The sequence below is a fragment of the Ovis aries genome, chromosome 12, assembly GCF_016772045.2.
Source record: "Ovis aries strain OAR_USU_Benz2616 breed Rambouillet chromosome 12, ARS-UI_Ramb_v3.0, whole genome shotgun sequence".
NCBI classification, from domain to species: Eukaryota; Metazoa; Chordata; class Mammalia; order Artiodactyla; family Bovidae; genus Ovis; species Ovis aries.
The window spans coordinates 26287617-26575974 of NC_056065.1; the positions used below are offsets into that span (position 1 = coordinate 26287617).

The 288358-nt window shown below is 43.7% G+C and overlaps 3 protein-coding genes, 1 long non-coding RNA gene and 1 other non-coding gene across 13 annotated transcripts; 4 read left to right on the plus strand and 1 right to left on the minus strand.

Moving 5' to 3' along the window:
* Positions 1 to 18327: 18327 nt before the first annotated feature.
* Positions 18328 to 24103, plus strand: LOC114117291 (uncharacterized). Its single transcript, XR_003591008.3, has 2 exons — positions 18328 to 18489; positions 20664 to 24103. It is a non-coding gene; the product is annotated as an uncharacterized LOC114117291 (long non-coding RNA).
* Positions 24104 to 30298: 6195 nt separating this feature from the next.
* CAPN2 (calpain 2) lies at positions 30299 to 85433 on the plus strand. Its single transcript, NM_001112817.1, is given in 21 exon segments — positions 30299 to 30535; positions 35627 to 35696; positions 60529 to 60647; positions 61641 to 61774; positions 62901 to 63069; positions 64247 to 64330; positions 65945 to 66030; positions 66947 to 67021; positions 67722 to 67882; positions 69285 to 69454; positions 71174 to 71185; positions 72375 to 72586; positions 74358 to 74394; positions 75297 to 75362; positions 76801 to 76858; positions 79726 to 79790; positions 80749 to 80817; positions 81292 to 81370; positions 83224 to 83340; positions 83600 to 83658; positions 85410 to 85433. Coding segments are annotated over 21 exon segments (2103 nt in total).
* Positions 85434 to 87881: 2448 nt separating this feature from the next.
* TP53BP2 (tumor protein p53 binding protein 2) lies at positions 87882 to 154582 on the minus strand. 9 transcript variants are annotated; one of them, XM_012187119.4, is made up of 19 exons: positions 154273 to 154582; positions 127313 to 127460; positions 120890 to 121003; positions 117324 to 117406; positions 112693 to 112794; positions 110450 to 110624; positions 109713 to 109894; positions 109184 to 109348; positions 108573 to 108801; positions 106824 to 106934; positions 106351 to 106499; positions 105420 to 105576; positions 105111 to 105329; positions 102798 to 103573; positions 98521 to 98658; positions 97702 to 97835; positions 95050 to 95216; positions 91332 to 91531; positions 87882 to 88808 (listed from the first exon to the last, which is right to left on the minus strand). In XM_012187119.4, exons 1-19 carry the CDS (start codon positions 154297 to 154299, stop codon positions 88767 to 88769), a joined length of 3318 nt encoding a protein of 1105 aa, XP_012042509.1. In that variant the 5' UTR covers positions 154300 to 154582; the 3' UTR covers positions 87882 to 88766. The 9 variants fall into 9 exon arrangements, with proteins under 9 accessions (XP_012042509.1, XP_060252332.1, XP_060252331.1 ...); XM_060396349.1 differs by lacking the exon at positions 154273 to 154582 and adding an exon at positions 142834 to 143050; XM_060396348.1 differs by having other exon boundaries at positions 87882 to 91531.
* LOC121816118 (U6 spliceosomal RNA) lies at positions 152029 to 152135 on the plus strand. The gene has a single exon (XR_006055575.1). It is a non-coding gene; the product is annotated as a U6 spliceosomal RNA (small nuclear RNA).
* A 92793-nt stretch (positions 154583 to 247375) lies between the features above and the next one.
* Positions 247376 to 276458, plus strand: FBXO28 (F-box protein 28). Its single transcript, XM_027976294.3, has 5 exons — positions 247376 to 247672; positions 259128 to 259237; positions 262454 to 262592; positions 270230 to 270425; positions 271828 to 276458. The coding sequence occupies exons 1-5, from the start codon at positions 247406 to 247408 to the stop codon at positions 272220 to 272222; spliced, it is 1107 nt and encodes a 368-aa protein (XP_027832095.1). The 5' UTR covers positions 247376 to 247405; the 3' UTR covers positions 272223 to 276458.
* The last annotated feature ends 11900 nt before the right edge of the window (positions 276459 to 288358 follow it).

The following is a 288358-nucleotide window of genomic DNA, read 5'->3' on the forward strand; positions in this document are numbered from 1 at the left end:
TATTGGGTAGCTTAAGGCCAGTATTTACCACAGAATTGGTTCTCAGCAGAAAGGAAAGAGGTTGGAGGAGTCACCCTTCTTTCCAGAAAAGTTTGGCTACATATTTTCTAGAAAGATAGAAATATCAGAGAAGGGTGAGTCACGGAAAGCATCAGAGTAACCCCAAGCAAAGGGGCTCCACCTATGAGTAAAGGGTTTGGCCTTTTCCTGGGCATCTATCCCAACTCCATCAGTAATTAGCCCTGTCACCTGGGGCAAGTCATTTAACCTCTCATCCCCTCAATTTTCTCAACTGTAAAATGGAAGGTAATAGTAGGACCTACCTTATATAGGCTTGTTTGGAAGAGTGATGAGATAGGACATAGAATTTGCTTAGAAGAGTACCTAAGAAGCACTCAGTAAATAATCAGTCATCATTATTCCTGGGAACCAGGACCAGAAAGAGAAGGCCTGAGGATCAAGAGTTGTGGGTTCTGTGGATAGCCTCTAAAACCCATCCTTGCTGCAAAAAGCAAGGAGATGGGTTTTCCCGTAGAGCCTTAAGAAAGGTGCAGAGCCTGCTGACAAATTGCTTTCTGCGGAGTGAAAGCTATCAGTCTTCCAACCTATGTAACTATGTGCTATGCTTAGTCACTCAGTTGTGTCCATGACCCCATAGACTATAGCCTGCCGGGCTCCTCTGTCCATGGAGTTCTCCAGGCAAGAATACTGGAGTGGGTTGCCATTTCCTTCTCCAATGTAACTATAGAAACCAAATTTGTGTTGTTTTAAAGCCACTAAGTTTGTCATAATTGGTTACGGTAGAAATAGAAAATTAATACAGGAAAGAAAACGTAATATGAAGAGTGATTACATACAGGGGAGGAAGGAAATAGGGAGGGGCAGTCCAGAATAGAAACTAGGCTTATTTTATAGGTTTGACTTGGAACGTGTAAATATTTAATCCTAAAAATTGTCATTTAAAAAATCCATAAAATAAAATGGGATGAACATATTGGTAGCACACCATTCAGATTCAAAGTGGCTAAAAAAACACAAGTTATTTGGTTACAACCTTCAATATGACATATCTTGGAAGAAAAACTTACGAAACCACAAGAAAAAATCTTACACTATTTTCACTAATCATTCGGTTAGTAGTAAAATTTTCGTCATTGTTTTGAAATTATTGTATGCATATTATGGAAGAAAGCAAATGAGAAGTATTTTATATTCTAATTCTATAATTCGGTGCCGTTAGAACTCAAATTCTGGGCATGGGGTAAGGGAGATTCATACTTAAGATCAAAAAGATTAAATAAAAATTCTGCCAGTCCTCAATTTGGATTGGAAGTATCATCTTAAAAAAAAAAAAAAAGAGAGAGTTGTGGGTTCTAATCTCAGTAGAAAAACAGGCTCTGGGACCTTGCATTGATTGTTTTTCTCAGCGCTCCAATTTTCCTAGGCCTGGTCTACCCTAAGGTTAGGAATATCAGTGATTTTTGAAATTTGGGGGTGAGGGAGCTGAAAAATGGTCTCCCAAAGATATCTAGTCCTAATCTTTGGAACCTGTGAATAGTACATACCGTATGTAGAAAAAGGATTTTTGCAGACGTGATTAAGTTAAGGATTTTAAAATAAGAAGACCATCATAGCCTCAAGTGTAATTACAAGTACCCTCATGAGACAGAGGGCGAGGGAGATTTAACAACAGACAGAACAGGAGGATGTACCCACAGAGGCAGAGAGACTGGGGTGATGCTGTCACAGGCCAAGGAATGCCAGCAGCCACCAGAAGCGGACAGAGGCCGTGAATGAATCCTCCCCGAGAGTCTCTGGAAGGGGTGTGGCCTTGCCACCATCTTGGTTTCAGCCCCGTGGAACTGATGTTAGACTTCTGGCCTCCAAAACTGAGAGAGAACATATTCCTGCTGTTTTAAGCCACAAAGTTTGTTAACTGGTTATAGCAGCCCCAGGAAACAAATCCAGGGTGTGTGAAACTCCCATGAAACATTTGCTTAAAATGCTGATTCCTGGGACTTCCCTGGCAGTCCAGGGGTTAAAAATCCTCCTTCCACTGCAGGGGGTATAAGTTTGATCCCTGGTCAGGGAACTAAGTTCCCACCCGATGGCGCAACCTAATAGATAAAATTTTTTTTAAAAATAAAATGCTGACTCCTGCCTTTGCTCCCCACTCCCTCCAAAGTTCTAATTCAGTGGGTGTGGGGGTAGGACTCAGGAGTCCGCAGTTTTTATACTGTGATCACAGAGCTGATGCCAAATGCAGGGGTCCACAGTCCACACTCTGAGAAGCTCTGAACCGGCTGAACTCTGAGGCCCCCAGCTTCCCACCTTCTAAGCCAGCCACTGTCTGTATGTAGAGCAGTTCACCAGGCAAGTGGGTCTGGGCAAAGAGAAAGAAGTGTCTGCTCCCCAGGCATCCAGCATAAGATATGGTTTCAGGTTTCACCAGAAATTCAAGGCCAAAAAATGACCCTCAAAGGCTCAAGCTAGCATCACAGACTTGGCTAGGCCCTCATCTCTCTGGGGGTCCCACCTGCATTTCCTCAACTGCACCTTGATTCACCATCTGCCCCAATAGTAAGTTCATCCAAATTTCAAGATTGCTTTTTCCCTTGTGGCTCAGCTGGTAAAGAATCTTCCTGCAATGCAGGAGACCTGGGTTAGATCCCTGGGTTGGGAAATTCCCTGGAGAAAGGAAAGGCTACCCACTCCAGTATTCTGGCCTGGAGAATTCCATGGACAATATAGCCCCTGGGGTTGCAAAGAATCGGACTCGACTGAGCTACTTTCACTTCAGTAACGTTGCTCCTGGTCTCACTTGGGTGGCCCCATCCTCCTTTAAAACCAGAACCATAATTCCTCAACACAGAATCCTCTCAAGCACATGGGATTACAGGGGAAATCTAGGAACTCTGTGCAAAAGGCAGGGAAATACTTATTTTTACTTTTGAATCTGAAAGTGAAAATGGAAGTCACTCAGTCGTGTCCGACTCTTTATGATCCCACGGCCTACACAGTCCATGGAATTCTCCTGGCCAGAATACTGGAGTGGGTAGCCTTTCCCCTCTCCAGGGGATCTTCCCGACCCAGGAATCAAACCAGGGTCTCCTGCATTGCAGGCAGATTCTTTACCAACTGAGCTATCAGGGAAGCCCCATTTTTTAATCTACTGCCTACTTATCTGAAGCTTGTGACTGACGTCCATGGCCAATCTTACTCTACTCAGAGCAGACATTTCAAATACAAATCCAACCATGTCTCTTCCAAACGTAAAGCCCCCTCAAAGGCTGCCCATCACTCAGGAGAACAAGTCTGCCCACCACTCAACAGACTGGCCCCTTGCTCCCTCTCTGCCCCCTATCCCCCACCCCCCTCCCTCTCTGCTTTCCACTCCCTGACCTCTTTCAGGTCCTGGAATGCCATGCTCTGTCCCATTGAAGGCTTTGCACCTGCTATGCCCTTCCCCGGAAACACCCTCTCCTCACCCCCACCCCTACTCAGCCTTCAGATGCCCAGTGCCCCAGGGAAGTCTTCCTGGACCCCCTACACAGAGACATCCACCTTCTGTAGGCTCTCACAGCAGCTGGCGGTTCCCTGCCAGGGTGAATTTGATGAATGCCCCTCCACCCCGGCAGACTCTGATCTCCACAAGGACAACTGTCTGTGTTTGTTTTGCTCATCACTGCGTCACTGGAGCCGGAAAGCTCCTGGAGCCTGGAAAGCTCCTGGAGCATTGTAGGGACTGAATAAACATTTGCTGAATGGATAGACACCCACGGCTATAAGATGCCCAGTGGTTGGAGAGATACACACCAGCTATAGTGGACCCAGTACCTTCAGGCAGAGAGCTCGTGGGTTCGTTTTCCCTGCCTCTGTTTCTCTCCAAGCCTCCCTGAAACACTCCCCTTGCTGCTGCTGCTAAGTCACTTCAGTCATGTCCAACTCTGTGTGTCCCATAGACGGCAGCCCACCAGGCTCCGCCGTCCCTGGGATTTTCCAGGCAAGAGTACTGGAATGGGTTGCCATTGCCTTCTCCGGAAACACTCCCCTTCAGTTCAGTCGCTCAGTCATGTCCGACTCTTTGCCACCCCATGAATTGTAGCACGCCAGGCCTCCCTGTCCATCACCATCTCCCGGAGTTCACTCAGACTCACATTCATCGAGTCCATGATGCCATCCAGCCATCTCATCCTCTGTCGTCCCCTTCTCCTCCTGCCCCCAATCCTTCCCAGCATCAGAGTCTTTTCCAATGAGTCAACTCTTCCCATGAGGTGGCCAAAGTACTGGAGTTTCAGCTTTAGCATCATTCCTTCTAAAGAAATCCCAGGGCTGATCTCCTTCAGAATGGACTGGTTGGATCTCCTTGCAGTCCAAGGGACTCTCAAGAGTCTTCTCCAACACCACAGTTCAAAAGCATCAATTCTTTGGCGCTCAGCCTTCTTCACAGTCCAACTCTCACATCCATACATGACCACAGGAAAAACCAGAGCCTTGACTAAATGGACCTTAGTCGGCAAAGTAATGTCTCTGCTTGTGAATATGCTGTCTAGGTTGGTCATAACTTTCCTTCCAAAGAGTAAGCATCTTTTAATTTCATGGCTGCAGCCACCATCTGCAGTGATTTTGGAGCCCCAAAAAATAAACTCTGACACTGTTTCCACTGTTTCCCCATCTATTTCCCATGAAGTGATGGGACCGGATGCCATGATCTTCATTTTCTGAATGTTGAGCTTTAAGCCAACTTTTTCGCTCTCCTCTTTCACTTGCATCAAGAGGCTTTTTAGCTCCTCTTCACTTTCTGCCATAAGGGTGGTGTCATCTGCATATCTGAGGTTATTGATATTTCTCCCGGCAATCTTGATTCCAGCTTGTGTTTCTTCCAGCCCAGCGTTTCTCATGATGTACTCTGCATAGAAGTTAAATAAGCAGGGTGACAATATACAGCCTTGACATATTCCTTTTCCTATTTGGAACCAGTCTGTTGTTCCATGTCCAGTTCGAACTGTTGCTTCCTGACCTGCATACAGATTTCTCAAGAGGCAGGTCAGGTCGTCTGGTATTCCCATCTCTCTCAGAATTTTCCGCAGTTTATTGTGATCCACACAGTCAAAGGCTTTGGCAGAGTCAATAAAGCAGAAGTAGATGTTTTTCTGGAACTCTCTTGCTTTTTCCATGATCCAGCAGTTGTTGGCAATTTGATCTCTGGTTCCTCTGCCTTTTCTAAAACCAGCTTGAACATCAGGGAGTTCACGGTTCACCCTTAGATGGACTGAAATAAACAAGCCCTCCCTCCATCTGGACTGAAATAAACAAGCCCTCCCTCCCTCTAAGGCAGAGTGAGTGCAGCCCGTAAATTCCTTTATCCGAAAGTGGCTCCTTTGGGGTTACCGATCTCCTTCCCACCCCACCTGCCTAAATCACCTCCTGACACTGCGCGGGACAAACCCGTCTTCATTTTAGGCAGACAGATCTGCACTGCTGTGAACAGAGCCCTCATTTCCCAAGTCAGGTGGCATCTCTGCTCACCAGCCCCACCTGAGCTGGCAGCCAGCGTCTCCCTATTCCCCAGCCAGGCGCCCGCTGGCCCTGTCAACCTGGACAGACATCTCCCCAGCCTCACACCCCAGACATCCCAGCAAGAGCTGCTGCCAATTCCACCCAGGAAGCCCAAGTTCCATGACAGAGGCTGACGAGGCCCCGCAGAAACACACCAGGCGGCACCGACTAGTAAGAACCCTTCTTGGCAAACAGCACTGCTGAGTGCGGTTCAGACAGAGCACTGTTTTATCCAGTGGCTCCTCTCAGCCAGAAGGACAGGCTGCCTTGTACCCTCAGCAAGGAAGACAAATCACCCCAAAGCCCAAGTGTGCTTTTCAGACGAAGTCTGCAAAGCTTGTTGTCATGCAGAACCCGACCTTCAGCCTCTCTCCTGGGCCTTCCCATTTCAGATTTCTAAGGCAAGCAGGGGGTGAATCTAATGTCAAGAGGATTACAGAGTTCTCACACAGTGCTGGTGGGGATGGAAAATGTACAGGCACTTTGGAAACCCGTCTGGCAGTTCCACAAAATGCTAAATACAGGTAGTGACAGAGTAATTCCTAGGAACATTCCACTCCAGGGAACTGAAAGAGAGTTGAAAACTCAAGTCCACAGGAAAACATGTACTCTGATGCTCAGAACATGTTATTCGCAATAGCCAAAAAGTGGAAACAGCCCAGTGTCTATCAACGGATGAATAGACAAAACGTAGTATCGCCGTGCAACTGAATATCATTCAGCCATAAAAAGGAATGAAAAAACGGACACACAGTACAACACAGGCTGACCCTTGAAAATACTATGCTAAGTGAAAGAAGGGGCAGACCGGCAAGCTGAGCTGTAAAACCAGTAGAGGCTCCCTCCCAGCGGCCAACCTAGATCCCGCAGACCCAGTGTGACCACAGCAGTCACAAAAGAGCTATGGTTCTATCTATAGTAATAACCAGACCAGCCAAGTGCACAGAAACAGAGTAGATTATTTGCTGCCAGGAGCTGAGCAGAGAGGGAAATGGACTGACCACAAACAGGTATGTGGTTTCTTTTTAGGGTGATGGAAATTTTCTGGAATTAGGGAGCAGTGATGGTTACACAACATAGTGACTGTAATGGGAGCCACAGATTTGTATACTTTAAAATAATGAGCTGTCTAATATGGGAATTATTTCACAATTAAAATTTTAAGATAGAAGAAAATAATAGTACAAAGAAGATGGTGTGATGTGATCTGTGCATTCATTTGTGGTCTCTAAGGAAAAAGACGGGCTCCCCTGGTGGCTCAGAGGGTAAAGCGTCTGCCTGCAGTGTGGGAGACCCAGGTTCGATCCCTGGCTTGGGAAGATCCCCTGGAAAAGGAAATGGCAGCCCACTCCGGTACTCTTGCCTGGAAAATCCCATGGACGGAGGACAGGTTTCTGGTCTGCCCCAGGACAGCAAGAATCCCATCATACCAAAGAGTGCCAGAGCTGAAAGACTGAACCCTAAAACAGCCCCGAGAATACAGAAGTCTGGGCAGGCCAGGCATGTGGGTTCACATACCATCCCAGGCCCTCATCGCTGGCAGGAAGGGGTGGACCCAGTCAAGCTCAGCTGAGAGACCAGCTGAGACTGCCCCCCAGTGGCTAACCTACATCTTGCAGACCCAGTACGACTAATGCTCTAAAAACTGGCATCTGAATAGAGGTAGCACTTTCAAGCCCATGACCAATTTGAGACTCAGAGCAAGTCTATAGGGAGAAGGCAATGGTACCCCACTCTTGCCTGGAAAATCCCATGGACGGAGGAGCCTGGTGTGCTGCAATCCATGGGGTTGCTAAGAGTCAGACACAACTGAGCGACTTCACTTTCACTTTTCACTTTCATGCACTGGAGGAAGAAATGGCAACCCACTTCAGTGTTCTTGCCTGGAGAATCCCAGGGACGGGGGACCCTGGTGGGCTGCCGTCTATGGGGTTGCACAGAGTCAGACACGACTGAAGCAACTTAGCAGCAGCAGCAGCAAGTCTATGGGTAGATTGTATTGCCAGATTAACCCAAAGTCATTCACGTGATAAACATGCCCCAAGGCCTTCTGATTTTAAATTCCATGCTCTCTCCACAGCATAGGACCTACACTGCCTACCAGCAGGAAGCCCTGCTCTGGGCAATAGGCCACAAGGCAGAAACCTGAGACCAAAAAAAGCCTATTGACCATTTAGTCCTTCAACCCACAAGCCTTCTCCCCACCAACTCTTTGCTGTGCATGAGCAGACACCAAGTAGCAGGACCAAAGGACAAGCAAACAGCACCCCTGCCCACGAAGATCTTGGATGCTACACGAGAGACAGAGCAGGCCACTCAAAGAAAGGAGTGGCCGATTCCGAGGGGACAGATGATAAGGAAGGCTTCATGGAGAAGATGGCATCCCAGCTGGATCCTGCAGCATTAAGGGACTTAAAGGATTTGAAAAAGGGAAACAAGAAAACTGCATTTGAGCCCAGAGGAGCTTGGAGAATAAAGGCAAGAACCATTAACGCTCCCACGTGGCACTAGTGGTAAAGAACCCACCTGCCAATGCAGGAGACATAAGAGATGCGGGTTCGATCCCTGGGTCAGGAAGATCCCCTGCAGGAGGAAATGGCAACCCACTCCAGTCTTCTTGCTGGGAGAATCCCATGGACAGAGGAACCTGGTGGGCTACAGTCCATAGGGTTGCAAAGAGTCGGACACAACTGAAGTGACTTAGCATGCACGATTAATGCTCCAGAGTCGCTGGAGTAAGGGATGAGGTGGTGGACAAGATGACAGGGCATGTAGGTACTTCAGAGGTGGAGTTTTTCTCTAGTTAAAAGCAACTAGCAACTTCCCTGGTGGTACAGAGGTTAAGAACCTTCCTGCTAATACAGGTGACACTGGTTTGATCCCTGATCTGGGAAGATTCCACACGCCACAGAGCAGCTAAGCCGGTGAGCCACAACTACCGAAGCCCAAATACCTAGAGCCCACGCCCCGCCACAAGAGAATCCACCACAATGAGAGGCCCGCACACCACAAGGAAGGGTAGCCCCCACTGGTCACAACTAGAGAAAGTCCACACACAGCAACAGAGACCCAGTGCAGCCCAAAATAAATACATATTAATAAATAAAATTATTTTTTTAAAAAAAGATGTGGTTGCTCTAAACCAGGCAAGAATGGATGACAGTCTAAGCCAGGTAGAATCTGTGGGGTTGGGCAGGGTGGTGAGATGAATTGCCAAGGTTCCCGCCTCTGCATGCCCTGGAGTGGCTGGGGGGGAAACTGCCAGGATACCACTGAACAGCGGCCTTGTGGAGACCCTCTCCCACCCCCCCACCCCCACCCTAGAGCTCTGACAGTTCAGGATTCACGTTTTGAGTAACAGGGGCAATGTGATTTCCTCCAAAAGGAAACTACTTCCTAGAAAAGAAAAGGCTGGGGGGAAAGGTGAGAACTGTCCTGGCCCAGTCTATTTCAGAAAGCAAGGCCATGGAAAGCTGGAACTGCGCATGCGTCATCTGGTTTCTCACGGAAGCCGCCACAGAGTGCCGCGCGCAATTGCCAGAGCTTAGCACGTGTTTTTGAGGTTGTTCTTTCGGAGTATCACTAGGTCACACACTCCCTTGCCCTCCATCCCCGCTGCCAGGTAACCGTGGATATAGCATCATCAGTTTTCTCTTTCCTTACAAGGTCATTTCCTTCCGCATGCAGGCTTCCTTTAATTTCTCTTGTTTCTAACTTTTCTTGAATCCATATTTCTGATTCATTTTCCCCTTTCTTTTTACAACAAAATTTCATCAAAGAGGTGTATATACTCACTGCGTCCAATGCTCACCTCCCAGTCTCTCTTCTAGTCAGATTTTCAGCATAAACCATTGGGTGAAGAACCTCATGACTATGATGTTGCTAAAACCAACGCTTACTTCTCAGTTCTCACTTTGCTTGAACTATAAGTAGCAATTAGACACGGATCAATGCTTGTTCCTTCCAGAAACGGATGGGGGGCGGGGGTGGGGCGGGGGGAGAATTTCATGAGGGATGTCTTTGAGTGGGCAAGGAGGGATCCGATCTAAAACCTTTAGTCGCTAAGTCTGCCTGACTCTTGAGATCCCACAGACTGTGGCTGCCAGGATCCTCAGTCCATGGGATTCTCCAGGCAAGAATGCTGGAGCGGGCTGCCATTTCCTTCTCCCTTTCTCGCTTTAATGATATTCCATTTTCCAGGTATACAGTGCCCCTAAGCTCTCTTCTTACACATTTCCCCTTTACACCCAAGGGGAAAGGTCGGCCATAGCTAAGAGCGTAGACAGCCCATCCTTAGTCACAGGAGAGAAGGCAGAGCAGGTATGATCGCAGGTATGGCCAGGGGACCCCAGAAGGTTCTCTTCTGATTGCTTTAATTTTTACGCATGGAAGTAGGAATTAAGGACATTTAGGTGAAACTGAGAATGAGGTGAGGTGTTGGAGATCTGAAAGAGAGAAGTTATGAAGGGGAATGGGAGAAGGGAAGGATGGAAACATAATAGGATGGTTGCCAGGCAGTATTAAGAGCCCAGTGGAGTCAGTGATTATCAATAGAGTGTGAGACAAATCAGCCTGTATATTAGTTATCTATTGCTGCTAGTAATTTACCCCAGTTGTTGTGGCCTAGAACAACTGTTTATTACCTTACCATTTCTGTGAGGAAGGAAGTTGGGCATAACTTAGCTGGGTGGTTCTGTTCTGAGTCTTTTTTGAGGCTGCAGGTAAGATGTTGATGGGAAGCTACAATCAGCTGAGGCTTGATTGGGGTGGGATGTGCTTTCTCAGATCAGTTGAGATGATAGCTAGCAGAAATTAGAGCTGCAAGCAGCAACCGTCAGTGGCAAGGAATTTTTAAAGGTTTCAGAGCCAAGGTGTTGTGACTCCAGCGGCTGGTGGTCTTTGCTGCCCCCTAGATCCCTGTTTCATTTCAACCTGCCTTGTAGATTCATTTGAAACTAACTGCTTGGTTTAACAGTGAGTGTGTAGTACTGCTCTTCCTGTTTCACTCCTCAAGAGGGTGGTAACTAGCTGTCATTCTTTTAAAGGTTGTGCCTGCCCCCTTCCCTACTCTTTCATTTTTATTAAACATCTAAAAATGTGTAAGAAGAGAGCTTAGGGGCACTATGTACCTGGAAAATGGAATATCATTAAAGTGAGAAAAGGAGAAGGAAATGGCAGCCCTCTCCAGCATTCTTGCCTGGAGAATCCCATGGACTGAGGATCCTGGCAGCCACAGTCCATGGGGTCTCAAGAGTCGGGCACAATATAGCGATTAAACCACCACCACCACCGAAGTGAGAAAGGGTGATGAAATGGGTCAGGTCAGGGTTGACAGTAAACTCCAAATTCTGTAGCTGGTTAGGCTTTGTTAGACTGTTGTTCCCAACACTAATGTGAACAAAACGTATAGCCCAGCTTTTAAAAATTAAAAATTAAGATATTATTTATGAGTCATAAAAAAATCCCCTTACCACCAGACGTAAGCTAATACCACATATAAAAGTGAACAGTCAGGAACATCATTCAACCTCTCGTTTAAAACTGGCTTTCAATTGCCGAACTCTGGAGAATTAGAGCTGCTTTTTATTGTCTGGGATTCTCTGGAGGGATATCAGCTCTGATCAGAGTTTTAAATAGAGAAAAATATCGAGAGTTAATTAAAATGTGTCAATGCTGTCATTTTCCATGGGGCACAAAGAACTAATGTGCAGTTAGGATATCAGCAAAAGGCTAGTAAGCATGTTATTCACTGGTAAATTAAATGCACAACTCCTAGGATATGATCACAACACAACTTTTTTTTTTTTTTACATTCTGTTCAATGTGCATTTGATATTTCTATTTACATGCCTGCTTTGTGCAAAAAGTGAGGATCCGTTTTCGTATAAAAGGAACTTCCTCAGTTAACAACATTCTTAGCTATGGGTGCTGTTCCAGGCCTTTTATAAACAGATTTCAGACTCAGAAAGAATCTGTCAGGCAGAAGGAAAACTAATCCAACAGCATTTTGGCCATAGATCCTCAGTAAAGACAAAAAGAATTGTAAACAAATATTGAATACTGATTGGTAGTTTTGATTTTTTCACAGTAGAATGAGTTAGCAATTTAAAACTACTTTCAGAGTATTCTTGGATTAAGTAAATGAAGAAATATATTAAGAATGATGTTCTCATTGCTGGCGTTCTTCACTGTTGGTGAAGGGAATTACAAATAAGGAGAGAGGGAACTTTAAAACAAACCACGTGGTATTTGTTTGGAAATTGAAGGTCAGTATGAACTCATGAGGCAAAGTATAATTTTTTATAAGTTAAAATGTTGTTTCATTTATTCACTTTCGTAAACATAAAAGTGAAGATGCATTTATTTACCCAATTTTTAAACTAATTTATTTTTCTATTGAAAAGAAAACCAGCAAGGTGGTAAAACGTGATTCAAAGAGAATTTGAGAGATTAAATATTGCAGATACTGAATAAAGAATGATAAAATAAAATGTGGGTTAGATACAAAGCTGGTTAATGTCATACAAGGCAAGGAAACTGTAACCTTAGGGATTTGAGGATTTAGTTTCTGATTTATTTGGTTTTTGTTGTTTTACTTTTACCTGAAAGAAATAATTTGCCTCAGTACCAGACAAAAATCTGTGTATTAGCATGTAAACTTATAGAGTCTGGACTCTATTCAGTGGTGAATAGTGACTCAAACAAAAGTTCATTTCCCTAAAGAATTTTTTTAAAAACCCTTGAGTGGACCTGTTAGCTCGTGACAGGACAGTGTCCTCTATAGAGAGGACAAGATATGTCTGCCATGAGGGTCAGGGAGCATTGCTGCTTCAATAGCAATAAGCACCTAGATCTTTCCAAACACCATTCTCCACTAAAAGGTACAAAGATTCCATGAAGTAATGGAACTAGGGCAGAAAACATTTAAGAGGAATCTGGACTCTAGTGATGTGCCAAAAAGTAAGAGAGAGCTCAAAGAATGGCTCAGTTCAGCTCAGTTCAGCCGCTCAGTCATGTCCGACTCTTTTCAATCCCATGAACCATAGCACACCAGGCCTCCCTGTCCATCACCAACTCCCAGAGTCCCCAGACCCATGTCCGTTGTATTGGTGATGCCATCCAACCATCTCATCTTCTGTTGTCCCCTTCTCCTCCTGCCCTCAATCTTTCCCAGCATCAGGGTCTTTTCAAATGAGTCAGCTCTCCACATCAGATGGCCAAAGTATTGGAGTTTCAGCTTCAACATCAGTCCTTCCAATGAACACCCAGGACTGATCTCCTTTAGGATGGAGTGGTTGGATCTCCTTGCAGTTCCGGGGGACTCTCAAGAGTCTTCTCCAACACCACAGTTCAAAAGCATCAATTCTTCTGCGCTCAGCTTTCTTTATAGTCCAACTCTCACATCCATACATGACTACTGGAAAAATCATAGCCTTGACTAGACAGACCTTTGTTGGCAAAGTAATGTCTCTGCTTTTTAATATGCTGTCTGGGTTGGTCACAACTTCTCTTCCAAGGAGTAAGTGTCTTTTAATTTCATGGCTGCAATCGCCATCTGCAGTGATTTTGGAACCCCCCAAAATAAAGTCTGACACTGTTTCCACTGTTTCCCATGTATTTCCCATGAAGTGATGGGACTGGATGCCATGATCTTCGTTTTCTGAATGTTGAGCTTTAAGCCAACTTTTTCACTCTCCTCTTTCACTTTCATCAAGAGGCTCTTTAGTTCTTCTTCACTTGCTGCCATAAGGGTGGTGTCTGCATATCTGAGGTTATTGATATTTCTCCCGGCAATCTTGATTCCAGCTTGTGCTTCCTCCAGCCCAGCATTTCTCATGATGTACTCTGCATGTAAGTTAAATAAGCAGGGTGACAATATACAGCCTTGACGTACTCCTTTTCCTATTTGGAGCCAGTCTGTTGTTCCATGTCCAGTTCGAACTGTTGCTTCCTGACCTGTATACAGGTTTCTCAAGAGGCAGGTCAGGTGGTCTGGTATTCCCAACTCTTTCAGAATTTTCCACAGTTTATTGTGATCCACACAGTCAAAGGTTTTGGCATAGTCAATAAAGCATGGTGGGGATATGTTAAAAGGACATAGCAACCAACTTGGACTTCAACTGGATGACTTGAGGATAAAAATAAATAATGATAGTAATGGATTAGAATCTACTGAGTAAAATAAGAATTTGGGTGTCTTTATTGGAGGAGAAGGGAAAGTTCTTCCTAACAGCAGAATGCCAGCCAAGAAAGACAGGAGGAATGATAAGACAAGAAACCGCTAGTTTGTAATGCTCATGGTAGTGGTTGTTTCAGGCAAGACATGTCAATGAATGCTGTAACTGGTGGCAAAAGTTTGATTAGGCACAGGACATTAATACAGCTTCAAAATATTTCCTATCAAATGACTGATTACAGAGGACAAAATACCTTCACAGTGGAGAAGCTGGCAGACACCATCTTCCCTCAGTAATCAAAATCAACATCTCCAGTAATGGGACAAGTCAATATCATGTGCCTCCTGGATGTGAAGTGCTAAAAAGGATACAGCATCATTTCTATGATATTGTTGCCAAAAGGCACAGCTCAGATCAAGAAGAAGCATCAGACAAACCCAGACTCAAGGACACTGAAACTAGCCTGTGTTCTTCAAAAATGCTGAAGTCATGAAAGACAAAAGAGACTGACGCACTGTTCTAGTTTAAAGAACTCTAAAAGGGCTAACAAACACATGAAAAGATGCTCAACATCACTCATTATTAGAGAAATGCAAATCAAAACCACAATGAGGTACCACTTCACACCAGTCAGAATGGCTGCGATCCAAAAATCTGCAAGCAATAAATGCTGGAGAGGATGTGGAGAAAATGGAACCCTCCTACACTGTTGGTGGGAATGCAAACTAGTACAGCCACTATGGAGAACAGTGTGGAGATTCCTTAAAAAATTGCAAATAGAACTCCCTTATGACCCAGCAATCCCACTTCTGGGCATACACACCGAGGAAACCAGAATTGAAAGAGACACATGTACCCCAATGTTCATCGCAGCACTGTTTATAATAGCCAGGACATGGAAACAACCTAGATGTCCATCAGCAGATGAATGGATAAGAAAGCTGTGGTACATATACACAATGGAGTATTACTCAGCTGTTAAAAAGAATTCATTTGAATCAGTTCTGATGAGATGGATGAAACTGGAGCCAATTATACAGAGTGAAGTAAGCCAGAAAGAAAAACACCAATACAGTATACTAACACATATATATGGAATTTAGGAAGATGGCAATGACGACCCTGTATGCAAGTCAGGAAAAAAGACACAGATGTGTATAACGGACTTTTGGACTCAGAGGGAGAGGGAGAGGGTGGGATGATTTGGGAGAATGGGAATTCTAACATGTATACTATCATGTAAGAATTGAATCGCCAGTCCATGTCTGACGTAGGGTGCAGCATGCTTGGGGCTGGTGCATGGGGATGACCCAGAGAGATGTTGTGGGGAGGGAGGTGGGAGGGGGGGTCATGTTTGGGAACGCATGTAAGAATTAAAGATTTTAAAATTAAAAAATAAATAAATAAATAAATAAAGAACTCTAAAAGGATTTAGCAACTAAGAGCGCGTGGATGGGGTAATTTGTGGCAGTGAACTGTAATCTCCTAGTTACTTGTAGACATCCTCTGTGTCTTGTTCATGGTTGAGGTCTCAGGGCTCATTGTTATACCTGGCACATTACACCTAGACAGAATAGTGATACATATATGGATGGATAGATGGATGGGTCCATAGATGCTTGGTTGATTGACTGATGATAGTGGTAGATGACCGATTAGAAAGAGATGGATGGATAGATAGATAAATGAACAAAGTAACTCAGTATCAAACTCCAGAGTGTTTTGGACTCTGGACTTAAATTCCTGAGATCCATGGCAAAACTGTTTACCAGTTTTACTCATTGATACCGAAAATTATCAAAGGACTTTGAGGTAGAGATTTCCTTTTCCGCAGCTATATTGGGGGTTTTATGACTTCGAAACGACAATACTGCGTTCTGCCACGTGGTGGCGCCAGCACAACACCAGAGGCCTTCAGCGGCGCCCTTTCGCCTTGTCTTCTGACTGGTTGTGACGTTACCCACCCCGGTGGACGGTGAAAGTGAAAGTGAAGTCGCTCAGTCGTGTCCGACTCTTTGCGTCCCGTGGACTGTAGCCCACCAAGCTCCTCCGTCCATGGAATTCTCCAGGCAAGAATACTGGAGTGGGTTGCCATTTCCTTCTCCAGGGTATCTTCCCGACCCTGGGATCGAACCCTGGGATCGAACCCAGGTCTTCCACATTGCAGGCAGACGCTTTAACCTCTGCACCACCAGGGGAGCCTTAAATAAAAGAATCAAGGGAGGAAAGGAAGCCAGGCTGAAAGAAGAAGGGGTAGGAGGCGGGAGAGGGGGCGCGAAGGGGTGGCCTTACAAACGTCTCCTGCCACCTACAGATACCCAGGCGTATGGGTATGGGACTTTTCTCTGGGCCTCCAGAGAAGGGAGGACTGGAACTCGGCCCTAGCAGACCAGAACCAGAATTCGAGTTCTGTGCCAAGAGGAGGTGATCAGTCTCCAATCCTCAGCTCAGGCTGAGGGCCCTTCGACCAGATTTCTGTGTCCAGGACCGGGGAACTAGAAAAACAGGAGAGGATAGGAAGATTTAAGGAGAGGAAAGAGAGAGGGAAGGGGAGAGAGGGCAATAAAGTCTCTTGTTCCTTACCGGTCAGGGTTATTACGGTAAAGACTTTACTGCTGCTGCTGCTAAGCTGCTTCAGTCGTGTCCTGTGCGACCCCATAGACGGCAGCCCACCAGGCTTCCCCTTCCTGGGATTCTCCAGGCAAGAACACTGGAGTGAGTTGCCATTTCCTTCTCCAATGCATGAACGTGAAAAGAGAAAGTGAAGTCGCTCAGTCGTGTCCGACTCTTAGCGACCCCATGGACTGCAACCTACCAGGCTCCTCCATCCATGGCATTTTCCAGGCAAGAGTGCTGGAGTGGGGTGCCATTGCCGTCTCCAAAAGACTTTACTAGGTGCTTGTATTTTGTTATTTGGGTCATCACGGCAATAGTTAAAATTCTCAGACTCAAAGAAATCATCCCAGCTTCACAAAAGGGTGGAGAGGGGTATTTTCTCTCCAAGAACCTGTCAGCAAGTGAGCAAGCTGTTCCACTGGGAATGAGGAGAAACCATTGTCAAGTAGTTTTCCCTCTGGGCCTGCCTCTGAGGTCAAGCAGGCTCTAGGGACTGAGAGGAGGGGTAGGAGGGAAGGGAGTCTGCAATCAGACCAGATTCTGCTTCTGGAATGAGCCTTCAGTGTCTTTGGCATTTCCTGCCATGGGGCTCAGGGGCACCCTCCACCCTGACCCCGATTCCTCCCCGACCCAGCCTGACCTTCACACTCACCTCCTTAACCATTTTATGACTCCCTCGAGGACCTGCTTCCCTGGTGGCTCAGCCAGAAAACGTCTACCCCGCAATTCAGGAGACCTGAGTTCGATCCCTGGGTCAGGAAGATCCCCTGGAGAAGGAAATGGCAACCCACTCCAGTATTCTTGCCTGGGAAATCCCATGGATGGAGGAGCCTGGTAGGCTACAGTCCATGTGGTCACAAAGAACCAGACATGACTGAGAGACTTCACTTTCCTTTCCTTTGAGGGCCTGCAGAGGAGCCAGCCGCCTCCCCACCTCCCAGGCTCACCTCTGGGCCCTCTGCCCGCCTCCACACTCCCACTCCCCTCCACCCTACCCACCACCACCACGCCCTGCAAGAGGCCAAGAGAGAGTGCCCTGGGTCTCTGGTTTGTAACTGGCCCTACATGCCCCCAGTGGGTGGAAATGGGGTAGAGAGACTGGGCTGTGTGATACCAGCATTAGCATCCACACCTGAAGGAAGGACCAGTCCAGCCACAGAGCGTGAGAGGAGGAGGGAGGCAGCAGGAGACACTTGCAGGAAACTGATCAAGAACATTCCCACCTTCCTCCTAGAGAAGACGTCACAGGCCCCCACCCCTGGGAAGAAACCTTCTGATTCTCCTTTAGAGAGGGATGGTGCACCCCACCCCCACGAAAAACAGGGACCCGAGAAACAATCATCATGGATGTTAAATCTGGGCTCCTAGAAACTCTGAGGATCAAACTGGTCCATCCTAAAGGAAATCAGTCCTGAATATGCATTGGAAGGACTGATGCTGAAGCTGAACCTCCAATACTTTGACCACCTGATGCAAAGAACTGACTGCTTAGAAAGGACCTGATGCTGGGAAAGATTGAAGGCAGGAGGAGAAGGGGACGACAGAAGATAAGATGGTTGGATGGCATCACCAGCTCGGTAGATATGAGTTTAAGTAAGCTCCAGGAATTGGTGATGGACAGGGAGGCCTGGCCTGCTGCAGTCCATGGGGTCACAAAGAGTAGGACACGACTGAGCAACTCAACTGACTGAAACTCAGTTCAGAGAAAAAAACTCTGAGTTCAGGGATCCCTTTAGCAGGACACAAGGCCCTAAGCAGCATCTCCTCTACCCTATATAAGTGACATGCGGGCATGCTAAGTTGCTTCAGTCGTGTCCGATTCTTTGTGACCCCATGGACTGTTGTCCACCAGGCTCCTCTGTCCGTGGGATTCTCAGGGCAAGAATAGTGGAGTGGGTTGCCATGCCCTCCTCCAGGGGATCTTCCCAGCCTACCAATCAAACCTGCGTCTCCTGCAACTTCTGCATTGCAGGAGGATTCCTTACCGCTGAGCCAACAGGGAAGCGCATATAGGCAACACAGACAGTGAAGAAAACAGCAAGCTTTGCCTTGGGGAAGCTTTGTGTCTATGATCCTTCCGTCAACAGACCTCTACCAGGGACCCATCAGGCGCCAGGCACTGTGCCAAGGTCACAAAGTGAGTAAGAAAGACCCAGTCCTCCATTTCAGGAACTTACAGGCTAGGCAGGGATCAGACCCATAAGTATTTGTCACACCTGGTTATAAATGCTGTAACAGAAGTTATACAAAAAGTGCTAAGGTAACAGCTCTAATTATTCATTATCATGTTTTCTGATTTATATTCAAGTCCACATCATAGAATATACACGAGAGAGCACTTATGTCTTGAGATGGCTTGCATTTCTGATCAGTTTCTAGAAAAGAATTCCTCCAGGCCACTCCCTTCTGAATATGAGTCAGGAAGCTGAGGCTTCTCCGGCATAAACTGGGTCAGAGCAGGGGTGACTGGGCCCCACTGCAGGTTCCAAGCAGAGTCTGGACACAGCCTGAGGTGGGTGGAGGCAGGTAGCAGGACCAGACCCCGCTCTGAGAAGCGGAGGCCTCCGTGCCAGCCCCAGCCCTCTCCTACGGCTGCCACAGCCCTTCTCTGGCCTCGGCCTCTCATCTGGTGATGAGATGGGAGGAGACGGTCCTGCCCTCTTCTCCACCTCCAAGCCGGTAGCCTTGGTGAGTCTCATCCTTGCCATTAGATGCTGAAGAACCTCCACTCTCTGAGTCAGACCCTGTGAGGCTACATCGCTAGGACATGACTCAGACCCCGACTCAGCTGGGAGGCTCCTCTGGTAATATTCCCTTATTTGGCCCCAGGCAGGGGCTCACTTGGGAGCTGCTGGGCAGGGCCTCTTTCTGGGCCAAGGAAGAACCTGTGTGCTGAACACCCAGGCAGGGACAGCCGGTCACGGGCTCCGTAACTGACAGGCTCATCCTCAGAAGGGACTAGTGCTAAGGAAGTTCTTCCCAAGCTTTAAATCATATGGAAGTTTAGGTTATAAACTGTCTGGAGAATGACTTGGGCGCCGTTAAGATTCACTGTGCCTGGAAGCCCAAATTAACATTCTAAAAGGTAAATATCTCTGTAGAAAAGTCGAGCAAGTGTCTGCTTGTGTGTGTGTGTGGTGTGTGTGTTTATTATAGAAGACAAACAACCTCTCCGAGGAGGAAGCATCAGGCAGTGCAGACATCCTAGTTCTGCTCCCAGCTCTGGCTGCGTGCACACGTGGCCCCTGTGGCTGGAAGCTGAAAGCAAGAGTGGAAGATGGACCAGGCAGATTCTGAAACAGGAAGAGCTGAATCAGTTGTACACAAAGGGCACAGGCAGAGGAAGGGGAGCTGGTGACGGTGGTTGAGGAAGAATAGGCTGAGACCTGGGAGGAAAGCCAGGGGAGGGAGTGTCCACGGAAACAGAGGGGGAAAAGGTTTTGAGGAGGGAAAGAGCTGCACAGGACGAAGCAAGAAGAGAGAAGCCTTCCAACCTGCCAAACAGCTCAAAAGGTATGGCTCAGAATATCATCTATAGTCTTTGAGAAAAACCAAGATCTTCTTTAAAAAAAAAAAATTGAGCCATTAGGAAATGTAGATGTCTTTTTAAATTTTATTTATTTATTTTGACTGTGCTATGCCACATGTGGGATCTAGTTCCCAGCCAGGTACTGAACCCATGTCCCATCTAGTGGAAATGGGAGTCTTAACCGCTGGGCCACTAGGGAAGCCCCAGAACTAAGATCTTTGATTGAGAATCTGGAAGCCATCAGTGACTGTGCAGTCTGGGGCATACTGGAGAATAAGGGTCAGAAAGTTCATTTTTCACCCCATTGGTTCTGCAAACCACATGGCCCTGGGTCTAGGGCTGCTGCTGCTGCTGCTAAGTCACTTCAGTCATGTCCGACTCTATGCAACCTCATAGACGGGCAGGGCTTCCCAAACACAGCTTTGCGTTCAAATTCCAACTCCCCCACTCACTGGCTGGATGACCCCAGGGAAGTCATTGGAACTCCTGGTGCTTCAGTTTCCTCATCTGTAAATGTGGGGAAAACAACAAGACCCATCTCCTAGGGTTACTGTGAGGAATAAAAGAAAAAAAATGTGCAGAGTATTCAAGATGAAGACCAACTCTCCCTAGGCTGCTCCAGCCCCTGACATACGGCAGAGGCGCCGAGCTGGCCATTTCTGTCCACCTCTAACAGGCCAACTTTGCTCAGGTGTCCTTCGTGAGTTGGCTGGGACTTTCTCAGGTGGTACTGCTGGCCCACCAACCCCGTCATCTTTCCTTCTCTTTCTCTCTTTCCACAGGTGTCAGGCTTATACTGTGGTCCAAAGACTCCCCGACATCCTCTGCCCCCTCTGCACTTCTCTTTCATGGGTATCACCCCCAATCAACATCTTGCATGTCCAGTTTCACGCTGGCATTTGCTTCCTGGAGGACCCACATTGACAAACTAGGTAAAACAGAATTCTTCGCTATGGGACTTGCCTAAGTCTTTAACGTAAGAATATACATTATGATTCTCAACAGGGGAACATAATCGGAAATGTGTCCCAGATTTATTTGATCTCTAAAAGCTAACACACACATACTCACACCCACAACACCGCAGAACAGCCATTGACGTCTCATGGAACTTACGATCTGTTGAGTAAAGTTTGATGAACACTGAAGGGGAAGGCCTCTACAGTTCCATCCCTGGGATTCTGTCACAGGGCTCTCAAAAGGTGAAACACTTCAGTAATTAGAGTGCTTCCAGGGCTTCGTTGTACAGAAGGGAAGTCCCAAGTCCTCACTTGATTTTTCTCAACAACCCAAGAGATATTTATGTCTCCTCTGTTTGCACATAGTACATTATTAATACTGATGTAATCATCCCTATGTTACAGGTGGAAAAACTGAGGCTTAGGAAGGTTAAGACACTTGCCTCAGATCCACACTTAAGTTCCTGGTATTGACACTGAGTCATGATCATTTTGAGATGTTGCCTTGATGGGCGGCCAAAGGGAGTGGGGAAATGGAAAGGTTCCTGAATCTAGGTCCCAGGAATAAATTGGATGACAGCAAAAACAAGATGTCACTAGGTTGAGCCCTGTGCCTAAAGGAGAAAGAAGGTAAAAAGTAACAGCAAGAGAGTGGTGCCTGCGCCCAGGTGGAATGCAATATCGCACAGAGGAGAAAAAAATACCCCAAACTGCCAAATAGCATCTGTAACAGAGCGTGGGGAATGTGGAGGCGCATGGGGCTTCCCTGGTGGCTCAGATGGAAAAGAGTCTGCCTGCAGTGCCGGAGACCCAGGTTTGATTCCTGGGTTGGGAAGATCCCCTGGAAGAGGGCATGGCAACCTACTCCAGTATCCTTGCCTGGTGAATCCCATGGACAGAGGAGCCTGATGGGCTACAGTCCATTGGGTTGCAAAGAGTTGGTCATGACCAAGTGACTAACACAGAGGGATTAGGAGAGAGGGCTGTGTGGCTATCCTTGGAACAGCAGGATTGGCGACTGGCTGCCCCAACCCCATCCGTGTCCGCTCAGAGTTCTAGCCCGGTCTGCAATCCCCAGCCCCACGTCAACCCAGTCCACGCGCTGTAGGATTACCACCTAACCCAGCAGAGGCTAGATCAGTGTGGCCACCAGCTTCCCTTCCAATGGGTGGGTATCTGGAAACACAGTGGTTATGAAACATTTTCAAGTTCATTCTCCGATAACAAGCCTGTTGACTGATTGGCTGAAAAAAACAGGAATGGAATTGGGAGAAGTAATGAATCCAAGAGACCAGACAGAGCCAGGCTTCTCTGATGCAGTTACCCACATCCCAGTGTAAACAAATGAGCCCTGGTGATGTTTACCATTGCTCTGAACAGCCGCAAACATTACTGGGGAAGCTGGTTTCTGTCCCAGCTCATGTGGGCGTGGTGGGGACAACTGCACGGCAGCCACCAAGCCTGCAGACAGGGAGGGCAGAGGGGCCGAGTATCCCTTCTGCCTTCTCGTCATCTGAGCTGGAGCATACGTGGGGCAGTTCTAGAACTTCTACATAAAAAAAAAGCTTAGGGCTGGAGATGGAGATGGTAGGTATAGCGGGGTGCACTGGGGCCTGGTCTTGAGGCTTTTTTGCCTAGTAAGCCCCCTGTTCTGGCTCAGAAATGTATTTATGTGGGGGGCTTAGAGGTTCTGCTGATGGAAGTTATGGTTGGGGCCAGCCCCCATCCCAGCACCTGTGGTGCAGACATTGGAGCTTATTGCTTCCAGCAGAGGAGAGAACACCCGCCCTGCGGTCCCTCCCTGCTACAGGTGGCATGAAAATAGAGGAATCGCTCCCAGAGCGTCAAGGACACCCCGGCCTTGAGGACAAAGGTGCGCGGCTGCTGGTGAAGCGGCCGAGGCAGTCCAGTGCCAGCAATTTCATGCACCCTGTGATTCGACGCTTACAAACAACTCTGTGAACTTTGCCACGCAGGTAGTTTTCCCCCATTTGAAGCTATAAAAGAATTGATGGTTAGTGTTTTGACAACTCCAAAGGACCCCACAAATACAAGATATAACATTATCAGCAAAGCTATCACCAGGGGACCCCTTCTATGGAAACTGCTCCCAGAGATGGTGTGTGGTAGGTACCAGCCTCTCTGGCCTCTTGGCAAGAGTCGGATAAAATACCTTGAGTTCCAGCTGACTGATAAAATCATCAAAGGGCCCAAGAAACTGTCTGGGCTTTTGGAAGCTTGCTTTGCCAGGCACGGCCCAGCCTAGCCCTTGGAAACACACAGGACACCCCCTCCGCGCGGTGGAATCCAACAGGCCCTTCCAACCCTTACGGGACACGCATGAGGAAAGAATAAGTTCTGCAGCAGCTCCAGCAAGGAGAAGTCTCTAAAACAAAACCATATGTTGTTAACACTGCAGAATTTGTATTCCTCCTGTTCTCCGCTAGATTCTGATCATGGGCCTGAAAGTTGAGGAGAAGACAGAACTAGCTTTGCCTCAGCCTCAGTTCTAGGGGAGAGATGGCCCCTTGCCCTCCTAAGCCAGGAAAAGAGACTGGACAGGACAAAGGCTCTGTTACATAATAGCTGTCACTCTGCTGGGCCTCAGTTTCCTCGTCTGTCAAATGAGGAAATAAGATCTCCCTGACCAATTAAAGATTTAAATGTGCAAACGTGTATAGTGAGCGGCACTCAGCCTGGCACATAGAGGGGTCAGTTAAGAAGTTGGCTTGGAAGAGTGTCCCCAGGCCCTTCATACCATGCCCGGTCACCTCTCAAGCAGCCGTGCTATGGAGTTGGTATGACCTAAATGCTTTATTTTCTCTTCTTTTCACTTGCAAAAAATAATCTGCAGGAAAAAAGTCTATGAAAGGATGTCCTACTGTATAGGACAGGGCTTCCCTAGTGACCAGTGGTAAAGAATCCGTCTGCCAATGCAAGAGATGCAGGTTCAACCCTGGATCGGGGAGATCCCCTAGAAGAGGAAATGGCAACCCACTGCTGTATTCTTGCCTGGGGAATCCCAGGGACAGAGGAGCCTGGCGGGCTGCAGTCCATGGAGTCTCACTGAGTGACTGAGCACACACTATATAGCACAGAGAAATATACTCAATCTCCTATGATAAACCATAATGGGAAAGGATATTTTAAAAAGAATGTACATATAGATTTAACTGAATCACTTTGCTGTACAAGTAGAAATTAACACAACATTGTAAATCAACTCTACTTCAATTAAAAATATATTGATCAAGAAAAGAAAATCTACTAAAAGAAATTCCTTTGCTGTGGCCCTCTGGCACACACACATTCCCTCTCTCTCTCTGTCACACACACCCCTGCTGATGCACAGACTTGTGCTTTACCCCTAGGCAGTTTTGGGTAATCCCAGCAGCACTGACTCACCCCTGCTCTCAGGACTGGTGACTCACTGGATCGGTGAGGCTGGTAGGGTATATGTGTGTCTGTCTGTGCTGGTGAGCCCTGTGGAAGGGATTGTGTGGTCAGAGAGAGATGAGGTTTTGCCAGATCCAGCGAGATAGCATTATGTGAGAGGCTCTGAGAAGTACAGGGCAGCAGTTATTCAGGTTTTAAAAACTGGATCTCTTCCAATGGTGGGCATGGTCATCACCGTGTGTAGTTATAAGTAAATGTTATGAGTTCCTTTGTGAGACTCCTGTGTGCAGAGGCCCTAAAGGCTGGCAAATCAGCTGCCAGGGCTGCAGAGAAAATTGGGCATTGCACCAGCCCAGAGGGAGGCAGTCCGGGGTGACGAGGAGGCTCCTCTGCCAAGGGCTGCAGGGAGCTTCTGTTAGGGCTGGTTTGCCTTTGTCACTAAAAGGCCTGGGGAACCTCAGCCACTTGCCTGGGAGAAGGGGCTTTCCTGAAACCGGCTGTCCTCCAGCAGACCAGCTGGAGAAGCAGTCTACCCACTTGGCTGCTGGAAGGGTGCACAAGTTTTCTCTCAAGAGCCCAGAGCTCAGCGCCCCAGTGGAAAGTCAATAGTGCAGGAAATTAACAATTTCCAGGAGGTGCTGTCTCTTCCCTCCCTTCTCCACTGGCATGGTTTCATGAAACTCTTGCATCAGCAACCCGTGAGCTAGAAAAGAATGCCTGCGTCCCCCATTTCACCCAAGGGTACAGAAAGCAAAGCCCAGTGCTTGCTGGTAGTGTACGAAACACATTCAGACTTAGATGGGGAAGACTAATCAGAAAGAAAGGCTGTTGCAATCAGGGGAATTCTCCGGTCTCAGAAAGCTGCAACAGTCTCAAAATCAAACAAAATGGACTTTGTGTGTGTGTTTAATAGAGTAAAGGAGGGGCAACAGAGATAAGCAGAATGTTTGGAGGGGAAGCCAGACAAACAAGGGGAAACGAATGGGGTCGGATAGGAAACAGTCATGCTGGAGTCAGCAGATTCTCAGGAGAAGCTGATAAGGGGGGGGCCCAGTCCATTTTTTTCTGTGTTGGCTTGGGCTTGGAGGCAAGGGAGAAACCTGATAAAGTCTGGTCAAGCAGAGGGTAAGAAATGGACCCCTGAACAGCTGGTCAAGGACAAGAATAGATGAAGAAGGAGGAGTAAAGCTGGTGAATACAAAACCAAGCCAAGTGGAGGCTGATTCCACAAAATCAGGCGTGCCTGGGAAGTCCACGCTCGAAGCATTTGGTGCACAGGGCTCAGTCCTCAAATATGAAAACAGACTCATGGCGGGCAATGCAATTCACACATCCTTCATCCTCTCCAGGAAATTTAGAAAATGGGGTGCAATAGGCAGTCCCCAGAAGATTCTGAGGGGGAGAGAGGTAGATCCTTCAAATGCAACCCCTACCCCTTTTAAGACGGATGTGTGGCCCTCAAGATCAACATCAGCGCTGACTTTAAAAAAGAAGCTGGCACCCTGATGATGGGCAAGTACAGACAGCATTGGCTCATACCGCCTGTCAGCAGACCTTCTGGTCATGGACTCTTTGGCTATGAAAGGACCCCAGAGGTCACCACCACCCCATCTCTGAGCCCCCTTTGGCCGAGGGACCCCAAACTGGCTGGCCCTCAATCATTAAAGACCAAACACTTTCTGACCTACGGAGCCTTGGCTGCACAGCCCAGAATCTGTATTTTTAACACACTACAAGTGATTCTGATATTCAGCCAAGCTGGGGAACTCCTGACCCCTTGAACGCAACCAGCAGTGCTGGACTCCCAGCATCACAAGGTGGCCCATTGCACATGGCCCAGCTCCAGCCACTATTTAATCATTTTTCATGGTGAATTAAAATCTGTGCCCCTTCAAATCTGCCACTAGTTCCTTCTCTCCCTCTGAAGCAACACAGAATGAACACATTTCCTCTTCTCCAGGACAATCCTGCAAACACTTGAAGTTAGTACTACCTGCCCAATATCCTCTTGCTTCCCCTGTGGCTCAGCTGGTAAAGAACCCACGTGCCAATGCAGCTCAACAGACATGGGTTCAATCCCTGGGTTGGGAAGATTCTCTAGAGAAGGAAATGGCAATCCACTCCAGTATTCTTGCCTGGGAAAGCCCAAGAAGAGAGGAACCTGGCTGGCTACAGTCCATGTGGTCCATGCAGTCACAGAGTCAGACAGGATGGAGCATGCACACATGCCCATCCTATTATCCAAGGAAAAATGCCTGTTTTCCTTTTTTTGCCTCTGTTTTCTTTGACTATTTCTTACCCATTTTATTTATTTAGTTAGTTTTGATCTAACTCATGAACAAAAGAGGGAACCCAGTGTATGTTCTTGAAAAATTAGTTCAAACAAGAATCTGAAAGAACAATTAGGAATACTAAATGGAATTTGTTAATATAAGCAAAACTGAGAGAGGGAAGACAGTTGATTGCACTTCTACCCCAAGAAGTTCATTTGCATATACACAGACAAGAATTATTTGCATTACTATCAATTTCTACATTGCACAGAGCAGTAAACATCCTGAAGACTATGAAAGGATGCTTAGGCACAGACCCTGGCAAGGTGATTAGGTTTCATCTAATTCTGATAGGGACAGAGTAGGATAATCAAATAGCTCTGAAATCCCACTATGAGATTATATCACTAGACAGAGAAGCAACTTTAGGAGGCTTTGGGAGACCACAGTAAGTTAGTGATCACTCAAGAAAGCCAGGTTTGCTTAACCACAAAATCAAGCAGGCTTGCTTAGTAACAAAACCATGCAACAGAAGCATCAGACATTCCCCCAAAACAATAAAACAAAGGTGGCATGAGGCCTATAACCTGACCAGTGAGTTCAGTAAGTTAATGACCCCTAGGACATGCTCTCTGCACACATAAAGAAGCAGGAGATATTAAGAAGAGGTGGCAAAAAGAACTGTACAAAAAATATCTTCACGACCAAGATAATCACGATGGTGTGATCACTCACCTAGAGCCAGACAACCAGGAATGTGAAGTCAAGTAGGCCTTAGAAAGCATCACTACAAACAAAGCTAGTGGAGGTGATGGAATTCCACTTGAGCTATTTCAAATCTTGAAAGATGATGCTGTGAAAGTGCTGCACTCATTATGCCAGCAAATTTGGAAAACTCAGCAGTGGTCACAGGACTGGAAAAGGTCAGTTTTCATTCCAGTCCCAAAGAAAGGCAATGCCAAAGAATGCTCACACTACTGCACAATTGCACTCATCTCACATGCTAGCAAAGTAATGCTCAAAATTCTTCAAGCCAAGTTTCAACAATACATGAACCATGAACTTCTAGATGTTCAAGCTGGATTTAGAAAAGGCAGAGGAACCAGAGATCAAATTGCCAACACCTGTTGGATCACTGAAAAAGCAAGAGAGTTCCAGAAAAAGGTATATTTCTGCTTTATTGACTATGCCAAAGCCTTTGACTGTGTGGATCACAATAAACTGTGGAAAATTCTGAGAGAGATGGGAATCCAGACCACCTGACCTGCCTCTTGAGAAACCTATATGCAAGTCAGGAAGCAACAGTTAGAACTGGACATAGAACAACAGACTGGTTCCAAATAGGAAAAGGAGTACGTCAAGGCTGTATATTGTCACCCTGCTTATTTAACTTATATGCAGAATACATCATGCAAAATCCCAGGCTGGATGAAGCACAAGCTGGAATCAAGATTGCCGGGAGAAATATCAATAACCTCAGATATGCAGATGACACCACCCTTATGGCAGAAAGTGAAGAGGAACCAAAAGGCCTCTTGATGAGGGTCGAAGTTGAGAGTGAAAAAGTTGGCTTAAAACTCAGCATTCAAATAAATAAGATCATGGCATCTGGTCCCATCACAGAAAATAGATGGGGAAACAATGGAAACAGTGAGATACTTATTTTCTTGGGCTCCAAAATCACTACAGATGGTGACAACAGCCATGACTAATAGATACTTGTTCCTTGGAAGGAGAGCTATGACAAACCTAGATAGCATATTAAAAAGCAGGGCCATCATTTTGCCAGCAAAGGTCTATATAGTCAAAGCAATGGTTTCTTCCAGTAGTCATGCATGAATGTGAGAGTTGGACCATAAAGAAGGCTGAGCACCGAAGAACTGAGGCTTTCAAACTGTGCTGTTAGAGAAGACGCTTGAGAGTCCCTTGGACTGCAAGGAGATCAAGCCAGTCAATCCTAAAAGAAATCAATTCTGAATATTCATTGGAAGGGCTGATGCTGAAGCTGAAGCTCCAATACTTAGGCCACCTGATGCAAAGAGCTGACTCATTGGAAAAGACCCTGATGCTGGGAAGGATTGAGGGCAGGAGAAGGGAGTGACAGAGGATGAGACGGTTAGATAGCATAACCGACTCAATGGACATGAGTTTGAGAAACTCCGGGAGATGGTGAAGCTTGGTGTGCTGCAGTCCATGGGGTCACAAAGAGTCGGACAGGACTTAGGGACTAAACAACAAAGAGACAATGGGACACAGAGAGGTATCTGATCTCTAGGCCTCGAAGGTCCCCACCACACTGAGCCTATAATCTTTGCAGATATCTCTGGTGATTGCTGTGTTCTGGAAACAGGTCCTTTATCTAAATTCTTCAGGCCATTATCAGGAAGGTCAGTTTCTTCCTGAGTCTCCTGGGCCTCCATTGTTTCCAGCTCAAAATAATCCACATGCCAAATAAGACATTTTGAGGTGGCAAATTTTGCTTCCTTAAATAAGAAATGATTTTTTAGTATGCCGCCATTCACTGTTTGGAACATACCTATAGTGAAAAATCATTAGTGTTTACTTGAAATTCAAATTTAGCTGGGTGTTTTACTGAATGAAACTTCGTGTGCCCGACACCCAGTGAGGCCAAACAAATCGAAACAGTTTGGAGCAGAGGAAGGTTTATTGCAGGGTCATGCAAGGAGACCGGGGTGTCTCATTGTTAAAAAGCCCTTAACTCACTTAAGGAATTCAGCAAAGCACCTTTAAAGGCAAGCTGAAGGAGGGGCATGGTTAGCTGTTGCAAACTTTTTGGTGTTGGAATCCTTTCTTAGCTGTCCATGTAGGTCAGGTCAAGATGTTCCCATAAACTTTCAATGAAACAAATGTTATTCTCTGTTCCCCAACTTTTTATCTCTATGTGAATGGACTCTTTTAGGTCAGAGCCCTGAGACTAGGCTCCCCTATATATTTCAGGCTATAGGCAACATTTTTTTTTTTTTTTAACAAAAGGTGCAGAACCAGCATGAGTAAGCACAGGCAACACAACAGATCTAATATGGAATCAGATTTGTTCTTCCCTGTTACAGGTGGATGTATTTTTATTTGCCAAATCTGACCCTGCTCTCTGTGATCGTACAGCTAACTAGTAGCAGTGTGTAGCCTTCTGATTGTAACACGCCTCTGGTAACTTGGAATCCTTGTTCCGCCCCAAATTAGCTGAGCAACACTGGGTGATGTCATCTAACCTCTCAGTTGCTCAGTTTTCCCATCTGTCCAATGGAGTCTATAGCAGAGAAACCACCTTCTTACAGAGCTGATTTCGTCTCCTCCAGCTCTCTCCCCTTCTAACTCACAGGGTGTTTCCTGGAGAGTCAGGATAGCCCCAGCCTTGGGTTTCCGCCAGCCTTCTCCTGCAAGTGGGAAGCCGGCTAAAGTGAGACTGGATTTGAGTCCCCGCTTTTCCACCGGGATGCCCTGGGTGCTCGCAGCCGGCCCGCTCGGCCATCCCGGGCGCCGTCCGCAGGTGGCAGCACCGGCCCCGCGGGCCGCCGCCGTCCGGCTGGCGCTGTGCAGGCCGCGGGCCGCCAGGGTCCCGGGTGGGGCGCCGAGCAGGCCGGGAGCGGCCAGGCCACGCCCGCAGGGCGGAGGGCGCCGCGGGACCCGGTGAATCATCGCCGGCGGCGGCCGCTCACAGTCCCGCTGCCGCGCGCCGGGCCCTGGCCGCGCCCCTGCCGAGCGCCGCTCATCGCCGCAGCCGAGACCCTCGCTCGCTCGCCCGGCGGCAGCGCGGGCACCGGGCCAACCATGGCGGGCATCGCGGCCAAGCTGGCCAAGGACCGGGAGGCGGCCGAGGGGCTGGGCTCGCACGAGAGGGCGGTCAAGTACCTCAACCAGGACTACGCGGCGCTGCGGGACGAGTGCCTGGAGGCCGGGGCGCTGTTCCAGGACCCCTCCTTCCCGGCCCTGCCTTCCTCCCTGGGCTTCAAGGAGTTGGGACCCTACTCCAGCAAGACCCGGGGCATCGAGTGGAAGCGGCCCACGGTAGGGAGCGCGCCCGGGGCGGGATGCGGGGCCCGGAGGCGCTGCGGCCCGGCCTCCGAGCTGGCGAGAACGCGGCCCCGCGCGCGGGGAGCCGCGGGAGCGCGGGGAGCCGAGCCCCGCGGCCCGGAGCCCGACCCGGGGCTCCGCTGGCGCGGGGTCGCCCGCGTCCCATCTGCCACCCACGGGGCCCTTAGGACGCGCCGAGGTGCACACTGCCCACATATGGCACTAGCAGGCCCGCCGGCAAAAACTCTCAAAAACGCGGGTGACATAAGGGGGCCTGAAGGAAACTTCTTGGACTCTGCCGGGCGGGCCCGAGAGAAGGGAGGCCGCGGGTGGGGGCGGGCGGGAGACCGGGGCGTGGGTGTTACGGAATTTCGCGGGGGAAGTCGGCCTCTAACTTGGTTCTCTCTGCTTCAGGGAGAAAGTCCACGCATAGCCTGGACGTTTGTGACTAGGGATCGTCTTTTGAAGTGATGGTTAGATTTATCCACGCAGTTTCCTGTTTATTTTTCCAGATGGGAACTGGCAAGACAGCTCCCTGTAGTATTTACCCTGGTGATTATCAAAAGGACAGGGGAGATGCAGCCAGGAGCCGCTTCCTTCTCCTCACCCCGGAATCTCCCGGCCTCCTCTGAGCTCCCTTTTCCCACCGGCCCCGGATCTCTGTCCTCCGTGCCCTGGCAGGCCTTGGGTGCAGTTTGCTTCCCTGATCAGTTTGTACATCCTGTGTCCCTGGGATCCCTCCTGGCCCCACCTCCTATGGGACAGACACCTCTCTGGCCTTCCCCCACCACACCCCAAGGAGGCCTCCTGGGAAATCCAGCCTCTAGATTCCTGTTAGGAAAATAAGCATTCCTGTCCTGCTTACCCCACCCCACCCCCCGAACCCCCACCCCCACCCCCATCAGCTGGTCACCTTCTGTTACCCCAAACCCAGCCTGCAGGCAGCAAGTGCAGTAGGAGGTACCCTTGGCCCAGAGCACTTGAGTTCATTTCTTGCTAACTTGAGTGAGCTGTTTAACCTCTGTGCCTCCATTTCTTTATCTAAAAGAGAGAGTTTCCTCTCTCCACTGACTCACCAAGCCCAGCACCTTTTAGTTTCTCAAGGGCACCCTGCTCTTTCCTGCCTCACTGGCCAGAGATGCTCTTTCTTAGTTTTCTGGAATCTGGCTCACTCATTCTTTGGGACTTAGGTGTCTCCTCCCCAAAGAGATTTTGTCCTGACCATTCGTTGCAGCCCCCCTTCTCATCTTGTCATTCTTTATCATGAACTTTATCATGCTAATTTCCTTTACAGCATTTCACAGTTCGTACACATAATTACATGTATTGGTTTGTCCTTCCTACTGAACTGCAGGGACCTGTGTGTATTGTTCACCAGTCAATCCCTGGTGCATTCAGAGTATGCTTTCATTTGTTCATTCATTCATTTAGCAGTATTTGTTGAGGGCTTGTTAAATGTCAGGCACTGTCTTAAATGCTTGGGATACATCTGTGAACAAAAAGACTCTTGGTGGAATGAATGAATGAATGCAAGATTGTAATGAGCCTCAAACAAAATTACGACTGTGAAAGTGATAAACGAGAATGTAATTGCCTTATGTTTGTACAGTACTTGACAGTTTGTGAATTTATATACTTCTTTCCTTATTCTTTCATTCATTCAAAAAGCTTATATCGAACACCTACTGTATGCCAGGCATAGTGCATATTGGTTTTTGCCTCTGAAGGCATTAGGGGTTAGACAGACAGGTCACCCATCAGTTGGGAATGCCTGTAGGATTTCCAGATGGGAAAATGGAAATCTAAGCCCATTTTAGAGCCCCAGGTTAGGGCGGGACAGGGTATGAACTGAGCAACTAACGGGGAGGGCAACAGGTATAGACCCATTAAGCAGTTGAAGAAACTGAGGCTTGAGAAGGTTAAATATTTGCTTATACAGGTGTCTGGGGCTGGAGCCAGGACTGTCCGCCTGTGGGTGTTTAGAGTCCACAGTTCGCAGCCACTCTCTCTGCCTTCTCAAACAGCTGTAGTTCAGATCAAGCGAGACAAACAAAAATGTATCCACTGGATCTAGACAAAAGCAAGTCACTGGTGACTTTAACAGAGCAATTGCCATGGGGTAGAATGAGATGGTTAGGTAGCCTCACCAACTCCATGGACATGAGTTTGAGTAAACTCTGGGAGATAATGGAGGACAGAGGAGCCTGGTGTGCTGCAGTCCATGGGGCCAAAAAGAGTTGGACACAACTTAGTGACTTAACAGCAACAACTGAATTGCAGTGGGTAGGAGCCAGACGGCTGTAGACCCCAAAGTAAGGAGCCAGAAATGAAGAGCGTGCTCGGGTAATTCCAGAAGCGTTCTTGTGAAAGGAGAGGAGGGAAAGTGGCAGGGAGAGTAGGACCTGGGACTCGAGAGGTTTTTTTTCAGATGAGAGCAGTTGGAACGTTTTATATGTCAAGTCCCAGGCTTCCCTGGTGGCTCAGTGGTAAAGAATCCGCCTGCAATGCAGGATCCACAGGAGATGCAGGTTCGATCCCTGGATGGGGAAGATCCCCTGGTGCAGGGCGTGGCAACCTACTCCAGTATTCTTGCCTGGAGAATCCCATGGACAGAGAAGCCTGGTGGGCTACAGTCCAAAGGGTCGCAAAGAGTCAAGACATGACTGAGCATGCACACAAGCATATGTCAAGCCCCAGAGAGAACGGAACTGAAGAGAAAAGGAGGCCCCGAGGAAGTGAGAGGAGGGAGGGGAGCGGGCCAGCCCTGGAGCCAAAGGGCTGCCCTTCCTCAGAGGGGGTTTCCCAACACCCTTTCCCAACAGAGGGTTCCGCAGATGGGAAGAGGACACGGCTAAAGTCACTGTGGGCTGGTCACCATCAAGGATGGCACCAGTCAGGTTGGAGCGAGGGCAGACATGTCAGTCCCCACCTTGCCCTGACCGGTGCAGGCCTATGGGCTATTAGGAACCGGGCCACACAGCAGAAGGAGAGCAGCAAGTGAGCAAGCAAAGCTTATCAATGTTTACAGCCGCTCCCCATCGTTTGCATTACCACCTGAGCGCAGTCTCCTGGCATATCAGCGGCGGCATAATAAATGTAACATGCTTGAATCATCCCCAAACCATTTCCCCACCCCACCCCATCCGTGGGAAAATTTGTCTTCCACAAAACCAGTCCCTAGTGCCCAAAAGGTTGGGGACCACTGATCTAAGAGCTTTATGACTTGTTTACACTCAGCTAGCTGAATTCAGCCTCAAACCTGCATCTCCTGCCTCCAAGTTCAGTGATTATGATACTCCTTCAATAACTATAATAGTCGGTAACTTATATAGTGCTTACCAAGGCACATGTACATAGTCATCTCATTTAAACTTCGTAGGTACACTTGTCATCACTATCCCCATTACACAGATGAGGAAACTGAGTCTTAAGGAGGTGAAGTAACTTGCCAGGGTCATAAAACCCACTGTATAAGAAGTGGCAGAGCCAGGAGTCACACTCCAGCTAACTCCAAAGCCCAGGCTCTCAACCCCTTTCCTGAGACTGTGATGTTCCATATTTAATTCATGCCCTTCATGCTGTGTACAAGTTTCAATTTCCTGAAGCATCTCTAAGAGCCACTCTAAACTTTGCCTTCTTTGGAGAGGCTGCCAAAGGTGTGAAAAATTTCTCAAAAATAATGGAAAAACCCTTCTGGGATAAGTGCCTGGTGCACCGAGGATTATCAATATGATTTCTAGGCTCCCAGCACCAAGTTCCGTGTATTCCATCAGCAGGATAAGTGCTTGGCTGGCAGGCCTCGGACAAAGCTGGCTTCGTCTGCCTCAGCAAAAAAAGCATTCTCACTGTGCCTGTCTTCCCCCAGACAGACCCACCCAAACAGGGAAGGGACAATGCAGGCATGAGAGGAGTGTGCTCTGCTGTGGATTCCAGAAGGGTCTCCAGTCTAAGCCACGATGGACAGGGGCTAGATCCTGGCCTCACCCAGGAAACGCTTCTGCTTGACAGAGAGGGGGCCCACCGGGCGCTCTGGGGTGGAGCTTCTCCAAATCAAAGGGTCCCGGCCAAGGGAAGCCCTGATTTATGCTCTGTGTTTCCTCTGTGGTTTTGGGTGGGGCTCTTCAGAATCAGGAAGCATGCTCAGAGAGGGCAGCAGAGGGGCCAGCCCTGTCCAAGTTTGGCTTCCAGTAGGCGACCTGTGGGACAGCCCTTTTTGGCTTGTTAGTAATCATTTAGAGGCAGTTCAGGAGGGAAGGGAGTGTACAGATTACAGCAGTCAAATCCCATTGCTGTCTGCAGCCATGAGCGATGCATCTTGGGACACGTAGCTTCATCTTAGCCTGTTTCCTCACCTATAAAATGGGGTTGTTGCCCATCCATGTTCCTGAGATAAAGCACCACACACAGTATTGACATACAGCAGGCTCACAGTATGTGGACCCCCTGCTCCAAGTATCATGGCCTGTAGGCAAATCCAGAAAGCTAGACACCTTCCCCTATCCTCAAGAAGCATAAGTATTAGGAAGACATAGTGGTATCCAGCACCATGTACAGCACACATCTAGCTGCTGAATTGCAGAGGATAGATACTCTGGGATTCAGGATGGAAAGGATGGGTGAGGGCCAGACTGTGAAGGAGGGCTTCACGGAGTTCGTGGCAGTGGGTCTTGAGATATGATAAGATGTAGAAAAGGAGGGAACTGGGTCGGAGAGGAGAAATCCCATGCAGGAACAGAGGAGGGGGCGGGCATGGTGGGCAGGGCAACTCCAGAGTGTGGACCATCTCCAGGCCCCCACACGAGGCTGGACTTGGCACTGCCCTGGCCCTAGGAAGTGGCGTGATGAAGTAGGCTCCAGGCAGTGTGGGGTATTGGGATCTGGTGGAACAGTAGGATCCCCTACCACCTATCAGGACCCACAGAGCAGGAGTCAGAGAAGGACCCCATGGCAGTCCAACGGCCAGGCATTCCCTAGAGGAGAGGGGAGAGACAGAGGGGTCCGGTGCATCTGTTGGAAACTGAGGTGTGTTAACTACAAAAGTATATGGCATATACGCTGACAATACTTTGTGGGTCTCATTTTCAGGAGATCTGCGATGATCCCCAATTTATTACTGGAGGAGCCACTCGCACAGACATCTGCCAAGGAGCCCTAGGTAAGTGATGGCATCTAAGCAGACTACAGGGGCCTGTCTACACAGCTGTGGGTAGAAAGAGTAAGGGATGAGTTATGATTCCGCTCTCTTGCTAAACCCTTTGGCAATTTCTATTTCCAGAAGCTTCCTTGAATGTCTTGTTTCCTTAGGATCCTGTGGTGTGGTAGACAGACAGACAGAGGTGCAGTGAGGACACGTGTGTCCCCTGCACCAGACTGGGCTGTTTGTTGCTGTTGTCATTTTAAAGAGTTGAGATTATTATGTTTTTTTACTATGTATCTATTTTTGTGCTGGGTCTCAGTTGCAGCATATGGACTTTTCAGTCTTTGTTGCAGCATGCGGGATCTTTAGTTGTGGCACATGGGTTCTAGTTCCTTGACCAGGGATCAAGCCTGGGCCGCTGCCCTGCAGTGCGAATGAGAAGTCTTAGCCTCTGGAACACCAGGGAAGTGCTGGGCTAGTTGCTGACGTTGCATAGATGCTCCCACTGGGGGACAGAGGAGCTCCTGGATCTCAGCCACCCTTAGTGGCCCACGGAGCAGCCAGGCTCCAGGCTGAGGACCAGTTAGGAGGACTCCCCTGGGTCAGCTGCAGCACTGAGACATCAGTTCTCTGTGGTTCAGGGATGGGATGGTGACTCATTGTAAAGGAAGAGGAAACCCTGGTAGTCACTGCTGGGAGGAAGTTAACGTACCAGGGTGTCCTCAGTGTTTGCAGGGCAAGCTCACCATGGTATCACAACAGTGGACATGGTGCTGTTGTCACAGAGGCAGTTGTGATGTTCACTTAAGTAGTTTTAACTGGAGTAACTGAGTTGTGAGGGTATCTGAAGCCGGGCTCTGATTTCTGAATACAGTGCCTGCTGAGACTGGAACATACAGGCTGCTTTGACCTGAAAGCACCTGAGTTTTATTTTTTTATTGATTTTGTTGAAGGATAGTTGATCCACAGTGTTGTGCTAGTTCCTGCTGTACAGCAGTGACTCAGTTATACACATACATGTCCTTTCTCACACTCCTTTCCATTATGGTTTATCACAGGACCTTGAACAGTTACCTGTGCTCTACAGTAGGACCTCGTTGCTTATTGCCCCCAGGGTTTCTTTGAAGAAGTTTTAGCAAAGGAGCCCGGGACCACTGTTTAAGATTCTCATAGAGTCCACGCTTATTGTTTTACTCCTAGTAGGTATGAGCCTATGATCACGGGAGCAGCTTACTTTGCTGCAAATAAACCAAAACCTTACTTTGAGACGTCAGCTTCGACTTGTTTTCCAGACTAGCCCATCAGTAGCAGAGTTAATCGTCTTTGAATTGTGCCTTCTTTCCTGGCCCACCCAGCAGAGGTTCTGTCCTGGGAGTGACTTGCTTAAGGTCATCCCGCAGCTGAAGCGAGGGCCTGGAATGCAAATGCAGACGGTCTGTGTTTAACCCCTGAGCTAGACTCCCTAGAAGGGACATGGAAAGTTTTCAGCCTCTGAGGGATGTCGGGGCAGCTCTGTGAATCATTAAGACGTTAAGACAGGGTATGCTGGGAGCCCCTTGGGAAATGGAGAGCATGACTCAGAGCTAGGCGTGCAAACTCCACTATCTGAGCTCAGCATCTGTGTGCAAATTCCTGAGATGCCAGAGCACACTCTTACCTAAAGAATACCTACCTCCCATTTCCTGCCTTCTCTCCCTCACAAAAGATAGACCCAGGGGCCCTTAGGCACCTAAGGTGGGTACTCCAGAAAAGTCCAACTGGTTAGAGAAAATGAAAGTTAATTGAGCTAGAAATTGATGGAGATTACAACTAACCACAGGGGTTTTAGAAAAATCTGGAAACAGAAATGGCAACAGTCATATCTGGGCTAAATTCCACACCTGGGCTAAACATCCACTTCAGAGCTTAATGACCTCTTAAGGACCAAATTGCAAGATGTAAGTCCTGTTGGAATACTGTCAGGCCATTTGGAGAGGAGACACAAAAAGTTTACATTCCTGGGGTAAAAATCGACAAGATATGTATCAAATTAAATAAAAACAAGTCTAAGTTAAAGTCCTTTCAAAACTTCTCAGTAATTAGGTGTCATTTCTAAGTTTTGTTGGTTTGTTGTTTTTTTTTTTACACCACATTGGCCATTTTGTTCTCTTGGCCTTTTGTACTGGAGGATCCTGATTTGATTATGAGCTGTGAAATGTGGTGAACTGAACTCTCACCCTGATTCTGGCATCTGGGCAGAGGGTGGGTGTGGGGTGGTGGCTGTCACCAGGTCCCTGAAGGTTCAGAAGCATCAGGAACAAAGGGCAGCAACACCTGCCACACGACTAGAGACAGGAGTGGAGGCTCAGCTTGCAGTTGGCTGACCTCAGTCATCACTAGGAACCTCAGTCTCTTCTAAAAATGGAAAGTGAGGAGGGTCAGCAGGGTGATCTCAAAGATTTCCCGACTGTGGGGCATTCAGCTGTTCTAGAGTCACTCCTCATGCCTGACACTGAGTGGAGATCTTGGGCTAGGCCACCAGATCTCTCATCTCAGACGAGGAGTGATAACAGCCCCTGTGACCCCATGTATTCGTGCTAAATCGCTTCTGTCCTGTCCAGCTCTTTTCAATCTTATGGACTGTAGCCCTCCAGACTCCTCTGTCCTTGGGATTTCATAGGCAAGAATACTGGACTGGGTTGCCACGCCCTCCTCCAGAGGATCTTCCTGACCCAGGGATCGAACCCGTGTCTCTTACGTCTCCTGCACTGGCAGGCAGGTTCTTACCACTAGCACCACCTGGGAAGCCCCTGTGACTAAGAAACAGTGTGCAACTCGTGGAGCATTTTCATCTCGTTATCTCATGTAATAAACATTATTACATGTAATAATATTATTATCTCATCCAAATAAATATTTTCACCCCACTATGCAGATAAGAAAGCTGAGGCAGCAGGTGGGGACTCCATGCAAGGCCACATAGCTAAAAGTGGCCCAAAGAAAGAACTCGAATATGATTTTAAATCTTTCTACATTCTTCTCCCTCCCATCACGAGTTGCCATGAGGCTTTGTTGAGGAAATATGGAGGTAACATTCTCAAAGCAAATTGTATTTCCTTACCTGTACTTTTTACCCGGAGATTCACTCAGTTTGCCAGGGAACCTGGGCCGGGGCTGTCCTTGGACTTGTACATCTCCCAACAGGGCTCCCTTCACAGGGCTGCCTGGTAATAGTTAATCCACAGATTTCTACCACCTTCCCAGAGGGTCAGCTCAAAGCCTCACCAGAGTAATCCTAACTGTTTGTAGGCTGCTCTGATGTGAGCCACCTGCGCTGCAGACCTTGGCTGTGCTAAGCACTGAGTCAGTGAAGAAAAATCTGCCTCTCTAGAGGAAGGGCTGGAGATCCAGGCTGACCTTCAGCCAGGCCGCCCTGCAGCTAAATGCAGCCTGGAGTTGCTGCTGGTAGCCTCTTATGACAGGTGATGGCCGTGGTGGCCCCCAGAGCTGGGAGACCCGAGAGCCGAGCTCCTTCTGCCTTTGATTTTCATGGGGCCACTGCTGAGCTTTCACACTGCCCCTTTCACATAGCTCCCCAAGGTCCCCACTGCCCTCACGGCTCTCAGGGGAAGGTGGCTGCCCTGGCCAGGTGCCCGCAAAGGCCCTCAGCTTCTTGAGGGAGGGCTCCAGGCTGCCAATGCTGAAACCGCACAGCCCCGTGTCTTTGTAACCTGGCCCCCGAAGGTGGATCACCCAGCCTCTACCCTCACCCTGCCGCTGAGGGTCACACAAGCCCCACAGCACCTGCTGGGAGGTGTCAAGGTGTCTCCCCTCACAGCCAAGCTCAGCAGAGAGTGGGGAGCCCAGAGCCAGTGGGAAAAGCACCAGGAAGGAGGTTTCCAGTTTCGGCTTCCTCTCCTGCTTCCTAGCCCGCGTGACAATGAGCAGGTTAACCAGGCACTCTGAGCCTCTGTTTCCTCTTCTAGAAAATGGGAATCATGATAGTACTTCCTTCCCGGGGCCGTGGTGAAAAATGCAATTAATATAGGCAAACACACTTGGCAAATTGTAGAATCCTGAGCAAATTCAGCCTCTCCCTATTTTCCCATTTTTAAAGGTTATATAATAATCATTTTAAAGTGATTCTTATAATTTTTAAAAGCCACTTTAATAAGCACCTTAAAAAAATTTTAATAGCCTTTATTTGTTGGAACAGTTTTAGATTTACAGGAAAATTGAGATGATAAGTACAGAGAATTCCATACACACCACCCCCAGTTTCCCTGATTGTTAACTTCTTACATTATTAGTGTGGGACATTTGCTACGATTAATGAACCAGTACTGATACATTATCATTAACCAAAGTCCATTCTTTACCCTCCTGAGTTTTTCCTGGGTCATTTTTCTGTCCCGGGATCCCATCCAGGATACCACATTGCATTTAGTTGTCACGACTCCTAAGGCGCCTCTTGGCTATGACAGTTTCTCAGACAGCTTTGATGAGCTTGCCACTTTTCAGGAGTCCTGGGCCAGGATTTTGTAGGATACATTTTTTTAAAGATAGATAGTGCTTATAGTTTTTTTTTTTTTTTTTTTAATTCAAAAATGAGTGTTGGCTGGTTTGATGGAGAAAATATGTTTCTCCTCTTTCTTAAAACAATCGCTTCACCACCAGCCCAGCACTGCCCCACCCCCCACCCCAGCCTCCTGGGGCAGATGTGTGCAGTCCATGAGTCATCGTTTCCTCTCCCGGCTCTTCTGGTTATAAATGCTCTTTCACAGCTCGTCTCCCTTGTGGCTGCTGCCTGTACTCCCAGCTCCTTTCCAGGTGCACCTGAGACAGGTCCGTAAACAGGGCAGGGATGGATCGCCCAGAGGCCCCGTCCTGCCCTGGCCGCCCCAGCCCTGGCAGTCACACAGCGGGGTTCCTGCCCATCAGATGCCCAAGGCTGAGCACATCTCTCCTTGGCTGCCCCTGACCTCATCTCCCCAGAGGCAGTAGGAATTCTCCCCAAAGAATTCTTCCCCACCTCACTGTTGCGTACAGGGTCCTCTGCAATCTCAGGAAACTCCCGAGGAGTTGACAGGGTTCTTCTGCTCCCCGTGGGCCTGTGGGTCACAGTATGACCTTTTGCTTATTTCAGTGCTCCCTGAACTGGGAGCCAGGCCACATTCCCGTGTGGTCTCTAGCGTTTTCCTGAGATGAGGGGATTGGATCTCAGTTCCCTGAGGTCTCACTACTTCTGACATTCTGTGACTTTCCCTGGCAGCCGCACATCACCCCCGCACCGGGCTTCAGTTCCTGTTTGTTGAGCAATAACATCTCCTCTCCAAGGTCTGAGACCCCTGCTTAGATCATCCCCTGATACGGAACCAGTCACAGTGAGGTCCCCATCCAGGGGATTTCAGAAATGAAGGGCCACGTGTTCTGTGAGGTCTAGTGGGACCCTAGGCAGCTACAGTACAGGCACGGGAGCCCCAGGAGGAGGGTGGTCTGCTGGCTGGCCCAACATTGCATAGCCGGTGACCAGTGGGGCAGACTCCAGGCCAGCACTGTCCACCAGAACTTTCAGAAGTGATGGGAACGTTCTGCACTGTCCATATGGTAGCCACGAGCTACATGGGGAACACTGGAAGTGTGACTAATCCAACCACGGAACTGAATATTTTATCTTACTCGGTTTGAATGGAAAAAGCCCTGTGTGCACTATAGCTCTTATAGCACTATAGCTACTGCTGTTGGGATCCAGCCCCTCATCCTTGACTTTTCAGGGTGGGATGATCCTCACAGGCCTGTATGTCTCCACACAGAGCCAAGCAAGGCATATGTATCAGTGAAGAAGCGAAAGTGTTAGTTGCTCAGTCATGTCTGACTCTTTGTATCCCCATGGACTGTAGCTTGCAGGCTACTCTGTCCATGGGATTCTCCAGGCAAGAATACTGGAGTGGGTAGCCATTCCTTTCTCCAGGGGATCTTCCCAACTCAGGGATTGAATCTGGGTCTCCTGCATTGCGGGCAGATCCCTTACCACCTGAGCCTCCAGGGAAGCCCCATACATCAGTAAACATATGTAAATAGCAGGGTCCAGAGTGAGGACTTGAGTGTCCACCAGTTAGAAGTTGGCTTCTTGGTTCTGCCCCTTCTTGGCTCTGTCACATGAGGCAAATCACCATCCTCATCAAGCCTCAGTTTTCTCATCCATAAAATGGGATGATAATAGTATCTACATCATAGACTATGAAGATGGAATTAAATAATGCATGGCAAGCTCTGCTTGCCAGAGGTTGACACTTAGTAAGGGTTTAACAGCTGCAAATTGCGCATTACCTTTGGGGAGAGCGAGGCTTGAGGGGAGGAGGTACATGAGGCTGGTTTTGAATACCCCACGGGGTCAGCTCTAGCACTTGGCTTTGACAAACACTGAAGCTGTGGAGAGGAGATGACGGAGGAGCTGGTGTTTGGAGGAAAGTTCAGGAAACTCAGTGAAGTCTCCTGCCCCAGCTTTCAGGCCTCATGCAACGGCCATTTTTCCCTGACGTTTCCAGGAGAAGCTGGGAGGCTCTTCACTCCCCCTTGCCTGGGTCCTCCTCTCCCAGCACCCACTTTGTCTGCAGCGCCTCTGCCGTTTTCAGCCTCGAGCTTCCGCTTACCCACCTGGGAAATGGGAACAAGCTGGCATTTGCATCTTTCCGTTTCCCGTGAGATGCAGAACCTTAAGGGTGTGTCACTGGGGGTCCCTCTCTCCTTGGGGATCAGAGTGAGGAACCCTCTCACATTCGTTCCTTTGTTTTGTCTTTGAAATAATTTTTAGTCAGTCACTTGTGGCTGTGCTGGGTCTCGCTGCTGCGCAGGCTTTTCTCTAGTTGTGCCCAGTTGGGGCTGCTCTCTAGTTGCAGTGCATGGGTTTCTCATTGCAGTGGCTTCTCTTGCTGCAGAGAACGAGCTATAGGGTGCAAGGGCTTCGGCGGATGCCGCTCCCGGGCTCTAGAGCGCAGGCTCAGTAGTTGTGGCGCATGGGCTCAGCTGCTCCGCAGCATTTGGGATCTTCCCAGACCAGGGAAGGAACCCGTGCCTCCTGCGTGGCAGGCAGACTCTTCACCCCTGAGCCACCAGGGCAGCCTCTCCCGTGCTCATTCTTACCACAGTCCCCTGTGTGATCTCTCCCCTGCATTTGCTGCCCCAGCCACCGTCAGACTTTTCCTTTAGTTCGACACTGTGAAGGCCCCCAGGAAGTCAGGAAAGTAGACCCCTGCTGGCTGGACCCTCCCGGAAGTGAGGAAGGAGCTCTGAGAAGTAGGAATCTAGAAGAAGAGTTGGCTCCACCTCCTCTCCTGTGGGGGCCTGGGGCACAGAGGTGTTGAGGAGGACAGCGAGGATGTGGCTGTGGCTGGCAGGAAGGCAAGGGAGAGCTGGCAGGTAACGCTGCTATCAGGGGCTCCCCGTGGGGGCCACTCTCACAGGGAGCTAGGGAGCAGAGATGGACAATAGGCTGTGTCCTCCTGGCGCACGGAGCCCGGCCTCCTTCTGGTCATACACGCAAGCTCAGTGTGTGACAGTGTGCCCCTGAGGCCTTGGCACCCCATCCCCCTACATCCTCCCTTCTCCTCCCTCTCAGAGCGCTCCGCAGGAGCATCAGGCGGAGGGAGGGAGGGAGCGCACCCGGCTTGGATCATCTGTTCTTGCTCCAGCTCTGCGTGTGGCTCACGGAAGGAGGCTGAAGCCCAGTGTTACAGCCAGGGTTGGGATGTGAGCAGAGTGGAGCACCCCCCCCCCCCCCCCCCCCCCCCGCCACTCCCCCTCCTGCCCCTGACAGTGCTGATACAATGCAACGTGATTGTATGGAGGCGTCATTCTGGTTGGGGGCATCCTTTTCTGGGCTGCTCCAGGCAAGGAAGCAGTTACGGAAGGGACAGCCCCTCGGGACTCATCTGTGTGGCCCAGGCCCTGGCAGAGTGTATGCTTCCTCAGAGAACCCCCCGCCCCATCCCCACCAGTGCCCAGAGTGGGGGCACTATTGGCTCCTCAGGACTTCCTTCCACTCCATTCCAAAGCTAAGCCTCACCAGGCCGCCTCAGCCAAGAGAGATTCGTCCCGTCAGCAGGGCATCAGGCCTGCTGGAGATTGTTAGATACCAGTGTCTCATTTCGTCAGTAAATTGTGTCCAATTCTTTTGTGACCCTATAGACTGTAGCCTACCAGGGTCCTCTGTCCATGAGATTTCCCAGATAAGAATACTGGAGTGGGCTGCCATTTCCTTCTGCAGGGGATCTTCCGGACCCAGGGATCGAACCTGCATTTCTTGCACTGGCAGGTGGGTTCATTACCACTGAGCCTCCTGGGAAGCCCATACCAGTGTCTCAGTCTCAGGAAGGGTCATATATCTAGCCATCACCATGGAAAGCAAAGGAACAAAGTACTACAGGGATGAAACGCAAGGTAAGCAGGACTCGAGAGAGAGCAGGGTTTCCTGGCCCCAGCACAGCCGACAGTTGGGACTGGGTCATTCCCCGTTCCAGGGGCTGAGAGCATGGCACACTCCCAGCCTCTGCCTGAAAGATGCACTGGCATCCCCCTCTCCAAGCATGGCAACCAAAAATGTCCCCAGACAGTGCCAAACATCCCTTGGGGGTAGAGGGAGCAAAAATGTTCTGGGGGATACTGTGATTGACCCAGGAAGAGGAGACTAGGGACGCATTAAGTACCATGGGGCAGACGGAGGGTGGTCACTGGGCACCCAGGGTGCGATGCCTGTGCTGGGAACTGGTGAAGACTCCACACAGTGCCAGCCACAGTTAGGAGCGGGTGTCATCCTAGGGAAGGAGGAAACAATATGGAACCACAGTCAGGGTGGCCTTGCTGGAATGATTGACCCTGTGGGAGAAAAGCTCCAGCCCTCCCCTGGGGAGCTGCTGCAGCAAAGGAGGAGACTGGCCCTCCTGCACCTTGGGGATACTCCCCTGGTAGGGCCTTCTATCATGCCAGCTTCCTGGACCAGGCATGTGCAGTGCATCTCGGGTACTGGGGTGCCCCGGGGACCTCAGAGTGACTGGGTGTCAGCATCCTCGCCCCAACATCTCTCCATATGGACTCCTCTCTGTTAGTTGGCAGGTGCATCTTACTGCCCCTGGCCAGGCACAGATTTCAGGAAGGTCCTGCTCTCCTTACACCTGTAGCTATTGTTTAGCAACCTGCCTCCCACCATCAAAGGCTTGAAACAATAGCAATCATTTCCTCGTTCTCTCTGTGGTTCTGAAGGATGACTGGCCTCAGCCAGGGGACTCTCTCGGGGTCTCCCATGGGGTTGGGGTGGATGGGGCTGGGGGGCACCTGACGATCCCTCAGCCACAGGTTGGTGTCTAGGCTGGAGGCTGGTCAGCTGAAGCTCCAGGTCTCTCTGCCTCCTGTGTGGCGTCTCCCACGGGGGCTTTAAGGGAGCTCACCCTCTTACACAGAAGTTGTAGAGAGCCCTAGAAGTCAGGAAGCATCCCTTCTGCCATGCCTGTTCATCGAGACAGACAGAGGCCCACCAGGTTCAAGGGGAGAACGCAGATTCCACCCCCTGGTGGGGATGGGCAAGGTTCCAGAAGAACACGTGCAACCAGAAATATCGAGGCTGCCATTTTTGGAAGATGCCACAGTTCCTCCCCTTTGCATAATGGCCTTGTCCTTCCTTCACCACAGTGGTGACCCAAGGCTGCTCGGACATGAGCCTGTTGTGGTTGGGGCGGGTGTGTTCTCCGGGGCTTCCCAGTGCAGGAGGGGCACTGAGCTGGCTGGGCTGGTGCTCCCAGTTTCTGGACTCCCTTCACCCACCGAGCTTTCCTGGGACACCCCGCCCAGCCCCGAGGCCCTCTCTGCCTCCGTTCAGCCAGCTTTACCGGGTGCCCACGACAGGAAGATCAGTGGACTGGGCTTTAGGCAAAAGGAAAACAGCAACAACAAAGACCACCACAGCCCTTTCTCTATACCAGACTCTTCTTGTCTCTGCCTCTCCCCACTCCCTCACCACTACTGTCCCCCCATCCATCCAGTCCTTTCTGTTCTGTGTCCTTACTTTCTCTCCAGGGATTCCCTGCTGGCTCAGCTGGTAAAGAGTGCCTGCAATTCAGGAGACCCGGGTTCAATCCTTGGGTCCTTCTTCCCCAGCAGGTAGAAGCCCTTTCTGGAAGGTGCAAGTGTTATTTTCTTGTGCCTGGAGGGTCTGTGCAGAAGAAGAAAGGGTGAAAAGGAACCTCAGTTTAAATTCCCTCCGGGGTCAGTTCAGACTCTGCAGAAGTATAACCCATGTCCAGCCTCCATCCTACCTAGGACCCCAGCATCCTCACTGTGCTCTGCCCTGCTTTCCATGCTCCTGGATGGTGCCATGCTGCCCCCATACCTTTCAGTATCTGCACTGGACCTTGCCTCTCCCTGCAAGTTCTTCCCGGCCCACCTCCACTCCCTCTCAGGACCAGTCTAAGCTCCCCTCCTTGAGCCCCACCCCCCTATAGCCCATGTGCCCTGTTTGGACTTGAGGCTCGGTGTTCACCTCCCCCCACCCCCATCTCTTCTACTCCATCTTTGATCATCATCCCCCTTGCTGTCTGATGAACCCTGGGGAGAAAGCTCTGTCCTTCTCTAGACCTGGCTCAGGAGGGACCACGGGAACAGGGAGTTTGAGCCCAGATGGGAGGAAAAAAACAGGCACGTACTCAGGGTCAGTGCAAGGGCAGGTGCTCAGAGGTGCTGGTCTGGCCAAGAAGGTGGAGAGGGCCCTGGGAGGCCAGCCCTGGGCTTTGGGTTCTGTCTCTTTCTCTGAGACATCTGTTGCTTCACAGAGCACATGCTCCACCATGACAGGGTCCCGGCCCCTCGCAGAGCTGCCATTTTCCTGGGACCGTCAGCAGGCACCTCTCCCTAGAGTAATAGAGTTGCCGCGGGACAGGTGAGCAGGAAGCCGGCATCTCCCAGCTTCTCTGCTCCACTTCCCTGTGGTTGGAGGGAAGACAGTGATGTTGGGAGAGAAAGGAGGAGAAGGCATAAACAAATAGCCTGCTCCGCTCTTGGAAAAATTTCCAGCAGCCACAAATACAATCCTCGTCACCGTTCCACTCCCCGCAACGGGCCCCAGGCGGCCTGGCCGGTGCTCAACGCTGACCCTCGGGACCAGACACAGAGGCCCGGGGAGCACAGCTCTGGAAATTTACCCACGTGGCTCTGCATGTATTTACCTTTTCAGAAGAGGGCTCTGGAGCTTAAAGGAGCCATTCACGAGGTCTGCCTGGAGGTGCTGTGTGCTCAGAGGGTGGGGGTCTGGGTGCGGCCGAGCGTGCGCTGCGGAGGGAAGCGTGTGTGTACATGGTCAGGGTCACGGTGAGGCTGTGGAGGCGCCGGAGGAGGGCAGCCCGGCTAGGGACAGTTAGACCTTTATCCAGGTGCCTGAGTCCAGAAGGGCGCAGCAGCTGTGCTTAACAGCCAAAATCCTGCTCAGACCTCCCTTTCTCAACAAATTAGAAGGGGAGGGAGGGGGAAGTTTGAACTTGCGGGAGATTCCCTGGGATCCCTTGAGCAAAAGTGGCCTAAGTGATCTCACCAGGTGCCCGAGGGTAGGCCGGAGAGAAAACACAAAGTAGTCATTGAACAAGTGAAGAAATTAAAGCTAACATGAATATTCACTGGAAGGACTGATGCTGAAGCTGAAACTCCAATACTTTGGCCACCTGATGCGAAGAACCGACTCACTGGAAAAGACCCTGAAGGTGGAAGGAGAAGGGGACAAGAGAGGATGAGATGGTTGGATGGCATCACTGACTCAATGAACATAAGTTTGAGTCAACCCTGGGAGTTGGTGACGGACACGGAGGCCTGGTGTGCTGTAGTCCATGGGGTCGCAAAGAGTCAGACATGACTGAACGACTGAACTGAACTGAACTGACGAATCCTCTTCTGCTGTAGGCACAAAGGTAGTAGAAGTTTTGTGTGGAAAACGCCTGGGAAAGGCGTGGAGGGAGAGAAAGCGATTATCAAACTGCAGACACAGGAGGAGGCTCCTGGGTTCTTCGAGGGGACAGAGCAGAGAAGAGGCCACCAACCAGCCTCAGCCCAGGGGCGGTACTCAGTCCCTGGTCCTGTGCTGGGAGTAGAGCGGGACAGCTGCCACAGTCCCAGGCGGGGCAGGGGTGGGGGTGAAGGTGAGTGGTGGTGGCCAAGTCACTAAGTTGCATCTGACTCTTGTGACCCCATGGACTGTAGCCCACCAGGCTCTTCTGTCCATGGGATTACCCAGGCAAGAATGTGGGAATGGGTTGCCATTTCCTTCTCTAGGGGATCTTCCCCACCAAGGGCTCAAACCTGAGTCTCCTGCATTGATAGGCATATTCTTGACCGACTGAGCCACAAGGGGATCTCTCTGTCTCTCTGGGGTTTTGAGTGAATGCGTTTGGGTCTACACCCTCATCAGTGTTCATCCTTCACCTTTATTTACACCCCCTCCCCTCCCCCCTCACTTTGGACGAGTTGGCAGGGGCTCACAATGATGAGACGGGGCTCACAATGATGAGACGGGCCCCACATGCGCTAGTGGTCTCAGTCCTTCCCCTCTCACCCCCTCCTCCTCCCCACCCTGGGGTGCTCCCCTCCCTCCTCACTCCCACCTTCCTGCACCCCCATCCTGAGCTGTCACCCTTTCCGAAACAGGGCAGCCTGCTGTGGCCAATGTTTGGTGCATAACGCATCCTCGGTCAAGACTTCACCTCTTCCAGGCCTCAGGTTGCTCTTCTATGATGTTAGAAGATTAGGAACAGCCAACACCTAGAGACAGTGTTCTAAATGCTTATTTTCTTGCAACTAATTCTCAACTCATACAGTTTCCTATTATGAAACCCATGTATACATGAGAAAACAGGCAGAGAGAGAGTAGTATGCCCCCAGTCAGAGCCAGGATTTGAACTCTGTGTCAGCTCTGCTGTTTTTTAACTTTCGGGGTAAGAAGTGGGGGTGAAACCTGACTCCTCCCTGGAAAATGCATGTGTTTGCATACAGGCAAAATGTGCACACTGTGTCTCTGGGTTACAGACCTCTGAAACCCAGCCAAGAACCCTAGTTTCCCTTTTCCATCTGATCCTAACAGCCCTTTGAGGATATGTGTGTCTTTTACCCACTTCACAGCTGAGAAAACATGGTCTCAGAGGAATTAAGAAAGGTGTCCGAGATCACACAGTCTTAAGCGACGAGGTCAGGATTCATATCCAGATCTGCCCTCCCACCTCTATCCAGGGGGTCTTTGCCTTCTGGTTTGGGGTTTGCCTGGGGGGACTGTGGGCACCCGTGGAGCCCCTTCCTTGTGTCTGATGGCTGGGGCTCTTCTAGCCTCCTCGGTGAGCGAACCATCAACCCACGCTGACTTGGGCCACGTCAGTCTGGGTGTTGCCGGCCCCAAGGTTCTCCTCCAGCAGGCCAGCGCTCCCAGGCTTTAGGCACCCTGCCTGTGGGTTTGTGAACCGCCTGTTAGCCGCAGAGCAGGTCCCTAGGACATCATGGAGCCGACTTGTAGGGGAAGTTTTGCTGGAAGGACAATCCCTAGGGCCTGGCTTGGAGGAGAAAACCCGGCCGAAGGGGACTGACAGGGCAGCCAAGAGCCAGCCTCTGAGGAACCCAGAGAGGGTGGAGTTGGCGCGGAGGTTTCCTGGTGCTGGAGGCAAAAAGGGGTGTGGGGAGGTGAGAGAATGCGGTGCAAGGCAAGACGAGGGGCCAGTGAGGCAGTTCTTTGAGGAAACAGGCATGAACGCAACCTCCAGTGAGACACGCCTGTTACAGGGATCCAGAGGTCCCCACGGGGCAAGGCAGTGCCCGCCTACACCCAAAATCAAGGGGCAAGTCTGGCTGGAGGCCCTGGATCCCCTCCCCTGGGTGATTTCCTTTCTTTCCCGCTTTCCACTTGCCCCCCACCCCCCAGCCTGCTCCAGATCCCCAGAACACCGCCTCTCTCATCCCCGCACTGACCTGTCTCAGTCATTTTCACGTGAGGGCATTTGAAGCCACAGTTCCCTTTCCCGGGGCACTCGCATTCTCAGTCCCCTCTCCATGCGGGGTGACGACTGCCCCTTCCCGGGAGTTAAGTCTGGATGTGGTGCCAGTGTTGGGAGGAAGGGCCGGTGAGCCCCTGCTTGACCAGGCAGGAAGCTTTAAGGGTGCAAAGCAGAACAGAAAATCCCCCAGCACCCCTCCCCAGCCTTGCAGGCCTGGACTGGCCGAGTGTCTCCCAGGACTGAAAGGAGGAGCAGAAGCTGAGCTGGGTGTGTGGGTAGCCCAGATGTCGGAATAGCCGGTCTGTCCAGCCTGCGGTCAGGCTTTGGTATAGTTTGGGAACCTCTGGGCAGGACCCTGTCTGCTGCCTCAGGGAGGGGACTTGGCCAGGAGCCACCTGCTGAAAGGAAATGTCACCGGCAACCAGGGCAGTCAGGGACCCATAGTGACCCAGCTCTGACACTTGTCCCTGCTTGTGTTCGGGGCTCAGGACAGACCAAGGCAGGAGTCAGGCTCCCAGGATGCAAAAGGCAGAGGAGAGGTGGTGAGTCAGAACGTGTTGGTATTTAGATACACCACGCCTCATTCCTCAGATATTTTTTTGGCTTTACCCCCCCCCATCCCCAAAGCATATATATGTACATGTTTGTGTGTGTGTGTGTCTTGTAGCAATGCAATCAGTTCTAAAGTATATGTGCAAGAGTTCAGTCGTGTCCAACTCTTGACAGAGGAGCTTGGCAGACTGCAGTCCATGGGATTCTCCAGGCAAGGATACTGGAGTGGGTTGCCATTTCCTCCTCCAGGAGATCTTCCCAACCCAGGGATCAAACCCGCATCTCCTGTGTCTCCTGCATTGCAGGCAGTACTTTACCGCGGAGCCATCCAGGGCCCTGCTTTGGGGAGGTCACCATGTATAATTATTGAAAGACTCTGAATGTCTCCACACTTGACCTAGTTAGCTTTGCATTTCCCAAACTTATCTGACCACTGAACACATTTCTGAAGGAACTTCTGTTAACCTGAGGAACTGGTTTCTATAGAACACGCTTTGGAGGACACAGGAATAAGTGGCTTGATCGACTCTTTGTTCTTATCGACTGTGCCGTGCTTAGTTGCTCATTCATGTCTGACTCTTTGCAACCCCATGGACTGCAGCCTGCCAGGCTCCTCTGTCTATAGGGATTCTCCAGGCAAGAATACTGGAGTGGGTTGCCATGCCCTCCTCCAGGGTTCTTAATGACTATGGAGCAATTATTATAGAAGACTTCTGCCAAAAAGAATTTTCATTTAGAGTAATTGATATTAAGCTACTTTTTTTTTTTTTCACTACAAGTATTAACCTAACCAATTATCTATTGAGGGCAATAAACTAGAGTTTATGGTAATAAAACCACAATCTAAGCTTATAGAAGAACACGTTTCTCTTCTATATAATCATCCAAAAATAACTTCAGATTGTGAAGATATGAATTAGAAAAGGGAGGCCAGTACAGGGTCCCCCCATCTTCTCTTTTCCCATTTCCTCTTTGTGGTGGTGGTGTTTTGTGCTTGCTCTGTTCCACATAGCACATCTTAGGGATCATTCTGTATCAACAGGGAGCATCTTCATTCCCTCTTATGGCTGCATAGACTATCGTTGGAGAAGGACAGTAGTCTGTTTCACCTCTCCTCTGTGGATGGTCGTTTACCTTGTTTCAGACCTTTCTGTTGCAGCAAGCGCTGCAGTAAAAACTTGTACATACATCATTTCTCATGTGAGAATATCTGTAGGGAGATGACTCCATATGGAATTGCTGGAGCACATGGACAATAGCCTCAAGCTGCCTTTGCCAGGACTGAGGGTGTACACTCCCCCACAACCTCTCCAGATCATCACGCTTTGACCTTGGCAATCCCAAGGGTGAAAATGGTATCTCAGTGTAGTTTTACTTTATGCTTCTTCTATGATGAGTGAGGGTAAGTGCCTTTTAATATGTGTAAGAGCCATTAATTTTTCCTTTTCCCATTGATTCTGTTGATGTCATTGCCCATTTTTCTATTGAGCTTTCATTTTTGTTTCTTGTTAAATACTGAGAAGATTTAGACATAACTTTTGGTCTGGGATCTGAGTAACGATATTTTTCCCTGTTATTTTTTAGTTTGGCTTTGCTTATTGTGATTTGTTTACCATGTAGGTTTTTTTTTTTTTTAACTTTAATGTAGTTAAGTTTATCATTTAAACATTTTATGGCTTTTAAAATCCATTAGCAGCAACCTTACTCAGTGGACTAATTTAAAAGCTGTTGTGGGCGTCCCTGGTGGCTCAGTGGTAAAGAATCCACCTGCCAGTGCAGGAGACGCGGGTTCCTTCCCTGATCTGGGAAGATCTCACACACCTCGGAACAACTAAGTCCACGCGCCACAACTGCTGAGCCCACGCGCAGCACCTGCTGAAGTGAGCTTGCCTTACAGCCTGTGCTCGGCAACAGGAGAGGCCCCCACAGTGAGAGGCCTGCACACCACGACGAAAGAGCAGCCTCCCACTGTCGGAACTACAGAAAAGCCTGCACGCAGCCACGAAGACCTAGCACAGCCAAAAATAAATAAATAAAGACCGTTTAACACTGTACTGTCTACAAGAAATAAAAAGACCCAAAGAATGCTTCTTAGAAGATTTTATGACCTCTAAGTTGTAATTTGATGATATCTCCATTCTAAGGTTATAAAAGAATTCTCCCATTATCTCTTATAGAATATATGGATTTATAAAAATATTATAATGCTATCATAGTGTGAATTTGTATTAAAACATAACAGTATATCATATAAATACATGAAGAATAAATATGTCAATAATACAAATGGCTAGATTTATCATATTGTGACTGTATTAAAACATAACAGTATATCACATAAATACATAAGCAAAAATATATAGATAATACACATGGCTAGATTTATAATATTTACATGTAACATATAAAATATATAATTAAGATATACAATGTTATATTTATATATAAATGTTATTCCATTTAGAATTTACTCCCATGACAAGATGAGCTATAATTTGATTTTTTTTCTAGATGGGTACTCATTATTCATTTGTGAATAATTTATCTTTACTAAATTCCTATGTTTGGAACTATTTCTGGGCTTTCTATTCAGTGCCATTTAGGTATCTCTCTATGTTCATGCACAAGATCTGTACGATTTTATTTATTATGTGTGTGTTCTAATATCTAAGAGATATTTAGATTTTTTTGCTGGCTAGGCTTCATGTTTATTTTTTCCCAGTAAATTTTAGAATCAGCTGTGTTCCAATTTTTAAAAAATCCTCTTGCTATTTTTATTGGGATTGCATTAGATTTATAGACTGGCTTAACAGGAAGTAGCAATTTTATGATGATGAATTTTTCTAGCCAAGAATGTGGGCCACAGTTTAAATGGAGTATACGATTGTCTATGCCTCTCCAGTCAGGATGATGCCCTTGGAGTTAATTCTAAGGATGAACAGCTGGTGGAGGACAGAGCACACTAGTCAGAGAAGCTTTGAACACTGTTGGACATTAACAGCCTGGCTGGAAGCCTCTGCAATCGGATGAGGAGGCATAACCATCCCTCCCAGGATTCCTAGATGGCGCTAGTGGTAAAGAACCTGCCTACCAGAAAGAAAAACACCAATACAGTATATTAACGCATATATATGGAATTTAGAAAGATGGTAGTGATGACCCTATATGCGAGACAGCGAAAGAGACACAGATGTAAAGAACAGACTTTTGGACTCTGTGGGAGAAGGCGAGGGTGGGATGATTTAAGAGAACAGCATTGAAACATGTATATTATCATATGTGAAATAGATCACCAGTCCAGGTTTGATGCATGAGACAGGGCACTCAGGGCCGGTGCACTGGGATGACCCTGAGGGATGGGATGGGGAGGGAGGTGGGAGGGAGGTTTAGGATGGGGAACACATGTACAATCATGGTTGATTCATGTGACTGTATAGCAAAAACCACCACTATATTGTAAAGTAATTAGCCTCCAATTAAAATTTAAAAATAATTAAAAAAAAAAAAAAGAACCTACCTGACAATACAGGAGATGCAAGAGACATGGGTTTGATCCCTGGGTCAGGAAGATCCCCTGGAGGAGGAAATGGCAACCCACTCCAGTACTCTTGTCTAGAAAATTCCATGGGCAGAAGAGCCCAGTCTCAAAGAGTCACACACGACAGCCATTTTCACTTTCAGAGTCTCTTATAGACATATAATTTAAATATCCATAGAAGTACACACTGGGTCTTTCTTTTTCAAGCCCCATCCATGTGGCAGCATTCCAGGAGAGGCCTTGGTCACTGGCAGGCATCCTCTCAAACCAGTTAGAACCACAGGTGGGCTGGAGCCTCAGAGGTCAGTGGGTCATCTGTCCTGGCCTGTACCGGCCAGCCTGGTTTTACCCAGACCTTAACGTGGCCGACCCAAACAGGCTGTGCCAGGAGGAGACTCCAGTGCCCCCTCTCCACCCTGCTCACCTCTGCAGCAGCAGGTCACCATGGGGTTACCCAGAGCAGATGGGTTTTTTTAAACCGTTGTAGGATGGGTAGATTCTGACCTTGATAGGGGGAACCCTCAGCCAGGAGGGGTGGCACTGAGTGAGGCTGCAGCTGATGAGGCGTGTAGAACAGGCTTCCTTGTGGGGAGAAAACCCTCAGGCAGGTGTGGCCATCCAAGTGGAGCAAGCAGGAAAGTAGAAAGGAAAAACACTGAGCAGCCCCAATGCTGAAACATAATGGAGTCACCTCTCAAGGACAAAAGCCCTGGACCATGTCCTGGGAACTAAGTGAGTTAGAAATTGACGCCTGTTTGCCAAGGAGACTGTTCCGATTATGCATTAACAGAGTGTGCTTTGCTCACACCTGACAGCCATTCATTAGCTGGGACCTTGGGGTGAACCCCCCAGTCTCCTTACAGAAGGTGGTAATAGTACCTACCCATATCAAATGGTTTTGTTTTGGTTTTTAGCTTTTTTTTAAGCTGCATTGGATCTTTACTGCTGTGTGAGGGCTTCTCTAGTTGCGCTGTGCAGGCTTCTCCTTGTGGTGGGTTCTCTTGTTGCAGAGAATGGACTCTAGAGTGAAAACTTCAGCAGCTGTGGCTGGGCTTAATTGCCTCGCTGCATGTAGGATCTTCTGGACCAAGGATTGAATCCATGTCCCCCACACTGGCAGGCAGATTCTTAACCACTGGACCAACAGGAAGGTCCCTCTCAAATTGTTTTGTGGCAACTTCATGATACTTTCAAGTTAAAAAAAAAAGCCACATAACCTAAAAGTTGTGAGTTATGTTTTATTTGGGGATGTTACTGAGGACTGTAGTCTGGGAGACAACCTCTCAGCTAGCTCTGAGGAATCATTCCAAAGACATAAGGGAGGATATGCAGGATATATAAGCGGTTTGCTGAAAAACAAAAACAAAACATGGATTTGAACATTAAAATATTATTGCTAATCATAAAAAACAGACTCTCACATTAATGATTTCAATGCTTTTCTATGTATGAGAAGATGCAAGAGTCTGGGCTCATTGAAGTTACTCCTTAGATATGCATCGTAACTGTCTAGGAACAGTGTCCCAGTTTCCTCCATCCTGACTTTCCCTCAGGGCTCACTGGCAGGGCCACTGCAGTGGCTGATGGTTTGACAGCAACAACATTCTTTGTTTACTGAAGTGACAGGTGACACGTTTTTTGCTCACAGTACATGGAAAGCATTTTAGCACACGGCCTGGCACATAGTAAGTCTGCATGAACGTAAACTGCTACAACCATTGTTTTCAGATTTTGTTACTGAGAAAGTTTATATGAACAGATACTAAATAAACTTTAAAAATAGGTTTTGATGAGGGCCATACTAATGAGGTGGATGAACCTAGAACCTATTATTCAGAATGGAGTCAGAAAGAGAAAGATAAATACTGGCAATGGCAACCCACTCCAGTACTCTTGCCTGGCAAATCCCATGGATGGAGGAGCCTGGTAGGCTGCAGTCCATGAGGTCGTTAAGAGTCGGACACGACTGAGCAACTTCACTTTCACTTTTCACTTTCCTGCATTGGAGAAGGAAATGGCAACCCACTCCAGTGTTCTTGCCTGGAGAATCCCAGGGATGGGGGAGCCTGGTGGGCTGCCATCTATGGTGTCTCACAAAGTCGGACACGACTGAAGCGACTTAGCAGCAGCAGCAGCAGCAACACATATATACAGAATCTAGAAAAATGGTACTGAAGAATTTCAGGGCAACAGTGAAGAAACAGACATAGAGAATAGACTTATGGACGTGGGGAGAGGGGAGGAGAGGGTGAGATGTATGGAAAGAGTAACATGGAAACTTACATTACCATATGTAAAATAGAAAGCCAAAGTGAATTTGCCATATGGCAAAAAAAAAAAAAAAAAAAAGTTTTGTAAGGGAGCTTCCCAAATTAGTTAAAAATATTTTGCTGCATGTGGTGAGGGACGGACTTAAGAAATCAGACGTATAAAGTAATATAAAAGTATACTATTATAAAATAGGATTTCACATGTTTCTACCTTATTAGAAATGACTTAGAGCCACTTATATGTGTGTATATATGAAAAACTATGAACCTTTGACCATAAAATGCATCTAACTCTTGTTTACCCTTGCTTGTGCTGTGATCTTAGTGCCAGGGGCTTGGCTGTGCAATGACAGGCCATCCTCCTGTTGCCTTAGGGAACTGCATTGCACTGAATAGGTGACATGTTTTAATATTTCTGAGCCAAGGATTTTGGGATATTAACATGCAATATAGGATTTCAGGAAGCTGCAGCTTGTTACCCCTTAGTTTTGGGGTTTTTTAAAAGATGTTTTTCATATGGACCATTTTTTAAGTCTTTATTGAATTCATTACAATATTGTTTCTGTTTTATGTTTTGGCTTTTTGGCCGCAAGGCATGTGGGATCTTATCACCCCGGTCAGAGATTGGACCCACACTTGCTGCACTGCAAGGCAAAGTTTTAACCATTGGACTGCCAGGGAAGCCCCTACCACTTAGTTTTAAATTTGAATTGCAGTTGGATTTTCCTAGTGGGTTCTTTCCCTAGTTATAAGAGTCAGATGCTCTTAACCAAAGGAAGTCTTTTGCAAGGTATGTTTTTTAAACAAAACCCAGGGTGTGGATTCAGACGATTTGCATGTAAGACCTGTCAGCTGGGTAGAACACAAGACTTCCTGAGCTTCATCCAAAAAAGGTGATTAGTAATACTGTAAGGACGATCATCTCAAAAGATATCTATAAGCATCAAATAAAATGTAAACTATGATCTTGTAAATTCCAAAATATCACACAAAATATTAGCTACTTGTTATTTCTCTCAAATCTTTTGGCAGAAGCAAAAGAGTCCAGACTCTGGTCCCTGCTCTGCCCTTTCCAAGACCTGCAACCTCAAGCAAGTAACTTAATTCTTAAAGTATTTTAAATCTCTCAACTGCCTCTTGGACAGTTCTGTCATCTAGGAAACATTCTAGGATTACAAATCCTAGAATTTATAATCAGAGGAAACAAGTTAGATTGGAATAGGAAAGGATCAAAAAAGCAATCCTCTCTGAAGGGCCAGGGGAGATGAGGTCTTTCCTGGAGTGACCAGGAAAAAGGTTCTAGGACACGAAGGAAGAAAACAGGGAGCCATGAGGCATGGCCACTGATTTCTGGGCTGTGACAAGAGCATCCAGGTCTGGTGGTGAGCAGTAATCTGAGAGAGGAGTGTGGCCAGCACTGACCTAGATGGATGACCCACAAAAAGGAAAAAAGGGAAAAAAAAGAAATAGCACCACTACCTAAATCCAGTCCTTCATGCATTCGGTCACTGTCCCCTGAGTAGTAGCATAGTCAGCTGTGATCTCCAGCGCTAAAAAGCAGCCGAATGGTCCTGCAGACACACATCGGTGTGATGCCCACACACATGCACAAGGTAAAGGCCGTCCTCCTGTTGGTACTGAGGGAAACAGAACCGGGAGGGCGTTCGGATGGCCCCTCCAGGAGAGTCAGACAGACAGGGAAGCTCTTCGGAGGATGCTCAGGGATTTTATGGTGGAGCCACAGGAGCCATGGGAATAACTGGTTTCAGGACAAATGCCACTGAAATTCCTACACGTGGGCCCATGTTATCCGCAAGGCTGTCTGCCTCCATGTACTGAGAGACCCAAATCCTTTTCCAAGATTCTGAGAAAATCTCAAATAACCTCAAGAAAGGTAAGAATCACAGGCATCTCCAGGTTCTCAAAGGACTAGAGTCAGGAGAAGATCTGGCTCGGAGGAGGGGGAATAGATTGAAAAGGAGGACCTCTTGACTCTGAGAGCAGCTGGCGCCTGGTGACGTCATCCTCCAGGAACGATAATATGATGAAGCCTGAGAGAAGGGTGGGTTCTCAGAAAGGGCTGAATGTTGTTTGTTATAATGACGATCTTGTTCCTATCTGGCAGCATATGGAATCAGGCCAGGAAAATTCCTCTGCGTAGAGGTCCATCCCCACCAATCAGGGGCTCCTCCCCACGGCCAGCAGTGAAACCTCTCAATGCCAAGTTTTTCTGCAAGATCCTATTCTAAGTGTGTCAAAGAGTCTCTGGTTTATATAAAGATCTAGTTGACCCACAAGTTGTCTTCTGAGATCTGACAAACAGACCTTCTAAACACTTCCTTGTAGTGTTTCACAGTTGGCAGTGCATTTAACCTCCTAAGCCCTGTTATCCTTAGCTTTAACCTGGAGATGGTAGCAGCACCATCACAGAGCTTCTGTGAGAAATGAATGAGATGATGAAACTGCATCTCTTAGAACGGTGACTGGCACATAGGAAGGCCTCATAAGTAATGGCTAGTGTCCACCTACCCCTTGCAGTCAAGTGGCAGGAACCTGTAGCCCTGGCTAATGGGTAAGGAAATAGGGACATGATCAGTTCATGTAATAGAAGTCCAGATAGATACAGCTTCAGGTACAGTTTGATCCAGGGAACTATCCAGTGATAACACCAGGGCCTGGTCTCTCTCTCCACCTTTCAGCCCCTCTTCCTTTGAGCTGGCTGCAAGATGGCTTCGGCAGCAATAGACCACACATCATTGTAGAGCCAGTGAAGTAGAAGAAGGAACCTGTCCACTCTCCCCCAAGTCCCAGGAGAGGTCTCCTCATACCTCCCTGGCTCTGGCTGGGTTACAGCACCTTCCCCGAGCCAACCACTGAAGCCAGGGAACATGCTGCCTATTTGCTAGAGACCCACCTACCTCCCACCTGGGAGCAGGGTCCATGCCACCCAAACCTCACAGGCAGGGAGGAGGCAGGGGAGGCTTGCTTCTCAGAGGGTCATCAGTGGTGCCAGAAAGGGAGCAATGGCTGCTGAGTGGGAAGCTACAGAGAGCCCACTGCATCTGCCCAACCGGAGGAGCAAAGTGACTTAACTTCCTTTGGTTACTGATTGATTAGGGAGGGGTGGGCCCCCTCTTTCCATAGGGTTGTCATGAGCACACAGAGGCCTCAGAGCTACTCATACAGCATCATCGCTAAGTGTTAGCAGGACAATCCAGTTCAAGAACTACCAGGACACCAAATAGTCTGCAGAAATCAGAGATCATGGTGAACTTCAGTACCAGTTTTAATGTGTGTGTGTGTGTGTGTGTGTGCGCGCGTGCGCGCGCACGTGTGCTAGGTTGTGTCCAACTCTTGGCAACCCCGTGGACTATAGCCCGCCAGGTTCCCCTGTCCATGGGATTTTCCAGGCAAGAATACTGGAGTGGGTTGCCATTTCCTCCTCCAGGGGACCTTCCCAACCCAGGGATCGAACTCATGTTCGAACCGTGCATTGGCAGACAGATTCTCTACCACTAGTGCCACGTGGAAGCCCATGACACTTTTAATAGATCTGCCAGTTCATAAAAAGAAACCCAGCCATGGAAATCAAACTCATCTGAGGCTATTTCCTATTATTGTCATGGGAAATTGTAGGAAAGTGCACATTCCCTAAGAAGGGAGTAAACTTCCTCATCCTTGCCCCAGAGCCTCCATCAGTCGGGCCTTTTGTCTCGTGGAAAACATGACCCCTCCCCGCCATCAGCTTGCTTCTGACCACGTGAAATGAGTGCGCGCTTTACACACGTGCTCTCATTACACCTCGTGAATGACCCACTTATCAGAGAGGAGGGCACTGAGACCAAGGCCAGGCTGCCAGACCAGCTGCCCATCTGGCTGTCCCCATCCTTACTCCCCTTGCGTGGTGCCCACACCCCCTGCAGAGGGCTTCATACGTCCTTGTCCATCCTCAAAGACAGCCTAGCCCAAGGTGCCTTCTCAGACTCAGGCCCTTGTATTTGCATCCATCGGGCCACCTGCTGGCCTCTCCTCCCTTGCCTCTACATCCCTTTCCCAGAAGATGCATGATATTCGATCCCTTTCCATCCATCACGATGTTTTCTTCCTGTCACTCAATCTCACCTTTACAGCCTGTGTTCTCAGCAGCCTCTTCTGCCAGGTTGGCGTCCTCACTGCCCACATGCTCACTGCTGAGCACCTCCGGCGGACCAAGCAGGGAGCCAGCTGTGAGGACACAGTCCAGCTCCCACAGCGTCTACGTCTTTCAGGGAATGAATTCTCCCATCGCCACCCAACTGCTATCACAACGTAAACATCTCTCCCTCAGCAGCCCCCTCAAAGCATCACCCCAGCCTTCCTCCACACCCCTCACATGAGGACCAGCTGGAACATCTGGGCCAGGTTGGCCTTAGGCTTCCAGCACCAGAGGCGGTGACAAGCTGTTTAATATTCTCTTGGCACTGAGACCTCTCTGATGAGAGTTCCTTGTGCTGTGTTCACAGGTGACTGCTGGCTGCTGGCCGCCATTGCCTCCCTCACTTTGAATGAAGAAATTCTGGCTCGAGTCGTCCCCCTGGACCAGAGCTTCCAGGAGAACTATGCAGGGATCTTCCACTTCCAGGTAACTTAATAGTTGGCTCAAGCTTCACATCAGGTCCTGGTTGTTGTTCAGTTGCTCAGTCATGTCTGACTCTTTGCAACCCCATGGACTGCAGCACACCAGGCTTCCTTGTCCTTCACTATCTCTCGAGTTTGCTCAAACTCATGTCCATTGAATCAGTGATGCCATCCAACCTTCTCATTCCCTCTTCCTCCTGCCTTCAATCTTTCCCAGCATCAGGGTCTTTTGCAGTGAGTTGGCTCTTTGCATCAGGTGGCCAAAGTATTGGAGCTTCAGCTTCAGCATCAGTCCTTCCAATGAATATTCAGGGTTGATTTCCTTTAGGATTGACGGGATTGATCTCCTTGCAGTCCAAGAGACTCTCAAGAGTCTTCTCCAACACCACAATTCAAACAAGACCTGGGGGCCAGGATCATGTCCTGGGTACTAGGAGCAAGTGTGGAGGTTAGAATGGATCCTGGGGGCCAGGAGCAGATGCTAGGGGCCGAGGACAATACTCTTCTACTAAGGACACTGAGAAACATCAGGAAGCTCCCTTGCCTGCCACCAACCTGGGACCCTGTAAGGACAGCAATGGCGAGGAGGGCGGTAGGGCAGGGTTCTCAGGAAGTGGTTCCCAAGTTTTTTTAAAAAAGTGTGCTATTTAGGATCTGAGACAAAACATTAAGGTATGGCTCACTGTCCTCCTTGTATGCTGGTAAATGAGAAATAGTATTTTTTAAAGTATAAGGTGCAGGGTAGAGGGTGGGAGGGGAGGGTGTGGCCTCAGAGGGAGGGGCAAGCATGTGTCCTTGGTTTCTCAGTGAGGATGTACCTGCAGGAAGAGGGCTGGAGGAAGCACCTCTTCCCAGGGTGGGCTCATGGAGCCTACGCCCAGGGCCTCCTACGGGAGAAGCCAGGTGCAGCTGAGGCTCAAGGGGTGGAAAGGACCCCAGGCTGCCGCCTGCCACCAGGTCCTTCTCCAGGCCAGCCCTCTCTCTCCCTGCCCTGCAGTTCTGGCAGTACGGCGAGTGGGTGGAGGTGGTGGTGGACGACAGGCTGCCCACCAAGGACGGGGAGCTGCTCTTCGTGCACTCAGCAGAGGGCAGCGAGTTCTGGAGTGCGCTGCTGGAGAAGGCCTACGCCAAGTAAGTGCCCGCACCCTGCCCCTGCCAGCCTGCCCCCAGCTCCCCTGCATTCTGGAAAAGACAGAAACTATTCAAGGACGATTTTGAAAAAAAAAAAAAAAAAGTCCTATACTACAGAAGGACTACTCTGGACAAAACTGGGCTCGAAATTCGAGGAGATAATGCACATGGCTATTGCCATTTTTCACCAAATGCACAGGAACACGTTACGGTACTGATCGTGCTGGCCTTGAGGACATCTACTTCCTTGGCAGGTCATGTTACATTTTTGTCAGCTAAATACAGCAAAGATTTTTTGCCAAATGAGCAAAACAATTCATTGCAGAGGTATGAAAATTATGGAAATTTGCCCAGAATACATAATATACTGATTAGAAATGGTTTTCCCCAGCCCCCCTAGGTGCATCCCCCACAGGCTGCCTTGTCCAGTGCTCAGCACTGCCTGTTCTCAGCAGGAACCCACCCCCTACCACCATCTGTCCAACCCCCTGCAGAGTGTGCCCGGTCCTGGCCCTGATGCCTGGGCTATCTCTGGGAAAATGAGCAGCTCTCAGGCACCAGGAGGATTTCTGTTCTCCAGCCCCTGCCAAGGAGGAGGGCCAGGAGTCAGCCACCAGCTGTGAGAAGCTGGGGCCTGAATTGCTGCTAAGTCTACACACAAGCAGTAGAGTTAGGGAAGCCACAGGGCACCAACGTTGTGACCAGGGCGCCATCAGGAGCGACCAGCACCTCCTAAGACAGTGCCGAGGATGCTCAGGGAAGCTGCTTTCATTACTGAACCGCTGTCCCCTTTTAAGCTATAACCGCCAAACAGCCCATTTAGCAGACCCCTTTCCTGCCAGGATGCAGAGAGAATCAATACAGGAGGTTGGCGAGATAAACATCCAGGTCCTTCCAGCCCTAAGGTTCTATGAGACTTTTCCAAATATTTCACAAAGTACCAGGCAGTGGTAACCACATGGACAGTCACCTGCCCTCATGGGCAACCCGAACTGGAGACAAACCAAGGAGAGACTGAGCAGAGGGTCCCTGGAGCATCCAACAAAAGAGGCCTGAGTTGGGCGGGACACTTTGAGAAGTGGAAATTTCAACTCCGGTGGCCACAGTGTCTCTCCCCTTCCTGCAGGATCAATGGGTGTTATGAAGCACTTTCGGGGGGCGCCACCACCGAGGGCTTCGAGGACTTCACTGGAGGCATCGCCGAGTGGTATGAGTTGAGGAAGGCCCCTCCCAACCTGTTCAGGATCATCCAGAAGGCTCTGCAGAAAGGCTCTCTCCTGGGCTGCTCCATCGATGTAAGTCCAGGCCCCTCCCTCCCCAGCAGAATCCTAATCTGCTCTAGTGGAAGTGAGCTTCCAACAGTGACCAAACAGACCCACTGCCCTTACTCCCCGCACAACTAGCCCATCCTTTGTCCACCATATTGCACATCACCTGGAGCCCAGGGGTGGCTAGGCAACAGTCAGGCTGGCTGGGGGTACAACTGGTGCCCAAATGGTGACTCCAGCCTCCAGCCGTTCTCTCTCCAGCCCACGTACAACCCTCATCCTCCTGTGACTCACCACCCAGATCACAGCTTCCGTGAGAGTCCCCTGCCCTCTGCTGGGCCCAACCCCATTCACCTTCAGCCCACCTGCAGGGCCTGTGCCCAGAGACCAGCAGCCTCCCCCCAACTGGTGCAGGGTTAGCAGACCTGTAGGAAGACTTTAGGAGGCACAGAGAGGAACCGTCCCCTCATGCTAGCCTTGCTGGCACACCTCGCCACAGGAAGGGAGGTGGGTGTGACATCCTGTCCGCAAGGAGCCGCCAGGCTTTGCCTGTGCCCAGCGGCAGGGAGGCCGTCCTTTGCCTGTCCTAACCAGGAGGAGCTGGTTGCTCTGGGATCAGGCATAAGAAGCCTGGCTCTGGCGGGTCCAAGTCTGTGTGCAACTCTAGGCAGGGATTTGCAGACCTTCTCTGCAGACCATGTCCAGGCAGAGACCCTTTCTACTAGCACCCCTTCTCGTTGACTCAGACAAAAATAACCACCTCCATCACAACAGATGGGGAATAGGATCCCTGGGGAAGCCTTAATAGACAGACGCCAATTCTGAAGTCAGGCAGAAACGGAGAACTGCTCTCGAGTAAACCCTGCAGCGGGGCGGGGCAGGGCGATCCGTGCGGTTTCCAGAGACCCAGCGCATTTGGACCGCCCAGGTGTGTGCCCTGAGCCCCCTCTGCACGGCGTGCCCTTTTCCTGCGGGAATTTGTGACTGCGCGGGGCACACACACGAGTGCAAGTGCGGCGCCCCCCGAGGGCTGCTTGCAGCCTCTCCTCTGGTTGTAAATAACAGCGGGAGGGCTCTGGGCGGGAGTGGGGAGGCTCTCTCACCCACCGCCCAGGACCCCCGCCCTGCAGTAGGACCCGAGCGAGGGAGGGAAGGAGGGAGAAGGCGGGATGCGGAGGCCGGACTGATTCTCCCGCGTTTGCAGATCACCAGCGCGGCGGACTCGGAGGCCATCACGTTCCAGAAGCTGGTGAAGGGGCACGCGTACTCGGTGACCGGCGCCGAGGAGGTAACGCCCGGCAGGCATTCCTGGGGATCTTTCCCTCCCTCACCCGATGGCAGAACCACTTTTTGCCTGCTTGCCGAGGGTGGGGCCCCGCGTTCCCGGTCCTTTCCCAGCAGCCCCGCGTTGCTGAAGTTCAGGCCTCGCGACGGGCGGCCCTCCCCAGCGCCTGCCGGCCGCGCGCTGCCCTCTGCTGGCCGCGAGTGGGGCCAGGCGCCGTGCCGTCAAGTTCCAGAATCGCCTCCCTCCTCCAGACCAGCTAAAGACAACACGACACTGCGTCGTGTTCCAGCCTCTTTCAAGTGCTTTCACATTTGATCTCACAAAAGCATTGGTGCCCCAGTTAGTGTTCAAATCTGACTCTGCCCCTTGCACGCTGTTGGCCTGGGCAGGTGTTTAAACTCTCTTCTGCTCCCCAGTTTCCCAAAGTTGAATTAGAAACAATAATACAGTGATACCCGTTGTAAGGTTGTTGAGGTGACTCAAACGAGTTAAAACTTGTAAAGTGCTCAGACTTCCTGACAAGTTGTGTATAAACAAATCGCTCAAAAAAAAAAAATCGCTCTCTTTGACTTTGCGGCTATCATTACTACGCTGCTGCTGCTGCTGCTGCTAAGTCGCTTCAGTCAAGTCCCACTCGTAGCGACCCCATGGACTGCAGCCCACCAGCCTCCTCCGTCCATGGGATTTTCCAGGCAAGAGTAGTGGAGTTGGGTGCCACTGCCTTCTCCTATCATTACTACAAATGTTGTTAGATAGCCATATTCTAATCACTGAATGAAGAGTAGATCCCAGGTCGGCTGACATACCCAGTGCGGTTTTTTGTTTTTAACCTTGAATCTTTGTTTTATCCAACTCCCCGCATCTTTGTATTCTGAAAAATTTCAAGTCTACAGAAAAGCTGAAAGAATCCTACAGCAAACATTCAAATGCTATTTCCCTGGATTCAACAATGGTTAAGATTTTCCACAGCTGTCTCATCGCTTAGGGTGTACTTTCTTTCTGAGCCATTTGGAAGGAAATCGCAAATGTCACAACACTTCACTCACTCCTGACACTTCAGTATTTATCTCCTGCCCACAGGGACACTGTTTACATAATCCCAGTACTGTTTTCATCCTGAAGAAATAAACATTAATTCAATAATGTGATGCAATAAACAGTGCATATAAACATTTCCCCAACTGCTCCAAAATGTCTTTTATAGCCTCCTCAACGCCCTCAGTCCAAGGTTTAGTCAAGATCCATGTACGGTGTTTGCTTGTCGTCACCAGTGTTCATTTGACGGAGCTCCTGTGACAAAAGTACATCCTATTATAGTCAGCTGAACGGAGGTTCAAAGGTGACGTGCCAGTGCAGAGCCCACAACAAGGGCGTTTGTGCCTCAGGCTCACAACAGAGGTGGAAGAGCCCTGGTCCTCTGAGGGCTAGATCCCGGGAGCTGCCACAAGCTGAGCAGCAGCGAGGGTCTAGGGGTCAAACCCTTCTCCCTTTTGTGATCCCCCTTGTAACATGGCTCCCATCCCTGCCTCGTGGAGAAAGGGGCTCTGGGCCGGAGAACCTCCAGGCCTGGCTTGAACTTAGCATCTCCCTCCTCTCCTTCACCCACCCGTCCTTCAGGTGGAAAGCAGAGGAAGCCTGCAGAAGCTGATCCGCATCCGGAATCCCTGGGGAGAGGTGGAGTGGACCGGGCAGTGGAATGACAAGTGAGAAGGGTGGTGGGGGTCTGGGTGGGGGGCGTCTGTCCAGGAACCTCTGGAAGGGGAGCTAAGGAGAGAGCACACAGCGGCTGTGCTGAGAATAAAGTCCCAGAGCACAGGGCTCCCCCACCCCAAGTGGGACCCATGGGTCTGGCGGCCCCAGGACTCTTAACCAGAACGCTCTAGCCACCTGGCTGCCTTTACAAGGCCCAAGCTCCCGGGATGCTCATCCTTTCATCAGCTCATGGTCCACCCCTTCCCTGGCTCAGAGTCACTCTGCTATTGGATCTTCAGAGAAAATACGCACCTTTCCTCCTCCAAGCACTCGTTCTATCCCAAGGATGTAAACGTTGTGCCAGTAGAAGTCCTCTGTTGATGTCCAGGGTTCTTGGTTGGCCTGTTCAGCCTTCAACTCTGGGGTGAAATCTCCCATGAGCCCCTCTCCTGGTCTTCCTCTGCTCCTATCTCCCCATCCTCCTGCACAGCCCAGCACCTACAATTCCACCTTTTCCCTGGCCGATACCCAGGCAGCCTCTGCTATGGCAGAGACACCCGCCAGGGCCTGCAGGTCAGCTGCAGAGGCCAAGATGAGCACCCCTCCCCCCCCCATTGGATTTCTAGTCACCCCTTAAAAGAGCTGCCAAGCCCTTCTCAGTCTGGGTCACTGATGCTACCTCCTATCTATCCAATGGGCTGTGTTCATTTTTTGGAATCTTCCTTGCCACCATCTTCCAGAATAAGGTATCCTCTCACCCTACTGCCCTGCACCTCTCAGCCACCTGGGTGTCACTTCCCTTCCTTACTGGGGTCTGGGCCCTCGGATGAGAGAGCGTGTCCCTGGTCCTCAAATTTGGAACAACTTGGGGAGAAGTCATTGCTCTACACTAGTTTCTAATGTCTGTCCCATTGCTTGGTGTTCCAGCTGCCCAAACTGGAACACAGTTGACCCCGAGGTGAGGGAAAGCCTGACCAGACGGCACGAGGATGGGGAATTCTGGTAAGATTCTTGGGCTTTAAGAAAAAAGGTGACTGATCTTTACTTGAAATTGAGTGAGATTATTGTGTGGAGGGCACAGGAGCATGAGGTCAGGGTTTTGTTGTTGTTTTAAATTCACTGTAAGACCTTGAACAAAAAAATTCCTGAACCTCTTCAATTTATCCATTTCAACAATTGGGTTTCAAAGCTGAGCAGCTTAGCAGAGAAGGCTATGAATTCCTGTAGGAGTGTCCAGGTCCCAAGAGAAAAAGAGGGGAGAGATGGACTTCACTCCTAATAAGTTCCTAGAGAATCTTCCCAAGGCCTGAAGAAACAAGTCCCTGGGAGAACAGGGATGGGCCTGAGCATCTGTGTCTGTGCTGCTCTGAGACCACCCGCATCTGTACAGTCCTGGCATCTTACCAACTGAGTGTCCATATTTTCTCATTTGATACTCATGTCTCCTTTGATACCCTCATTTCTACAGATGAGAGTTCTGAGTTTCAGAGAGGCTTACGTAACTTGTTCAAGATTACCAGCTGGAAGGTGGCAACACCAGGGCCAGAACCGGCACCTTCCGATGGCTGACCTAGTGGCCATGCGGCCCTGACATGCTGTCCACTGGCTGCCCGAACTGCGTCCTAGTCTGGCCTCGGGTGGAAGGTCCGGGCTTGCCAGTGCATCCTCTGGTAACCTGGGTCACGCGTCCTTGCCTTTGCAGGATGTCTTTCAGCGACTTCCTGAGACACTATTCCCGCCTGGAGATCTGCAACCTAACCCCTGATACACTCACCAGTGACACCTACAAGAAGTGGAAACTCACCAAGATGGATGGGAACTGGAGGCGAGGCTCGACCGCGGGCGGCTGCAGGAACTACCCAAGTGAGCCCCCCACCCCAACCTTACCCTGGGGTGCTGCACCCCAGCCTGGCTGCTCCTACCACTGGGGCCCTCTGTCTCTTCTTCCTGAGTCTCCATCTCAACACCCTCTTGGTCTCCTCAGCCCCTTCCCTTCTGCACTCACCTTTCTACCTGCCTGGGCAGAACCCAAGACATCCTGAGTCTGTGATTCCTCTCCAGGCCCTAGATTCCCTGATGCCGTGACCTCACGCTGAGGTAGCACTAACCCCACTTCATGCCCGTGGGCTACTTTATCCACCCAAAACCCAAGCAGCTTAGCCCAGCAGAGGTTCTCACCCACTGGGTCTCTGCACATCCAGGCCCTGGTTGTTGCCTGGCAAAACTTTAGTGCCCAGTTCACTCAGCCAATGCTGATGGGGCCCTACTCAGAAGAGGGGGCAGTGAGGATTCCTCTCCTGGTTCATCCTTTGTTGATTCCCTTGACTCTTCTGCCTCGATGACCCAGTCCTCCCCTGCCCTCTCTACCTCAGAAACTGTCTCATCACGATGACATCTGCCGATTGCGGAATACACATTGGGTGCTAGTCTTCACAGCAGACTTCTGGGGCGGGCACTTTATCATCTCCATCTTTAAGATGAGGGGACTTGGTGAAGTTAAATGACTTGCCCACAGGCCCCACAGCCTTGACTGTGCCTGGGGTTAAGAACCCAAGCAGTCAGCCTTTAAGCACTAGCAGCTCATAGAGCCATAGTTTGCCAAGCCCAATACTAGATGTTGGAGAGGGCAATGACAAGCCATTCCAGTACTCTTGCCTAGAGAATCCCATGGACAGAGGATTCTGGCAACCTATAGTCCATGGGGTCGCAAAGAGTCAGACACGACTGAGTGACTAACACATAATAGATGATGCCTTTATTTCCAGAATCCAAGTATTATCCCATCAAGGAAGAGGAGGCAATCATATTAATTATCCTTAAATGAATGAATCTCAGCTCCTTCCAGCACCATGGGAGTGGGCAAGGGCACAGGCCCAGGAGGACAGGGACACAGAACAAGAGGCTGAGATTGTGCACTGGATGTTCGTGGCCTTTAGTTCATTGAGGGGGCTTCAGAGCTAGTCCCCAAGTCTCCCTAGCCATGCCGTCCAAGCCATCTCTGACCCCCGAGTGAGAGCCTAGTGAGGGGAGGATAAAGCAGGGGATGTCACAGCTGAGCCAAAGGAGATCTGGGCCTCAGCTCTGACCACCCTGTTCCGGGGTGAGAAATGCACCCCCTCCTCCAGCCCTGGTCTCTGGTTCCTCTGCCATCTCCCCCCGACCCTCACCCCACTCGCAGCAGCCTCCTCCCCCCATGCACACCTGCCGGGCTGGGATCCCGTGTGTTGTGTGTTGGGTGACTGACCCCGGCCCTCTCTGTCTGCAGACACGTTCTGGATGAACCCTCAGTACCTGATCAAGCTGGAGGAAGAGGACGAGGATCAGGAGGACGGGGAGAGCGGCTGCACCTTCCTGGTGGGCCTCATCCAGAAGCACCGCCGGCGGCAGAGAAAGATGGGCGAGGACATGCACACCATTGGCTTCGGCATCTATGAGGTATGGGGGCGGGGCATCCATGGGAGGGGCGGGGCGGGGCTCCGCTTTCCCTTGGGTCTCAGCTCTTAGCCTCTGCCAACCCCAGAGGCAGACCTGGGGAGGAGGCCCTAAACCAGAAGCTTGGCCAAAGGAAACCAAAGCCAGGGTCCAGGCCAGTCTTAGGAGAAGTCATGCAGGGAGGTCCCTGCAGTTGGTCTGTGTCACTGGAGGCCCCCCTTTCCCTGCAGCCAGCTTCCGGAGGTCCCACGGTATCAAATGGCCTCTGTAGCCCTTCTCACATCCCCAGGCCTGGCACTCTGGTTGGTCATCAACCTCCAGTAAATTGAATAGATGTGAACTGAGGACAGAGCATATGGAACCACACCGGGCACCAGCGTGAGGACGAGAAATGAGCCAGCAGGTGCCTCTCTGGTCCGAGTCCACAGTGTCCGCTCTGATGGCAGAGCGCTGGGGAGGGGAGTAGTTAGCTGGTCATAGGTTCCAACCAGGGCTCCGCAGGTGGAGCCCGGCCCCCACACAGGCACGGTGACGGCCCCATGTCCTTTCTTCTGGAGCTTTACAAAATAAACCAAAGCCCAGCTCAGCCACAGTCAGAGCAGCCACGTCATTGCCACTACTGGGTCCCCTCCCCACTCCTTTCTACAGCACAGAGAAGAGCTTCTCCCAGCCTGGGGTGAGCAGTGGGAGAAGAGGGGTGAAAGGAGGACTTCAGAGCCACTGAAGTCGGGTGCAGATCGGTGTGATGGGGGGCCCTGGTGATGTGCTGGAGCTGGCCCACTCTCTCTGGCCCCACCTTTCAGTGAAGTCTCGTTGGCAGCCCAAAAATGACCTTGGCAAGGAGTGGGCAGTATTTACACTTAGGAATTAGCAAATATTGCAAATTAGGGTTCCCACCATACCCTGAGAGCTGGGCTCCCAGCACAGCACATGGGAGTCAGGCACAGTGTCAGAGAGAAGGCTCTCCACTCACTTCGCTTATCAGGGCCGTGATCTACCTTCTCACCCACAAACAAGTGGAGTTGGGCAAACACCATCTTTGCTAAAAATGCACACAATTCCAAGCTCCTCAGTCTCTGAAGTAGGAGCTGAGGACTTCAGAGCTGGGACAGAATAACCGCCAGAAAAATGCAGACTGAATTGTGACACCCATCCCACCCTACCCCCACCACTCACAGGCTAGGAAATCTAGCCATAGGCTGCAATCTGAGAAGGACCTGGGGGATCATTTGATCCCATTTTAGAGATAAGGAAACTGAGGCCAGAGAAGGGAAGTGAGTTACTTGAGGAAATACAGATGGAGGTGGCCAACAGGAACCTAGAACTGACACCTGCTGGCTCTAGGCCAGAGCACACCCTGCTGCTTCTTCAAGCAGCTCAGCTCTGTTTTTCCTGGGGGGAGGCCGGGTGTAGGCTTTGCTGCAGGCAGCTGGGTAACCATAGACAGCCACTTCACAGCTCCAAGCCTTGGTTTCATGCTCTGTAAGTTAGGAATGGTGATAAGGGCTCATCCTCATTCTTGCCAAGTCCTAAGAATTTTTTAAAAATTTTTTAAAATGTGAGAATGCTTTGAGTTCCTTGGAAAATAATTATTTTGATGACTTGTTATTATTGCTAAGGCTACAGAAGGAGTAGGGTAACAAAGGAAACAATCTCAGTGGTGACATTTCTTCACGGAGCTCTTCCAGAGTCTGAATTACACATGCTTTCCTTTATTTGCAGGTTCCAGAGGAGGTACGTCTGGCACACGACAGCCCACATCCTTGGGGCTCAGGTTCACCAACAAGGAAGAGGCTTAGACTACTGGCTCTGGGGTCTCGTGAAGCCTGGGCAGGGGCTCGTGTCTATGAAGAGTGAATACCCACCCCCGCCCCCTGAGCCCTGGTGAGGTTGCTCAGGTCCTAGGTCTCAGGGTCTAAGCACATGGGGTGGGGTCCAGGGCAGTCCCCATGGAACGTACTTTCTCCCTGAGGCCGGCAGAGTCAGGCACATTTAGTCCTGGGTGGAGGTTCGTTGGTCCTGGGACTGTGGGAGACTCTTCTCAGAGTCCTGTAATGCTCCTGAAATAGGCTAGAGCGATATCCCTCGCTTTCCAGTGGTTAGAACTCTGCACTGCCAGTGCAGGGGCGCAAGTTCAATCCCTGGTCAAGGAACTAAGGCCCCACCTGCCTCATGGCATGACCAAAACAAACAAAAAAAAAAACTGGCCTAAAGAGAAATGATGAGCCCTACAAGTGGTGTTACAAGGAGATGGGGAGACATAGCAAGAGACCTGGAGCCCGTTCCCAGCTCTGCCACTTGCAGGCTGTGTGACCTTGGACAATTTACCTGTCCTCTCTGAACTTCCGTTTCTTCGTCAGTAAAACTGATTAGCCATCCACCTTACCAGGTTGTTGGGATGCACTGAGATACGTGAAGCACTTAACAGGCCCACAGTTAGGCCTCACTGAGCTGGTGAGATGCACAGTGGCGGTGTGTGTCTTTAAAGGCCACGGTTACTCAGCACAAGCGAGGCAGAGCAGTTGGTAGCGTCCTGGGTCTTTGTGGATGCTGTGGACAGACTGACACCCCGGGTTTGGGAGCTGGGGCCCCTCCTCACCCAGGTCCTGTCTGCTTGTGTCAGTGTGTCTACACCGCACAGAACCGAGAGGACCCCAGCCATGGGGACTCTGATGTCCCCGAGTCATTGGAGGAAGGCTGAGGACCTCTGTCTGAGCGAAGCGATGGGGTGTCTGCAGGCAGTGGCTGAATGTGGGTCCCCTCTTATGTGTGTCTCTGAGCTGCTGTTTGGGCTGGAAGGTTTGCTTTTTATCTGTGATGCTCCAGCGTTGTGGCTGTGATTCTCTTACCACAAGGAGTGGAGAGGGCGGTGCTTGGAGCCCTTCCCTCCATCCACTCCCACATGCTCCTCTTTCTTCACCAGTTTACTGGGCAGACCAACATCCACCTCAGCAAAAAATTCTTCCTGACAACCAGAGCGCGGGAGCGGTCGGACACCTTCATCAACCTGCGGGAGGTGCTCAACCGCTTCAAGCTGCCCCCCGGGGAGTACATCGTGGTGCCCTCCACCTTCGAGCCCAACAAGGACGGCGACTTCTGCATCCGGGTCTTTTCTGAGAAGAAAGCCGACTACCAGTAGGTCGTTCAGCCCTCCTCCTCCCCGCCCCTTGTTCCTGGCCTGCCTGGAGCAACCTCACTCCTCTCAATGTCAGTTTCTTTTTCTGTAACACCTGCCGGCTTCAGAGGCGACCTATTGAAGGACCCTAGTGCTGTCATCACGCCAGCAAAGAAAATAGCCACTCGGGATCTTTGGGGCTAGAAAGGGGTGGTGGCAGAGCCAGTCGCAGAGCCTAACTTTACAGCCGTGTCTCCGAATGTCCACCAGCTGGGGCAGTGCTGGTGGGACCCTAGTGTTCCCAGTCCGCCGGCCCGGCAGAGCCGAGGGTGTGAGTAAGTCTCCCCGCGGCAGTCACTAGGTCTCGAGGCGCTCCCCCTTCCTCACTGGAGCCCAGCTGTCCAGGATCCTTTTTAGCTGACGCCACTCTCAGTACAGCCTCAATTCTAGTGGCTTCTGCTGCTCCGGCTGCTGCCCAACTGTGTCTGTTCATCTCGGCCCTTGACTGCATGCGATGTAATCAGCCTGGGGTAAATGAAGCAGATGGAGATTACTGGAAGGCTGTGGAACTCTCTAGAACCGACGGGAGGCTGGACAACGGGATAGAAAAGTGCAGGAACCTCAGATGCTCCCGAGGGCCAGGGTGTGGGAAGGAGGGGGTGTGGTGGCTGCCATGTCCCCTCTGACCTTGAGTCACGTGCTCAAGGTCAAGAGACTCAGCAGAGTGTCTCCTTCGGATGGGCTCTAGAAGCTGCCTAGAAGGGGAGGGCAGTGGGCAGGAGGGCCACGGATGATGGCCTGCGCTCCAAGACAGTGCACAGCAGAGAAGGAGCTCCCCTTGAGAAAAGCGGGGTGCTGTTGAAGTGAGGGAAAGTGTCAGAGCTTCAAACAGGTAACATCACTGCCACGGCTGTAGGGCGGGGCCTTGCGCTCAGCTCCTAGGATCCTCGAAGCTGGCCTGGTATTTAGCCTGTGGTCCCCACTGACAAGGAAATGGGGACGTGACCCAGTGCATTGGAATGACACGGTCCTGTGTCAACTCAGTCCCCTCCCGGGGAAACCTCAACCACCTCCCACCCCACCAACAACCCTGCCATCTCTTGGGGGGCTCCCTCCCCCAGGGGACACCCCATCCCTCAAAGGTGTCCACCTTCTTCTTGTCCCAGGATATTAATCCTGATTCCAACTGTCAGCACCAAGAAGTCCCGGCGTGCTCCCTTCTGTGAGGCATCAGCACTGTAGATGGGACTCTTGGTGGTCTAGTTTGAGATCCCAGGGGCTGGAGGAAGACCCTCCTGGGCTTAACTTCCCTTGAAGAGCAGAAGGACCCAGCCCTGCACACAGGCGTGGGATAAACCAGCCAGCGCCCGAGCTTCATTTGAAATCTCCCCCAGGCCTCCCCAGCTGCCTGCCTCCTCCCGCCCTAGGCAGCAGGGTATGCTGACTCTCAGGGTGTTCATGAGGGCAAAGTGTTTCCAAGGGAACCTAAAAGCTGTTCCTCCAGGCCAGAGCACCACCGCCATAGTACATGGGAAGCCTGTGTTCTTTGATGAAGACCAAAAACTAGGGACCAAAAACATTCCGATGCTCCAAGTTTTTGGTGATGACACTTTTTTAGATCGTTTCTGCTTTATTTTCTGCTGAAATTACGGGATGTGTTGTCACAGAAACTTGGAATGCAGAGAAATCCTCTGTGCCCACCCCATGCTGGGTGTAATACCCCAGTTCCATTTTAGCAGGGGTTTCTGCCCGCTTCCTCTACAGTAACACACGCCTTCCTTCTGCTTCTAGAGTTGTCGACGATGAAATCGAGGCCAACCTTGAGGAGGTACCGTAACTGTTTGAATTCCATGCCTCTGTCCCACACAGCCTAAGAGGAGCGGAGCAGAAAATGACCCCAGGGGTTTCGGAGGCCCCTGGAACTTCAGGAGCACAGCTTGAAACTGGGGTGCAGCCCCGGCCTGGGAGTCTGAGGGCGCCTCCTGCACTGGTTCTGGCTGCCACGTGGGGCCTGGGCGGTGCCCTGGGCGTAGCCCACAGGCATGGGTGCCACAGAAGGTGGGACCCCTCAGCTGCTCTGAGCAGTGGGCGGTCTTGGCACTCCCCTTCCTGGACATCAGTTTTCTCATTGATGAAACAAAGGTGCTGCACAAGATTTCTCAGGTTCCCGAGAGTCCCCAGAGTTGTGGTTCGGGGTAAGTCCTGAGGGCTTTAAGGGCTACTGCTCAGGCCTCTCAGACTTGGCCCAGGCGGAGGAAGGAGCACCCTTCGGCCGTCCCGATGCCCACCGTGGCGCGATGATTCTGTTACCCTCAGCTGCTGAGGCTCCGTGCTCATCACAGTGAGAGACAGAACGATTTCTAAGCCTCATATCTGTGCTCTCGACGTGGTCAGTGTCCTTCCAGAACCTGCCAGCTAGCCTTTATGTTTCTGAGCGCTTGTTAATTAGATCATAAAAGTCCATTTTAGCGGAATGTCAGAGAAGATGTCTGTAAGAATGAGTGTGGCTCCCTCTCACATAGTATATATGTTTCCTCTCGTGGGTTTTAACTGGAAAAAAGTCTTTTATTAATTCCTCACCTGTCCTTAATCTCGATCTCAGTAACCTTAGAATTCAGGCCCAAGAGAGGGAGAGAGGGTTCCTGAGTGGGGAGGGGAGGCTACCCTGGAAGGGAGAGTAGACATCTGCTGGTCACCCTTTCTCACTCCTGGGCCTCCCTCGCCTTCCAGATTGACATCAGCGAGGACGACATCGATGATGGATTCAGGAGACTGTTTGCCCAGCTAGCTGGAGAGGTGAGTGGTCCCCAGGTCCCTGTTATGTGCCCTGCTTTGATGCCAAAGAAGGGACAGTCTTTGTCCTCAAGGAGACTTCCATTTAAGCAGGGAGCAGAAACAAAAAACAAACAGAACAAAAGCAAAGAGGAGTTGCGAACATAACTGAGGTTTCCGCTGAGATTCCTTGCCAAGGCCTCCCTAGAATTTTTGCGCATCAGTCTCCGGGGGCTTCCGCTGTCTGGTCAGCTCTTGATGAGATCCTCCTACCTGAGGACTCCAGGCCTCTCCTGAGGCTGTGTCGTTTGCTCTCTGCCACTGTGACCGAGGTGTGGAACTCGGCCCCTTCTCCTTGATTCCCACAAAAACATTTGGGGAGATGGAGGGTCTTTAATCTCAAGGATGTAAGCAACAGAATACCAGACTTCCCTGTTCTTTAAAAAGAAATCTTTCAGCCACTTGGGCTTCGGTCCACTACAAAGTTAGTGGGCCTCCTGTTCCAACAACTTCAAAAAATGTCATTCTCCTCCATATATGGAGGATGCTAGCTCTTGCCAGTGTCCACTGTCGACTCACCTAGGCCTCCTCATCGAAGAGCTGAAGCGGGCACCACCTGCTCCTGCATGCCTCCTGGTTTCTAAGGGAAGGAGCACCACAGAGATCCAGTTCCCCACTAACTGAACCATACACACCGACATACACACCCCCCACGAAGGCACAATGTCAACCTTGGTCTCAAATAATAGGGCTTGTCCCCCAGTTACACAATATGTGTACGTGAACAGAGGCACCCACACCGCTCCTGAGGGGCTCTGGCATCAGGGGCCACAGAGAAAGTGCTGGGCCAGTTCTTGGAGACAGCTGGTTCCAACTAATGCCACAGGAAGCCAGGTCTGGGTTTTAAAGGGAGGGGAAGGCATGCTGTGTGAGAGGAATAGTGTAAGGAACTGAGTCTGAAGACCACAAACATGGATAGAGTGGAGGATTTATTCTTTACCTTCTCCACAGCAAGGCAATGGTGAATGAACTCTGCCTGTTTTAATGTTGCACGTTGAAACACTAACTAAAATTCGGGCTGCGGCTGTGCTACTCATAGTGCCATATGGGGGCGGCAGCATCATCTCCTGGCGGCTTGTTAGAAATGCACATGCGGGACCTCCCTGGTGGTCCAGTGGTTCAGACTGCAGCGGAGCACTGGTTCGATCCCTGGTTGGGGAACTAAGATCCCTCATGCCACATAGCAAGGCCAAAGAAAATAAATAAGTGAGTAAAGAAAAAATTAAGTGCTTTAAAAATAACATAAAACATTAGCATCTTTTAAAAACAGAAATGTGCACGCATAGACCCCAGATCTAACACACCTCGCAGGGCTCCGCTGGACACCGGCTACACACCTGCTCCTCTGTGCTACATGCATCCCAAGGGAGCCAGTAGTGACACTGGTTGTGTGTCTCCACAGGATGCAGAGATTTCTGCCTTTGAGTTGCAGACAATCCTGAGACGAGTGCTAGCAAAGCGTGAGTATCCCCTCCTGGCAAATCCCTCATCCTGCTCGTCCTCCTGCAGTGTGCGGGGACACGGGGATCCTTCCGTTTCCCATCTCAGCTACTGTGATGGCTGAACCATCATTCCCAGTCCTGCTCAAACACTGCCACCACCAACAAAGAACTGGATGAAGGAGGTTCTACTCAATGTGATTTTTAAAAAAGAAAGGGCAAAGGTGGGACTTCCCTGGCGATCCAGTGGTTAAGATGCCTCACTCCCAGTGCAGTGGGGCATGCATTCCCATCCCTGGTCAGGGAACTGAAATCCCACCTGCCGTGTGGCTTGGCCTAAAAAGGCAAACGTTTCTGGAGTCTGGCGGTCAAAAGTCACATCCAGGTTTCCGTGACTTACTAGCTCTGCGGTCCAAACGAAATTAGGTAACCTCCCTGACTCTCGTTTCTTCATCTGCAAAATAGGCACATGTTTGTTTATCTCTTCAGAGTGACTGAGATGACATGTAGGAATTGTGTAGCACCAAGTCTGGGCTCTGTAAGTGGTGGCTGTTACCATGATTAATTGGTAAGAAAGAGTGAGTCAGTCCAGATGAAGGGAGCCCAAAAGCACTCCCCGTGGCTGGACTCCCAGCCGTGTCCAGTGGGGAATGACTGGCAGAGCGGCACTAGCTCACTGATTAGCCAAGATGGCAAAAGGCATGATCTCTCTTTCACTCAAACTGAGGGGGTGGCATTAAAAAGGCTCATCTCCCAAATGTGTGTCTAACTGCGCCTGTTTGGGCCAGTTCTTACTGGGAGAAATGTCACTTCAGTTAGCCCAGTGGCCCAGGCAAGTGGCTTCAAGGCTGCCCAAATGGCTGCTTTCAGCCTGGGCTGACGGGCTTCCACAAAGAGTGGGCAGAAGCGGGTGGAAGCTTGAGAATGAACTAGAGAGCCACAGTCCTCACATACCCTTTCAGGTTTAACTGTTTTTTAGGCAAAAACTAGGGGTTCCCAGATGACTCTAGTGGTAGAGAACCCACATGTTTATGCAGGAGATATAAGAGACACCGGTTTGATGCAGGGCAACCCACTCCAGTATTCTTGCCTGGGGAATCCCATAGACAGAGGAGCCTGGCAGGCCCCAGTCCATAGGGTCACACAGAGTCGGACACGAGTTAGCACACGTGTGAGCGAAAAATAACAAGGGGTGGATGGTCCACCTCCCCAGTGTTGATCACCACTGCAGAGGTTAGCGAGAAGGTACTCACACACATATACGCATAGAGGCATTTCCCCCTCAAGTTATCCTGAGAACTATGCTGCTTTGATCAGACAGCAGCAGTCCACTGAGCAGGGTCTGTAGAGTATCCGGAGTTCTCAGACCAAATCAGAAACAAGTGAGTATGTTGTCAGATCTGAGTGTCAGTCTGGGGATTGTCTCCAGAAGTCCCGGGGACTGCACTCTGGCTCAATCCCAAGAGATGAAAATCCTCCTCTGGAAGCCAAAGAAGGTTCTAGGCCAGCAGGGTCTTCCATCACAGTGGATGCAAACAACACACCCTTCATGGGAACCATCTGTGGCCTTGGAACAAATGGCTGCTTTTGAGCCTCTGTGATTCGAGGAGCTGCAGTTAGGGGGTCGATTGGCCAGAAAGGCTGGGCCAGGGCAGGGCTTCCCCAAGACTCGTCCTGGTCCTAGGCCCTCCTCCTCTGATCTGGGGGTGACGAGAAGATGGTGTTTACCCTCAAGGCCGCCAGGCACAAGTGAGGTCACGGGCTCTTCAGCTGTGTGGCCGTCATGAGCCCAGGGACACTGAGCCTCATTGTTTCTGCACAGATGTGGGGGTGGGGGGGTATGGCCAGCTCAGATTCAGCTGCTCTTTGTTGGGGGTGCAGCAGTGGCCTCCCCTGCACCTCAGAGCGTGGTACCTACCCCCAAGCAATGCCTGGTGACTCCTCCTTCTGCCCAAGGGCCCCATGCACAGTCTCATGCCTACACGGAGAAGGGGTGAGTGCCCAGAAGGGCAGCTTTGATACAGGTTAGGTCCTAACCGTTCATGGCAAAAGGGGTGGGCTTCTCTGAAGGATGTGGGAAGACTCATGTCTGTGACGAGGTGCTCACTCCACCTACTGACCACCAACTACACGGGACTCACCTTGCAAGTGACTCACCCAGGAGAACACAGGCTCCAGCCCTCAATTCCCACCCAGCTGGGGACACACAGGACCCCTGAATGCCTACAGAGAGACAGTTAAGTAAACATCTTCCTCTTCAGGACCCAGCCTAGAATGAACACATGGGGCTTCCGATCTGTCCACAGGTGGCTTTGCACTTAAAGGCCCAGACCCTTATCATCCTGTTATTTATTTGAAAAACGCTTGGCCGTTTCAACCCCTGGTCAGGGAACTAAGATACCACATGCCATGCGTCACAGTCAAAAAAAAATTTTAACAAATAAAATTTTTTAGAAACCTCCTATTAAAATCCTGAGTGCCCCATAGCTAATATACAGAGAAGTCAAAAAAAGGTTACACATCTCTGCACTGTCCCAGTATCGTGGCCCTCAGCCTTATGTGGCTATTTAAAATAACTTAAGTGGCTCCTCTGGTGGCTCAGCAGTAAAGAATCCGCCTGCAATGCAGGAGACACTGGGTTCAGTTCCTGGGTGGGGAAGATCCCCTGGGGGAGGAAATGGCAACCCACTCCAGTATTCTTGCTGGGAAAATCCCATGGACACAGGAACCTGGTGGGCTATAGTCCATGGGGTCACAAGGAGTCCGAAGCGACAATGACTTAGCACACACAAGTGGATCCCATGTCAGGGGTGCACTCCCTGTCCTCCTAGAAGGTCATGTTGAACTGCTCCACAAGATGCTCCTCTCACACATCTTTTGTCTCCTAGGCCAAGATATCAAGTCCGACGGCTTCAGTATTGAGACCTGCAAGATCATGGTGGACATGCTCGACGTATCCTTTAACAGGCCCTGAGGACAGAGGCTGAGGAGTATGAAACTGCATTCTGGGAAGGTTCAAACACAGGCTTCCTTCCCCTCACAGCGGCCAGCTGTCCCCACCGGCTGAGGTGTAGGACTGTTGTCAGCACTGACCTCACTTGCTGGGGAAATTCAGGAAACTTCAAATGAGGGAATGCAAGATGCCACATTCACTCCAGCCCTCTCCCCTCCCACCACCCCCACCACAGGCTGAGTGGTTCCTGGGCTCTTGCAAAAAGCGCCCAACAGCACACCCACCGTCACTGCCCAGGGCAGTTTGGACTTGTTACCTCTAGGGGAACAGTCCCTAAAACGTGGTATTTCTGATGTGAATGTTTCCCCAGGCATGGCTTTCTTTCCTGATTCCTAAGATCGCCCCCACCCCCCAACAAGAGCACAGTCCTTCGTCTTTGCTCTGGCCCCTTCCTAGGCCACCACCCGGCCCTGAGGCCAACTCCTCACCCATCCAGTGTCCTTCCTGCTTCCTGGGAGGTGCTGGGCAGGAGTGGCCTGGATGGTCCAAGCTGCTGTGAAGCTTCATTTGGTGGGCCCTTGGCACCTGCTGTGAGCTCCCCTCACAAAAGTCCTCTTAGAAATAATAATTCTCCCCAAATGGGCAAGGGCCGGGCCATTAAAAGCCACCTGAAGCCTCTGCATATCATCCGATGGCTCACTGTTAGCAGGACCTGGGGCCTTCAGCAGATCACCCCCAGACCAGTCAGCATGCAGAGTCAGGGGGCCTGCAGGTCTCTACTGGGCCCGACCACCAGCCCTTAGAGGGAGGTCTAGCCAGTGTGAAGAGTGGAAAAGGGCCTTCTGTGAGAGCTCCTCGTGAATGACTGGGGTTACCAGCCTCCCTAGGGGAGAGGACAGACGAGGTGACTCAGCCCAGCTGGACCCAGACTCTGGGAGCTTTCCTTAACTGAAGGCAGTCGGATGGGAGTGGCAAACTGGGTCTGAAGGAGTTCTACATTCTCTGGACGAAGATTCAGAAATACCAAGTGAGAGCCCACGAGGGCCGGGCGGCAGGGATGGTGGGTCTGTGTCGGGATGTGGAAGGACAGCTCCTAGGGGAGGGGATTGTACCTGCGATGGAGTTCAGAATGGGTGCACACAGGTCGGGGCAAATTAAGTGGCATCCTTCCTGCCTTATGGACTGGAAACGGGGTCATCTAAAAGCCACCATCAAACGTCCTGAAAAGGTTTATGTAACTGTAATCCCTTGTAGTTTGGGTTTCTGACAGCTCAAGTGCAAAGATTACGGAAGATAGTAACAGGGCTCAGGGAGTTGGCTAGGTGATGTGATGGGCTTATTTATAATCCAGCTCACACACAGAGGCAAAACACTATGTAAGGCTGAAACGTGGATGATTTTTCCAAGGCCAAAGTAGAGGCACACCCCAGCCCCACTTAGCACACAGCACAGAGGTAACTTGCTGCCTTTCAGGTCATGATTTTCTGTTTTGCTGTTCCAGAAAATTTACCGGGAAATCGATGTGGACCGGTCTGGAACCATGAACTCCTATGAGATGCGGAAAGCATTAGAAGCAGCAGGTAATACTTCCTCACTGTATTTTCTTTCTTTTATCTGTAGAACATCTGAAAACTTAGATGATATGATACAAAGCTTAGTAAACTATGAAATAAAGTAGGCACTGGTTCAATACAAACACATCCTTTTCATTCGCCTTTTAAAAATGAATTGGTAAAATGAAATGGAGTCCAGGATGTGTCTGTCTGCCCTCGAAGGCTTCTTGAATCCCATTTCCCTCTGAGGGCCCTGGTGGGTTGCAGGCACAGTCAGTTCTCAACAGAGCCACCACTCCCACCCCCCACTCCCCACTCTGTTCAGGTGCAGAGCTGGTTCAGCAGAAGTGGGGAGTCCAGCTCCACCCTTGAGTGAGGTCCTAACAGAATGTGATGTCCGTAAAAAAAGGACACGTGCTGTAGGAGACCTGCAGAGTGGGAGACTGGTGTGGGGACAGATATGACAGCATGGAGTTGTTCATTTGATGGGATAATGCTGCAGCAGAGACCCCTAAGTAAGTGATTTAAACAACATACGCTGTTTTCTCACATAGCAATTCAAGCTAGAGCCGTCCAAGGCCAGGACAGTGTCAGGGACCCAGGTTCCCTCTGTCGTACTGTGTCACCAGCCTGCAGAGCATTGCCTGTATCTGCAGGACCAGGACAGCTTGCCAAAGCCACAGGCTAGCAACAGGCTGACAGAAGGAGGGAAAGACAGTCTCCTTGTCTTCATATATATATGGGCTTCCCTGGTAGCTCAGCTGGTAAAGAATCCATCTGCAATGCAGGAGACCCCAGTTCGATTCCTGGGTGGGGAAGATCCCCTGGAGAAGGGATAGCTACCCACTCCAATATTCATGGGCTTCCCTAGTGGTTCAGACAGTAAAGAATCCACCTGCAATGCTGGAGACCTGAGTTCAATACCTAGGTTGGGAAGATCCCCTGGAGGAGGGCATGGCAACCCACTCCAGTAATCTTGCCTGGAAAATCCCCATGAACAGAGGAGCCTAGCAAGCTACAGTCCATAGGGTTGCAAAGAGTTGGACGTGGCTGAGCAAGTAAGTGCACGCACACACACATATAAAGTATTTTTTATCTGGCTGCTTGCCATCTTCCTTGGGTCATGTGAGATCTTTCATCATGTTATGTAACCTCAGTAGTTCATGGTGTGCGGGCTCAGTTGCCCCAAGGCATGTGGGATCTTAGTTCCCCAACCAGGCATGAACGCGTGTCCCCTGCATTGCAAGGTGGATTCTTAACCAGTGGACCACCAGGGAAGTCCCGATCTCCTTGCCTTTAAGGGCATACATCACTCTGTACACAAATCCCAGTGCCAGGGCTTAGTCACAAGACCTCAGAGGACTGCAAGGGAAACTGAGAAATGTAGCCTGAATTCTAGGCAGCCATGACCTGTTAAAAATTCTACTACTATGGGAGACCTCCTTGGTGGTCCAGTGATTAAGACTCCACACTCCCAAAGCAGGGGGCCCAGGTTCAATCTCTGGTCAGGGAACTAGAGCCCACGTGCCACAACTAAAGAGCCTGTGTGCCCCAACTGAAAGATCCTGCACGTGGCAACAAAGATCCTGCGTGCTGCAGCTAAGACGCAGCACAGCCAAATTAAAAAAAAAAAATTCTACTACTATGGAAAAAGGGAGAATACATACTGGTTTAGCATGAACAGTTTCTGCCACATCCATCCAGCAACGCCAGAGGCACTGGGTTTGCAAAATAAACAGTCTCACAGCAGAGCAGCCAGGGGGGACCAAAGCAATGACAACTGTCATCTAAACTGCCCGGCCAGGCCCACAGCCCATGCATAGAGCCCGGGGGTGCAATCGAACACATCGCCATCAGTTTGCTTATTCATTTATCTTCAGGTTTCAAGATGCCCTGTCAGCTCCACCAAGTGATCGTCGCCCGGTTTGCAGATGATGACCTCATCATCGATTTTGACAATTTTGTCCGGTGTTTGATTCGACTGGAGACACTATTCAGTAAGTGCCCACTGGGGGAAAAGACCCATTTCAGTTCTCTTGGCAGGAAAGCAGCCTACTTTTCCTCATGGGTGAAACAACCTGAGCCAGAGACGAGTCTGTTCAGCTGAGAATGAAACTCCTTCTTTAATCTGGGGATAGTGGGAAGAAATCATAGCTGTGACATTGGATGAAATCAGCTGCCAGTCCAAGGAAGTGGATAATGTGATCTTTGTTTCAGCTCACTCATTTATGCGACATCCTCTTTCTTCCTCCACAGGGATATTTAAGCAGCTGGACCCGGAGAATACTGGAATGATCCAGCTCGATCTTATCTCTGTAAGTCAGCAGCCTCCCAGCCCCGACTCCTAGGGGAGAAGGGCTGTTACCGGGGTGACAGAGGACTGGAGTTTTTGGCCTGTCAACTGCAGGCTGTAAATGGTTATGAGATCCCAAACTGCACTTCTGTTTGGTTGTTCCCAACTACCTATTGACTCTCCAATCCGAGAAAATATACCTGGCTCCTCCTCCCATGAGCTTTGCCTTGAGAATAGCACAAAGTTAGAATAAGGAGAGGGTGGCTGCAGAATGCCTCTTAGAAAAATGACCTGCTAATTAACAAGCATGGGAGAAGGTGCTTATGCAAAGAAGTCCTTTGGCTGAAAGTTAAGTGGCTTTTAGGAAGATCCGTCATTCTTAGTTCTGCTTAAGGACTTTGTGAGCAAATTACTTTTCTCCATTTCCTCTGCCCTTGAAGTAAAACTAACAATAGTGACTAAGCTTGCCATATGTAATAATTGTGTTAATATGGTTTAGAACCCCAGTGACAGCCACCTATAAAATGATCACCAATCCAAATTCAGTTGGTACTCCAGTTCCACAGAAAGCAAAGCACAAAATGTTCTCTTGTCATCCAAAGACAGAAAGTACTCTCACTTCAAAGGAGGAGGTCACTGGGGTTACTTTCATCCTTACAGGGCCCCAGCCTGCTTTTCCTCTGTCTGAGGGGCAGCTGAGCTTGGAGCAGCAAGGGCTACCTACAGAGGGTAGGGTGGCATGACCAGTGCTGAGTGGGGATGACCTGATCCCATGGGCCAGAGAGGAGCAGAGTGGCAAGAACAGGGGGTGGGGTCGGGGGATGAGGTACTGGCACTTCTTTCCTTGAATTTAGAACTCTGGAGGAACCCAGCAACTAAATGACTCTTTCAGTTTGCTATTATGCATTTTAAAGTAACATGAGCCAACTGCAGATACATTTTAGCTGGTTCCAAAGAACTAATTTGCTTGAAACTCATGTAGCCCAGGAAATAACCCTCCCCTGAGACTGCAGTTAAGGTGGAGGCATTCCAGTTGGGGCCTAAACTTGCCACCTGTGAAGTTTTCAACTGTAGTCCCCTTTATCATTCTCAACAGAAATCTTACTCCTCTCTGGCTGCCACTGTTCCCTATGACCAGCCCACTCACACCACCATCTCCATTTCCTCTGAGAAGCATGTTACCCACTGGCTTTCCATCCTTTCTAAGCCTTTCCTTTGACAGGTCCCTGGAGTTCCCTACTCTTTTTTTGTTTGTTTTTGGCTAAGGCGGTAACAGCAGGAAGATCTCCCCTTTGGTTTGCTGTGATGGTCAACCTTACCTGCAGGCTAGACCTGGGAAGCTTCAGGAAGTCCAGATGTCCAGGCCCATTCCAGACTTAATTTCATTAGAATCTGGTGTAAAGTTCCCAGATTCCTCCAATATAGAACTAAGGTTGGAGACCACTAGTTAAAGGGTTTATCCCCACCCTAAGCTAACCTCTTATGTGACACGCTGAGGCAGAGAGGTGGAAATGCTAATTCAAGTGTCCAAGTTTGAGGTTGCATTCCAGTCATCCCTGTAATTCGATTCGTGACCACCTGATTCAAATAACCACTTTTTACTGCCCTGTAAAAAGCTAGACTGTAGAAATCAGGTAGAAAAAATGAGTTAGTGCAGTCATATCTTAACCCTTAATCAGCTTTTCTGGTGTAACAATCAATCTTTCAAAATAATCTACACCCTTTGAGTTTAAAAAGTGATCCCTGATTTTTTTTTTCTTCCTTTCCTCACAGTGGCTGTGTTTTTCAGTACTTTGAAGCGATAACCAATCTGCCTGAAGACTTCTCATGAAAGAAAATCAGCTGAGGACTAAGCCTCCACGGAGAAACTTTTTATCTAGATCTTGAAATTATGGGAACATTTACTTAAACTGATGATTAGAGCTGAAAATGATACTGTTGACTTGAGAAAGCAGAACTTTCAGATATCAAAGTAAAAGATTTGCATATAATTATACTAAATGAGTCACTTAACCCTTGACAAACTTAGGAAAAAACCTTCCATCTGTATATAGTATACACTTTTTACTTTTACACACTTTCCTGTTTAGAGCAATATTAAGTCAGGAAAAACTGCAGGGAGGTGTTTAACAGCTGAGCTTAATTGAACATTCAGTCAACCTCAAAGGACACAATGTCTTTGCCAGCAATAGTTAAAGCAACTTCAAGTTTAAAAATGCAGCTATGACATCTACCAAACTGCTGTCCAGGGATTCCTTATTGCCCTTGAGTAAAATGGAAAAATATGATGCATCATGAAGGCATCTCAAGAGGCCAGGTGAGAAGCACATCTCAGTCATTGGGTTAAGTAAGAGATTTTATGTAACATTGGTTAACCAGCATGTCTTAACTCGAGTGCTGGAGCGCATCTGGTCTTAACACACTGAGCATTAATGATACCAAAAGGATGCTACTCTGGCTCAGCTGAAGCACTGACCCAAACTGGGCATCTATCCACAAGCCCACTGTGATGGAAGACAGCACAGCTGTTCGCCGCCCGCCTCAAACCTTCCCGAACTTCCCCACTAGCATCCACGCATGGACTGGGGGAAACGTCTCGTAGAAACCCCCAGGGAAACCACCCGAGCTTGTTTCCTGGCTTTAAATTGGGAAAAATGCTAGTGACATTATACAAATACTGCCTTGTTGCCTTATCTTCTTCCAAGTGTACTGTTCAATAAAGAGTCGCCCAGGCAATCCCACGTGGGTGCTGTTCTTCCTGGAGAGGCGCAGCAGTGAGCACCCCCAGTCACAGCCCATCCCACTCCAGCAAGCTGCGCTCCCTCCCTCTGAAACTGCCTGTATTGGGAGGAGGGGCCTGCTCATCTGCCATTTCGTGGAACTGTAAAACTTTGTAAAAATCCAATTCAGAAGCTCTGATAATTGACCCTAAAGTTAGCTCCAACATCTGCTGTTTCTTGGTCTCCTGAAGAGGCACTGGCAGTTTCGTGCTGTGCCTGCCACCGAGTGTCCCTTTGGTGGAGGGAGCAAGAGCGATCCGGGAAGGCGTGCAGCTAAAGCCCCGGTCAACTGCTGGGGATCCTTGAGGGGACGGGAAAGATGGCTAGGAAAGATGACGGCACTTGCTGGCTAGGGCCTGAACTCTTTGGATGATCACCACTTACTTCCCAAAGTCAAACCCTATGAACACAGTTGCTCAGGTTGGGCCCACCTGAGATAATCTAGGATAATCTCCCTATTGTCAGGTCAGTTGATTCAGTTCAGTCGCTCAGTCGTGTCCGACTCTTTGCGACCCCATGAATCGCAGCACACCAGGCCTCCCTGTCCATCACCAACCCCCGGAGTTCACTCAGACTCACATCCATCGAGTCCATGATGCCATCCAGCCATCTCATCCTCTGTCGTCCCCAATTTAAATCTGAAAAATCCTTCTTGGCAGTACCTAGATTAGTGCTTGATTAAATAACCAGGCATCTCAGGCTGTGTATCTTAAACAACATTTGTTTCTCATGGTTCTGGAGGCTGGGACATCCAAGACCAAGGTGCCAGCAGATCCAGTGTCCGGTGAGAATGGCAGCATTCCTGGGGCATCCTCACAGAGTGCACTAGACTTTTCCTTTTATCAGGACGCTAAGTTCATGCAGCCCCTCCCTCATGTAAACCTAATCACCTCCCAAAGGCCCCACTTCCAAATACTATCACACTGGGGATTAGGGTGTCGACACGAACTTTAGGGGGACACAAATATTCAGTCCACACCACAACAGGACAAGAATATGGGGGACTGGCGGGGCATCTGCGGAATTCTGTCTACCACACAGGTCCTCTGACATTTCATCCATGTTTTCTCTCTTCACTGTTAGTCTGAAAGGCACAACATGTTCTGCTATCTACCTTCCTTTCTTGCTAGAATTTACTACTCATAAAAATGTCTAAGGAAATGTGACCACTCGTTTGCTCACCTGTATCTTCTAATAAATGAAGCAGTTTTACTAAGCAAAATGAGGTCCTAAACAATTCACGAACTTGGTAACATTAATGTGCAGGCTGGGGCTACATAACTTTACATCCTGTAACTCAATGTATATAACCATATGAAGAATCTGAAATAAAATGAGGACACAAACAGCCTGTCAGAAGCTCTAGGTAAAGGTACAAGTTTCTATCACCAAGGCCTCTAAGATCTTTTATAAAAAGTCTTAATTCTATGTCAAAGACCACCACAAAAATCACAAATTGCAAAACTGAGCGAAGAAATACTTATATTTAATCACATGGCTGGTAAAGAAATTATTTTTCAGCAGAGTATGATATTCCAATGACTTAGGAACTTGAAACACAGCTGTTAATGACATAAAAAACTAAAGCCAGTAAAAAGCTTAGAGTCAAAAAGTTTAATTTTATTACAATTATTTTTAAAGTCAACTATGATCTTGACAAATATCATGAGTAAGTCTATAGCAAGTCTCTAATTTCTGAGATACAAAAGACAATAAATATAGATTCAAATCTCAGCCTACAAACAAGAATCTAAATCTACCTGTAGTGTAGTGTGGTTTCAATATTTCAAAGATACGGTGCTACGAGGAATCATACCATCAAGTTATTGCTCACTGACAACCATCAGACAGTTCTTCACAGACAATACACAGTGTGTGGTGCCTTTGGGCCTCCATCAAAGTCCCCCGAGGGCCTGCTGCTCTGGGGGACAATCAGAGATGGCACCATGCTGGCACTGGTCCTTCTGGTGGGAGGACAGGGGTGTGGCAGGTGCTGACAACACTCCACCAGAAGCAGAGCAAGGAGCCAACCTCCCAGTAGTCCAGTAAGTGGTCCCATTTCTTGCAGAGAACAGGATTGTCACCGTGGACTTTTCGGAGTACAACACAGGGCACCTTGCCCAGCGCGGCGCATCAGCTTCCTGCCAAGCTCTGCTCCAGCGAGCTGAGCATCCTTCACCAACAGTGGCTGCTCCAAGCCTTCATCTTCTTCCAGAGCTCCTTCCTCACGGCTTTCACGTTACTCTGTCATTAAAATGAGTCTTGAGAAATTTCTGCCACAAACGATCACACTGTTTCTTCTTAGTGGTAACAGAGATTAATTCTTCATGAACTAAATGTCTGCAAAGTTTCAGGCCAAGCTCCTTTGTCTTGGTTTAATTCTTGGGTATAGCTGTTAAAAGAATTTTTAAAATATTTACATATGCACAGACATGGGAGTATAACACACCTTCAAAGAAATTAGGGGGCTGGGGGTGGGACGTTGATGTCATAGGAGAGAAATTAAACCAAAGAAAGGACTCTCTGCCATGTGAGGCAACCAGAGTAGCTGGATACCTCTTGTTGTCATAGGGGTTCCCTCAACGGGAACACCCCTGGTGCAGTGATATAAGATCTGGGATGTCTCAGAGCATTCACTTCCTCTACACAGCCTACTGAACTGCAAATCAAGTCCAACAAGGACCACAAAGAACTAGAAGTGACTTGCAATATGCTATAAGCTCCAACATGGAGAACTTCTGTTCTGAGGGAAAAGATAAGGAGTTGAAAAGTCTCTTTGAACTTTATGCACAATGGACATCACGTGGCGTCAAGGGACTGGAGACCGTCATGGACGAAATGCCACAGACTAAAAGTCTACAGATTTGAGGGAGGATACGTGGAGGTTTTTTGTTTTAGGATCTCGTGCTTTTGTGTTTTCCATAACAAGAGCCGGGAAGGAGAGTGTTCATGAAGCCAAGAGCAAGTCAGACTAGTCACTCAACTGGCAAACAAAACCAAACCCTTCCTCCCGCCTCCTCCTCCTGCAAACAAAGGGGAAAAAAAGAAAACCGAGTCGGACTTCAAGCCAAAGCTGAAAAGTTAACTGAGGGATCAATGTTATATCAAGGACTGCTTCTCTCTGTGAGGAAAGATACTTGGCCAATACAGTCTTCAAAACTTGTGTGTGAGCCTCTGACTAAAAATTCAACATTTAGGCAATTTCCTTTTCAAAAAAACTTCAAAAGAAACCCAAGGAAGTTGTGTAGAGGCCACCTAGGAAATCTTTCTACCCAGGAAAGATTTCCAAAGGACTAAGAATGTTTAAATGTTAGATTAAAATGAAAATCTTCAATCCAGTCCACTGATTTCAGAACCTGTGAAAGCCATACACAGGAGGAGAGCTTGGTATCTGACCAAGTGCTTCCACACTTGGGAACGAATCATTCTCCCCACGTTTCAGTAACCACTGGACCTCTCTGTTAGAAAATTAAAGTAAGACCCAAATAATCAACTACTTCTAAGGGGCAGAGCTTTCCACAAGAAACTATAAGAAGTAAAAGTACACATTTGCTCTTGGTGTTCATTAAAGAAGGAAAGTGGCTGCCATGTAAGATTATGCTTCTCTGGCACTAAAGTCTTTGTAGAAGCAAACAGGAGGACTCAAAAGAGAAGCATCTCTATATTTCTACTTTTGTCTGGTAATTTGAAAAGCTTTTTTGAATGGCTTATTTTTTTTTCTTCCATTTTCATTACAATCAGATGAATAAATATTATCCAAACCCCAAATGTTTAACTTAATAATAAATTTTGCTCCCAGGAAGACAGGCATCAAGATGAAAGTGAAAGTGAAGGTCGCTCAGTTGTGTCTGACTCTTTGCGACCCCATGGACTATACAGTCCATGGAATTCTCCAGGCCAGAAAACTGGAGTGTGTAGCCTTTCCCTTCTCCAGGGGATCTTCCAGGTCTCCTGCATTATAGGCGGATTCTTTACCAGCTGAGCCACAAGGGAAGCCCAAGAATACTGGAGTGGGTAGCCTATCCCTTCTCCAGCAGATCTTCCCAACCCAGGAATCAAACCAGGGTCTCCTGCATTGCAGGCAGATTCTTTACCAACTGAGCTATGAGAGAGTCAAGATGTATGAAGTCATTTATACTGTACATCAAACAACAAAGGAGAAGAATGAGTCAGAATGAGGAGACGTGGGCCAGAATCCAAGCTTCAGATCCCAACACTGAAGTCATCTTAGCCATCTCCCCAGAGAGTAATGCCCAGGCAGAGGGACACTCCCAGATGCACCCTGGTTTAGGACCTCAAGCTGGGCAGAAGCTCTCTGAAGGCACAGACCATGCTGGCCTGACAAATGATGAAAATACAGTAAAAATATCTCCCATTTGCTGTATATTAGACTCTGTCCAACTATACTAGCCTTTCCCTGAAAATACCCCCAGAATGCCTGCCCAAAGAGTGTAGCCCCTTCAGACTAATATAGATATGTTATTGGTTTATATGTGCTGATATGATTTGATTACTTTCTTGGTTTACATGAAACAAAATTCAATGGTAGAGCAAGAACAAAGAATCTTGCCTCTGGTGCCCTGTTCAAACTCTCTAGCAGATTCACAAATCCCAACTTAAATACAAAATGTATTTCAAATTTCATAAGCTCAATTCCCATCACATTGTCCAATTATCTTCACTCTATTTATAAATGAAGATGGAACCCCAGACTTCTAGGGGCTGGTAAACCTGTAAATATGCTATTGATCATAATAGGAATCACTGGAAATGAGGTTCTGGGTCTAAATTTAAGACTATCAAAAATGTTAAATTCCACTTATTAACAAAGGGCAGCAGGCTGCACTGAAGCTACAATACACAGCCATTTTCCCCAAGCCCCTCTCTGACACACATAAAGACATGATTCACTTACTCCCAGCAAATTGCGTGGAACATATCCTTCCTTGTCGTTCAGGCGGGCCCACCACCATTCAATCTCATCTTCGTCTTCCCTGCGCACGATTGTCATGCAGTCTCCTTCTTTCATGGGCAGCTCGTCGTCATTCTGAGGTTCATAGTCCCAAAGTGCATAAATGACCCCTTTATTCATTATGCCCATTTTCTCCTGAACTCCTAAAATCATGTAAGATACAGCACAGAGTAAGTAACTCAGAGGATACCACGCTCAGAACCTGCAGCTCCATGAAACTAAATGAGAAGTAATGGGGACCTGCTGGAATGGGAGAAACTACTACATTAAACATTCAATAAATAAACTTCCTGGGGCTGGGGAAGGAGAGGAATGCCAGCAGGGTACAAGGAACATATAAAAGACAAGTTAATGTATGCTATTAGCTTTAAACTAGCTCTAACATTAACCAACACTTTATAAGCAGCTCTCAAAACTACTCTCACTCAGAATACAAAAACAATTACAAACCCAGGAATGAAAAAAACAACTGTTCAAGTCTAGAATATTAAAAAAGTGAATGAGACATCTGTCACATTTTAGCAGACTCACTAACTGTAATGACCAAGGAACTGTGGGATCATTTTTGTTCTCTACCTAAAACTTACAGCAGGCAGAGAAAAAAGATCAAAATGTTGTCCCTGTTAAAAGTGGTTTCTATTAATTTCCAAATAAGGAAAGATGGAAGAAATAAATACATATAATGTTAGAATGCAGAAAGAGGGACAGGTATTAGGATATAAAAGTCTATGTACAGTCAACTTGAATGAGAATCAGAATTCTAAGTCACTGGAGTCCACAAACTTGGGGAAGGAAAAAAAAATCCCCAAATGCTCACTTTTTACCAGAGTTAACAACAGATGTGCAGATGGACTAGGACTGCAGGCTTCATCTTTCTCCATTTATACCTCCCCATCCTCTAAGGTGACGCTAATGAGTCGCAATCATCAACAGGCAGGCAAACACAGGGGAAGGGGAAGAGAAATTAAGACAACAATCTCCTGAGCAAGGCAGACTTCATTATTATTTTCACTTTTTTAGAAAAGCCAGAAAAATACCTGCTTGCTTATGAACAGTCAGGTCTTTCAACTTACGTGAACCTAATTATTAATCCTAAGCCTATTGCTCCTGTGTCAGTTAAGGATGTTGCACACGCTACCTGTCTCTCACTCTGGGCAGAACTAGAAATGAAATCATTCTTTTCCAAGAGAAGGCTCTGACCCTGATCTAGAGGGTCAGGTTTCTACTCATGGGGACAAGTGAATTTCCAACTTTCCTGCTTATATAAGACATGCAAAATATGAGAGATTCACAAGGACAATAAGACTTGATACAACCATGATTCCACTAAGTTTTAAAGCTGGCCAGATTTGTTATCTGTTTGGGATGGAATGATGCACTCAAAATAACAACTCGAGTCTCAATTCCAGGAAATCATTAGACATGAAAGATAATTTCTCATTGTTTATCAAACTAAAGAGTTACAAATTATTGTTTTAAACAGTTTCTGAGGGCCTAAAAACATGCTCCACCTCACTGGTAATTTGGGAAATGCAAACTAAAGCCACAGTGGGACAGGATTCCAAACCCACCTGGCAACTACTTCTAGGGACACCAGGAGACGGAGGACAAAAATGGTCACCAGGGCGGAAGGAAGGGAGCAAGGAAGAGAGAGGGAGGGAGGGAGGAACGAAGCGGGAAAACAACCCAATGTCCGCCCGAAGTAAAATGGGAATACAGCTCGCGGGAGAGTCCCGAAATGGAACAGCAGCCCAGTGGAGAGAAACGTCAGCTACAGGCAACGCCACAGTGACTCAAAAGCCACAGTGAATGAGAAAGTCAGCTACAGGCAACACCACGGTGACTCAAAAGCCACAGTGAATGAGAAAGTCAGCTACAGGCAACACCACGGTGACTCAAAAGCCACAGTGAATGAGAACGGAAGCCAGGCATCACTAGTACCGTTTCTTCTATATAAAGGTCCGAAACGGGCAGATAAACAGTATTAGTTGTAGGAGTCATACAGAGGTGATACAACTATTGTTATCAATTCCAGGGGGCAGTCACCAAAGACGTGAGAGGGGCTATGTCAGAAGAGGGGGCCCCACTGATGGCTGAGAGAGCTCAGGGTCTGTTTCCCAGGCTGGATACCTGGATGCTTCACTGTGTTCAGTCTAGTAGCATCAGTATTTAAACTACACATCAGAACTGTTCTCAGTATCCACGATACATTTCACAAAATGTCCTTAAATGTTTTTAAAAATCACATTCCTTACTTAAATACAACTCAATCACCAGTATGAGCTATATTTTTTCAATATATGTTTTTAATAAAACAAAACACATATTATATAACACTGATTTTTAAACACAATAATACATCAAAATTATTCTTTGATCTAGAGTTCAGAACACAAACAGTAAATGATCATAATATCAACAATGAAAACTAAGAGCTGAGAGATAAAGAAGAGAACCTGCAGTCTGTGGTTCTTCCTCTGACTCTCGCCCTTCTCTCCTAGAGCTTGAAAACAGGCCTAGTCACACCCTAAGCACAGCCAGAGAAGACATTTCACCTTGGGCATCTTCCCATGTCTGATGCCTGAGTGGTTTGGGGTCCTGGGACCTGCCGCCTCATTTGTCTCTGGCTTTATCGCTTCTCCCTTCCTCGCAAGCCAGTCTAAAAACAAATACTAACCTCAACTTCTAAGATTTGTTAGAATTTTTCCCTGTAAATAACAACGCCAACCAACATCTATCCATCTAAAACCTCAAGTTCATTTTTCTCTGGGTACAGCACTGATGTTATTATCCATTAGAATCATAAACTCAAAAATAAGAGAACAAAAGAGTCCAAAAATTAGCTCTGAAGTACATTCAGACAAGTCTGAATCAGATTTATCTACTTTGTGACAAGTCTGATTTAGCAGGAAAACTTGAATCAGTTGGATTCTTACTCCAACAATGTATTTCTCTTGATCATCTTAGAACGGGGGAGGAGAGTTCTGCATACTGATGTGCAAAGATACAGCAAGATACAGCATCATTTGCCAAGTACTGAGGTCTTACTAGAGGATCTTTTGATGGTCAAAAGCTATTAATCCCGATAGATGCAATGCTGCATCACTGTCTTTTGTTGGTAAAGATGTCCCTGACAATAGCTGCTTCTAGACACACACGGGCACACACACACACAAAAGCTGCATTCACATTTGAGATCAAGGCTGCCCTATTTTCAATGCCTAGGACAATGTACCAACACAAAATGCTTTCCCAAATAATAAGTGAAAGTCGTTCAGTCGTGTCTGACTCTGCGACCTCATGGACTACACAGTCCATGGAATTCTCCAGGCCAGAATGCTGGCGTGGGTAGCCTTTCCCTTTTCCAGGGGGTCTTCCCAAGCCCAGGGATCGAACCCAGGTTTCCTGCATTGCAGACGGATTCTTTACCAGCTGAGCCACAAGGGAAGCCAAAAATACTGAAGTGGGTAGCCTATCCCTTCTCCAGCAGATCATCCCGACCCAGGAACCAAACCAGGGTCTCCTGCATTGCAGGCGGATTCCTTACCAACTGAGCTATCAGGGAACCCCCAAATAATAACAACACTTATCAAATGATGCCCTAGAGATACAGGATACACGAATGCAGTAATCAATACGTGTGTATCGAGTTGCTCCATACCATAGAGAAATTGCGAGCACTGGGTGTAGCCTTCTTCCATCTCCTCGCACTTATCGGCAGCCGTCTGCATATCACTGTAGGTCATGGCAAACACAGCGGCTCCTGACTCCACCAAGAACTTACACACCTGGACGTTGTTACAGGAGGCAGCGCAATGCAGGGGAGTCCTGTGGAGAAGGACACAGCAAGGGCTAGAGACGGATTCCCAAACTGAATGACAACTGCTATGACAGAGTGTCTGTAAAGAGAGTTCTCAAGTCTGTCATCTACCAAGCCCCTCCTGAGAACCTTTCACACAGATTTTTGAAAATCTGGGCCCACACAGATATCTGGGCCCATCTGAGAATTACAGAGCCACAAAGATAAATGTCAGCGTGCTGGACCACACCAGGGCCCGGACAGCACAGCAGGTGAGAGCAATCAAGGACATGGACGTGTCTGATCATCTAAAGCAGGATACAACGTATTTAGTTCACGCTCTGGAGCATCCAGTCTAATTATTTCTGCCACAGTGGAGGTTATAATCCTTTAAATAACAGGTCTTTCCTCAAAACATGCACCTTTAAAGATCCCTTTTGAAGGAACTAAGTTGCACCTAAAGAACTCCCTTCATCCAACACTCAAAATCCTTACTAAAACTTAATTGGGAAAAAAAAAAAAAAAGCCAATTCAATCTGGATCAGAAAAAATGACTGTAAAATACACATCTCAATCTCTGATGAGCAGATACTTATGAATACCATGACAGAGAATCTTCTCTAGCATCTCAAATGTTTTGTAATGTATTATAAATGACTCCAGATTCATAGTAAAGGTGGAAGAGTCAGGACCACTGCTCAAACTCAGAAGACAGGCTTGAAGACATTAATCAGGCCCTGAAGTACATGAAATTTCACTTCTTTACCCTCTTCCTTCCCTCCTCGTCATTTTATTCCCTTTGGGTCTTTCAGAACAGAAGTTTATTTCCTATCACCCATCCCAAACACTGTGTTCAACAGTTTGGTGAATATTACTATAGATTTTGAACTGCATGGCTTTTTTAATAGTGAACAATTATACATAATCTAAACTCCCAATATCAGGAAAACAAAGGCATTATGACACATTAAGAATTTGTTTTGCTTATGGTATAAAGTTAAACTAAAAAAGTAGGCATAAAAAAGACAAAATACTACATGTTATCACTTATATGCAGAATCTAAAAAATAAATAAATGAATACAAGAAAACATGTAGACTCACAGATACAGAGAACAAACTAGTGTTACCAGTGCGGAAAGTGCAGCAAGGAAGACAAGAAGACAGGGATGAGGGACTCGGAGAGACAGACTACTATGTATGAAATAAATACAGCACGGGCAACAGAGCCAATATTTTAGAAATAACTAAGCAGAGTATAATCTGTAAAACCTTTGAATTCCTATGCTATACACCTGAAACTAATAGAATATTGCAACTCAACTATATCTCAATTTAAAAAAACAAAACTCCACTGAGAGCTAAACTAAAAAAACAAAGAGACATGAAAAGCTATATATATATATACACACACATTCATAAATGAGCTTGAAGGAAATATATTAAAATACTGACGGTAGGGTACACATGGCTTGTTTTCCTCATTTCTCTATTTTTGCATGTTTCCATATTGGGCTCATATTTTATACATATTCATTTTTTTAAACTGGAACCAAAATGCTTCTCAGAGTATCATTTATAACAAAACAAAAAATTGGAAAAACAATCTAAACATCTAACAAGAAGGAGACAGTCACAGTAAACGAGTCACAGCCAAGTGGTAGAAGAGGCTTTTTTGAATCTATGCATATGGGTGCCTGCAATTTATCTGCAATGTAAATTTTATATTACAATTATTTCCATATCAAGAGAAGAAATAGCCTACAAAATTAAAATACTTGAATAAACATGGTGTGATTTACAACTTAAAAAAATTTTCCATATAGAAAGAAGTAAATTTTTGGTATTTTCCACTCCCCAAAAAAGCATACCATAATTTAAAATTTTATTTTTTCAAAAAATGAAATACAAAATTTCCTATCCATTCAATTATCCTGATAACTTCAGTTATCAGAAGTAAAAGTAACTTATTTGGGCCTTTGATATTATTTGTTAATAATAATGTATTATCTTATAAACAATAATATTCATCAATTGCAATAGTATCTCCTAGGATTTATCCACAAACCAGTTCCACAAAATGCTCCATGAAAAATGGATTCCACAGTCAAAAATATTTGGGAAAGGTTATAAATTATTCAATATGATCCCCTCTTAAGAGACACATGGTAGTTTCAGGGAGGTGGAAGGAAATGCTTAAATGAGCATTTCTCAGATCTGCTGAAACATGCCAGTGAACTGTGTACCACTTTGGGACATTTCTTATTTTTATTATTTAACTACTAAACTTCTAAAACTCCATCTGCTTCCAGAACAGGAGTGAGAGGACTGTTACCATGAGGACATGTTAATTCCTTGAAAGCTCTCCCACGTCTCTCCTTTTAGATTATAAACAGCGTGAGGACACGCACTGACATACTTCTCTGCCTTCCAGAAGCACCTACAGCACTGCTCCTCTGCTGCCTCCACGGCAGATACAACTGAAGCCAGAATGGAGTTTAAAAGAAAAGCTTACCATCCATCACTGTCAGCAGCATTGACATTTACACCAAACTGTACCAGGAATTTCACAATTTCAGTGTGACCTGCACACACAGCGTTGTGAAGAGCTGTAATACCTTCATCATTAGGCAGGCTTGGGTCGTCAACCTATAACGTCAATAAAAAGGGCGACTGTTACTCAAATTTCTCGTTGCCCGAATGATCAAATATTAGCTGGCTCTTTAGGATTAAGAGAACTGAAAGAGACTCTTGTAGTAATTTTTTTTTTTTTCAAGAAAATAATAATTAAAACCTACAGAAGCCAAAAAACTGTACCAAGAACAGTTCTAGAAGATAGACATTAAGTAGGCACTCACTATAAAAAGGTTTTTTAAAAACTGAAAAAGTCCCAGCAACTATAACCTTACAGTCATTTTTGTTTATTTATCCTCCAACTTCCCACCACAAATTAGTGTCTAAGCAGAAGTCACATTTGCCATAAAGAGAAAGAAAGGTCAAACTAAAAATATTTTAAATAGCAGGCTTCTGAAAAGTAGGGACCACAATTGAACCACTGCAGAGTACAAATCCATACATGAACAATTTTTAAAGGCGGGTCATGATCTCCCTGGGAGAGCAAAGTACCCCAGACAAAACTGAACGTCCACATTATTGAAACTGTTACAGCCACAGTCTTAAAACAGAGAAGCTGGTTGTGGAGCATGCTCAAAAGTTCCTCTCAACAAACCCAACTCCCAAAAGAGAAAACAATGTAAATTACAGTAGCTTTCTGATCAGAGCTTTAAAACAAAATACAAGGTCATATTTATGAAATTAACTAATCCAGTCATACCTCATAAATAATTCTCTGTACAAGGTCAAATTCTCCCTCCAACGAGGAATCTAGAAGCAAAGCAAGAGGGTTGAATTTCACCCTCATTCCATGCGCAATCCGCTCGGAACCAGTTTTACGCAAGTTTGTCCTTTTGCCCTGCAGAAGAAACACAGGGAAGATTTAGGAGACCAAAAAACAACAAAAAGGAGAGGAGTAACATCTCAGCTGAGTTAGTAAAAAGAACTTTAAAATATATATATTTAGTAGATTTTATTAAAGTGTAACATTATGCTAGAAAGTATATAAATCATAATACATAGCTTAATATTTATATATGCACATAACAGAGTGGAAAGAACTTAACTCTTTAAAACTTAGTGTCACATTTGGGTAACACTGGGCTAAGAGTAAAATCTGTAAAGCAGACTGGATATTTGTCGAGGATCAAAATTAGCCAAGACTGGTCTTTAAATTACCTAATATAGTAGAACAAACCCCACATGATTAATCTGTGCAAGAGCACAAACTCTAAATTGTGATAGCTGACATTTATTGAATGATTATTCTTTTATTCTTCACGAAAACTCTATTATCCCATTTTACAGGTAAGGAAATTGAGGCACACAGCCTGTAAACATCAGTCAGAGACAGAATCAAATCCAAGTAATCAGGCTTCTGCAAAATCCTTCCTTTTAGCCATTTCACAACATAAAGCCTCTTGTAGGGTTGGAGGAAAAGTATAAGGAAAAATATAAAGATCAGTCTGACTTAGATAAACCAGGGAAGAATCCTACCAGTCTTAAAATGCAATCACTATTTTACATTTGAAAATTTAACTGTATTCCAAGATATACGAATAAATTATCATGTCTTCTCTACATTTTAATACATCAGGCTTAAAAAAACTAGGCAACCAGATCTAACACTCTCTCTAAGATAGGTTTCTTAAACACAACCAACAGAGTAGAAACATTTCCTACGGTATGATATACCACACTTCTTTCTTTTATTTCAGATGTGGAAACTACTGAGTTTTGAAAAACATTAAGTGGCAATCAATATATTTAACAAATGTACAGTGGTTAAAATGCTGTCTCTTGAAAAAAAAAGAAGTGTAAATATTACATGGCAGCGATAATACAACTCATAAATAGTATAGCCATATCCACTTTCAAACAAAAGTACAAAACAGAGGCTTCTACTTAAATATGCGCTAAGAAGGAAAAACTTTATAAATCCCTTTCCTAGGAAGAGAATAACAGGATCTCTTAGGAACACTAAGAGAATCATGCCTCAGAACTTAGAAGCACGGATTTGTTTAAAAAAAAAAGAAAAAACAAGTATTAAGTTCTATTTTAAAACATTTCCCCTTACAATTCAATGTTCACTGTCTCAAACTTTTAAACAAATGTTGACTGTAAACTAGTAGCTAAAGCAACCTGCATGAACTTCCAGATGTTCAAGCTGGTTTTAGAAAAGGCAGAGGAACCAGAGATCAAATTGCCAACACCGCTGGATCATCGAAAAAGCAAGAGAGTTCCAGAAAAACATCTATTTCTGCTTTATTGACTATGCCAAAGCCTTTGACTGTCTGGATCACAATAAACTGTGGAAAATTCTGAAAGAGATGGCAACACCAGACCACCTGACCTGCCTCTTGAGAAACCTATATGCAGGTCAGGAAGCAACAGTTAGTACTGGACATGGAACAACAGACTGGTTCCATATAGGAAAAGGAGGACGTCAAGGCTGCCACCCTGCTTATTTAACTTATATGCAGAGTACATCATGAGAAACGCTGGGCTGAAAGAAGCACAAGGTGGAATCAAGATTGCCAGGAGAAATATCAATAACCTCAGATATGCAGATGACACCACCCTTATGGCAGAAAGTGAAGAGGAACTAAAAAGCCTCTTGATGAAAGTGAAAGAGGAGAGTGAAAAAGTTGGCTTAAAGCTCAACATTCAGAAAACGAAGATCATGGCATCCGGTCCCATCACTTCATGGGAAATAGATGGGGAAACAGTGGAAACAGTGTCAGACTTTATTTTGGGGGGCTCCAAAATCACTGCAGATGGTGACTGCAGCCATGAAGTTAAAAGACGCTTACTTCTTGGAAGAAAAGTTATGACCAACCTAGATAGCATATTCAAAAGCAGAGACATTACTTTGCCGATTAAGGTCCGTCTAGTCAAGGCTATGGTTTTCCAGTGGTCATGTATGGATGTGAGAGTTGGACGTGAAGAAAGCTGAGTGCTGAAGAATTGATGCTTTTGAACTGTGGTGTTGGAGAAGACTCTTGAGAGTCCCTTGGACTGCGAGGAGATCCAACCAGTCCATTCTGAAGGAGATCAGCCATGGGATTTCTTTGGAAGGAATGATGCTGAAGCTGAAACTCCAGTACTTTGGTCACCTCATTGAAGAGTTGACTCATTGGAAAAGACCCTGATGCTGGGAGGGATTGAGGGCAGGAGGAGAAGGGGACGACAGAGGATGAGATGGCTGGATGGCATCACTGACTCATGAGTCTGAGTGAACTCCGGGAGATGGTGATGGACAGGGAGGCCTGGTGTGCTGCGATTCATGGGGTCGCAAAGAGACACGACTGAGCAACTGAACTGAAAGCAACGTTGGATAATCATTATTTTTGAATACTACCACATCTAAAGATGTAATAAGGGATCAAATGCATAAAACACTTAAAAAAAATCTTTAGCAATATTTATTTATTTTAATTTTTTTGTCCACGTGGCATGTGGGATCCTAGTTCCCCAACAAGGGATCAAAAACCCATGCCTCCCGTATGGAAGCGAGGAGTCTTAACCACTGGATCGCCAGGATGGTACCTAGATCAGTTTTTTAGAAATCCTTATAATATACTATGTTGCCTTTGCCCAGGTTTTAAAAATTCATAGCTTGCATTCCTACTGAAATAAAATTGACTTCAAATTAAACTCTGAAAAAACTGACTTTAAAGACATTCTCACTACTTCAAAGAGGCATAATAAACTCCCAAAGAAAAGCTTAATATTTGGAAGGAGTCCGGGAGACATGTCCAAGTCAAGATACACAAAGCTTTAGAATAGCTTCATGTCATCTAAAATGTATGGAATGCGCAAAAGCAGATCTAAGAGGGAGCTTTCTTTACACACTTACCCCAGGAAACAAGGAAAACCTCAAATAAACAACCTAATCTTATATCTAATGCAACTAGAGAAAGAAGAACAAAGAAAACCCTATGTCAGCAGAAGGAATCACAAAGATTAGAACAGAAATAAAGAAATAGAGATAAAGAAAACAACAGAAAAGATGAATGGAACCAAAAGCTGGTTCTTCAAAAAGGTAAAATTGATAAACCTTTAGCCAGACTCATCAAGAAAAAAGGGAGAGGGCACAAATCAATAAAACTAGAAACGAAAGACGGAAGTTACCACTGACACCACAGGAATACCAACGACCTTGAGAGACTACTACAAACAATTCATGCCAATAATATGGACAACCTGGAAGAAATGGACAAATTCTTAGAAAGGTACAATCTCCCAAGGCTGAACCAGGACGAAATAGAAAATATGAACAGACCAACTACAATTGCTGAAACAGAATAAATGTCAGAGCACAAGGAAACCTGAGGGATCACTATGATACCGGGAGATTTCAAACCAGGCTGAAGGTGAGGATGAGGCTAAAGATTGTATACCCCACTCTCTCCTACGCCCCAATTCAAGCAGAACCCAATTCTTCCAGAACCATTACAATTTTATTGATGTCGGAAGTTGGAGGTTCCATCTAAACATGACACTGAAAACCTGGAAATAAATTTCAACACTAGAAAAAGTCAAGTTTGAAAGAGTGATGTCACCAACAAGAAGTTAAATCATCTGCCTTATTTCACAGTGCTAAACTAATGATCAAAAATTCCAGACGCAGTCTTTTCATTCCCAGTGTTGCTTACCTAACATGCATGCAACACCAGCTACAGAAAAACAGCAGACGTGGTATTTATAGGTATAAGAACAAAACTTCTGTTTCCTTCATAAAGAAAGGGGTTCTTCCTAAAAAGTGAAAATGTTCATGATACTGAATATACTGCAGTTTGATAACATTTGTAAGATCCACTCTGTGCCAAGAGAATTGCAAAGTGGAAGACATTTGTTACAATCAGCAGTTTAAACACAGATCTTCATTTGTGAATGGCTGTAAGTACTCGCTGGTGTTTTGCTGAGTTGTGACCATCAGCCACCCAGAAGGCTGTGACAAGATAAAAGCTTTCTGCAATGAAAGGTTTTACTTACAGGAGGCAGAGAAACCTGCCCGGTGATCTCAGGCGGACACAAGCTCACAGAGTCTTCTCCCGGGCCTTCTGGTTCCCCAGATGGGTATGGTGGGGGTGGGTAGGGGGGGTACTCCTCCAGGTACACTTCCAGCAGAGGGGGAGCCTCTGGGTTTGGTTCTTCCACACTGTTCTGGAAATTTGGGCTGCTGTCTGGGACTCCTTCAGGCACATACTCGAGGCCTGCAGAAGGAGCTGGTGCGTCACTGCTCTCTGTATTGGCACTCCCGGCCTCCTCCGGGGATGCTGGCTCAGAAACCAGAGGGACCACCTCCTTCTCTGGCTCCACAGGCAAATATGGGTTCTGGATCTCCAGCGGGCTTTCTGGGCTGGCAGTCCCAGAAGCAGACTTGGATGGGTAAGCTGGGACAGAAATGGTCTCCATGGCGGCGATGGTGGTCCTCTGATACAGAAGTTTCTGAATATTCGGCCCATTAGGACCCTCGGGTTCTGTGATAGAGCTGCGTTTCTTTAGCGGCCGTGGGGCGTTCGACAGTTTCTTTCGTAGGGCTTCCAGGTCAGCATCACTCTGGTTTCGGTAAGGATTAGATAGGAAAGGCAGTAATTTGGTCGGGCTGAGCGGCCGAGGAATCCTTTCATTTTCGTGGGTCTCCTGAACTGAAGAAACAGGCTCTGTTTCGGGTTCTGGGCTGCCAGATTTGCCCTGGTTATTGGAATAAACGTTCTCTGGGAGCTGCTGTTGGTTCTGAGCAGCAGCAATCACAGGCTTCCCATACACTAATTGGAATTGGGGGGGGAAAAAAAGCCTTGATTAATATTAAACAAAACTAGCAAATAACAGACAGAAGTAACAATAATTAAAGCCTCTTTTAATTTCACAGTTATTACATAAATACCCTTCAATACAACTAATTTTTAAAAATAACAAACAGAGCAAGGTTTCCACCATTGCATAATACATTTAGGTTAAATCAAAACCCTCACTGATTGTAAACAGGCCCCATTATTTCATGTATCAATAAGAAAACGCTGCCGAGTACAACTGTAAGAAATCACTTACATAGCATCCACATTTAAATTGCTGAAATGTAAAATACATAAATAAATAAAATGTCAAACTGTGAAAAAGATTTAGAATTAATGGAAACTGGGGATCCTTTCATGTGTCCAAATTAAAACTAAACATGCGCGATCCCATCTTTTACAGTTTTCAAAAGTAAATCAATGGGAGAAATCATCTGGCTCATAAAATAATTAATAACCACCTATATTTACCAAAATTAGTCCCCTTAGACATTCTATCACCATTATCCAATTCCCAAATTATTACATGAGCAGTTCACACCAAAGACTCATGAGAAGAGAAAGATGAAGTATGCATACAAATTCTCTGCTGTGTAATTACTTCCACAACATTTGGGCCCACAATTACATGCTTATTTCATAACTAGAAAGCCTTTTGATTCATTTAAAACATACTGAATTTTATTCTAGTCCCATAAAGTAATGACTCTTAGAAAGGACCCAACAAATGACCAGACCATGCACCTTTAACACAAAGTAACCTTTTGATGTTTTATATTTAAGTAGTAGCTGTGTCCTCATTAGAACAACTTAAAATATAGTAGAGAGCATTAAAAAAAAAAGCCATTCACAGAGGCAGCTGTCGAATCCTCTATGCCCCAAGAACATCTGGTCAGACCTCGAGCGAAGACACAGCCTTCTGCATGGTAATTACCCACAGGCACTCTTCCCCCCTCACCAAGGGGCTTGTCCGTGAACGGGAAACAAACACACATGGGAAATTCAACACAGGAGGTGATGTCATCCCTGGATTCATTTATTTCATTTTACTCATATTTTATCTACCTATCATTTTCAGCTACCACAACAGCTGGCATTTAGCACAAACTCCTTTAAACTCCCCATGTAGAACAGGAAAAAAGTGAAAGTGAAGTCAGTCGCTCAGTTGTGTCTGACTCTTTGCGAACCCATGGACTGTAGCCCACCAGGCTCCCCTGTCCATGGGGATTCTCCAGGCCAGAAAACTGGAGTGGATAGCCATTCCCTTCTCCAGGGGATCTTCCCAACCCAGGGATCAAACCCGGGTCTCCTGCTTTGCAGGCAGATTCTGTACCGTCTGAGCCACCAGGGAAGCCCAATGCAGAACAGAAGCCATACTGAAACAAAACTCTCAGGACAAAAGCATCAGTCAAAGCAGGTACCAGTCACCGTACTGTTTACAGAGAGAGGGCAGCTCCAGCAAAGGACAGAAACACATCCACGAAGGTGAAGATGAGACCCAGAATCTTACCGCTTGGAAAGTGGGGTGCTCGGGGATGGGGCTTGGTCAGCGCGCTCTGCACGGCCTGTTGGAAGTTTTTCCCAGGAGCCTGGTGCTGTGTGTACATGGAGTATATGGAGCTGGCGGCCACTGTCTGGGGTTTTCTGAAGGGTGGAAGGAGGGCATCCTTGGAAGGCTGAGGCGTGAAGGGTCGGACAGCGGCAGCAGGGGGACTCTCTTGTTTAGAACCTGGAGGAAGGGTCTGGTCTGCTGGGCCCACTGAAGGCCCGCCAGGGGCCAGCAGGCCCCTCTGCTGCTGCACAGTGGGTTTGGGTTTACCTCCCATGGAAGCAACAGCTGCTGACAACTGCGGAGCAGGTCCATCTGGCTTCATGTCGGATGGTGACTGGTTAGTTTGTCCGAAATAAGGCAAATTTATCTGTTTTGGTTTTGATGGGACAGGAGGTGGTACCTTAGCCACATTTTTATTTGCAGCCTGTAAATACACACACACATATCCAGTTAAAATACTGTGTAACTGGGTACATGGAATGTTCTAGATAACCTAAGTTTTACAAGTGTCAATATAGACTGAAAAGATTAGCTCTACATTGAAAGGTCATTACAAAGTTTTAAATCTCTGACTTTAACCACATGTAAAAGGACCTTCAGTAATGCAATACAATTCCTATACCCGGTACGACTTCCTCCAAGTCACCCCTTCCTATTGGGGCAACTGTTTAAGTGTCCACTTGAAAACCTTTTAATTGCCATTTTACATATTCACAGATGGCACCAATAACTGAAAACCATTCCTGTTCAGTGGAACTTCATGCAATCTGGGCCATGTTGTAAAAAGAAAAAAAAAAAAAAAACTCCTAACTGGATCACACAGCCACAGCCTGCTTGTCAAAGGTTGGGATTCTAACAGTTATGGAAGATTTACCATCAAATTGCTTGATATTGCTTTAACCCCAAATTTTGAAGAGACAACGTAACTAAGCAGTGTGAACACAATGTTCTTTAATGCACTTGTATTTTTTAGAGAGTCGCACCAAATAAGACCCACAAGCCAGTCAGTCATGCCCCTCCTGTATGATGGGAGACCACAAATGCACTCAAGTAACAGAACTGAAAATAACAGAATGCACTTTTATTTTCTAATCTTCCAGACTTTGTTTCTTTATTCTCCTTCACATTAATACTTTCTCTTTTGAAAAACGCACAAAGAATTACTATTAAATGTTAAAATTGGGACGTCCTCACATACCTGAGCATCCCGCAGGATATCTTCACTGCTCTGGTTCTTCCTCAGGGTTCCGAAGGCAGGTGGGGCGGCAGACTGGTCCACGGTGTCAAACATTGAAAAGGGACGCACTTTCTTCTCCTTCTCCCGCAACGGAACCTCTCCATCATCCACTGAAGAAGACAGAAAAAAAAAAAAAAAAAAATCACTCTAATTATCAAACTGCTTGTGATAAAAATTTCTTATTCACGTTACTCCCTCCACAATCTCTTTGAAATCCTATAGTCACTAAATGCTCTACTTTTAAATTAAGTCAATTAAGGAATAACCCCACACTACAATGCTAGTACCTTAATTCCCTGGCTAAAGGCAGCTGTTCTAGAAATAAACATGGTCCCTGGTTTTAACACACTAGAAAGTAGCAATCTAAAAAAGAATACTTAGAGCCCTCAGACATCCAAAAGAGAATACTCAGGAACAGCACAAGTAAACCTCACCTTGGTCTGGAACATTCCCAGAGCTTTTAGACACAGAGGCAGAGGCTTGGCTAGAGAAAAGATCTGCATTCGGAGGAGTCCAATCAGGGCCAAGCAGATGGATTTTAGAGCCTAGAACATGGAAAAGTAGCTGCAATAACCCGGCATGCTAAGGAGATTCTTAATCGTTCCCTCTGCTGCTAAGACGTTTAATCCCGTGAAAGTGAAAGTTGCTCAGTTGTGTCTGACCCTTTGCGACCCCATGGACTATACATATACAGTCCATGGAATTCTCCAGGCCAGAATACTAGAATGGATAGCCTTTCCCTTCTCCAGGGGATCTTCCCAAACGCAGGGCTCCCGCATTTTAGGCAGATTCTTTACCAGCTGAGCCACAAGGAAAGCCCTTAATCTCTGAAAATCGGTTTAAATCTCAGACTCACAACAAGCCCAGTAAACTTACTTAGAAACATCAGATTTTATACTTGTATTAACAATGTAAGAGTGTTCTCGTTTACTTAAAATAATCACGATCAACACAAACTCTGCCTGAAGCAGCAAGGACATGACTTCTCACAGGGTAAGGAAACATCACCATCACACCCAGAAAACGACTTCCAATTTAGCAAACCAAGGGCTCGCTGGTGTGTCTTATGTAACCGCCACAAGTGATGTATGCACAACAAAAGCAAAAACGCAGGCTTTCAGCCCGTGACTCTGACCACAGTCTTGGATTAATCAAAATATTCAACTGATTTCTACACTGGCATTTAAGTTTCAAAGCCACAGCTTTTCCTTTACAGAAGTAACTCTTTCTACAAGAAAACCCAGACTACGTAGCATTACTGCGTCACAGTGGTAATTCCAGCAAAACAATAAATAATTTTAAAGTTAGCTATTATTTACACATGAGAGTGGCTAGGGAAAAGACACAATTCTAGTTTTCTCTCCTGAATGATAAGCTCATTAAAGGATATTTTCACCCAGCTTTTCCTACAACTCTCCTTTCATTTTCTCCTCTTATTAATATAACACTCTGGCGTGTACCTCCACCCTCCAAAATATCTGAGGACTACACACAGAAAGCAAAGGTCACTAACACAAGGAGCCTCTATTACCTTCACTTTTTAAAAAAAAATTATTATTTTTTTATAATTGAAGGATAATTGCTTTACAGAATTTTGTCTTCTGTCAAACTTCAACATGAATCAGCCGTAGGTATACAGTATCCTCTCCCTTTTGAACCTCCCTCCTTTTACCTTCACTTTTATCTCCTAGTGTTTCCTTTTATTCTAAACATATCCTTAGGCAAATTCTCACGCAGAAGCACATATGAATAGTAAACACCAACCATCAACAGAGTGGAACCACCACCTCGGTCTCTGAAGATGACACCACTAACACATATCTGGCCTTTTTACACAACAGGGAAGGTTCTCAAGCTGTTAACATCAGATCAAAATTTCTTTATTAATGAGAAGAAATTCAAGCCAATTTTTAGGTTTTCAAAAACCTGACCTATTTTATTTCATTTCCTGAGCAGAACTGTATTATTGAGCATTAAGAAAATTATCATTTCTTAACCCCAAAGAACACAAGCAGGTTTTTAGAATTTCAACATGAACAAGGAATAAATAGGAAGACACCTTTAAAACTCAAAACTTGGGGGGTCGGGGGGTGGAGGGGAAGGGAATCTAAAACCCGAGGGAAAATCACAGTGAGGAGGGGAACAGCTAGGCCATGGAAGGACTAGGGAGTGCCTGATTTTACCTTTCGCTTGCGAGGAGGCCCCAGATCTCATGTTGGGCAGCGTCTGGACTTTCATGGGCCCCTCGGAAGCCTGCGTGGCCCCAGGCCCATCGGGCAGGGCTGGCTTCACCAGAAGTTCAGGCCGCGACGGGATCCGGGGCATAGTCGACGACTGGATGTAGGGACCGACTGCCGCCACGCGACTCTGCCCCGACGCCCCTGGCTGGGGCACGTGTCCATCAGACGAGACCTTATTCAGAGAAAGCACAAGGCCTTTAGTACTGCAAGTCAGACCAGATCCAACTCAGAAAAGCCTGTGACACCGTGATCATTTTAACTGCTAAAACCCAGCACTTTCAGGATCTAGCCATTGAGTGTACCAGAAACATCCCCCGACAAAAACAGCCCCAGGTGAAGTCTCACCCACACTTCATTATAAGAATTAGAAAGAAGAGCAGAGCTACGGAGGGGATTATATTAGAAGTACAAGAGTGGACTCTCTTTCAAGGAGCCACAAGGTCCTGTCTCTTTTCCGAGGATGTGCCCAGCAGTGTTTCTGAAATATGCAAGCACTGACCTCACTGGGATGGTCACTGTCCCCTCCTCCTGGCCCTGGCCAACCGCGCACTTACTGGAAGGTTCTCTTTCTGCTGCAGGGCCGCCTTCTTCTTCCACAGCCGGTCCCTGAGCTCATTAACACGCTTGTCCATCACCGCCACTTCTGAATTGCGCTTATTCAAACACTCCCTCTGTTGTTGCAGCTTGGCATTCTGCTCCTGGTTCAGTTTGTTTCTTAACTGAATAAAATTAGGGGAGAAAAAGGTAGCCAAGGAGTAGGCAGAAAAATTTCTCAAACAGATAATCACAGGGTTCACTATTATATCATCTCTAAAAATGTAAGGTCCCTCCACACTTCTCATCTCATGGTTTAAAATGAAGTGGCCACAGACCGCTGGCTGTGGTCACAATGAACGCCTCAAGTTTCCCGTCTGAGGTGTCATGAAGTTCATTCTGGATTCTGTGGAGGTTAGGTCTTCCTCCCCATCCCCACCCCTTTAAGGAAAAGAGGTGGAAACCCAGGACTTCCTGCCCTGTATGTGGACGATGCTGTGGTGCTGGAGATGAGGTGCCACTGAAATGTCACAAGAGGCCACTGTTTACCTGAAGCTCCTTGTAGAGCCGGTCGAGCTCAGCCACCGCGGACTGGTTGTCATGGTGACCGTCAATCCTGCCGTTCTTCAGCATCTCCAGCTGTCTTGTAAGTTCCTCTACTTTTGACACAGCCAGAACAAGCTCCCTCTGCTTTTGCTGGAACAAACTATTCATCTGTTCAATTTCCTCCACTAAAGTAAGACCAAGAAAAGCAACAATTGTTGAAAAGAAAAATGAGAAGGGATCGCTTCCCGGGCAACCTAAGATGTACCATAAACTTTCTCATAAAAAGCAAAGAAAATTTTCAGAAATATCCTAGAACCAACCAATTCCTTTATAAGCAACTGAAATCAACAAAGACATCTATAAACCAAATCACTAAAGTTTTAATTAAAATGGTATTATAATCAATGGAGCTATTAATATGAATAAAAATCCTTGCCTTCCTTGAAACTTCAGTCAAAAAACTATTTAGAGAGAGAAAAAAAACTACTACTCTATTTTCCAAAAAGGAACCTTGTCTATAACATTCAATAGCTGAATTCAACTCAGGGGAACCAGCAGCTTCGAAACTACAGTGATTATACTTTTCCCAAAAAATCCTTTTAAAATTGACCTACATACAAAGTCTCATCTTAGTCCTCTTACTTACTACAAATTTATACAACTCCCTACACCAGTGTTTTCCTATACGCAAACAGTTTGTGGCATTTCGCACTGAAGTAAACCGACTGGGAGCAACTTACCAAGTTTCCCATTGCTTAGCCTTTTCTGTTCCACGTGGCCTTTAAGTGCTCTCACTTTTTTTAGCTTTGCTTCCTGATTCTCAGCTATTTCTTTGAGCCTCTTAAGCTTTTCTTGTTCAGCCGCTTGTTGCTGTTGACGCTGATCTTGCTGTTTCAAAAACTTCAAGCGCTGTTCCTAAAGATATAAGCCATCATCAGACACGTCATTTTAAACTAACCTACAATCACACCCTGAGATGCCCAGACTGACGTGCATCTGTGGCATTGCTCCGGTCTTACCATCTGTCCTCACGCTGCCATCAGAACCACCTGGGGAGTTTGTGAAAAACAGACGCTCCTGAGCTCAACCCTACTGTAAGAATCTACTTCTTACGGTGGTAAGATCCAGGAATCAGTACTGGTACCCAAGTGGTCCTTTTGCAGCAAGCAAGCAGTGATCTGTGAACTAGTTTTCATGAGCTGCAGCCATTAATATTAAGAAGGAGCTCATGCAGAGATGGGAGGCAGTAAAAGAAAGTTATTAAATGACACACTTTGAAGTTAAATTTGGATTCAGACTCAAGCTCTGCCACTTATTAGCTATGAGACTTTGGGGCAAATTATATAACCTCATTGAGTCCACAAGTCTGTGTCTTCACCTATAAAATGAGATGATCACTAGTCCCTCTAGGGCTGCAGTGAGGATTCAATGCTACGTGCAATGGAAATCTCTGTGAACAGGGTCTTACATAGTTAGGGCACACTCAGTACACTTAGAAAAGAGCCAAAGAACTCCTTTCTAAAGAATGCCTTTAGAAAACTGCAATTATGCAACTTACAATTTTATTCCTATTTTATCTAAAATTTCAACTGAGGAAAACAGAGCCACACAACTTATCCTCAAGGGCAATCTTCTCAGATTCGAATGGCTAACACACACAAGAACACAGATACTCTGTTAACAACTGAATTTTTTACTTGAATCCATGTCCTTGCTACTCAAGGAATGCTACATCAGCACCACATGGGATTGCATTAGAAATGCAAAATGTCAGACCCGCAACCCACACCTACTAAATCAGAACATGCATTTTTAACAAAATCCCCAGGTGATTCATATGCACGTTAAAGTATGAGAAGCAATAATACACAGGATTTTGAAAAAGCTGGTGTCTAGCGTCAAAAGTAGAGAAGGATGCATAGGTACATCTGGGGCCACTAACCCTCTGACGTGTAAGAAAACAGCTGTTGAATGCCTTTAAATATTGTGTGTTCTATTTGGGAACCATATGGAAAAGTTTGATTTGTAATTTCAATACATATTGTAAGTGTTAAAAAAGAAAAGAAACAGGATGCATAGGAACCCTAAGAAGTATTACAGGGAAGCCACAGTGCATGATGAGAATGACGCTGAAGAATCCCTGGCCATCACTTCAAAGCCACACTGGAGACCTTGCTACTCAAACCATCAGGTGTCCACCCGAGTGTCGGTGAACTTACAGACCCTCAAAGACTGGTAAGCGAAAATCCTGAGTGTTTGGACCAGGGCTGACAGACTACACAGCCTATTGTCTGTGTTCGTAAGCAAAGTTCTCTTGGCACACGGCCACATCCATTCGTTTACCTATTGTTTATGGCTGCTTTCCAGCCACAAATGCAGAGCTGAGACCGCACAGCCTGCAAAGCCTAAAATATTTCAGCCCTTCAGAAAGTCTGACGACATCTGGTTTAGACTATTAGCCCAAGGCTGGCAGGAGCAGCCGCAGGAAGACTGGTTTTGAGAGTAATGGAGAAGCTTCCCATATTTTCTCTGTTCAAGGAGAGGACAAAGTTTAATTTGTGGGAGGACAATGTCCCCAAGTAGAGGCGAGCAGCCTTGTTTTCGGTGCCAAGCAGTAGCTGGGGTCAGGTGAGCATGAGCTTTTGAAGTTCCTTCTGATTCAAGATGAAGTCAGCCCAGACTAGTGCCTGCACGCGAAGCTGAAGGCTCTTTATGCCTTCCCTGTTTTACTGACACTCAGCAAAGCATGGTTAACTTTGATCAGGATCGGGACGAGGAGGATCTGAAACAACTGAATGATTTCAGGATTTCTACAAAACGCTACAGTGAAGAGAAGAAAGCACCACATGGCAGATACCTGTCGGGCTGACGTTAGCAACTCATATCTGAGGGAGCCGGCTTACTAGCAAGGGTGTAAAGTAAACAGCTTTACTTACACATGAACAGGAGTGGCCTGTTAGGTCTCTGAAAACATGGCCATTACCTTAGTGGCCAGCATTTGCTGCTGGGCCTCAATCTGTTGCTGCTGGCGGGATGCCATTTCCTGAAGTTCAGCAAGTGTCAGGTCCATTCTAGGACTATTAACCTACCAAAAAAAGTGCAAATAATCCAACTCAGCATAAAATGATCATGGAGACTCCTCCCTCAAGTCATGTAATCAGGACAAAATTATTTGGCTATTTTTCTCCCATCATATTAAAGAAGTCATTAATTTTTATATTACTATTCCCATATTGACTTAATAAGATTTAAAACATAATGATACACAGACTCTTTTAAGTTGTAAATTTAAATTAAATAGTTTTAGTACTGACGCAAATGGAACCATCTGGAATCACCTTGTTCTGCAGTTAAATTAGGAAGGCAGTATTTGACCATATCAAACATGATGTTGGGATATTGGCAGCAAACTTAGAATACAGTCATTAAAACACCCTTTAAAAATGTAACACTGGAATTTAAAAAATTCAAGATACAGCAGGTCATCAGAGACAAAGCAAGACGTCTACTATACTCTCTAAACATCCATTCGACATGGTCCTAAGAGGTTCTGGATAGAAAGAAAGGAAGGCAAGAAGGAAGAAACTATATCCAGGTTGCAAAGGGAAAAATTTTCTGTCTTTACTCAAGGACAACATAATCATCTATGAAGAAAATTCTGTGGAATCTATAAAAAGCTACTAAATAAATAAGCTATTTAGCAAGAATGCAGGATAAAACATCAATATGCCAAAATCAGCTATATTTCTATACATTAGCAATACCCAGAAAACTGAAGAAAGATATCATTAACATTAGCATAAAAACCACGAAGCACACAGGAATAAATCTGACAGAAGCTCAGGCCTGACACTGAAACCTTCAAAACATGGCTAAGAGAGAGAAGACCTATTTGGGGAGGAATACTGTGGTGCTTGTGAACTAAAAAGCTCAAGATGGCAGTGTTCCCCATACTGACCTACAGAGCCAAGATAATACCAACCCAAATCCCAGCAGGCTTTTTTTAGAAAAATAAATCAATTGGCAAATTCTACAATTTCATATGGAAGTGCAAATGATACAGAACAGCCAAAACAACTTCGAAACGAAGTTAGAAAACATACACTGCCTGACTTCAAGACTAACCACGCTGTAGTGATCAATACATTGTGTTACTGATATCATGTTAGATAAGCAGATCAATGAAACAGAAGACAGAGTACAAAAACAGACCCACACATACACTGGTAATTGATTTAAGAGAAACGGCAGTTGAGTAGAGAAAGAATAGTCTTTTCAACAAATACTGCTTGTACAACTGGATATCCACACACAATAAACAAAATTGCACTTCTCTCACAATACATGCAAATGTTAATTCAAAACAGATCCTAAACGCAGATGTAAGATCTACACTTCTAGGTTGACTAATTATACTGTATTGAAGTCATAGACTGGGACAAATACTTGCCAATTATCTATCTAATAAAAAGCCTTGGATCCAGCATATATAAAGAGCTCTTAAACTCAATAATAATGAAGCAAACAACCCAATCATGAAAAAGATGAGCAAAAGAGGTGAACAGAAAGTTCCCTAGTGGTCTAAAGGTTAGGATTCAGTTACTTCACTCCCCTGGCCTGGATTCAAAACCCGGCTGGGAAACTGAGATCCCAAAAGCCCCGCAACATGATTAAAAAAAAAAAAAAGGAGAAGTGAACAAATATTAACACTTCACTAAAGACAATATATGAATGGCAAATAAGCACATGATAGACGCCCAATACCATTAGCCATCAGAGAAAAACAAAATAAAACCAGAATGTACTACCATCACACACCTAGCAGAGGCCAAAATTAAAAGGACTGACCAAACCAAACGTTGGCAAGGATTTGGAAAAACTAGAACTCCCTGATGAGGACTATAAAATAAAACAATCACTTTCGAAATCAGTCTGACAGCTGCTTAAAAAGTTAACATATGAACCAAGCATTTTACTCCTAAAAGTATTTACTTAAGAGAAATATTAATAAAAGCATATGTCCATACAAAGATGTATACCCAGGTACGCATCACAGCACGATACCGAATAACTGTAAACAATCAAAATGTCCAACAGATGAATGGATAAGGAGTGGTATAACCAGACAACAGAATATCTCTCAGCAATAAAAGGGAATCAACTACTGACACACTACAAAATGAATAAACCTCAAACTATTTATCCTGAGCAAATTCAGACAGAAAGAGTATATACTGGATGACTCCATTTATCCTAGATTCTGGAAAACAAAACTAACTGATGGCGACAGACAGCAGCCGGCTAGCGGTTCCCTGAGGATGGGAAGGGAGGGAAGAAGGAACAATTACAAAAGAATATAAGGACACTTTTTTTGGGGGGGTGATTGAATACGTTCATTATCTTGATTATGGTGACAGCGTCAGAGGTGTACACATGTCAAAACTTATCACAATGTATACCCAACATGTGAGCAGCTTGTTTGTTGTTGTGTTGTGTTAGTCACTTAGTCATGTCCAACTCCTTGTGACCCACAGAGCCCGCCATGCTCCTCTGTCCATGGAATTCTCCAGGCAAGAACTCTGGAGGGGGTTGCCATTCCCTTCTCCCAGGGATCTTCCCGACCCAGGGACTGAATGAACCCAGGTCTAGCACATTGCAAGCAGATTCTTTATCATCTGAGCCACCAGAGAAGCCCTATGTGTAGTTTATTATACATCAGTTATATGTTAATAAAGACATTATTTAAAAACCCAGTGAAGGGGGCTTCCCTGGTGGCTTAGTAGTGAAGAATCCCCCTGCCAGTGCAGGAGATACGGGTTTGATCCCTGGTCCGGGAAGGTCCCACATGCTGTGGAGCACCTAAGCCTGTGTGCCACAGATATTATTGAGCCTGTACCCTAGAACCTAGGAACTGCAGCTACTGAAGCCTGTGGGCCCTAGGGCCCAATGCTCTGCAACAAGAGAAGTCACTACAATGAAAGGCCCACACAATGCAACTAGAAAGCAACCCCTACTTGCTGCAACGAGAGAAAAGGCCGAGCAGCAACAAAGACCCAGAACAGCCAATAAATAGATTTTTTTTTTTAAATTTTAAGTGTTTGGTTAAGACTCCAAGTTACCACTTGGAAGTGGGGGGAAAGGTTTGCTCCCTAGTTGGAGAACTATAATTTTGCATTTCTCCGGACGAGGCCAAAAACTAAATAAATCATTAAAAAAAAATAAAAATCCAGTGATGGGGAAAGATACATTGTGTCAATATGTACTGAAATCTCGCTAATGGTCGGACCATTTTTGTTATCCTCATATCAGCCTTTCATCACTAAGATAACTATGCGATCAAAGAAGAGAAACAGGAAGAATTTGGGGAAGGTGGAATAAAAGCAGTGTGTGTTGGAGAGGTAATTTAGCTAATCCCTAACAAGGTTAAAAATTCTAAGCTCTGAAAAGAAAATGTCTATAAGGAGTCCCAAAGATACCTGCTAAAATTCATATGCAATAGCAAGAGCATTAATATATCATTAATGCTAAAAGCAATTACAGCAACAAATAAAATCACCAAAGAAACAAATACTTCCTCGAACTTATTCAATACTTGTTTTGTATTTGTGATATATCCAGCATCTGATTTCTTTCAACAGCCATGTTGTTGCTCAGTCATGAAGTCGTGTCTCTTTGCGAACCTGTGGACTTCAGCAGTCCAGGCTTCTCTGTCCTACACTATCTTCCAGAGTTTGTTAAAATTCATGTCCACTGAGTTAGTGATGCTATGTAACCATTTCATCCTCTGCCACCCTTTCTCCTTTTGCCTTCCATCATTCTCAGCATCAGAGTCTTTTCCAGTGAGTCAGCTCTTCACATCAGGTAGCCAAAATACTGGAGCTTCAGCTTCAGCATCAGTCCTTCCAATGAATATTCAGGGCTGATTTCCCTTAGGATTGACTGTTTTGATCTCCTTGCAGTCCAAGGGACTCTCAAGAGTCTTCTCCAACACCACAGTTCAAAAGCATCAATTCTTTGGCACTCAGTCTTCTTCATGGTTCAACTCTCCCATCCAAACATGACTACTGGAAAAACTACAGCTTTGACTATATAGATGCTTGCCACCAAAGTGATGTCTCTGCTTTTTCAAATGCTGTCTAGGCTTGTCACAGCTTTCCTTCCAAGGAGCAAGCATCTTTTAATTTCATGGCTGAACTCACCATCCGCAGTGATTTTGGAGCCCAAGAAAACAAAATCTGTCACTGCTTCCACTTTTTCCCTTTCTATTTGCCATGAAGTGATGGGCCCAGATGCCAAGATCTTCGTTTTTTTGAATGTTGAGTTTCAAGCCAGCCTTTTCCCTCTCCTCTTTAACCTTCATCAAGAGGCTCTTTAGTTCCTCTTCACTTTCTGCTATTAGAATGGTATCATCTGCCTATCTAAGGTTGCTGGATATTTCAACAACCATAGAGACCATTAATCACTTTCATGAAATAAATTTAAAATAAGCCTTTAAAAAAGGGCTGCCCTTAATCACCTACTGAATAAAAAAGGAACAGTGAATGAGATTTAAAAGTTAAAAAAAAGCAGCATCACTGTGGTCCAAACACAGAATAGGTAACATTGATCACTTACGCCATTCTCCTTTCTTCGATGTTCACCTGGAACTTTTACACCATTTCTTTTTAAACTTGGATCCTGAGACCTTGGTCCACTCACTAAGCACAAAATTCAAAAAGTATGCATTAACACTAGCGGTGACAGATATTTTAAGTACCAGTTCATTTCTCAGTTATGTTTTTAATGCTCTCTAATACTTTATGTTGAAAATATACTTAAAATACCCATACTTTCTAATACCAATGAAGTTACGGTCTCACAGATTCAACCTGTTCTAGAAAACTTTACTTGGAACAGTGAATGATCAGCACTAGAAAATGTCACATGCTAACCAATCCCTAGAAAAGCTGCATGAATTAGGTGCTAAAGGACAAAAATTAAGAATATAAATACACTTCTTATTATGGGTCATTCATACCATTTGCCTACAGTGTCTGTTCCCACTTCTCTATTTAGCTACTCAAATAAAATTGGGACTAGTCTCACTGAAAGAAATAGGTGAAAAGTAATCAACCCACCCTTGTACTCATTAAAGTGTTTGTAACTTCCACAGGAAGGAAGCAATTGAAACAGAACAAGTAGTGTTTCGAATTTTGCGGTAATTCCTAAGTACTTCCCCATTTAAGTAAAAAAATTTCATTTTCTTAGCGTGGGAAAGTACTAGTTGTAAAACACTGTACATTCTGCTTTTTGGGGTAAAAAGAACTTTTCAGGTCCAAGTATATGTTTCTCAGTGTCACTTAATGTATCATGATGAGAGAATAGTTTTAACTTAAACTGATAAATTGCAAAATATCAAAGAGAATTTCTTAAATACATGAAATTAAGCTTATAACTGTACTTCCCAGATATTAGAGAAAAAATACTAAACTATTTCCCAAGAAGTTTTAGATAAAAAATTCTTCTGAATCAAATGTTTGTTGAACCTGCCTGGAAGCTTGGCACAAATTCCCACAAATAAGTAAATAAATATGTCTATCCTCAGAACCACATACCACACTTATACCTAACTCCAACGTTTCCTCAGCTTTACTTTTAAAACTGTTCAATTTTCTGGCAAAATAGCTCAGGTACCTGTCACAATATTTCTGCAAGAAAAAAAAAAATCTATCATTCCGGAATAACTGCTTTCTTTGCTGCCTCCAAGAGAGAGCAACTGAACTGACATGTTCAGTTACATAATTAGAATAAAAAGCAAGAGCTTTTAAAATAATGTCATATTAAAAAAAGAGAGAAAAAGGTAACGGATTTCCATGGTGGTGGTCCAGAGGTTAAGACTCAGCGCTTTCACTGAAGGGGGCATGGGTCTGAACCCTGGTTGAGGAACTTAAGATCCCGCATGCTACATGGCGTGGCCAAAAAAAAAAAATAATGTCATATACATTCTGGGTCATAGGTCCTAGTTAAACCAGAAAAAGAATACAGTAACAGTCTCTTAATCTGTAATCTAGAAGTCTACAACCACAAAGGTTGACACTAAATGGCAATCCTGTTTTATCCCACTTTTGACACTATGTGGCACTGGTGTTTTGCAACAATGTACAAACAGCGCCTTTATCTTCAGATTCTATTTCTCACATTACAGACACACTGAAACCGCATATTGCACTATTGAGAAGCTATTTAATAATTTACCAGGTACCACAGAGGAAGATATTTCAACTGACAGATGATGGGAGAAAATTCAACTAACTGGTTAAAAGGAGATATATGCAATAATGCAAATAAAGAACAAAATAAGATGCAGATGTCAAAACCACAAAAAAGAAAGCAGCTTTGGGGGGAAAAAATGCATGTTTATTTAAAATAGAATTACAGACACAGTGCAGTTCAAAGGCCGAGGAACCAGCTAGGATAAGGAGACTCAGGTTCCCCTTCTGGCTCTGCCTCCTGGTATGTGGCCTCTGACAAGTCATCTAACCCCTAAGTATCAGTGTTTCTCATCTGTAGAGCAGAAGAGGCTAGCCTAAGTCAATTCTGGGGTCTCCCACACCTCTGATAATGTCTAATGGTTGCCATGTGGACATCTGTACTAAAGGAATAAAACTGAGATTCTATAACATGTGATAATTAACCTCTGTTATCGACACTCTTACTCCCAAGAATTTTTCAATGTATACTAAAGTCACAAACCTTCAACTTTCCATTTTAAGAATCCCAACATTTTTAGAAACACCTAGTAACCCTGCCGCAACCAACGGCTTTCCACTGAGAACAAAGGCTTCCCTACAGATCTTAAGACTTGAAACTGTGTTCTCTTCTACATTCTATGAGACCTCCAGAGTCAGAGGTTTGACTGTGTTCTCAATGTCTAGGGCTGCTTTCAGCCCACTATCTCTGATCTCCACTTATCACCTTCTACCCTCTGCTTACTGACATCTAGAAACCATGGTCACAACCCTCAGTCACAGCAGTCGTGACCACCTGACCCCTCTGTTCTCTTTGCCCAAGTCCCCCCTTCATTTTGGATGACCTCACCATCTAAAAGCTCGCCTCTCAGATCCACAACTTCCTGTCTCCTCTCTAACTCAGGCTTATTTCATGGTCCAATACAAGACCATGTTATCTAGAAATGCTCTCCTCCTGACATGTTAAATTCATGCTTCTTACTTTTTGACAGCAATTACCTCTCGCTACACCTGTTCAACAACCTGAAACTTGCAGTTTCTTTCCCTGCAGCCCCTCCGCCTTCACTTCATCCCCATCTCAGCTTGAATGCCATCTCACCAACATCCTCTTTTTCCCTTGTCTCACCAACTTTCCACTGAACTTATCTGGCCAAATTCCAACCTTGGGTCAATCCAACCATCTTCCCCTCTTACAACCTTCTGGGCTGCAGAGCACCACTGTGGCAAAATCACCCATGGTCTCCTGGTGTCTAACCTCCACTGTCCTCCAGGGGCCCTGGCGTGCCAGCTTCCCTGGCCACACTCTCTCCTATTCTCCACCATGGCCTCCTCCCTCAGAGAAAACAAATGTTTTCAGATGAGAAGCCCCTCCCACTGCTCCCATAGAGAGCACACATTTACTGCCTCTGGGAAGCTTCCCTTCCACTCTGTTAAAATGGAACAGACCCTTCCCTTACCCTCCTATCTCACCCCTCGACCCCCTTGACCCCGAATTTCCCCTTGGCTAACTTGCCCATCGAGCATTCCCTTCTTTGTATTTCAAACTCCTGCTCTACTGACTCCTTTCCTTCCCGCCCATATTAAGAGCTGTAGTCAGGGACCTCCTTGGTGGTCTGGTGGTTAAGACTCTGTGCTTCCAAGGCAGGGGACACAGGATACCTGGTGGGGGAACTAAGATTCCACATGCCGTGTGGTGAAGCCAAAAAATAAAACATTTAAAAAAAAATTGTCATCAAACTTTTCCCATCTTCCAACAAAACACAACAAACAGAACCACACCCTCTTCTGCCCACCCTATAGAGTCAGGGCTTGGGAGAGAGGGCTATCCTCACTTTTCCCCCTTGCTTCTTGCTCACTCATCCATGAAACTGTCTGCTCCTGATCACAGGTCACCTCTCCTGAGCATGAAACTGAAGTCCGAATCTTTGTCATGATCAACAAGATGCTACCTACCAACATCCCTACCAGGGGGGCGTTCGTGGCGAAGGAAGAACCGAACTTCACTCCTCTGACTTCCAAACCGTTGCAGGACGTCAAACATTCGCTCATTATCAGCAACTGGACGTTCTAAAAGAAATGAACAAATCATGTACAAATCATGTTACCTGGTAACACATCACTTACTGTCTACCCTTCATAGAAATTATGCATTATGAATGCAGAAAATACTATCTAGGATCTTTAAAAAACAAAACAAAACAAAAAAAACCTTAGAAAATGAAGTATCACCAGCTTGCTGCTGCTGCTGCTGCTAAGTCACTTTAGTTGTGTCCGACTCTGTGTGACCCCATAGACGGCAGCCCACCAGGCTCCCCTGTCTCTAGGATTCTCCAGGCAAGAACATTGGAGTGGATTGCCATTTCCTTCTCCAATGTATGAAAGTGAAAAGTGAAAGGGAAGTCGCTCAGTCATGTCCGACTCTTCGTGACCCCATGGACTGCAGCCTACCAGGCTCCTCCGTCCATGGGATTCTCCAGGCAAGAGTACTGGAGTGGGGTGCCATTGCCTTCTCCATCACCAGCTTACCATCCACATAATCCGGGTCAAAGCTGGGTAGAATATAGGGGTAGGAAAGGACTGGGTCAGGGCCACTGGCAAGAGCTCAGAAGTCGGATTCAGTGGCCCCTCACTAGCTCCAGGCAGGCCATGAAGCTCTGCAGGTTCCAAAGTTCCTGTCATCTATTCCATAGGATGGTCTCTGAGGTCTCTGTCAATTCTAATGGCTCTATGATTCTCCAAGTATACAAACGAAAACTTAAACACAACTTTCTAAATAGCCTTGTCTTTCTATTGGGGATTTTCTTCGACAATTTTACAAACCATATTAAAAAAAAAAATCATACACACGCATTTCCAAACAAAAGTCTGTTTACTGCCCTGAAAATATTCCTTAAGACAAAAAAAAAAAAAAAGAGGCATAGCTAAATACTCTACTACATGGGAACTGTAGTCTTCCAATCTTAAGGAATCTGAACATAAAAACCAAATATACTGTTTGAGGATGCCAACAGTCTAAAATCAAAGAACTTACTCATTTTTAGTGTAAGAATGCTGCAGTGGCTCCCCTAAAAAATTCAATGCCCTTGTCAATAATCAAGGACACTATCTGAGTACCTTAAATAAACAACACGGGCACAGATGAGAGCAGCCAAAGGTTCAGCAGCCAATTCTGTGAACTAACCCCTGAACTTAATCAGCTTGGTGGCAACAAAGTACAGCTTGGGTTCTATTTACAGCAACATGATGTAATGAGTAGACACAGATACCCTCTTCTCTAAACCAGAGAAAGTCTAACCAAGACTCCCGCAAGAGGGAACACCCGGAGCTGAGCAGATACCTTCCTGAAAGAAATTCTGGGCAGACCTACCTCCTCACAGAAACAAAAATCTCAAACACACACACACACACACACACACACACACACACACACACACTTTATTCTGGGCAGACCTACCTCCTCACAAAAACAAAAATCTCACACACACACACACACACACACACACACACACTTTATTCCAAAAGAAATGAAGTGACTTCCAGTCCATGCAGACCCTCTACCTTCTCACAAAAACAAAAATCTCACACACACACACACACATACACACACGCTTTATTTCAAAAGAAATGAAGTGACTTCCAGTCCATGTTGAGTGTGGACCTTCTAGGTCTGGAAGCTAAGGTCCTAATGGCCTACAGTGACAAAATGTATATATCAGGCTTAGACCAGCACAAGCTGAAATACACTTCAAAGGTTCTCAAAGCAGCCCATTTACCCCACACTCCAACGACATCCATCCCTCGTCCTGGCGTCCATGCCTATGTGACTCTGAACAAGCCATTCCCAGCACTGAGAACTGTCCCCAGTACCCTCTCCTTCTGCAGATGGAGCACCGCCATCTGAAGTCATCACTCGGTACGAGAGAAATGTCTGCTGACTCCTGTTTTTACTGTAACAGCACACATTCATCTCTCTCTTCTTTACAACCAAGCACAGTTCCTAGCAAACAGCAAGAATCCAAGATATGCTCTCTCAGCAAATAAACCAGAGGGGAGTAAGGAAATGGAGATGGCAAGTAAAAGCTACCGTTTTTTAAATTTTTACTTTTTAACCACGCGGCATGTGGGATCTCAGCTCCCTGCACAGGGATCGAACCTGTGTCCCCTGCGTTGGAAGCACAGTCTAAACCACTGGACCGCCAGAGAAGTCCCTAAAGCTACTTATTTTAAAAGACAGTTAAAGGAAATGGGAAACTTGAGAAGCTAACAAAGTGGAAGTAACATATTCACTATTTTTAAAATGCGACACCTTGGACAAGTTATAGCAAAAAAAAAAAAAAGGAGGAGTTGAAGACATAACAGCTATTTCTTGTTGACTGTGAACATTAAATGTGCCAGGGGCTATGCTAAGCCCCCTTCAAATGTCAGCGCCTGGGATTCTCACACAATCCTGTGCAACAGATTCATTTATTATCCCAATTGTGTAGGAAAAACACTTAAGGATTATAGAGATTAAGTATCTTCTCTGAAGTTATAAAGCTAGTAAATGAAAGAGACAAGACGTTGACACCCATGACCTTGCTCTTAATCACAACATCATGCAAACAACCCTCAAATTAATTATGAATTCTCTGCAACCAATCAAAATCCCCAAAGAACTTTTCATGGAACCTTTCAAGGTAATTCTATAACATATCTGAAAGAGAAAATACACAAGAATAGTACAGGAGCACAATGAAATAAGCAGTTGCCTTCACAGATACCTAATTTATTATAAAACGAGAGTAAATTAAAACTATTTGGTCTTCATCAAGTGTTTGCATCTGGTCTCATGTCACTGGATGTATTCCAGTGTTTCCTAGTTTATAGTTTATGGGAACTTAAGAGTATGCCACTGCTGTGTAAAAACTGTATAAATCTTAATTATCTTGCATTGGTTCATAGTACTTTTGAGGCCTATTATATCCTTCTACTTCTCTGTATATTCATTTTATTAATTTTTGAGAGTTTGATATTGAAACTCCAACTAAAAACTTTAATTTACTTACTTAAAAAAATGACTGCAATATATAGTGGAAGTATATGTAACTTTGTTCTGTATTTTCCAAGTCTCTGTAAATGAGTTATCATATTTTCATAATTTAAAAACTAAGAAAAAATAAAATTAAAAAAAACTATTTGGTCCTATCATAAATAGAAGGGGAAAAAAAAGTCACTGGCTGAAGCTTATAGAAACATACTTCCTATGAGATACAACAAGCCTATGAAGTTTCATATCAGTAAGGAAGAAAACAAGCGTCTCCAATAAGACACTTTAAAAAATTTCACTATCCACCTGGGGGAAAAAATATTAGATCTCTAATTCACACTAGTCAGAAAAATTAATGAGAAAAAAAGAAGGAAAGGGTTAGGAGGGAAGGGAAAAAAACTTTAAAATTTAATGGTACGGAACAACAGGAGACTAAGTTTACAGCCTTACCATAAAGAAAAGACTTTTTATAAAACAACACACAACTAGGCCTGAGTTCTAGAAGAGTTGAGTTTTTCTGTAACATCTACAAATCAAGAAGGAAAAGGGCAAAAGTCAAAAGACATGAGCAAAGACTATAATGAAACAATCTTTTTTTAAAATGGAAATCCAAGTGGCCAGTAGATAAATGAAAAATAAGCAACTTCAGAATCAGCTTAGCAAAAGTAAGAATTTATTGTATTAGTATATTTTTTGATGAGGGATACTTTTAGAAATAACTGGTAGAAGTGTGAATTTCTACAGCCTTTGCTGAGGGAAATCTGGTGAAATATATTCAAATTTAAAATGTGTGAACCCGTAAGCAAGCAATTCCTGGTTATCTACCCTAGAGAAATGCTTGCACGTGATCAAGAGGCTTCTACAAGGCCTTCTACTGCAGCATTTATAGAAATAAGAGAATTAATTGAAATGTTAGTGAATAAAGAAATGGTTAGATCAACTGCAGTTTATGCATAATACTATGGAAAATTATGATAATTAAAAACAATGGTGTAGATTTACACAAGGTTATCAGAAAAGACCTTCAAGCTATACTGTAAGGTAAAATGATAAATTGCAGATAGCGAGATGTATGATACTGTTACATAAAGAAAAAACAGAGATGACACAAAACTATTTCTATAGTTACATTACAGAGAAAAGTCTGAAAAGTTATCTGCTAAAATTATAGGCAATTATACATCAAGCGACACAAGATGGGCTTGTGGGAGAGATTTCCATTCCATTTGTATTATTTGCCTTACAAAAAAGAATCCATCCATTTATGTGGTCTTTTTTTTTTTAATTAAAAAAATTAGAAGAAAGAAAATCCTTTAAACATCCTCATTACATAGCAAGGGCTACTGAACTCAAATGAGCAAGATACTAAAGAGGAAAGGGAAACAGTGGAATCAAGAGTTTCGAGGGAGAGGGTGAGCCTTGGCAAAGGAAGAAAGTTAGAAAGAAGGGTAGGCACACATCCAGAGGAACCTGAGGTAAGCACCGGGGGAGGAGCTCACAGTGCGTGTTCTCAATCACTTCACTTTGGGCAAGTTATCTGCAGAATGCAGGGAGGCCACCAGAGCAGCTAGAAGCTCGTTTATTCTTTCAGTAAATATTTACTGAGCACTCCCTCTGAGCTAGGACACAGCAAGGAACAAGACAAGCAGGTCCCCACTCTTAAGGAGTTTACATTCTCATGCCTGTGTGTGAGGCTATGGGGATTAAAGAGGCAGCAGATTAATAAACACACACACACAAACCAGACAGACACGTCTCATGCACAGGATCAAACCAGGATGACGTCATAGAGAACCTCGTGCCTGCTTTAGTGGGAAGCTCAGGAGAAACATCTCTGAAGAGCCAACGTGTTAGCTACAATCCAAATGACCAGAAGGAACCAGCAACAACAAAATCTGGGAGTGCAGGAGCAGCTGGCACCAGTGGCTCTGAGGTAGGAAACATCTTCATTTACCCAGGAACATAAAAAAGCTGCAAGAGGTGAGCAAGGAGGAAAATGGTACCAGATGACATCAAAGACCTCACAGTCTAAAATCAAGACTCTGGATTTTATCCTAAGTAGAATAAAAAAGTTAAAACAAGAAAAGTCAAACTATCAAATTTTCATTTAATAAGGATCCCTTAGGGGGACTTTCCTGGTGGTCCAGTGGCCAAGACTCCATGCTACCAATGTTGGAGGCTCAGGTCCAATCCCTGGTCAGGAACTAAATCCCATATGCCGAAAAAAACTAAAAGATCCTGCGTGCCACAAGGAAGATCAAAGGAAAAGCCCGCATGGTGCAACCAAAACCTGGCACAGTCAAATAAATTCTTTTTTTGCAAAAAGGATCACTTGGGTTTCTTTATGAAAATGGTCTAATCTAGTTCCTATGTGAAGTGAGCAGCTCAGGGAGGGTGAAGGAAGTCTTCCTAAACACCCAGCTGTAGGAAAATCAACCGAAGATGATTAAGAAGACTTGCCTGGGAAGCAGAGGGTGTCAGCTGAAGTCACACACCCATGAACGGTGTGAATGCGGCGAACACAGTGGGAAACTTGCACTTAGACAAACTGCACCAAAGGGGAGAAAAAGGAAACAGTAAGGGCTCACCCAAGCTGTACAGGAACAGAGCAGAACTCACGAAAAATTACTCCTCCATCTACAAACTCCTAAAGGGCCACAGAGAAACCAGACTGTCCCATTTCAGGGCTCCAAAGAGCTAAGTAAGGGATCGACCTCAAGGCTTAAAATAATGACTATGATTTCACCACTGCCTCCTGCCACCATAGTAACTCAATACCGAAGAGCTCTCTCTAAAAACCTCCAAAGACACACAGACGGCAAAACAATCAGAATGGCTCAGAATGCCTCAAATTTCTAATGAAGTGAAACCACCTAAGCATACCCAAAACACTTCTGAGCACAGACATTTTACCCTAACACCCCCAGAAGCTTCCACCCCGTGTATCAGCTGCCTATCCTTTGACCTTTAATACTGTAGTGTCTATGATGTACTGCAGAAAAAGAAAACAGCAAGAGGACTTTGGAGGAGCTTCCCAGGTGGTTCAACGGCTACGACTCCATGCTCCCAATACGGGGCGGCGGGGGGGAGGGTGACCAGATTCCTTCCTTGGTCAGGGAGCTAGATACCACATGCCACAACTAAAGAGCCCAAGTGTCGCACTGGGACCCAGCGTAGTCAAAATAAACATTAAAAAAAAAAAAGACTTTGGAGGAGGCAACTAAACTGGACTGAAAGCACTCTCTCTGATAGACACCCTATTCTTCAGTTTCACTGTGGATAAACATGAAAGGCACACACTGCCCTCCCTAAACCTGGTAACAAAGACGGCACTGCTGAAGAAGATGTACCAGAACCACACCACACTTCGGCCAGGTGGCAATCACTCTCGCCGGGTTCTTTGCACAAGTCCACCACGTCTCTGCAGATGGTTTCTGGAGTGACAGGGACTTCTGTGAAGTGCTGCTCATTGTTGCTGAGGTACACAGTAAGAAACATCTGGAAACAGAAGGAGAGACACAAGGGTTATCAGTACCATCTACACTGGCGCTGGTCACTTCTCACTTACTTTAGATTCCTCTCCCCGACAGTCTTAACTGAAATGCAAATGGACAACAGGACCATCTGGCTGTCTCCAAGCCCAAGGTGAAGAGGGATCCGGAGCTTTGCTGATGGCCCCTGCCCTCCTTCATCAGCTGCGCCTGAAGAACCCTTGGGGATCCCTGGAGCACAGTAAATGGATCAGTGCACACAAAAGGTCAAGTTAAATCTTCCTCTGACATTTTATTTATGTCATTTGTTTACCAAGACTTCTGTAGTTCTTAGCATGATGTGCCAGGCCCATACTACAAAGAGATTCTCCCATCAGCCCTGTGAGTATGATCAGGAGATGATGATCACACAAACACATGCTTAATTGAGCAAAGTCTCTTTCGGGCAGGATACATAAACAAAACGTGTTGCTGCTGAAGGTGGGGATGGGAAAAGGGGACAGAACTCAGAGGGATATCTAATATTTATACCACATACAATGTATCACCTGTTCAAACAATTATATTTTCAAATCTAAGATGTTTTAATCAGATTAGATACATACTTTAAAGCATAAGTCAGTGATGGCTCAGTGGTAAAGCATCCGCTTGTCAATTCTGGATCCAGGAAGATCCCATATGCCTCGGAGCAACTAACCCCACACGTAGCTATAGAGCCTGTGCTCTTGAGCCCACAGGCCACAGCTGCTGAAGCTCACACACTCTAGAGCCCGTGGTCCACAAGAGAAGCCACCCCAGTGAGAAGCCCGCTCACAGCAACTCGAGAGTGACCCCTGCTCACTGCAACCAGAGAAAAGCCTGTGCAGCCACAAAGACCCAGCACAGCCAAACATAAAAATAAACAAAATTATCTTTAAAAAGCTTAAGTATTCATCATTAAGCTGTAAGTAGAAATGAATGGCTGTCGTGCTAAAGCTGAGATGACTTTGTATATAAACACTCAGACCAGAAGAAGATTTCGATCTAAAACTCAGTCTTCCTCCCGGTAAAAACAGATACTGTATCTTAAAAACACTGCATCTGCCTACAGTGCGGGAGACCTGGGTTCAATCCCTGGATCAGGAAGATCCTCTCGAGAAGGAAATGGCAACCCACACTCCAGGACTCTTGCCTGGAAAATCCCATGGACGGAGGAGCGTAGTAGGCTACAGTCCATGGGGTCGCAAAGAGTCGGACACGACTGAGTGACTTCACTTCACTTAAGAATTCAAGTGTTCACACCTATCAAATAACAAAACAAAAAAATCAGCCAAACAAAAAACAACTTGTTGTTAATTCCTAGCACTGAAGAAAACTGAGCGAATAAACAAACAAATTGTTGATGACAACACAAGTCAGCAAACCCACAAGCTCATTCATTCAGTGAGGACTTACTCTGGGCAGATTAATGTGTATCAGGATTAAAACAAGTAAACAAAACCCAGACAATTTGAAAGTGTCATTCCACTGTGAGCTTTATATTCTGTGAAAATAATTGTTATCAAAGAAAGAGAATGCAAAGGCTTTGAAACATGAACTTGATGGACCAGTATACATTCTGTAAAAAGAAGAGACTAAAAATGAGACTAAGCCAAACACTGCAGGAGTCTGGGTTCTAAGGCTATAACAGAACAGCAGGGGATTTCCCTGGTGGTCTAGTGGCTAACATTCCAAGCTCTCAAAGGAGGAGTCCTGGGTTCAGTCCCTGGCCAGAGAACTAGATCCCACACACCACAAATAAGAGTTCACACGCCACAACCAGAGAGCTCACATGCCAAAAAGAAGATGGAGATCCCCGGCGCTGCAACTAAGAATTGGAGCAGCCAAACACATTTTTTTTTCTTTTAAAGGCAGAATGAGTAGGATCTGCACTGTGATCACAATGACACAAGAATATCATACAAGCCACAGTGCCTGCCCTCAGTCACATGGCGTCTCACCCAGCATAAACCTCTCTCCCACTACCCCAGAAGTGAGAGTTGCATTAGGCTCTCCTTTTTGGGGGGGCGGGGAGGGGTGGGGGGGCATCAAGAGAGCAGCAGCACCTGACCAGGGATGATGATGGAAACTGGCTAAAACAGCAGACTGGCCACCTCAAGGATCTGGCTTAAGTAAGGGGAGAAGAACACTCAGGAGAGGAGAAGGCCCCCTAGGTCAGTGGGCTCTGCCCCACGGGGCTTCCCTGCTCCTCCCTGCAGTAAAACTATTCTTTCCCAAGGTAAGCCAAGTCTCCACTTCCTGCAACTGAAGCTCTTAACTCACAGAAACATGTATAACACAGAAAGGAACCCCCCAAACTGGAAAACAGACAGGAACCCATTACAGCTAGAAGGCAACTCAGAAACAAATTTTACAGGGGATGCTATCCAAAAAAAAAGGTATGAAAACAAAAAACTGCAAAATTTGTCAGCATGAGTTCAGAAGCTTTCAAGCCTAACTGTATCAGGTTCTTCACATTCTGATAAACTGTGCTCCATAAAGACACATAGTTCTAGGCCTCAACTCAGCCAACAAAGCAGCACTTTAAAACTGTTACACAAAATGAACTCGGGTTTCCACCCTGGCGCGACTCCCGACACATGTACAGCACATGTAACCAGTGTAACTAATCCACACTTTAGTATTAAAGAGTACTCCTCCTCCATACTCCCTACCCACATCAGAACTTTCTCTGAAGTTCAACACTTCAAACACAGGAACTGTTTTCATTGTAAATATGAGACTGAGGCATTTATCAAATTATAGAAATACTTAATATACTGTATATACACAAAACAGGCTTTCCCAATGACTCAGCAGGTAAAGAATCTGCCTTCAATGCAGGAGACACAGGAGATGCGAGTTCGATCCCTAGGTCAGGAAGATCCCCTGGAGGAGAAAATGGCAATCCACTCCAATATTCTCGCCTGGAAAATCCCATGAACAGAGGAGCCTGGTGGGCTACTGTCCAAAGGATTGCAGAGCCGGACACAACTGAGTGACTCAGTACCCATATATACAAAACACATATTGTATCAACAAATAAGAGGTTATTTCCTGAGATAAAAGCACCTTACCTGGTAAACGTCATCTTAAAAAGTCCTTTCACACGCATTATCTCAGAAACTTACATCAACTCTCAGATAAGCAGAGCAGATATTACTTTCTCTATAAATGAAGCAAAAGACTCATTTATAAAGAGTCTTTATACTGCCTACTAAAATGAGAGGATGAGAGTATAATTCTGTTCTTCACCCGTCCTCTACTCTTTCAGCTGTTCCTTATAGCAGAAGAGTATTAGGAAATGCTCTATTTAACCCCAGTAAAAATCCCCAGGAGGAGGGCAAGGCAGTCTACTCCAGTATTCTTGCCTGGAGAATCCCCATGGACAGAGGAGCCTGGTGGGCTACAGTCCACGGGGTCACAAAGAGTTGGACATGACTGAGCGACTAAGCACACAACCAAACTTGGATAGAGATCTGGTGTTTTACTTTTTAGAAGACAATGGCTTTGTTTATTCAAAAGTACAAATTATAGATATGAAGGATGAGAAACATGTTCTAAGATCACTGCACTTTCCCCCCAAAACCCCACAGGATTAACACTGGTGTGAGTGGCGAGTGGACCCCATTCAGGCACGCCTGAAGACAGCTCCGGAGTGACCGTTCTGAGCTGAGTGCCCCAAGGCCAGGCCGGCAAGGTGAGCTGCTCCTGACGCCCAGGTGGGAGATCTGGGTTCTTACCCCAGACTTGTTAATCATTATTAGGGAAGTAATGTCACCTCTCTGAATCCCAGCCTCCTGGTCTTCAAAATAAGAGTCCTAAGTTCCCTGAGAGCTGCCATTTAGTTCGGGTGTTTACTGGGTGTCACAGCAAGAGCCAACTTCTTCACAACAGTCCACAACCTGGAAGGTAGCAATTCACTGAGGACCTGAATGAAGGCAATGGACAGAGGGGGAAAGAACAGATTCAACAGAAAGACTGGATCTGGTGTAGGGGTATGGGGGCTGGAGGGGTGTGAAATGAACAATTCACAGCAAATTCAGGAGGAAAACCGGGCTTGCTCCACTCTGAGATTATGGTACCAGCAGGCAAGGGATGAGAGAAAAGCAGGAGTTTCGTTCAGATGAACTGACCTGGGACCACCTGTCCCCACCCCCTCTCTAGTCCTCACAGCCTTCTGACCTTCTCCAAGCTCAGCGCCACGAGCATCCTCCTTGGCTCCCACCCCCTGGAGCCTGCGCATCCTGTTCCTGACTGCCATGTTGTTGGCTCAAAACCTCGGAGCTTCCGGGGTGGACTCTGAAACTGGCGCCAGGCACGGAGGGCAGGGAGAGACGGAAGGCAGGCAGCCCACTCCAGACTGGCAACTGGCCTTTCCGGAAACAAGGCAGCTTGCTCAGGAGACTGCTCTTGGGGGCTGCAGGGCCAGTGGCTCCCCGACCCCTGCCCAGTAGCGTGGTAAAAGCTTATGGAGAGGGTCCCCCTGGGTTCAGTCTCCAGCCTGCATCCTTGGGCAGCTTGAGCCTGGGACAGCAGGCAGGCGGAGGGCATGTTCCAAGGATAGGAAAGCAGGTGAACGGCCTCCAAGTGCCTGGGTCAGCTTGCAGGTTGAGCCTGCGGTCACATCTTCTTGATGACCTTCCCCGACAAATGTTCTTCCCTGTGTGCCAGCACGGCCTGCCACTCATCTCCCTGGGTCTTGATACAGCCACTTCCTTCCCGGGGAGGCTTTCCCTGGTCATCCTGCCTAAAACCCCAGCACCACCCTCAACACGCGCATGTGTGCGCCCACATATGCACAGGCACACACATGCACTTCCCCACCTCCTCTCTCTCCTGGCACAGCGACCAGCAGATCATGGATTATATTTATTTCACTTGCTTTTACTGTCTTCCCTGCTAGAACGGACGGTCCATGAGGTCCAGGGTTCTGTCTGTTCAATATGGCATCCTTAGTACCTTGAACTGTGCCTGGTTTGTAACAAACACAGTAAGTGTGTGTTTAGGAATGAATAAATACCTCAGCTGTTACTGCACGTGACAGACTCACCTCTGATTTATTTTCACACTAAGTTTCCCAAAGGTATTGATAGAAGGCAGTATAGAGCACAGCTATACACTCTGACAGAAGTTAGTGTCCTCTCCTCTTCAGTTTGTATCATGCTGTGCCATCCTACTTCTGTTTCGACATCCTTTTCATTCATGCAAGATTTGTAGGCTATCTATTTTATGATTTACGTTCTAATATAGACACAATCTTTATTAAGTAGCCACTACCGCACACACGGTACGGAACGAGAGACAGAGAGCGCTGTGTGGAGAGGGACACAGCCACTCCAGGGGAATAAATACCCCAACCTGGCTCCCTCCTTCTTATTAGGTCATCCATGCTACCCCTCCTCACTGGACAAACCCAACTAGAAGTCGGATGGAAAGGGAGGCTACTGATGCCTTTATAGAAGTCAACTTCCTGGGGCACAAAGCGGGGTGGAAACAGGCAAACAAAAGATGCTTCCCCGCTCCATCCGCAAACTCAATGATTTCAACCCCTCTACGGTGAGAGAGGGCTCCTGAGCCACTATCTAAACAGAATGAGAACACGAGGTGCAGGAAAAGAATAACCCAAGCAGAGGGAAGAACAAATGTCAAGGCCCCAAGGAGGAATCAAGCTTGTCACATTTGTGGAAGAGGAAGGTCACTCGGACAGAGTGAGCAAGAGGAAAGGATTATAGGAGATTAACTCAAAGAGACTAGATCATGCATAGAAGCCACAGAGTCCTCAAGCTGTGGTGCAAACAGAGGGTTATTCATCACAGATGGCAAGGCCCCACCCTCTGAGATTCTGATTCAGTAGACCAGGGATGGGGACAGAGATTCTGCATTTCTAAGAAGCTCCCTTGAGATGCTGATACTGTGGCTCTGGAAACTGCAAACCGAGAACCATTGTTCAAAGACCCACAAAGGCTGGAGCAAGGAATCTGGATTTTAATCTAAGAGGCCACTGGAGGCCAATCATTAGAGACAAAAAGATTAGATTAGTGGTTGCCAGGGGCTGGGGGACTGACTGCTAACAAGTACAGGGCTTCTTTTAGAGGTGATGAGAACGTTCTGGAATTAGTCGTGATAGTTGTACCACCTTGTAAACATACTAAAATCCAGTGAATTGGATACTTCAAAATGGTGTTATGTAAATCATCTCTCAATTTTTTAAAAAAGAAGTCACTGGAGGATTTTCAACAGAGTACTGAAGTCATTTTTCTTTAAATTACTCTGGCTACTATATGAATAGACCACAGAGAGGCAGGCATGGAAGACCAATTAAGAGGAAATGAAGCACATAAAGGGGCTTCACTGATGGCTCAGCGGTAAAGAACTCATCTACCAATGCGGGAGACAGAAGGATATGGGTTCGATCCCTGGGTCAGGAAGATTCCCCTGGAGGAGGGTATGGCAACTGACTCCAGTATTCTTGCCTGGAGAATCCCACAGACAGAGGAGTCTGGTGGGATACGGTCCATAGGGTCAGAGTCGGACAGGACTGGAGGGACTTAGCACGCACACATAAAATGAGAGATACCTGTAGCACAGACTGCAGGTAACAGCAAGTGGTGAAAAACGGCTGGACTGCAATATTTTGAAGGTAGAGTCAACATACTTGCCTCATGGACAGAATGTGGGATGCAACCACAGAAATTGAATGAACATAGATCTGGTGTCTAAGCAACAGAGTAAACAGTGGTGTCATTTACTATGAGGAAGGAGGAACAGATTAGGGAAGGGCCCACAGGACTGGGGCCTCATCCACAAGTCCCATAGAGGACAGGGACCCAGTAAAGGATTAGAAAAGATCCATCCATAAAAAAAGGAAAGAAACACAGAGGAGTGTGGAATCCCAGAGACCATGCAAAGCAGTGTGTCAGCTAAGTCAAATAAAGCTAAGCGACTGTAGAAATGAGAATGAGGATAGTTTCCAGGCTGCACAAGACGGAGGCTGCTGGATGCCTTGACCAGTGTTGTCTGAGGAATGAGGTCGAAGGCCTGTGTGAGACAGGCTAAGAGCCCAAGGGAAGGATGCAGAGGCTCAGAACAGAAAGATGGAGAAAACAGGGAGTCCCCTGGCAGGCCAGTGGTTAAAACTCAGCACTTTCAGTGTAGGGGGCACGTCGATCCCTGGTCGGGGAACTAAGATCCCATATACTGCATGGTGCAGTCAAAAAAAAGAAAGAAAGGTGGAGAATATGGAGCCACAGATGGAAGAAGACAGAGTAAAAGCGGTGCTTTGTTTCTTCTTTATTTCAATACGGAGTTTTTACAGAGCATTTTAACAGAGGGGCTGATTCAGTCAAGGGGGGAATGCTGCTGCTGATGCTGACTCTGTATCTCTAGCCACTGTCTACTCCTAGGCCAGTACTCACTGCCCGGTGGCAATCTACGTCTGGAAAACCCACAAATCCTTCATGCTCACCTTGGCTACACCAGCACAGTCCCATTTTCACTCATTTTCTTTGCTGTAGTAATCATCTTACTTTTTAGGTTACAAAGACAGTTTATCAAGTTTGACAATTTCTTAATTGGACACCACAGCACAGTGACAACAATACAGCTGGGAAGAGGTGGCTTTGAGCCGGGACTGAGCGACAGCTGATGTGCAGCGAGGACAGGTGTCTTCCTGACCATCCCAGAGAAGGGGTGGGAGGGAGGGACCACCCACCAGCCCCATTTCTCCCCAGAAAATTTCCATTAGAACAAAAAGGCATCGCGTCACTTGAAATAAACAATTTAAACTCATTTCACCCATCTTAAATTTATAGACAGTAAGTATGTCCCCTTGCATTTATATATCACTTATAATTTAACATCCTTTCATCATAATCTGCCCACAGTTATAGGCTTTACTGTGATAATTCATAGATGTTCCAAATTTTACAGAAGGAGTAAATCAGGCATTTTCTCAATGAATATCTTTTCTCTTCTTACTTTATTTGGAAAAGGAACAACTACAACATAAAAAGATATTGTTGCTAAGTTGGGTGGGAGAAGAGGGATGGACTGGAAGTTCGGGGTCAGTAGATTCAAACTATAACACTTAGAAGGGATGGAGAGCAAGGTCCTCCTTACAGCACAGAGATAAACCATATTCCAGGTTTATCTCCTGGGATAAACCATACTGGGAAAGAATATACATATTTCTTAAATATAAAGAAAGGCGAGTCAAGTCAAAAGAAAAGGCTAGTTAAACTAACCTATCATGCTAACCTGAGAAAAAGTAGGCACACAGGCTCTTAATACTGTACTTTCTTTTTATCTTTGTTTCCTAAGTGGACTGTGCTACAAAAGATCACTCTTCGCAGTGTAATTTAATTCCCTAAAAAATAAAACAAAAGATGAAGCTGTTTTCATTTCATTTTGATGAGGCAGTTTTATCAGCATGTTGAAAACTTACTAAAGAAAAAACTTTTAACCTACTCTATCAACGAAGTCCTTCTGAAAACAATAATTTTGGCCAAAAATTCGTGATCTTTAATGATAAAAAATAAAACGGCTAAATCTTAGAGAACTTTTCAGCATCTACTACCAAAACGTTTCAGAAGGAATAAGCACAAAAAGCAAAACTTTCAAGAATGTCTCAGGTATGTACTGTTAGTATTCACCATATCTCACTATACAAATGGAAAAATATAATACGTGTACACAGACATGTAGTACAAACAAACAAAAAAAGACCTCACCAAATTAACAGTAGTAATGTTTGGTGTAAGATTATGAAATGAATTTGGGGGGACTTATCTATGCTTAAACTTTCTAGAATGATTAAACATCACTTGGATAATAAAACTGATAAAGAATCAATAATTAAATTAATAAGGCAAACATTTTTATTACCTGGTCCTTGCTATGTGATATATACGGCAAATGTCTGACAATGTTGTTTTCTAGGATCACCATACTGCCTCAACTTTAGCCAGGGACTAAAATCTAACAATCAAGAAACGTATCTTGGAACTTCTCTGGTGGTCCAGTGGTTAAGAATCCACCTTCCAGTGCAGGGGACACAGGTTTGATCCCTTGTCAGGGGAACTAAGGTATCATGTGCTGTGAGGCAACTAAGCCCGTGTGCCGCAATTACTGAGCCTGCAAATACACACACACAAAAGAAATACATCTTAAACATCCACTGCATTAGAATGAAATATTATTCAGCCATAAAAGGAATAAGGTACTGATGCATTCTACACAGAGGAACTCTGAGAACACTATACTAAGTGACAGAAGTCAGGCACAAAAAGAACCACCACAATATTCAAATCCATAGAGACTAAAAGTAGATTAATGTTTACCAGGGGTTGGGGGGAGGGGGAATAGTGTGTAACCCTAGAGGATGCTTTTCTCTAAGGTGATGAAAATGTTCTGGAATTACCAGTGGTTAACACTGTGAACATACTAAAAACAAAAACAAAAAAAACACTGAATTACATACTTTATAGGGTGAATTTTATGGTATATGAATTACATCACAATTTTAAATGCCCGCTACATGCTTACTATGAGACAGGTATAAAAATCTCTTAAGGGAAACAAAATTCACTCATGAAAAAACCTTAATACCAAATTAAGAACAAAACGGCATCCCACTCCAGTACTCTTGCCTGGAAAATCCCATGGACGGAGGAGCCTGGTGGGCTGCAGTCCATGGGGTTGCTAAGAGTCGGACACAACTGAGCGACTTCACTTTCACTTTCATGCATTGGAAAAGAAATGGCAACCCACTCCAGTGTTCTTGCCTGGAGAATCCCAGGGACGGGGGAGCCTGGTGGGCTGCTGTCTATGGGGTTGCACAGAGTCGGACACAACTGAAGCGACTTAGCAGGAGCAGTACCAAATTACATGAGTGGGGCTGTAAGTAAAATGAAAATTCAGAAAGGAGAAAGATGAATGTGATCTGAGGCAGACTGAGGTTTCAGCAAACAGGCATAAATTAATGGCAAGCATAAAGAAAGAAATTCTGGGTCTCCCAGATGGCGCCAGGGCTAAAGAACCTGCCTACCAACGGAGGAGACAGTAGAGAGGTGGGCTGGATCACTGGGTAGGGAAGACCCCCTGAAGCAGGGCATGGCAACCCACTCCAGCATTCTTGCCTGGAGAATCCCATGGACAGAGGAGCCTGGCCAGCTACAGTCCACAGGGTCACAAACAGTTGGACACAACTGAAACGGCTTAGCAAGCATGCATGCATAAGGAAATAATTAAAAAGAAAAATAATAATCTATAGTAACCTTACTTCTAAAAATGCCACCTTTTCCTGACTCCTTAGATTTCTGAAAACACCATATTCTCAAGAAAACAAAGATGACTCCCTTAGATCCTTTCCCATAAGGAAGAAAGGAGAATGGAGTTTCCTGGAGTCAAATCGCCTGGGAGGCTACTGTGAGAAACTTGGTTAGTCTCACTGACTCACAAATGTATTCCTGGGAACTTGTGACGTAAGTTATTTTCATCACGAGCACAGCAATAATCAGATCAAAACAACACAACAGCTTTTACAGCTGAACCTGCAGCTGTGAGAACGATAAATTGCTGGGGTATCTGAAAATGCTCAGAGTCTAGCTTGGATGGAACAAAAGAGATGGCTTTTCTTCCCCTGATACCAGGTCAGCCCTTCCCATTGACAGAGACGTGAACTGCTCACTTCTTCCCAACCTGCACATCAAGAACTTCATGTTTTTAAAAAAACAGTAAGCATCAAATCTAATACATACTTAGGAGCAGAGGCTCTCAGGGACAGACCATAGGGCAATATGAAAGGTAAAACATGGAGTGGGAAGGATAAATGTAAATTAAAACAATGAGGCATCACTTACAACTATTAAATCAGTCTGTGATTAAAAGGTAAGATCCAACAGAGATGAGACTGATTCATTCAAAGATATAATGATGGTACTAAAAATTGTTAAAAATCACACTTGGAAAGTAAAGTGTATCATGTTATAAAAACCCATAAATTTATGTATACCCCATGAATTACTCCTACAGAAATAACTGAAATGAAGAAAACCTGAAGATTTTTCACTGTGGTGTTGGAGCTATAAACAGTAAGATAGGAAACTAACATCCAATAAGTTAAGCATGGAAGGGTAGTTGCTAGAAGGACTATGACCCAGGTACCAACTACTGTAAGTACAGTGTTAGAAAATGGTAAGATAAGGTTACAAACTAGTAATATTAAGTTGTAGATTTTAACCATTTAAAACATATGGATAGGACTTCCCTGGTGGTCCAGGGGTTAAGACTCCACTTTCACTGCAGGGGACGCAGATTTGATTCCAGGTTAAGGAACTAAAATCCCACCTGCTGCATGGCACAGCCAAAAAATAAAAGTTAAACATATAGGCACAGGAACTGTCTTGTACAGAATACATAAGAGAAATCTGGTATCATGAGATCAGGTATAGACGTCACTTTAAATTTGTTTAAATATCAACGTTAATATAGTTTTACAATAATGTACAATTTAGAAGTATACATAACACAATATGAACTGTGATAATGTGACAATATTTCCCTAAAAATAGTAAATAAGATTTGATTCTTAAAGTGATCAATCTGAAGAGAAAGATTCAGGGAAAGATCAAATACCATTACATTAAGTTGCACCAGGCCTCCCCCCCACACGCTCTGCACAGTAATTCATGCCCAAGTCGTGTCTGAAGAACGCTTGCCCTTCCAAAAATCCAAAGTCACAATTTTCATTAAAAAAGAAGAGATCAAAGATTTATTTTTAAGAGTTCCATTTTAACAGGACATGTATGCACTGTAACTATAAAGTTATGCTATTAATATAAGGATGACTCATTTCAAAGAGGAATTACCTCAGATTAAAATTTGGAAGACTTTTCCAAAAGGAAATTTAAAAAAAAAACAAAAAAACAAAAAACTGACCAGGGCATTTACAAGAAATTTACTTCGTGTCAGAGGCTAAACTTATTCCTTTGACTGAAAAACCATGTGAAGTTTCACAGAAAGAAAAATAGAACTAAGAGTTAGGATGTTCCTTCTCATAGAAAGGAATTTAAGCTTTGCAATAAAAGCGTCAGAGTTTTGATTTACAAAATCTCAAATCACTTAGGTTTACCTAAGGGGGGGAAAATATATATGTATATATTCATATATGAGAAAAAAATTTGTCCTTTAGAGGAAAATGAACAATCTATAAAAACAGTAACATAAATCCTCCCCAATCTTACAACTCACAGGAAACTCACCATAGGGACAACCAGATAATAATGTTAGTAGTGAGATTAGAGAAAAGTCAAGATGATTTTTGTATTTAATAATTCCCCTATGGAGACAGAAATGAAATGAAGGAAGGAAGACCCCAGACTACCTTCTAGAAGAAGATGCTGCTACTAGGCTTCCTATAACCTGGTCAAGAAAAACACCTCTCTCAACAGTAACATACATAGACAGGGACTAAGAAACAGCAACAACCACCAAAGCTTCTTTCAGTCTCTCAAACATACAGAGCCATTCAGCCCAACTCTGGCTTCCAACCCAAGAAAGGGGTCAGAAATGAGATGCAGATCATTCCAATCTTCCAGCATTTTCAGCCTCCTGCTCCTCAGAGACCTCGCTGTCTGCTCCCGTGGTAACTCTGCTCCAGGGGCCACGAACCAAGAACACCAGGCGACTTGCTTGGCTCCCTGACTTGGACTTGGTCCATCCCAAGGGTGGGCTGGGCTGCCTCCTTCTGCTGGGGGTGTGCTGCCCAGCCACCCCAGCCTGGACGACCCTGCTGCCTCTCCCCAGTAGTTCAGTGGACATCCCGACAGAGGTCTCCGTGATGTCTCCCTCAGGAGCAGCAGGGACACTAAGTCTTTGAGTCCTTCCCCTAGAGACACTCTCCAGCCTCCCTGATGATCGGTCCAACCTTGCTACCGCTATGATCACTGCTGACAGAAGCTTATTACGTGCCTTCTCTCCTGCCCAGAGCTTACTCCTGAGGCCATTAAACGGCTTTATAAAACCTTCATCAATTACCATGGGTCACATCTACTAATGTTCCATTAAAGACCAATGATATTTAAACCTACTGCTACACTAAGTATACCACGTACTCACTAAATGTACCGCCTTTTGCTCATGGAATACTTTAAACATCAGCCAATCAGTTTCTATCAGACCTGTGAGTTTTTTAAAGAGAAATCCAGGACTTCCCTGTCGGTTCAGTGGTTAAGATTCCTCAGTTCTCAACCTCGATGTCCTTCTAGGGATGAATGGATAAAGAAGACGTGGTACATATAACAATGGAATATTACACTCAGCCACAGAAGGAACCACTTTGAGTCAGTTCTAGTGAGGTGGATGAACCTAGAGTCTGTTATACAGAGTGAAGTCGGTCAGAAAAAGAAAACCAAATATTGTATATCAACACATATATATATGGAATCTAGAAAAATGGTATTGATGAACCCATCCACAGGGAAGGAATGGAGGAGACACAGATGTAGAGAATGGACTCATGGACGCAGGAGGGGAAAGACAGAGCGGGATGAACAGAGAAAGCAGCATCAACATATATACACTATCACGTCTAAAACAGATAGCTGGTGAAAAGCTGTTACACAGGGACCCCAGGCTGGTGCTCTGTGATGACCTAGAGGGATGGGAAGCGCGGAGAGGAGGATGGCTCAAGAGGGAGCTGATATATGTGTAATGATAGCTGATGTCTGCTGTCGCATGGCAAAAACCAACACAACATTGTAAAGCAATTTTCCTCCAATTAAAAAATAAATTAAAAGAAAGAAAAAAAAAAAGACTCCATGCTTCCACAGCAGGGGGCACGGATTCCAGCTCTCATCAGTGAACTAAGATCCTGCATGCCGCATGGTGTGGCCAAAAAGTTTTTTAAATAAAATTAAATAAAATCTTTAAATAGGAAGGATTCGTTAAAAAGAAAGAAAAACCATAAAATCGTATTCAAAGGACTTCTTTATATCATAAACTATTTCTTCGGTCACTAGACCAAATGAGTAGAATCTAGAAATCAATGACACAAATTTCAACAGTTATCAGAAGTTCACCACACACGGTATTTCCTAGCCATTCATTCAGGATCATCTAGAGTACACAATCATTTTCTGAGACAACTACCATTCTGAGAAAAATGACACAGGAAATATGAAGTGGTTACTTTAACAGCGGAAAAAAAATTCATTACATACTGAAAAATAGCTGGTTTAAGATGTCTGATTACATAACCACTTCATCTACAGAAGCAGAGAGCAGTCACCTCCCCTGAGACATAGAGTCTTCCCTCATTAACGTCAGTCATTCAAAAGGAGCTCCTGGTTTGGTTTCCTCTCAATCCCATCTTCTTGTGGATTTCAACATCTTTCATTCACCCACAGTGAACGGGAAAGCCTGCATTCTTCAGGACAGAGAGAAGAGACTGATAAATGAGCACAATAAAAGGTGATGTGATAGAGAAAGACGCAGTTGATGGCTGGACGGGGCTAAGCACGTTTGAGGGAGGCGCAGGCTGAAGGAGCCGGCCTCTTGAAACATCCAGGGAAGACATTCCAGGCAACAACCCTGAGATGGGAACAGGCTTGGTCTGTGCCGTGACCACTAAAAAGGCCAGTGTATCAGGAATATAGGCACATATGAACAAGGACGGACAGGTAAACAGCTGATGTAGGGCCTTGAGGTCAAGTATAAGGGACGCAGGCTGAAGAATAAGGGACATCACTAGAGCAGTTCTCAAAGCATGGTCCCCAGACCAACAGTATCAGCATCGCCTGGGAACTTGCCAGAAACAGAAGGTCTCAGGCCCCCACCTAGACCCCCTGAATCAGAAAACCTTGAGGTAGAGCCCAGCAATCCCACTGAAGTTTGAGAACCACTGCATTGGGGCTTATAAGCAGAGATGTAACATGAGACTAACTTTCTGGGTAAATGAACTACAGCATGAGTTCTTTCACCAGTACTTAACAGCAGTGCATATCGACCTGTATAGTGTATATTAACTGTTAAAATGTTAATGGTTAACCCAGTGACAATCAAAACTTCACAGACTTTTAAACCTGTAACTTACCTGTACATTGACTATACTTCAATTTTAAAAAAAATCAGATTCATATACAGCGGTATTTTATCTTTGCATATTTTTAATTTCAAGGAATTTCCAATCAATTATAAGAAATTTCCAATCAATTATAAGAAATATAAGGACCTAAAACATAGAAGTTATCTGCTCCACAGTCACAGCCTCAAATCACCAAATGAGAAATCTCAAAAAGCTTTCTGGAATAATTCAAAACCATAAAATTGCCTCCAGCCCTGTCCCTCCCACAGACACGCACCTCCAGCCAGAAGGACGCTTTCTCTCTGCTTCTCAGACGACTGTTCACACCACAGTTGTCCGGATCCCGGTCTTATCTGTCTTACTGGTCTATAAATTCCTTTGGTACAGAAGTTCTGGTCCTCAAATGCTTCCTTTCAGTTTTTCTCCTCTCCCGAAAAACACAATCTCAGTATCTGTCTGACACACAGCCAATCTGAATATGTGATTGTTCAACTGAACCGATACTGCGGCTCAGAGACTCAAAGTTCCCCGGACGACGGGACTGTGAACAGGAAACAGATGTGAACAGTGTGTTCACGTCATCAGGCATAAGAAGCATTTATACGTGACCTCGTGGTGTAACTTCAAAGTGAGTTTTCTCAGAGCCAGACCATGTCTCAAGGGAAGAAAACAAAGCATTCTGCTTACTTTAGGATAATCTAAGAAATCTTTTCTCTCCTTTTCAACTATGCTAGAAGCTTGATTTAGGCAAGATTTCAAATTCCAAAATATCTATCAAAGTCGCTCACTTGAGGCTACTTTGCTTTCAGTGTCTGCCATAAACAAACAACAAAATAAAAGAACTAAATAAATATACTTGACTAGTTAATTCTCCATCCCTACCTCAACCTTTCTGTATAAGCTTCATGTTGCCTGGTATGCTTTCTTCTAAGCTGAGCACTGCTATCTTAGGAGCACGTCTTATTTTACACAAAGGCACCATTATAGACTTCATTCCATCTTTTGCTTTTATTCACTAAGCATTGTATTTTTAAACAATTTTTATTGGAGTACAGTTGATTTCCCATGTTGTATTAGTTTCAGATGTACAGCAAAGTGACTCTGTTATACATACACACATATCCACTCTTTTTAAGATTCTTTTTTCATACAGGTCATTACAGACCCATGGGAAAAGTTCCCTAGAGCAGAGCTCCCTGTAAGCACCGTATTTTTAAGATCCATGCGTGATGGCCTGAGTACAACCAATCCACTGCTTCTAGCTCTTTCCCTTTACCTGGCAGTCTGCTGCAGAAGAGGTCCTCTATGTTCAAAGATTTCACCTCTGTGAAACTTCTCCCAACAATGGACATATATTCAAATGGGCAAGCACTGCCCTCCCCAAGGAAAATTAAAAAGAAGAACATTCATTCACCCGAACACTTATTAAATGCCACTGTGTGTCAAACACTGTGCTCAGTGTTAGAAACACAAAGCCTAGAGGATGGGCCACACCCTCAAGCCGCACAAAGTGCCACAGGGCCCCGCAAACATGTGACCCAACAGGAGAACTTCCTGGTGGAGGTTCAGGTGACGTCCAGTGAGAACAGGAAAAAAAAACACCCCTCTCAAGGAATACTACTGAACCCAAAAGGGTAGGATGAGTCAGACAAGCAGGAAGAGGGCTGACCAGGCAGAAAAATGGCACCTGTGAAGGCACAGCAGTGCGAGGAAACCCGGCGTGCTGTCATCACGCAGCCCTGGAACTGCTGAAACAGGAAGGTGGGAGGTCAGACAGAAGAACAGGTCACCCCTTAACCCCTGAGTCACAGCTGTGCTGCAGAAACTCGGGACATACACGACTCATTTCACACTGACAATCACGGCCCGGTCAGACGGCACAGAGCAGGTGATGGACGTCAATATACAAGCAGGTGCAACTCACTGCCAGCTAGAGGAAAACAGATCATCAGGCCCCACCAAGAGGCCTAACGCAGCGTCCCTTGGGACCATGGAGGCGGCGGTGAGCAGATCTTCTTCCCCGACTGCTCTGCAATCCTGAAGGCAGGCTGGCTCAGCAGGGCGAAGAGGGCTGCCCTTCTGACAGCTTACTTTCCCTCCGCGGCGGGTGCTAAGTGTGAAGTGCTGACTTGCTTCATGGTTTGAGTCTTTCAATCACCTCCCTTCCCCACTGAGAGGCCAAATATTCTACAAGTGTATCTGGACACAAAAAAGGCTGAAATCCACTGGGCCAGATGATAAGGAAACTTTGGATCTAGCTAAGGAGATTATGGGAGAAGGCAGTGGCACCCCACTCCAGTACTCTTGCCTGGAAAATCCCATGGACGGAGGAGTCTGGTAGGCTGCCGTCCATGGGGTCACTAAGAGTCAGACACGACTGAGTGACTTCACTTTCACTTTTCACTTTCATGCATTGGAGAAGGACATGGCAACCCACTCCAGTGTTCTTACCTGGAGGATCCCAGGGATGGGGGAGCCTGGTGGGCTGCCGACTATGGGGTCGCACGGAGTCGGACATGACTGAAGTGACTTAGCAAGGAGATTATGTTGGTATGCTATAGGTAATATAAGTCAGTCTTGAAGAATTCTGGACAGGGGAAGCGATAGATGCTATATCAGATCATTGTGGAAGCAGTGTGGAGATGGACTGATGGGGTGAAGGACAGTAAAGGTAAGAAGATAAATAAGGAGAGGATCACCCCTTCCAGGCAGGAAAGGGGAGACACAGAAGAAGAGTACCAGGGCTAGAGGAGGATATAGCGATGAAACTGTCATGGGAGAAAATGGAAGAACGGATGGAATGCAGGATAACATCCAGGTCTCTTAGCGACCGAAAGCAGCGATCAAAACCTACCAGAGAAAGGATCCTATTTAACTTTAAAATAAAATTAGTATCCAAAATAGTCCCCTTTTCCAGATCAACAAATTACAAGAAAAATAATAATAATAACAACCTGTGCTGTGCTTAGTCGCTCAGTCGTGTCTGACTCTTTGTGACTCTATGGACTGTAGCCCATCAGACTCCTCTGTCCATGGGGATTCTCCAGGCAAGAATACTAGAGTGGGTTGCCATGCCCTCTTCCAGGGGCTCTTCCCAACCCAGGAATCGAACCCAGGTCTCCCTATTGCAGGCAGATTCTTAACCATCAGAGCCACCAGGGAAGCCCAGTAATAACCTACATGTCACAAATTATCAATAGCTAGCAGTTAGCAATTAGATATTGCTGTAGTTCAGAAAAACACTGGCAGGAAGAGACCCTTTCTAGAATTTAAGTCAGCTCTGATTTCAATTTTCTAGGTCATTGGCTGTTCTGTATCTCTGTCAATAAAATGAAGATTACCACTGAATTTTTTTTTTTTTTTTAAGGTGAAGAAACTTGTAGGTGAAAGCACTTGAAGCTTCCAAGTAGAAGATCACGGGGTGGAAGGCACAGTTGTTGTAAAATACTTGTAGGGTTAAGGCATCCGCAAGGAACTGATGTGCACGCACGGCGACAGGCTTTCTCTAAAGCTCTGGATGTTACAAGCCTGGTTTCTCTTGAGTCTCACAGAGGAGCTTGTGACGTGCAGTAACCCTACCCATCCCTGTCCTGATCTTATGCCCAAGCCTGGGGTAAGATCAACCCTTCTCTCATCCCTGGGGCTTCTGAACGCCTAGAGCAAGTCACACACTGCATGGACTGAGTTCACCGCGAGTGCACACTAACTGCTGGCCCTCACAGTATATGATAAAGCTTTTATCCATCTTTGGTGGTTTTCCGTTGTCTTCCTACCAAGAGGGCTGTCAGGCTCCCCCTGCCTTTCTCAGTTCTTTGGCTGTGGCACCTCGACAATCTGTTCTCACACAGCAATGGAGGCCTCTTTTCTAATCTCTCCATTTACGTCACTTTTACTCCTTAGAACTTTTCCAGGGGCTGTCACATCCCTTCCCCTGCCAACTAAACTCTTCGCCCTGGCCCAGGAAAGCCTACCTGCTGCACCTCTCTACCTCCGCTCCGATCACTAGCTCCCAACCACTAAGCTCCGGCCTCACAGTCCCCCTTGCTTCCTCCAGGCCTTTGCACCAGCCCCTGGGAATTCTGCCTACTTGACATATTGTTGTTGTTCAGTCACTAAGTCATGCCCGACTCTGCAACCCCATGGACTGCAGCACGCCAGGCTTCCCTATCACTATCTCTCGGGGTTTGCTCAAAATCATGTCCGTTGAGTCAATGATACCATCCACCCATCTCAGCCGCTGTCATCCCCTTCTCCTCCTGCCCTCAATCTTTCCCAGCATCAGGGTCTTTTCCAATGAGTCAGTTCGCATCAGGTGGCCAAAATATTGGATCTTCAGCTTCAGCATCAGTCCTTCCAATGAATACTCAGGGTTGATTTCCTTTAGGATGGACTTGTTTGATCTCTCTGCAGTTCAAGGGACTCTCAAGAGTCCTCTCCAGTATTACAGTTCAAAAGCATCAATTCTTTGGCACTCAGCCTTCATTATGGTCCAACTCTCACATCCATACATAACTACTGGAAAAATCATAGCTTTGACTATACGGATCTTTGTCAGCAAAGTAATGTCTCTGCTTTTTAATACGCTGTCTAGGTTTGTCATAGCTTTTTGCTCCTCCCACAAATCTGCACAAGTCTCAGCCAAGATGTCGCTTCCCTGACCACCAATCTAAAGCAGCCATCCTAGTCGCATGCTGTTTAAATCCTACATAACTCTCCTTTTGTTTGGTTTCTACTTTCCATATCCTCCCCACTCCAAGCCTCCCACTAAGCTTCAGGAAAGGTATGCTCCTTGAAAACTGTCATCTTCTTTCCTATATCCATGGCACGTAGAACAGGGCCTGGATGCTCATTACACACTTACTGAACAGATGTTTGTCCCCAAAAGGCCATCCAAAAACAATCTGCAAGTTAATGAGGAAGAAGGAAGATCACTGATTTAATATGATTTCATTCCATACCAGTCTCCAGTGTATTTCCAATAAAGTCATCTGATTAAATGGAATCACTCTTCCTCACTATACACACCACCCTGGGGCAGCAAGGGGAGATGCTGTCACTTCGCCCTCATCTGGAGATTCTGCCAGCAGTGGGCATTCCTCTAAGTCACAGATTCACCTCTCAAGACCCTGGAAATGACTGCACAACAAGGACGGCAACCTCACAGCAGACTAGTTCCCTGCCCTCCGTGCCTCTTAACCACCCATTCCACTCTCCTTACCCTCCTACCTCACAACTTTCACACCCTGTTGAAACATACCACCAAAAGCCAGATTATCCAATACCCCTCAGACAAAAGGCATGTGTTTTAAAGAAAGAAGGAAAGAAAAAAAAAGGAATCATTACACCCCTTCTCTTTCCCAGATGATGTAAAAGAGCTGAGATCTCTATAGAAGCATTAAAGGTAGAAAAAAAAATAATAGTCACTGAGCCATTTCCTTTGCACAGGGTGAGGTCAGCTCCACATCAGTCGAAACTTGATAAGAGAACCATTTACAAAATTTCTCACCCAGTCTGGATTTACATATGGCAAGATAACTCTGTTTTCCTCGAAGTCAAAAATAATTAGTTATGCTCTGTAAAGCAGTATCTGAAGTTGTCATTAGCCAAAAGAATACCATGACTACTGTCTTGATAAGTATATGGAAACATTCTAGAACATTTCTTCACAAGTGGACCTGGTTCGCATCTCATTTCTGCCAAGTGACCCAGGGTAAATTACTAAAACCCTCTGGGCTTCAAATTCTTTATCTGTTACATGAGAAGGGGGAAGCCTTGCTTCACAGGGTCAAAAAGGGATTATCTGAGATGAGCAGCCCAACAGAGGGGCAGGTGTTGGGCACACAAGGGGTTCCAGCAGAAGCTCCCTCTCCACCCTGGGTGGATAATAAAAGCATGGGACTTTCAACCATACTGGCTGACAGAGAAATTATTCTTTCCACTATGGAAGATTAGTACACTGTCTGGACCATTTCTTATTATTACCACTAGTAGTTTAAAGTAATATTTTACTATAGTTTACTCCTTATGATTTTCTATTACTTTTCTAAACTTGTGTCTTAAGGATTTCCGGTTGAAATGTTTGAAACTTAAATAAATAGTACTAAGTCATAAATCTGTTTCTAGAACAACCACTGAAGTACACATTTCAAAAGAGAAAATGCAGTATTTACTGGTCCCGTGAAGATTTTCAATGAAAATCTGGTTCCATTAACCAAATGAATCATCTGTGCTTGGATAAACTTTAAGCAGAAAAAAGCTAAAAATGGCCACAGTCGCAGAGTCTGTGAAGCTACTTTTCCTACCCAGGCTCTAACTATGTTGAGAATTTGCATTTCTTCGATAAGAGTTTTCCTCTGATAAGAGAGTATGCAGAATCACTGCGTCCTAATGTTCAGTGCTCCTGAAGGCTCTCCTAATGACTAAGACTTCTCAGCTCTCCCCGACAAGATGAAAAGTTTTACTGTCACACCTACCACTCCAGCCTAAGTATACCTCTCACAAGGTCGGTCATCTGTTTTTGCTTTTCTCAGTGACATCTGATTAAAAGAAAATGTTCTGTTCAGTACCTGCTTCAGTACCGTGAAAAAAAGAGAAATATTTAAATAATGTTTGACTTGAAAAAGTGGCATGAGCTGAAAAGAACTCTCTGGATTCCTGAATTCTTCTATCTCACTCTTCATGTTCTTTGCAGTACTTGTAATAGAAAAGGCTGGTGAGGGGTTTACAGAGCTGTTGTTTAATCGCTCAGTCGTGTCTAACTCTGCAACCCCATGGACTGCAGCATGCCAGGCTTCCCCGTCCTTCACTATCTCTCAGAGTGCACTCAAACTCATGTCCATTGAGTTGATGATGCCATCCAACCATCTCATCCTCTGTTGTCCCCTTCTCCTGCCCTCAATCTTCCCCAGCATCAGGGTCTTTTCCAATGAGTCGGCTCTTCACATCAGGTGGCCAAAGTACTGGTGCTTCACCGTCAGTCCTTCCAATGAATATTCAGGTTGATTAAGAGGTTTATGGTACATGACGGAAATCATACCAACGTGTATTGGTACACTGTTACCCTATCTGAACTATAAAGAGGCTGGACCTCACATGAGCTGCAAGAATGGCTCAGTGTTAAGTTCACTTTAGAAAGACTTTTTAAGAAGTCTCACAGACTATGGTAGATTACCAAGAGATAAAGGTCCACAGTGTTCCTTAAAAGCTCCAGAAAAGAGAGATTTTGTTTTCTTGTTTTTACCATCTGCTGCTGGGGGGCAGGGAACGTAAAGAGGGAGAGAAAACAGTTCTTTCTAGAAGCAGTGTATGAATAAACGGCCCTCTGTGTCCCTCTCAGATAATCCTGTTAATTTTTAAAATATAAGCAGGTGTATGACTGTGCTACAGTTCTTTATAAAGTCTAAATCCAGTTTCTCTGAAACAGGTAAAAATACAGAAATTGTTAAATACTTTTTCGCTTTTAATTAGTGTAGCATAAGTCACAAGAAACAAATTTCACTACAGCACAGGAAATGAGATACTTTGCACATTTTCTTTTAAACAGATGATCTGTTTAACAGCCTTTGAGAATTATAGTTCTATAGAGAACCTACCTTAAACTTTATTCTGCAATAAAACCTAAGCTAATGTACTACGTTACTTCTCAACAACAGGAATTCTTTCAGAACATGGTATAATCATAGTAATACAATGTTCCAATGCTATAACTTGAAAGGTTTGTCATTTCAAAACACAATTTCAGTTTGGGAAAGTATATGCAAATAAAACCAATATATAATACAAGTAATACTTTAAAACATGAAAATAATACACGTATTTCAGCAGAAGTTAAGCTCTGAGGCTGGGGAGCTAAGCTGCCTTTAGAAATACATAAATCCAACTGACCAAGAATCAGACTTCTAAAGGAGCTACTGCAATATCCCATTTTTTTGGTCCCAGACTTCCAAAATTGTAAGTTCTAATAATCAGACGATATTTCACAGCATAATGAAATAGCTAGGCGTAACTATGATACCTCTGTAGCATCGAAAGATAAAATGCCATAAACCTAAAAATAAATCATGATTAGTTCAACTGAGCTCTTTAAAATATGCTATTATTTTCTCCAAAATATTATCCACATTAGGGTTTTGTGGTGAAATTCATTTAAACAGAACACTAAGTTAAATAATCAGAAAACCCATTCTCCAAGTCATTAGGGATAAATGACCCATTACAATTTCATTTAAAGTATTAATGTAAATGTGAAGCTGCAAATATGGGATTCAAATGTAAAATGCTCCTTTGTGCCCCTTCATCAAACTGACTGCCCTGTCGATACAGTCACTGGCCACCAGGCATATGTGGCTATTCAGAAGTAATTAAAATTAAATTTTTTAAAAAAATGCAATTCCTTGGTCTCATTAGTCCCATTTTAAGTGCAGTAGCTGCGGGTGGCTGGTGGCTACCACACTGGACAGCACAGATACAGTTCATTTTCTATCACAGCTGAATAGAAATGCCACATATATGACATCAACCACTGAGACAGGCAAATTCAAGTCCTCTGGCCTTCCACATGCACTGTGGAACACTGTGCGTGGTTCTGTAAGCAGGTTTTTTATATTTACCTTTCAGCAGCAGGTACAAACAAATTTTTATCAAACTGTAGCTAAAAAGAACAGGGAATGCTTTTAGAGTTAGCTAAGCTCTTTCATAAAAATATTCTTCTCTGAATACAACGCTTCAGAAAATGAAAAGTAATGAAAAAAGATATATGAACTAATGTTAAACAGCTGAGAAATGTTGCTTTTAATGATGATTTCCCTCTAGGTGATAAATACAACATGAGAATGGCTCATTAAACAGCCAGACTGTCAAGCTATAAATGACGTTTCTTTAATGAAGAAAAAGATACAGTGTCAAGTAGGAAGGGGTAATCAGTTTCTCCTCACCAAGTTGTGGAAATATCACAGAACCAGACATACCAACTATGGCAGGTATCTCAAAATGAGTGTAATTATTACACCCTTTTCTGCAGTACCCTATCATTATCTCTACTGTGATTATCAGCACTTGCCTACTTATTTTTAGTTAGCCTACTAAAATGCATCATCCTCTTCTGGTTTGGGATCCAATTATCACTTCATGTCCCACATGAAAGAAATTTACTTGATTCTCTACCATTTGGTGAGAAAACACATGAACACAATTTATTTGCACAACTTTAATATAATGCAGTCTAAATAGCAAGTTGTTATCTCCAGCATTCCTGTAAAAGCAATTTTAAAAATGTATTCTTAATGTCACAGAACTGTACATTAAAAATGGTTAAAACTGTCATTTTTATGTTATGTACATTTCACCCCAACAAGAAAGCATATCAAGGTAATTGTCTCCATTCTGAGACTATCCATTTTTCCCTATTAAGCAAAGTGCTTTTTTTGATAAATTGGTTAGTTTTTCAAAGTAATAAATTTAAAACCTCACTTGAGTGCTCGCTTCGGCAGCACATATACTAAAATTGGAACGATACAGAGAAGATTAGCATGGCCCCTGCGCAAGGATGACACGCAAATTCGTGAAGCGTTCCATATTTTTTGAATCAGTTCTGATGAGATGGATGAAACTGGAGCCGATTATACAGAGTGAAGTAAGCCAGAAAGAAAAACACCAATACAGTATACTAACACATATATATGGAATTTAGGAAGATGGCAATGAGGACCCTGTATGCAAGACAGGGAAAGAGACACAGATGTGTATAATGGACTTTTGGACTCAGAGGGAGAGGGAGAGGGTGGGATGATTTGGGAGAATGACATTCTAACATGTATACTATCATGTGAATTGAATCGCCAGTCTATGTCTGACGTAGGATGCAGCATGCTTGGGGCTGGTGCATGGGGATGACCCAGAAAGATGTTATGGGGAGGGAGGTGGGAGGGGTTTCATGTTTGGGAATGCATGTAAGAATTAAAGATTTTAAAATTTAAAAATTTAAAAAAAATAAATTAAAAAAAAAAAAAAAAAACCTCACTTGACGATGGAATAAAAATTCATATTAAAAGCTAAAGAGAAGAGATATATTTAAGAAAAGTCTTATTTTCAAATATCCCAAATATTACAGGATAAAGATATAACATGAGGTTAATAAATGAAATTTTGTTTCATATTTTCTATGTGTCCCAAGTATAAGAATCTCCAGTTTAACCTAACCAATATTGCAAATTCAGGAGAAGTTCTTACCTAGCAACTATCCCAAGAGAGGCAAGGAGGCACTGATACTGACATTAGGAAAGGCAATAGCCTAAAGAGCTATATAACTTTCTATATATTGTGATGATCTGGTATGCAAGAAGGAAAACTTTCATAAGCATCAATAAAGGCCAAAGAATACCTTAAACATACAACTGATCTTTAAGAAAATCATACCGCCAACAACTAACACTGGTCTTGCTCCTATTTTTAGGGAAAAAAATCACAAACTGCAAAAGTTATTTTTAGGCAAGGAAATGTAAATACAAGGGATAAAACATTTTAATGACAAAATCCCTCACCCTTCTCCATGTTTTAAATATTGGTCATTCACATCACAAACCTAACTTCATAACCAGGTATCAAACTAAAAAAGGACACATAATGCTATTAACACTTTCAAATTCTCTGAATCCTGGCAGGACAAAATATCCCAAACCATCTAAACTGAATTATCAAAACCAATAAATCAAACGTGTCCAGTAATGTGAAAGTTTAAGAAACCCTCCCACAACACAAGCTAAGGGGCCAGAAGATAGTATATTCTGCATCTGTGACTGCATATACACAAAATTTGTCCTCACTCATTCCACAGACTCTATAAAAGTAAAAGAAAATTCATTTCTTTGTTTCCACAAATGAAGCCATAAGAAAACATCGCTGGACTGCAAGATAATCAATCCTGCTTCAGTGGCAGAAATGTAAAGTACAATTTCCTCGAGGAAACACGCTACTGAAATCTGCATAAGCCACTGCAACCCTCCAGCTTCTGCGACCGTTGAAGAAAAAGGGCATTTCAAATGTCTCAAACCTGTTTTTCACCTGTGTGGCCTGGTGGACACGTCGAAAGCCTACGGAGTCTATAAAGAACTCACTAACCTTCTCCGAGGGCTCGCTAAACAAGCTGTGGAAACGGTGGGAGCCAGGCAAATGCGTTTTCACTGCTATCAAAAACTTTGAGGCTGCGTTTATTAAAATCAGTTCCCAGATAAAAAGAGTGAGTTGGCCATCACCGATATCAAGATCGAAATTCAACTAAAAACAAAGGTACGCTTTTCGGTATGTGTATTTCACGCCAACTTGAAGTTGTTTTTTGTTTTTTTTTTTAAGACAAAGCAAATAAGATTCCCGGTTCCCTTGTTCTTGACCTTCACGAACTGCAAAAAAAGTCAGGACCCAGCCAGAGAGAAAAAGAAAAGTTTAGAATGGCTGCCGCACCGCCTCGGGAGCAGTTGCTGGGACCCCTACCCTCGGTGAGGGTCTCCCCGATCCCGCACGCGGGAGCGTGGGGTGGGGAGTCTGGAGGATGGAGCCGCTCGCGGGAGGTGAGCTATGCACGGACCACCCGCGACGCGGACTCAGTCCCCCCCGCCGCCGCCATCCCCACGCTCTGCTCAGGACCCGCACGAAGACGCGCACCAGACCCCTGCCCGCGACCCCGCACACTTCCGGTCCCGGCCCCTACCGCCCGTCCGCTTACCGGCATCATTTTGGACCCGAACCGCATCGAAGCTGGTGGCGAGATGACGGCCGGGAGCCAGGCGGAGGCACCCCGGAGTGTGGGGGTCGCACGGTGCGGGGGAGGGGAGCGCAGAGGGAGGCCGCCCGAAGGCGGCGGACCTGTTGCAAAGAGGTGGCGGGTGGCGGGGCGGCGTGCGGGTCCCCAGAGCTCTCAGTGCGGGCTGGGGCGCCAGCGAGCCCCGAGCCCACCTCCGGCCGGGCCCCCCCGTACGTGGCTTTGTCTGCTCGGCGCTCGCCACGGCCCGGGCTCCCTCCTCGGCTCCGAAACCAACTAATCCCCGGGCCTGGCCCCCGCCGAGCCCGCGCCGGCTCCGCCCCCCGCGCGGGGCCCCGCCCGCGGCGCGCGAGGCGGAGTGGGGGAGGGGAGGCCGCGCGCGCCTGCGCGGGCCCGCGGCGGGAGGGAGGCCAGGGCGCGGGCGCGCGCCCGGGGCGGCGGGGCCGCGCCGCCTTTATTTGCCTTCGGGATGACAAGTTGCCGGGGGCGCGCGCGGCGGAGCCACCGGAGCGCGCGCGCGCCCGCAGGAGGAGCCGGGGATTGTGAGGCCGCCTCTGGAAGGCAAAATAACGAAAGCGCCGGACGACCCCCCGGGTTGCTGCGGCCGTCACTTTCCCGCAGTTTCGAACTGGGCCGGGGTGGGGGGAAAGCGGGGGGAGTGGGGGCTGAGTCCTGGACGGAAACTCGGCACCTGGACGGTTCCTCCCCGCGGCACCGCCGCCGGCCTCGGCTGGAGCCAGGCGACCGTAGCTCCTGGGAGGACCCAGCCGCGGGGCTGGAGCGGCTGATGTCCCTGGAGGCTCAGGCGACGGCCCGGTCCCAGCAAAATGGAGATCGGCGGGGCTGTCTCAACCCGCACCGCATTCCGAGAGTTCCTGGTGAAGGAGTCCTCGGGCTGTCGCCTTCCCTCTCTTCTACATCGCCCAAACTCTAGTTTAGAACTCTGTGTGACTCTGTAACTAAAAACAAACAACAAAACCCCGAACATTTAAAAATAACTAAAATGATCAATTTTGTTTGTTTTACCACGATAAAAATAAGTAAAACCAAAAAAAGTTTGAACCAGCTTTCCGAGGAGCTTCTTTTTCTGCTATTCTAAAAAGTCCTGGATTTCCTCTCTGAAAGGTGCTTGTTACACCCTCAGGACAGTCTCGGAAATGGCCACACACTCTGCTCCCTTTGCAGGGAGCTAGGTGAAGGCCTGGGAGAATTGCAGTGGCTCATTTTGAAAGAGCAGCAGAGCTGGTTTAGGCACCTTCTTCCACCTTCCAAGGACACAGATTCCTGGAACCCTAACTACAGGAAACTGTAGTTCTGTCCTTGTGAGTGAGATTAAGTGGAATAAAGCACCTGGATTCACCTAGCCTCAAACATGGACAGATCTTTCTTAGTCCAATATTGTTGGTCAGTCACTCAGTCGTGTCCAACTCTGTGGGACGCCATGGGTTGCAGGACGCCAGGATTCCCTGTCCATCGCCAGCTCCCAGAGCTTGTTCAAACTCATATCTATTGAGTCGATGCCATCCAACCATCTCATCTTCTATTGCCCCCTTCTCCTCCTGCCCTCAATCTTTCCCAGTATCATGGCCTTTTCCAATAAGTCGACTCTTCACATCAGGCCAAAATATTGGAGCTTCAGCTTCAGCATCAGTTCTTCCAATGAATACTCAGGGTTGATTTCCTTCAGGATTGATTGGTTTGATGTCCAAGGGACTCTCAAGAGTCTTATAGTCCAATATATCCCTAACCAGAATCTCCATCATCAAACTCTTAGCCTTCTTATCCCAGCTGCATATCTGGAAATATTAATATATTAAGCTATGGCTAATTCAATTAGAATCAAAAGTTCTCCAAAAATCTAGTTTAAAGCCTAGTTATTTTAAGAGGATTGTCCTAAGTTGTAAAGGAAATTCATCCTTTCATTTGGTAAATATTTGTCTAATATTTACTACATGCTGAGTATTGGGATAGGTTAATGAAGACAACAAAATTAGGTGGACAGTAAAATCAGTAGCTGAGTATATTAATAATTAATACTTACATAAATTACCAATTATCTCAGCCAGTCCAAAAAAAAATGACCAAATATAGTTATAAGATGAAAATTAAGGGTCTAAGGGGATGAGGCATGCAGGTGAAATTTTAAATCAAGTGGTCGAGGTAGACCTCACTGAAAAGATGATGTGTGAGCACAGCCTTCATGAAGGCTTCCAAGCAGAGGGAACAGCCAGTGCTAAGGCCTTGAGGTGGGAGCCTACTTGCTGTTTCCAGGACCCTCAAGGAAGCCTGGATGGCTAGAACGGACTGGATAAGGTGGAGTGAAGCAGAAGATGAGGTAGAGTGAAATAAGGAGCCAGATCATGTACAGCCTTACGGGCCATTATAAGAACTTTGGCTCTTACTCTGAGTGAAGTGGTAAGTCATAGAAAAAAATTTACCAATGGCTACCATGATCTGACTTCTGTTTTAATGGAATCACACTAGCCGCTGTGGTAAACAGATGGAAAGTGTAGCAGAGAACCTGTAGGAAGGCCTTGCAATAATCCAAGAAAAAGATGAAAGTGGCTTGGGCAGTAATGGTGAACATGGTGAAAAGTAGTCAGATGTGAGATGTATTTTGAAGGCCAAACTCATAGAATTTTGTGACAAGATAGATATGGAATAGGAGAGTAAAAAGTCAAAGAGAAGTCCAAGGCTTTTGTCCTAAAGAATGGAAATTGCTACCCGCTAAGACCGAGAAAAACCCTGAGTGAAGCATGTTGTAGGAAGAGGCGATTGTTAAATTTGAGAATCTTAATTTTAAAAAGCCCTAATCTTGAATTTTAGCACATTTATGGGAACCAAGACTGCCTTTTGGCAACCTGCAGGGGCTATATAACCCAAAAAACCTATCTCATATTCCACTGACTTTGATTATTTTCTTGCATGCAAAGAAATATCAGAAACAACTGCAAATAAAGTCTCAGAAACAACCATGACCTAGGTCATCCAGAGAAAGAATTCTGGGTATCAATCACTAAACCTCCCATTGTCAACAATGAGAAAACATCTCTCCTTCATATCCAAAAAATACTGTGTGTTACTGGTCACACACAATAGTAAATTATATTTAGAGGGAGCATTGGCAGCCCTGAGTTATTAATAAAGTAATAACCGAAGTAGAAGAAAGGAGAGAAGAAGAATTGGGATACAACGGCCCGGGTCTATTTCTTTACTGCCTTTTTTTTCACAAACGGGCTGTTTTGCTGCTTGTTTGTCCCAAGAACAGGAAAGAAAAGGGGACAGCACCTGGCAGTGTGTTCCGAAACCTACTTCCAGCCAATTGAGAATTCCCCGCTGCCAAAGAGCAGGTATTTTTCTGGTTGAGGGTTTTGTTTTGTTTTCTTTCTTTTTTTTTTTTTTTTTTTTTAGCACAGAAGCATGAAACCAAAGAAACCTGTCTGTGCTTTGGTTTCATTCGTTCAAATTCTGTGCCATCATACTGAACTCTCAGATAAGCTGTTTTCTTCCTTCCATCTCTTTCTTCATGCCCACTCTCACCTGCTTATTCATGGAGAACCTATCGTTCTCCCAACTCGATAATTCTGCATTCAACTCTGAGAAAGATAAATCAAATCAGCACTCGCTGGGTGGGGAGCCGCTGTCTTCTCTTCGGATCTCACCTCACCCCCAGGCACAGTACGATTACCTGTTTGGCTCGAGTTCAGATATTTTGTTCCCAACTTCCTCCCCATGTTACTTTCTTTCCGGTTTCCCACAGCGTCCCAAACCTTGCATCCCTCCCCCTCACCCTCAGGAGATGAACTCCCATCTTCCTTACCCAACGATATAGAGGCTGTTGGGGCTTGCACTACACTCCTGCGATATCATTTTCTCCACCTCCAACCTAAGTGGCCTTCTCTGCGTTCTTCCTCTCTTTTCCTCTCCTACTGTGGAGTCTTTTCTTTAAAAAAAAAAAAAAAGAAAATTATTCTGCTTGTCTGCACTGGATCTAAATTGCAGCACTCAGGACGCTCAATCTTCTTTGCAGGATCTTAAGTGGCAGAAGGCAAAGAAACTCTTAGCTGTGGCATGTGGAATCTAGTCCCCTGCTGCTGCTGCTAAGTCGCTTCAGTCGTGTCCGACTCTGTGCGACCCCATAGACGGCAGCCCACCAGGCTCCCCCGTTCCTGGAATTCTCCAGGCAAGAACACTGGAGTGGGAAATGCATGAAAGTGAAAAGTGAAAGGGATCAAACCCAGGCCCCGTGCATTTGAAGTGCAGAATCTTAGCCACTGGACCACCAAGAAAGTTCCTGTGGATTCACCTTACAAATGTGTGCCTGTATTTTGCTAGGCACTGTTCTAGACTCTAGAGCTACAACAGCCTACAAAACAAAGACTCTGCCTTCATGAAGCTTGTGTTCAGGTCAGGGAGTTAGACAATAAATGAATGAGGTTATAATAAATGCTTTGGGTCAGGGGTGGGGAACAGCTAGGTACACAAAAGAGGGTAAAGTCTGTTTTGGATAGAGTGGTTAGAAAAGGCCTCTGACGGATGAAGTGAAGGACAAAATCAAACTCTAGGCAGTAGAAATGGCAAGAACAAAGAGCCTGAGGCTGCTGCTGCTGCTGCTAAGTTGCTTCAGTCCTGTCCGACTCTGTGCGACCCCACAGAGTGCGCAATTAAAGAAACAGCAAAGGCCAATGTGCCTGGCCTTGAGTGAGCAAGGGGGAGAGTGGTCAGGGAGATGGAAGATGTAGCCACGGTCTGGATGTATCATGTGGGACCATTTCATGTTCCACCCATTATGCTCCCTCTTGAAACCTCAGATACTCCATCAAGTTTATCTGGTTCTCTCCTGCATTCCCTTTAAATTAACAGTAACCAAAAGACAGAGATGGGGCAGAAGCTTCCGTTTCAAGCCTCCTTAATGCCATCCATGCTTTTCTCGTTGCTTTGACTATCTCCCCTCTCATCCTACTTCTGCTGGCCTTTTCAGTGCCTGCCTAAATGTCATTCTTGCAACTCGTGTTTGCTGTTTCTCCACCAGAATTAATCAGTATCTCATCTATATTCCATAGCTCTGTATATGTATATGTAAAATGTATGTATTACTGTACTTACCATATGATATAGAAAAATATATCTGTCTCTCCAGCTAGACTCAGTGGCAAAATCTATTCATCTATTTACTCAGTGGCAAATCTGTGTATCTTCAGCCTTAATGTTGTGCCTAGGCCATAGCAGGTACTCAATAAATGTAAAACGGATGGTACTTAATCGGTGTTTGGGCTTCCCTGGTGATTCAGTGGTAAAGAACCCACCTGCCAATGCAGGAGACAGGGATTTGACACCTGGGTCAAGAAGACCCCCTGAAGAAGGAAATGGCAACCCACTCTAGTTATCCTAGAAAATTCCTTGGACAGAGGAGACTGGCAGGCTATAGTCCACGGGATCACAGAAGAGTCGGAAACAACTGAGCAACTAAACGAACTAAACAAAAACAACAAAACAAGTCAGTATTTACCATGCTCTCTTTTCTCTTTGCTGGCTATAGTGAGGTTTTGTTCTTGACTCTTGGCAATAGCCTCAGCAGGGCTTTCTGTCCTGGCCCCTCCAGTATACCCTCCACCCTAGGAGTTGGCAGATAACTGGCCAAATCTGTCCTCCCCCCACTTTTTGTATTGCCTATGAGCAAAATGGTTTTTACATTTTTTTTTTTAATGCTCAGAGCAGAGGGGAGGAAGCAAAAGAAGAACACTTTGTGACACATAAAAATTATATAAAATTCCAATTTCGCTGTCCTTAAGGACAGTTTTATTGGAACAGAGTCACACTTATTTGTTTACATATTGTCTGTGGCTGCTTTCACACCACAACAGGGGAGGTGAGTAGTTGTGGTAGAGACTGTATGGCCTGCACAGCCTAAAATATTTAGTATCTGGCCCTTTAAAGAAGAAATTTGCCACTCCTGCTCTAAGAGCAATAAGGATGATCTTTTTAACAAAAGTGTAACTGTGTCAGTCCCATGCTTAAAAGTCTTTAATCCAAGTGGATGGGCACAAGGATGGGGTAGAGCTGAGGGCTGAAGAACATTGGAGCCAGGTGATAAATGCACATTGACGTTAATTATACTTTTCTGTCTTGTGTTTACTCTAAATTCTGGATAATAAGAAAATTTTTAAGAAAATCCTTCCATTGCTTTCTCTTGCTATTAGGGTAAAGAATACTCCATACATGCCATCCCAGCTTTTGCTTGGTCTAGCTCATACCTAGGAGAAGGCAATGGCACCCCACTCCAGTACTCTTCCCTGGCAAATCCCGTGGCTGGAGGGAGGAGCCTGGTAGGCTGCAGTCCATAGTGTCGCTAAGAATCCGACTCAACTGAGCAATTTCACTTTCACTTTTCACTTTCATGCATTGGAGAAGGAAATGGCAACCCACTCCAATGTTCTTGCTGGAGAATCCCAGGGACGGCGGAGCCTGGTGGGCTGCCGACTATGGGGTTGCACAGAGTCAGACACGACTGAAGCGACTTAGCAGCAACAGCAGCTCATACCTACTTTCCAAAACAGTCAGGGTAGGAAGGAGAAATAGTACTTCCCCAAATCCATGGAAAAAATATTCACCATTGTTAACTTGGCAAGATAAACTCAGTGCTTTGAAGACATGTATCTGTGTACCTTGATTTGGTTTAAATAATCCCTTGCTTACCGAAAGTCATGGAACTAGGAGCTCCGGGTTTCTTAGCTTCTGTTGTCATTTCTCTTTCCGTACTTCACCTCCCACTCCCGCACCCAGTCTGCCTTCCAAGTCCATCCCTCTTCTGAAAGAGCTTTTGCTGCAGTCACTGGTGACCTCTATTCCACTGATACAATGAACATTTTCAGTCTTCCTCTTTCTTATACCTTCCACCAGCACAGAGCCGTGGCTCATTCTCTCCCTTTCAAAACACCCCTTTGCATGCTAAATCGCTTCAGTTGTGTCTGACTCTTTGCGACCCTATGGATGTAGCCTGCCAGGTTCCTCAGTCCATGGAATTCTCCAGGCAAGAATACTGGAGTGGTAGGCCTTCTCTTCTCCAGGGGATCTTCCCGACCCAGGGATCGAACCTGTGTCTCCTGTGATTTCTGCATCGCAGGCAGATTCTTTACCACTGAGCTACCTGGGAAATCCCCAAACACCCCTCTCCTTTGCCTTCTAGGATAATGTTCTGGTGGTCTTCCTCCTAATTCTCTCCCTGCTTCTTCTCTGTCTGTCTTTCTTTTTTTTTTTTTCAACATTTTTCTTCATGTGGACCATTTTTAAATTCTTTATTGAATTTGTTACAATATTGCTTCTGTTTCACATTTTGGTTTTTTTGGCCACCAGGCATGTGGGATATTAGCTTCCCAACCAGGAGTCGAACCAATATCCCCTGCACTGGAAGGCAAACTCTTAACACTGGTCTGCCAGGGAAGTCTGTTCTCTGTGTCTTTTGAAGATTCCTTCCTCCTTACCAGCCTTTACATGTTGAAGGTCCTCAAGGCTCAATCCTAGCCGTTTTCTTTTTTCACTGACTGCCTTCTTCCTAGACAATCTTATCCTCAGTCTTAAACCTCATATATACACGGTGTGAATTTTTTTATTTCCAAACCAGACTGCTTCTCAGGGCTCTAGAACTTAGCTATCCAGTGACAAAGTCACTAACTATATAAAGCTACTGAGCCTTTGAAATGTGGCTAGTGCAACTGAGAAACTAAAATTTTAACTTTAATTCAAACTAAAATGTAAGTGGCCGTAGTGATTAAAATAGTGAACAATATAGATCCAGAATAGTTCCATCATTACAGAAAGTTCTACTGAAGAGTGCTGAATATCTGTATTCAGTTATATCCAGCTGCCCATTAGATGTTTCCTCTTGGCTGTCTCAAAGTATTGCGAGTTCAACTGGTCTAAAACCAAAGGTATAGTCTTTCTCCCCAGTATGTTCTGTCTCTGTCTGTGTGTATGGCACATGTGTTTATCCGTTTTCTCAAGCCAATAACTCAGGAATCACGCTTAACTTTATTTCTTCCTTATCTCCAACATTTATTCAGTCATCACACTCTGTTCATTCTATTTCCATTTTTGGATTTTTTTTTTTTTTTTTTTGGCCATGCCATGTGGCGTGTAGAATCTTATTCTCCAACCAGGGCTCAAATCCATATCCCCTGCAATGGAAGCATGGAGTGTTAACCACTCGACCACCACCAGGGAAGTCCCCTGTTCATTCTATTTCTTAAACATTTCTTCAAACTCCCCATTTTCCATCACCACGACCACCCTGTTAAAGCCACCACCATTTCTCACTTGTCTTATCATAGACAGCCCTACTTACTCAAAATCTTTCCTTAACATTGCCTCCAAGTCCTGATTGTCTGTCCCCGCCCATCCCCTCTCCTTAACAGGTACCACAGTCCCCTCCCTTCCTGAGACTCAGCCACATCATCCTTTTTCAATCCCTTTAGCCCTCTGTGCTTCCTCCAGGACATACTCTGAGGACCTCACCTTTATGCCTTGTGTCACCACTGGATATTCAGATGATTTGTGTTTCAAGTGTCATTCAGTTAATGCTTTCTCTCTCACAAGACTTTGAACCATAGGGTAGGAATTTCAACTCATCCTTGTTTACCACTGATTCTTCAGTACTTAAAATAGGGCCCAGTGTGTAGTAATAGAATGAATATTTGAATGAACAAAAGAGTGAATAAATGAATGAGTTGTTCATCTGTCTGCAGTGCATGTGATTGAAGCCAGTGCATTCGTCAGCTCAGGCTGCCATAACAAAATAGCATAGAATAAGTGGCTTAAACTATAGGAGTTCACTTTTTTTCTTTTTTTATGGTTCTGAAGGCTGGGAAGTCCAAGACCAAGGTGTCAGCCAGTTTGGTTTCCAGGCAAGGGCCCTCTTCCTAGCTGGCAAACTACTGTCTTAGCATTTATCCCCACACAGCAGAGACAGAAAGAGGAAGCAAACTCTCTGGTGTCTCTTCCTATCCCATCATGAGGGCTCCACCTTCAAGACTTGAGCTAAACCTAATTATCTCCCCAAAGCCCCACCCTCAAATATCATCACATGGAGGGGGGTGTTGGGGGGGTGGGAGGGTGGCAGTGCTTCAAACTATGAGTGGGGGGATGACACAGTTCAGTACGTAACTCTCTGTAACAGCCGTAACTGTACAGTTTTCATTATACTCATCATCCCCAAAAGCCATCTCATAAATACCTATAAAATGTTCCAGTTGAGTCGGGGTCAAAGGATCTATGGAACTAAATAAAACCCATTGCTGAAAAACAAACTAAGGTGCTTGCCCTTCTGCTGATTGTCTATGATGTCATCATCCGTAGAAGGACTATACTGATAATTACTACACAGCATCCTGGAATGTGAAGTCAAGTGGGCCTTAGAAAGCATCACTACGAACAAAGCCAGTGGAGGTGATGGAATTCCACTTGAGCTATTTCAAATCCTGAAAGATGATGCTGTGAAAGTGCTGCACTCAATATGCCAGCAAATTTGGAAAACTCAGCAGTGGCCACAGGACTGAGATTGGGATTCCAATCCCAAAGAAAGGCAATGCCAAAGAATGCTCAAACTGCCGCACAATTGCACTCATCTCACATGCTAGTAAAGTAATGCTCAAAATTCTCCAAGCCAGGCTTCAGCAATATGTGAACCGTGAACTTCCTGATGTTCAAGCTGGTTTTAGAAAAGGCAGAGGAACCAGAGATCAAATTGCCAACATCCGCTGGATCATGGAAAAGCAAGAGAGTTCCAGAAAAACATCTACTTCTGCTTTATTGACTATGCCAAAGCCTTTGACTGTGTGGATCACAATAAACTGTGGAAAATTCTGAGAGAGATGGGAATACCAGACCACCTAACCTGCCTCTTGAGAAATCTGTATGCAGGTCAGGAAGCAACAGTTAGTACTGGACATGGAACAACAGACTGGTTCCAAATAGGAAAAGGAATATGTCAAGGCTGTATATTGTCACCCTGTTTATTTAACTTCTATGCAGAGTACATCAGGAGAAACGCTGGACTGGAAGAAACGCAAGCTGGAATCAAGATTGCCGGGAGAAATATCAATAACCTCAGATAAGCAGATGACACCACCCTTATGGCAGAAAGTGAAGAGGAACTAAAAAGCCTCTTGATGAAAGTGAAAGAGGAGGATGAAAAAGTTGGCTTAAAGCTCAACATTCAGAAAACGAAGATCATGGCATCCGGTCCCATCACTTCATGGGAAATAGATGGGGAAACAGTGGAAACAGTGTCAGACTTTATTTTGGGGGGTTCCAAAATCACTGCAGATGGTGACTGCAGCATGAAATTAAAAGACGCTTACTTCTTAGAAGGAAAGTTATGACCAACCTAGATAGCATATTCAAAAGCAGAGACATTACTTTGCCGGCTAAGGTCTATCTAGTCAAAGCTATGGTTTTTCCTGTGGTCATGTATGGATATGAGAGTTGGACTGTGAAGAAGGCTGAGCACCAAAGAATTGATGCTTTTGAACTGTGGTGTTGGAGAAGACTCTTGAGAGTCCCTTGGACTGCAAAGAGATCCAACCAGTCCATTCTGAAGGAGATCAACCCTGGGATTTCTTTGGGAGGAATGATGCTAAAGCTGAAACTCCAGTACTTTGGCCACCTCATGCGAAGAGTTGACTCATTGGAAAAGACTTTGATGCTGGGAGGGATTGGGGGCAGGAGGAGAAGGGGATGGCAGAGGATGAGATGGCTGGATGGCATCACGGACTCGATGGACGTGAATCTGAGTGAACTCCGGGAGTTGGTGATGGATAGGGAGCCTGGCGTGCTGCGATTCATGGGGTTGCATAGAGTCGGACCTGACTGACCGACTGAACTGAACTGAACTGACACAGCATTTGAAAAGAAAGTCAGTCCACCTGATGAGATTTCAGAAAGTTAGTGAGCAAGCAAGAGCAGTCTAGCCAGAAATACTGAAAATAAGTACTTTTAAGTGCTGAGATGTCACCAAGGATGTTGGCCATCAACAGATTCACTGTGAGAAAAGTACATGTATTTCCTCCTGGTTATTAAAATACACTATGTTAGCTCAGAATGAACTGAGGTCTAGTCAGTTCTGTTTAAAACCATTTTAAATGGTTTGTTTAAAATGATTTTTAAATTTGGGATTTATTCAAATATTTTTCAAGAGCGCCCATGAAAAACATTGGTTTTACAGATTCATGACCAAAGTTCCTTTGCGGAAAGGACCAATTCTCAAAGTTTTTGATATTCCTTTTAGCCTAGCACACAATGTTTCATCATCAATTAAGTATTGAATGAATGCAATCATGTTGCTACTATAAATTTTTCCCAATAGCTAAAGATAACCAATTGAATGAGAAATGAATTGGATTTTCTGTACTGTCGTTTAAACCCCATTTATGTGAAGTCCCTAACTCAGTTTCAGTACCAATTATTTGCAACATTCAAGTTAGTTCTTAATTGACAGTTGAGAACACTCATTTCTAAGAGTCTTGACTGAACTCAGTTTTTACTGCTCTTGTTAAGGCCCAGAGGAAGTTTAAAAAAAAGACCCACAGAGAAGGTATACTTAGAAGACAATTAAACTGAAAAAAAGTGAGTATTATCTGGTTAGAGAGAATTTTCACTTCAAATTAATGAATCCCCAAGCTGTAAGCACTAAAGATTATTATTTTTCTTTAAGTAATTTGTTCTCTGAAAGTGTTTATAAATTGGTTTGGGGGAAAAGTGGAAATCTCATTTCAAATACACTTCACATTTACCGCATCTAATAGAATAAACATTCAATTGAAAAAACTCAATCAATTAAGGCATGCTTGCGGGACCAACTACAGCAAGTTCTCCTAGTCCATTTAAATATGCCTTTGTGTGTGTGCTGTCATTTCGGTCGTGTCCAGCTCTTTGCGACCCCATGGACTGTAGCCCACCAGGCTCCTCTGTCCATGGGATTCTCCAGGCAAGAATGCTGGAGTGGGTAGCCATGCCCTCCTCCAGGGGATCTTCTTGACCCAGGATTCAAACCTAGTCTCTCTTGTCTCCTGAACAGGTAGGCATTTATCCTTAACTTTCAATTTACACACAGCTTTTCTGTTTAATTCAATAAACACTACTGAATGTCTACTGTGAGCCATGAACTGTCTGGGATACAGGATACAATGAAATGGGGTTCAGATATAGAACTGAGGCTACACATAGGGGAATCTTAAACTAGTTAATCTCCGCAATAATTGTGAAGTTGGTACTTCTGTTATCCTGTCTTAAGGGCAAGGAGCCTGAGGCCCAGAGAGTTTAAGTAAATTGTCTGAAGCCTCACAGCGGGGTGCATTGCAGAAGCTAGGATTTGAGCCAAGGTTCTTGAGTCCAGAGTCTGCATTCTTAACCACTATGCTACTTTCCTTTATGGTCTCCTTTCCTTCAACACTTCTACCCCTGAGTGCCTGGGAGCACCAGACCAGCCAGTGAGGATATAAAGGTAAGTAGGACTCAGAGCATATACAGCCTCGTATGTGCGTCCCTATGAGCCATGTATGAAATCTAACACTCAGGTGCTCTGGTTGAAGCTGGCATAGGGAACTGTTTGTTACCTAATCCCCCAACCCTCCCAGGTTAGGACAAACTGGAAAACACTCAGAGAGAAGGGCTCAGGAGCTGAGTCTAAAAGATGAACTTACCCAAAGGGTTTGTATTTTCTATTTCATTTATTTGAATCGCTGGTTAAATAGTAAATTTTACTTCATTTAAACTAAGTGAAATTGAGTGTCTACTATATGCATAGCAGCATAAAATATACTAATAGACTTGATTTGGGCCCTTGATCAGAAACTGGTGAAGGGGGAAATGTGGGTAGAAATTATAATAACTAAGTCCACCATTTATTGTGCACTTACTAAATGCTCAGTTCACTTCAGTTGCTCAGTCATGTCCGACTCTTTGCGACCCCATGAATTGCAGCACGCCAGGCTTCCCTGTCCATCACCAACTACCGGAGCTCACTCAAACTCATGTCCATCAAGTCGGTGATGCCATCCAACCATCTCATCCTCTGTCGTCCCCTTCTCCACCCACCTCCAATCTTTCCCAGCATCAGGGTCTTTCCAAATGAGTCAGTTCTTCACATCAGGTGGCCAAAGTACTGGAGCTTCAGCTTCAGCATTAGTCCTTCCAATGAATATTCAGGACTGATTTCCTTTAGGATGGGCTGGTTGGATCTCCTTGCAGTCCAAGGGACTCTCAAGAGTCTTCTCCAACACCACAGTTCAAAAGCATCAATTCTTCGGCGCTCAGCTTTCTTTATAGTCCAACTCTCACATCCATACATGACTATGGGAAAAACCATAGCTTTGACTAGATGGACCTTGTTGGCAAAGTAATGAATGTCTTTGCTTTTGAATATGCTATCTAGGTTGGTCATAACTTTTCTTCCAAGGAGCAAGCGTCTTTTAATTTCATGACTGCAGTCACCATCTGCAGTGATCTTGGAGCCCAAAAAATATAAAGTCAGCCGCTGTTTCTACTGTTTCCCCATCTATTTACCATGAAGTGATGGGATCAGATGCCATGATCTTAGTTTTCTGAATATTGAGTTTTAAGCCTATTTTTCACTCTCCTCTTTCACTTTCATAAGAGGGTCTTTAGTTCTTCCCTTTCTGCCATAAGGGTGGTGTCATCTGCATATCTGAGGTTATTGATATTTCTCCCGGCAACCTTGGTTCCAGCTTATGCTTCATCCAGCCTAGCATTTCTCATGATGTACTCTGCATATAAGTTAAATAAGCACGGTGACAATATACAGCCTTGACGTACTCCTTTCTCAATTTGGAACCAGTCTGCTGTTTCATGTCCAGTTCTAACTGTTGTTTCCTGACCTGCATACAGATTTCTCAGGAGGCAGGTCAGGTGGACTGTTATTCCCATCTTTTGAAGAATTTTCCACAGTTTGTTGTGATCCACACAGTCAAAGGCTTTGGCATAGTCAAGAAAGCAGAAGTAGATGTTTTTCTAGAACTCTTTTGCTTTTTCGATCATCCAACAGATGTTGGCAACTTAATCTCTGTTTCCTCTGCCTTTTCTGAATCCAGCTTAAACATCTGGAAGTTCACGGTTCACTTACTGTTGAAGCCTGCCTTGGAGAATTTTGAGCATTACTTTGCTAGCGTGTGAGAGAGTGCAATTGTGCGGCAGTTTGAGCATTCTTTGGCATTGCCTTTTCTTCGGGATTAGAATGAAAACTGACCTTTTCCAATCGTGTGGCCACTGCTGAGTTTTCCAAATTTGCTGGCATATTGAATGCAGCACTTTCACAGCATCATCTTTCAGGATTTGAAATAGCTCAACTGGAATTCCATCATCTCCACTAGCTTTGTTCGCAGTGATGCTTCTTAAGACCCACTTGACTTCACATTCCAGGATGTCTGGCTCTAGGTGAGTGATCACACCATCATGATTATCTGGGTCATGAAGATCTTTTTTGTATAGTTCTTCTGTGTATGCTTGCCACCTCTTCTTAATATCTTCTGCTTCTGTTAGGTCGATACCATTTTTGTCCTTTATTGTGCCCATCTTTGCGTGAAATGTTCCCTTGGTATCTCTAATTTTCTCAAAGAACTCTCTGGTCTTTCCCATTCTATTGTTTTTCTCTATTTCTTTGCATTGATCACAGAGGAAGGCTTTCTTATCTCTCCTTGCTATTCTTTGGAACTCTGCATTCAAATGGGTATATCTTTCCTTCACTCCTTTGCCTTTCGCTTCTCTTCTTTCCATAGCTATTTGTAAGCTATTTGTAAGTGACAGCTATTTGTCACTCCTCAGACAACCATTTTGCCTTTTTGCATCTCTTTTCCACGGGGATGGTCTTGATCCCTGCCTCCTGTACAATGTCACGAACCTCTGTCCATAGTTCATCAGGCACTCTATCAGATCTAATCCCTTAAATCTATTTCACACTTCCACTGTATAATCGTTGCTGCTAAGTCACTTCAGTTGTGTCTGACTCTGTGTGACCCCATAGACGGACCATAGACCCACCAGGCTCCCCTGTCCCTGGGATTCTCCAGGCAAGAACACTGCAGTGGGTGGCCATTCCCTTCTCCAATGCATGAAAGTGAAAAGTGAAAGTGAAGTTGTTCAGTCGTGTCCAACTCTTCACGACTCCATGGACTGTAGCCCACCAAGCCCCTCCATCCATGGGATTTTCCAGGCAAGAGTACTGGAGTGGGTTGCCATTTCCTTAGGAATTTGATTTAGGTCATACCTGAATGGTCTAGTGGTTTTCCCTACTTTCTTCAACTTAAGTCTGAAATTGGTAATAAGGAGTTCATGATCTGAACCACAGTCATCTCCTGGTCTTTTTTTGCTGACTGTATGGAGCTTTTCCATCTTTGGCTGCAAATAGTATAATCAATCTGATTTCGGTATTGACCATCTGATGATGTCCATGTGTAGAGTCTTCTCTTGTGTACTATGTATATGCAGGTATTATTTTGGCTGCACTGGGTCTTCATTGCTTTGCAGGGGCTTTGCTGTGAGTGGGGGCTACTCTTCAATGCAAGGCACCTTCTTCTCACTGTGGTGGTTTCTCTTGCTGCCGAACATAGGCTCCAGGCTCGTGGGCTTCAGTAGTTGTGGCACACAGGCCCAGCTTCCCTGCAGCATGTGAAAAATTCCCAGACCAGAGATCGAACCAGTGTCCCCTGAATCGACAGGTGGATTCTTATTTGCTGCACCACTGGGGAAGTCCTGTGCAGTACAATTCTAAGCTCTAGAAATACAGTGATAGGAAAGAAAGTTCCTGCTCTGCTCTCTAGAAGTTTTTGTTCTAATGGAGGAGGCAGATGATAAAGAAGTGCATAGAGCAGATGCTATGAAGAAGTTAAGACGATGTAACGGTGACTGGAGTGGAGTGAGCACTTTAGAAATGGTGGTCAGAAAAGTTCTGTCTGAAGGGGATGATGTTTGAACTGAGATCTAAATGAAACTATCCTCAGAAGATCTGAATGAAGAGGGTCCGGGCAGAGGAAAAAACCCCTGCAAAGACCCTGAGGGAGAGGTGAGCCTGGCACGTTTGATGAGCAAGAGGAAAGCCAGGGAGGCTGGAGCAGGGGGTCTTACCCCAAGTCATACAGACAATAACAAGCACAGACGCACAGAGGACAGTCAAATCCAGCTCTGCCTACGGCCACAGCCCACACACTACCACTAAACTAACTGCCTGAAGGAACAAATCAAATGTTCTACCTGTTGTCATCAACATGTAGAAGTATGTTTTTAACTTGAACAACCCAAAGAAAATCCAAAGAAAAAGGAACACACGTAATACAAAAGTCAGAATAGAAGTCTCGCAAGCAGAAAGGCTTCCCTCAGAGAGGAGGTCTGAAGACAAACAAGGCGTTGCATTGCACAAGCTGTATCAAACCCAGCTTCATCTAACCCTGATCTTAACCTCAGCCCATTATGCATTCACAGTTCTTATCGCAGACTGAAATCCCTTGGGGGTAATGGGAGGCAGCTCTAATACTTCAGATTAGGAGCTCAGATAAACTTAATGTCCAAAATTCTTCCAGTTTCTCATGGATGCCAGCAGAGAGATACTCAGTCTGGAGGGCCCCTACTTCTGGAGGCTCCATGAGACGAGCCCTTGGCAAGCAGGAGCCATCTGGGTGAAAGTTTCTGCAGGAGACCCTGCAGGGTTGGCTGGTCAGGTGTGATGAAACCAGTGCACACATGGGAGAGGGTGGTAGGTTCAGACAGGAGTTGTTGCTGAGATAGTCATCATCGGGTAAGTGGCAGAGGGCCAAACTGTGGGCAGGGGAGGCTCAAGTTGCCAAGCAAGCTGTTATAGACAAAGAGGGCAGAAAACTTTATCAAAATGAAACACCACCTGTGAATCCAAGAGTGACAAGTTTTCTAACACCTTGATGGATCAAATAAGCCCACTTTAAGGCAGGTCAGCCTGGGTTTAATAGCACAGCTGTGTCCCAAAGAAATCTCACTTAGTCCTGAAGGGCTGGACCTCTCCTCTTTATCCAAGTACACAGAACGTTTTATTCCAGGTCAGCCAGGGGAGGAAGATTAGCCCAATTTTCCTGCTGATAGTTTGCATTTTAAAAAGGTGCTTTTCTAGGGTGTGATTTGTATGTTCTGCCAGTGTGATCTGTGGGTGGTGGGCAAAGATACAGATCTCCTCTGAGATCTACAGAGTCAGCCCTTCTAAAAATGAGATGAATCATGAACCACATTCTTTCATGAGTTGATTAGAGGGGAAAAAAAAAAATCCACGGAAAAACAATCCATGAATAGTAGTACTAGGAACTATTCGGTTGCCCAGAAGTTTCTTTGGGATTTCTTTGTAAGCTGTTACAGAAAGATCCAAACAAACTTTTCAGCCAGCCCAATATTTCTGATTTTAAGTTTCATGCTGGATCCTAAAACAACACATTAATAGTCCAGATTACAGATAAAGAAGTCTGGACTTAGATACGTAACTCATGCAAGATCACTCATTAGTGAGAAACAGCCAAAGGTCTCCTTACCTGGGCTAGGTCTGTGCTCTTTATTTTTTTAATCGACTTTATTGAGGTATAATTTGCGTTCAGTTTATTGCACATACCTTAAGTGAGCAGTCATTTTAGTTTTGACAAATGTGTAAACTCTTGTGCACGCGTGCTCATTCGCTCAGCTGTGTCAGACTCTTTGTGACCCCACAGACCGTAGCCCTCCACACTCTTCTGTCCATGGAACTCTCCAAGCAAGAGTACTAGAGTGGGTTGCCTTTTCCTATTCTACGGGATCTTCTCAGCCCAGGGATCAAACCTGCCTCTCATGTCTTTTGCATTGGCAGGCAGATTCTTTACCACTGCGCTAAATGCCGTCAAATCAAGGTTAATAATTCTTCACCCACCTCCTATATCTCCTATATCTTTGCATCAATCTTCCCACCCCTGGCAACCACCAATCTACTTTCTTATACTAAAAGTTAGTTTGGCTTTGTTTTAGAAGTTTAGAGAAATAAAATGAGAGAGCATTGAACTCTTCTATGTCTGACTTCCTTTGCTCTGTATATTTCTGAGATTCCTTCATGTTAATGCACGTATTAATAGTGCATTCTTGTTACTACTGTGGAGAAGGAAATGGCAACCCACTCCAGTACTCTTGCCTGGAAGATCCCATGGACGGAGGAGCCTGGTGGGCTGCAGTCCATGGGGTCACAAAGAGTCAGACACAACTGAGTGACTTCACTTTCTTTCTTGCTACTACTGAGTAGCATTCCGTTAGTTGTCAAACCCTTCATTCTTTGATTGATATTTGGGCTGTATCATGATCTGACTATTATGAATAAGCTTGCTGTGAACATTTACAAATCTTTTTCTGAGTGTGTATTTTCATTTTTCTTTGGTAAATATCTCAAAATCTAGCAATAATGGAATTGCTGGGTCATTAGGTTACTGTATGTTTACCTTTATAAAAAGTTGCCAAACGCTTTTCCAAAGTAGTTAGACCATTTTACACTCCTGCCAGCAAGGTATGAGAGTTCCAGTTGCTCCACATATTTGAGAATACTTGGTATTGGGCTCCTCTGTTGGCTCTGTGGTAAAGAATCCACTTGCCAGTGCAGGAGACATGGGTTCAATCCCTGATGCAGGAAGGTCCCACATGCCTTGGAGCAACTAAGCCCAGGCACAACCATTGAGCCTGTGCTCGAGAGCCTGGGAGCTGAAACTGCTGAATCCACGTGCTGCAACTCCTGCAGCCGAGGGCCCTAGAGCCAGTGCTCCGCTAGGAGAGAAGCCGCCCCAGAGAGAAGGCCACATGCCACAGTTCCAGAGCAGCCCCCGCTAGCCAAGCTAGAGGAAAGTCCAGGTTGCATTAAGACCCAGCACAGCCAATAAATAAATAAACAAAATTATTTTTTTTAAAAAAAGGATTTTTGATATTGCCTCATTACTTATGGTAAATACCTTCTTGTGCTTTTGGCCATGTGCGTATTTTTCTTTTGTGAGATATCTTTTGTGAGTCTTTAGCCCATTACTTGGGCTCTTTGGCTTATGATTATGGAGTTGTAAGGATTTTTGTATATTCTGGGAAAATGCCCTTTGACAGACATGTGCATTGAGACTATTTCTCCCATTATGTGGCTTGTCATTTCATTTTCTTGATGGTGTCTTTCAAAGAGGAGAAATTCTAATTTTGATGAAGTTCAATTTATCATGCTTTTGTTTTGTGCTTTTTCTATCCTAAGAAATCTTGCTTAACCCAAGCTTTCAAAGATTTCTCTCCAATATTTGCTTCTAGAAATTTTATAATTTTACTTTTTACATTTAGGCCCATGACCTATAGTGTTACTTCGTGTATATGGGATAAAATAAGGTCAAAATTCTTTTTTTTCATGTGGCTATCCAGTCAACTTCAGTGAAATAGACTATCCTTTCCCCATTTGAGTATTTTGGCTTTTCTGTCAAAAATCAACTAATTATATATGTGTGGGTATATTTCTGGGCTCTCCGCTCCATCCTGTCTATGTCCCATAGTTCCTGCCTCCCAGCCCATGGATTCAAGCCACATTCACAGCCCCAAACTCTGATTTCTGCTTCCTTACCTCAGAGGGACCCCCAGACTCCATTTGGGCTCTATATCATGATGCCATACAAATTATCCCCAGGTGCAGTTTGGCCAAAGCAGGGCAACTAAGGGCTTCCCTGGGGGCTCAGTAGTAAAGAATCCACTTCAGTGCAGAAGTTGCAGGAGGCACGGGTTCAACCCCTGAGTCAGGCAGATCGCCTGGAGGAGGGCATGCAACCCAGTCCAATATTCTTGCCTGGAGAATATCAAGGACAGAAGGGCCTGGTGGGCTACAGTTCACAGGGTCAAAAGACTCAGACATGACTGAAACAACTTAGCACACACACATGCAGGGCACATGGGGCTCACCCCATCAGCTTCCTGGTCCTCAAGAATCGCAGTCTTATAGAGTCTGTTGCTAAATCCCTGAAAACAGTTGCCGCATATATTTTGCCTAGTTTTATGCTTATTTATGACAGGATGGCTAGCTTAGTACCAATTACTACATCTTGCCCAGAAGCAGAATTAAAGCCTACCCTTCTAACTATAAGTAAAGAAGCCTTGGAGGAACACCTGAGCAGCAACCATGGCAGCAATAACAGCAGCAGCTACAACGCCGTGGGCTCCCCAAGAGGGCCTGAAGTTAGTCACTTATTTTTTGGCTGTGCTGGGTCTTCATTGCTGTGCAAAGGCTTTCTCTGGTTGAGGTGAGTGAGGGCTACTCTCTAGCTTTGGTATGGGGGCTTCTCACCGTGGTGGCTTCTCTTGTTGCAGAGTGTGGGCTCTAGGGCTCGGGCTCAGTAGTTGTGGCTCATGGGCTTAGTTGCCCTGTGAAATGTGGCATCTTCCCGGACCAGGGATTGAACCCATATCCCCTGCATTGGCAGGGGATTCTTAACCACTGAACCACCTGGGAAGACCCTGAAGTCCGTCACTTTCGTTAGTAGCTCAAGGCTGCAAAAATTGAAATGTGCCATTAGGACAAAGATGACGCATCAAACCCTCAAGAAGGGTTCCATCATCTCTTGGAATTACATGAGGCCTTCTTTTGATCAGTTTATCTGGTTCTTTATATGGACACAAATGCATAGGTATCCACTAACTAGCAGATGCTCTCTCCAAATTGAAGGTCACCAAAATTTCTAGGTGACCACGAAAAGGTTTATAAACCACTCTTGTGAAGAGTCCTGGAGAACACACCTGCATCCAGCAAGGAGCACCATCCTGGACCTGGGGTTCACTGATAGAACTTGTTGAACCAGATAACAGCCTGGATGCCCTCAGATGGCAAAGTTGGGATAAAACTGGGACCTCACAGTTGCATTGAGAAGCAGAAGGCGAGTTGACACCATCCTCTCCCGGGATGTCTGTGGCCGGGATAAGGTTCAGAGAAGACAACCTGAGAGGGAAATGCTGGGGAGATGTCTCAAGTCTAAATGCCAAGCTGAGTAGTAAGCTGGGCCTATGTTACCAAAAACTGGTTGAACCTGAGGACAGCAAGCGATGTTTACATGGACAGCGATCAAGTAAGTGGATCCTTCTGGTTAACGCCAGTCAGTCTGAGAATAAGTTCTGTTGCCTTTTTTTCCAAAGGGGTACAGGGCAATCGACGTCTAGTGGTAAAGATCCTGCCTGCCAGCGCAGGAGACATAAGAGACAAGAGTTCGATTCCTGGGTTGGGAAGATCCCTGGGAGGAAGGCATGGCAACCCACTCCAGTATTCTTGCCTGGAGAATCCCACGAACAGAGGAGCCTGGTGGGCTACAGTCCAAAGGGTCACAAAGCATCAGACAAGACTGCAGAGACTTAGCACACATGTACAGAGTAAACATAAATAGAAGAAATTTCAACAAGCTAAAAAGAAAACCTCCACTGAGCATGTTAGTTCCAGGGTACCAAGAACTGCAGTGCAACAAAAGATTGATTCATTAAGAAATCTATGAGCCACTGAGTCTCTGATCATAAATGTTTCTCAGCCACAAGCAAGGGCAAAGTAGTCTCTATAACTAGAGACAGCCTGAGCCTACCTAACTACCCCTGGAATAAAGCCAACTTTGTGTTTAGGGGCTTCAGTTCCTGTAAGAAAACATAGCGGAGTGACTAGAATTATGGCCTCGGTGTCACACGCGGGACCATTCTGGAAGCCATCTCTGACACTGACTATCAGTGTAGCATCAGACAAGTTATTGAAACCTCTGGAAGCTTTGGTTTTCTCAGCTTTAAGATGAGAACAATATTATTTGCTCTCACATTACTGCGAAAATCAAGGGAGATAGTACATGTAAAAGATTTAGCTCAGGGACTTCCCTGGTGTTCCAGCAGCCAAGACTCTGAGCTCCCAACACAGAGGGCTGGAATTCAATCCATGGTCAGAGAACTGGATCCCGTAAGCTGCAGCTGAGATCCGGCACAACCCCCCCCAAAAAAAGACTAAAGAAAGAAAGTGAAGTCTGTCAGTCATGTCCAACTCTTTGTGACCCCATGGACTGTAGCCCACCAGGCTCCTCCATCCATGGGATTTTCCAGGCAAGAGTACTGGAGTGGGGTGCCATTTGTAGCCTGCTGGGATTCCCCGTCCATGTGATTTTCCTGGCAAGGGCACTGGAGTGGGTTGCCATTTCCTTCTCCAGGGGATCTTCCCGGCCCAGGGATTGAACCCATGTCTACCGCATTATAGGCAGACGCTTTACCGTCTGAGCCACCAGAGAAGTCCAGGGGAAAAAAAAAGGTTTAGCCCAGAACCTGATCCTTAGTAAGCATTCAATAAGGGGGTTACACATATTTTTACATAGTATCAAAATCAGACCTTGTCCTCCCCAACCACAGCTGTCATTTCTCATGATACAGAGCAAACCTGCAAACCCTCCAGGGAAATCTGATCTGCATGTCTCTTCCAGCTCAGAGGACCAGTTCTGTGATTGTCTTCCTCAGGCCCTTCATGTCCCAGGCAAAGTGGCTATCTAGTCTTACCTCAGTGTTTGACTCCAGTTGTTCCTCCACGGGTTTATGCTCCCTCAAAGCCCTGCTTGACTGTTTCTAAACTTCAGTTTTGTCTTTAAGTGAAGATAATCATGCCTGCCTTTCCTACTTCATGAGATTGCCGTAGGGATCAAATACTCTATAAAAAATGAAAGTCGTTCAGTCGTGTCTGACTCTTTGTGATCCCATCAGGCTCCTCTGTCCATGGAATTCTCTGGGCCAGAATACTGGAGTAGGTAGCCATTCCCTTCTCCAGGGGATCTTCCCAACCCAGGGATTGAACCCAGGTCTCTCCCATTGCACGCAAATTCCTCACTGTCTAAGCCACCAGGGAAGTCCAACAATACTGGAGTGGGTAGCCTAGCCTTTCTCCAGTGGATCTTCCCAACTAAGGAATCAAACCGCAGTCTCCTGCATTGCAGGCGATTCTTTACCAGCTGAGCTACCAGGCAAGCCCATATGACTCAATAGATGAAGTGAAACCTCACCAAGAAACATGAGGTTTAGGTCAAAATGACTGATTCAGCTCTAGAACCAGCAGCTGGAAGAGGTAGGAAAAAAAGGAAAGCGTGCTTTTAGGAAAGAACAAGTGAGTGAGCAAAATCCAGTGAGGAGACTGGCCACCTGGAAGAGGGAAAGAAAATAACCCAATTCCCAATGATCAACATGCCCCAAGACTAAGATAAGATGTGTGAGACATGGTCAGCTCTGTCCTGAGACCCGAGCAAGTGACAAGCAGGTTGGGAATAAGCTCATCCAGCTGCTTGCTGGCTGTACCTCAAAGCACAGGTGCTTGCCCCACACAGGGGCTGCAGAGAGGGCAGGCAGAACCTCTGGGTGTGGTGTTTGTGCAAAGACAGATGCTCCCAGCATCAGTAGTGGGACTGCAGACAGAGGTAATCTAGGGGCAATGAGAGCACCCCACAGAGACTTGGCAGCTAAGAGGCATGTCAGGATGTGTAGGACTTGGTAGTTTGCAAGACGGCCTCTGGGAATAAGAGATTTCTTATCATATCACAGTTTGAGTGCCTCTGGAGGCTGAGGAGCCTAGGAAAATACCTGCACCAGATGTGGAAACACTTCGTAAATGTTTTCAAATTCTACAAAGAGTTTCCATCAGATTACAAGAAATGGAATTAACAAATGTTATAACTTAGTAAAACCGCAAAGGATGAGATGGTTGGATGGCATCACTGACTCAATGGACATGAGTTTGAGCAGACTCTGGGAGACAGTGAAGGACAGGGAAGCCTGGTGTGCTGCAGTTCTTGCGGTCCCGAAGAGTGAGACATGACTTAGCCATTGAATAACAACAATAATAAAACATTTGCAAAACTCAACATTCATTGGATGAAAAATGACATTTTATGTAACTATGAACTCTGTAAAGGAGTTGGATTTAAATTTGAATATCACTACTTCAAAAGAATTTATAAAAATAAAAAATAAATTTTAACATGATTCTTTCACACGTCTGAATAAACTTTTTACCATATGCCAAAGTGAACACGGTTCCTCAGCTTTCCAGGTGAGGCGTTTTCCACTATTACTTGCACAAAATTTGTCCCACGTGCAACTTAGAGGTGGAGCTGGTACCCCTCTTCTAAGTGTCTGATGTTTTAAAATAATCTTCATGCGAATTGTTTCCTCCCCAAAAAGGTGACATGCCGAACCAAACTATCATTTAAGAATACGTTATTGGATAATTGATGATATCATGAGGTCATTACAGATGTAAGAGTGACAGGGACTTGCCTGGTGATCTGGTGGTTAAGACTTCACCTTCTAATGCATGGGATTCGATCGAGGGGCTAAGATCCCACATACCTCAGGACCACCAAAACACCAAAATACCAAAACATAAAACAGAAGCAGTGTGGTAACAAATTCAATCAGGACTTTAAAAAATGGTTCATATCCAAAGGTCTTTAAAACAACAAAAAGAATGATAATGATACTACTGCGGCTCTCTTTTTAAGTCCTTATCTTCTAATTATACATGTTGAAATAGATAAGGATAGAATGATACAATATCTGACTTTTGCTTCAAATAATAAGGGGGGAGTAGATGACAGTATAATTGAAATGAGATTTGCCTGAAGTAGATAATTGTTAAAGAAAAGTGATAGGTAACCGGGGATTCACTGTAATATCCTCTACATTTTTGTATACGTTTAAATTTTTTCCACAACATTGTGAAAAGTTCTTCAAATATTTAAAGGGTTGCCACTTTTAAGGATCCCTGTGATTTCACTGGGCCCATCCATATAATCCAGGATAATTTCCCTATTCTAAAGTCAGCTGATTAGCAACTTTAATTTTATATGCAGCCTTAATTACTTTTTGCTATGTAATATATTCACTACATCTGAGAGGGTCACTCTTCTGCCAGTTATATTGAGATATGATTGACATACTAAAAACTGCAATATTTACAGCGTACCATCCATGAATTTTAACATACGTGCAAATCTCTGAAAATGTCACCACAATCAAGATAATAAACATAAGACTTCCCTGAAGACCCAGTGGCTGAGACTCCAAACTTTCAATGCAGTGGACGCAGGTTTGATCCCTGGTCAGGGAACTAAGATCTTACATGCTGCATGGTGCAGCCAAAAAAGCAAAAATAAAACATCTTTTTAAAAGATGATAAACATATCCATCACGCTCAAAAGTTTCTTTGTGCCCCTTTATAATCTTTACTTCCTTCCTCTTCCCTTCCCCCTTCATCCCTATGTGGCTCAGACTGATTTCTGTCAGGATAGATTAGTTTGCATTTTCTAGAATTTTATATATAGATGGAGTCATACAGTATGTGCTTTTTGGGGTGTGATTTGATTTCACTCAGAATAATTATTTTGAGATTCACCTATTCTTTTTAAGGTGCAGCTGTTTAAAAAAAAATTATTTGTCTATTTATTTTTGGTTGCACTGGGTCTCCGTTGCTGTGAACAGACTTTCTCTAGTTGCAGTGAGCCGGGGCTATTCTTCATTGAAGTGTGCGGGCTTCTCATTTCGGTGGCTTCTCTTGTCTCAAGCACCGGCCCTAGGGTGCACAGGCTCAATAGTTGGAGCACACAGGCTCAATAGTTGTGGCACAAAGGCTTTAGTTGCTCCAAGGTGCATGTAATCTTCCTGGAACAGGGAATAAACCCATGCGGTCGGCAATGGCAGGCAGATTCTCTTCCACTATGCCACCAGGGAAGTCCTCACCTATGCTTTTATGTGTATCAATGTTTCATCCTAATTTTTTGCTGTGGTTTTGGTTTAGTAATATTCCATTGTCTGGTTATACCACAATTTGTCTACCTATTAATCTCTTAATGGAAATCTGGGTTGTTCCCAGTTTGGGCCTATTACAAATAAAGCTGTCACAAACATTAGTATACAAGTCTTTGCATAGACACATGTTTTCATTTCTGGTAAATAACTAGGAGTAGAATGGCTTGGTCATATAATAGATGTATGCTTAACCTTTTTAAAAAGGTGTCAAACTGCTTTCCAAAGTGTTGTAACATCTTACATTCCACTGGCAGTGTATGAGAGTTCTAATTCCTCCACAACCTCACCAACACTTGGCAAGGACCCTCTTTTTCATTTTAGCCATTCTCATTTAGACCACTAATTAGATAGGGGTAATTTGTGGTATTTGCTTGTACTTAAAATACTAATGACTAATAACATTGAGGATCTTTTCATGTACTATTTGCCAACTAAATATCTTCTTTAGTGAAGTGACTATTTACATTTTTTACCCATTTTTAAAATTGGGTGGGTTTTTTTTTTGTATTATTGTTTTGAGAATTGCTTATGTATTCTGCATATAAATCCTTGCTAAAATTAATTGCACCTAGAAGAGCAAGCCTCTGAGCTACCTACTGGTTTATAGGAAATATAGGAGACAAAATAACATGTTAGATGACATCCAGGAAACACAATCAGCAAAATTCAGACTATGGGAAACTATAGATCAAACAATGCTATTTCTTAAAAAAAAAAAAAAAAAAAACCACTGCAGAGGAAAAAGGGTAAGGTAGGGGGAGAATCTATAGATAACAAGACAAGAGACTTATCAGTCTATTGTAATGTATGAATACTGATTTGAATATCAAACTACAGAGAGAGAGTAAAAAAGGGAAAATTGGGAAATTTAAACACTGGATATTTTATGATGCTAAGGAATTACTGTTTGTCTTCAGTTTGATAATAACGAGGACTTTGCTTCACAAGAGGAAGTAGACAGTGGAAGTGGGGGAAGACCCACAGATGTGAAGTTATGTTAGCCATGCATTGGTAGTTGTTTAGGTTGTGATGAACACATGAAATATGACACAAAAAGCTCTCTGCCTTTATACATGTTTGAAATTTTGTGTTGTAAAAATTAAGACACAAAGCAAAAAAAGTAAATACTTTAAAATATATAACTTAGAAAGTTTACTGCCTAAATATTCTCACTGAGAAAATTTCAAAAAAGACAAAAGAATAAAGAAAGATGTAGAAAATAAAAATAAGAATGGGGACTTCCCTGGCAGCCCAGTGGTTATGACTTTGCACTTCCACCACAGGGGCCATGAGTTCAATCCCTAGGGTCAGGGAACTAAGATCCCACATGCCACACAGGGTGGCCAAAATGTAAAAAATAAAATAAAAAATAAGACTGAACAGAGAAATTGGTAGTATATGGTAATACATCTAAATCTAAAATTAAATTTAAATCATTCATAGTAATAATAAAAGTAGTTTTTGAATGTTTAAATATGAACTAAAACAAAAACCAATATCTGGCTAGGTATAGAATTTGCAAGAAGTTGACAGGGACTAAACTCTTGCCTCATTCAAGAAGGTGATAAGAGTGTTTTAGTGTTAGTCGCTCAGTCGTGTCCACCTCTTTGTGACTCCATGGACTGTAGCCTGCCAGGCTCCTTGATCCATGGAATTCTCTAGGCAAGAATACTCGAGTGGGTTGCCATTCCCTTCTCCAGGGGATCTAGGCACTAAACTCAAGTGCCTTCTTGCGTCATTCAAGAAGAGGATAAAAACAATGATTAACCACAAACTTTATTGGAAAAATCTAGGTATGCATGTTAAACATTAAGGTCATCACAAAAATACTACACCCAGAGCTATAAGAATAAAGAGGGCTTTCCTGCTGGTCCAGTGGTTAAGAGTCTGCCTTGCAATGGAGGGGACACCCATTTGATCCTTAGTCTAGGAAGATGCCACATGCATCAGAGCAGCTATGGGCCACAACTCCTGAGCCCAAGTGCTCAGAGCCTGTGCTCCACAAGAGATGCCACCACAGTGAGAAGCCTGCACACCGCAGCTAGAGAAAGCCCACGTGCAGCAACAAAGAACCACCACAGTCAACAAATCAATCAATCAATCAATAAATCTTTTAAAAAATAAACAAACTGGTGTAGTTCTAAGAACAAGAATAAAGAAAAACTTATGAACACAATAGACAGCAGGAAAGAAGGAAAAAAGTAGTAAATAAAAGCGCAGAAAAAAGAAAACAAAATTAGACGGTAGTAACATGTCTATTTAGTAATCATGATAAATGTAAATGGTAAAACGCACCAAATAAAAGACAGACTCTTGGACTGGATTTAAAAATTCCAACTCTTTTTAGGACATGTAGCTTACTATTTATAAAAAGAAAAGTAATACCTTAATTAAAACATTATAGAATTTAAGGGAATAGCAATAAAAGAAATAAAGAGGTGTATTTCATACTTAACCCACCAAGAAGACATAACTGAAAATGTCATGGAAAACCCTTGTAAAAATTATATTAGAACTTCCTTTTCTCTAGAACTTCCTTTATTTCATGGCTCTGTACATTTTTTTTTTTAACATTTTACAGTTTAGTCCTTCATGTGTCTTTCAGTATTTAAATATAGTACAATACCAAATATATTCTGGCACAAAAATAACTCAGGGACTTTGAAAAACCAAGGCTAAGAAAGACAAATAGGAGGTAAGGAAGACCAGAGGGCTCTTATTTTCTGTGGAGAGAGAACAGGTCATAGTAACTCCGGTGCAGACAGTGAATTCATTGTCACAGCACGCTGTGAGGTGCAGAGGAAGGGTCTGGCACTCATTTGAAGGGATCAGAAGAGGTTTCTCAAAGAGGTGGTATGATGGGCAAAATTTAAAGAATGACCCCAGTGATCCTCACCCTTTTATAATTTCATCCTCTTTGAGTATGGGCAGAACCTGTGGATATGTTGAGATATTATTCCCGCGATCATGTTACTTTCTTTGGCAAAAAGGAGCTTATCCAAGTGGGCCCAGTCTCATCACATGAATCTTCTAGAAGAAGAAAACTTAAACATGAGGGTAACTTGGGACTCAAGGGAGGCTTTCTGTAGCTGAGCGGGAGGAGGACACGTGAACAGAGCCGAGAGCAACCTCTAGGAGGTCAGAGCAACCCCAGCCAACAGCCAGCAAGAAAAATGATCTTTCTACAATGGAAGGAACAGAATTCGGTCAACAACCTGGATGAGCTGGAGACAGATTCTACCTGGGAGCCTCCGGGTAAATGCCTACTCCAGCTGACACCTTGGTTTCCATCTCGTGAGACCCGGAGCAGAGAATCCCGTTGAACCTGCTCAGGATTCTGACTGACAAAGCCAGGAGGTAATACGTGGCTGTTGGTTTAAACCATTAAGTTTGTTACCCAGCAATAGAAAACTAATACAGTGACATTTGAACTTTCCCTTGAGGATGGATAGGATTTCAAAATCTCAAGAAGGGCGGGGGAAAGTTCTCCAGGCAGAGGGCAGAGCACAGCCAAAGGTGAGAGCTGGAAATGTCGGGAAGTCTTCAAGGAGGCACTGATAACGCTGCTGCCAGGCCTCCTGTGAGGCTGAAGGTCTTCAGTCATTTTCCCGGGATCCAGAATGCCATCTCAAGAAGGTTATCTTTTTTCCAGGATGTCATAAGGAGACATGGAAGATATTCAAGCAGAGGAGTACATGATAAGCACTGTTCTTGAGGAAGACGAAGCTGACATCACAGGTAGGGGTAGACTGGAGGCAGAGATGCTGAGGTAGGAAGTTATCACAGTTGCCCAGAGAACCAGACACCATGGGGCCCACATCCCATCCCCTCGGCACACCTGTGATTTTGAAACAGGATCAGGACCCTATGGCCTTTGCTCAGCTCCCCACCCTATGTCCTATGCCTGCCTTTTGTCTGTGAAAAACATTAGTCAAAGGATAAGTTTAATCAGAGAAATGAGAACATGCAGAAACAAAGGAAAGCAATCAAAAGAGATGAAGCAATAATAATGTAGTCATTAAGCACAGCCAAGGGCCTTTAGTTCCTTCTCAAGGGCAATAGATAAAATTCTGAGCCGTATCCCATGAGCTGTCTATAGATACTGAAACCCCAGGTGGAAGAAGTTAACTACACGATGACCAGACTGTACCCACAACAGAAGCTGCCACAATTCCAAGAACTGGCCTCAAAGAGATGGGAACAAATGGACCCTGGAGCTGAAGATTGTGCTGTGTAATGTTTGACTCTTTGTGACCCCCATGAACTGTAGTCCACTGGGCTCCTCTGTCCATAGGGATTCTCCAGGTAAGAATACTGAAGTGGGTTCCCATGCCCTTCTCCAGGAGATCTTCCCAACCAAGGGATCGAACCCAGGTCTCCCGCATTGCAGGCGGATTCTTCACCGTCTGAGCCACCAGGGAAGCCCAAGAATACTGGAGTGGGTAGACTATTCCTTTTCCAGAGGATCTTCCCAACCCAGGAATCGAACCAGGGTCTCCTGTATTGCAGGTGGATTCTTTACCAGCTGAGCTCTCAGGGAAGCCCCTGGACTGAAAATTAACCATACCTAAAACAACCAAGATGATGCTGGTCAGACCAATGACCAATGTCAAGATGACTGTCAGAGCTGACTGCATTGTTCTGCATGTAGCCCCCTCCTTCAGCCTATAAAACTCTCACCCGCTGCTTGTCAGTGGTGGCGGGGCCTTTGGATAGATGTCCATCCTCCTCCCCAGTTACTGACATCTGAGATACAGCAAACTTTCCCTTCCACCAACCTGGCCTGCTTATTGGCTTTTGAGTGGTGAGCCGCCAGACCCCGCACCTTTCGGTAACAATTTCAGGTGACTCTTTCAGGCTTTCTACAAGTCTCTGAGAGCCCACCAGGCCCAGAAGCCTTGAATAAACGTCTGCCTTCCGTCCTTTAGGTGGACTGTTCTGGTAGCTACTCTCTACCTTTCTAAAAGGTCCCAGTGGGATCACATTTCCATTGTTCAAAGCGATCTGGACCCTCAGTAACACACCCCAACATTGGCTTTTCTTCCCTTCCTCTCTCCCCTCCCCCTCACTCCTGCTTCTTGTACCCAGGTCCTTATGTCAGGCTCTTCTGTGGGGAAAACCCACACTAATACACCCAGGTGAAGAGGGCTGAATCCCGGCTGGCAGTGTGGATGAGAAAGAGATAGAAACACTACATGGCTAATTGAGCAGTAGACCAGACCCTTGGGATGTGAAGATAACAAAAAGAGACAAGCCCAAGAGGATACCAAGGCTTCAAACCTGAGGGTCATTGACAGAAAAGTCAACTATGGAGTAAAAACGTATAATCTGTGCAGTTCTCAGACCAACGTTTACTTTAACATCAATATTTATATATATATATATACAAGCTATAGAGCCATACACCATAGTTAATGTCATGTTTTATGTCCTATATTCTGTTGCTCTTTGTCATAAAATACTAAGTCATAGATACCAATTGTTATTTGTGTAAAGGAGTGGGGGTACAGAAAAAAGCTCCAGATGGTACCAGTAGCTCTTAAAATATCACACACCTCCGTGGGCCACATCGGTGGCTTTGCCTGTGGTGCTCACATCCTCCCTGGTCTTTGCCACTGTCTTGTGCCCAGTGGGATTCTAATATGTGACTAATGTACCCAGCACCAGACTTTTCACAATCTACTAGGACCGATGAAGAGCTTATTTCCCTAGGTAGGAAGATGCAAGATTTTTATTTTATTCTTACCTGCAAACAAATAACAAGAAGAACAAAAAGTGTGTGTTTTCCAAGCCTCCAGCAAAACTATTGTACCTCAGTTGTGTGGAAATAAAAATAAAACCAAGTCCTCAAGATTCTAATAGAATCAAAGGTGAAACCTTCAGTCAGTTCAGTTCAGTCGCTCAGTCATGCCCAACTCTTTGCAACCCCATGGACTGCAGCACACCAGGCCTCCATGTCCATCACCAACTCCCAGAGTTTACTCAAGCTATGTACATTGAGTCGGTGATGCCATCCAACCATCTCATCCTCTGTCGTCCCCTTCTCCTCCTGCTTTCAATCTTTCCCAGCATCCGGGTCTTTTCAAATGAGTCAGTTCTTTGCATCAGGTGGCCCAAAAATTGGAGTTTCAGTTTCAGCATCAGTCCTTCCAGTGAATATTCAGGACTGATTTCCTTTAGAATGGACTGGTTGGATCTTCTTGCAGTCCAAGGGGCTCAAGAGTCTTCTCCAACACCACAGTTCAAAAGCATCAATTCTTCGGCACTCAGCTTTCTTTATAGTCCAACTCTCACATCCATACATGACTACTGGAAAAACCATAGCTTTGACTAGATGGATCTTTGCTGGCAAAGTAATGTCTCTGCTTTTTAATGTGCTGCCTAGGTTGGTCACAACTTTTCTTCCAAGAAGCAAGCATCTTTTAATTTCATGGCTGCAGTCACCATCTGCAGTAATTTTGGAGCCCCCAAAATAAAGTCTCTCACTTTAAAACCTCAAGTTTTGCCAAATGTCTTTTCTCCCAGCTAACCAAAAGAACAAAATTACATCGTTACATCTTTCAAATAATGAGGGCTCTCATTTATTGAGTGCTTACAATTTATCAAGAACTTTTATGGTATTATTTTTTTTTAATTCTCATGACTTCATGAAGTAGTTATTAGATCTTCATTTCACAGAGAAAACAAACACTCAAAAAGGTATGGTAATGTGAGCCAGATAAGTGGAAATATAATTAAAACCCAGGTCTGCTTGATGTCTGATCTGTCCACAAAGGAGAAGACAGATCAGCACTATTTTCTTTGGGTCAATGACCCTTAATCTCATTCTTGTGATTTCATGAGGTTTTCCATGTTTATTTTCCAGAAAAACAGAGGTAAATGATTTGCTTAAATCCCTGGGGATCGATTACTAATAAGTTAACTCTAAAACAAGTGTGCTCAGTGTGACATTACCTCCCATCTCCACCCATGCATTATGTTTCCTGAGATGACTCATCCTCTCTGGTCCTCATCCATGTAGCAACCTGCCAGCAACCCTGAAGGCATTCATCCAATGACCTGCACCTCTTTCCCCACCCTGCGATTTCCACTTGAAAGACATTCTGCCTCAGCGTTCACTGCAGGCTCCCTTCTTGGTGCTCGTGAAAGGGTTGCAGTGGGAAGAAGTGTATTCCCACCATAACATTCACATATACACACAGTCCTACAACGGAGTGGGATACTGGAAGAGGTGTCAACGGTTAAGATTTCATCAGCAGCCCCTGAACAGGGCCAGAGTAACATGAACTAAAGATGGAAACAGTGGTCCAGAGAAATGTGTGGGACCCCTCTTAGTAGCAAAGCCACCTACTCCTCCTGCGGATGAAGAAATGGGAAATTAGTGGAGGTGAATCCAAGATGTGTTCTAGGAGCTGATGTAGAAGCCAGAATGTTCCATCCCTCTGGCTTATCCCCTCTTACTGGAGCTGCAGAGAGAATAGTCAAGGCTGCTGGGAAAAAAGAGTCATGTAGATTTCTCAACACAAACAACAGATTAGCCAACTCGGAAAAAAAATTCAGGGTAGCTGAAATCCTTCCCAAACTCCTGATCTAACAAACGCTATTAACTGAGACAGAAATCCACCCCTCAAATTCTGGAAATCTTGATGTGCTTTCCAGAATCATGTGCCAGGCTGACAGAAATAGCCCTTGATGGTAGCTTCAATCAATGATACTAAAACCGTCTAAAGAAGAAAGTGTCAGAGAGGAGGTGACTTAGGGAGAAAGAATGGACTCAGGGAGACAAAAGAAACCAATAGCATCTATTTCTATCCAAGACCCTGCTTCTGGGGTCACTGGACAAACAGCCTTGTTACCAGAGAAGTATCTTCTGATGAAGAGACGGGATTCTTCATCAGGCTTTACAGGAACATAGGTGAAGAGTTCCCCACAGGTGGAATGCTTTCTCGTCTATACTCTGTTCACAGAAAACAGCCTTCTGGTTAATAATCTGGTCACCCAAGGCCCTTCTATTACAAATGATGGTTCTGCTCCCATAGGCAAGGCTTGGAGACTCAGGCATCCTGGTCACTGCAAAGGGAAACCCTTGTTGCAGCCACTTTGCTGGAATTCTGATGAACAAGTCAGTCCACGGTCAGTTTAACTCATTATTGACTGGGGGATTTTTGCAGAAACTAATACCTGTGGCTGGCGATTTTTATTTTGGTCAGCCAGATATCAATTAATTCTGTTGTATCATAACATTTTGTGGGTTATTCCATTCAACAGTTACACCTGACACACCTGTAAAGTCTTCTCCAGCGCCATGAGTTTCATTTTCACTTTCCTTATCAAAATGAATCTCTAAGGCTTTCTGTCTTTTTGTGGGTCTAATATTCACATCGTCTGAATTAGAACTATATTCCGAAGAACTATCATCTTCTGAGACACTAGTATATATATTGGGTAAAGTATCTGCTTAAAATTCACCAAAAAATTCTTCTTCGCTCAACTCAAAATTTTGCAATGTGTCTTTTTTTTTTCAAGTTTTATGGTAAGTTTGTGTTTATAATAATATACACAAGGTTGGTACAAAAACCTGACAGAACAAAATGTGAATGATAACCACAATCGTAAGTTGTATAAGGAACCCTTGATCTATTTTAAGCTCCATCAACTTCACACAGTGATGTTAATTGCATCATTCTCTAAAAATGTATTGATACAACTCCAGTCAATTACAGTCTTTGATAAGTATTAGTTACTCAAGAATAGTTACGTTTTATGAGTATTGTTCAGTTGTCATCACCAAATAGAATGATACTCAGATGTGTTCTTTCTATAAAGCTTTATAAGTAATAAAACAAAAAAGCCAAAAAAAAAAAAAAGAGAGAGAGTAGACAGCACTGTCCTGTTGAAATATAACAACAACAGCAACAACAGAATGTTTAACAAGCATAAATCTATCACCGGCTGGACAAAGAAAACCTGGGTACTGGACCCAAAAACCAAGGACTGAGTTGAGTCCTGACCTCAGGGATTTCTCAGAGGTGCCACTAGGGTGACCTGCTGGATTCCCATCAGTGATGACCACACCCACCTCTCTCCCCATCAACTCCTCAAAAAAAAAAAAACCTTTTACACATCAGAATGCTTAGAAGTCACACCTGTGTGATAATGATACCACATTTCCCAGGCCTGATCCGTTCTTGGGACAGGGCTTGCTCCCTGTGCCCCTTCTCCTGGCAGGGGGACTCTGGTTCCCAACCCTAGACCCACACTCTGCTCATTTCGTCGCTACGTTGGATTCTGCAAGGCCGGAAGTCTGCCTTGGCTATACCTTTTTGTCACTATTAGTAACTGTTTTTTAAATTCTCTTTTTCCTCTGTTACTAGTCTATTAAATTTTGTTCCTTGCAGCAGTAGGATGTAAAATAAAAAATTAAAAGTACTTAAAGAAACATGGGGAAAGTTCTCCATAACCTTAGTGGGAGCAACACAAAACTCAGATGCCATTTTTTTTTAAAGATTGATGAATTAAATTACATCTGTTAAAAGTGATCCCCTTGGTCACAGAGAAAGGAATGTATTGAAAGTCATTACTAACACAATACATCATTAGTGGGACATATCCTAAGGGCAAAAAGAACTAGAAACATTGAATTTTAATTAATAGATTTATTTTTAGTAGTTGCATTGGTGATACAGCCAAAGCTATTTTGTTTGCATGGTAGGGCAATGAGTAAATTTACTGATGTTTCAGGGAACAGGATTTTTGTAGGAAAAGGGAGATACAATAGAGAAAATGGTAAGGCAGGGGGAAAACTTGTGATGTCAGATTTCAATGGTCACGATATACATAATATATATACATATATATGTACATATGTATTTTAATTTTGAAATGAAGCAGGACCCTATGGTCCTCTCCCCCCATGTCCTCTGCCTGCATTTTGCTGTGGAAAACTTTAGTCATAGAATAAGTTTAATCAGAGACATGAAAACATGCAGAAACAAAGATAAACAAAGGAGACCAAACAAAATAATGTAGTCACTGAGCAAAGTCAAGGCCCTTTAGTTCCTTCTCAAGGGCCATAGATAATATTCTGCGCCATGTCCTGTGAGCTGTCTTATAGATACTGAAACCCCCACCAGGTGGAAGAAGTTAACTACGTGATGACCAGGCTGTACCCACGACATAAGCTGCCCCAATTCCAAGAACTGGCCTCAAAGAAATGGAAACAAACTGCCCCTGGAAGTGACGATGAGCTGTACCTAAAACAATCAAGATGACGCTGGTCAGACTGCCAATGACAGATTTCAAGGCAACCGTCAGAGCTGACTGCTCTCTCTGCACGTAGCCCCCTCCCTCGGCCTACAAAAGCTCTTGGCCCACGGTTGTCAGTGGCAGACAGTTGGCCTTTGGACAGACGTCTTCCCTCCCCACCAGCTGCCAGCATCTGAAATAAAGCAAACTTTCCTTCCCACCAACCTGGCTTGTTTATTGGCTTTTGAATGGTGAGCAGCCGGACCCCACTTTTTGGTAATAATTTCACATATTTAATTTCATATAGCTTAAAATTCTGTAGGAAAATATGGTGGACAAAGACCAAAGACAAGCAAGAAACGAAAGAAAATATTTACAACACATAAGACAAAGAACTGATTTCTTTAATATTTAAAGAATTCCTATATATTAAATTTGAAAGCCCGATAAAACATAAAGAACAAGAAGAGATATGTAGAACAGATAAATCCATAGACAGGAGATAGACTAGTGGTTGCCAGGGACTGCCTGGGGGAAAGGGGAGTGAGGAGTGGCTGCGCTGGGTATGGGACTTCCTTCCAGGATGATGAAAGCATTTTGGAACTTGACAGAGGTGGTGGTTGCACAATATTGGAAATACACCAAATGCCACTGGACTGTTCACCTTAAAATGGTTAATTTTGTGCTATATGAATTTCACACCAAAAAATTATGTTTTAAAAAGAAAACAAAAGATGTTTCTCAGAAGAGGAAAAAACAGGTGGCTTCTTAATTTATCAAAAGCTACTTGACCTTACTTATAATGTTAAATATGCAAATTAAAAATTCTCTGTGGGGAGGGAACTGACAATAGCTATCAATTTTCAAATTCATATCTCTAACCCAGCAATTCCTTTTCTAAACATTTAAACTCGCAAGTGAATGTAAAACACAGATACTGGGATATTCACTGCACTACTGTTTATAGTGATGAAAGCGAACGTTGCTCAGCCATGTGCAACTCTTTTCAACCCCATGGATATACACACAGTCCATGTGGCATTCTCCAGGCCAGAATACTGGAGTGGGTAGCCTTTCCCTTCTCCAGGGGATCTTTCCAAACCAGGGATCAAGCCCAGGTCTCCCGCATTGCAGGTGGATTCTTTACCAGCTGAGCCACAAGAGAAGCCCAAGAATACTGGAGTGAGTAGCCTATTCCTTCGCCAGTGGATCTTCCTGACCCAGGAATCAAACCGGGGTCTCCTGCATTGCAGGTGGATTCTTTAGTAATAGAAGTTTGGAAATAAAATGAATGCACACCCAAAGGACACTGTTGAATAAATTATGATATAGCCAGGCAATGAAATACCATGCAGCTGTTAAAACAATGAGACAGGTCAAACATCTTGATATGGAAAGATTTCCAAGATATAGCATAGAATTTAAAACTAGGCAGGAAACTAAATCATGTGTATGTAGTTATTCTCAGTATTTAAAAACAAAAACACATGTTTAAATGTGTAGTTTTGCTACTCACAGACTTGCTGTGCTGTGCTCAGTCATGTCTGACTCTCTGTGATCCCATGAACTGTAGCCCCCCAGGCTCCTCTGTCCATGGGATTTTTCTCAGCAAGAATACTAGAGTGGTGCCATTTCCTCCTCCAGGAGATCGTCCTGACCCAGAGATTGAGCCCAGGTCTCCTTCACTGCAGGTGGATCCTTTACCCCTGAGCCACCAGGGAAGCCCATTTAAATGTATAAATACAAATATATACATGTTTTTATACTTAGACTATATCTGGGGAATATTAAAAAAAAAACCAAACAAACCATGAACAGTGGTTGGTTCTGGGAAAAGAAATTGGGAGACTTGGTGAAGGGTGGATACTTTCTTTTTACTTATACTCTATGAATACTTTTGGATTTTATTAACCTATTTGAGAGTAATGAATTATTTAATTTCAAACAGCTTCTTCCCAAGAAAAATGCAACTTATAAATTTTGATGAAAATTGAAAATCAGGAATATAAAAGACGTAAAACATAACATCAACAAAATATTTTTTGAAAAAACAAATAATGTTGGTGGTCAGATTTTCTGTAATGAAGGGTCAGAGCCAGTGAGTCATTTTCAGACAGTTAAGTAGAAAAGAGGTAATTATTGCCAGGGAGGGCCAACTCGTGTTACTAAAGAAAGAAAAAAAGGTTTAGGCAAAGCAGAAAACATACCATCAAAGATGAAAACCTGCAACTTTCAAAATGGTTCTATCATTCAAATGGTGTCTGAGCACTTTTCCCCAAAGCTGATATGTATTGGCTAAAATACATCTCTTATCCTACCTAATCTTTCAGAAGAAGCAAGTTCACAGTCAATTGAATAGAGAAGGTGGCAGGTCATACATAATGCAGGAAAGGCGAGGGAGTATTTTTCAGCTTCACAAGATACCAGCAACTTATTTTTTATCAGAAATTAGAGGCTTCAGGGAAAGCAACACTTGAAAAACTTTTTTTTTTTCCTGTAAAGTCACCTGGCAATATATAACAAATTGTAATGAATTGTAAAATCACTTATAATGAATTATAAAATCATTCTTTTATCCTTTAGTTCTGCTTTGGCTCAAAATGCTCGTGTTCTTACTCCTGCTATTTCTAATAGTGAAAACATGTGAAATGCGCTGAAACAATATTTAACTTTCTAAAATGTATGCATGTAGACAGTACTAATTTGAATATGTGAAATAACAATGAATTAAAAACAGAACACCAAATAGTAGATAAACATTTGTTATAATTACATACGCCTGTGTAGAGGAATTGTCAAAGATTTTTAAAAATGAGTGTGGAGGAGTGGAAACAATTTATAATGAAGTCTTCATTAGGTTTTGGTTGAACGGTTGCTTCAGGTCTCAAGACAGAATCCATCCATCTGATCGACATTGCAAGTGAACAGGGTGGAGCAGATGGGCACAGCAATAGGTCAGTACCAGCAGAGGGGAGAATTTCTCAGTTGGGTTACCCGCCTTTGGCACCAAGGGCAGTGCAGCTGCCTGTGCACACCCAAGGGAGAATATGGCCACCTGGTGGCTGCATTGGAGAATTACACTTCAGTTGATTCCAGGAAGTTAGAGGTAGCAAGACAAGCTAAGTAGGACTTGGATTGACCGCCTATTTCTGGTCAGCTTTCCATGGGCACAAAAGCACCTTACTGGCTCCTGATTTAGCGTCACTATTTCCTATAAATCTTATTGCTTCTGCTCATCTTCACCACGGTTCTCAATCACTTTATCACCCTCAAGCAATACAGCTCTCTCTATTATCCTTCCCGTGGAAATGTCACATGTAGGATACATTAAGACTGTATATGAGTGATACAGATTTAGTACTTAATGACAAGAAAACCACCCCTTTGCCCTAGCACATTCTCTAATTCATCTTCAGAAACACAGCAATGTATTTTATTATTAAACATAATAAAGTAGCGCTTGATTCCCAAAGATAAATACACTTTATGAGGGGGTTGGGAAAATGGATGGAGTGGGAGGTTGCGGTTGGCAGATGGAAGCTTTTATACACAACCACTAAGCCCACACCCCTAGGCCCATGCTGCACAACAAGAGAAGCCACCGCAGTTAGAAGCCCGCATACCAAAACGAAGAGTTGCCCGCCGCTGTTTGCAGCAACTCGTGAAAGCCCAAGAGCAGCAATGAAGACCCAATGCAGTCAATTAAAAAAAAAAAAAAAACACGAAAGACAGACCTTAAAAAGACAGGAAATTCTCTCTGGAAAGGAGCTTCTGAATGTTGACATCTGACTACCTTAGCTTTTGTTTGATTACTCTTTCTACTGACCTCAACTTCCCAATGACTCAGCTTTTCATTATGCATCATCAAAGTACATGGATAATAGCAGGAGCTCAATAAACAACAGTCCCTTCCCTTCTCATCCACCTGAACTGGCACACTTGTGTAAAATCCGGAAGTATGAGCAGGATGGCAAGCACCAGTCACACAGGACGTGAAGTTGGGAGAGGTGAGTGTGTGTGTCTGGCGGGGCAGCGGGGGTCAGGTCCACTCTTCAGGTCCATCTACAGCTTTGATGAGTCCCAGGACCTGAGCACACTCTCTCCACTCAAAGGTGGGGAACCCATCAACCCTCTAGTTGATCTCCTCCCAGCCTCAACGTGTTTCAAATCCTCTTCCCTGAAATCCATCCTGTTACAGCACTACAATTATTCACTTTTTCTGAACTAATTGAAAACGGGAAGATGCGCACAAAGAGAAACTTGTAAACAGACACACAAAAAACTCCAGAGAAAGTATGACATTAGTCTAAGAAGTCCTCCAACTTAAGTGGATTCCAACATATTGATTAGTCATTGTTCCCTTAGTGTTTACTGTGTTGGTCAACGATCAAAACACCAGAAAGTAGTTGACATCACCAGCAGTTAGTAGGACAAACTGACAGTCTGAGTTTTCCCGACTTCATGCAATTGGCAGGATGCACCAGCACTTCCATACTATTCCAGCCAAAAAGAGGCAAACACGAACCTAGGCATGGGAAAACATAAAATAAACCCACATCTAAAGATAATTCTACTACAGGGACTTGCCTGATGGTCTAGCGGTTAAAAATCTGCCTTCCAGTGCAGAGGACGTGGGTTCGACCCCAGATCTGGGAACTAAGATCTCACATGCTGAGGGGCCACTGAGCCGGCCCACCGTATCTACTGAGCCTGAATGCCCTAGAGCTCAGGCATCGCAACAGGAGAGGCCCACGGGTGGTGCAACTAGAGGAAAAAAGCCTGTGGGCCTCAAGAAAGACCCAGCACAAAGAAAAAAGGATAATGGAGTATGATCCAGCAATCCCACTCCTGGGCACATCCTCCAGCAAAACTATACTTTGAAAAGATACACGCACCCCTATATTCATAACAGCACCGTTTACAATATCCAAGATGTGGAACCAACCCAAATGCCCTTCAACAGAGGAATGAATACTGAAGATGGGGTAAACATGTACAATACTACTCAGCCATCAAAAGTAAGGAAATAATGCCAATGGCAGCAACGTAGACGAACCTAGAGATTATCCTACTAAGCAAAACAAATCAGAAGGACAAAGAGAAATGTACAATATCACTTATATGTGGAATCTAAAATATAACACAAATCAACATATCTACAAAACAGAAGCAGACTCACAGATACAGAGAACAGACTTGTGATTGCTAAGAGGGAAGAGAAGTCGGAGAGGGAAGGAACAGGAGTTTGGGATTAGCAGAGGCTAAGTAATTATTAAACAACAAGGTCCTACTGTATAGTGCAGGAGCTATACTCAGTATTTTGTGACAAACAATAACGGAAAAGAATATACAGAAAACTAAAACCATGGCATCCAGTCCCATCACTTCATGGCAAATAGATGGGGAAACAGTGGAAACAGTGAGAGACTTTATTTTTTGGGGCTCCAAAATCACTGCAGATGGTGACTGCAGCCATGAAATTAAAAGATGCTTGCTCCTTGGAAGAAAAACTATTAAAAAACAGAGACATTATTTTGCCAACAAAGGTCTGTCTAGTTAAAGCTATGGTTTTTCCAGTAGTCATGTATGGATATGAGAGTTCAACTATAAAGAAAGCTGAGTGCTGAAGAATTGATGCTTTGAACTGTGGTGTTGGAGAAGACTCCTGAGAGTCCCTTGCACTGCAAGAAGATCAAACCAGTCAATCCTAAAGGAAATCAGTCTTGAATAGTCATTGGAAGGACTGATGCTGAAGCTGAAACTCCAATACTATGGCCACCTGATGCAAAGAACCGACTCACTGGAAAAGATCCTGATGCTGGGAAAGATTGAAGGTGGGAGGAGAAGGAGACGACAGAGGATGAGATGGTTGGATGGCATCGCCAACTAGATAGACGAGTTTGAGTAAGTTCCGGGAGTTGGTGATGGACAAGGAAGCCTGGCATGCTGCAGTTCATGGAGTCGAAAAGAGTCGGACATGACTGACTGAGCGAGTGCACTGAACTGATATGTATATATACACACACATGCATAATTGAGTGACTTTGATGTACAGAAAATATGAACACAAATTGTAAATCAATGAAACTTCAATAAAATTTTAAAATAAATTAAAGTAAAAAGATAATGGGTGGCAATTACTTCAGAAGCCTAAAAGAAAATCTAAGTGCCTTCTGTAAGAGAAAAGTGAAAGTCGCTCAGTCGTGTCCGACTTTTTGCGACCCCATGGACTGTATAGTCCATTCCCTTCTCCAGGGGATCTTCCCAATCCAGGGATCGAACCCAGGTCTCCAGCACTGCAGGTGGATTCTTTACCAACTGAGCTATCGGGGAAGCCCTCTGTAAGAGACAGATTACCAAAAGTAAACAATGAACATGTTCTCACCTCCCAGAAAGTCTCCTCATGCCATCTTTTGGAGAAGATATTGAAAGGAGAAGGAAATGGCAACCCACTCCAGTATTCTTGCCTGGAGAACCCCGTGGACAGAGGAGGTTAGCGGGCTACAGTCCAAAGGGTCACAAGGAGTCGGACACGACTAAGCAACTAAGCACACACATTGAAAGGAAGTAAAAGATAAAAGGTGAGAAGGAAGTTACAACCTAAGCAAACCACTAAACCATCCCAAATATAAGCAGTTGGTCTGAAAATTCCGTTGCTATTTGATCACATTTAAGGGCAATTTTCCTTCCTTTTTTTTACTTAAGTTTTTCAAAGTCAGTTATTGACCTTTATCATGAAAAAATTCCCTGAAATATTAATTTGTTCCAAGCAACAGTGAACAGCAAGCCTCACTCATCACTGCCAGGTTGACAGCTTAGATTCTGATCATAAGGAGCAAATGAAGGGCTGAAGGCTCTTCTCGAACTCATTTTGCATTAACAAAAACCACTGTCTAGACAAATCTTTACCCAGAAAGAATTATCTTTGCTGTAAAAGCAAGATTGTCTAGTAGTGTTACCAGAGCTCTCTGCACCTCAGTTTCCTCATCTGTAACCTGCCATGCCCACTGTATGAATGCCCTAGGGCTGGTGTTTAAAGCGTACTACAAATACTAAGGCTTCCCTGGTGGCTGAAGGCGGTAAAGCGTCTGCCTGCAATGCAGGAGACCAGGGTTCGATCCCTGGGTCGGGTAGATCCCCTGGAGAAGGAAATGGCAACCCACTCCAGTATTCTTGCCTGGAAAATCCAATGGATGGAGCCTGGTAGGCTACAGTCCATGGGGTCACAAAGAGTCGGACACGACTGAGCGACTTCACTTCACTTCACAAATACTAAAACGAGTTCCAAGTGAAAATTTCAGGACAGTAGTACAACTTGTGAGAAGGCAATGGCACCCCACTCCAGTACTCTTGCCTGGAAAATCCCATGGAATGAGGAGCCCGGTAGGCTGCAGTCTATGGGGTCACTAAGAGTCAGACATGACTGAGCGACTTTACTTTCACTTTTCACTTTCATGCATTGGAGAAGGAAATGGCAACCCACTCCAGTGTTCTTGCCTGCAGAATCCCAGGGACGGGGGAGCCTGGTGGGCTGCCATCTGTGGGGTCGCACAGAGTCGGACACGGCTTAAACGACTTAGCAGCCGCAGCAGCAGTACAACTTGTAGCTTTAAGAATTAATTTCCCTATGGAATCATTTAAAGCCAAAAGGGCTCTACAGACTATGACTGGGTTTAATCCTTTATAGAAGCAAGAAACACTGGGATGAACTTAAATGAAATCTAACCTTTAGGTACTTCCCTAAGTACCTAAAATGGTTATAAGTCTTTCCTTGAGAGTTTTTAAGAAAATAAATTCCATTTCCTGAAATAGTTCAGGTTTCAAGTGAAGCTGCTACTCAGCAGAGTTCAGTTAAATAATCTCTAAAATTTTTTTCCAACCATTGGGTTTTTTCTTCTTAATTCTCTTATGTTTGCCTCCCTCTCTCATTTCAAAGGTAATCAGGAAGTCTCCTAGGATAAGGTTAGCATATTCAAGTCTTGCCAAAAATGTAAGAAAAGAAACTCCTATTTGATTGGATCAAGAGGAACAATTATACTTCCTAAAACGAGCCTAAGCTAAGAAAATGGAAAGGTTTATAAATAAGAAGGTCAGTGCTGCTTTTCTGCTCTCCTTTCATCACCTTGTGATTTACTTTAATCAAAGCCTGTCATTTCAAGCTAGGATAACTCCGTGGCCTGGTCATGGGTCACAGGGCATTTCATCTGTGGTCACCCATCCTGCGCATGAAGGAATTAATATTTAGTCTATCCTTGTTACTCACTGACTATTATTCTCTACTGTAACCTCCTGACCTTTGTCCAATCAAAAAGATTGGTGCTATTCTGCTTTTACCTACAGACAAAGAGAAAGGAGAAGATAAAAAACAGGACCTTGCTATTAGGGGTGTTGGTTTACTTCTGATGGTCAGGAAAAGCTGTTTTGAAATTTGCCCCATCTGTTCCTAAAACTGCAGCATAGGAATTTAAAATCACAACTGCCCTTTACTTTCCAAGAATGAAATTGCTTTCTCCAATCGAAATTTAAGGGAATGAATTAAATGATGTTTCTAGAAGAAGTACTCTGTAATCACAAAGTATTATGAGTATCAGGGCTTCCCTGATGGCTCAACAGATAAAGAATCTGCCAGCAATGTGGGAGGCACAGGAGACATAGGCTTGATCCCTGGATCAGGAAGATCCCCTGGAGTAGGGAATAGCAACCCACTCCAGTATTATCGCCTGAAAAATCCCATGGACAGAGGAGCCTGGTGGGCTATAGTCCAAAAGGTCACAACGAGTTGGACACAACTGAGCATGTATTGTAAGTATCACCATAGAGGTTTTTCCTTAGTCAGTTAGAAGGAAGTATGACATTTTTCAAAGCTATTCTCTAATTCTATCCGCAGACCCTACCAAGAATCTGATCCCCTCTCTGACCAGGTAGTGCCAGTGACAAATGACTTTCAAGCCCATGTACACCTAGATTCTGATTTGCCCCAGGGGGAGGTTTCCATCACAGTGTTCTGAGTGCTGGCCTTTGGGCCTGATTTTCCGATGTGCTTGGATTTGAGACTCTTTGCCTGTGCTATAACTTGTGAGTTGCCCCAAACCCAGCTTCCTGATCTCTTCTTGACTTCTAGCAACAGCATATTCCTTAACACTTGTGCTGTTACTGGAAGAATGGTGATTTCCTTGGTTCTTGTGCTCTAGAGGGAAAGAATTCAGATGGGACACATAGAGCAGTTTCAAGTAGCAAGAGTTGTATTAAGCAAAGTGATAGTATACTCCCAAAACAGAAGGAGAACAGGCTGTCTGGATACCAGAACGCAGCCGGCAATGGGGGTAGAGTAGGTTTCTCTGAGTGGTAGAAAGTCCCTCCCTCTGTACTGTGTCATTTGATTGACAAGTTGACTGACAGTTTTAGGTTATATGTTTTCTCCTTGTATGTGGGCATTTATCCACAAGCACCCAAGTGAAAGCCATCAGTTCAGTTCAGTTCAGTTGCTCAGTCATGTCCGACTCTTTGCGACCTGAGAGTTGGACTATGAAGAAGGCTGAGCGCCGAAGAATTGATGCTTTTGAACTGTGGTGTTGGAGAAGACTCTTGAGAGTCCCTTGGACTGCAGGGAGATCTAACCAATCCATTCTGAAGGAGTGAACGCCGTGAAGGAGGTGGTCAAAAACTACAATGCTACTTTATTACAAATATAGCATGATGAGCCCCGGGTTACTTTGAATCACCTTTTAGGTCCTGCTGTACCTCCACCAACCTGTGCTGGTGGGTTTTATCTTGTTTGGTCCTGATAAAGCTGGAAATTTAGCAGTCCTGGACCACAAAAAGGGGAGGATCTCTGGGCATGTTTTGATCACCAGTGTACAGGTTGGAGAAGGAAATGGCAACCCACTCCAGTTTTCTTGCCTGGAGAATCCCAGGGACGGCGGAGCCTGCTAGGCTGCCGTCTATGGGGTCACACAGAGTCGGACACGACTGAAGCGACTTGGCAGCAGCAGCAGTACAGGTTGGAGAGGGGAAGATGACTCCATCCAGAACAATGCAGGGACCCACTCGTGTCTGACTAAATACCTATCAGTTCTACCTATGTAGGTCCTTGCCTTCCACCTGATTTTTAATTCTGATTGTTGGGTTCCTGGAAGGCCAGTCCTTACAGTCTGGGGAGGATGGAGATGTTCATAGTCTGAAATGGTCAAGACCAGAGTTCATGATAAATAAGCACAGACCACCCAAGGGTTCAGTGATCATACAAATGTCCAAATGAGGGGACATATGACTTGCTGTAAAGCCTTAGGTTTCATTTATTATATCTATGTGGTTCATTCAGGACAGTAATGAGCGATAGACTTTTCAAACCTAGATCACAGAACAGGGAGCATAGCCCTCAAAATGCACCCTGGGTTACACAGCAAAAAATACACAGTCAGGGAATTGCTACTGGGCTGACAGTGGGAGAGAGACTCAATGAAGTATGTAAATTCTGGGAAGCACTTTATCATCCACAAACACAAAAGCATTGTATGTAAAATTAGTTTCATTCCATGGGGAAGCTATTATTGTAACTGTTCAAATATGTTAAGGTTCTTAAAATAAAAGTAGTCTGGAAGACCAAGAGAAATGCCAGGTGGAGAATTAGAAGGCTTGGCTGGAGAACTTGCTCAGGCACTGATCTGCCTCAATTCCTTTGTTTAAAAAGTTAAGGAAGGTGATTCTGAACCATGTTTATAGCACTTCCAGTTCTGAATGATTCTTTGACCTTGAGATAGAACCACAAGTCTGGAAAGGATCCTGGAAGCTTCTTAATTCAACCATACCTTTCAAGACATAAAGGACAGCCTCTCCTCAGCCAGTCCATGCCCTTTCCCAACAACTCTTATCAGGAGAAAGGTCTTCTTTTTTTAATTATTACTAACAAATCTTAGGGTTTTAAAAAAATATTTATTTGTCTGCACCAAGTCTTAGTTGTGGCACACAGGATATTTGATCTCCATTGTACTATGCTGCTGCTGCCAAGTCGCTTCAGTCATGTCCGACTCTGTGCAACCCCATAGACAGCAGCCTACCAGGTTCCCCTGTCCTGGGATTCTCCAGGCAAGAACACTGGAGTGGGTTGCCATTTCCTTCTCATTGCATTATACAGGATCTTTAGTTGCGGCATTTGGAATCTAGACCCCTGACCAGAGATTAAACCCGGTTTCCTTGCATTGTGAGGCAGAGTCTTAGCCACCGGACCACTAGGGAAGTCCCAGCATATTTCAGTTTTTAGAATGGTTTCAAAGTTGTAGAAAATTTGAACAGATTAATCTGGAGAGTTCCCATATCACCTATCCCTTTTTCCCTCCCTACCCATACATGGTTTCTCCTGTCTTTCAGTTCAGCTCAGTTCAGTTGCTCATTCATGTCCGATTCTTTGTGACCCCATGAACCGCAGCACGCCAGGCCTCCCTGTCCATCACCAACTACCGGAGCTCACTCAACCGTCCATCAAGTCGGTGATGCCATCCAGCCATCTCATCCTCTGTCGTCCCCTTCTCCTCCTGCCCTCAGTCCCTCCCAGCATCAGGGTCTTTTCCAATGAGTCAGCTCTTCGCATCAGGTGGCCTATCTTCAGGTGCTCAATAAGTACAAGAAGATGTCCATACCATAGAAGAGGCCTACCAGAATCAGGGGCAAACCAGGCAATGAAGCCATAACCAGAGAAAGATCTTTATCTTGAACCTTTCTCTTTGTATTTTCTACCCTCAGTCCAAATCCTTCCTCCTCGACAACATAATCCAAAGTTTAAAAAATTTATTAATTCATTTATTTGGCTAAACTAATTGCAGCATGTAGGATCTATTTCCCTGACCAGGGATCAGAGTTTGGAGTTTAGAAAACTCAGCAGTGGCCACAGGACTGGAAAAAGTCAGTTTTCATTCCAATCTCAAAGAAAGACAATGCCAAAGAATGCTCAAACTACTGCACAATTGCACTCATCTCACATGTTAGAAAAGTAATGCTCAAAATTCTCCAAGCCAGGCTACAATAGTACATGAACCATGAACTTCCAGATGTCCAAGCTGGATTTAGAAAAGGCAAAGGAACAAGAGATCAAATGGCCAACATTCATCGGATCATAAAAAAACCAAGAGAGCTTCAGAAAAACATCTACTTCTGCTTTATTGACTATGCCAAAGCCTTTGACTGTCTGAATCACAACAAACTGTGGAAAATTCTTCAAAAGATGGGAATACCAGACCATCTGACCTGCCTCCTGAGAAATCTGGATGCAGGTCAGGAAGCAACAGTTAGAACTGGACATGGAACAACAAGCTGGTTCCAAACTGAGATAGGAGTACACCAAGGCTGTATATTATCACCCTGTTTATTTAACTTATATGCAGAGTACATCATTTGGAATGCCAGGCTGGATGAAGCACAAGCTAGAGTCAAGATTGCTAGGAGAATTATCAATAACCTCAGATATGCAGATGACACCACCCTTATGACAGAAAGTGAAGAACTAAAGAGCCTCTTGATGAAAGTGAAAGTGGAGAGTGAAAAAGTAGGCTTAAAACTCACCATTCAGAAAACTAAGATCATGGCATCTGGTCCCATCACTTCATGGCAAGTACATGGGGAAACAGTGGAAACAGAGGCAGAATTTTTTTGGAGAGGGGCTCTAAAACCACTGCAGATGGTAACTGCAGCTGTGACATTAAAAGATGCTTGCTCCTTGGAAGAAAAGCTATGACCAACCTAGACAGAGTATTAAAAAGCAGAGACATTACTTTGTCAACAAAGGTCCGTCTAGTCAAAACTATAGTTTCTCCAGTGGTCATGTATGGATGTGACAGTCGGATTACAGAAAAAGCTGAGCACCAAAGAATTGATGCTTTTGAACTGTGGTGTCGGAGAAGACTCTTGAGAGTCCCTTGGACTGCAAGGAGATCAAACCAGTCAATCCTAAAGGAAATCAGTCCTGAATATTCATTGAAAAGACTGATGCTGAAGCTGAAGCTCCAATACTTTAGCCACCTGATGTGAAGAATTGACTCATTAGAAATGACCCTGATGCTGGGAAAGATTGAAGGTGAGAGGAGAAGGGGACAACAGAGGATGAGATGGTTGGATGGCATCACCGTCTTGATGGACATGTGTTTGAGTAGGCTCTGGGAGTTAGTGATGGACAGGGAAGCCTGGTGTAGTGAAGTCCATGGGATGGCAAAGAGTTGGATGTGACTAGGTGAATGAACTGACTAACAGAACTGACCAGGGATCCAACCTGGACCCCCTGCATTAGAAACTCAGAGTCTTAGCCACTGGACCACCAGGGACGTTCCCATACTCCAAATCTTATCCACATTCATGTGACAGCTCTTTGCATTTCCCTTGCATTCTCTGTCTCAAGCAAAGCATTGTTGGTTGCTTCATGCATTCCTTGTTCAGTGAGATTTCAAGTCCCGTCTCCACGCTTTTCACTCCTGTCTTATTCTGTTCTGTGCTGTCATCATCTTTCTCAAAGGATGCAGTAGGGGACATGAGAGAGTCCACAGATGAATACCAAAGAGAGAAGGAGCATCTCCTCTCTCTTATGAGCATTCTACTGTTAATGCAGCCCACGTATCAGTTAGCATTTGAAGAATAGTCATATCACATTATTGAATTACACTGATCTTATAGTCTTTTTCATGTGTATGGGCATTAGACAACACCTCTTGTAGTCCATGTTCAATTAGGATTTTTATTCCAAGGAGGAATCTTAAAGTCTACCTCTGCTGTATTTCATCTAGTTAGTGCTGAAAGATTCTACAGCAAAATCTCAAGGCTAAAGGGATCAGTATTGGATCTTCAAGGAAATGAAACAGGAAATAGGCCCCATGAAGCAAAGAGTTAACTAGGAAGCCTAGTTCGGTGACTTCAAAATTAAGAGAGCAGACTGAACCCTGTGTTTACTTTTACTGCCTCTTAAAACCCCAATAAATCAACAAAATAGGGATTTGGGGTTTAAGCCACAAACTCATAAATATAAAGAGAATGGAGAGGGCACGACAGTAATAAAATTTTGGCATCTGAAAAGCTGATGGACAAGCGGTAGTTCAGGGCATCAGAGAAAGCTAGATCCCAAGCCAGCAGTGGGGAAGATGTAGTTTGATGTGTACTCTGAAAGCCCTAAAGTGTTCTGTAATTGATGGCTTGAGGTTCTACTGGAAGTGAGGAGGAAGTTGGGCCCAAACAGCTCTTCCTCAAAGACATGCCTCAGCTAGGTGAAGTCCACAAGCAAACCCCACACACATACTCAGAACTACCCAACTGCCTGCAAGGGTGCCTCTCTAAAATATAAGAAGACTTTTAAGGCTCACCACGCATCTGAGGAAAACCCACAGCATGAAAAACAGATCACAACAAACACACACAAATAAAACTTACAGGAAACAAAAGTTGCTGAGATAAAACATTGCAAAGCAATAATTAGTAACCTCAGAAAGTTAAGAAGATATTGCATTCATGAAATAAGAATATTTAGAGACCATTAGCAGAAATGAAAATCTCAATAAAAGGTTTAGAAGATCGAGTTGAAGAAATTTATCAGAAAGTAGAGAAAAATTATCAAAAGACGGGAAACATGAGTGTAGAGATAAGAAAATAAAGAAGTTCATTCAAGAATGTTTAATATTTGAATAGTAAGAGTTTCTATAAAGAAAGAATGGGGGCAGGGGAAATGGAAGAGAAGGAATCGTCAAAGAAATAATTCAAGAAAATTTCCTGGAACTGAAAGGCTTAAGTTTTTAGATGGAAAGCATTCATCCAATGTCCAGCACAATATCTGAAAATAGAACCACAGAAAAACAAATCAGGATGACATTTCAGTTCACTAGTGACAAAGAGAACTCATAAAAGATCTCATAAAACAGGCCATATATAATCAGGAGTCAGAATGTCTAGAAAACAGAAGAAAATGGAGCACTGCTTTCAAAATTCAGAAGGAAAATGATTTTCAACCCCAAATTCTATCTCATGTATCAATTACATGTAAAGATAAAATAAATATATTTTTAGATATGAATGCCCCCCCCCATTTTCCTTCCTATTTACAGTTTCTCAGGAAGCTCCTGAAGGAATGCACACCACCAAACAAGGAGCCAAACATGGGAGAGAAAGTCACAAGAAACAGAAGTTCCCACTCAAGAGGAAAGCAAAGGATCTCCCTAGAACGATGGGGCAGAGATAATCCAGGAAGACCACCTTGCAGCCAGCACAGAGAGCAGTCAAGTCAGACAGAAGCAAGTTAGAAAGCTCAGGGAAAGAATTCTTCAAGAAGATAAAAGTGACAGATGAGGTTGCAAGTGTTAAGAGAAGATTTAGACAATTGTGGAAAGCTTGTGGTTGATTTATTACAAGTATAAAGAAAATCAAGGAACAACAACAATTCTTTAAAAGACAATTATTAACCTCAGGGGAAATAAAAAAAGTTCTGCAAGAAAGGGTAAATAATCATAGTATGCTATCTGGTCCATTTGTGAATAGTATTTATGTAGTTATAATAGTGAACACACGGAATCATCCTCTATACAAGATGGGATGGGGTAATGGGATATACATGTATACATGTAAGTATGTGTGTGTGTATGTGTGTGTGTGTGTATATATATATATATATATATGTATATGGTAGCAGAGGGCAGTGGTCAAAGAGAATTAAATCTTTACCTTTCATGGAAGGAGTCAACAGATAATGTCTAAAATGGAAATACCAAGAAATAACAATATAAACAGTATCCCGAATGACAACATGTAGAGATAGGAAGATATATATTAAAAGAAGCAGCTTAAAGATTTGAAAGTTATTGCCTCTAAGGAAAGAAACAGGATGCAGAAGAAAGCAGTATTTTTTGTCACAAGCCCTGAATAATTTATTCTTTATGTTCACAAAAATTGTAATAAAAATAAAAACTACTTGAAATCAGAATGAATTAATGAAGAGGGAAAAAAGGAATTGAAAAAGCCATTTAGCCTTGCTAAGAAAATCCTTCGATGATAAGTGAAAAGGGAACAGAACTCATCCAATACTTCAAAGCCAAGTGGAAAGGAACCAGAAGTGAAGCAAAGGACTAAGGGCCACCACTTGAACATATAATTGGATTTGGAAGAAAGAGGACAGACTGAAAGAGACAATATCTGTCAGTCACCAAGAATGGTCAGTTTCACCTTCTTGATTTTATTCGCTTTTATCCACCCCCATTCCTGCTGTCCAAACAAGGCGAACTGCTTCACTCTCCCAGGCTCCTACAACAGCCTTTCTGCCTCCAGCTTTAGTCTCTTCTAATCTACCCTCTACAGAGCAGCTGCATGGCCCTTTCTAAACTAGAAGCCTGATCAGATCATCGCCCTGATGACATGTTTTAACGGCCTTTCATTGTTTTAGCGAAATACCAAGTAGTCTGATAGGAACTATATATTTTTCAACAGCCTCTTCAGCTTCATTTCCCTCCACATAAAAATGGTATGTACAATGTTGTCTCCATTTTACCCTGCTGTCTCTCCACTGAGCTTTCACACTCTTACCCCTTTTCCCCTGCCTAATTCCTGCGCATGCTTCAGGAAGTGGTTGTGCAAAACACCCCCTGACCTCCTACACCAGGGTGGTTTCCCCTACTGGGAGTTCCTCTCACACACCATTGAAACATCCAGCACATGTACTCCAATTTCTAGAACTCTCCCACTAGACAGTAAGCTCTACCAAAGCTGAGACAATATCTGTCTTAATTCCCCCATTCATCATGACTCAACTTGTTACAAATGATAGGTTTCCAGTTCCAACCAGCTAGCAGAAATGGGGATTTATTTGGCTGACAGGTGCCCAAGAGTGGAATAGGTCTCAACTATAGACAGAGCTCTCAACACTCATCCTCTTCCTCTATCTGCAGATTCTCTCTGTGAGTTGGTCTTTTTCTCTCCTACTATAGGAGGAGGTTTCTCCACATTGGGATTCAAAATAAGGGATAAGTCTTCTTTCCTGGCTCAAGAGAAGAATCCTGGGAAAGACTCAGATTACCCTTGCTTGAGATGTATACTGATCCCTGAACAAAGGATGAAAGTACTCTGGCCAAGCCCAAGTTATTGTGGCCAGAGAGATTAGGCCAGGCCTGGATGTGCTGCTAGAAGACGGAAAGGACAGCAATGCTTTCAGAACACCTGCCGCTGAACTTCACTGTAGGTGCTCATGCTGTGTCCCACTGTGTGCGGTGTCCTGGCTCATCAGACCTTTTCCATGGAGCGGCTCGAGCCATAATCACACGGCTGGTGCTAAAACTGAACAGAGCCTAGACACTCAACAAGCTAGGATTGAAGGCAGCCAAAAACCCAGCCTCGAAAGACCCTCATTCCAAGAACATTTGGGGAATTTTTGATCATGGGATAGAGGAACGTGAAATAGTTCCCTTGAAGTTGAACTAGTCGAAGAGAAAGAGGAAAAATAAAGAAAAATTAAAGCCAAAACCAATAGTCAGTAGCAAAGCGGAACAATTTCAATAACTGCCCAAGGCTAGAGCAACTCTTTCACTGGCTGCCAATGCCACATCTCTTGACTTACCCCAAAGTAGAATAATGGCGTATTTTTGTGGCTTCCTTAAAGAGGTCATTCTTGTACCATAATTAGTTTCCTTTTTGCTTGGTTGTGTATTACTTAGAATTTGGCTTATTAAAGAAATTAGGTAGCATGCTCCTATAATATGTTCAGAGAGAAGCTAAACAATGTGTGTGGTTTTCTTTACTTCTCATAGAAAGGGATTTCTACTGACTGGGAAAAAAATTATTCAAGGGGAAAAGGAGTACCATACCCTAGTATGTTAAAATAACATTATGAAATTCTCTGCGTCAAAAGAATGGCATCCAAAGTATGCATTTTGAAGCCAGCATTTTGCAAAGTAACGTATACTATGCACTATGTAAATACTTAGAGGAAGTTAGGGGTTTTTTTTTAAGCTGCAGAGATGAAGGTTGCACCGTTGGCGATAACTCTGTGATGTGAGGATGTGCCAAGCTTTTTGATAGAAACCATTTATTACAAGAGTTTAAAATCCTGTCATAAAATAACCCATGAATAGGGAACAACTAACCAGCAATCAGCTCTTGATAATGCTAAGAAAATGTTTTTCACCGGAAAAGAAAAGATGGTTCTTTTTTCTAGCCTGTTAAGTATATTGAAGGCTTTTTAGCAAAAGTTTATTATTGTGAATCTCTTTCACTTGAAAAGCTTATTTCTGACATTTCTCACCTCAGCTCTTTGGGGAGATCATTATACTGATGGGTTCTTAAGCTTGTGTTATGGGAAATGAGAGCCTAGGAAGATTAAGCCATTTTTCCTCGGTCACTGCTATGGGTTCTGGCTGCAACCATGTCCCTGGATGGCAGCAGCTCTCTGTGTCACCTCAAATTTTGACCTTCAGTGACATTTCAGAAGTCCTGGTGAGTATTTCAATGTAAACAGGAACATTCCCAAGCCTAGAGCAGATCTTTCTGGATCCTCACAGAAATCTCAATTTTCAACATTTTGCTCAAATTTTCAAAATTTTGCTCAAATTATTTGTTCAAAATAATGCTGCATGTATTTTCAAAAACCCTGAGCATGAATAGGTTTGATAAATAATGAGCAGTCACCCACCAGTGTTTACAAGTGGAAATGGGCCCAGAGGTCATTCACCCATTCTTGAATATTCATAGAGCAACAGCTGTGTGTGCTTAGCACTATCAAATGCCAGCATCACAACATCCTAGCTAGTGAGGGTCCTTCAGGCCAGTGGAGAAAGAGGACAATCACATATGCAACATGAAATGATAGTCTAGGGTCATGCATCATTAAGGGCTTGCCTGGTGGTTCAGACGGTAAACAGTCTGCTTGCAATGCAGGAGACCTAGGTTCAATCCCTGGGTCAGGATGGTCCCCCAGAGAAGGAAATGGCAACCCACTCCAATATTCTTACCTGGATAAATTCCATGGATGGAGGAACCTGGCATGCTACACCCCATGCAGTTGCAAAGAGTCAGACACGACTGAGGGACTAACACAGACAGGCATCATTAAATGACAGGCAGGAAGTAGCTAGTAAATTTCCGAGGAAGGAGGTACCCTTGAGAATGGGAAAGGAGGTACCCTTGAGAATGGGCAGGTATCATTACCCAGTGGAACCTGGCCACCTGTATGCAAATCCACTCCCCCATCTGCCACCCCTACAACCGGAAACATGTGACTTTACCTCTATTTGCCTCAGTTTCCTGATCTGCAATGAGCCAAGGTTGGGAGGGGGGATAATGCAGAAGCAAAAAATTTATAATTTGCGTTGTTTTCAACATGATTCTGTACTTTACATTCCATACTCAGATGAACAAAAACCACTTTGAATCTGAGATAAACCAAAAATAAGTCTGATTCTTCCCCCCAAATAACAAAATCTTGAATATTTTCCATAAACTCCCTTTAAAAAAGTGATGCTCTGTCTTATTTCATGCAATGCTGTTGTCTGAAGAGAGATCATAACTTTTGAGAACATGATAATCATGTGAGAAAGTTGTTTTTATATAGTCAACAGATATGTAATCTTGGTAACCTTGGTAACTTTTAGGTTTTATCCCTTTAAATTCTGTGTTTGGGTTTGCTGAGCCAGACCTGCTTGAGTTTGCCTCTCCTGCATTCTTTGTAAATGAGTTTTTTCTTTCCTTTTCAAAATGCTCCTCTCCTTGAGCCTTCATTTGACAGTCAGTAACAATAGGATTTACCTCTGAAAGCTACAGTAAGGATTGAATTAATATTTATAAAGCACTTAGCACAATGCTAGCCTTTTGTTCAGTGATAAAGTGGAGTCATATGTGAAGTTTTCCCAGAGAGGAAGAGACTTTACCTGGTCCAGAAAAATAAGGAAGATTTAGATCGAATAGGGAATGTGAAAGGAAAAGTCGCTCAGTCGTGTCTGACTCTTTGCTACCCCATGGACTATACAATACAGTCCATGGAATTCTCCAGGCCAGAACACTGGAGTGGGTAGCCTTTCCCTTCTCCAGGGGATCTTCCCAACCCAGGTCTCCTCCATTGCAGGCGGATTCTTTGCCCGCTGATCCACAAGGGAAGCCCAAGAATACTGGAGGAGGTAGCCTATCCTTTCTCCAGAGAATCTTCCCGACCCAGGAATTGAACCAGGGGTCTCCTGCATTGTAGGAGGATTCGACCCAAGGGCAAAAATGTCATAGGTGACATAGCAGTCATAGGTCAGTGGTCCCCAACCTTTTTGGCACCAGGAACCAATTTCATGGAAGACAATTTTTCCATGGACTGGGGATGAGAGGCCTGGTTTCAGGATGATTCAAGCGCATCACATTTATTCACTTTATTTATGCACATTTATGCACTTTATTTCTAATCTAATGCTGCCACCAATCCGACAGGAGGTACTGGTCTAAGGCCCTGAGGTTGGGAACAACCGCCATAGGTGAACCCCATACGAGGTTGGGTTCCCGGACTGAGGAACTCTGAGTAACTTTATTGGAATGGAACAACGGATTCACTTTGAGTGCGGTAAGAGAGAGAACACTGCTGGGAGTATCAGTTGTGAATTACACACCAAAGGGCACAGTCTTGTTGGTAAAGATGATAGGGCTAGTGATGTTGTTTATGGTCAGTGACATGACTACACTCTGCTATAAGAAGTCCTTTCTTCCAAACATGCCTTTGGAAGCCAGAGCCCCTGTTAGTCCTGAATTATTGTTTGAATTTTACCTTGACTGTGCGAGCTGCCCTGTGCCTTTGCTGAAAATGAAGCAGACCATTGCTTCCAGCCCACTCTCTCCAAATCCTGCAATACCAAAATCTGCTGTTTCCTGGCAACCTGATCAGAGGTCAGAATTGAAGCTATCTTGTAAACTCAATTAGAAAAGCCACAATTAGCTTCCTTATTATGTCCTAACAACATTTTTTTCTTAAATAAGAATTTAAAGTCGAACCACTTCATCATATCATACAATTTCTGCTAGCATGTTGTGAGCTGTGCAACATTTGTGTCAGTACAGGTTCTAGAACTCCCCTGCCACTGATCACGACACTAATCAAGAAGCTGAATTCATGTATGGACCAGTCTAGAGAGCATGACTAATACTGTGAACTGTGAGTCTGAAGCTTAATTTTCTTTTGCTTCTACATTTTGTTTGCCTCCTTCTTAATTCAATTGTCTAAATTTTTAAAAAAATCACAGCATCACATCCAGGAAACAGAGTTTTTTCAATTTTCTGTCAGTTACAATCTTTGCCTTTTGCAAAATCTTTGACCCTACCTGAATCTTCTCATCCTTGGAGTTTTCTGTCTCGGCTAAGGAGTCCATAAACTTTGTGAATGTGTTTTAATCAATATAACTGTTTATCAATAGCCCTGAAGGAGGAAATGGCAACCCACTCCAGTATTCTTGCCTAGAAAATTCCATGGACAGAGGAGCTTGGAGAGCTACAGTTTATGCGGTCACAAAGAGTTGGACATGACAGAGTGACTAAGCACACACATTTATCTGTAACAATTTTGATTTACGCAGTGGCTAGATTAAACTAGCATGGTATTGGGAAAAGAGCATTGAGTTCTTGTCCTGACCTTGACACTGGCTCATTGCATGCTCTCAAGCAAGACACCTACGCACACTAAGCCTGATTTTTCTCATCTGTAAAACAAGAGGGTTGAACTAGACTAGACAAAACCTAAGGTCCTTTCCAGCATTAACATTTCACAATCCATGACCTCATGTGCATCTAATCAATCAAAACGTTCAAAGACAAGTAACCTTACTTTGTAGGCTACACTGACTGTGATCAAAAACTTCTGGCAAGGCTGCCAATGTTCTCTGCCTCCTGGAATTCACATGCTTAAGCAGCCTTCTCCCTTCCAGCGTGGGCTGAACCTTCTGACTGCTGCTAAACAACAGGATATAGCAAAAGTGATGGGATGTCATGACTGGGTGCAATACTGCAATGCAATCTGACACTAACCACCTGGAGGGGCTACAGAGGCCACAGATTTAAAGGCACAGACCCCAACGAGATTGCCTACACTTTAGATGCCAGTCACAAGTTTGGGCATCCCCAAGCCACTGGTCCTTCTGAGCAACTGGCTCCAGATCCTAGGATTCACAAGACCCTTTCAGGTTCAACGGTTCATTAGAACAACTCACAACACTCAGGGAAGTGCTCTACTTTTACAGTTTTACTGCAAAGCATACAAATGAGGACCAGGCAAATGGAGAGACATACAGAGCAAAGTTGGGGGAGGGTCCCAGATGCAGAGTTCTCATGTCCTCTCCCTATAGAATCAGGACACAGCAACCTCTTGGTTCATCAAGGTGTTCACTAACAAGGAAGCTCACTGAGCTTCAGTTGCCAAAGTTTTTACTGGTATCTCATTACCTGTGCTGGGTTGATCTAATCATCGGCTGAACTCTGTTTCCAACCCCTTTCTGTCCCTAGAGGTTGAGCTGAAAATTCGAACCCTCTAATCTGACTTCCCATCCTGAGTCACCTCATGAACTCAGGTATGGTTGAGGGTCCCACCATGAATAACAAAGACATTCCTATAACTCAGGAAATTCCAAGGCTTTAGAGGTTATGTTCCAGGAAACAGGAAGAAAGATCAGACAGAGTATTATACATTAGGTTACAAAAGATTGTGACTTTCATCTTGCTAGCGGAACAATTCTATTACTGGGTTTTTTAAAAAGTATTTATTTAGCTGTACTGGGTCTTAGTTGCAGCACATGGGATCTATGACCTTCATTGCGGCATGAAGGATCCTTTTTTATTTTTAGCTGTGGCAGGCAGTATCTTTAGTTGGGGCATGCAAACTCTTTGTTACAGCATGTGGGATCTAGTTCCCTGACCAGGGATTGAACCTAGGCACCCTGCATTGGGAGTGCAAAATCTTAGCCACTGGACAACCAGAGAATTCCCTATTACTGATTTTAACAAGGCAAATGGCAAAGTACTGAGGGAGGCATTGGTCCAACAACCCTTGAAGAACTGAATCCAAATTATTCAGTTCAGTTCAGTTCAGTCTCTCAGTCGTGTCTGACTCTTTGCGACCCCACGAATTGCAGCATACCTGGCCTCCCTGTCCATCACCAACTCCCTGAGTTCACCCAAATTCATGTCCATCGAGCTGGTGATGCCATCTAGCCATCTCATCCTCTGTTGTCCCCTTCTCCTCCTGCCCCCAATCCCTCCCAGCATCAGAGTCTTTTCCAATGAGTCAACCCTTCACATGAGGTGGCCAAAGTACTGGAGTTTCAGCTTCAGCATCATTCCTTCCAAAGAACACCCAGAACTGATCTCCTTTGGAATGGACTCATTGGATCTCCTTGCAGTCCAAGGGACTCTCAAGAGTCTTCTCCAACACCACAGATCAAAAGCATCAATTCTTCGGTGCTCAGCTTTCTTCACAGTCCAAATCTCACATTCATAGATGACTACTGGAAAAACCATAGCCTTGACTAGACGGACCTTTGTTGGGAAAGTAATATCTCTGCTTTTGAATATGCTATCTAGGTTGGTCATAACTTTCCTTCCAAGGAGTAAGCATCTTTTAATTTCATGGCTGCAGTCACCATCTGCAGTGATTTTGGAGCCCCCAAAATAAAGTCTGACACTGTTTCCACTGTTTCCCCATCTATTTCCCATGAAGTGATGGGACCAGATGCCATGATCTTAGTTCAGGAGTCAGGGCGGCGGCCGAGAGAAGCAACCCCACGTCAAAGGAGTGGCAGCTGTGCGGGCGCAGGAGGGCCGAGAGGAGCTACTCCACATTCAAGGTCAGGAGGGGCGGCTGTGAGGAGATACCCCTCGTTCAAGGTAAGGAGCAGCGGCTGCGCTTTGCTGGAGCAGCCCTGAAGAGATACCCCACGTCCAAGGTAAGAGAAACCCAAGTAAGACGGTAGGTGTTGCAAGAGGCATCAGAAGGCAGACACACAAACCATAATCACAGAATCCAAATTATTAGAGAAATGCAAATCAAAACTACAGTGAGCCATGGCCATCGTCAAAAAGTCTACAGATAATAAATGTAGACTTGGAGAGGGTGTGGAGAAAAGTGAACCCTCCCTACAGTGTTGGGAGGAATGTAAATTGGTGCAGCCACTATGGAAAATAGTATGGAGGTTCCTTAAGAAACTAAAAACAGAGCTACCATATGATTAAACAATCCCACTCCTGGAGGTATATCTGGAAAAGACTACAACTCTAATTCTGAAGGATACCTGCACCTCAATGTTCACAGCAGCATCATTCACAATATTCAAGACATGGAAACAATTCAAGTGCCCATCAACATACGACTGGTTTAAGAAAATGTGTACATATGAATATAATGGAATATTACTCGGCCATACAAGAGAATGAAATAATGCCATTTGCAGCAACATGGATGGGTCTAGAGAGTATCATACTAACTAAAGCAAATCAGGCAGAGTTGGACAAATACTATATGATATCACTCACATGTGAACTCTAAAAAATAATATGACTGAACTTATTTACAAACAGACATAGACTCACAGACATAAAAAAACAAACTTATGGTTACCAAAGGGGAAAGAGGGGAAGAGATAAATTAGGAGTATGGGATTGGCAGATACATACTGCCATATATAAAATAAACCATGAGGATTTACCATATAGCACAGGGTACTATATTCAGTACCAATCCATAATGGAAAAGAATAAGAAGAAATAATAGACAGATAGACATAGATATATGATCATAATCGCCTTGCTGCACACCTGAAACTAATACAAAACTGTGGATCAGTTATACTTCAGTTTTTTAGAAAAGCCCAAAAGAACAACCACCATGTGTGTGAGGTTGGAACCTGATGCCTCCCCAGTTGAGCCTTCAGATAACACCCTGATTTCTGCCTTGCAAGAAATTCTGAAGCAGAGGACCACTTAAGTTCATCAGAGATTCCAGATTCTCAGTAACTATGACATAATAAATATGTATTGCTTTAATTTGCTAAATTTGGGGATAATTTGTTACATAGAATGCACATAACTAATACACTGACTATGTTGTGACTAAAAGACAGTGATGCCCTGGACACAGAGAACCTAGAAGATTAAAGCAAACAAATGGATTCCTGAATAATAATGGTAAATGAAAAAAAAAAAATTAGATGAATCAGCTTAAGCAGAAAACTACTGGCATGAAAAAGTTAAATGACTTCCCTTAAATCAAACAGGAAGTACCCCAGTGGCCAGAGTCCAGAATCGGTGCCTTAAAGCACTAACACTTCCAACAAAAACTCAAACTGCAAAACCACAAGACAACTGTCCAAGGTCCTTTACTAGCAAAGCATTTCTCCTCCTCAGGTTTTTAATTACTGTTTACTTATATGCCTTTGTTTTCAAAAAGGATACTGCATGTCTCAATACTCCTACAATACCCTGAAAAAAAAAATCAAGTGAGGAAATCAGAATGAAGATACAATCAGGGTAAAAAAAAAGTAGAAGGAGGCTAGGAGGGTTTATTCACTGGGTAGAGCCACTGGGAGTCACAAATTCTGAACTCAAGATTCTAGAATAGAAAAAAAGATATGATCAATTACATGACACACAGGACTCTCAGAAATTTAAGGCAATCTGTTGCACAGGAAAGAACAACCGTTCCCAGTTAAAACCAGAGAAAACCTTTTTCCTGCAAGCTCTCACAAAGGAAATAGTGTGTGATATAGTCATCAACAGCCACAGAAACATCTATAGGAACTAATATAACGTTATCCAGCTCCCTGCTGATGGCTCAACACAGGCACAGATTTTATAGTAACTAGAAAAACGAATCAATGTCTAGCTTCTCTCTCTTTTTTCCTTTTTTCCTTTCTCAATATATTTTTTTTATTCCTCCTACTCTAATACCTGCTCTTTGGTATGTGAACATTAGTGAAAAAGCTATAAAATCTTGGGCTGAAAATGAAAACCTAGTACAAAGTCATTCTGACAATTACTGTCATAAAGAGGAGGAGGAGGAAGAAAAGGAGGATGTTCCTAACAACATTTACTTATTCCCTAAATAAATCAACTGCTTCTTTCCTTCTGACAAACTAGCCCTCCTCCCACAGCTACTGCCCTCCAAGCTGCCCTCCCACTCGTCAGAATTTCAATGTTCTGTTAGAACCCATTAGATTCCAATAGGTATACGTTCTTCTTCTGCAGCTGCAATATGATACTTTGTAATTTCTTTGCTATAAAAACTAAATCCCACAACAGCCCAGCTGGGAATGCCCTGCCTGTATAACTACCTGAAGTCTCTGGTAAACCTATTTGAATGCTCATTATTTCCTGGATCCCAATGACCTTATAAATGAACTATTACGTGATTATGGAAGAACTATTGAAAATAATATGAGGAAGCCAAAGGATATAAAACAAAGACATGAGTAATTGCTTTGGTCTGTGATCATTAAATGTTTGGCACCCGTAAAAGGCCAAGCTCTTTAAATGAGGCAGGATGAGGCAAAAGGCTGCACAGCTCTTCCCAGAATGTCCTCTGGCAGATCGATGCCAGTGGGTAGTCATCTGATTTTCATGCGATTATTAGAACAGACAAGTGACGGGTCTTCTCTGTCAGTCAAGCAGGTAGGACTCTGTGCTTTCACTGCTGTGCATGCATGCATGCCGGGTCGTCTCAGTTGTGTCCGACTCTTTGCAACACTATGGACTGTAGCCTCAGGCTCCTTTGTCCATGGGATTCTCCAAGCAAGAATACTGGAGAGTATTCAAGAGTGGGTTGCCATTCCTGACCCAGAGATTGAACCCATATCTCTTATATCTCCCACGTTGGCAGGTGGGTTCTTTGTAACTAGCACCATCTGAGAAGCCCACTGCCGTGCACTGGATTCAATCTCTGGTTGAGGAACTAAGATCCTACAAGCTGCACCCATAGCCAGGAAAAAAAAAAAGAATAGACAGGTAATTCTCAAAGGTAAGGACCATTCCCTTCTTCTACCCCCACCCCCAAGATGGGAACTTTTCAAAATTTGGAGACATGAACTATGTAATTTGAAATCACATTATAATGTTGTAATATAATTTTATATTGGAAAAAAGGAAAGTTTTTCCTTTTCTATATATTTTCGATACATCTGAAAATAATGTTCAATAAGGTCTTCTTGGCTGCAGAGAATACAAAGAAGCAGCGTTTGTCAAAGTCTTAAGAAAGCAGGAGGCAGGGGGTCATGCCTCGCTATAGACTTACCCTGTAAATCAGGACAGGATATGAGATTTCCATCGTTATCAAAGGGAACACAGACTTAAAAGTTGAGAAACCTTGTGCCAGACGGTGGACCATGTCTCATTCATCTTCCTCTGCCCGGCACTTATGATTCTTTTTACACAAACCTACAGGACCAAAAAAAAAAAAATCCCAACGTGTCATGATAGAATGCATCTCAGTGATTGCCTAGAGCAAGGGGCACGAGGAGTGGGGATTGACTGGGAAGGGGCACAAGGGAATCTTTGGGGGTGAAGAAAATGTTCAGTACCTTTCTCACTTTAATTAAAAAATACTTCACTGGGACTTCCCTGGAGGTCCAATGGCTATGACCTCATGCTGCCAATGCAGGCGGCCCAGGTTCAATCCCTGGGCTGCAACTAAAGATGTCACATGTTGCAACTAGGAAAAAAAAAAAAAGATCCTGCATACTCCAACTAACATCTGGCCAAATAAATAGAAACAAACAAACAAAAATACCCCACTGATCAAAAATGCTAACCATCATCTGACAATGCAGAGTTGCCACAAACTTTCAATTTACAGAAAAAATGCAGTCTGTGAGGCACAATAAAGCAAAGTCCAATAAAACAAGGTATTCCTGTACCACGTTTTTTTAATCCATTCATTTATCAGTAAGGCTTCCCTGGTGACTTACATGGTAAAGAATCTGGCAGCAAAGCGGGAGACCCGGGTTTGATCCCTGGGTCAGGAAGATTGCCTGGAGAAGGGCATGGCAACCCAATCCAGTATTACTTCCTGGAGAACCCCATGGAATGAAAAGCGTAGCGAGCTACAATCCATGAGGTCACAAAGAGTTGGACATACTGAGCAACTAACAACATTTCATCAGTAGACACTAGTATTCCTTATCTTGGCTGTTGTTTAAAAAAAAAAAGCTGCAAAAAACATGGGAGAGGATATATCATTTTGAACTAGTATTTTCATTTTCTTTGGCTGAGCAGTCGGAAGTGAAATTGCTGAATTATAGGGTAGTTCTATATTTAATGCTTTGAGGAACCTCCATACTGTTTTTCACAGTGGCTGCATCAAGTTACATTCCCACCAACGGTGCAGCAGAGGTCACTTTTCTCCATATCCTCACCAACACTTGTTACTTCTTGTCTTTTTGATGACAGCTATTCTGACAGGTTGGAGAAGGCAATGGCACCCCACTCCAGTACTCTTGCCTGGAAAATCTCAGGTGTGAGGTGACCTCGCATGGTGGTTTTGATTCATATTTCTCTGATGGTTGGTGATGTTGAGTATCTTTTCCTGTACCTATAGGCCATCTATGGACAGGGAAGCCTAGCATGCTGCAGTCCATGGGGTTGCAAAGAGTCAGACATGAGCTGAACTGAACTGATGAACTCATGAGATTGGACCGAGCTGAACTGAACTGATGTCTTCTTTGGGCAAAAATAAAAGCCTAATCATTTACTTTGCCCATTTTTTAATTGGATTTTTTTTTTTGGTATTGAGTTGTATGAATTCTTTATATATTATTTTTGCTCTTGAGTTGTATGAACTCTTTATATACTTGGAATATTAACCCCTTATCAGATGTATGAACAACATATTGGTTCAAAATAGGGAAAGGAGTACATCAAGGTTCTATACTGTCACCCTGTTTATGTAACTTATATGCAGAGTACATCATGTGACATGCCAGGCTGGATGAAACAAAACCTGAAATTAAGATTGCCAGGAGAAATATCAATAACCTCAGATGTGCAGATGTTGCTGCTGCTGCTGCCGCTGCTAGGTCGCTTCAGTCTTGCCCGACTCTGTGTAACCCCAGAGACAGCAGCCCACTAGGCTCCTTCGTCCCTGGGATTCTCCAGGCAAGAACACTGGAGTGGGTTGCCATTTCCTTCTCCAATGCATGAAAGTGAAGAGTGAAAGTGAAGTCGCTCAGTCCTGTCTGACTCTTAGCGACCCCATGGACTGCAGCCTACCAAGCTCCTCCGTCCGTGGGATTTTCCAGGCAAGAGTACTGGAGTAGGTTGCCATTGCCTTCTCTGATATGCAGATGACACCACCCTTATAGCAGAAAGCGAAGAGGAACTAAAGAGCCTCCTGATGAAAGTGAAAGAGGAGAATGAAAAAGCTGGCTTAAAACTCAACATTCAAAAACAAAGCTCATGGCATCCAGTCCCATCAATTCATGTATTTAAACAGGGAGACAATGGAGACAGTGACACATTATTTTCTTGGGCTCCAAAATCACTGCAGACAGTGACTGCAGCCATGAAATTAAAAGATGCTTGCTCCTTGGAAGAAAAGCTATGACAAACCTAGACAGTGTATTAAAAAGCAAAGACATTACAAAGGTCCATCTAATCAAAGCTGTGGTTTTTCCAGTAGTCATGCATGGATGTGAGAGTTTGACCATAAAGAAGGCTGTTGTTGTTGTTGTTCAGTCGCTCAGCCATGTCCAACTCTTTGTGACCTGATGGACTGCATCACACCAGGCTTCCCTGTCCTTCACCATCTCCCGGAGCTTGCTCAAACTCATGTCCATTGAGTCGGCGATGCCATCCAATCATCTCATCCTCTGTCGTCCCCTTCTCCTCCCGTCTTCAATCTTTCCCAGCATCAGGGTCTTTTCCAATGAGTCAGTTCTTTGCATCAGGTGGCCAAAGTACTGGAACTTCAGCTTCAGCACCACTCCTTCCAATGAATATTCAGGACTGTTTTCCTTTAGGATGGACTGGTTGGATCTCCTTGCAGTCCAAGGGACTCTCAAGAGTCTTCTCCAACACCACAGTTCAAAAGCATCAATTCTTCTGTGCTCAGCTTTCTTTATAGTTCAACTCTCACATCCATCCATGACTGTTGGAAAAACCAAAGCCTTGACTAGACGGACCTTGTTGGCAAAGTAATGTCTCTGCTTTTTAATATACTGTCAAGGTTGGTCATAACTTTTTTTTCAAGGAGCAAGCATCTTTTAATTACATGACTGCAGTCACCATCTGCAGTGGTTTTAGAGACCCCCCAAAAAAAGTCTGCCTCTGTTTCCACTGTTTCCCCATGTACTTGCCATGAAGTGATGGGACCAGATGCCATAATCTTAGTTTTCTGAATGTTGAGTTTTAAGCCAACTTTTTCACTCTCCTCTTTCACTTTCATCAAGAGGCTCTTTAGTTCTTCTTTGCTATCTGTCATAAGGGTGATGTCATCTGCATATCTGAGGTTATTGATATTTCTCCCAGAAATCTTGACCCCATGTTGTGCTTCTTCCAGCTCAGTGTTTCTCATGATGTACTCTGCATACAAGTTAAATAAGCAGGGTGACAATATACAGCCTTGATGTACGCCTTTTCCTATTTGGAACCAGTCTGTTGTTCCATGTCCAGTTCTAACTGCTGCTTTTTGACCTGCATACAGATTTCTCAACAGGCAGGTCAGGTGGTCTGGTATTCCCAACTCATTCAGAATTTTCTACAGTTTGTTGTGATCCACACAGTCAAAGGCTTTGACATAGTCAATAAAGCAGAAAGAGATGTTTTTCTGGAACTCTCTTCCTTTTTTGATGATCCAGCGGGTATTGGCATTTTGATCTCTGGTTCCTCTGCCTTTTCCAAATCCAGCTTGAACATCGGTAAGTTCATGATTCACGTACTGTTGAAGCCTGGCTTGGAGAATTTTGAGCATTACTGTACTAGCATGTGAGATGAGTGCAATTGTGCGGTAGTTTGAGCAATTTTTGGCATTTCCTTTCTTTGGGATTAGGAATGAAATCTGACCTTTTCCAGTCCTGTGGCCACTGCTGAGTTTTCCAAATTTGCTGGCATATTGAGTGCCGCATTTTCACAGCATCATCTTTTAGGATTTGAAATAGCTCAATTGGAATTCCATCACCTCCACTAGCTTTGTTCATAGCGATGCTTCCTAAGGCCCACTTGACTTCACATTCCAGGATGCCTGGCTCTAGCTGAGTGATCACAGCTTTGTGATTATCTGGGTCGTGAAGATCTTTTTGATATAGTTCTGTGTATTCTTGCCACCTCTTCTTAATATCTTCTGCTTCTGATGCTGCAGTCCATGGGGTTGCAAAGAGTCAGACATGACTTAGCTGCTGAACAGCAAGAACAGATGTGTGATTTGCAAAGATTTTCTCCCACTCGATAGTCTGCCTTTTCATTTTGTAGATGCTTTCCTTTGCTGTGGGGCTTCCCTCGTAGCTCAGTTGGTAAAGAATCCACCTGCAATGCACGAGACCCCAGTTCAATTCCTGAGTCGGGAAGATTCACTGAAGAAGGGATAGACTCCAGTATTCTTGGGCTTCCCTTGTGGCTCAGCTGGTGAAGAATCTGTCTGCAGTGCAGGAGACCTGGGTTGGGAAGATCCCCTGGAGAAGGGAAAGGCTACCCACTACAGTATTCTGGCCTGGAGAATTCTGGACACGACTGAGCAACTTTCACTTTCACTTTCCTTTGCTGTGCAGAAACTTTGCAGTTTGATGTAGTCCCACTTTTTTTCCCCCTGCTTTTGTTGTGCTTGCTTTTGGTGTCAAATCCAAAAAATCATTGCCAAGACTGATGTCACAAGAGCTTAATTCTCTGTTTTCTTCTAGATACTTTATGATGTCAGGTCAAATTTATTTCTTAATTAGTATAAACACACGCTTGCTTTTTTTGTTTCAGGGCGTTTTTCCCCTTTTCACTTACATCACCTACTTCCCCTAAAGTTATATTTAGAAAACTTTTTTGGTAGTTCTCTCTTTCCTGCTTGACCATAAGACTAATGAAGGCAGGAAACCTGTGGATCTTGATCAGCAGTGTTTCCCAGGCGTATGCACTTAGTACAAATGAGTGTAAAATAAATGCTGAAAAGCTAAACACTACAAAAACATTATAAACCAAATATATCTTATGTAGTTAGAAACTTGCCAATTCTGTTATATCTTTGTCCTGACTTTTTGGTGTTCTGAAATAACTTTTAATTTTTATGTTTTAAAATCATTTCTAAGAAGTTATACCATTTTGGGGAGAAAATAAGTTTTAAGTACAGTATTTTTATATGAAATTTCAGAAAATATTGTATATCTTGATTGTGGTAGTGCTTGCATGAGCCTGTACATTTGACATAACCCATCAAAACGTGTGCACTCTGGGGCTCCTCTGGTGGTCCAGTGGCTAAGATTCCTCACTCCCAATGCAGGGGCCCAGATTCGATCCCTGGTTAGGGAACTAAATCCTGCATGCTGCAATGAAGGACCTGGAGGAGCCAAATAAATAAAAATAAATGTTTTTAAAAATGTGCACACTTATCAACCTGCCTGACTTCATACTATATTACAAAGCTACAGTCAACAAGACAGTATGGTACTGGCACAAAGACAGAAATACAGATCAATGGAACAAAATAGAAAACCCAGAGATAAATCTACACACCTATGGACAACCTTATCTTTGACAGAAGAGGCAAAAATATACAATGGAGAAAAGACAATCTCTTCAGTAAGTGGTGCTGGGAAAACTGGTCAACTACCTGGAAAAAAATGAAATTAGAACACTTTCTAACACCACACACAAAAGTAAACTCAAAATGGATTAAAGATTTAAATGTAAGGCCAGAAACTATAAAACTCTTAGAGGGAAACATAGGCAGACACTCTCTGACATAAATCACAGCAAGACCCTTTATGACCCATCTCCCAGAGTAATGGAAATAAAAGCAAAAATAAACAAATGGGACCTGATTAAACTTAAAAGCTTTTGTACCATGAAGGAAACTATAAGCAAGGTGAAAAGGTAGCCTTCAGAAAGGAAGAAAATAATAGCAAATGAAACAACTGACAAAGAATTAGTCTCCAAAATATACAAGCAGCTCATGCAGCTCAATACCAGAAAAATAAACAACCCAATCAAAAAATGGGCCAAAGAACTAAACAGACATTTCTCCAAAGAAGACATACAGATGGCTAGCAAACACATGAAAAGATGCTCAACATCACTCATTATCAGAGAAATGCAAATCAAAACCACAATGAGGTACCATAAATTCTGGTGAAGGAGAGGAGAAAAGGGAACCCTCTTACACTGTTGGTGGGAATGCAAACTAGTAGAGCCCTATGGAGAACAGTGCAGAGATTCCTTAAAAAATTGGAAATAGAACTGCCACATGACCCAGCAGTCCCACTGCTGGGCATACATACTGGGGAAACCAGAACTGAAAGAGACATTGCAGCACTGTTTACAATAGCTAGGATATGGAACAATCTAGATGTCCATCAGCAGACGAATGGATAACGAAGTTGCGGCACATATACACGTGGAATATTTCTCAGCTATTAAAAAAAATGCATTTGAGTCAGTTCTAATGAGGTGGATGAAACTGGAGCCTACTGTACAGAGTGAAGTAAATCAGAAAGAGAAACACCAAAACAGTATATTAATGCATATATATGGAATTTAGAAAGACAGTAACGACGATCCTATATGCAAGACAGCAAAAGAGACACTGATGTAAGGAACAGACTTTTGGACTATGTGGGAGAAAGCAAGAGTGGGACGATATGAGAGAACAGCATTGAAACACGTATATTACCATATGTAAAATGGATGACCAGTGCAAGTTCAATGCATGAAGCAGGGCAATCAAAGTTGGTGCTCTGGGACAACCTGGAGAGATGAAGGGAGGAGGGAGGTGGCAGGGAGGTTCATGATGGGGGGACACATGTACACCCATGACTAATTCATGTCGATGTATGGCAAAAACCACCACAATATTGTAAAGTAATTAGACTCCAATTAAAATAAACAAATTTCAAAAAAACCTAAATAAAATATAAATTGCTTGAATCTAGGTAAAAGGATGTTATATCACAAAAATTTTGGCTAGTTTCAAGATTTGTTTAGCATTTGGAAATAAAACTATGCTATCATATTTAAATTTTTAAAAATGTGTGCACTTTACCATATGCAAATCATACCTCTATAAAGCTGATTTTAAAAGAAAACTTAGTAGGTTCAAAACAGAACTATTAATTCTTTTCAGCCTAACCTTCCTCCCAGTGTTCCCCATCTCAGGAAATGTCTTCATTCTTTCATTTGTTTGGATTTTGCTGACATCTTTGACCTCTCTCTGTATTTTATCTGTATTTCCTTTGGTCTCTTCTACACAGGAAGGATATCCAAAATCTGATCCCTTCTGGCTACCTTCCCTTCTTCCACCCTGGTCCAAGCCCCCACCACCTCTTGCCTGATGTGAGAACCTCCTAACTGGTCTCCACGCTTCCATCCCCTGCCTTCACTCCACTTCTGCCAGATCTTATAACTATGACTATTCTCTTCCCTAAAAAGACTACAGTAGCTTCCTGGAGCTTCCCTGTAGCCAGAATGATCCATTTACAATATAGCAGCTCACATGACCTCCTAGCTCAAAACTCCCCAGTAGTTTCCTTTAAAAAAAAAATTATCTGTTTAACAAGGATGACATTAAAATAGCTCCTGACTTTTCCATCCACCTCACTAAATCCTCTCCCATTCAATCTCCACACAGCAGCCAGTGACCTTTTCAAATCAGAACATGTTACTTCCCGCTGAAAAGACTACAGGAGCCTCCTGGAGCCCTTAGAATAAAATCCAGTCTCGTTCCCATGGTCCAGAAGAGCCTACGTGATCTTTCCTCAGCTCGTCACTGTCCTTCTCACTATCACCCGCCCACCTGGATTTCTGCCAGAAGCACCGAGTTCCTTCCAGCCCCGGGGCCGTGTGCGTTTGCAGTTCTCCTGCCTGACATTCTCTCGCTTGCATCCTTCGCCTGGCTAGCACAGCCTTGCCTTTCAGGCCATGACCCAGCCTCCCTTCCCCATTGCCCCCCAGACCCAGCTGACCTGTTCAATCCCAATTACATTTCACATGCATCGGGTCACACTCCATGTCACTGCCGTCTAAGGTTTCCTTGTCTCCTTATCTGTACACTTGCTGTCTATCTTACCCCACCTTTCTGCCTTGCTCCCCATGACCTTGCGATTAGAACAGTAACTGCTATATAGGGAGTGCACACTAAACAGTTATTATACAAATAGAGGACAATTTACTTAGGAGACATAAGTTTACAAGCATTTTAAACATGAAACTAGTTAACCAGTTTCTACCAATGAGGAACTATTTTATATTCCAATATGCAACCCTTTGACCTTAAAATATCCACACTTAAATTCAATAACATCTTTAAGAAACTATCCTAAAGTTTTTTTTTTTAATAAAAGCTATATCCACTAAATGTTTCTATATCACCTATAATGTAAATAAAAAGTTAGAAACAACTGAAATGGCCGATACTTGGTAAATGAGTAGATACATTATAGACATTTCACATTATAACTACCAACCTTCTATAACATCAAGAAAAAAACGTTTCTGATATGCTTTGCTAAAAACAACCGAATAAAACTTTCTGTACTTTGTTTTCTGTTTACAAGTATGTAAACTGTGAGTGCAGTACACAAGGAATTGAAGAGGTGAAACTACTGTATTTGAATAACAGAAATAGAGATAGTTTATGTTTCCAAACTTTTGTTTAAGGTTGAATCAATAAGTTTTATGAGAAAACTTTTATACAAAATAAAATATGTACCCTCAGATCCTCTGGGACTGTTCAGTAATAGATACTTGAAGACAGGGCTTCCAAACTTGCTGGCATCCAAGAATTTCTCAGTATTCTTATTAAGGAAGATACCCAGGACCCACCCCAAGTCCACTGACTCCAAATCGCCAGAGGAGGTCCCCAGGAACCCTTATTTTTAATAAGCACTGATGATCAGATAACCACTAATTTAGGGCAGCAAATGACATCACTGTGACCCGAAAGATTAAATGTCATTTTCAGCCCTCCAATTGGTTTTGCTCCTATCCTTAAGTATACGTTTCTCATTCCTCTGAATTCCCTCTTATTAAAGAACCTCAGTGAACCATCTTAATTAGCCTCCCAACCTACTTTTTAAGAGTTTGCAAAGCAGCAATGTTCCCAAGCAATACATCGTAAGAGAAAAGAAATGTGGAGGCTGACTTGGAGTCCTCAGTGAATTACAGGTAGAAAGCAGACCACCATATTGTTTGTGAGATCTGACAACAGAGAAAAGGAAGCTTTTTTTTTTAAGGTATTCAGTGATTGTGATGGGAGTTTAAGGAGAGGGTAATACCACAAGGAGGAAAGAGAGAGGAACACAAAATACACCTTCCTTTGTGCCCTTGTTTCTCATTTCCTCCCCACCCCTGGCCCAGGGTAAGGGTGAGAGGCCCAGGTGGTGCAGATCCTATCCAAGGACCCAGCTCAAGTTTTACTAGGCTAAATGCTGGGAAGATGTTCCCAAGGGGGAAGGTGGGTGTTCATATACTCATTCTCAACATGTGACAGTGTGGAAGGGTGTCTCAAGAGCTTGTCAAGTGAACTATGGATGTATAACAGGGGAGTCAGGAGAAAGGACCAAGGACAGGGACTTTCCTAGTGGCACAGTGGGTAAGAAACCACCTCCCAATGCAGGGGACATGGGTTTGATCCCTAGTCCTGGAAGGCTCCACACGCTGTGGGGCACCTATTGAAGCCCTCAGACCCTAGCGCCCATGCTCTGCGACAAGAGAAGCCACCACAATGAGAAGTCCACAAATTGCACCTAGAGAATCGTCCCCATTTGCTGTAACTACAAAAATCCCAACTGTAGCAACCAAGACACAGCACAGCCCAAAAAAGAAAGAAAACAAAGGTCAAAACAGGTCAAATGGCTCAGGGGCCAGGTCCTTGAATGGAGCAGACTCGCTTTCTTAGATAATAGCCCGATTCTGATGGTGACAGCAGCAGAGTTCCTAAATGCTCTTTGCTGGACTGAACAAGAGCCTCCTCCTACTGTTCACAGTGCTGGCGCCACCTGTAAGATTAGGTCCCTGTCTCCCAAGGTTTCACATTTAATCCTGCAAGTTCGAACTTAGTGTCAGAGTCCAGCCTAGAACATTATTAGCTCAGTTAGAGATTCCAATATGAGCTTTCCTCTCACCAGCCTCCTCCCTCACCTCCTGCTCTCTGAGATGGCATCCCAGAACTTAAAACTATTTCTTAGTTCTGCCAAATATTGCCCCAACTCACCAGGCAAAATATCCTCTGATAAGAGTGTTGTGTCCCGGTTTGCCAAGCCCCTTGAGATAGTGGATTCCTGGCCACTCATCCTTGGGGGCAGTTTCTCCTAAGCCCTTTATCCTTCATCCCAGCCCCTGACACTATACTTGGGTCAACCTAAGAGATGACCAATGCAGGAAGGACATCTGAATGATGCTCAAGGACTTTAGTTACCAGCATGCACTTGACATTTTGTAACAGGGCAACGATAAAGAAACTTTCAAAGAGGTAACAATTTCTTAATTCCTTCAGGGAGAACAAAGCTCAGAATTTGAGCAGGAGGGCAAGAATCCAGTTCTTTAAAACCCTTTCTCAGGGTGTAGAGAAAGGGGAACCTTCCTATATTGTTAGTGGGAATGTAAGTTGGTGCAGCCAACTGGAAAACAGTATGACAGTTTCTCAAAAAATTTAAAAAAAAGAGTTGCCATATGATCCTGCAATCTCACTGCCAGGCATATATCGGGAGAAAACCATACTTAGAAGAGACACATGCACTCCGATGTTCATAGCAGCATTATTTACAATAGCCAAGACATGGGAACAACCTAACTGTCCATTGACAGATAAATGGATAAAGAAGATAGGACCCCGGACAGGTAGGCAATATATGTATACCTATGGCTGATTCATGTTGAGGTTTGACAGAAAACAACAAAATTCTGTAAAGCAATTATCCTTCAATTAAAAAATAAATTATTTTAAAAAAGAAGATAGGACATATATATACAGTGAAATACTACACAGAAATTTTAAAAGAATGAAATAATGCCATTTGCAGCAACATGGTTGGACCTAGAGATTATCATACTAAGTAAGTCAGGAGAGAAAGACAAATATCTTATGATATCACTTACTTGTGGAATCTAAAATATTACACAAATGAACCTATCTACAAGATATAAACAGACTCACAGACATACAGAATAGACTAGAGGCTCAAGCCGGAGGAGAGGGGAGGCATGGATTGCCAGTTTGGACTTAGCAGATGCAAACTATTGTATATAGGATGGATAAACAACAAGGTCCTACTATATAGCACAGGATATTCCATATCCTATGATAAACCATAATGGAAAAGAATATGAAAAGCAATATATGTATATATGCATATGTATAACTGAATCATTTTGCTGTAGAGTAGAAACTAACACAACATCATAAATCAACTCTACTTTAATCATTTTTGTTTAAAAAGTCCCTCCAGCCACTCTCAACTCCTGATACGGCCCATACTCTGAGGAGTGTGCTGCTGCTGCTGCTAAGTCCCTTCAGTCGTGTCCGACTCTGTGCGACCCCATAGACGGCAGCCCACCAGGCTCCCCCATCCCTGGGATTCACCAGGCAAGAACACTGGAGTGGGTTGCCATTTCCTTCTCCAATGCATGAAAGTGAAAAGTGAAAGTGAAGTCGCTCAGTCGTGTCCAACCCTCAGCGACCCCATGGACTGCAGCCTTCCAGGCTCCTCCGGCCATGGGATTTTCCAGGCAAGAGTACTGGAGTAGGGTGCCATTGCCTTCTCTGTTCTGAAGAGTATGTTTCTCTCTAAATAAATCCACTTCTTCAAAAAAAAAAAAAAGGCCCTTCTCACTGGCCTTCTGCTGTCTGAGATGTACTTGAATCAAGCAGATGGGATCTGAACCACAACTGTTAGTTCAGACCCCACCAGACTCAGAAACATGTCAGGCACCCCTAGTCTGCAGCTCTTGCCATCTCATTTTGTTTGATAAGTTCTTGACTGTTGACTACCATTCGACACCTCCAGTTCTGCCATCCACCCTCTCAGCTTTTGGCATCTTCTTTTCTGACAGGCAGGACATTGGCTTTGCTCCTTAACTCCGCCCTCACTTCCTAATCTGGCTCTGCTGCACAGCTGTCCACCATACCCACGCCCTCACACGTGTCCCCTCCAGTGGGCCCGGGACAATGACCAGAGGGTCATCAAGACACCTGAACTGCTGTATGTGGTGTTTCCATCCAAAGGCTGCCAGCTTTTTTTTTTTTTAAGCTTCAGAATCATTTTAGCCTGTAGCTTAGGGTTTAGGACTCCAAACCATGGTGACATTTCAATGAAACCTAGGAAAATATGAAGCAGTTATTAGTGAGTCATGAACCATCATTTCTTTTGAAGCATCTGTAGGCAGGAGTCTCTATTCAGTCTTGAATCAGAACCACTTTCGATCCTGAAGTTTTGTAGATGAGGCTCTGCCTGGGGGAATAATTTCCTTTGAACGTCAGACTCCTGTGGCTCACATGGGTGACAATGCCTCTAACACTCCCTAACCCCCACAGACCTTCAAGAGCTGACCCCCTCATTTCATTTCAATGACTAATAAATGTAAACATCCCTCTACCATGCGTCCTGGTCATCTAATCTTGTTCACTGGATATTTGCTCACATCTACTCTGCTAATGCACGATTCTAGCTATTCAAGGCATACATGAGTCAGTATGTTTGAAAAGAATCACAAATCCAAATTTATGGGGGAAAAAAATCAAAAGTATTTATTTATCGAAAAAGTAGGATGACCTATTTCACACAAATGAAAATCACATTTTTGGGCCACTGCCTGAAAGCAAGAGAAAAGAAAAATTCTAGGATAGTTAACTGATGAGAAAATCTGAGTTCTAACAATACTATGGACTTGAGTACACAATTAAGCAATCTAAAAATATCAGCTTCCTCATAGACTGTGCCATGGGAGAAGGAATGGGGAAATACATACACAGAGAAAAGCCAACCCTATACCATGTCTAAGGAATAGCTGTGGAGTTTATTTACAGTGAAGATTTTCAGAGGTTCTGATTTGGTAGATTTTGGATAAGGCCTAAGAAACGTCATTTTTAACAAATGCTCCAGATTCTTCAGATGCAAGTTTCTGGCCCTACTTCTGAGACATGCTGACCCATAGCAACGAGAGATGGGGGCAGATCATGCCTAGCTGTCCCAACACTTAATTGGAACATTGAGATTCAAATATCCAGCTACCCTGCTATCAACTCACCATCTCTCACCATCCTTCATTAAAACATCATCTGAATGTGAGATAAAGGGACTATAGGAAGTGAAAGAGCCTGACATTTAAACTTCCTTTGCTTTATGGCAAATCCACTTATATGAAGAGGTGAACTGTGAAGTCAAGAATGTGGAGTCCCATGATGAGACTTGTTTTCTTATTAGGGGAACAAGACAGCTAACGCTCTCTGCTCTCCACCATCTGAGGATACAACAAGGTGACCATCCAGGGCCTTCCCCGGTGGTCCAGTGGCTAAGACTCCATGTTCACAAGGCAGGGGGCCCAAGTTTGATCCCTGATCAGGGAATTAGATCCCACATGCCACAATTAAGAGTTCACAAACTGCAAGCCAAACAAATAAAAATAAGACCAGCACAGCCAAATATATACTTTTTTTAAAAAAAGGCACTAGCTGAGACTACCTAGGGAGTGCATATGAGAATAAAGAGATGGTCAAGGGCTGAGCCCTAGGGCATCACAATGTTAGGAGATCAGGGAAATGAAGAGAGAACAAAAGAAGAGACTAGTTGGGTAGAAGAAAAATCAGGATGACATACAAGCTGAAAGCCAGATGCAGAAAGTATTTTAAAAAGGGTAGAATGACTAACTGTCAAAATGTCCCTGACAAGTCAAATAAGATGGGAACTAACAATTAGCCATTAGATGTAGCAATGAGTAGCTCCCAGAGACCTTATCAAGAGCATTATTGAAGATGTGGCCAGGGTAAAAGCCTGATTGCAGGGGAATCAAGACAGAATAAGAGAAGAGAAATTAGAGGTAGCAAATGGGGCTAAATCTTTAGGGGAGTTTTACTGTGAAAGGAAGGGGAGAGATGGAGTAGTAACTGGAAGGTCAAGTTACTTGAGAGTTAATGTGAGGTCAAGAGTTTTTGTTTGTTTTTTCTTTAAGATGGGAAAACTAATGGCATGTATGCATGGTGAGGAGAAATACCAAGTAAAGAGAGAACTTTAATAGAAAGAGAAATTGCCGGAGTGATTCCTTGAATAGAGGAGGGAAGGAGGGGTCTACTACACAGCAGAAAGGTTCACCCTCGCTGGGAACTAGAAAATTCATCCAGGAACTGCCCTGGTTGTCCAGTGGTTAAGACTCCCTGCTTCCAATGTAGTGGGCATGGGTTTGGTTCCTGGTCAGGGAACTTAACTTTCACATGCCATGCAGCATGGCTAAATAATAAAAAATAAAAAGACAGAAAATTCATCCAAAGTAACAAAAGAAAGTCAGAGTACATGGGTAGGTACAGGTCAGTGAGTACGTGTTAAATGAGGAGATTGCAGAAGTCCTCTTCTGATTGCGTCCTCTTTGTCACTGAAGCAATTAGAAGTCAGATCAATAACTGAATGTAGATGGGGAGGTGGAAAAATATTTAAAGTTAGAGAAGAGAGGAGATGGTGTGAAATAATCATTAGAAAAACAGTAGAGGAAATGAACTTGGAAAATGTACAGTGATTGCAGAGCAGCAGTAAGGTCTGCTCAGTAAGGACTCTCATTTGAGAGTCATGATCATGAATTTAAAGTAAGAACAATCAGCATGGTTAGTTTTTTGGGGTTTTTGTTTTTGTTTTTGGCAGTCACATTCAGTTCTCTAATACAGGCAGGAGTAAGTAGAAAACAGGATCTAATCATATTTTAACCATATTATAAACTATCACCCTGCTTATTTAACTTCTATGCAGAGTACATCATGAGAAATGCTGGGCTGGATGAAGCACAAGCTGGAATCAAGATTGCCAGGAGAAATATCAATAACCTCAGATATGCAGATGACACCACCCTTATGGCAGAAACTGATGAAGAACTAAAGAGCTTCTTAATGAAAGAGGAGAGTGAAAAAGTTGTCTTAAAGCTCAACATTCAGAAAACTAAGATCATGGCATCTGGTCCCATCACTTCATGGCCAATAGATGGAAAAACAGTGGAAACAGTGGCAGACTTTATTTTGGGGGGCTCCAAAATCACCACAGATGGTGACTGCAGCCAAGAAATTAAAAGATGCTTACTCCTTGGAAGGAAAGTTAAGACCAACCTAGACAACATATTAAAAAGCAGAGACATTACTTTGCTAACAAAGGTCCATCTAGTCAAGGCTATGGTTTTTCCAGTAGTCATGTATGGATGTGAGAGTTGGACTATAAAGGAAGCTGAGTGCCAAAGAATTGATGCTTTTGAACTGTGGTGTTGAAGAAGACTTTCGAAAGTCCCTTGGACTGCAAGGAGATCCAACCAGTCCATCCTAAAGGAAATCAGTTCTGAATTTTCATTGGAAGGACTGATGCTAAAGCTGAAGCTCCAATACTTTGGCCACCTGATGCGAAGAACTGATTCATTTGAAAAGAGCCTGATGCTGGGAAAGATTGAAGGCAAGAGGAGAAGGGAATGACAGAGGATAAGAAACTCACTGGACATGAGTTTGGGTAAACTCCAAGAGTTGGTGATAGACAGGGAGGCCTGGCGTGCTGCAGTCCACGGGGTCACAAAGAGTTGGACATGACTGAGCGACTGAACTGAACTGAACTGAAACCATAGTTTATCCAGAAGTATGATAAGGCACTGGAAGAGGGCATGGCAATCTGCTTCAGTATTCTTGCCTAGAGGATACCATGGACAGAGGAGTCTGGCAGGTCTACAGTCTATAAAATCTCAAAGAGTCAGACACGACTGAAGTGACTGAGCATGCACAAGCACACACAATAAAGCAAGAAAGGGTGAGAGAGTAGAGGATTTCTACAAGGGAGTAAAGATCATGACTATCAGCGGAATTTTAGCATAGTTAGGCAGGAAGAGATGTTCTGAGAAGGATGAGGAACAGGAAAAAACTAGTGTGATCAATGGAGGTAGGTCCCAGTGGGTTCAGAGGATTCTTAACAATAAGGTATTAGAGGCAGTGAGCTGCGAAGACGGGAGGAGATGGCCAGAGATTGGGATGTTTGAAACAGGTAGAAAAAATTGCAGTCACTGATAATGACGTGGTCTACTACCTGACTATGAGAGTAAGTAGCTGTGATAGAATGGAAGATAAGATCACTGGGAGAAGAAGAGAGATTAGAGAGAATGTATTGATCATGTTTTTTATTTTCTCTATCTTACAATGCTTTGACATCTTGCGGCATTTCAACTTGGGGAAGAACTGGTCCTCCCAGGGTTAGCATATTCCCTGAGACAGCAAACAACTTGTCTTTTTTTTTTCCTCCAAACGTTAAGCTTTTTATTTTGTATTGGGGTATAATCAATTAACAATGTTGTGATAGTTTCAGGTGAACAGTGAAGGAACTCAGCCATACATATACATGTATCCATTCTCCCCCAGAAAACAACTTGTCATGCCTTTGATATGCACACTGACCAATTCAGAGTCCAACCAACTCCTTTTATCAGCCTCTGGTAGTTTGGAACACTAAACCCTTGCGGTAAACCATGCCAGAGAAAAGTATAGTGGAACCAGAGATAACCCAGGAGCCCAGAGTCTGCTGAAATTATTCAAGCTATCCAACCCTAAACTTGGTCAACTTGCCTGTCTTGCTTCACCCATTCCGTCCTACAAAAAACACAATAAAGGCTGCAACCACACCTTCCTCTCTGTTCCTTCCATCTCGTAGCTGACCGTGGTGCTTCCCCACATGACTTCACGTGGAGTGGGGGGAGAGAGGACTGTGTGTCTGTGTGTGTGTGGTATGCCTCTTCTTCTCGGGAACTGTAAGTGATAAACTCTCCTTTCAAAGTAGTTGTTTTTGAGTCTGTCATCTTACTATACCTGATGAAAACAAAATCCTAGATACATTTAAAAATAGAGCATAAAGGACCAGTCAGAATGGCTGTGATCCAAAAATCTGCAAGCAATAAATGCTGGAGAGGGTGTGGAGAAAGGGAACCCTCCTACACTGCTGGTGGGAATGCAAACTAGTACAGCCACTATGGAGAACAGTGTGGAGATTCCTTAAAAAATTGCAAATAGAACTACCTTACGACCCAGCAATCCCACTGCTGGGCATACACACCGAGGAAACCAGAATTGAAAGAGACACATGCACCCCAATGTTCATCGCAGCACTGTTTACAATAGCCAGGACATGGAAACAACCTAGATGTCCATCAGCAGATGAATGGATAAGAAAGCTGTGGTACATATACACAATGGAGTATTACTCAGCCATTAAAAAGAATTCATTTGAATCAGTTCTGATGAGATGGATGAAACCGGAGCCAATTATACAGAGTGAAGTAAGCCAGAAAGAAAAATACCAATACAGTATACTAACACATACATATGGAATTTAGAAAGATGGCAATGACGACCCTGTATGCAAGACAGCAAAAAAGACACAGATGTGTATAACGGACTTTTGGGCTCAGAGGGAGAGGGAGAGGGTGGGATGATTTGGGAGAACGGCATTCTAACATTTATACTATCATGTAAGAATCAAATCGCCAGTCTATGTCTGACGCAGGATACAGCATGCCTGGGGCTGGTGCATGGGGATGACCCTGAGCGATGTTATGGGGAGGGAGGAGGGAGGGGGTTCATGTTTGGGAACGTATGTAAGAATTAAAGATTTAAAAAATAAACAAATAAAATTTAAAAAAAATTTGAATCAGTTCTGATGAGATGGATGAAACTGGAGCCAATTATACAGAGTGAAGTAAGCCAGAAAGAAAAACACCAATACAGTATACTAACATATATATATGGAATTTAGGAAGATGGCAATGACGACCCTGTATGCAAGACAGGAAAAAAGACACAGATGTGTATAACGGACTTTTGGACTCAGAGGGAAAGGGAGAGGGTGGGATGATTTGGGAGAATGGGAATTCTAACATGTATACTATCATGTAAGAATTGAATCGCCAGTCCATGTCTGACGTAGGGTGCAGCATGCTTGGGGCTGGTGCATGGGGATGACCCAGAGAGATGTTGTGGGGAGGGAGGTGGGAGGGGGGGTCATGTTTGGGAACGCATGTAAGAATTAAAGATTTTAAAATTAAAAAAAAAAAAAAGGTTTGTAAAAAAAAAAAATAGAGCATAAAGGAAATTAGAACACCTGCAAGAGTCAGGGGCACCTGGTAAGTATTCAAAGAATTAGAGCTGTTGTCATTCTCTGAGTGCCTCATAGGCATTCAATCTCAATAGGGCCCAAAGCATTTTCTCTCCTCCCATCCCCAACCTGAGCCTTTCCTGATAGTCCCAATGTTCATTAATGGCGCATCCAGTCATCCCACTGCTGAGTTTGTGTAACAGTGTCACCTTTTAACTCTTTTTCCAGCACCTGATTTCCAACATCCAGTCATTGAGTAGTGTCAGGTTTTTTTTTCATTTTTGGCAATTTTAAAGTTCTGTGCATTCCCCTTTTCCATCCTAAAAGTCTCTGCTCTATTTCAGTCCCCAAATCTTATTTTTCTGTAACTACCACTCTATCCTCCTAATAGGCATCACTACCTACCAACTCTCTGCCTTCCAATATAGTCTCTCTATTATTACTAGAGTCATTTTCCTGAAACACACCACTGATCAATTCATTTCTCCAACTCAAGATGGCTCCCAATTGCCCACAGCAATAGTTTTCAAGTATTTGTAGAGTAGTAGATTTTGATAAATTTCTTCAGGGAACAAAAGAAAGATTGAATGAGATGAGTCTTGGATCATCCCACTTGACTTCGATTAGAAAAGATCTGCTTTTATCTGTTCTCTGTATTAGGATTCTTGAAAGATATCCATCATAAAAATCAATTTCACTACTTTATCAGTCTGGGTCCAATCAAGAGAGAGAAACCATATAGTAATTTGAACAAGAAAACTTTAATATCAAGATTGAATATAGTAGCAGATTGGAACAATGAGAGGTTGGCTAGTAAGCAATGAAGAGAACTCTAAAGAATACAGAAATGGCAAATATAAGGAGCAGTCATATTCTCTGAACTAAGATACAACACTGAAGGAAGAGGCTCCTCAAGGGCTGAGACCCTGACTTTGTGGGAGGGCAGAGCTGTGGTTCATAGGACAGCAGAAAAGTTGCTGTTGTGTTGTGCTGTGCTGACAAAAGTTGTTGGAAATAACCCACCCTCTAGAACTTACTGAAAGAGAAAACGTTCTCCAGGAGGGAGACCAGAGGCACTTTAATACAAAACCACCAAGGGATCAGGATGCTGATCACAGGGTGCTGCTCCTAACACCGTTTAGGAGCTGGTGAAGGAGAAACCACCCACATGCTTACTGCAGGAGCCTGTCAAGCAAGCTCACAGGAGCCAGCAAGAAAACCCTTTTCTGCTGCAACTTCTCTCCAGGAAGGAAAACATATTCACAGGGCAGGCAAAAAGAGTGAATTTAGGGCAGGCAAAAAGAGTGAATTTAGAGTTCAGAGGCAAGAAATTGGTAACTGACACAAGAATTTTAAACAAAAAGAATTAAGAACAAAAAGAATCTCCACTGGTCTACAGAATTAAAGTTCAAAATCCTGTACCCACCTGCATTTTTCTGATCTTCTGAGTGTTTACATAGTTCATTTATTTGCTTTTACTGTTCCTCTTGTTTGAAATGTCCTCATGCCGTTCTTCACTCTTCCCAGGTGACTCAAGTGGTAAAGAATTCACCTGCCAATGCAGGAGACTCAGGAGATGTGGATTCAATCCCTGGGTCAGGAAGATCCCCCAGAGAAGGAAATGGCAATCCACTCCAGTATTCTTGTCTGGGAAATCCCATGAGCAAAGGAGCCTGATGGGCTACAGTCCATGGGGTCACAAAGAGTCAAAGTCACTGAACACGCACGTTCAGATTTTATTTTCTTGGGCTCCAAAATCAGTGTGGATGGTGACTGCAGCCATGAAATTAAAAGATACTTGCTCCTTTCCTTGAAAGGAAACCAATGATAAACCTAGACAGTATATTAAAAAGCACAGATATCACTTTGCTGACAAAGGTCTGTATAGTCAAAGCTATGGTTTTTCCAGTAGTCACGTATGGATATGAGAGTTAGACCATAAAATAGACTGAGTGCTGAAGAACTGATGCTTTCAAACTGTGGTTCTGGAGAAGAATCTTAAGAGTCCCTTGGACTGACTTCAGGGAGATCAAACCAGTCAATCCTAAAGGAAATCAACCCTGAATATTCAATGGAGTGACTGATGCTGAAGCTGAAGCTCCACTACTTTGGCCAACTGATGTGAAGAACCTGGAAAAGACCCTGATGGGAAAGACTGAAGGCAAAAGGAGAAGGGAGCAGCAGATGAGATAGATAATATCACCAACTCAATGGACATGAATTTGAGCAACCTCTGGGAGATAGTGATGGAGAAGGGAGCCTGGCGTGCCATAGTCCATGGGGTTGCAAAGAGTTGGACACGACTTAGCAACTGAACAACAACATAACTTTCTTCACTTTTTAATTTAGAAAGCTTCTACAAGTATTCCAATACCCTCATCTTTCTAGGTAAAGGTGAAATATAACCTTTGTGAAGCTTTCCTTGATTCTTTAAGTTGGATTAACTACGACTTACATGTTCCCATAATTTTTGTTTATATACTTTTCTAATGACAGGAGAGAACACAGTTAGCTGAATCACTTTGTATGAAAAATATTCCATGAAATCAACCTTTTCTTTCCAAATATACAACTTTGTGCTAAATCACTTCAGTTGTGTCTGACTCTTTGCTTCCCTATGGACCGTAGCCTGCCAGGCTCCTCTGTCAACCAGATTCTCCAGGCAAGAATACTGGAGTGGGTTGCCATGCCCTTCTTCCAGGGACCTTCCCCACCCAGGGTCTGAATCTGCATCTCTTACATCTTCTGCATTGGCAGGTAGGTTCTTTACCACTCGTGCCACCTGGGAAGACCTAGATAACTTTAGAAAGACTATATACGAAGAAATAAAGAGACACTGGTCCAGTCAGCCAGGCCAATGGAATCAGTTCAGCAGATCTATGTGGTAACCAATATTGCATTCAGATTCACATTCCCTCAAGGATGTGAAACATTATTTACCAAAGCTAGTGGAGGTGATGGCATTCCAGTTGAGCTATTTCAAATCCTGAAAGGTGATGCTGTCAAAGTGCTGGACTCAATATGCCAGCAAATTTGGAAAACTCAGCAGTGGCCACAGGATTGGAAAAGGTCAGATTTCATTCCAATCCCAAAGAAAGGCAATGCAAAAGAATGCTCAAACTAGCGCACAATTGCACTCATCTCACATGCTAGTAAAGTAATGCTCAAAATTCTCCAAGCCAGGCTTCAGCAATACGTGAACCGTGAAATTCCTGATGTTCAAGCTGGTTTTAGAAAAGGCAGAGGAACCAGAGATCAAATTGCCAACATCCGCTGGATCATGGAAAAAGCAAGGGAGTTCCAGAAAAACATCTATTTCTGCTTTCTTGACTATGCCAAAGCCTTTGACTATGTGGATCACAATAAACTGTGGAAAATTCTGAGATAGATGGGAATACCAGACCACCTGACCTGCCTCTTGAGAAATCTGTATGCAGGTCAGGAAGCAACAGTTAGAACTGGCCATGGAACAACAGACTGGTTCCAAATAGGAAAAGGAGTACATCAAGGCTGTATATTGTCACCCTGCTTATTTAACTTCTATGCAGAGTACATCATGAGAAACGCTGGACTGAAGAAACACAAGCTGGAATTAATATTGCCGGGAGAAATATCAATAACCTCAGATATGCAGATGACACCACCCTTATGGCAGAAAGTGAAGAGGAGCTAAAAAGCCTCTTGATGAAAGTGAAAGAGGAGAGCGAAAAAGTTGGCTTAAAGCTCAACATTCAGAAAACAAAGATCATGGCATCTGGTCCCATCACTTCATGGGAAATAGATGGGGAAACAGTGTCAGACTTGATTTTTTTGGGCTCCAAAATCACTGCAGATGGTGACTTCAGCCATGAAATTAAAAGACGCTTACTCCTTGGAAGAAAAGTTATGACCAACCTAGATAGCATGTTGAAAAGCAGAGACATTACTTTGCCGACTAAGGTCCGTCTAGTCAAGACTATGGTTTTTCCAGTAGTCATGTATGGATGTGAGAGTTGGACCATGAAGAAGGCTGAGCGCCGAAGAACTGATGCTTTTGAACTGTGGTGTTGGAGAAGACTCTCGAGGGTCCCTTGGACTGCAAGGAGATCCAAGCAGTCCATTCTGAAGGAGATCAGCCCTGGGATTTCTTTTGGAAGGAATGATGCTAAAGCTGAAATTCCAGTACTTTGGCCACCTCATGGGAAGAGTTGACTCATTGGAAAAGACTCTGATGCTGGGAGGGATTGGGGGCAGGAGGAGAAGGGGACGACCGAGGATGAGATGGCTGGATGGCATCACTGACTCGATGGATGTGAATCTGAGTGAACTCCGGGAGATGGTGATGGACAGCGAGGCCTGGCGTGCTGTGATTCATGGGGTCGCAAAGAGTCGGACATGACTGAGCGACTGAACTGAACTGAACTGAATCTCCCTAGTGCCTTATCCATCTAGCAACCAATAAACACTTGCTGAACTGAAAGATTAGTGAGCTATCTTTCCCTACAGTCAAAGCTTTAAATTTAAAAGAATGCATCTAATGATAGAATTTCAGACATGAGCTGTGACAGGAAACTGCTCATCTAGTCTAAAAATGTGTCTTAAAAGACATAGTTAAAGAAGAGTAATGTTGGAGGTATTACACTTTTTGGTTTCAAAATTTATTATAAAGTTATAGTAATCAAAACTGGGTGTTAGCAGCAAAAGACAGGTATATAGACCAAACTAATGGACTAGACAGTCCAGAAATAAGCCCATTTATTATATGTGATCAAAAAATCTATGACAAGGATGCCAAGATCACTTAATGGAGAAAGGACAGGCTCTTCAAAAATGATACTAGGGAAACTGGATAGCTATACAAAGGATCTATGCAGAGAAGTTTGACCCTTACTTTCTGGTGGTTTAGTTGCTAAAGTTATGTCCGACTCTTATGACCCCATGGACTATAGCCAGTCAGTTTCCTCTGTCCATGGGAAGCAATGTCCTTCCCCAAGAAATCTTCCTGACCCAGACATCGAACCAGGGTCTCTTGAATTGCAGGCTGACTCTTTATGGACTGAGCCACCAGAGAAGTTCAAATTAACTCTGAATAGATCATAGACCTAAATGTAAGTTCTAAAAGTATATCTCTCCTTAAAAAAAAAAAATAGACAGTAGCTTCATGACACTGGGTTTTGCTGGCAATCATGTACATGACACTAAAGGCACAGGCAACAAAAGAAAAAATAAAGGGGACTGCATCAAACTTACAAACCTTTGTGCATCCAAGGACACAATCTACACGGTGAAAAGACTGCCAATAGAATGGGAGAAACTATTTGCATGTTGCTAATATCCAGAATAAAAACTCCAACAACTCAACAACAAAAACAATTAAAAACTGAGCAACGACTTGAATAGACATTTCTCCAGGAATGATCTACAAATAGTCAACAAGCATTTGCTCGATATCAGTACTAATTAGGGAAATGAAAAATAAAACCCTGAGGAGATATCACCTGACACTCATTAAGGTGGCTACTATCAAAAAAAAAACACAGAAAATTACAAGTGTTGGCAAAAGTGTGGAGAAATTGAAACCCCTGTGCACTGTTGGTGGTGATGCAAAATAGTGCTGCTGCTATGGAAAACAGTATGGTAGTTTCTCAAAAAATTAAAAATGAAAATACCACACGATCCAGCAATCCCATCTCTCAGCATATATCCAGAAGAACTGGGATCAGGATCATGAAGAAATATTTGCACACCCGTGTTTATAGCTGCATTACTCACAATAGCCAAGAGGTGGAAGCAACTGAAGTGCCCACTGATGGATAAACGAAATCTAGTACATACATATGATAGAATATTATACAGTCTTAAAAGGAGAGAAATTCTGACACATGCTACGACATGGATGAAACTTGAGGACATTACGTTAAGTGAAATAAACTAGTCACAAAAAGAAAAATGGAATAATTCCATTTATATAAGTAGTCAAATTCATTGAAATAGTAAGTAGCATAGAGGCTGCCAAGGGCTGAGGGCAGGGAGGAATGAGCAGTTGGTGTTAAATGAGCACAGGGTTTCACTTTTGCAGGATGAAAGTTTTCCGGAGATTGACTGCACAACAATGTGACTATACTTAACATTACTGAACTATACTTTTAGAAAGGGTTAAGGTTGTAAGTTTTGTGTTATATGTTTTTTTCTGCAATTAAAAAGGAAAAAGTATATATAGCTAATCAGAATCCATTGAAACTCTCAAACCTCTTTTTATTTAGTCTATTTTATAAGTTACAAATCTGCTGCTGCTGCTGCTAAGTCACTTCAGTCACGTCCGACTCTGTGCAACCCCACAGACGGCAGCCCACCAGGCTCTGCTGTCCCTGGGATTCTCCAGGCAAGAATACTGGAGTGGGCTAACAGATAGGAAATACAATGTCTGGGTTTTAATTTACTCTTCTCATTGTAAAGTCCATCTTGTGAAGGTACCATTAAATAGCTTAGCCCCTTACGTCACTGCACCCAACCCAATCCTATCCTCCCAGAACACACCCTAACTAGGAGGGCAGATGGATAACGGGGGCCAGGATCAGCTCAGTTCAGTTCAGTTCAGTCGCTCAGTCGTGTCTGACTCTTTGCGACCTCATGAACTGCAGCACGCCAGGCCTCCCTGTCCATCACCAACTCCCAGAGTCTACCCAAACTCATGTCCGTTGAGTCGTGATGCCATCCAACCATCTCATCCTCTGTCGTCCCCTTCTCCTCCTGCCCTCAATCTTTCCCAGCATCAGGGTCTTTTCAAATGAATCAGCTCTTCACATCAGGTGACCAAAGTATTGGAGTTTCAGCTTCAACATCAGTCCTTCCAATGAATATTCAGCATTGATTTCCTTTAGGATGGACTGGTTGGATCTCCTTGCAGTCCAAGGGACTTTCAAAAGTCTTCTCCAACACCACAGTTCAAAAGCATCAATTCTTCGGCGCTCAGCTTTCTTTATAGTCCAACTCTCACATCCATACATGACTACTGGGAAAACCATAGCCTTGACTAGATGGACCTTTGTTGACAAAGTAATGTCTCTGCTTTTTAATATGCTGTCTATACAGTAACTGTTTCATGCTAAATTGACTTGAATGTCTTTAATTTAAGGAATCAAAAGCTCACCCATTTGCTGTCTCCACTTAGCCTCAGATTAACTTTGTGAAATAAAGAAGGAAGGTATAAATAATAAAACTAGAAACACAGAGATCTAAAAATGCATAGGTCCATCCTGTACTTGAGATCATCATTCAGCAACAGTGTAAAAATCCTGCTGATGGTGTAAAAACCACACTTACAACTCAGAACTCCTAAAAGTTCAAATATTTGTTTTAGTTACAAGTATTTATTTTGATCAGGAAATGTCTCCAAAACAAGCATTTGTTTCAATAATTGAAACAAAGCAATCATTTATTTTGAAATTTTCAGTTAAAAAAAAAAAGATGTGTAAGAAATATAGGGGCACAGATCCAATATACATAAACAGAGGATAATTTAAGTGGGCTTACTGGCAGGAAGTGGTTTAAATTGTTTCCAAAGTCTTATTTTGCTGCTTAGCTCAGGGGTCAGCCTGTCCTAGATGTTAACTAGTTGACCACATGTGGAGAGATAAGGGAGCAGGAAGGCTTTCCACATGTCCATTTCAAGCCAAACAAAACTGCACATAACTAGTGGATTCACCGAATAGACGAAGGCAGTGATGATTCACTTTTTAAAAGATTTTCTATGGGTTTCCTTTATAATGAAAAAGCATGATTCCATTTACAGAAATTCAATTTCAATCCAATCTACCAAGAAAGTATCTAACTCTAATAAAACAAGGTAAAAAGTGAATTCATTTCAAATCAAATTGGAACAGGTTCTATGAAGATATAGCTTCCCTGGTGGTTCAGTTGGTAAAGAATCTGCCTGCAAGGCGGGAAACCTGGGTTCAATAACTTCAAAGAATTTTATGATCTGAAACAATGATAGGTAAAATTACCACCTGTTTACAGATCCATGAGTGAGGAAAAGATGCCAACTCTAATAAGCTACCCACAGCACTTCCAGTTCATTTCCTTGCTTTAGTTGTTACCTGCTTTTCCTCAGCCCTTAGTCATGCCTGGCTTTCTCTAGTTTCTACCATGCAACAATTAGATTCCAAACCAAAGCTGAAAAACAAAAGATATATTGGAGATTTTAAGATTAAGACCAACCCCCCCCCCAAAAAGAGAAAGCTTCAAAATTCAGTGATTTTTGCACCTTTATCTTTCTCATAGGCTATTACAAGGATGGGCTTCCAAGGTGGCTCAGTAGTGAAGAATCTGCCTGCTAATGTAGGAGATGTGGGTTCGATCCCTGGGTAAGGAAGATCCCCTGGAGGAGGGATAGGCTACCCACTCCAGTATTCTTGGGCTTTCCTCGTGGCTCAGCTGGTAAAGAATCCACCTGCAATGTGGGAGACCTAGGTTCAATCCCTGGGTTGGGAAGATCCCCTGGAGAAGGGAAAGGCTACCCACTCCAGTATTCTGGCCTGGAGAATTCCATGGACTGTATAGTCCATGGGGTCACAAAAAGTCGGACACGACTGAGTGACTTTCACTCACAGAGAATCCCTTGGATAGAGGAGCCTGGCAGGCTATAGTCCATAGGGTCACAAAGAGCCAGACACGACTGAAGCAATTAAGCAGGCACATAGGTTATATATGAAAGTTGTTAGGAGAGTAAATCCTAACAGTTCTCACCACAGGAAAAAAAATTTCTATTTCTTTCATTTTGTACCTACGTGAGATGATGGATGTTCACTAAATTTATTGTGATTATCATTTCATGATGTATGTAAGTCAAGTCATTATGCTGTACCCATTAAACATATACAGTGATGTATGTCAACTATATCTCCAGAAAATTGGAGGGTAAAAAAAAAAAAATAGACAAAACTCTCGTATGCTCTTCATCCAGATTCACCAAGTATTGATGTTTATCATGTTTGCTTTATTCATCTCACTCTCTATCTACATATTGAACCACTGAAGAGCAAACAGAGACATCATGACCCATTTACCCCTAAATATTTCAATGTGTATTTCCTAAGAAGAAGGACATTCTCTTACAAGACCACAATTCAGTTCAGTTCAGTTGCTCAGTCGTGTCTGACTCTTTGCGACCCCATAAATCGCAGCACGCCAGGCCTCCCTGTCCATCACCAACTGCCGGAGTTCATTCAGACTCATGTCCATCGAGTCAGTGATGCCATCCAGCCATCTCATCCTCGGTCGTCCCCTTCTCCTCCTGCCCCCAATCCCTCCCAGCATCAGAGTCTTTTCCAATGAGTCAACTCTTCACATGAGGTGGCCAAAGTACTGGAGTTTCAGCTTTAGCATCATTCCTTCCAAAGAAATCCCAGGGCTGATCTCCTTCAGAATGGACTGCTTGGATGTCCTTGCAGTCCAAGGAACTCTCAAGAGTCTTCTCCAACACCACAGTTCAAAAGCATCAATTCTTTGGCACTCAGCTTTCTTCACAGTCCAACTCTCACATCCATACATGACTACCACAAAAAGAAAAGAAAGATAAAGAAAAGAAAGATAAAAAGAAAAGAAAAATAAATAAATAAAAATTTAAAAAGATTATGGGGTAGTTACATAGATTTGTCTATCTCAAGTACAGGTTATGCATTTTTGGTAGGAATACCACATTATGCTATGTCCTTTTCATATCAGGAGCTACATGATGTCAATTCTACTCATAGCTCGTGAAGTTAATTTTGATCATTTGGTTATGGTGGTGTCCACCAAATCTCTCTATTGCAAACTTCTTTTTATCTTGTAATTGATAATTAATTTGTGGGGGTTATTTTGAATCTATGTAAATATTATTTTCCAGATCACACTCTTACTTTCTCATTTTAGCATCTTTTGATGATTCTTGCCTAAATCAATTTTTTATGGAGATATAATTCACATATTATAAAGTTCACTATTTAAAAAAATATTTATTTTTTCATTTATTTGGCTGGGTTGTTAGAACACAAGCTCTTTCATTGTGGCCCTGGGCTTTAGTTGTGGCACGTGGCTTCAGAGTGCACAAGCTCCATAATTGCAGCATACAGGCTTAGTTGCCCAAGCATGTAGGATCTTAGTTCCCTGACCAGGGATGGAACCCGAGTCGTCTGCATTGGAAGGTGAATTCTTAACCACTGGACCACCAAGGAAGTCCCCAAATTCACTATTTTGAAGTGTACAATTCAGAGGTGTACCCATCACCATTGTCTAATTCCATAACATTTTCATCGCCCCAGAAAAAAAATCCTACACCCCTTAGCAGTCGATCCCCTTTCCCCTGCTGTTTCCAGCTTCTCAGAACCATTAATCTACTTTCTGTCTTTATTGTCTTGGCTATTTCAGGCATCTCATATCAATGGATTCATACAATATGTGGTCGTTTGGGTCTTGCTTCTTTAATTGAAAACATTTTTAAGGCTCATTCATATGGCAGTTTTAATCAATCCTACATTCTTTTTTGCCTAAATCAATCAGTATGGTTCTTGAAAAATGATGATATTCTACATTGTTTCACCTACACTTACTACTGTTGTTCAGTCGCTCAGTCATGTCCAACTCTGCGACCCAATGGACTGCAGCACACCAGGCTTCCCTGTCCTTCACAGTCTCCCTAAGTTTGCTCTAACTCATGTACACTGAGTCCATGATGCCATCCAACCATCTGGTCCTCTGTCTCCTCCTTCTCCTCCTGCCTTCAATCTTTCCCAGCATCAGGGTCTTTTCTAATGAGTCAGCTCTTCACATCAGGTGGCCAAAGTATCGGAGCTTCAGCTTCAGCATCAGTCCTTCCACTGAATATTTGAGGTTGATTTCCTTCAGAATTGACTGGTTTGATCTCCTTGCAGTGCAAGGGACTCTCAAGAATCTTATCCAACACCACAGTTCAAAGGCATCAATTCTTCAGCACTCAGCCTTCTTTATGGTCCAACTCTCACATCCCTACATGACTACCACAAAAACCACAGCTTTGACTATACGGACCTTTGTCAGCAAAGTCTGACTCTGCTTTTTAACACACTCTCTAGTTTTGTCACAGCTATTCTTCCAAGGAGCAAGTGCCTTTTAATTTCATTGCTGCAGTCACTATCCTCAGTGATTTTGGAGCCCAAGAAAATAAAGTCTGTCACTGTTTCCACTGTCTCCCCATGTATTTGCCATGAAGTGATGGGACCAGATGCCATGACCTTACTTCACTTACTAGTTAACATTATTTTTATCTCCCTTTATCAGGGAAGCACTTTAGGAAAAATTGCACTGTGAAGTCAATTTCAGACACGGTTCGTCTGCCCTCAAGTCGTTTCCAATCTTAGATGAAAGGTCTTACAGTGACCACCTTTCCACGAGTTTAGGTGATCTTCTCTCCTTCCCACTTGAACTAGCATCAAAGTGTCTCTGCCTGTCACCCCATAGGCTCCTCCCCCTCCTCCAGGTGCCCCTCCCGGCAGCTCAAGAGAAGGAAGTGACGCACCGGAAGTGTCCCTGTTCCCCTTGCAGAGGGGGGAAGGAATCAAACCCCCAAGATGGCGGCAGCGTCGGAGGAGCGGATGGCTGAGGAAGGAGGCGGCGGTCACGGCGACGGCGGCTCCCCTTCGGCCATCGCCTCTACCCAGCGACTGCCCCCACCGCCCCCGCCCCAGCCCCCGCAGCCGGGGTCCCAGGCGTCCCCAGCCCCGGGGCTGGCTCCGGACCAGCTGCCTCAAAACAACACGCTGGTGGCGCTGCCCATCGTAGCCATCGAGAACATCCTCAGCTTTATGTCCTACGACGAAATTAGCCAGCTCCGTCTGGTGAGGCCCCCTGGGGACCCTTGCCGCCCTCTCCGAGAGCCGAGGTCTGGGGAGGGCCCGAAAGGGAAGAGCGTTCCCCGGGGAGGGAGCCCCTGGCGAGCTGCAGCTGCAGCTAAAGCACCAAGCGCACCCCTCCCGCCCCAAAGTCTCTCTTGGGGCTGGCTCGCGGGGTTTGTCCAGATTCCGCCCTTGCTCGAGGAGTGGGGGCGACTGCCTGCAGGAACTTGGCTTTGAGAGTCTGGGGGGCTCGGGGGCTCTGTGCCCCCGATCCGGAAGCGGGGCCACGGGCGGGGGCAGCAAGAATTGGGCTTCCAACCTCTGTCCGGCCTGAGCGTGGACGCCGAAGGGATCTCACCATCTGCCTTTTGTATATCACCTTCCAACCCCAGGCTGGAGTTGGCCAGCACTCCGAAGTAGGCGAGATTATCCCGGCTAGGTTTGGTTTGTCTGTGAGAATAACGTATTGTTCCCCCTACTACCCAAGTTTCCTTGTTGCGAAAGATAAAAGTCAGATTGGTCCGTCCTCCCAAAAGCCAGTAGAGGTTTGGAGGAATTCGAACTCGTTTTGGTAACCTCAACCCCAGCGCCTTGGTTGACCAATGAAGGCAATCCTGAGAAGTGACTATCGGGCTTTGCCTCACCCCTGACACTTGCCACCCCCTAGTGAAGCACCTTGCCCCTTGAGGAGGTTTTTTTCCTCTCCTGCATTTCTTTTCTAACTAGTGATTTACGCCCCCTCCCCCCGCCCCCCCCCGCCAGCTTTAGGAGAGGTTTTATACCTTAAAATCACAGTAAGTCTGTCCATGATTAATGAAAATAAATTAATTTGCCTTTGGGATTTTTTTCATCCCAGAGGCTTCACTGAAGGTTCAATGACTACCTTAGTTCAGTCAGTCAGTTATTTTGCTTCCTCAGTGAATTTATCTTTAAGTGGTAAGGAAATTGAAGGAGGTGGACATTTTGAAATGATTACAAACCGTTTCTGTGTAGAAGCTAAATATGTGGTCGGGGTTGTTTTTAAGAGGACAAAGACATATCTGAATGTGCTGTGTATAGCGTTTTCTTAATAATCAATAAACTCTATTTTAGATTTACACCTTCAATTTAAAATTGATCATAATTGTATTTTTCAGATGCAAGCATATTTTTTAAAGGAGGCTATTAAATATTCAAACTGGTGAACCATTTATTTTCTTGTCAACACAGCACATCAACCATGCCAGTCTGCAGGATAGAAAATTCATTTGAAAAGTAGTATTTTAAAATGATTGTCCCTTAAATGATTGAATTTCCAAACATGTTATCCTAGAATTTCTTGTCTAACTATTCCTTCGATTTTTGATAAAGAATGATATTTGATCAGAATTCTTGGTATACATTCCTGTTGCCTGGAAATTGGACATGACATTTGAATTGAGCCTTTCAGCCAGACAATGCCTTTGTAAAGCTTGGAATGTTCACCTTCTGTTTTATAAGTATTGAGAAAAACTGTGTGTGTGTGTGGGGGGGGGGGGGGATGTTCATTTGTTGGTCAATTTACTTCTTTAAAAATTAAAAACATTCTTAAAGGGGAGAAAAACAGCCTATCCTAGGGGACAGAGTTAAAAACACATCCCACAGTTTATTAGTAAATGACATCTCTTTCAAATGAAATACTCAGCTGCATTCTTATTTTTAAGCAGTTATCTATTCTAGTATTTTAAAGATACAAATTTTGTAGTTTCAGAGATTTTTATCATAAGGAGTCCCTTACCACCCCCCTAAAAAGATTCAGCTCCCAGTTTTACTTCTTAAAGATGGTTTTTTTCTCTGTTTTAGTAATGGGGAACTATTTCTTATTTCTTTCTTAACTTAAGGTTAATGGATAATTCTTAGATTAAGTGGGTAATCTTTTGTGGCGATTTGGAAGGGTCTTTGGTTTTAAATTCTTTGGTTCATATGTCATAAGGTGCAATTCAAGTAACATGAAAGATTCTTGCCACTAGGTGTCAGCATTAATTTAATTATGGTCATTAATGAAATTGGCAGTCTAGCGATAGTGCGTAGTATGTGCTTTCCATGCCTTTCCTAATTTAAGTGACCATTTATCCCTAACCGACTGTTTGCGAGAAAATCAATACCAGTTTGTATGCTGCTATCTGGCATATAAATTACATAGTTTCTTTTATTGTCAAGTATTTTTTTGAGTAGAATTAAGGTTGGGTGTACTTAGAAAAGAGTAATATTAATTAAGAACAGAATTAGTTTCCATAAAGCTAAATGTCAACCATTCAGTAGTTAATGAGCTAGTTTACATATTTGTCAGGTGCTTCTTTTTTACTTCCTTCAGCTTACTTGCCCAGTTAGAACCTTAGGCTTCCCAGATGGCTCAGTGGTACAGAATCCACCTGCAGTGCAGGAGACACAAGAGACTCAGGCTCAATCCCTGGGTTATGGACGATCTCCTGGAGGAGGAAATAGCAACCAGTCCAGTGTTCTTGCCCAAGAAACCCCATGGACAGAAGAGCCTGGAGGGCTACAGTCTAAAGGGTGGCAAAGAGTCGGACACAACTGAGCACACACATTAGGACCTCAGTCATAACTATTGTTAACACCTAAATTAGAGGACAGGTGCAGGGTCCATGTACTTACTGCTCTATATTTGCTTAATACAGTTTGTCCCAAGTTGCTAAAATAACATTTTCCAATCGACTTTGCTTCCTCTTGCCATGAATAATTGAAATTTGACTCTCCAGTCTGGTTATTTCCAAAGGAATGTCCAGATCCCTTATTAAACTGGATTTTGTTTTATTTTTTCTGCCCTTGACTGTTGCTCCCAAAATGTACCTGGAACTTGGAAATCCTGGTTACATAAAAATAGTTCTTTAAATATTTAACTTCTCTAATATATTTTAAATTATTTGGATGAAGATACCTTTTTAAATGACAAAATGTGTACTTTGAGTTGTTTTCCAGTAAATCACATAAATTTGTGCTGACAGGTATGAGAGTTTTTGAAACAAGTGGCAAAGGTTAAGGAAGGTCCTGCACCTAGTTGCAGAGCACATCACAGCCAAATTGGAACATATAACGTTGACCTGTGAGTACAGAGTTCTCACTGAAAAAAAAAAAAAGTACGCAAGGCTTTTTAAAAGTTGTCTTAGGGAATTCCCTGGCAGCCCAGTGGAGAGGTCCTATAGATTTTTCCTCTGTGGTTCTAGTGGAGCTCCTGTAAATTTAATGGAATCCTATAAGTGGTTCAGGACAGATTTGATTAAAAGTTTAGTTCAAGTGTCATGCTTATTATCTGGAATGACATTTTCCATTTGACAGCAAAATACATAAATCTATGTTTTTGTCCCAGGATATTTCTCTAGTGCACTCTAGCTGGTGAAATCTATTACTCATTTATAGTTCCTTTTGCATCTTTTCTTCAAATGTGTTTGAAAAGTTCAGTTGTAGAGAGGGTTGACTGGCAGAAAATATGAAGGAAAATGGGAAAGTATTACCTTTTTTTTTTTTTTAAGTAGGCAAGATGTCTTCCTTATATCTCTTTCTCTATATCAGTAGTTCTCAATTTTGTCTCAAGACACCTTTATGCATGGGGATGACCCAGAGAGATGTTATGGGGAGGGAGGTGGGAGGGGGGTTCATGTTTGGGAACGCATGTAAGAATTAAAGATATTAAAATTTAAAAAATAAAAAACCGAAAAAAAAAAATTAAAAAAAAAAAAAGACACCTTTACATTCTTAAAAGTCACTGAGGACCCAAATCGCTTACCTTTGAAGATTCTAAAATACCCAAGAATGCACAGTACATGATTCCATTAGCTGTCATCACATGTCACGTTGCCACACACATTCTGCTGTGTCTTGTGAGAGAATAAGCATGAAAATGGCAAATAACATCTTAGCATTATGAAAATGATTTAGCTTCAGAAACTCTTGAAAGGATCTTGGGAACCACAAGGGTCCCTTGACCACACTTTGAGAACCATTGCTCTGTATCACTGTATTATAGAAAATACACTGTCTGTACTGCTGAGGGGTTTTTCCCCTACCATGTCATCATCAGGTTATTTATTAACAAATTCTTAAGTATAGGTAAGAAATTATATTTTGGGAATACTTCACTCCTGCAGATTCTCAAAGGTGTCCAATCGGTAACCCTGTCCACAATATCATCACTGAGACACAACGTACATACCTTCCTTGAGCACGTTTACAAAGAATCAGGATAACAAATGCATAGTAGTAAATACAAGAATGTTGAGGTTAATCAGCAGAGGCTTCCTCAGGGTCATGAATTTTTATCCAGTCAGTAAAGATGGAAGAACATTCCCAGTAGGGAAAAAAAAAAAAAGATATGTAATTATCTTAATTGTTTTGTTCAGGCTAATATTAAATTTATATTTTCTTTCCAAGTGCATATGTAGGAGGGACACACAGGGAATTTTTTAATTTGTTGTAATTTTACCAACAGACAATTGAGAATTAACTCTCTGTCTCTGTATATAGTAGTATATCTTAAATGGTCCATTACCAAAAGGATAGAATTTTTTCTTATAAAAGATTAAAGTGTTCTTGTGAAAGAGATGGGAAGTTGTATACGACTGGCTCATTCATTGTTCATTTTTTAAATGATTTTATCGCCTCTGTCCATGGGATCACATACGAGTTGGACAGAGTTGAGCACACATGCACCCATCATTAACTTTTTGCCACGTTTACTTTATCTTGTACGCTCATTCACCATTTGAAAGTAAGGTGCAAATACAGTGACATTTTACCCCTAAAATACTTCTATATAGTCACAATATCATCACTTCCAAGGTATTTAATATTACATTTTATATTCAGGTTTCTCAGTTGTCACCAAAATGTGTTTTGATAGCTTGGAGATGGGTTGGGGAGGTAGTTAAGGTTCTTAAATTTAATAAAGCATTAGTCTCTGTAATCTGGAACATCTCTCCCGCCTTTTCACTGTTTTCATTCTTTCATGACTTTCTAAAGAATCCAGCCTAGATGGCTGTCAAATATTCTGCACAGAAGATTTGTCTGATTGAGAGGATTATAGGAAGATCTTGGTCTAGCTCCATGGCAAAACTTGAGTAGTGTGGCAAAAATCACCCCCACTAAAGTCCTGCTTTCTAGACTCATGCCAACAGTTTCTATAGCAGTAGAATATTAGAGACCCTAATCAACTGAGAATAATTAGGATAAACATTTCAGTCTGCATAGCTACTGATCACTAAGTTTAACAAGACACAAATCAGGGCTTCCCTGGTGGCTCAGTGGTAGAGAATCTGCCTGTCAGTGCAGGAGACACAGGTTCAACCCCTAGTCCAGAAAGATCCCACATGCCTCGGAGCAGCTAAGCCCTTGTACCACAACTACTGAGCCTGTGCTCTAGAGCCCAGGAACTGTAGCTACTGAAGTCCAAGCACCCTGAAGCCCATGCTCCCCAACAAGAGTAGCCCCCGCTTGCTGCAACTGGAGGAAAGCTGGTGCAATCCCGCACAGCCAAAAATAAATAAAATTAGGGGAGGGAATACACAGATCAAAAGACCTGGATTGTTCCCCACCCCTGACATAGCTTAGTTTTTATTGACGTGCCATCCTAGGTACTTTGCTAACCCTTGAAATGTGTAGCCACTATGAAAAAGTGAGGAAACAGAGTAATCCATATTAAAGTCCATATTAGAATGATACGTGTGTGTGTGTGAATCACTATTTGCTGGAGGACCCAAATTCTTAATTTCACTTTTTGCCCTTAATGATTGGATGACCTTGAACAAGTCATATAAGTTCCTAAGGCCTCAGTTTTCTCATTGTAAAAAGAAAGGGTAGATTCTGGTGTCTTATGTCCCTTTCAGGTCAAGGGTCTAATAAGCAGCTTAATCTTTGATAATAGCTTCCTTATTAATTGGGGGAAACTGGGAGTTGGTGATGGACAGGGAGGCCTGGCGTGCTGCAATTCATGGGGTCACAAAGAGTCGGACAGGACTGAGTGACTGAACTGAACTGAGTTGGCTTTGCAGGTGGCACTAGTGGTAAAAAACCAGCCTGCCAATGCAGGAGACATAAGAGATGCAGGTTTGATTCCTGGGCAGGAAGATCCACTGGAGGAGGGCATGGCAAACCCACTCCAATATTCTTGCCTGGAGAATCCCATGGACAGAGGAGCCTGGTGGGCTACAATCCATGGGGTCACAAAGAGTCGGACACGACTGAAGCAACTTAGCACGCATGCATTGACTATCCAGTTCATTTGAGAACTGTAGAGAATGAAATGAGTACATTAAAAATATGATTCCATTACCATATTTCCTTGATTCTAAGATATAGTTTCATATTTTAACATTTTTGAAATGATAATGCATCTTGATCAAATTATATTATTATATTGGTACTTTAAAAAAATTCTTTTTATTAAATTGAAAGCATATCTTAAAGTCTCCACAGCATCTTAAAATTGAAGAAACCCAGTGTATTTTAAGGCATCTAAGATATCTGAGAAAGAAATGCTCAGTAGTTATAATATATACTGTAAGATTATTCTACTGTCAAGTGTTAAAAGATAGAAAATGTACATCTTGGAATCAACCAAGATTTTACAGTAGAGGTTTAACAAGAAAATTGTGGATTTCACGGATTTAAGGTATGTGTCTTGCCTTTTTAAGAAGGGCCATAGTGGCACAACACATTGAAAAGGATTTCTAAATAAACACAAGTGATGAAACAAAATTTTTATTTTTCATCACTTGTTAGAAAATGGTAAAAAGAAGAAACATGGCATTTTAAATCTTGAAATTATTAACAAAGAAAACAAATCTGTTCTTCATACTAGAACAGCAAATAACAGAGGGACAAGTTAAATGTCTCTTAAGTTAAATGTCTCTATTGTATACTTACTCCATTAGTTACCTTTTGTTTATATAGTATGTATTTTCCTAATCTCTAAATATATTGATCATTTTTGACATAGTCATCATCTTTGTATATTAGATTCTAGAATTTTTCTGTCTTGAGTAAATTGCCAAACTGCTAGGATTTTTGTTTTGTTTTAATAACTGGGGAAATATTTCTTTTCTGTAGCCTTGGGAAATAAGTAACCCCAAATTTAGAGCTACACTTTAAATAAGGTAATTTTGTTTTGCAAGGTAATATGCATTGATAGCAGTTATAATTATACTGCTCACCTTGGGGAAAATTAATATATTTCTGTTTTTGTAGAGGTCACTTTGCTTCCTTCTGAATCCTAAACGAAAGAGAGTTATATGCTCTATGGTGTTTTTGGTTTTATGCTATTGGCCAGTCAGTGCTTATAAAACATTTATGAAAGGAAGAATATTACATTAAGTACTGTTCTTGTCCTGTAATATAAACTAATGCTTCAGGTCTTTTGGGTTCTGTGGTGCTAGTCTAGTTTGCTTTTGTTACCTCCTATCTTCTAATTTTTTTTTAGTTGAGGTATAGTTGATTTACAGTATTTGTTTCAGATGTATGTTTTCTGATCTTTTTGCCAGCTTTTGATTAGAATGATCAGTTAAGACTCATTTATAAGTCTTTTTTCGTGTCTTTCACCTCTTTATTTGGGATTCATCTGCAGTGGTTTCGGCTATCTTCATGTGAGATCTCCAGAACCTTATCTTCAGTTGTAACATTATAGTTGCTTACGGAAAAGGACCAGTCAACTGTCCCAATACCAGGTCTCTCCCAAAATGGATGTTCTTTTTCCTTTTAAATTTTTATTTCTCATTACTGTCTGATTTTCCTGATCAAAACATGGGAGATTTTATTCTTCTCAGCTTTGCTTACGTATCTGATCTGTCTTCAGAAGTAGTTAGCTAATGGTTTATTCATTCCAGGCTTTGTGCCTTTGTTCCATCAGCATTAACTTAGCAGTCCTGTCCTTTCTTCTTTTAAAGCCTAGGATCACGTTAAGTCTTCCTTGGTTGACCTTACCTGGTATTTATTTATAAAAAATTACTCAGTCGATTGTATGCTCATATTAGTCAGTACTCCTTCCATTGCATTTCTAGATTATTAAAAGATTCCTAAATTGAGTATTTAGCTAGATTTAGTGCAGCAAAATTCTAGAATAATGAAATAATTTAGAAAGTACCTTGGAAGTTATTACAGCAGTGTGCTGTGTGCTAAGTCACTTCAGTCATGTCCTACTCTGTGCAGCACTACGGACTGTAGCCTTCCAGGCTCCTCCGTCCATGGGATCCTCCACACAAGAATACTAGAGTGGGTTGCCATGCTTCCCTCCAGGAAATCTTCCCAACCCAGGGATTGAACCTGCTGCTCATCTGCCTGCTGCATTGCAAGCGGATTCTTTACTGCTGAGCCTCCTGACTTTTTCACTTTGTAAATAAACATTTTTTTTTCTTCAGTTTTATAGAGATGGCATTGATATATAGCACTGTATAAGTTTAAGATGTACGGAATAATGATTTGACTTTTTAAAAAATTAGGAAATCGTTACCACAGTGGATTTAGTTCCATTATTCAACTCAGACATTATCAGAAAGGTTAGAGAGTCCACAGAACAAAAGAGTATTTTTCTACAAAGTTGTGTTAGAGGGTGAAAGTGAAAGTGAAGTCGGTCAGTCGTATCCGACTCTTTGTGACCCCGAGGACTGTAACCTACCAGGCTCCTCTGTCCATGGGATTCTCCAGGCAAGAATACTGGAGTGGGTTGCCATTTCTGCCTCACATTAAATAGTTTCAACAACAGTGAAATCCCCAATTTTTATTCCTCAGAGTTCATTTTGAAGTCTTTGGGTGGGGTTTTTTTTCCTACTTGATAATGTCTGTTGACTTTTGGACACAACTGAGTGACTGAACTGACTGACTTTCTCCTATGACAGATTAGAATTTAGCCAGCTTTATATCCCCTCATCAGACACACAAAGACATACTTTCTTTTTCTTCCTCCAGTAACATGATAAATGTTTCTTTTTTCCTCACACAAAGTTCAGTACCATTGTTTATGGCAATGTGGTTCTCAAATGCAGTCCAGGTTTACCAGAAGGATTCCCAAGACTCAAGGAGTCTATATAATCTAAAATATTTTCATTACTGTACTAAGGTATTGTTTGCACTTTTTACTCTCATTCTTTCACAAAGGTCCAGTGGCGTTTTCCAGTAGTTCTGTGATATGTGATGGTGTCATCATACAGCTAATGAAATGTGCACTTGTATATTGTGTTTTCTAGAATTTTCTTAGGTCAGAATACCTCAGTAGATTAATGCAAAAGAAGCAGATATGAAAATTCACCTATTTCTATTAAACTGCTAAACCTAAACTAGATTAAAGAGATTTATAGATGTACTCATTAAATATTTTGTTTTAGAAACATTTATATCAGTACATATTGGGTTTTTTTTTTTCACTAGACACTGAACAAATGTTTATAACTTATTCAGTTAGAAATAGATTCCACTGTATTTTAAAATATGATTTATTAGAATTACTCTATCAGTAAAGTATCAGTACTTTATTATGTTTTCATCTACTTTGAAATTGAGAAGAACTGTTTACCTTCATACCTTTCATCTGGCATACTATTATATAGGGAATGGCTAGTATTTAGTATTCGGAGAAGGTGATGGCACCCCACTCCAGTACTCTTGCCTGGAAAATCCCATGGATGGAGGAGCCTGGTGGGCTGCAGTCCATGGGGTCCCAAAGAGTCTGACACAACTGAGCAACTTGGCTTTCACTTTTCACTTTCATGCATTGGAGAAGGAAATGGCAACCCATTCCAGTGTTCTTGCCTGGAGAATCCCAGGGACGGGGGAGCCTGGTGGGCTGCTGTCTATGGGGTTGCACAGAGTTGGACACGACTGAAGTGACTTAGCAGCAGCAGTATTTAGTATTAGAGTATCAAAACCTTTATTAGCTCAGCCCAGTATACCAGAATTTTTATCAGGAGAAAGCAACTTTTGAGTTTCATCAGTACTTGGTTTTAGTTCAAGCATTTGTATTTGGGTGCTATGAGAGATAGAAAGAAGCGTTAAGACAGCCCTTGCCTAATCGACTTAGCCTTGATGTAGATTTATCTCAGTTTCATCTCAGCATTGTGCTTTCAACATCCACGCCTATACAGTGAGAACTGAGGTCCAGGCTGATACCTCTGAGTCAATGCAAAATAGTCAGGAAACAAACAACAAACATATTTTGTGTAGTAGGTTTCATTAAGATAAGAAAGATACTGGGATATTTCAGAAATATAAGAGCTAAGTATATAAAGCAAAGTTTTCAAATTAGTGGTAAAGTTAAAATTGTTAACAAAATTTTTTAAACAATTTTTAGATAGCGATTTATAGTTTACCATGATTTAATGTCTGTTTTTTTTTTTTTTAATCCTAATGATATCCCTGTTGTATGAGGTACTAGCCATATTTTATAGACGTCTGATTCAGGCTTTCAAAAAGGAACTGACTTGCCCAAGGACATAAAATGGCTGGACTCAAAATTAGGTGTTCTGACTTCAGATCCTATGCTTTTATTATATAAAGATACCATTTTTAAAGTTGTTTCTGCTATACATGTTAAAATATTTTGAAGGATATGTATGACAGTATCTAGTATAGGCTTTGGCTATTATAAACTATCATACTTCATCCAAGTAACTAGAAGAAATGATTTAAAACTTTCATTCTGGTAATGATAAAAACTTTGTGAGGGGTTAGACTCAAGTTTGAATATGTATTTTTGGCTAGAGAAGAATTTTCTTGTTTCAAACCATTAGAAGCCTTCAAATATTTTGTTTTAATGATCTTTAAAATTATAGACTTTGACCATAATGTGGGGATACATTCAGAACATTCCACAGATACCAAAAATAAAGAATCAAGTGGGACTCTGAACTTCCACTGCATGAGTTTGATCCCTGGTCGGGGAACTAAGATCCTGCAAGCCATGTCGCACAACCAAGAAAAAGTCAAATATATAAATAAATGAGGAAACATATATATTATTTTTTAAAGGGTAAATTATTCCTTACTTACATATAGTATTAGTTTTTAAATGTAGTATTGCAGGTTACAGTGAAGAATTCACATATACTGATTCAAAGATTCAGATAGCAAACTGGAGAACAGTTCTAGCACAGAGAACTTTGAACCATCAGTTAATGAGTCTCAGTTAATTGTTATCAATTTGTTTTTTTTTTAATTAATTTTACATACTTTTTTGGCTGCACTATACAGCATCTGAGATCTTAGTTCCCTGACCAAGGGTTGAACCCACACACCTTACATTGGAAGCATGGATGGAGTCTTAACAACTGGATTACCAGGGAAGTCCCTTTATTAATTTTTACTGGAGTATAGTTGCTTAACAATGTTGTATTAGTTTCTGCTGCACAGCAAAGTGAACTAGTTATATATATACATATATATCCCCTTTTTAGATGAAGTTTTTACTTTTAAAATTCTTTCTCATTCTGTCTTCCCATAGGTTTGTAAAAGAATGGACTTGGTCTGCCAGAGAATGTTGAATCAGGGATTTCTAAAGGTGGAAAGGTACCATAATCTATGTCAGAAACAAGTTAAAGCACAGCTCCCAAGGTATGTTATGGTTATCAGTGGCAGTAATTCTACAACTGGGGATTTTATTTGTTTCTTGATTATTATTATTTTTTTAAAAAATCTAAGTAAGGGTTTACATGTTAAATGGTTTCCACATTTTTGTAGCAAAGTGTACACAGATCACAATAAATAATTTTACTATGGTTTGTTCACACTGGCTATATCTGTTCAATATTTTAGTTTGAGCCAGGGCATTTAGGCAAGAAAATGAAATTAAAGGCATTCAGATTGAAAGGAAGAAATAAAATTCTATTCACAGATAACATTCTATTCACAGATAACATCGATCTTATATACACATGATATTATATATGAAATACACTGATTAGTTATCAGAGCCAAAAACAAGTTCAGCAAGGATACTAGATAAAAGATTAGTATACAGAAATCAATTGTATAATGCTATGCACTAGCAATAAACAGTCCAAAAATGGAGACAATTCGGTTCACAATAGCATTGATAGTAATTATATATATATATATATATATATATATATATATATAAAACAAAAGAAGTACAAAACTTGTTTGTTAGAAACCAGGAAGCACTGTTAAAAGACATTAAAGACTTAAATGAATGGAAAGGCATTCTGTGACCATGGATTGGAAGGTTTCATTTTAAGATGGCCAGGGATTGAATCTGCGTCTCCTGTGTGTGCAGCATTGCAGGCAGATTCTTCACCTGCTGAGTCATCTGGGAAGCCCATTAAAATGGCAGTATTCCCCAAATTGATATATATATATATTCAGTATATATTCAGTGGTAAAGAACCTGGCTATCAGTACAGGAGACATAAGAGATACAGGTTTGATCCCATGCACCTGGAGAAGGGCATGGCAACCCACTCCAGTATTCTTGCCTGGAGAGTCCCATGGACAGAGGAGCTTGGCAGGCTACAGTCCATGGGGTTGCAAAGAACCAGACGTGACTGAAGCAACTCAGCACACAGAGCAACCCCTATCAGAATCCTAGCTGTCTTTTTGTAGAAATTGACAGACTGATCCTGTAATTCCTATGGAAATACAAAAAACTCAGAATAATTAAAACAATCTTGAAAAAGAATAAAATTGGAAAACTACCATTTCCCAGTTTCAAAGCTTTAGCTACAATAATCAGTCTGGTGCTAACATAAAAATAGACATACAGATCAATGGAATAGAGTCCGGAAAGTCAACCTTTACATTTTTTGTCAATTGATTTTCAATAAGAATGCCAAGAAAATTCAATGAGGAAGGAATAGTGTTTTCAACAAAAGATGCTGGGACTAAAGAATGAAGTTAAAGATGTTCCTCAAACCAAATAAAAAAATTAGCTGAAAATGAACCGTAGACTTAAGTGCAAATGTCAGTGCTATATTATAAAACCTTGAGAAGAAAATGTAGTCATAAACCTTCATTAACTTGGATTAAGTTCTTTAGATACAACACCAAAAGGACAAGTAACAAAAGAAAAAGTAGACAAACTAGAAGTCATCAAAATTTAGAATGTCTGTGCCTCAAAGGACACCATCCAGAAAATAAAAAGACAGCCACAGAATGGGACAAGACATTTGCAGCCCATGTATCTGCTACGGGACTTATATCCAGATTATAGTAGGAACTCTTACTACTCAACAATAAAAGGGGGAACTACCCTGGTGGCCAGTGGTTAAGATTCCACACTTCCCCAGTGCAAGGGGCACAGGTTCAACCCCTGGTCCAGGAATTAAGATCCCACATTTTCCTGATGTGACCGAAATATATTTTTTAAGGCATAAACAATAAAAGGTAAATAACCCCAATTTGAAAATGGGCAAAGAATTTGATAGAAGTTTCTCCAAAGAAGATGTACTAGAGGCCAAACATCGTTAGTCATCAGGGCATTGGAAATCAAAATACTATGGGATACCAGTGAACACCCACCAGGATGGATGGCTAAAATTTAAAAGGACAAATGTTGGGAGGGAGATGGACACATTGGAACTTTCACATATTACTGGTGGGATAATGAAATTTTGTAGCTACTTTACAAAACAGTTTCTCAAAAAATGATATACAGAGTTACCGAATGGTGCAGCAGTTTCACTGCTGCATTTACTGCTGTATATGCATATACTGCTGTATACCACATTTCACCACTGTGTATACTCAGGAGAAGTGAAACTATGTCTACCCAAAGTACACAGTACTCATAGCATTATTCATCATAGCCAAAAAGTGGAAGCAACCCAAGAGTCCAGCAACAGATGAATGGATAATCAAAATTATGGTATGTCCATATAATAGAATAATACTCAGCAATACAAAGGAATGAAGAACTACTGAGACATCCTTCTACATGGATAAACCTTGAAAACATGCCAAGTGAAAGAAGATAGTCACAAAACACATACTGTTAAGATTCCAGTTATCTGAAGTATCCCGAATAGGCAAATCCATAGAAACGGTGAATTAGCTGTTGCCAAGGGCTGGATAATGAGAGTAATAAATAACGGTTACAGGCTTTCTTTTTATGATAATGAAAATGTTCTGAAATGAGATGGTAGTGATGGGTACACAGTGTGAATATAGTAAAAATCACTAAATGGTACCCTTGAAAAGTGAATTATGTCTCAGAACTTTTGAAAAGTTAAAATGAGCTGATCTTAGAGCAAAAATATATGGTTTCTTGTCTTTATGTCCATGTATACTTCTTTCATTTATCTAATTTCTCTGATTCTAATAGCCATTAGGCTTGAGCTTGATATATCCAAGTGAAAGGTAAAAGTTAGTTGCACAGTTGTGTCCAACTCTGTGATCCCATGGACTGCAGCCTGCCCAGCTTCTCTGTCCATGGAATTCTCCAGGCAAGAGTACTGAAATGGGTTGCCATTTCTTTCTCAAGGGAATTTTCCCAACCCAGGTATCGAACCCAAGTGTCCTGCATTGCAGGCAGATTCTTTACCGACTGAGCCACTAGGGAATCCGTATAGTCAAAAGGGCAAAACACATAAAAAATAATTTTTTTCAAATTTTTTTTATCAATAAATATGATTGATCCTTAGCAAGGATTTCTAAACATAGTGATTCATTTATCATTGCAGTTAAATTATGACCCAATTGTAGACTTCTAAATTAACATGTAAATGTTAGGCTTACATTAAGATATTTCGTTTGGTTAACATTTTAGTCCACAGTACTTTTAATGGTTGCTTTTTTTTTTTTTTTTTTTGGTAGGAGAGAGTCAGAAAGGAGAAACCATTCATTAGCTCGGCATGCAGACATCCTCGCTGCTGTTGAAACAAGGCTGTCATTATTAAATATGACTTTCATGAAGTATGTGGACTCCAATCTCTGTTGCTTCATCCCGGGAAAGGTAAAATAGAATTGCTTACTTAGTAACAGCTGGGTTGGATTGTGTAAACTTTAAATTACTATGAAGTTTCAGAGTGATTTTTTTAAATGACAGAATCACTCCTACTTCTTTGGTCATCTGTGAATTCAGTAGTCACAATATTAGAGGGTAAGTTGTATAGACAATTGTGGGCTTTTGACTTTTTTTTTTTAAGGTTGGCCACCATGTGAGGCACACGGGATCTTAATTTCCTGAGCAGGGATTGAGCCCAGGGCCCCTGCTGTGGGAGTGCAGTCTTAACCAGTGAATTGCCAGGGAAGTCTCATTGCTACTTTGAATGGGTTTCTAAGAATGGATTTGTTTAGCTTCTGTGCAGTAACTTATATAAATACATATCATTTATGTGATCTGTATACTTAAAATTATGATTATGAAATATGCTATAGAAGCTCTACTATTCTTCAGGAAAGCTTTTTAAGGGTTCATACGCAAAGAAAAATTTTAAGCTTTTACTTTTTGTAAAGATGCCAGAGATACAGCAATGAGCAGGAATAGGTATTGTCTCTGCCTTCAAGATTGTTACCATTTTAGGGAGGGGGGTTGGAAGAGACAAGCTGGTTTTGTTTTGTTTGAGAAATGTTTCATGAAAACAACTCACAAACTTCCAGATTGGACAAGAATAGATAATTACAGTATAGTAGTGTACTCTGGACTAAGTAATAGTGCTGTTTAACACAGAAATAAGTTTATTGTGGTGTATATACTGTGACTGAGTTAATAAAGGACCCAGAATTCAACATGCTGCTCATACCTTCACTAATACCTTGCTTCTTGAATTGAGTGTAAATTCAGAATGAAATAACTTCAGTATCTTTTTATGTGGAAGAGATGGAGGTAGAATTAAAGATCATTTTGCTACTTAGCTGCTACTGGCAAAAGGTTCCCTTAACATGGTTGGAACTAATTAATACTTAGTAAAATTTGAATGCTCTCTTTTTGTTATTTCCATTGATAGTTAACTTTGGCAATATTTTATTACTTCCTTCATTTTCAATATTCTGTAATGTTTGTTGGGAGCCAGAGGAGTCCTGTTTCTTATTTGAAGTATTCTTTGGTATAGCTCACTTTCCTCATATTAGCTACTGATGCTTTTCTATAAAAAGGTGACCAGTTAGAAACTTGAGATTCTAATTCTTAGGCCAGATTTTATCCAGGTCTAATTCATAGGTCTTAATTCTTGATGTTCACGTTCAGTGAACGTGAATAGGTTGTCTCCTATAGCCTCATAGTTTTTATTGCATATCTCATAATGTTAAGATTATGGATATTTAAGGTACCTCTCTAAGTTTCATAACTTCAAGAGACAATTCAACCAATTATTGTTAATGGAAGCTGAATAGTTTGCAGTAAAGTCCATATGGCCTGCAAAGCCAAAGATATTTTAGTACCAGCCTTTACAGAAGTTGTCTCTCTGTTGTTCTAGTTGATCAAGATCATGTGATTGAAATGGTATTTACTGTCTAAACAAATGAGGTTAAATTCAGTTGAGTCTTGCTATTTTTTTTGGAAACCACTTGTTTTCTCTTTTAATTCTAGTACTAACTGAGGTGGTAGCAGTGGAGGATGTTTTCAGTTTTGAAGCTTATGTGTATCCCCTTGGGCATTTGCTCCTTAACTGAGCCCTTTACGTTACCTGCAGTGGAAAAGTCTTCAATTTTTCCTTAATGTTACCCATTTCCTCACAAGATCTTTTCCTAATTTATTTTTCTCCTACAAGTCTGAACTGGAAAAACAACTCCCAAAAAACAAGTAATTTTTGTTTTGATTATCACTTTGGTTTATTCTGCCATCTTTATAGCTTATATTTTGCCTAAATCAACACTGTATACTTAGATTACTACTTTTTATTTTTATGTCACTGGTACTTTTTAGCTTATTTAGGCTAAGTCTAAACTGCTAACTTAACATAGTTTGCAATATTTGGGTTGTTTTATCATTGTTCTTTTTTGAACTTTCTCATCCTTAAACTTTCATATTCTGTCTTCAGAACATAAGGATATGGCATTAAGTTTCACATCTGTAAGTGAAGACATTCTATGAAATACTTTTCTTTCAGTTTAGCATATAATCTTGATTTGGTATATGATTTCTATAGTAGTTTATTCTTGGTTTCCCCAGCATCTTGCTCCTGGGTTCATTTCACAAATTAGTTTTTACAAGTTACTCAAGTGAATCTGGGTAATAGCAACATTCATTTAAATTAGATTGCCTGATACATACCAGAATTTTGGACCTTTAACAGTTGGGGGGAAATTTTTTAAAAAATTATTCTCTGAAAGAACAATCAAATTTGTTTGTAAAATTAAATGGTAGAATGAAGATAGAAGATTAAATGTATGTTTACCTCTTAACTTCTCCCCATACTCTGCTCATTGGAGAAGAGTAAATGATGTAATTTTTAAAAGGAAGAAAAGATAAAGCCCCATGAAAAGGAGGTCAAGAGAGTAGACAGTAGCAGCAGGATTTTGGAAGTTGGAAAGTAGATGAACAAATGATAACTGACTTAGAAGAACTGAGGAAGTTAATTCCTAACCTGGCAGTGGGGGAAGCTGGGAGTCAATGTAGTATGCACAGCTGAACCTCCAAGAAATTCTAGAGTTGAAAGCACTTCTGAAAATGGGGCTAAAACAGAAAGGTTGGTTGAGAATCTGTATTTAGGAATGACTTAAACCTGTAGGTCCCCTCTCCAACTCCAAACAAGCTAGATCATTGCCCTTCTACCCAGTGAAAATCTAAGGCTTATTCATGGGAGGGGTTTAAAATGGAGTCTCTTGACAAGGAAACCGTACTAACAACAAAGGCATTTAAAGGTCTGTCTAAAGAATTCAGACTGGTTGGGAGTTTGCCACTATGAGTTCTGGGAAGGATCAGCAAACTTTTCTGTACAGGGCCAGATAATAAATATTTTTGACTTTGTGGACCACATGGTCTGTGGCATGTCATGGTCTGTTTCTCAGCTGAGAAATGGCCATGAGTCTACATGTGGTAAATGAATGGGTGTGCTCATGTTCTAATAAAAGCCTTATTTACAGAAATAGGCACAGGTCAGTTAGGGCCACAGTTGCAGACTCTGACCACTATATTGATGTTCCATTCATCTTTTCTCAGAATCAAGTATAGATTCTTGGCTTATTCCTGTATAGATTTCTCAAATCTTCTATCTGACATATAGAAGTCAAACTTTTTATAGTAAGTTCTTGATCAGTATCAGCAGTTCGCACAAACTGAAAAACACATGGAGCAGAGGCCAACTATCCATTCCAGGAAATATAATAATGAAAAAAGACATGAATAATTTCTTCATTGTTACTAACAACCCCAGTAAACCTTTTGTGCTTATTGAAATACAGTGGTCTCCAAAAGTCAGTGCTTTCACGGTATAAATGATTGTCAAAATGATTGTCATGAAGCTAGATTTCCCTGAAAGAACTTAAAATCTGTAGATTTTGTATTGCTGGTTTGTTTTTAATGATGTTTTCAGTTGGGGGGTGGGAACTGGTGATGATCACTTTCTTTATTCTTTTTTTGAGGGGTAGCTTTCTTTTGATGCCATTTCGCATTTACACAAAAATTGCAAAAAATATGAAAAGGAATTCCCATATTTCTTTTATCCAGATCAGCAATTATTTACCTTTTGTCTCATTTGCTTTTATTCTCTCTCTGCATATGTGTTTCATTTTTCTGAACTGTTTGAAGAAAAGTTGGAGATACTGTGACCATTATTCTGAAATATTTCAGTGTATTCCCTAAGAACTAGGACATTTTCTTACTTAACCACAGTACAGAGATAACAGGCTCAGGGAATTTAACATTGATCCAATACACTGATCGGCTGTCCATATTCAAGTTTCATTTCTTATCCCAATAATAGTTTTCCTAGCTATTCTTATTTCTGACTCCAAAATCCAATCTAGGATCACACATGAATTTGTTAATTCTCTTTAATGTGTAATAATTCCCTACACTTTGTGTTTCTTAGGCTTTAAGTTTTTGAAGTTATTTTGAGGAATAAATATCCTTCAATTTGAGTCTATCTAATGTTTCCAGAATGTTGTATTTTTGTTTCTTTTAAAATTGGTTTTAGTGTAAAGACATTCTTAAAAATAACTCTTACTTAGAAGCATTTCCTCCTTTCATCTTGCTGGTCCTCAAGTAAATACATGCAGTCATTGAACCTTTAAAATGGAAAAAGAATTAATCTGTTTTCATTGAATTTTTTAGGTCCCTGTTCTTACACCCCTAAACTCCACCTTTACCACTAGTTTGGCTAACTAGGAGATCTGATCAGCTTTTTATGTGCTGCATTTTTAAATATAAGCAAGGAGCAGAGAATCACCAGGCTAATAAGAAACACAAAGTAAAACAAATGGAGAAAAAAAGACCTTTGAGAAAGCAATACAAAGATATAAAACTTGAACAGACTGTGACTAATAGTCTAAGAGAAATATTAAAATACAGACAAATACATGCCATATAAAGAATTATTCACAAATATGGAAGAAAAATTAAAAGAAATAAGAGGAAAATTAAGGAAATCTCAAGTGGAGCAAAGAGAAGGAAATGACAAGCCACTCCAGTATTCTTGTCTGGAAATTCCACGGACAGAGGAACCTGGTGGGCTACAGTTCATGGGGTCACAAAGAGTCAGCCATGGCTGAGCACATCAGCAGTTGGAACAAAAAGAAACAGAATGAGAACATACAACGTTCAATATTCTAACGGGAGCTTTGCTAAGGGCAGCTCTGGTAGCTCAGCTGGTAAAGAATCTGCCTGCAATGCAGGAGACCCTGGTTTGATTTCTGTGTCGGGAAGACCTGCTGGAGAAGGAATAGGCTACCCACTCCAGTAGTCTTGGGCTTCCCTGGTGGCTCAGCTGGTAAAGAATCCTCCTGCAGTGCGGGAGACCTGGGTTCAATCCCTGGGATGGGAAGATCCCATGAAGAAGGGAACAGCTACTCACTCCAGTATTCTGGCCTAAAGAATTCCATGGACTTTATAGTCCATGGAGTCCCAAAGAGTCGGACACAACTGAGTGACTTTCACTCACTTGCACTACTTTGTTTGCTAAACAATAGATTAAATAAGATAGAAATTCTCTCATCTATAATAGTTGAAAGCCTTAAATTATGTTCATCTTATCTCATTTATTACTGTGCCAATTTAAACATAAGCATGATAGACTAAACTGTATGTGCTGGGAATGTGATAGTTGCTCACATTTGGTTTTCGTTTCTTACCATTCTTTCTTAAAACTTAAAAATATTTTTCACAAGTATTAATTATCTCTAGTATTCAGCAGTGGCATATCACTTGAAAAGTGTATAAATAGCCATTAAAGAGTTTAGGGACCTGCCTAAGACCTGTGGTCTTTACACTGGATACCAGACTCAAACCATTACATTCTTGTTGCTAAAGTAATTTTCAGAAAGTGATTAAACCTATTCAGAAAATGAAATATTTTAAAATCAGGTAAATGCTGTTCTTTTCTTAACATGTGTCTCTACAGCTGTTTCAGCCGCTGATGACTCTGGATGGGAGAAGCAGTTTGGCTCTAACATGCTGTCTTTTTTTTCACCTTGTCCTTTGCTTGTAGCTTTTGGACACAGGAAAGAAAATGTTTTTAATTTTATTGAAAACATGGATTGAATGAGTCACTTAATTAAAATAACCTCTATGTAGTAAGACTTAAAAACACTGAATTTCCTAATAGAACACTTGGGCAAAGGGAAAGAGATACACCTTGCTTTCACACTGTATTTAGAAAGCTGAATATGGTAGATAAGAATATTTCACATTTTGGTTTACAGATGTCATTTAGTGTTAGTAATCCCTATGCGATATTTTGATATGAAATTAATTCTGAAGAATCAGGGTTATGGAAGAGGATTCACTACATAATAAATTATTTTAAAAACCTAGAATAAATGCATGGTACATAATAAACTGTTAGTTGCTCAGTCGTGTCTGACCCTTTTGTGACCCCATGGACTGTAGCCTGCCAGGCTCCTCTGTCCATGGGATTCTCCAGGTAAGAATACTGGAGTGGTTTGTCATTTCCTTCTCCAGGGAATCTTGCCAGCCCAGGGATCGAACCCCATCTCCCGCATTTCAGGCAAATTCTTTACCGACTGAGCGACCAGGGAAGCTGGTACATGGTACATGACAACACTATATACATTTTGATTTCCTGGCCAACTCCTCACTGCGCACTCCTCCCTTAGTCATGTACACCCTCCTCCTGCTCAGACTTCTCTTCTCATTGAAATTCTGCTTATTTCTCATTGCCAAGTCCTTCATTAGGCCTACTCAGTTCCTATCCCTGTCTGCTTCCTTTTTCACACAATGCTTTGCTTGTACATTGAACTTACTCACTTTGAACTAGGCTTTGCTGTATATGGGTCTTTCACTAAGTCATCTTGCACAGGTTAAGATGTATGTCTTATTCATGCTTGAGTCATTGTAACAGTCATTTCTAGTCTAGGTCAAACATACTGTAAATATTCTTCTGTCTACCGGTATTTATGTACATAAACTTACTAGGTCCATTTATCCTCTCAGTAAAAATTTTGTTAACAATGACCATTGTATTCAAAACAAAATCTAGCCTCTAAAAATCATATTCTTGTATTGACTTTAACCTGTGGCTTATCCCTAAACAGTTTTATTTAGATGTGTCAGTATTGGGCAGTTTATGTTATTTGACCATCTTTATCACTCATTTAACGAACGTTGACTAGGGTGTCTGCTGTGTGCCAGATACTGCTAGGCTGTGGGGGTCTGACAGTGGAAACTAGGTATGGCCTCCTCTCTCACTGAGCTTACTCTGTTATGGGAAGAAGAAATTCACAGAAAAAGGCGGTACTTCAACCTTGTAATGTGTATTCTGAAGAAAAAATAAAGGATTTGATGAAGGTGTTAACATACTTAAACTGAGAGGGGGTTCAGAAAAGACTGCTTACTCCGAGAAAGTGTTACTGAGACCTCAAGCGTGAATAAGAAATTTGGGGCTGGAGAAGGTAGGGCAGATAATGCAGGGAGAGCACAACAGAAAAGAGATCATAATGCGCAAAGCCCTGAGCAACAGAGAGAGAGGGTCTGCTTTAGGTCAGAGAGCTGAGGGTCACTTTGCACCTGTAGGTGGAATGTACCGGCACTGAGGACGACATCAAATAATACTGGAGTGTTGCAGTGCTTTTCCTACTTACGACACACATGTAGCGCTACTATGGATTGGTTAATATCCTATCACTAGCAGATTCTTTGTAGTAGAATGTGACAGACTAGTAATATGAAGGACTACTGCTAAAGTATATAAGTGTATGTTTTGTAATTGACCATTTTGTATTTATATATAAATATTAGGTAATTTTTTTAGCCCCAGAACAGTAAAGATGCTTAATAAATATAAATATGAAACATATATAGTATTATAACAAGCCCAAAGCCAGCTGTTACAGGTGGTAATGTTACCATTGGTCAGTAGATCAGTTAAGTCACCCTGTAGATCTCTGTAGAATTTGCAAAACAAGCAGTCACCTTACTCCCTGTTTACCTTTTTTCTTTTTTAATAAAGTGCTAATGAGAGCTCATTATTTTAGGTGATTGATGAGATTTATCGTGTGTTGAGATATGTCAATTCTACCAGAGCCCCTCAGCGAGCTCATGAAGTACTTCAAGAGTTAAGGGATATTTCCTCCATGGCAATGGAATACTTTGATGAAAAGATTGTTCCAATTCTAAAGAGGAAATTGCCAGGATCAGATGTATCTGGAAGACTCATGGGCTCTCCTCCAGGTATCTTTCGTTTATAATACTTTCAGTTTATAATCATGTTCATACATAGGTTTGTAACTTGCCTTTTTTGCCTCCCACTTAACTGTGCATCTTGAACTTTTCTGGGTCTGTAACTGTGTATCTGCAGCATCATTTTTAAAGACAGATTAGATTACGGACCATATCTTACATAGTTCATCCACTGCTGTTACGCACATTTGTCTCCAGGTTTTTCAGTATTTGAACCACACTGAAGAACAATCTTACAGCTGATCCATAATTTTTAACTGGGCATAAACTTGTTAGAGCAATTTTTAGTAAAACATTTGTTTCATTCAGATTAGTTAGCTCCCTGGAGTACTCAGTAGAGTGAATGGGTGCCTGTAATTTAATAATAAAGCTTATGGCATCTTAGTATTAATGTATCTATTACTTATTGAGTACTATTATGTGGACAGCACTATACTGTGTCCTATGAAGACTAAAAAGAATTGTAATACATGATATCTGCTCTCAAGAATCTTATTATTTCATAGGGTAAGACATAATCATGACTCAAATTATTGCAGGCAAGAGAATAGTTTAAAGGAGTGTCCATTTACATGCCAAATGAGTAGAGAGAAAATCTTAAGGAAGATAAGATCATTGTTGGCTGGTCTGATTGAGACTTCACAAGAGGTGAGAACTGATCTGAGCCTTGTTAGTTGGCTAAAGGTAAGCTGAGAAAGAACAATGTATCAGTCAAGGAAAATATTCTGGTTATTTAGATGTATGAGGAGAAAATGGTTCTTTTAGAAAAGCTTCAGAGATAGGGTTTTTTAAAAAAAGCAGGTTATTGGTTTAAAATAGCGATTTTCATGCCCATGGTACGTTGCTATTCCTAAAACAGAATAGTTCCAAAGCCTTCCTACATCATGTCAGAAGTTCTTCCTGATCATCGAGTGTGCTGTAACCCTTTTTGGTGGTATCCCAATTATTTGGCTAATGTTGAGACCAAACATTCAACTAAGTGCAGAGAGGACTCACGAACCTAATAGGTCTGTACTTCTGACTCAGATATTTATGTTTCCTTGTGTGTAATCAGGTAGAAAGCAATTCTACTCTAATTTTACATTTATATTTTCTTAACTAGATTCTAAAAAAGTTTTATAATATTTTTAAATCCAAGTTAACACCCCTGGACACTCTTTGCTTTTGCTGGCAGTCCACATATTGCCACATGAACATGAGAGTCAGAATTCAGACTCATTTATAGTTAAGACAAAGTATTTGATTAATTCATTAGACCAAGTAGATTGCAAAGAAGAAATCTGCAGAGGTGATATTACTAAGGACATTCCATTTTTTAAGAAGTCTCATTAATGAAGTATTACTGGTGGTGAGCCATTGAAGTGATTGACCATTTTAAACCATTTCTCCATAGTTCCAGGACCTTCTGCAGCCTTGACTACAATGCAACTGTTCTCCAAGCAAAACCCTTCAAGACAAGAGGTTACCAAACTCCAGCAGCAGGTTAAGACAAATGGTGCTGGGGTGACTGTTCTCAGGCGTGAAATTTCTGAGCTTCGCACCAAAGTGCAAGAACAGCAGAAACAGCTTCAAGACCAGGACCAGAAACTGCTAGAGCAGACCCAGATCATAGGTGAGCAGAATGCACGGTTGGCAGAGCTGGAGCGCAAACTGCGGGAAGTAATGGAGAGCGCAGTGGGGAACTCCTCAGGGTCTGGGCAGAGTGAAGAGTCTCCTCGGAAACGAAGAAAGGCCGCAGAAGCCATAGACTCTCTTAGGAAATCTAAACGTCTCCGGAATAGAAAGTAAATCGGAATGTGCTTCTAGCGCCAGAGGAAGACCTGGCTTTGTAGCTTGACCAGTTCTGCGCATCTGGACACTGCACGACACGGTGTCTCTCAGCTCTAGGCTTTCAGAACACAACTTAAACTTGAACTCTCATGGTTGGGACTTTTTTTTTTTCCTGCTTCTCCTCGTTGAACTGATGCACAGAATCTTTTTACTTTGCAATAGATTTGTACTAACCAGACCTATTCTATCATGTTTTGAGAAGTTAACCTCTTTTGTGTGCAGATAATGTTTAAAGCAAATTTGTTTCTGCATATATGCACATTACATAAGGATCTTAAACCAGTCTTGACAGACTAGAAACTAAGTTTAATACAGAAAATGTCCTGTTCACTTGAAAGAGAAGACCTACTTTTTAAATGGACAGTATCTTGTTTTTTAAAAAAAAAAAGTTGACTTTTTGTTATAAGTGACCTTTGTCTGGAATGTCTGAAAAGTAGTAAATGCTTTTTGGTATTGAAGTAATGGGTAACTAAAACGGACTTCCATAGTATTGACTGTAGAAGGGGCCTCTACAGTATTGACTATATATTTTTATAAACTACTGGCAAGGGACTTATCCAGTTGTTATATACATGTTTTCAGTTCTCTTTTGGGGCCATGACCTACATTTGCATGGATGCATGCATGCGTTGCCTAGTCAACTCACTTAAAAAAGCTCTTGCACTGGTATTGATCTTGAACCTCTATACTTCTCCACTTTTTAGAGCAGTGTCTTAGTTCGTTTAAGCGCTTAACATCTTCCACCACAACAGCTTGCTTCGGTGGGTGAGGGGGAGTGCTATTTGTATGTCCATTTGTCCTCCGGTTTTACAGGATAAGAGAGTCTTAAAGCCCGCTGCTTTAGCTGTTCTCTGTAGGGTTCAGGTACACTGGCTAAGACAGAGCCCCAAATTCTTTATGTTGATATCAGACCTCTGGTAACTATGACTATTCCTGACTCACCACGGTGTGTGCTCATTGATCCATTGTGGCCGTGACCAGTGGTGTGAGTAGGGAACCCAACTTATGGGATGCAGTTGTTTTGCCATTGAAAAACAGTTCACTGAAGAAAATTGTACTATGAAAAAGCATTTTGATTGTTTCATTTCTGGGGGGTGACCTGAGGGAAGCTTTCTAATATTAATTTCAGGCTTTCCTTATCCTTCGACTTTCACCAAAAGCTTTAATTTCGTTTGCACTCCTGTTTTGAGCTTGTAACTGGAAAAGCATGTCTTGCACTGTCAGCCTTCTGAGTGGTCACTTTAACACCTGTACAGTGATAATTTTCCCCAGTTGTGTATTTTTTGAAACAGTCAGTTATTACTGTCTAGTTTTATTTTAATGTACTAAATTATGTAGTCATTATTTGACTGTTAAGTTAAACAACTGTTGCCTTGGGCTTCAGTTATTTAAGGTAAACTTAGGTGTAATATAGAATACTATCCCTTTCCAGGTGGGAGTTTGACACCTGTATAAAACCTAAGGTTTTGGTAAGGACCTTAGTTGAAGAAAAGCACAAGGTCACTACCTTTTTTTAATCCGTCCAACATGATACGGTTATGCATCCTTGAGATTAACCTCACCAAATGAAACTTCTTATCCATTTTTAGCATTGTCCTTACATAATAGTGTCCTTAGATTTTGATCAATTCTTTGTCTAACATTAAAACTCCATTTACAATGTAGTTATGTTTTCAATGAAAAACCATAAAATAACGTCCAAGTGTTTTCATGGTTTGTTGGGAAGGTAATTTTAAAATAAACAATTTCGAAAAAACATTTGTCAGCCAAGATCATCCATAAAAGTCCCTGTCTGTAACTCATTCTCTCAGCAGGTCTCATTTGTTTAGTCATAGGATTTAGCCATATTACCACAACTTTGGAGGAGGCCTACTGGAATACTTACTCATGGCCTTTAATGGTCTGCTTTCCTGGTAATACGAAGATGTTTTTAAGTAACAAAGTACATGTTTACAGGTTTATAAAGTATGATCTTTATGCATCAAAGGGATATAACCTCAGATGATCTTTTTTAATCATGTTAATGAATTATTTAAAGTTTCCTGGGTTTCTTTTTAAACTCCAGCTAGATAACCCTAAATGTATCTACGGTCTTAGTTAACATGAATATTTGGCTTCCATAATAAACATTCACACTATTAAAAGATAGATTTTCTGTTTCAAAATCCAAATTTCTACCATATACACTTGTAATCATCTGCCCATAAATTTAACGAGTTGCACTTGTTAATGGGTGAATGTGGTATAACAGTAGGAAATAAAGCACTACAGTTGTTTTAAATCTTAACGAGCTAAAATATGTTAGGATATTGCCTTGGCCAGTTTGATAGCTGTTATACTTGCATTTGGGTAGTATCATGGTATTTAAGTGTCAGCAAATACAAAATATTTCCATCACCTAAAACTGACATATGTTACAGGAAAATTGTAAGTTAGCAACCCGAGAGAGAATTACCCTGCTCTGGATTGTAGGTCAGTAATTTAAATACTGTATGTTAATATGTTAAATGTTAGGACATTTCATAAAGTATTCCCATCATCTTCCTTGGCTAGTCTTTCAGAGGATACTTGAAGTTGTCCCACTTACAAATTGATCACAACACTACAGACAGATAAAATATGGAAGGGCGGATGAAAAATGGAGAGGACTGCCGCCCCCTCACCCCCCACAGGAGTCTCTGCTTGTTTCCAACGTGGACTTGACTTGGTTTTCACTTATTCTGAACTATGTATTATTTCAGAACATCAGGATATAGAACCTGTTGTTTTTCAAGCTCCTCTTTTGATGTACAGAGCCTGGAAATAAGGGCAAACACAGATGTAATCAGAGTAATCATACTGTTTTAAAAACTTGGGGTGCCATCAGGTCTAAAGCCACTGGTTTTGGAAGCAACTTTTTTTTTTTTTTTTGTAAAACATGTTTTTGGAGTACTGAACTTTACAGGGGCTTGCCTTAATCTCTATTTAGTAGTTTCAAGATATATGCGCTATTATTCTACTTGTTAAAATAGTCTATGTAGCCCCTAAGGTGGGTAAGACAGAGTATAAGTAATGCCTAAATAAATAAGCTAAAAGGTGTCACTACAGCTGGATTTTTGAGAGAAAATGGACATATGAACATAGGCTATGTGTAATAAAAATAATGGCACCTTAAGATTGCACTATTTTATGCATTATTTTATATGCCATTTCATAGCCTGCACTTTAATCTCCAAAGAAACGATGTGTGATGTCCCAGTTGTTCCTTATTAATAACTGTTTCCTGAGACAGGGCACTTAATTCTATTTTACTATACCGAAGTAGTTTCTTGGAGGTAGATTCCTCTTTTGAGTTCTCTATTTCCTTAGCCATAATATTTTCTAGGATCTAGGAACTCCCTATCTTGTCTTATTTCCAACAGTATATAATTTTAATTTAAAATCTCACACTTGGTGATCAGCACATTCTTAATATACTGCTCTAGCAGTGAGTACCCATTTGTTAACACTTCTCAAACCTTCTTCAGAATAATCATATGTTGTAAGTAAGATTTGAAACCAGGAACAAAGGCATTCTGCCTTGTACGATGCAGTCTCTTGAAAAATGGCTGTTCCTAATGTAAAATCCAATACATTCAGTGATTTGGCTTGGGATCTGAATTTCTTTCACTAGTCCTCAGAAGGTTAATAAGTAAGAACTACTTCAAAAAGCTCTGTAGCCTGCCATCTTGAATTATTTTCAAGAAATACTATATAATCTACAAAATGAAATTAGCAATTAGTTGACTGCTGCCTACCATGAGTTTATTTTTAATAGCAATATATTTATATTTGTGATAAATATGATAGGCTTAAGTAATGGCCTTTTCCAGCTTCCTAAGAATCTTTGTGAAATTTCTGAAATTCAGACGTCAAAAATTGAAATTTTTCCTGTTGTGTCAGAAGAACCATGAGATTTAGAAGCATTTTGGTAATCCATTAGGTCCATTGCCAAAGTAGATACTGGTCCGTATTCAAAGCTATACCTAAGGTTAGACGCGTTTAAAATTCCTTTATGTTGTGCCATGTCTGTTTACTTATGGTCATGAGCAACAATAAATTACAGTAGTTTATCTCTGGAATTTTAATTGTTATAACCTAATTTAATTACTGGAAAGTGAAAAACACCTCCCGGTCACACAACAGGGTACGTGAATAAATGTGTTGTTACCAGTGCTACTTGTTTTCTTTGTATTTCATACACAGAAGATTACGGAGCCATCTTAATAGCTACCACCTCTTAAGAGCAGTTTATTTTCTTATTTTAATCCTCACAGCCGCTTTATAAGTGCTTCCCTAGTAGCTCAGCTGGTAAAAGAATCCACCTGCAATGCAGGAGACCCCAGTTCGATTCCCGGGTTGGGAAGATCCATTCCCTGGAGAAGGAATAGGCTACCCACTCCAGTATTCTTGGGCTTCCCTGGTGGCTCAGATGGTAAAGAATCGGCCTGCAATGTGGGAGATCTGGATTCGATCCCTGGGTTCGGAAGATATCCTGGAGAAGGGCATGGCAACCCCCTCCAGTATTCTTGGTTGGAGAATTCCCAGGGACAGGAGCCTGGTGGGCTGTAGTCCACAGGGTCACAAAGAGTCGAACATGACTGAGCGACTAAGCACAACACAGCAGCTGCATTATAAAGCAGGTTTTACTGTCTAAAAGGAAGTTAAACTCAGGTTAAGCAACATAGCCACAATGTCACCTAAGTGTGATTTGAACCCTGCCTCCAAAGCTTATGTATTCCTGCTACACTCTGCTGCTGTTGCTAAGTCACTTAAGTCGTGTCCGACTCTGTGCGACCTCAGAGACAGCCCACCAGGCTCCCCCATCCCTGGGATTCTCCAGGCAAGAACACTGGAGTAGGTTGCCATTTCCCTCTCCAGTGCATGAAAGTGAAAAGTGTAAGTGAAGTTGCTCAGTCGTGTCCGACTCCTAGCGACCCTATGGACTGCAGCCTACCAGGCTCCTCATTCCATGGGATTTGCCAGGCAAGGGTACTGGAGTGGGTTGCCATTGCCTTCTCCACTGCTACACTCTACTACATTCTAAAATGTCTGGACGCTGTGGGACTCTAGATTACATTAATTCTTCAAATTCAATAAATATATAGATTTCATACATCAACCAGAAGCAGTCTATGCCAGAATCACTAATGTTAAGAGTAATATACAAAGCTTAAAATCATGGAAAGACTAGACTTTAAGGAGGCAACTTTTGTCTTGAAGTTTTTTGGCGATGCATTTACATTAGCATATGGGTAAAAAATATTTTTAAGGCTTCTGTGTGTGTGTGTGTGTGTACTTAGTCGCTCAGTCGTGTCCAACTTCTGAGAACCCACAATAAATAGGCAGTCCTGGCAATAGATGTGGTCAGAGGCCACTAACACAGTCACTTTATTATAAAGTTGGCTACTGATCAAAAGAAGTGATACCAATTCTCTTGCCCTGCTGGGGAAGAAGACTAGTTCTCTTTTCAAAATTCCTTCCAGCTCCAAAACTAAGTATTCAAAATTTCAATGAAATAAAACCATACAAATCAATTTCACCTCTGTTTCACAAAGATGTAACTGATAAGGAATTACTAGAAATGACTGGAAACACTCTTTGAGACACACTTTACCTACTTTATTCATAACTTAGATGTTCAGAAAAGAGATCGCAGATGAACTTATGCTGAAAGATGAGGATGACAGCAGTGTTACCAGTTACCCCAACACCATCACTGCATTCTAGTCATCAAGCTATCATAGAAACCTAGAAAAATAAAGACAACTTGTGTATCTCCCTGTCTTCGAAGGGTGGATCAGGATGGAATTCTTTGTAGCCCTCAGGTGGCTCAGTCGTGTAAAAAGCACATTTTGGGAAACCAAGAACTTCACCAGTATTGTTGGCTTTAAAAATAAAAGGATGTCTCTATTTATGACGTTTCTCATGTTAATTCCTGAAACAACACTTAGAGGATCCATTAAAGGTGATTCTTTCATCCAGAAAATATTTTAACTTGCTTGTGTTGCTATGGTATTGGTGAGTCATTTCCTGAAAACAAAATTATAGGAAACTGTAAGGAGAAAACACAATGTGGATGTTTGAGCACAAAGTCCAAATTACGACTGGAAAGGGAGTACAAATCAAGGATGAACTTCCCCTAGATTCAGTCAGTTTTGTTCATTGAAAAATATTCAACCAAAGAGCTTTCAATTTCCTCAACTCTTACGTTTCCTTCGATTCTTTTTCCCTGGGTTCTTTGCATTGAACAAAAGTCAGTTTCTACTTGGAATCTGAAGCAGCAGTGTAAAGAGTAATACTGGCTCCAGGAATGACCTAAGGTGTGTCTCTGTCTTAAGACCCAGGGAAAACTGCTAAAACTTCAAGGCTAAACAGAAGATGGAGTGAGGGAAGAAGGGAAGGGGACCTAAAATGCTTGTTCTTCCTTCGAAGGATTGCAGCAAGCTTTCAAGAAAGTGCCTTAGCCCTCTAGATACCCAGGTTCTATAACCCTAGGTGCTGCCACAGCAGTGGCCTTTCATTCCCAAAGTGAGTGCAGCCTGTGCCGCCCTTGTGCTGCTTAGTTGCTCAGTGCCTGACTCTGTCGCCCGCCAGGCTCCTCTGTCCAGGGGGGTTCTCCAGGCAAGAATACTGGAGTGGGTTGCCACGCCCTCCTCCAGAGGATCTTCCCAATCCAGGTCTCCCGCGTTGCTGGTGGATTCTTATTTATTTTATTTTATTTTTTATTTTTTTATTTTTTTTAATTTTTTTTCCTTTATTTTAATTTACAATACTGTATTGGTTTTGCCATACATTGACATGAATCAACCACGGGTGTACATGCGTTCCCAAACATGAACCCCCCACCCACCTCCCTCCCCATAACGTCTCTCTGGGTCATCACTGCGCACCAGCTCCAAGCATGCTGTATCCTGCGTCGGACATAGACTGGCGATTCGATTCTTACATGATAGTATACATGTTACAATGCCATTCTCCCAAATCATCCCACCCTCTCCCTCTCCCTCTGAGTCCAAAAGTCCATTATACGGTGGATTCTTTACTGTGAGTCACTAGTGAAGCCCAAGAACATTGGAATAGGTAGCCTATCCCTTGTCCAGGGCATCTTCCCCACCCAGGAACTGAACCAGGGTGTCCTGCATTGCAGGTGGACTCTTACCAGCTGAGCTACCAGTGAAGCCCATGTCTTACTTATAAGAGGATAATAAAGGAATGACTGTCAAGGGGTTAACAGTGCTGTGCATAATAAGCAGGTAATTAGTAATAAATAGTGGTTTATACAGGGCAACAGATAAGACTGAGGAAATAGAAGTATAGAATCTACATTGCATTGGCTACATGTATTTCCTTTAAGTCCTACTTTAAGCATATATATATATTTTTTTTTTAACCACAGAAAACAATTTGCTATTACAGCCTTTCTAGCCTCCTGGAGAAGTTTATTTTTAATATTTTAAAACTTTTGCTTTTGATATTTTTAATATTTCACAGGTCTTTTTGCACTGCCCCACAGTGCCGTCACTTTGCCAACAAAGATCCACATAGTCAAAACTATGGATTTTCCAGTAGCCATGTACTGATGTCAGAGTTGTACCATAAAGAAGACTGAGTGCCAAAGAATTGATGCTTTTAAATTGTGGTGCTGGAGAAGACTCTCTTCTCACCTAGAGAAGTCTCTTGGACAGACAGAAAGGAGATCAAACCAGTCAATCCTAAAAGAAACTAATCCTGAATATTCATTGGAAGGACTTAGGCTGAAGCTTCAATACTTTGGCCACCTGATGCGAAAAGCTGATTCATTGGAAAAAAAACTGATGTTGGGAAAGACTGAGAGCAGCAGAAGGGGACGACAGAGAATGATATGGTTGGATGGCATCATAGACTCGATGGACATGAATCTGAGCAAACTCCAGGAAATAGTGAAGGACAGGGAAGCCTGGCGTCCTGCAGTCCATGAAGTCGCAATGAGTCAGACACAGCTGAGTGACTGAACAACAGTACCTCCTTGAGAGCCATGGGACAGAAACCAGTCTGGCAGCCCTCATCCTTCTCCACCTTGGGCTGATGGACCTGAAAAGGAAGGAGGACCTTGAGCTGCACCTGGTAGAATAAAGAGAGGAGCCTCTTCAGAACTTACTTCACCTTAAGACACAACTTAGAGTCAAGCATACATGCTGTGGAACCAGAATTAGTGGGCTCCTATTCCCAGCTAGACCTGTTATGAGTTATGTAATACCAGCTTGGGTAGTTAATACCTCTGAAGCTCAGTTTCATCATCTGTAAAATACTTTTTACCTCAGAGAGTCAGTACAAAAATCCAAAGGACTCTGGGAAGAGCGGAGTAGGAGCAGGAGGAACCAAGAATCTGCCTCCCCACCTAGAGAAAAATTACACCGGCAAAACCTGTCTGATGTAATTACTTTGGAACCCTGGAGATCTGTTGATTTGGGCAATAGACAGGGTCCTATGCTGGGCAAAAAGGACCCTGTCCCCCCCTGTATTCTCGATCTGTGCTCTGATCACTGATTGCTGCTTCTAATCACAGGAGTGTAGATAAAGATGGTGGGAAGCCATTGTGGTACCTCCCTCCATTGTTGCAAGCCTCTCCCCAACCAGCTGAAGCGCCTTCTGAAGTATAAGCAAAAGTGTTAGTCACTCAGTCTTGTCCGACTCTCTGTGACCCCATAGACTGTAGCCCGCCAGGCTCCTCTGTCCATGGAATTCTCCAGGCAAGAATAGTGGTGTGAATGGGTAGCTATTTCCTTCTCCAGGGCATCTTCCTGACCCAGGAATCAAACCCAGTCTCCCGCATTGCAGGCAGATTCTTTACTATCTGAGTCACGAGGGAAGCCCTGAGATTTAAAAAGCCAGCACTCCTTTCCCCAACACTCCTTTATCTTCCTCTCTGTTACTGTCTAAAAGCCACACTTTAAAGACTAAGACATTTAACAACCTCGATATGTACAGAGAAAATTAGAAAGTGACGAAGTATGCCGAGGGAAAGGTTCAAATAAAGAACTGAAAGGACGTTAAATTTACATCTCAGCCAGAGCCTCAGCACAGAGAGAGCCTACCACAATCAAAATAAAGATATAAAAATTGATTCCCGGAGTTACTGCATTATTAGATTCAAATGTCTAGTTTTCAGCAACAACAAAGGCCCACAAGGCATACAAAGAAACAGGATATAAGTATACTTATAAGTGTAAGCTTATACTTACAGCCCATTAAAGAGGAAAATATAAATCAACAGAACTGTCCCTTAAAAAGGCCTAATGGCAGATATAGTAGCTGCTGCCAAGTTGCTTCAGTCGGGTCCGACTCTGTGCGACCCCATAGACGGCAGCCCACCAGGCTCCCCTGTCCCTGGGATTCTCCAGGCAAGAACACTGGAGTGGGTTGCCATTTCCTTCTCCAATGCATGAAAGTGAAAAGTGAAAGCGAAGTCGCTCAGTCGTGTCTGACTCTCCGAGACCCCATAGACTGCAGCCCACCAGGCTCCCCCTGTCCATGGGATTTTCCAGGCAAGAGTACTGGAGTGGGGTGCCATCGCCTTCTCTGAGATATAGTAGACAGACATTTTAAAATTAACTTTTTTAGAGAGGCTCAAAGGGATTTCCCTGGTGGTGCAGTGGATAAGAATCTGCCTGCCTAATGCGGGGGACATGGGTTCAATCCCTGGTCTGGGAAGGTTCCACATGCTACGGAGCAACAAATCTCCACAGCTACTGAGCTCATGAGCTGTGACTACTGAAGTCCTCGTGCCTAGGGCTTGTGCTCCACAACAAGAGAAGCCATCACAATGAGAAGTCCACACAAAGCAATGAAGACCCAGTGCAGCCAAAAATAAAAAAATAATTATTTTTAATGTAAATAAACTTTTTAAAATTAAAAAAAAAAAAAAAGAACTAGTCTATCACAGACTTTACAAACAAACTTATGGTTACCAAAAGGGAAAGGTGGGGGAACAATAAATTGAGAGTTTGGGATTGGGGTATAGACAATTAACAATAGTTTCAGGTGAATAGCAAAGGGACTCAGCCATACATACATACATCCATTCATATCCAAGACAAAATGTTTTTGGAGTTTAAAAAAAAAAAAGATTTGGGATTAATGTGTACACACTACCATATATAACATAATCAACAAGGACCTACTGTATAGCACAGAAACTCTACTCAAAATTCTATAATAATCTATATTGGAAAAGAATCTGAAAAAGAATGGATATATGTATGGATATACATATACGTAGATAGATAACTGAATCACTTTGATGGACACCTGAAACTAACATAACATTGTAAAACTAAACCCCAATATAAAATAAAAATCAAATTTTTAAAAATTATCAGTCTAAACGCTAGTATTGGGGACTTCCCTAGTGGTCCAGTGATTAACAATCTGCCTTGCAATGCCAGGGACTCCGGTTTTGATCCCTGGTCAGGGAACTAAGATCCCACATACCTCAGGGCAATTAAGCCCAAGCTCCGCAGCTACTGAGCCCTCACACTCCAGAGCCCACGTGCCACAACTAGGGAGTCTTTGCACCACAACAAAAGATCCCACAAGACACACTGAAGACTGCGCATGCCACAACGGACACCAGATGCAACCAAATAAATATTTTTTAAAAAGTCAGCCCACAGAATGAGAATAAATACTTGCAAAGCATATATCTGATAAGGAATTAATATCCAGAACATACGTGAATTCCCCGAATTCCTACTTTTGACTTTAATTCATTCAATTGTGGTCAGAAAACTTACTTAGCATGTTGCAATCCTTACAAACATTTTGAGGCTTTCTTTATGGCCTAAAATGTGGTGTATCTTAAAGGATGTTTCTTGTGCACTTGAGAAGAATGTGTATTCTATTTTTTCATAGAGTGTTCTATGGATTTTGAGGTTTAAAGTTTTTTGAGGTTTAAAGTGGGTTTGAAGTTTTTAGTTCTTCTATTACCTTGTGGAACATCTGTGTAGTTGTTCTATCCATTATTGGAAGTGGGGTATTGTCATCTCGATCAGCTGTTATTATTGAGTTTCTATTTGTCCCTTCAGTTTTATCAGTTTCGCTTCATGTATTTTGGGGCTCTGTTCTTAGATGGATATCCTAATGGATTAACCTTTCAATCCTTATAAAATGTCCCATTTTTTAAAAAGTCCCTTTGTCACAAAGAATCGGACACGACTGAGCGACTAAACTGAACTGAACTGAACAATATTTTTAAGTCTATTGTGTCCAGCTTTCTTATGATTGCTGTTTGCACACATATCTTTTTTCATTCTTTTATTTTCATTATTTGTATCTCTAAATCGGAAGTGTGTCTCCTGTGGTCACCATGTAATTGGATCTTTTTTTAAAAAAAAATCTAATCTGTCAATCTCCACCTTTTGATTGGATTGTTTAATCCATTCACATTTATTATTATTGGTATGCTTGGATTTATGTTTGCTTTTTAATTTTTGTTTTCTGTATGTTCCATCTCTTTTTTCACACTGTTCCTCTTTTATTGCTTTCTTTTGCATTAAATGAATATTTTCTTATGTAAAATTTTAATTCCATTAAGTTTTTCACTGTGTGTTTTTGTTATGTTCCTTGTAGATGCACTAGAACTTAACATACGGACAGCAGCCCACCAGGCTCCTCTGTCCACAGGATTCTCCAGGCAAGCACACTGGAGTGGGTTGCCATTTCCTTCTCCATTAACTAATTAGATTTAAATTTATTATAATTTAATTCCAGTAAGATGTAGAAATATATAGCTATTTCTTTTCCCCCCATTTCGTGCTGATAAGTTGGTGCAAAAGTAATTGCAGTTCTTGCCCTGTTGAACTTTGCCCTTTGACATTGGAATACATTCGTAAATAAATGTGGCTATGTTATACATCATTTTAATGTGCATTTCTCTTTTTTGCTAATGATATATTACTTGCTGTTTATTTTATATTTATTTTAAACCATAGAGATTATATTAGACAAAAAGCAAATTCAGGGCATTTTCTTATTTGAGTTCAAAATGGGTCGTAAAGCAGTAGAGACAACTTGCAACTTCAATAACGCATTTGGCCCAAGAGCTGCTAACAAACGTACAGTGCAGAGCCTTGAAGAGGAGGAGCAGAGTGGCCGGCCGTCAGAAGCTGAGAGTGACCAACTGAGAGCCATCACTGAAGCTGATTCTCTTACACCTACACCAGAAGTTGCCAAAGCACTCAAAGTTGACCATTCAATGGGTTGTTTGGCATTTGAAGCGAATTGGAAAGGTGAAAAAGCTCGATAAATAGGTACCTCGTGGCTGAGGTACAAATTCGTGGCTGAGCACAAATTAAAAGCATAGTCATTTTGAAGTGTTGTCTTCTCTTATTCTACACAACCACAACAAAGCATTTCTCAATCAGATTGTGACATGCAACAAAAAGGGAATTTTATACCACAACCAGCAATGACCAGCTCAGTGGCTGGACCAAGAAGAAACTCCAAAGCCCTTCCCAAAGCCAAACTTGCACCAAAAACAGGTCACGGTCACTGTTTGGTGGTCTGCTGCTGGTCTGATCCACTACAGCTCTCTGAATCCCAGTGACACCATTACATCTGAGAAGTATGCTCAGCAAATCAATGAGATATGCTGAAAACTGCAACCCCTGCAGCCGGCATTGGTCAACAGAAAGGGCCAGATTCTTCTCCACAACAAATCTGACCTCATGTCACAACAACCAACACTTCAAAAGTTGAACAAATGGCACTACCAAGTTTTGGCTCATCTGCCATATTCACCTGCCCTCTTGCCAACCAACCAATTACTACTTCTTCAGGCATATTGGCAACTTTTTGCAAGGAAAATGCTTCCACAACCACTGGGATGAAGAAAATGCATGGATTTTTATGCCACAGGAATAAACAAACACTTCTCATTGGCAAAAATGTGTTGATTGTAATGATTCCTATTTTGATTAATAAAGATGTGTTATAATGAGCCTAGTTACAGTGATTTAAAATTCATGGTCCAAAACTGCAATTATGTTTGCACCAACCTAATATTGTTAAACATATTACATCTATATACATTACAAATTCAAAAAATACACTGTTATAATTGTTACTTTATATAGATTTATGCCTTATAAAGAAACTGAGAGGAAAGTATATATAAAGTTTGCTATACTAACCTCCTTGTTTACCATTTCTAGTTCTCTTCCTTTGCTTCTGTGGAATTGAGTTATCATCTGGTGTCATTTCCTTACTCCAAGGCAGCTTTGCTCCCATTATATCTTCTGTGCTGTTGTTGTCAAATATTTTACATTTTTATATGCTATAGGCCCAATAATAAAATTTACATATATATTTCATATATATATACACACATACACACACACAAACACACACAATTGCTTTTTAAAATTAGTTAAGAGGAGCAAGGAAAACAAGCATTTATGCTGTCTTTCATCATTACTTGACATATACTGGTGCTATTTATCTTTTCATGTGGACTTCAGTTACATTCTGAGAACATTTGCTCTTAGCCTAAAGAACTTCTTTCCATACTTCTTAGCAAGTGGCTCTTTGAGCAGCAATTCTCTCCGTTTTTGTTTACCTAGAAACCTCTACATTATGTCTTCACTTTTGAAAGATAGTTTTTTAAAAAGTATTATTTATTTTTGTTATTTAGCTGTGCCAGGTCTTAGTTGTGGCATTCATAATCTCTTTAGTTGTGGCATGCAAACTTTCAGCTGCAGCATGTGGGATCTGGTTTGTTGTTGTTGTTGTTAATATTTATTTATTTGGCTGGGCCAGGTTTTAGCTGCAAAGGTCTTTGATCTTTGCTTTGACCCACAAGTTCCCTTAGTGTGGTGTGCGGGACCTTCGTTTTATTTAATATGAATTGATTGATTGATGCACGTATTTGGCTGCGTGGAATGTTGGATGCGTCCCTTGGGATCTTCCATTTCAGTGCGTGAACTCTCTAGTTGTGATGCATGGGCTCAGTAGTTGCAGCACCAGGCATAGTTGACCAACAGCAATGTGGGATCTTAACTCCTTGACCGGGGACCAAACCCAAGTCCCTCACATTGCAAGGCAAATTCTCAACCACTGGACCACCAGGGAAGTCCCTGGGATCTAGTTCTTGCTTAACAGTGTTTTTCCCAGCACTTGGAATAGGCTATCCTGCCGCCTTCCGGTCCCCATTGTTTCTGATGAGGAGTCAATTGTTAATCCTTTGGGGTCTCCTTTTATGTGATTTTTCTCATGCTCTTTCAAAGTTTTCTCTTTGTCTTTTCGCATTTTTACTGTGATGTGCCTGGGTCAGGATCTCTTTGCTTTGTGTTCATTCTGCTTGGAGTCTATTGAGCTTAGATTTCTTTGTTTTTCATCAAATTTGGGTAGTTTTCAGCTTTAAAAAAATTTTTTTTCCTACTTCTCCTCCCCTTCTGGTATTTCCAGTACATGTATGTTGATGAGCTTATGGTGTCCCATATTTCTCTGAGGCCCTATTCATTTCTTTTATTGTCATAAAATATACATAAAATTTACCATTCTAGCCATCTTTAACTGTACAGTTTAGTGGCATTGTGTATATACACAATGTTATACAACCATCACTGCTATCCACTTATCAGTCCAGACAGAAACTCTTTACTCATTAAAAAATAACTCCCCATTCTTCTCTTCCTTTGCCTCTGTTAACTTCTATTATTTTTTATGTCAACATCTGGTCAACTTTTAAACTTTAACCATAGCAGCTCCCTTTTTAGTCAGACTTTCACACAGGGAAGGAGGGGAAATTCTTTTCCTTAAATATATAATTTGACAAAATAATTGCCTAGGGGAAAAAAAAAAAACCAGACAAATATAAGCCAGTGGCCACTGGGAATGGTGGTGATTCATCTCACCAGGAACTCCAGAACATCTTTGTTTATCAGTAGGACAAATCTCACCTTAAATTAGAAAAGGTTATATAAAGTTAGTTGACTCCCTTACCTGACCACACAGCATAGATGAACGGTTTCAAGGGCAAGCCCAGGGAAAGGAATGGTGCCTGAGTACATTGTCTGCTCTTGTTGCCAAAGATTATGAACCTCAAAATTTGTGGTTTTAAGGAGTTACTGCTTATATCAGTTGTTTTCCGTAAGAAGATAAGATGATGAAAAGAGTTTTTTGCACAAGACTTTACATGTTTTTCAAATAATAGGTTGGCTGGCTATGAAGAGAAGCTCCTATTATAATCAAAGTCATTTCAAAACATGTCACCAGAAATGAATTCAAAAATTATTAGAGCAGGAACTTCGCTGGTGGTCTGGTGGCTAAGAATCCACTTTCTAATGCAGGGGCCTTGGGTTTGATGCCAAAGAGCAACTAAGTCCAAGAGCCACAACTTATAGAGCACCTGTGCCACAGTGAAAGATCCTGCATGATGGAATAAAGATCCTGCATGCCACAACTGAGGCCCGCTGCAGCCAAATACATACACACATATATACATACGTACATACAATAATCTGGGGCAGGAGGGCTATTTTAAAAAGGTTTTTAAAATTATTTAATTGGAGGCTAATTAGTTTACAATATTGTGGTGGCTTTTGCCATACGTTGACATGAATCAGCCACAGGTGTACATGTGCCCCCCCCCATCCCAAACCCCCCTCCCATCCCTCTGTGCTGTCCCAGGGCACCTGTTTCATGTATTGGACTTAGACTGGTCATCTATTTCACATACAGTAATATGCATGTTTCAATGCTATTCTCTCAAATCATCCTGCCCTTGCCTTCTCCCACAGAGTCCAAAAGTCTGTTGTTTATTCCTGTGTCTCTTTTGCTGTCTTGCACATAGGGTCATCGTTACCATCTTTCTAAATTTCATATATATGCATTAATATAGTGTGTTGGTGTTTTTCTTTCTGACTTACTTCACTCTGTGTAATAGCCTCCAGTTTCATCCACCTCGTTAGAATTCAAATGTGTTCTTTTTAATAGCTAAGTAATATTCCATTGTGTGTATGTACCACAACTTTCCTATCCATTTGTCTGTTGATGGATATCTAGGTTGCTTCCAGGTCCTGGCTATTGTAAACACT

What these genes read in the sequence shown, in the direction of transcription:
- FBXO28 (XM_027976294.3), top strand. Translation starts at nt 247,406, where the DNA reads ATGGCGGCAGCGTCGGAGGAGCGGATGGCTGAGGAAGGAGGCGGCGGT. An exon ending in AAATTAGCCAGCTCCGTCTG is followed by an intron (nt 247,673 to 259,127) that starts GTGAGGCCCCCT and finishes GTCTTCCCATAG; the next exon opens with GTTTGTAAAAGAATGGACTT. An exon ending in ACTCATGGGCTCTCCTCCAG is followed by an intron (nt 270,426 to 271,827) that starts GTATCTTTCGTT and finishes ATTTCTCCATAG; the next exon opens with TTCCAGGACCTTCTGCAGCC.
- TP53BP2 (XM_060396343.1), bottom strand. Translation starts at nt 154,299, where the DNA reads ATGCGGTTCGGGTCCAAAATGATGCCG. An exon ending in TGGGAATGTTCCAGACCAAG is followed by an intron (nt 106,500 to 106,823) that starts GTGAGGTTTACT and finishes TGTCTTCTTCAG; the next exon opens with TGGATGATGGAGAGGTTCCG. An exon ending in AGCACCCCACTTTCCAAGCG is followed by an intron (nt 103,574 to 105,110) that starts GTAAGATTCTGG and finishes AATTCCAATTAG; the next exon opens with TGTATGGGAAGCCTGTGATT.